Raw genomic sequence first — 288,358 nt, 5'->3', positions numbered from 1 at the left:
TGGATGGGTGGCATCTCAGGTTTGGGGTCTGATGACGATTCCTTACCCAATTGGAGGACATAATGGAAGGATCCCAGGAATGGAGACGTAACTTGGTCGGGGATGTTCCTCAGTTTCTATTGCAGTTGGGATAAACAAATAATGGGACAAACTGGATAATCAGAACAGTTTGAAGAACAAGAGGTGGCAGTGTTCCTCTGATCAGGTCCCAGGTTTGTACTTGTAGTACAAAAGGGTGATCCTGTTGAGGTCCCTGGGAAATCCAGAAGGTGGACCAAGGTGAACAAGGAGAAAAGCTCCTGGACAAGGAAAGAGAAAAGCACCTTTAGACTTCCCTCACGTGTGCCAGAGAAAGACAGCCAGGAACAGAACACAACACCATCTAAACCGCACCATAAGTGCACTCCTATAATTACAAGAACTACGTACTGAAAATGGAGTTGGTCATTCCAGATATTGAAATTCTGGCTGCTGGAATTCATCCATGTTATCCGTCAAGGAGGGAACTTTACGTCATCCTTATTAATGCCGTCTGCAAATGGGGGACTCAACCATGGAGATAATCACATTCTGTCACTTTGTGTCGTGTCCCACTCGAGGAAACACAGTGCTTGGACTGCTCATTCAAACATTAAGATGCCTTCAAGTGTAAACTACTGGGCACCTTTGGGCACATCTGACCACGAGCTGATTCATCCCTTGACATCAGATGGCAACCTGTGGACCTGGAGGATGAAATGGCTCTGAATGACTGAGAAATTATGTGTGAGTCACATGGAGTTGACACTGGGGGGCTCAATCAGTGCTTATCCGTGTGGCACCCTCAATGACAAGCGCGTTCATTTCTGAACAACAGGGCCCTGGGATTACCAAGGAGCTAAAAGTCCTCCTGGTTGAGAGAAAGAGAGAGCATTCTGGTGACAAAACGTCCGTCGTGAATTTGGAGTTCCAGAGTACGATAGTCTCAAACTTTCTATAATGACCACTAGAGGGGGCTCAGCGTTAAACCACTGGCTAGTAATAAGGGCAAGCGCTGAATCTTTAATAAATAAGAAGCTTAACTTCACAAAAGAGCTCTGTAAATGCATGAATCTCCACAGTGAGAACAAAAGGCAAAGGAAGATTCTATGAAACACTAAGGCAAACCAAAGCTAACAAGTCCAAATACGGACAGTCAATATTTCTATTTTAATTCTATTTTTTATTTAAACTTCATGTTGTTACACTGTGGACCCTGATCTTCACAATTTCGTCTATCTGTATACTTGTATAAGGTTGAGATGACAATAAAGGTTCGCTTTGACTTTTGACTTTGACTCAAGGAACAGACAAAAAATACGGAGTGACGGTCACAATCCAAAGAATCAGAAGTCCAACCAAACTCACAAAGCACAAGAACTCAGGACTCCCTCAAAAATGAACCACCATGAACTGTGGCAGACCCTCCAGATCTACAGGGTCAAGGGGGGTGATTGGCTGGTGGCCCCACATTTTAGGGGACCACCCACAAAACACATGGGACACATAAGACAAGTAGATTACATACACAAACCAAATCAAAAATAAAGAAAATGAACAGAAACAACAAAGGTATCATTAGCATAAATAAAAGAAATGAAAACAGACATGAACTTGAATTTGAACACCCGGGCTGAGACAGGACTAGGACCCTGGAGGACACAGAGCAGGTGCAGAAGAAAAAGCTGACTGAAGAAAAGGAAGCTGAAAAAGAAAATAAACTCACTGAGAAAAACATGAAGGACATCTGGAGTGGACGGGGCAGAAATACGGGACTCAAGCAATTTAGGGTTCAGGGGCTCAAAGGAGATGTGGGCAAAGCTAAGACCCGGAACTGCCACCTTCTTCCAATGACCAATCCTCCTCCACACCATCCCTACTACATCAAAAACTCCTACCATGTCAACTGGAATGGCACTTGATGAGCCCACCGTCAGTGTGAAGACCCAGTAAGGAGACAACTGAGGAAGATACACACAGGAAAGGCTGTGGGAGAAGATGGAGTCAGTCCTTGAGTTCTTAATCTATCTATCTATCTATCTATCTATCTATCTATCTATCTATCTATCTATCTATCTATCTATCTATCTATCTATCTATCTATCTATCTATCTATCTATTATATAGTGCCTTTTTATATCTCTCTGTCTGTCTCCTTTATCTGCCTGTTCTTATTTAACGGAGGGCTTTCCTTGGGGTGTACTTACTTTTTCACAGGCCAGTATTTTTGTTTTTATGTTTGAGGCTGTAATTGAACTTCTAAGTATTTAGTGTTTCATAAAATAAATAGTTTTAAAGCCACATCAGCATTGTGTTTTTATTAATTTCAGTATAAATTAATAAATAAATCTTCACAATTATTTGATAAAAAAACACTAAAACTAAACAAAATGTTTTCACTGAAATGCCAAGTCAGCAGCCTCTCTCAGAGGCCTTACAACAAAGAAATTGGGTTTCATATCCCGTGTCTCCCTTGGACGATCTTTTCATGTCCTCCCCGTGTCTGAGGAGGCTCCTTCCACAGGTTAGGTGGTCTGGCAATTTTACATTGGACCCTGATGTGTGTGTGTTGTCACCCGATGGTGGGCTGCTTTCCTGTCCAGTTGTGACCCTACCCTGGATTAGCAGGTATAGAGAACTGACGGATGGACCAGAGACAAATGGATTTTATTTCCTGACCCAATTTGGGCTCTCTGTCTGTTTGCCCGCACTGTGCCAGTGTTACCCCAATGTATGAAACCCAGCTAGGTCATCCTTGGCTGGTCCAATTTGCTGGATATGCAATTCTACTTTCCGTTCAGAGTTTATGGAGCTTGAAAAACTTCATCATGAGTAGAGAGAACGATACAAAAGCTGGTCGATGTGCCATATCGCATGCCATATCAGTGATTCAATCACTCAGCAAGCCATCCTGTTGATTAATGTAGGATTAAACACCCAGCGGTGATGTCACAATAAACTATTATTATTAATTTCTTACTGTATGCCCCACTCTGGTCGTCTCCTCATACAAGTCCAGCATGTTAGTGAAACACGACCTCCCCGTCTGGACGCAGGCTGACTGTTCTCTTAGGTTTCTGTTCATGCCATCTGCTTCTCCGTCTTCTCCTTCCATTAATTTACTGCGCTGCATTTTAATCTTTATGGATTGGCGGGCCATTTTAATGGCTGAGATAACTTTTTCCACCGCCCGACCCTTCAGCATTTCCTAAGTGTTCAGAGATCGTTCTTAATGTGCACATCAATGGGTTATATTGGCCCCCTGTGAGTGTGTATGTGTGTCATGCCCAGTTATAGGTTGGCGGTTTCCTTTCATGCCCATTGCTGCCCGCTGCTGCCCCACCAACCTTTCATAGAGGATACTGTCCACCAGCAGTTCATAGGTTCCACTGTGTAATTGTCCCTCACTGTGGACACAAGTAGGTGGTCTCACTCAGATTTACTCTGGGGGTCCGTGATGACAATGAAAGGGACGGCCCTTTGCTCTGCAGTCCACACAGTAAAAAACAGAGACCCTCGTGAATATCCACCGCCTGCGCACGGCCATGAATCACCGTGCCTGAATAATGTGGTCAATTACTCGCAGCAGATGGCCAGAGGCCAATAAGTGGCTGGCGCTCCACACAGACAGAAGCCCTCCTTGTCTTAAAAGGCGCCCTGCCTCCAATAACCGAGTGCCATTCCTCGTCCTAACGAGCCAACCAGAAGGAAAATCAATTAGGGAAAGAGAAGGCGTGCGGTTTAGAGAGCTCGAGCACAAGTAAATAATGAGGTCCTCATGAATTTGTCCTGTTTCTTCTAATTCCAATTAGCAGGTTATGAGTTTTAAACGCCACGTGTCCCGGACGCTCATATCGATCACCCCTAACCTTGTATGCCGGTTGGTGCTCATCTGCCTCGGCTTGAACAGCACATGTTGAACTGAAAGTTAGTTAGGGGGCAAAAAAAAAACACCAGAAGACGCCAAGGCCGAGGTCACCGGACCAACGTGAAGAAGACTGGGTGAGCGTGTCCGATTAGTGACCAGTAGTGATTAACGAAGGTAATCCCACTTAAAGGACAAGATGCGGCAGGCACTCTTCTACGTGACATTATCTTCACTGAAAGGCAGAGCAATTATGCAAATCTGAAGGACAGGGTCATTAAGAAAAACCATCCTCCTCTCTTGAAATAATAAGATGAAGATTAATTGCATCTAACGTGGAAGAGCTCATCAAGGATATAAATACAGCGTGTCACACAGCTTTCTAACTTCTCCTCCTCTTCCAGCCCTAGAATGGGGAAGGAGACCACCAAAGAGCCATCACTACACTTCTGGTTCGTTTTATTTTTTTGTTGTGTAGCCTTGCATTCTGCAGTGGCGTAGTCGGTAAGATTTTACCATAGGGTAACCTTAACCCTAACCCTAAGGAGTGCTTTTTCCAGGCATAATGGTGGGATACGTGGTGGGTCAGGGGATGGTCAAGCCGCAGTATATAATGGATTCAGCCATACAAAGCATCATGGACAGGCTTTCCTTGGTCTGTGCCCCCAACCAACTGGAGGAGGAAACCTCAGATGAGCCATGATACGCTTCTGGTATCGCACCTTTGCCGGTGACTCCGCTATTTAAGAAATGAGAAGCAGCGATGGGAACTGAATTGATTCTTTCAAACTATCCATTTAGTCTTTTGATTCTGGGGCCCTCTGATTGCCTGACAAATTTTTTAATTAAATAACTAATATAATAACTTGGAGTTATATATTATATTATGTCCCTGATATTTCCCACTCTTGATCTGCTCTCATTAAGATAGAGTGGGAATAAATCAGGGACATAAATCAAAAATTCCATTAAAAATATAAAGAGGGCACACCACACTCCCAGGACCACCGCAGCAAGACCTTCAGTAGGCTCCAATTGGGATTAGCACATCCTTGGTAAGCCTTTCATTTCCAATTATAATTTCTTCTGATTAAAAATTTGTATTAAGGTGAAGTGTTCTTTGTAGATGCCATGTGTTGGAATGAAAAATACAATGCAGTGCATGAGCACTCGAGACAACAAAAAGGCAGGAAAGGGAGAGTGGAGAACATACAAAATAAGTCTGCGTGTGTGTGAGTGTGTGTGTGTGTTGTGACCTGTAGGGGGGGCATTGCAGCACCCCAAACCCCAGACACAACACCACGCACACATCTCTTGGTTCAAATAGGCTTTCCAAAACAGGCTCCTTGTTAAACACAAAATATAACAAAGTGTTCCCCCCTCTCTTCTTCACCTCCACCCCTCTCAGGTGAGCTTTGTTCATCCTCCACTCCCAACTCCAAACTGGCTGGATGAGGCAGAGCAGCTTCTATTATTTGGGACCTGGGAGTACTTCCCGTGCCAGGGCATTGCCTATAGGAAGTACTTCCAGGTCAGACAGAAGTCCAAGGAAAGTACGGATTACACATCCCTGCAGTGCCCCCTGGAGGCACCCACAGAACACAATAGGGCTGCATACCAGGACTCCAATTCCCAGCATGCTCTGTGGGTGATCTGAAGAAAACCAAAGCCAGGGATGCTGCCACCTAGTGTAGAGAAAGGGGAGAAAGCAATTCTGTGTTGTATTTACTTCCCAGTTAGGTAAGAATGTTGGTTCGCTTCCCAACCAGGACACCAGCCCATGAGTGCCAACCATTAAAAAATAAAAAAGAAATAATATATACATATATATATACTGTATATATATATATATATATATATAATATATATATATATATATATATATATATATATATATATATATATATATATATATATATAAACAACTATCTATCTATCTATCTATCTATCTATCTATCTATCTATCTAATCTTGCCTACTATACCCAATTCTATCTATCTATCTATCTATCTATCTATCTATCTATCTATCTATCTATCTATCTATCTATCTATCTATCTACAGGGAGTGGTACTTTCCCTATAGCCTGGAAGTACTTCCCAGTCACGGGATTGGAAGAAATGATGTACTTCCGGGCTGAAGAAAAGAAGAGTTTTGATCTGACCCGGAAGTGCTAGGAAGTCACATGGACTCAGGGACAGAAGTACTTCCGGGTCAAGGAGTTTAAAAGGACTGTGGGAGATCCCAGCGGGGAGCTGAGTTGGGAGGAAGGGTGACTGAGCTCCTGGCAGTTGGAGGATTAGGAATTGTGTTATAGATTATTGATTAGTATTGAGTATTGTGGAGTGTAGGTGCTTTGTGCACATTATTATTATAATAAATAACATAATTGGACTTTTACCTGGTGTCAGAATGTGTTGTCTGAGGGTTTAAGGGGACAACAGCGCCCCCTATCTGTCACAATAGATAGATAGATTTTGGTATAGTAGGCAGGATTAGATAGATAGATAGATAGATAGATAGATAGATAGATAGATAGATAGATAGATAGATAGATAGATAGATAGATAGATAGATAGATAGATAGATAGATAGATAGATAGATAGATAGATAGATAGATAGATAGAGTTTGGTACAGCAGTCATGTTCTAATTCAGTGTTGTCTGCCACTTCTGGGGTCTTCTTCACTGAATGTCATCTATCCATCCATCCATCCTCTTCCGCTTATCTGAGGTCGGGTCGCAGGGCAGCAGCTTGAGCAGAGATGCCCAGACTTCCCTCTCTCCGGCCACTTCTTCTAGCTCTTCCTTGAGAGTCCCAAGGTGTTCCCAGGCCAGCCGCGAGACATAGTCCCTCCAGCGTGTCACTGAATGTCATTTGTTCTTAATTATAAGCCCCCCCCCCCCCCCCCCCCACACACACACACCAGTGGTAGGGTCATGAAGTGAGTGCCCTCAGAGTTGCTGTACTGTCCACAGATGCTGATGTATTCTGACCTTAAAAGTTAAAATGTAACTTGCGTTTTCCTTTCAGTGCCACTGCCTTCTTCTTTTGCTCTTTCAGATAATAAAATATGCACTGGAATTGGCAGAATCAATTTTCATAGCTGAGAGCCCTTCAAAGTACAATGAAAAATTGATGTCTTCTAAGAAAATTCAAGTGAAATTTGGATTGATTTTTTTTTTTGCCCGACGCTTATTATTATTTTATCCTGCTCCGTTCCTCCCTATAGGATATTTTATTGCTGCCCTTATTGTGCCAGTGCCAGAGTCATCCGTCAAGTTTGTCCTTAAGCAGGATCCGATGACTGGACCGGCCGCCGGTGATGAGGCAGGCATTTATCAAACGGCTGGTAACAGCTGATTCCCCTGAGGAATGAAAAGTACGCAGCATGTCGGAGTGCAGCAGTGCAGCAGCGGGCCGTCTCTGCCTCATTGACCAGTGAATTCAAGAAGTCGACTGCGCTTTGTGGCACTTTGTGTTGTTTCTTGTCAGGCTGTTTGTTGTGCTGCTTGATTCTGACGAGCCTCTCTGTGAACACTAAAGGGATGACAGCAGCAGACTGGCAGTAGTGGGGCTTGTAGATTTTGTCATATTTGGTGACAAATAACTTCATACTAATACTAGTAGATTTCTATTTTATTTTATTTTTTGTGATCAAATTTTTATTGGGTTCCATAACAAAACTGAATTATTAAAAATGTTTTTGGGGAAAAATTAACAAACATCCTGACCAGTCCCTCCCCCTGTGAGGAATAGAAAGAGGAAATAGAAGGGGTGGGGTTAGAGAGAGAGTGAGAGAGACAAGGGGCGGGGCGAGAAAAAGAGAAAAGGGGTGGGGTTAGAGAGAGAGTGAGAGACAAGGGGCGGGGCGAGAAAAAGAGAAAAGGGGTGGGGTTAGAGAGAGAGTGAGAGACAAGGGGCGGGGTGAGAAAAAGAGAAAAGGGGTGGGGTTAGAGAGAGAGTGAGAGACAAGGGGCGGGGCGAGAAAAAGAGAAAAGGGGTGGGGTTAGAGAGAGAGAGTGAGAGACAAGGGGCGGGGTGAGAAAAAGAGAAAAGGGGGTGGGGTTAGAGAGAGAGTGAGAGACAAGGGGCGGGGCGAGAAAAAGAGAAAAGGGGTGGGCTTAGAGAGAGAGTGAGAGACAAGGGGCGGGGTGAGAAAAAGAGAAAAGGGGTGGGGTTAGAGAGAGAGTGAGAGACAAGGGGCGGGGCGAGAAAAAGAGAAAAGGGGTGGGGTTAGAGAGAGAGTGAGAGACAAGGGGCGGGGCGAGAAAAAGAGAAAAGGGGTGGGGTTAGAGAGAGAGTGAGAGACAAGGGGCGGGGCGAGAAAAAGAGAAAAGGGGTGGGGTTAGAGAGAGAGTGAGAGACAAGGGGCGGGGCGAGAAAAAGAGAAAAGGGGTGGGGTTAGAGAGAGAGTGAGAGACAAGGGGCGGGGTGAGAAAAAGAGAAAAGGGGTGGGGTTAGAGAGAGAGTGAGAGACAAGGGGCGGGGTGAGAAAAAGAGAAAAGGGGTGGGGTTAGAGAGAGAGTGAGAGACAAGGGGCGGGGCGAGAAAAAAGAGAAAAGGGGTGGGGTTAGAGAGAGAGTGAGAGACAAGGGGCGGGGCGAGAAAAAGAGAAAAGGGGTGGGGTTAGAGAGAGAGTAAGAGACAAGGGGCGGGGCGAGAAAAAGAGAAAAGGGGTGGGGTTAGAGAGAGAGTGAGAGACAAGGGGCGGGGTGAGAAAAAGAGAAAGGGGTGGGGTTAGAGAGAGAGTGAGAGCCAAGGGGCGGGGTGAGAAAAAGAGAAAAGGGGTGGGGTTAGAGAGAGAGTGAGAGACAAGGGGCGGGGGTGAGAAAAAGAGAAAAGGGGTGGGGTTAGAGAGAGAGTGAGAGACAAGGGGCGGGGTGAGAAAAAGAGAAAAGGGGGTGGGGTTAGAGAGAGAGTGAGAGACAAGGGGCGGGGTGAGAAAAAGAGAAAAGGTGTGGGGTTAGAGAGAGAGTGAGAGACAAGGGGTGGGACGAGAAAAAGAGAAAAGGGGTGGGGTTAGAGAGAGAGTGAGAGACAAGGGGTGGGACGAGAAAAAGAGAAAAGGGGTGGGGTTAGAGAGAGAGTGAGAGACAAGGGGCGGGGTGAGAAAAAGAGAAAAGGGGTGGGGTTAGAGAGAGAGTGAGAGACAAGGGGCGGGGTGAGAAAAAGAGAAAAGGGGTGGGGTTAGAGAGAGAGTGAGAGACAAGGGGCGGGGTGAGAAAAAGAGAAAAGGGGTGGGGTTAGAGAGAGAGTAAGAGACAAGGGGCAGGGCGAGAAAAAGAGAAAAGGGGTGGGGTTAGAGAGAGAGTGAGAGACAAGGGGCGGGGTGAGAAAAAGAGAAAAGGGGTGGGGTTAGAAAGAGAGTGAGAGACAAGGGGCGGGGTGAGAAAAAGAGAAAAGGGGTGGGGTTAGAGAGAGAGTGAGAGACAAGGGGCGGGGTGAGAAAAAGAGAAAAGGGGTGGGGTTAGAGAGAGAGTGAGAGACAAGGGGCGGGGTGAGAAAAAGAGAAAAGGTGTGGGGTTAGAGAGAGAGTGAGAGACAAGGGGCGGGGTGAGAAAAAGAGAAAAGGTGTGGGGTTAGAGAGAGAGTGAGAGACAAGGGGCGGGGTGAGAAAAAGAGAAAAGGGGTGGGGTTAGAGAGAGAGTGAGAGACAAGGGGCGGGGTGAGAAAAAGAGAAAAGGGGTGGGGTTAGAAAGAGAGTGAGAGACAAGGGGCGGGGTGAGAAAAAGAGAAAAGGGGTGGGGTTAGAGAGAGAGTGAGAGACAAGGGGCGGGGTGAGAAAAAGAGAAAAGGGGTGGGGTTAGAGAGAGAGTGAGAGACAAGGGGCGGGGTGAGAAAAAGAGAAAAGGTGTGGGGTTAGAGAGAGAGTGAGAGACAAGGGGTGGGACGAGAAAAAGAGAAAAGGGGTGGGGATGGAGAGAGAGAGACTGTCAGAAGGGGAGTGGCCTGAAAAAGAGATTTTTTGAGAAGGGGTGGAGCTGGAAAAGGTTAGAAAGGAAAAGAGAGAAGCTGTCAAAAAGTGGAGTGGCCTAAGAAAGAGATGCTAAGGGACAGGGAAGCTAGATAGAGGGACAAAAAGGAAGAGAAAGAGAGAGAAGCTCTCAGATGGGGTGGAACTTGACAGTGAGCGAGAAAGGTGTTGTCAAAAGGGGTGTGGCCTGGAAGAGAGATAGTATGGGAAAGGGTCAGAACCAGAGGGAGACACAGAGGGACACTGCTGGAAGGTGTGTGCCCTGAGAAAGAAATGCAATGGGACAAAGCGGAGCTAGAGAGAATGAGAGAGCAGGAAAGGGAACTGCTGGAATGGGTGTGGCTTAAGAAAGAGGTGCTATGATTTGGGGCGGATCCACAGAAAGAGAGAGAGAGAGAGAAAGAGACTCTCACAATAGGGTGTGGCCAGGAGAGAGAGTTCCAGAACGGGTGTGGCCTGAGTGCTGGTAGGAAATGGGGTGGAGCCAGAAAGCAAGAGAAAGAAATAGAGTGGGATGATGTCAGAAGGGGTGTGGCCTGGAAGGGAGATACTGTGGGTAAGGGGTGGAGCCAGACAGAGAGAGAACAGGAAAGAGAGAGAGAGAGGGACACAGCTGGAAGGGGTGGAGCTTGGGAGAGAGATGTTTTTTTTTCTTTGTATCGCACACTTCACTGAGTGAAAACGCAGAGGACTGTGTGATGTGTCCTCAGATAAAACGTGAGTATATATTTTTACAAATTGTTAAGTACAGAATTAGCTTGCAAAAAGACACAGATCAGTTTAAACACGCAGAAAAACAAAGTTATTTGAAACGAATTAACCTAAATGGAGCCCAGCCTTAATGATTTGTTGAACTCTGGCCAGTTGACATCAGAGGAGAAGAAAACAAAAACTCAGTCAGCAGCATCAGTGGAGAAAATGGGGGGTCCACAGTCAATTCTAACAGCGATCATCAAAGGAGAACACAGTCAACTGGCCGTCCGCCCCCTACTGGTCATTCTGCAGTATACGCTGCCATTGCTCCATCCAATCTGATAACCATCTGGACTTTGCTGTGACAGGCAGCTGGCATCTCAGGTGTCTTTTCCACGAGCAAGAAAAGACCCAAGGAGACTCCAGGCTGGAATGGCTGAATAAGGGGGGCTTCCACTAAATACTGAGGGAAGGTGTCAATGGGATGTTTACATTTTGTTTTTATTTTCAACAAATCTGCAGAAAAAAAAATCTTAACTCCGTGTTTTGTAATTCCGAGGTTTCAAATGTTGGTAAAAGGTGTCATCTTGCTTGACTTCTCATCGATGAGGGAAATCATGAATTGAAAAGATTTGAGCCGAAGGCCGCAAATGTGAACAAAAGTAAAGCCTTGGGGGAGGAGGGGCGAATATCTGAAGACCTTCTGAAGGCTCCACATGTCTTCTTGGAGGCTGGAGATCAAAACTGCACGCAGCACTCTGGGTGAGGCCTCATCTGTGCTTTATAAAGTCAGAGGACACTGCAGGGCCAATTGGCGCACCTGGCAGCACTCGACTTCACAGACAACAAGAAACGTGATAACACTGAACATACGATGGAAAATTGGGGGGAAAAAACACTTCAGAAGACAACATTAAGACGTTTCCAGAATATTTGAACAATAAGTGAGATGAATGAGTGTAGCTTTGAGTTTTTACGCGGCTCATCTGGTGGGCTAATGCACTAACGCCGCTGTCTGTACGTAACTTAATGGAGGAGGTGGTCTTTCTTCTCCGTCACTCTGATTCACGGACAGATTCTGAGCACACCGCCTCATTTGCTAATTCTTGCTCCTACACCAACAGAGCAAATTTGGTTTCTGAGGGATTCATTTGGTATCATTTCGTTTTTTTGTTATTTTTTTTTTTCCTGGCAGAAGGAATCATGAATAAATCCCCAGGTGGAATACGACGACTGACAACTGAGCTGCGACCGAAAGAAGAAAATTCATTCAGGACTGTGATGAATTTATTATAATTTATGGTGTTAAGCAGGAGGGATGAATTAAATTTGCATCACACTGCCACAAAGTGAAAGCCTTGGATGTTAATGAAAATCGTGCACCTGCATCCAGGGAAAACGTGATGAGAAGAAGCAGAGAAGAAAAAGAAGAAAAGTGATGGAGATGTTAAAGAGGGGCAACACAAAACAGGACCAACAAGGATGATGAGCCTTCAAGTCGGTAGGTAGATGGAGCAGCAGGAGGCCAGTCATTAAGAGGCCGGCTGGTCCAACAGCTCCTTCATGTTCTGCCCATCCAGGAGAAAAGGCCAGAAGATGAAACGACATCTTACTCCAAGCAAGTTCGTGACCAGAAATCAATCAATCCAAACTTTTCACCAAAGCTAATAATCTGAATCAGGAAAAAGTCAGGATTTAGAAAACCAAATCAAAGAAAGGAAGTGTCTGCCCTGTTAAAATAAGCCAGGGGTTGACGGTTATCCCTCCTCTTGTGGGGCATTTGCTGTGTTTTGGAATATTTTGAGTCATTTGGCCAACTCTCCATATCTGGGTCTGCTCAGGCTGAAGCCAGCAGGTACAGTTGAAGTCAACACCCTCCAGTTCTTTCAAACCCACTTCATGAGCCCACCACAGAGTTTATCCTAACAAACTCTACATTTGGCATCTCATTTAAGACGTCTACTCTGTGCAGGCAGAAGTCATTTTTTCCCACCAATGTCCCCAGACCTCTGAGTGTTTCACTTTTTCTTGACCACATCACAATTCCAGGAGGTCACAACTTTCCAGATATTTTGTTCGTATTTGGTCACATTGCCTTTAAATTGTTTCACTTGAGCCAAACGTTTTGGTCGTCTTCCATTAACTTCTTACAATACGTTGCTGGTATTCTGGCCCATTGCTCCTGACAGAACTGGTGTCACTGGGACAGGTGTGTAGGCCTCCTTTGCTCGCACTCGCTTTTTCAACTCAGTCATATTGAGATCAGGGCTTTGTGATGGCCACTCCAATACCTTGAGCTTGTTGTCCTTAAGCCATGACTTTGGAGGTCTGCTGGGGGTCTTTGTCTATTTGGAAGACCAATTTGTGACTGAGCCTCAACCTCTTTGCTGTGCTCTTGAGATGTTGCTGCAATATACAGTATCTCCATCATTGTCCTTCCTCGTGATTCCATCAGTTTTGTGAGGTGCACAAGTCCCTCCGGCAGCCCCCACAACATGACACTCCCACCCCTATGCTTGTTCTTTGGCTTGCAGGCCTCACCCTTTGTCCTCCAAACATAATGATGGTCATTATGGCCACACAGTTCCATCTTGGATTCATCAGACCAGAGGACATTTCCCCAGAAGGTCAGCTCTTTGTCTCCATGTGCCATTGCAAACTGCAGTCTGGCTTTTTGATGGCAGCTTTAGAATGGTGGGCTTCTTCCTTGCTGAGCAGCCTTTCAGGTGATGTTGATGTTGGACTCGTTTTACTGTGAAGCTCTAGACTTGTCTGCCTGTGTCCTCCAGCATCTTCACGAGGTCCTTTGCTGTTGTTCTGGGACTGATTTGCACTTTTCGTGCCAAAGTCCGTTCTTCTCTCTGAGTCAGAATGCGTCTCCTTCCTGAGCGGTATGACAGCTGGGTGGTCCCATGGGGTTTATACTTCGGTATTATTGTTTGTACAGATGAACATGGAACCTTTAGGTGTTTAGAAATTGTTCCCAAGGATGAATCCAATTAGTGAAGGTCTGCCATTTTTTGTGAGGTTTTGGCTGATTTCTTTTGATCTTCTCATTATGTTAAGCAAAGAGGCCGTGAGTCTGATGGTCCGCCTTAACATCCATCCACATGCTGACTCCAATGAGGCTGATTGGCTATAAGAAGCTCATTGTCTATTATTAATTACCTAGCAAAAATCTTTTCTACTACAAACTGCCACAAATCCACACTCTTCTCTGTCTTCCTCTCCTCCACATCTTCAGGTGAGCTTTGTCCTCCTTCCTCCTGACTCTGACTCGCCCGGATGTGGTAGGGCATCTCCTTTTATCTTGGACCAGACAGTACTTCCTGTGCCAGGGCATAGCCCGATGCACGTCCTTCTGGGTCAATTGGCAGTCCCAAAAACCATAGAGCACAGCTCCTAGCAGTACCCCTGGTGGTACCCAGGGACCCCAACAGGACTGCTCTATGGTACTACAACTTGTCCATTGGTGTACCTGACTCCAGGGTGGCTGCCACCTAGCAGTTTGGGGGAGTATGTAGCTTGAATAATTCAGCTCCCCCTGTCCTTCCTTCAAGCTGCTCTCCCAGCCAGGACATATTCCTCCATCAAATCCTGCCAGGGTGCCAGTGTACCCATTCTTTGGGTGGCATCCAATGCCCAGATCCTTGTGTAGGCAGGGACCCTCCTGTCACTTTTCATGTCTATTTGCCACTTGGGCCTCCCTGCCAGGTTCAGGAAGGGAGTCAATTTTGGCAGTGATGCCAGTCCCTGCCTGCCATCCATTACAGAGTATATTGAAAGATTCATGTGCTAATTAACATGCAACACATCACCACACACGGGCACCATTGTTAGTGATTGAAAGATAGATTTGAAAGGCGCTATATAATACATAAGATGAGTAAATAGGAGGAGCTCAATTTAATAGATAGATAGATAGATAGATAGATAGATAGATAGATAGATAGATAGATAGATAGATAGATAGATAGATACGTGAAAGGCACTATATGATAGATAGATAGATAGATAGATAGATAGATAGATAGATAGATAGATAGATAGATAGATAGATAGATGAAAGGCACTATATAATAGATAGATAGATAGATAGATAGATAGATAGATAGATAGATAGATAGATAGATAGATAGATAGATAGATAGATAGATAGATAGATAGATAGATAGATAGATATGAAAGGCACTATATAATAGATAGATAGAGTGAAAGGCACTATATGATAGATAGATAGATAGATAGATAGATAGATAGATAGATAGATAGATAGATAGATAGATAGATAGATAGATAGATAGATAGATAGATAGATAGATAGATAGATAGATAGATAGATAGATAGATGAAAGGCACTATATGATAGATAGATAGATAGATAGATAGATAGATAGATAGATAGATAGATAGATAGATAGATAGATAGATAGATAGATAGATAGATAGATAGATAGATAGATGAAGGACAATAACAAAAAACACAATGACTTAGTTGAACTTTTTCTCTCCTACAGAGAACGGCACACAACTTATGAATTCTGATCTTTCAGTTAATGAGGTCAGAGTGGACACGTTCTTTAGTTAGTTTTTACGTTTCTAGCGCCTGCACTGAGATGGTGGTGTCAATTTGCTCACAGCTGGTCTGCACTGGTCTATCCAATCACAGTTCCTCTCTGTCTGAAGCTGTTCTGATCTTTCCTACTGAATTTAGGATGAGAAACTTATGATGGCTAAAAACGTCTCCTTCACAAAGGGTGTCACTTTTCAGTTACAGTGATACCAATACCATCATACCTTCCATTCGATTAGATTGCTTTATCCTAAGTGCTATGTTACAATTTCCAGAATCAAAGTTAATGTGGTTTGATTCCAGAGCTTCGGGGTCTCTGCCACAGGTGGAGGGATGTTCTTATGATCTTCTTTCATTGTTCACGAGCTTTTCTCCTTCTTCAGCCAAGTCACTCCTTCTGTTTGTGGGCTTCACACACCGTGGTCCTTGTTTGGCAGCATATGTGACAAGTAGGGGACACCAGTGAGTTGAGCCCCAAACCCCAGACCCTATAATGTCTGACACACTCACGAGTTCAAATAATGAATTTAGTTTTAATCCAACATGCACCAAAACAATGACACACAGCCCAAACACCATACAAACAGTAAAGGTTTTTCATCTCCTTCCACCTCTCCAGTTGAGTGTTGCCCACTGCCTGCCGACTCTGACTCACTAAGGTAAAGCAGTGGGCTCCTTTTATACTGGACCCAGAACAGCTTGTGGGGAGTACTTTTGGATTGTTGGAGAAGCAGGGTATTCCTAAGGTAGCGCCCCCTTGCAGCACCCAGGGACCCTGACAAGGCTGCACTTCTGGACTCCATTTCCCATGTGGGTGCCCCAGCTGGGATGCCTCCAGCAGACCACTGCCACGTAATGCATGGGGGATGGAGCTGCTCCTGGCCTCCAGCTTCTGCTTGTCCATTCGCTGACACCTTCCATTTTATCCCAAAGCCACGCCATCATCCAGCTGGGATGCCCATCTGTGGTACTCACACACATGATCTACATCTGCTGGGTAGTCGGTGATCGGTTGACCCGTATCTTTAGCAAGACGAGGGTGTGGATTTTACCTACGGCCCCCTTTGCACGGGCACCATTTTTTCATTTAGCAAGATCTGAACTTGTGGCACCATCGTCTAACTCCAACACTTCCACACTTCCAGTCCAGCACCAGCTTGTCGCTCCATCCACATCCTAGACAACAGGAGGTCCTGCTACTGAGCAGAGTTATGGCCGGGCTGAGACCACTGAGAACACGTACAGCGCACAGATCTTGTGCTTTTAATGGGTTATAAAGGAAGGAGTGGACGTCTCACCATTGGTTTCTTAAGCAAGTCCAACATTTTCAATGACAAGTGGTGCAAAGTTTAGTCCATCAAGGTTGCCAATCATGGATTTGTTTGTTCACTGACCAAGTGTTTAAATGGTGCATGGTGGAGACACCTCTGGATGCCACGTTGTGACTGATCAGTCTTATCAATAAGACCCTCTGAAGAGAAGTGACACTTGAGATGAAGTTTAGAGGTCTGGCAGCTGCCTACTAAGCAACAGACTTGAGTGCCAAAGTAAAGCAAAATGGGTAATGCCAGTCTGTCCTACACCCTGTGCAGAACTGGGCCTTTTAACGGACTGACCCCTTCACCCAGCTGGCTCCTTCCTTCACCCGATGCCGCTTCATGGCAGCTTTACATAATGGTGGTCAGGGCCTGCATCAGCAGGTGTTAGATGACATCCCACAGGGCAGACCAACCTTAACCCACCCTGGTGGGCATTCCTGAAGGAGACCCGAACAATTCAGGGTATGTGGGTGTAGAAAATTCTCAGGCCCCCTCACTTTCTGCACACTTTACTGTGTGGTGGATTTCATTTTAAATGTCACTCCCTAATCTCCATTTACTAGAGCTGCATCTCTAGTGGGGGGGGGGGGCACATTTACCATCACAGACAGCACTCTGGGGGCACCCAGGAACCTGTGATGGCAAGGGGTGTTTTCTACCACCAACACATCAGAATGATCAAGGTGAGTCAAGCGATCAAAGTGATCGAGTATCTACAAGTCGAAATGCACGACGTGAACTCCCCCTGCTCAATGAAACAACCAGTAACCACCCAAGGAAAAGACCAAAAGACCAAGGTGGACCCCCAAGCCCTTTGGGGGGGCAGGTGAAGCAATCAAGTCCATCCATCCATTTTCCAACCTGCTGAATCCGAACACAGGGTCACGGGGGTCTGCTGGAGCCAATCCCAACCAACACAGGACACAAGGCAGGAACCAATCCCGGGCAGGGTGCCAACCCACCGCAGGACACACACAAACACACCAAGCACACACTAGGGCCAATTTAGAATCGCCAATCCACCTAACCTGCATGTCTTTGGACTGAGGGAGGAAACCGGAGCACCCAGAGGAAACCCACGCAGACACGGGGAGAACATGCAAACTCCACGCAGGGAAGACCCGGGAAGCGAACCCGGGTCCCCAGGTCTCCCAACTGCGAGGCAGCAGCGCTACCCACTGTGCCACCGTGCCGCCCAGCAATCAAGTCTCCCAACAAAATCAAGAATGAGAAATAGCCACACTGCATTAAATGACCCAATGTCTGCGCCCTGCGGGATGATCAACTATCTGCTAAGGAGTTGAGTCACCCAGGGAGCCATGGGGTCTGAATCCAGCTTTGATCAGGGTCTTCTTAACAGCATCATAGGCTCCCCGGGCAGAGCAGTGCACTGAGGCCCCTTTTTGGATATAAAAAACACAGAAACAGACGTAGGCATCTGAAATATTGTGGGCCCCCTGGCCAGTGCCCATTGTGCCCACACATTAAGACAGCCCTGGCCTTGATCCCTGGTGTGAATTCACAGTGAATATGCGGTGTGATCTCGTTCACCAAATATTTCCCTGAAATTCACCATCTTAGACAGACATTTTTTTTGCCATCACCCCATGATGCTTTGCAAGGCCAGCGTGACATCAGCCATGCCCAGAGTTGTCAGCATACGCCAATCTGCTTTGTGCATGTGTGACGTCATCAGTATGCCAGATGCGTTATAAAAGTGTTTTCACATGAGGGGCCCATTAGCCAAGCACAATGAGAATATTACGGCTGCTCCCTCACTCACTCACTGGCCGCCGCACCGTCTGTGAATATTTTATATTCCTTATGCACCGAGTTCCATGTATCAAGCTGCCATCATTTTGGTGTGTCTGTCATCAGCATTGAACCCGTGTCTCTGGTCTGTGCCAGCTCTGCACACATGACAAGAAACCTGAAATGCAACTCGATTATCGTCTCGGGATTCTGACACTTGTGGAACATCTAAAGCTGTCATTCCGCCAGTCGTCTGTCATTTTTCGCTCTGTGTTGCTCTCCGCTGCCTCGCTTTCTCTCCTCTACAGTTCATCATGTCTGCGGAATTATCAGGTGCGCAAGAAAAAAAACAATAAACGTGAAGATGTCTCAGCGGGGCAGAGGGCCGCCACTCCGAGTCGCGTGTGCAGGTGCAGGACAGCAAGGACGGGCAGACAATGGCTTGTACCTGAAGTTGTCGTCTTCGTTTAGTTCACCGGTGTCGTGACTCGGATTTAATGGAATTAGTTAGTATTCTTATGGATTTGTCTGCGGTGGGTTGGCACCCTGCCCGGGATTGGTTCCTGCCTTGTGCCCTGTGTTGGCTGGGATTGGCTCCAGCAGACCCCCGTGACCCTGTGTTCGGATTCAGCGGGTTGGAAAATGGATGGATGGATGGATGGATTTGTATTGAGAGGTATTGAGGCTGTGGATTCTGTTCCTTTTATTATTTCCTTGACTTTTGGAATTCTTCAGATGTTGTGTTTCATTTTTCAACGTCTTGGACGCCATTTTAGGTCTCCACCATTTTGTAATCCTGTCATTGGGTCTGCTTGTCTAGGGGCGTGGCCTCTGAGGGCGGGACCAGTGCCTGAATAATGGGAAAAAAAAAAAAAGGATAGCTTGGAATTCATTACCTTATCAGATCTGTGGATACCAGGACTCTCCGAAAAGCCTGCCGCTCAATTCTGGGGCAAAAGTCTCTCATTTGGGCTTCGGCTCTTGATCCCTTTTTGTTTTCCTACACGGATGGTCTAGTCGGGCACAAAAGGGCTATCTGCCAGCTCGCTGCCATGTCAGACGTTCAGCCTCAACTGCCTTTAGTTAAGGTTAAAATAAAGAGATGAGGATATGTAGAGTGTGGGGGTCGGGGGGGGTGGTATCTGTTATATTATATTATATACAGTAGTGTGTGACCAGTAGGGTGCATTGCAGCACCCAAAATACAACTGTACAGACACAAGTCCTTAGTAAAAACATAAGGTTTATTATTAACAAATACATCACAAAGGCTTCTTTATCACGATATCACCAACAATTACAATTTTTTCTCTTCTTCCTCTCTTGTTTCTCCTCCCACTCCTCCAAGACAAGTGTTGTGTTTCTCCTCTCCCAGCTTCGACTCACCTGGATGTTCCTTTTCTCTAAGACCCGCAACTACTACTGGTGTCAGGGCTATAGCCTGATGGATCAAGTCCTAAAAACCAAGGAGCTCAGCTGTTAGCAGTGCCCCCTCCTGGCACCCAGGGACCCCCAACAGGGCTGATCTATGGCATTACAATTCCCAGCCAGCCTGGTGGGTGTCTTTTGGTGTACCCAACTCCAGGATTGCTGCCATCTAGCAGTTCAGGGGAGCATGTAACTTGAATGTATTGTCTCCTCCGTTCCTTCATTACATTGGCTTCCTGACCAGGTAAAATTCCTTCATCTAATCCTGCCAGGATGCCCACATATTCATTCTTCGGAGGGCATCCTATGGCCAGATCCTTGTGTAGGCAGAGAACCTCCTGCCTATTTTAAGGCCTTATTGCCACCTCTGCCTCCTAGCCAGGCATGGGAAAGAAGTCCATTCTGGTGGGGATGCCAGTCCCTATCTGACATCCATTACAAAGTATATCAATATACAGTAGATATTGATGAGGACAATAACTAGACAATGCACAATATACAATGCTATCTATCTATCTATCTATCTATCTATCTATCTATCTATCTATCTATCTATCTATCTATCTATCTATCTATCTATCTGTTATATAGTGCCTTTCATATCTATCTATCTATCTATCTATCTATCTATCTATCTATCTATCTATCTATCTATCTATCTATCTATCTATCTATCTGTTATATAGTGCCTTTCATATCTATCTATCTATCTATCTATCTATCTATCTATCTATCTATCTATCTATCTATCTATCTATCTATCTATCTATCTATCTGTTATATAGTGCCTTTCATATATATCTATCTATCTATCTATCTATCTATCTATCTATCTATCTATCTATCTATCTATCTATCTATCTATCTACAGTGCAGAAAATGTGTGGCACATTATGAAGCGCAAAATACGACAACGGAGACCCCGGACTGTTGAGCAACTGAAGTCATACATCAAGCAAGAATGGGAAAGAATTCCACCTCCACAGCTTCAACAATTAGTGTCCTCAGTTCCCAAACGCTTATTGAGTGTTGTTAAAAGGAAAGGTGATATAACACAGCGGTAAACATGTCTCTGTCCCAGCTTTTATGGAACGTGTTGCAGGCATCAAATTCAAAATGAGTGAAGATCTGCAAAACAACAATAAAGTTTATCAGTTTGAACATTCGATATCTTGTCTTTGTAGTGTATTCAATTGAATATACAGTGCATCCAGAAAGTATTCCCAGCGCATTTTTCCACATTTTGTTATGTTACAGCCTTATTCCAAAATGGATTAAATTCATTTTTTTCCTCAGAATTCTACACACAACACCCCATAATGACAACGTGAAAAAAGTTTACTTGAGATTTTTGCAAATTTATTAAAAATAAAAAAACTGAGCAATCCCGCGTCCGTCTCGGAGTGGCATTTACTGGCTCCATCTAATCAACCCTGAATTAAAAAGCTTACGGCAATGTTATGGTACAGTACATGAAGCAGACTCTGGGGAGGCTGCCAAACCTTTACGTTTTACATTCAAATTTATTATCACGTGAAATTCTTCCTTGCAGGTCTGACAGGACCCACCTAAGCACATCAGTCCAACCATTACGAAATCTGCGTTGTTCATTTCAAAGTCTTGAGGGCCAGCACTCCTCCTCTAATGACTGGACAAATCGGCTGGAACCAACCCTGGCATTCCCAACCTGTTTAGACAAAGCCCAGTTAACCAAGGACAGGCGTCTTTGCCATGTTGTCTTCATCAGATGGTCAGGATTTGCTCTCCTATTCTAAACCAGGACAATATTTGACCTCACGGTCTCGGTGTTTTACCCACTGGGCCTCCTATGACGGCATTAATATGAGGTTGGACAGCAGGATGGTGTTGCTACGCATGCAGCCAGAGTGTGGCAGAGACGTTTATCCCACCTTGAGACAAAATGAGCTGAGTATGCGGTCACATTGAGGCAGGAGTGAGTGGCACAAGTAATAAAGCAATGGCTGGCGTGATCAACGAGCTCCTGGCGCCCCTGCCGCTTTATTAAGTCTGGGACACAGCACAAAAAAAATGACAATGACAGAGTAGGAAAGAGCAGCAGGGGACAGTGTGACATGCCAGGGGGGCCTGCTGGAGGAGACGGATTGGGATCAGTGACCGGCAGGGACATGGCAGCTCATCTGGCGAGGCCCAATCGCTGTGCAACAAGTTTTACTGTACATATTCTCATTTTAAATACAGTTGTCTTCTATCCACACAAGTGAGTTTAATGCCATCCATGTGCCAGGCAGAAACCAAACTTGGATGAGGTGCCAGTCCTTTATGGGGCACATTCAACATGCAGACCCACTGAGCCAAAGCAGAGCCATCGATCAGGTCTCAATCCACCCGTCTGTTTTAAAGTCCACCTGACTCTGGAAAAGGACAGGCAGCCCAACAAGTGGCAGGGGTACAGCAGCTGACCTCGGGTTGGGGCAGACAGAATGCACTAGTCTGATTTATTATTATTATTATTATTATTAATAAAAGTTTAAAGAGCCATCACTGTCACATGTACAGAGAACAGGGAAATTCATGTGCTAATTAACATGCAACACATCACCACACACGGGCACCATTGTTAGTGACTGATAGATAGATTTGAAAGGCGCTATAGATAGATAGATAGATAGATATGATGATAGATCCATCCATTATCCAACCCGCTGAATCCAAACACAGGGTCACGGGGGTCTGCTGGAGCCAATCCCAGCCAACACAGGGCAGGGAACCAATCCTGGGCAGGGCGGCACGGTGGCGCAGTGGGTAGCGCTGCTGCCTCGCAGTTGGGACACCTGGGGACCTGGGTTCGATTCCCGGGTTCTCCCTGCGTGGAGTTTGCATGTTCTCCCCGTGTCTGCGTGGGTTTCCTCCGGGCGCTCCGGTTTCCTCCCACATTCCAAAGACATGTAGGTTAGGTGGATTGGCGATTCTATATTGGCCCTAGTGTGTGCTTGGTGTGTTTGTGTGTGTCCTGCGGTGGGTTGGCACCCTGCCCGGGATTGGTTCCTGCCTTGTGCCCTGTGTTGGCTGGGATTGGCTCCAGCAGACCCCCGTGACCCTGTGCTCGGATTCAGCGGGTTGGAAAATGGATGGATGGATGGATATATGATAGATAGATAGACAGATAGATAGATAGATAGATAGACAGATAGATAGATAGATAGATAGATAGATAGATAGATAGATAGATAGATAGATAGATAGATAGATAGATAGATAGATAGATAGATAGATAGATAGATACGTCCACTTGTCATCATGCAGTGCTTTGCCACTCTCCGGTGCCAGGATGAGTGTGTTGATCTGCCAGAGTGCATCAAAAGGCCACCACTGACTGGCACAGCCTGTAATGTGTGCAGGAAAAGTGACAGTTAAGCAGACTGTTTCTGAATAAATAAGGACCAGAAAGAAATATGCGTCAAAATGTAACATTCATCTCAAACTTCAATTTTCTTCCTGAAATACCTGAAAATGAAGTCACAATGCAGTTTGAGTGTCACATCAAACACATCACAGGTCACTTTACTGGAGAGGCTCCAGTCTGGTTGTCACACTGGTCCCAGTAAGCATATGGCACTGAATTGTGGTAGATAGATAGATAGATAGATAGATAGATAGATAGATAGATAGATAGATAGATAGATAGATAGATAGATAGATAGATAGATAGATAGATAGATAGATAGATAGATAGATAGATAGATAGATAGATAGATACGTCCACTTGTCATCATGCAGTGCTTTGCCACTCTCCGGTGCCAGGATGAGTGTGTTGATCTGCCAGAGTGCAACACCTCAGTCTGCCTTAGCAGACAAATCTCAGAACCTCATCGTCCTCATTTACAGACTCACAGGAATGTCCTCTGTACAGTCTATGAGAGGAGCTGCAGTCCCTCCATGCCATATATTGATGATTTATTTTTTGATCAAATTTTTATTAGTATAGAGAAGGAACATTAAGGCAGAGCTCAACAAAGACAGGACAACATTTTCCAGTGGAGCATACAAAAACAAACAAAAAAAATTCAGCCTCCACCCAAGGGGCACCCTGCCCCCCCCCCCCCCCCCCCCCAAAAAAACCCACCTCCCATGGCCTGGTGAATGCAGCATTGCCATGGCAACAGTGTGCAGCCAGGGTGGCCACCAGAGGGCTCAGCAGTGCAAAGGCCTGAGGAGAGGGAGAGAGAAAGAGACGCTGGCCCCTGGGTGGTGGCCCTGCAGCTGGTAGTTTAGGATGACCTGTTAATCCAGAATGCAAACATCTTCTTCCTTTTCTTCTTCTTCTTTTTCTTCCTGTTCTTCTTCTTATTATTATTATTATTATTACTATTTAGGAGTTAGTGTTGGGCAACATCGGCTTACATCTGCAAAGGAAAAAAATGCTCAAAGACGGCAAGAGACCCAGCATTTCACCTGTACTGCCTCTACCCTGTGGCACTGCCCCTTTGGGTCTGCAGCATCACAACACCTAATCACCACACGCAGTCTACTGTCTGCCCACACACACACACACACACACACACTGTAGTGCTACGCCACGTCCACTTTTAACACTCATTTGGTGTGGTGCAGAGCACACATGGTGGCAAGCTTGACCCCTGCGAGATTTCCAAGGCTTTGACGATGGCACCAACACGATCCTCTTGACTTTTTGTCATGGAGTCTGTCAGGTTTGCTGATGGCAGTCACTCACCAAAGTACACAACTGGTAATCGCAGGCCATGTCACGTTTCCCAGCTGAGCGGCGATTGTCCAGAGTAGTCGTACACGCCCCTTTTTCTGACAGCCAATAGCGTGCTTTCTACCCTTAAGTTTTCCATTCTGTTACGGTGTGTGACATGCGAGTCATCAAGCGGACGAGCGTTTGTCCCATTTGTCAGGTTTGAAACACGCGTGTTCCTTCTTCCTCTTCACTACAGTCTATGAGTGGTACTTCTAGGCTAGTGTTCATCGGTTCATTTGGTTGTAAGCCCCCCTATCCCTGTGTATACAGCCCACCCCTCCGACTAATAAAACAGTCAAACCCGTTTGCTTTAACTCGGTGGTGGTCTCAGTCGTTGGCTATGTCACATCAGCCAACTTCACAAACTTCACGAGAGTGCGCCACTCGCTGATGACCACCGATTGGCTAAAATTACACAAGTGAAGGCTACGACTGAAAATCGCTGGAAACGTCGTCTGATGTGATGTGGGTGTTATGGCTTCCTCTAAGAAAGGACGAGTGAGAAATGTAGATGCATAGATTCAAGTGTGAAAATATACACACGGCAAAAAAAAAAAAATAGGAAAATACATACGGCACAAAAAATATTGGATCAGAATATCAGATGTGACAGATTAGGGGCGCTGTCGTCCCCTTGAACCCTCGGACAAGACGCCAGACATCAGGTAAAAGTCCAAATAATTATTATTTATTATGATAGCGTGCACCAAGCACCTCCACTCCACAATACTCCAATAAATCAATAATCCCAATCCAATAACCAATAATTCCAGCACCTCCCAGCAGCTCCGTCACACTCCCATCCAACTCCGGCTCGATCTGCTGGGGTTACCCATAGTCCTTTTATACTTCTTGACCCGGAAGTGTTTCTTCCGGGTCAAGGTGAAAACTCCTTTTCGTCATCCCGGAAGTACGTCATTTCTTCTGTCCCTATGACTAGGACGTACTTCCGGGTTATAGTGCAAATATAAGTCCCTGGGCCTCCCTGCAGCGTCCCCTTGTGGCCCCCATGGTATCCAGCAGGGCTGTGCATTAAAAGTCTACTGTCCATAATTCCCTGCTGGCATTCGCGGCACCTCCATTCTGCAAGGAGAGCTCCATCTGGCGGCTTGGGGGTATTGGCCGAGATGAATGGCCGGCCATATCTCATTAACATTAATGCAGAATGACATTACCGTCAGTGGTTTCCATTTTCAACACGTTTTGCAATTTTGTCGGCATCACACTTTATATCGTTCACTGTTCTTCCAACTCTGTAAATTGAAGCAATTCCTGAAACACTTTTGCCGTTCCGTAAATGTTTTTTCTGAGAATTCCAACACCACACATATACATTTATCGGCCATAACAGTTTTCACATAAGAGAAAAGTTACAAAACGCTATTAAAACTGAAGGTACGAAATGACAGTGTGGTGCTGGGGAGAGCAACCTGCAAATCTCGCAGCGCATGGCACGGCAGTCATAGTACAGTAATAGGTGGGCACTGGCGTGGGCAAGGGTGTTTTCCTTTTTTGGCCCTAATGGTCAATCGAGTGACAGACAATCGAGTTTTACTGTAATACATTCTGAATCTGGGGCTCCCATATGAAGTGAGCCCCAACTTGTAAACTGACAAAGAAAAACACATTCAAAAAATTAAAAATGAACCCAATCAGAACATTCAGTGTCATCTAAAAACCAAAACACTTTCACGTGTGTGCGGTGGCATCACTAGGGTTAGACGTCACCAGCCGTGGACCTCCAGACCATACAGAATTCTTAGCAGAGCCAGTCAATCCATTAGGTGACTTAGGAGGCCACCTGGAATGCCGTCACCCGAGGGGTGCCATTTACGAAAGTTAGAGGGAATCCCACTCCCCAGGTATGTGATGGACACCAAAGGTGGCACCGTTTTGGTAAAGCATTGGCCCCACGCTCCAGAAAGTCTAACAATACTGAACGCACTCTCTGGACTCTGAGGGGCACCATTTTTGTAACTCAAGGGGCACATGTTCAAGTCGCAGAGGGGGGTCTTCCTCAGTCCTTAAAGTTTATGCTATGAACTCTGAGGGGGCACCGTTTTGGTAATTCAAAGGGCACGTCATTCAGACACCCCAGTCCTCAGAGTCCAATAATGCTGAAAGTGTGCTATGCACGCTGAGGGGTACCATTTATGTAACTCAAGTGGCGTGTGCTCTAGACCTTTATGTCCCCTAGCTGGTCCGGGCTATAGCCACCAATGGGGATCCCAACCTTGGGCTCCATATGGGTTTCGGCTGGCACTGCCCCCTTAGTAATGTTTTTTGTACTAATCTTAAGGTTGATTTATAGTTTTGAGTCGAGCCTACTCTATAGCTATGGCACAGCTTACCACGCACGTCATCAACAATGTGACAATATGTCACATTGACGCGGACCCTTCACACATCCCGACAACTCTGATTGGCCAGTTTGATAAGCAGGGATTTCCAGAAATGTGTTAATGAAAAAAGTCAAAAAGCTGAGAAGTATTCACATGTATGCAATGCCTCATCACAACACTACAAAAATAATCCGATGGCAACCAATTTGTGGCTTGGAAGTCGAGAAATGAAAAAGTTTAAATACGTGAGGGGCAAATAAATAAAAATATGTAGCAAGAGGAGTGGCAGCCCTGGAGGGCACCGACTGCCTGCAGTTTAACGATCGTCGGCTGTTCTTGCGTGTTACAAACACCGCCATCTAGTGTTCAAATGCAGAAGTATAAATTGCTTTGGACAGCTTATCACACAAGTATAAATCAGCCTCAACTTGTAAATCACAATTTCCGTATATCAACAAATGTAATGGCAACTATAGCAACAGAAACAACTAACAAAATTAAAATGGCACCCTTAAATTTAAATATCAGACACATTTACAGAGTTTCTTGTGGTGAAAATGAACATTCATTACGCAAACAATTGAAATCAAAGTAAAGACGCTTCAGAACGACCTCATAATTCTGTTGATTTGCACGTTAAACTTCACTGTTACATGAGATACATTAATGGATTAGGTTGGCATCGTTAATAACGGCCTCACCAACGTGGGAGTTGTAGACAAACTGATAAATGAAGTAATAATACCGTTAAAAACAAATGTTACCAAATACACAAGCATCTCAACAATTAGCAAATATCTCCAGCAAAGCAGAACTCTTCAAAGCTGTGAGTCACTTCATCGAAACCTCGCCCTCCCCTCAGCCCGTGGCGTCTCTCTCGGATTCGCGTGAATAAATCGAAACCACAAGCAAACTATGATACGATGAGAGGAGTCACAAAATCAACCGGAATGTTCAAGCAAATTATAGCAAAAAAACCCAATCTGAATCCGTTAAGTGGTCTGTTGTGAAAAGCGGACAGACATACAGACGTTGGTTTTTATATACCGTACATACTAGCAGGTAGGTTCCCCCGTGGATAAGTCAGGACTTGATTTTACCGTATAATTTCTGGTATTTTATAACAGGGGTCCTGGAGGCCCACCGTGGCTGCAGGTTTTCATTCTAACCCTTTTTTGAATGAGTGACCAGTTTTTGCTGCTAATTAACTTCTTTTGAAGTGGGTTGGATAATGGATGGATGGATGGATGAAACCTGGGTTTGCTTCCCAGGTCCTCCCTGCGTGGAGTTTGCATGTTCTCCCCGTGTCTGCGTGGGTTTCCTCCCACAGTCCAAAGACATGCTGGTTAGGTGGATTGGCGATTCTACATTGGCCCTAGTGTGTGCTTGGTGTGTGGGTGTGTTTGTGTGTGTCCTGTGGTGGGTTGGCACCCTGCCCGGGATTGGTTCCTGCCTTGTGCCCTGTGTTGGCTGGGATTGGCTCCAGCAGACCCCGTGACACTGTGTTCGATTCAGCGGGTTGGAAAATAGATGGATGGATGGATGGATGGATGAATTGACTTGCTCCTGAAGACTCAAACCCCTTCATTGTGTCTTTTTCTTTAATTAGCAGCCAAACAGTAATGAAATACAAACTGAGCCAAAACAACTGACGTCCATTATACAGTATCTGATAATAAAGAAAGATGAAGGTCTCAGGAGTGCTGATCTGCTCAGGTCCCCAAAAACATTTGACCAGAGCTCTTAGAAAGGGAACATCAACAATTTCGGAAATGTCTGCTAATGCAGCAACAAAGCACAAAATTAAAGAACGGGTTTAATTAACGACAGGAATTGGCACCTCATTAAGCAGCTGGTTGGAGTGAATTGGTTGAAGTTTGAGGCCCTGACTTAGTTGGTTTTCTGTTGGCTCACTCACTTCACATTTCATTTCTGTTTGGGTGCCATTAAAGGAAAGAAATGAAGCAATTCAGAGGAACGATGGAGAAGTTCAGGGGAACAAATCTTAAAAAAGCAATTCTATTCAAATGAATTCACAGGAAGTTAATTAGCAGCACAAACAGGGCACTCATTAAAAAAAAGGGTTAGAATGAAAACCTGCAGCCATGGTGGTCCTCCAGGACCGGACTTGGCGACCCCTGTTTCATATTGTCGGTCGTATAAGTCGAATGTGGAAAATTCACGCTATTGGTACAAGGGATTATGATGTGCTAATGCCCACCTGAGAGAGTAACCACGGAGCACACGGCCTTTTTGTTTTCTATGTATTGTGCCAACGTGACCACACAGTAATACCCAATCTATTCCGAAGCGACGTTTGCACCGACTTGTGTTTTTATATCTCACACTCTCATACAACTTTATCGTGAGAGCATCCTTTATCTACGATGGAGCGTTCGATCAGAAGAAAATATGAAGCTGGTTTTAAATTAAACGTCATTGAAGTGGCGAAAGAAATTGGTAACTGTGCTGCTGCAACAAAATCTGATGCGTCTGAGAAACTGATACGAGACTGGAAAAAGCAAGAAGATGTAAAAAAAAAAAAAAATAATTAAGTGTCGCATTTTTGAACAGGGGCGGCACGGTGGCGCAGTGGGTAGTGCTGCTGCCTCGCAGTTAGGAGACCCGGGTTTGCACCCCCTGTGTGGAGTTTGCATGTTATCCCCGTGTCTGCGTGGGTTTCCTCCCACAGTCCAAAGAAAGGCAGGTTAGGTGCATTGGTGATCCTAAATTGTCCTTGGTGTGTGGGTGTGTGTGCCCTGCGGTGGGCTGGCGCCCTGCCCGGGGTTTGTTTCCTGTGTTGGCTGGGATTGGCTCCAGCAGACCCCCATGACCCTGTAGTTAGGATATAGCGGGTTGGATAATGGATGGATGGATTTTTGAACAGGCGTATATGTTGGGGTCTAATTTTATGATTAATTTTCAGGTTTCAAGACCTGACTTATACGTGAGTATATACGGTATAGATATAGATTATTCCTTATTTTATTTGGTATTATTATTCATGTAATTAATACCATGCTGCTTTTAACTTTCTATACTTTGTCTTCATATTTAGAGTGATTGAGGTAATAAGGTAATTTTTATTCAGAGCACCTGGAGCATTCGGGAGTTTGCCATACGCTCCGTGCTGCAAGGTTTATTAAGGCTGAGGGTGAGCGCTCCACCTAATGATAGATAGATAGATAGATAGATAGATAGATAGATAGATAGATAGATAGATAGATAGATAGATAGATAGATAGATAGATAGATAGATAGATAGATAGATAGATAGATAGATAGATAGATAGATAGAGTGAAAGGAGCTATATAACAGATAGATAGATAGATAGATAGATAGATAGATAGATAGATAGATAGATAGATAGATAGATAGATAGATAGATAGATAGATAGATAGATAGATAGATAGATAGATAGATAGATAGATAGATAGATAGATAGATAGATAGATAGATAGATAGATAGATACTTTATTAATCCCAAGGGGAAATTCACAATAGGGAACAGGATGTCAGGTGAGGCAATTTTGGTTGATAAATGTCCGATAACCAAGGGGGTTGAGCCTTTGTATGCTTGAATGTATTCCCAGAGACCAAAGTAATATTTAGGTCTGAGATATATTTAAAACATGGTATGTTGTTTGTGCCGATAATAAGTAAATCTCTTGAAGTGCTGTGAGAGTGACAAGTTGTGTGTGTGTGTTATTAAATAAGGCACTTGTGTGGTTTGAAGTGCTCGAGATTCTCCAGCTGTGTGTGTGTCACGCGTAGGGCACTGTTGTGGTTAGTGTCTGTGTGTCTGTCTGTGTATATCTATGTGTGTGTGTGTGTTAATCTTGAGGTACGACAGTAGACCACCCTGGTAACGAACTTGATGAGTTCACTTGTAGCAGTGCTACCACGGGAAGAACTCCATTTCCCAGCAGCCCCAAAGGGGATCGCCCTCATTGGATGACTGAAGCAGGAGCAGAGGCTTCTGGGGATGATAAAAAGGCCAACAGGAAAGTTGAAAAGGGGGCCCGATGGAGCAATGGGAGATCCGTGTTTTTGTATAACCCGTCCGACGTGTCTGCTGAAAAGTCAGTCGTGCCCTGGATGGATGGACCGTCTCGTGTCTGCCTGTCGTGTGTCTAGTGGTAGTCGTCGTGCGTCTTCAAAAGGAGCGGTGCTGCAAATCTCACCCCTCGCCACTCAGGACTACCAGTAGGACTGTTTCACTCATTTTCTACAGAAGCTTTTCCTGGGATTGTCATCTTCACACCAAACCATTGAACTGTATTAAGGACATTGTCGTGAGTGTTTATTGTTGTGGTTCATTGTTGTGTTAAAATTGCATCACCGTAGGGGAAGGGGAAGGTTGTCTGATTTTTGTTGTTTGTATTGGAGTCGCCATTTAATATATTAGATATTCATTTGTTGGTTTCGTGTCTCTGCCTGTGAGTGTGAGAGGGTCAGGTCAAGGTTGGGTGCGTTCCTGGAATCCCTACATGAAAAAAATAAATAAATCACGTCCTATTGACGGTGTGAATCTTAACAGCCCCGGACCGCTACACACTTCTCCTTGAAGAAAGTAGGTAAAGGGTAAGTAGAGGAAAACATCACGATAACACGCTTGCCCTTGCACACAGATGCCTGTGAAGTGATCAGCAGCTTAGCGTCTGTGCTGGCAGGTCAGACAAGTGTGCCACTGTGCGCCACTGCTGAATGGCACCGCTGTCTGTGTTCGCAGGCTTTCACATTAGCACACATATACTGTAGATATATATTTTAGATAACATTTAAGTTCATATGCCAGTGCTTCTTTATATATTAAGACTAACTGTCCCCAGCGACTCCGGCTATGTAGCAGTGAATCAGGACAAAGTTTAAAAATCAATAGACAAGCAGGGATTGCTAGCTAAGCAGAGGCAGGGTGCGCTCCAACACATGGCGAGAGGTATGGGACTGAGGAGGGCCCTGCCTGACTCCCTACTCCTGACGTCACGCTTCACCCTCCCCTCGGCCCGCAGCCTCTGATTAGCACAAATAAATCTGTCCTGCAAGTGAACTATGACTCTTAGTGCACAAAATCAATCGGAATGTTCAAGAAAATTCTAGAAACAAAAAGTTAAGTAGTTCTCTCATTCGCTAGCTAAGCGGAATTAAGGTTACACCCCGAGGCTGGAGCGTGAGTGAGGAAGGCCCCATTCACTGTAGGGATGGTATTGGCCTGGTGATGAGCGGTGCCTGGTTTCCTCCAAACGTGACGCCTGGCATTCACACCAAAGAGTTCAATCTTTGTCTCATCAGACCAGAGAATTTTCTTTCTCATGGTCTGAGAGTCCTTCAGGTGCCTTTTGGCAAACTCCAGGCGGGCTGCCATGTGCCTTTTACTAAGGAGTGGCTTCCATCTGGACACTCTACCATACAGGCCTGATTGGTGGATTGCTGCAGAGATGGTTGTCCTTCTGGAAGGTTCTCCTCTCTCCACAGAGGACCTCTGGAGCTCTGACAGAGTGACCATCGGGTTCTTGGTCACCTCCCTGACTAAGGCCCTTCTCCCCCAATCGCTCAGTTTAGATGGCCGGCCAGCTCTAGGAAGAGTCCTGGTGGTTTTGAACTTCTTCCACTTACGGATGATGGAGGCCACTGTGCTCATTGGGACCTTCAAAGCAGCAGAAATTTTTCTGTAACCTTCCCCAGATTTGTGCCTCGAGACAATCCTGTCTCGGAGGTCTACAGACAATTCCTTTGACTTCATGCTTGGTTTGTGCTCTGACATGAACTGTCAACTGTGGGACCTTCTATAGACAGGTGTGTGCCTTTCCAAATCATGTCCAGTCAACTGAATTTACCACAGGTGGACTCCAATGAAGCTGCAGAAACATCTCAAGGATGATCAGGGGAAATAGGAGGCACCTGAGCTCAAGTTTGAGCTTCATGGCAAAGGCTGTGAACACTTATGGACATGGGATTTCTCAATTTTTTTATTTTTAATAAATCTGCAAAAACCTCAAGTAAACTTTGTTCACGTTGTCATTATGGGGTGTTATGTGTAGAATTCTGAGGAAAAAAATGAATTTAATCTATTTTGGAATAAGGCTGTAACATAACAAAATGTGGACAAAGTGATGAAGCGCTGGGAATACTTTCTGGATGCACTGTAGATAGAGATGATAATAAATAAAGTTATAGCAGAACATTTTAGTTAGCGTAAAGAATCGACTGTTAAAGGCTTGTCTGTTTCCTCCCTTCCAAGCAGCCATGAAGCACCATGTCGCGGTTGTCCACAGCTGGGCCCTTATCAGTGAGGCTGCACGCTGCCACTTACTGGCACAGCTGCCAATTATTTTCGCCATAAGGGATGCTAGCGCAACAATTAATCAGTAATTGAATTATTAATTGGGTTTTCATGTATGGCTCCTCCTGATTCCAACTTGATTGTAAGAATTGTTTAACCAAAAGGTCGTCAATCTTTAACAGCTGTGAACCACTAGGGGCGCCAGAGAGCCCCAAACCCCAGACACAGCTTCACAGAGACAAGTCCCATTTAAATCAAACTGATTGATTTGTACAGTTACCTTCCACAAAGGTTCAAATGCACAATCACCACAACTCTCCTCAGTTTCTCTTCTTCCTCTTCTTCTCCTCAACACCTTCCAAGCGAGCTTTGTCCACTTCCACCAGACTCTGACTCGCCTGGATGAGGTGGCAAGTCCTTTTATATTGGCTAACCCGGAAGTGCTTGCAGACCATGTGGTGGGGGCAGAGCAGAAGCACTTCCAGGTTAGGGGGAAATCTCTTGCCATGTGGCTCGTTCTTTTTTGCAGCACCCCCTGGCAGCACCCATGATACCCAACAGGGCTGACATAAAGAACTCCAAGTGGGAACCTGGGGCACTGCTGCAATCGAGGGAAACTGCCATCTAACGTTCTGGGGAATACAATGTACCAAATCCATTGTTCTCCCCAGTCCTTCCATTATACGGGCCTTCCAGCATGGTACAGTACTGTTCCTGGATCTAACCCATCCAGGATGCCCATGTAGTCCTCCAGATACCTACATCCCCTGTCTCTATTCTGGGCAAGGAAGAGTTTTCTTTGCTCCATTTCTTAGAGTGGCATAGGGTTGGTTTCCCATCCATATAAGGAACCAGCCTCCTTCCTGGCTGGGATGCCAGCCTCCGCATATCGTCCATCACACAGCTCAGGATTAGGATGTGGGAACGAAGGGAGTGATAATCAGGTGATGCTCACCTACAGGTGGCCAATATGTCCTTCGGACCAAAGTGGTTGTTATGAGAAGGTCTACTGGTGGAAGGCAATTGTTGTGGGGAAGTCTACGGAGGTCAAGGGTAATGTTATGAGAAAGTCTGCAACACCAGGTGATTGTGAGTAGCCCTGTAAAGTAGGTGACGGGGGACATTTTGTGATAAGAATTGTAATAAAATTGGGGCTCACCGAATGCTCAGGGCTCACTTCATGAACTGAGACCGGCTGTATGAGCTCTGCAATGGTTTCCTACGCTTCACAATAAAGTCGGAATTCTGACTGCCTTTCTGAAGAGTCCTCCACAACATGATCGACGCACTGTCACACACATGCGATTGGGGGGACAATTTACAGGCTCAAATAATGTTATACATCAGTCAGACCAGGAGTTTGCGCTCTCACCTGATCCTCTTGTTCCTCTGCAGTTCAGCAATGAAATCACCACAGGTCCACCCACAGTTGATGTCACTGATGATGTCATTTCCGGTACCCATCTTCCTGCCACATAACTTCCTGTTCTTGACTCCATCTCTTCCTCTTAGCCACCATATTTATAGCACAGAATCAACCTCTTAGTCACTCCAGTTGTGAACTCCGCTCCTGTTTCTTTTCTTTTGCTGATTTTTCAGTATTACGGGGTGGCCATCCCTAAACCTTTCTCCATCTGCTGCTTATTTTTTGACCACAGCATTCAACAACAGTGCATGCAATTACAACTCTGCACAAAACATTTATGGATGGCCATCTCCTCTGATGGTCCATGGTCGGTGACACCATGAGTTATTTCATTAGGGACAACAAGTTTGTATTGACTCCTAGTGAGGGACTTTCTGGCCAGTTCTGAGGTTTCTTCTACTGGTGGACTCCATCACTCTATGTCATTCTCAGTGCAAGCAATCCTGGATCTGTTCATCCCAGGCCACCCCTGTGATCTTTCACCATGCATTACCTGCACCACACAACCTTTGGATTCCTCTTCACTCCAACTTCCAAAGATATTTGAAAGATTTTGCCTGCCTCGGTTCTTTCCCAGCTTTTTCCATTCTCACCTTCTTCTTCCTCCTTACCAAGACCTACCGCACGTTTCCAGTAGCCTTTGATTCCATTCCTGCACCTTCTTTGGTAAGTCCTCCTCTTTAACTCTTTTGAGGCGGGTGTCGACTTATAACGACATAGAGTGGTCTGCAGCTGCTGGCCGCTACACGAACGAATTCAGTGCTATGATCAGCTGGGGGGTGATCAGCTGATGCTGGTACATCAGATTCATTTTCGATCTCCAGGTCACTTACATGAAAATTGGAGTGCGAAAAGTCAGATTCTGGTTCAGCAATGTTGCACAAAAGGTTGCCTACGCAGTATTTTGCTTTGCGGTTTCTTGACACAGGCCTCAGTTCGATGATCGACTTTGTGGTTGTGTCGTCGGACTTGTGGTCACATGTTTTGGACACTCGGGTGAAGAGAGGGGCGGAGCTGTCAACTGATCACCACCTGGTGGTGAGTTGGCTTCAATGGTGGGGGAGGATGCCGGTCAGGCCTGGTAGGCCCAAACGTGTTGTGAGGGTCTTCTGGGAACGTCTGGCAGAGCCCCCTGTCAGAAGTAGCTTCAACTCCCACCTCCGGCAGAACTTCGACCGTGTCCCGAGGGAGGTGGGGGACATTGAGTCCGAATGGGCCATGTTCTGTGCCTCTATTGTTGAGGCGGCTGACCGGAGCTGTGGCCGTAAGGTGGTCGGTGCCTGTCATGGCAGCAATCCCCGAACCCGTTGGTGGACACCAGCGGTGAGGGATGCTGTCAAGCTGAAGAAGGAGTCCTACCGGTCCCTTTTGTCCTGTGGGACTCTGGAGGCAGCTGATAGGTACCGGCAGGCCAAGTGGAATGCAGCTTCGGTGGTTGCTGAGGCAAAAACTCAGGCATGGGAGGAGTTTGGGGAGGCCATGGAGAACGACTTTCGGACGGCTTCGAGGAGATTCTGGTCCACCGTCCTGCGTCTCAGGAAGGGGAAGCAGTGCAGTGTCAACACTGTGCATGGTGGGGATGGTGCGCTGCTGACCTCGACTCGGGACGTTGTGGGTCGGTGGGGGGAGTACTTCGAAGACCTCCTCAATCCCATTAACATGCCTTCCAATGAGGAAGCAGAGCTTGGGGACTCAGAGGTGGGATCTCCAATCTTTGGGACTGAGGTCACCGAGGTGGTCACAAAACTCCTTGGTGGCAGGGCCCGGGGGTGGATGAGATACGCCCAGAGTTCCTCAAGGCTCTGGATGTTGTAGGACTGTCTTGGTTGACGGGTCTCTGCAACATCACATGGACATCAGGGACAGTGCCTCGGGATTGGCAGACTGGGGTGGTGGTCCCCCTCTTTAAGAAGGGGGACTGGAGGGTGTGTTCCAACTACAGAGGGATCACACTCCTCAGCCTCCCTGGAAAAGTCTATTCGGGGGTTCTGGAGAGGAGGGTCCGTCAGATAGTCGAACCTCGGATTCAGGAGGAACAGTGTGGTTTTCGTCCTGGTCGCAGAACAGTGGACCAGCTCTACACCCTTAGCAGGGTCCTGGAGGGTGCATGGGAGTTCGCCCAACCAGTCTACATGTGTTTTGTGGACTTGGAAAAGGTGTTCGACCGTGTCCCTCGGGGAATCCTGTGGGGGGTGCTCCGGGAGTATGGGGTACCGGACCCCCTGATAAGGGCTGTTCAGTCCCTGTACAACCGGTGTCAGAGCTTGGTCCGCATTGCCGGCAGTAAGTCGAACCCGTTTCCAGTGAGAGTTGGACTCCGCCAGGGCTGCCCTTTGTCACCGATACTGTTCATAACTTTTATGAACAGAATTTCTAGGCACAGCCAGGGTGTTGAGGGGGTCCGGCTTGGTGGGCTCAGGATTGGGTCACTGCTTTTTGCAGATGATGTTGTCCTGTTTGCTTCATCAGGCCGTGATCTTCAGCTCTTTCTGGATTGGTTCACAGCTGAGTGTGAAGCGGCTGGGATGAGAATCAGCACCTCCAAATCCGAGACCATGGTCCTCAGATGGAAAAGGGTGGAGTTATCTCTCAGTGTTGGTAGTGAGATCCTGCCCCAAATGGAGGAGTTCAAGTATCTCGGGGTCTTGTTCACGAGTGAGGGAAGAATGGAGCGTGAGATCGACAGGCGGATCGGTGCAGCATCCGCAGTAATGCGAGCTCTGCATCGGTCTGTCGTGGTGAAAAAGGAGCTGAGCCGTAAGGCAAAGCTCTCAATTTACCAGTCGATCTATGTTCCTACCCTCACCTATGGTCATGAGCTATGGGTAGTGACCGAAAGAACGAGATCACGAATACAAGCTCCTGAAATGAGTTTCCTCCGCAGGGTGTCTGGGCTCTCCCTTAAAGATAGGGTGAGAAGCTCAGAGTAGAGCCGCTGCTCCTCTGCATAGAGAGGAGTCAGATGAGGTGGCTCGGGCATCTGATCAGCATGCCTCCTGGACGCCTCCCTGGTGAGGTGTTCCGGGCACGTCTAACCGGGAGGAGGCCCCGGGGAAGACCCAGGACACGCTGGAGGGACTATGTCTCTCGACTGGCCTGGGAACGCCTTGGGATTCTCCCAGAAGAGCTAGAAGAAGTGGCCGGGGAGAGGGAAGTCTGGGCATCTCTGCTCAAGCTGCTGCCCCCACGACCCGACCTCGGATAAGCGGGAGACAATGGATGGATGGATGGATGAATGATACGATACCAGGGGAGGTGCTGATTCTCATCCCAGCCGCTTCACACTCGGCTGCGAACCGATCCAGAGAGAGCTGAAGATCACGGCCTGATGAAGCAAACAGGACAACATCATCTGCAAAAAGCAGTGACCCAATCCTGAGCCCACCAAACCGGACCCCCTCAACGCCCTGGCTGCGCCTAGAAATTCTGTCCATAAAAGTTATGAACAGAATCGGTGACAAAGGGCAGCCCTGGCGGAGTCCAACTCTCACTGGAAACGGGTTCGACTTACTGCCGGCAATGCGGACCAAGCTCTGGCACCGATCGTACAGGGACTGAACAGCCCTTATCAGGGGGGCCGGTACCCCATACTCTCAGAGTACCCCCCACAGGATTCCCCGAGGGACATGGTCGAATGCCTTTTCCAAGTCCACAAAACACATGTAGACTGGTTGGGCAAACTCCCATGCACCCTCCAGGACCCTGCTAAGGGTATAGAGCTGGTCCACTGTTCCGCGACCAGGACGAAAACCACACTGTTCCTCCTGAATCCGAAGCTAAACTATCCGACGGACCCTCCTCTCCAGGACCCCTGAATAGACTTTTCCAGGGAGGCTGAGGAGTGTGATCCCTCTGTAGTTGGAACACACCCTCCGACCCCCCTTCTTAAAGAGGGGGATCACCACCCCGATCTGCCAATCCAGAGGCACTGTCCCTGATGTCCATGCGATGTTGCAGAGGCGTGTCAACCAAGACAGTCCTACAACATCCAGAGCCTTGAGGAACTCCAGGCGTATCTCATCCACCCCCGGGGCCCTGCCACCAAGGAGTTTTTTGACCACCTCGGTGACCTCAGTCCCAGAGATGGGGGAGCCCACCTCCAAGTCCCCAGGCTCTGCTTCCTCATTGGAAGGCATGTTAATGGGATTGAGGAGGTCTTCGAAGTATTCCCCCCACCGACCCACAACGTCCCGAGTCGAGGTCAGCAGCGCACCATCCCCACCATATACAGTGTTGACACTGCACTGCTTCCCCTTCCTGAGACGCCGGATGGTGGACCAGAATCTCCTCGAAGCCGTCTGAAAGTCGTTCTCCATGGCCTCCCCAAACTCCTCCCACGCCCGAGTTTTTGCCTCAGCAACCACCAAAGCCGCATTCTGCTTGGCCTGCCAGTACCTATCAGCTGCCTCCGGGGTCCCACAGGACAAAAGGGTCCTGTAGGACTCCTTCTTCAGCTTGACGGCATCCTTCACCGCCGGTGTCCACCAACGGGTTCGGGGATTGCCGTCATGACAGGCACCGACCACCTTACGGCCACAGCTCCGGTCAGCTGCCTCAACAATAGAGGCACGGAACATGGCCCATTCGGACTCAATGTCCCCCAGCTCCCTCGAGATGTGGTCAAAGTTCTACTGGAGGTGGGAGTTGAAGCTACTTCTGACAGGAGGCTCTGCCAGACGTTCTCAGCAGACCCTCACAACACGTTTGGGCCTACCACGCCTGACCGGCATCCTCCCCCACCATCGAAGCCAACTCACCACCAGGTGGTGATCAGTTGACAGCTCCGCCCCTCTCTTCACCCGAGTGTCCAAGACATGTGACCACAAGTCCGACGACACGACCACAAAGTCGATCATCGAACTGAGGCCTAGGGTGTCCTGGTGCCAAGTGCACATATGAACACCCCTATGCTTGAACATGGTGTTCGTTATGGACAATCCGTGACGGGCACAGAAGTCCAATAACAAAACACCACTCGGGTTCAGATCGGGGGGGCCATTCCTCCCAATCACGCCCTTCCAGGTCTCACTGTCATTGCCCACATGAGCATTGAAGTCTCCCAGCAGAATGAGGGAGTCCCCAGAAGGTATGCCCTCTAGCACCCCCTCCAGGGACTCCAAAAAGGGTGGGTACTCCGAACTGCTGTTCAGAGCATACGCGCAAACAACAGTTAGGACCCGTCCCCCCCACCCGAAGGCGAAGGGAGGCTACCCTCTCGTCTACTGGGGTAAACCCCAATGTACAGGCTCCAAGTTGGGGGGCAATAAGTATACCCACACCCGCTCGACGCCTCTCACCGGGGGCAACTCCAGAGTGGTACAGAGTCCAGCCCCTCTCAAGGAGATTGGTTCCAGAGTCCAAGCTGTGCGTCGAGGTGAGTCCGACTATATCTAGCCGGAACCTCTCAACTTCGCGCACTAGCTCAGGCTCCTTCCCCTTCAGAGAGGTGACATTCCACGTCCCAAGAGCCAGCTTCTGTAGCCGAGGATCGGACCGCCAAGGTCCCCGCCTTCGGCCACCACCCAACTCACACTGCACCCGACCTCCTTGGCCCCTCCCATAGGTGGTGAGCCCATGGGAAGGGGGACCCACGTTGCCTCTTCGGGCTGTGCCCGGCCGAGCCCCATGGGTGCAGGCCCGGCCACCAGGCGCTCGCCATCGAGCCCCACCTCCAGGCCTGGCTCCAGAGTGGGGCCCCGGTGACCCGCGTCCGGGCAAGGGAAAACGCTGTCCAAAATTGTTTTTCTTCATAGGAGGTTTGTTTAACTGCTCTTTGTCTCATCCCTCACCTAGGACCAGTTTGCCTTGGGTGGCCCTACCAGGGGCATAAAGCCCCGGACAACAGAGCTCCTAGGATCATTGGGACACGCAAACCCCTCCACCACGATAAGGTGGCGGTTAAAGGAGGGGTATCGTATCATTCACCTTCTCCAAATCCACAAATGCCCATCTGCTGTCCAGCTTAGACTCCTCCTTTCTTCTTCTGTCAGCTCCATTATGAAGTGTGTGTGGATCAAGACTCCTACAAGCACGTGCCTGCTGCCTGATGGGGAATTATAGTTGGCTCTGCCTGCAAAACCACTGGCACACACGTGAGCAATGGAAACCGCTTGATGACGGTAATTCTCCACCGAGACAGGAGGTGGTGCTGTGTACTAACAACCTCTCTTCTTCCCCCCTTTTACAGACAGAATGATGGACACTGTTCCATCTGATGCCACTTCCGGTGTCCGTCCACCTGGATCCGCCTCTTCCTCCCAGAATGCCTGAAATCTGCAGGTACCGCCATGTTGGATAGTCCATCTGAGACAACAATCTGGATGACTCATTTCTTTGTGTTTTACACACTTTTCCAAATATTTAATTAAAATTGTATGGGGTTGGCCACAAGGTGCCCCAAATCTTTGTCCTTGTCCTTCTTTATCTTTTTCACCCCTTAACTCACTTCAGGCTCACATAGTGCTGGTGGGTCTTACTGGGGAATGGAGATGGCAGCTCATCACAGGGTCCACTTGTGCACACAGCCACACTCACAATGCAGTCGGTTTGCAGTCACCGGTTGACCTAACCTGTGCATCGTAGGGTGATGTGGGAGGAGAACTGGAGAGAACCTGGAGGGATCCCCAAGGAACATGGGGGGACCTGCCCACCCTACATAGTCAAGGAGCAGGTGAGGCACTCGGAACGAGGACACTGTATCTATGACATGCCACTTCCTTAGAATGACTCAAATGACAGAACTACATGGCTGGCCTTCCAGACTCCAACTAATTCTTGCACATCGAGTGATGGCATCTTCTAAAGGAAGGTCCAGGTACCCCACAAACAGAAGACGTGGCTTGCCCGGCCAGTACGAAGTCCTCAGAGTGTTGCCCTCATCCTCAGGTCTGTTAGAGTCGTAACGCTATCATGGACACATTTCCAGAAGGATCTTTTTCTCAATTACAGAGCGGCTCCGATCTGTCATGGATGAAATTATAATGGATTAACTGTGCTTTTGACGCGTGTAATATTTCACTCTTGATTTTTATTAATGAAGAGCTTTATTGGGGTATAAATCACCAAGTAAACAAAGTCGACCGAGGGTTTAATTAGCGCAATAATGATGTGACACATTGTGACACACAAGTGATTTGTTAATTTACAAAGTTTTTCTTTCGTGATGGTTAAAACGCTCGCTCGTTTTTAAAGACGCTGCAATGCTCCGCATTTCGAAATCTGCTTATCAGGACTTGGATTCTCCTGGTATTGTCATTTTTTTTCCTTTTGTCCTGTTGACGACTTTGCTACCTTTTATCGTGTACAGGTGGCCGTGTGTCAGTGTTCAGTTCTCATCATTCTCAGCTGCTCCCTGCCTCTCGTCATGCCAGCTTTTCCAATGCCTGTCCTGGAGACCCTGTCCCCTCACGCCGTCTCTCCCCCTACACTGTAAAAAATGTTTTGTTGGATCAACCTAAATAAATTACTTCACAAGGTAACAAGCAATTTAATTGATTTCTTTCAAATTTTAAAAAGTATTTGAGTACACTTAATTTATTTGAGTTTGTTTTAACCTTTTCAAAAACTTGAATGAAAGCAAAAAAATGTATTTAGCTCAAACCAAATAATTTTAAAAACTCAAATTAACTGCGGTGGGCTGGCACCCTGCCCGGGGTTTGTTCCTGCCTTGCGCCCTGTGTTGGCTAGGATTGGCTCCAGCAGACCCCCGTCACCCTGTAGTTAGGATATAGTGGGTTGGATAATGGATGGATGAACTCAAATTAAAATTTTGTCCATTATTGTATGCACTGTAATGCCAACTTAAATTCTTAATTGGACTCAACTAAATATGTTCTTTATATGGTGTTGAATTCACTGTTTGTTAGGGTGAAATTGTTTTTAATAAAACAAACCACAAGAATGTTTTGCTTTAAACAATGGAAGCAAATTTATTTTAAAATTAGTGCTACATTTTGTGCAGTGCCTTCAAACATGAAACATGTTTTTAAACTGAGCTAATGGTGGTGAATGTTACTGAATCAGCTATAGCAAAACTCTTTTAGATTTATTACTGAATATTTGCAACACAAAAATCAATTTTTTGGTCATTCCTTGAACATGTTTTCTCTGTAAATATTCAAAACAAACATTTCACAAAAAATACATATATATACATATTAAATACACAATATGTTTTATAAGCTTTTCACAAAAAATGTTTATAAATTATACATAAAATATCTATTTGAAATAATTATATATACATATATTAAATACACCTTATATTTTGAACATTACATAACATTATATAGTATACATAAAATGTATATATATATATATGTATATATAGTCACAAACTCGAGACAGAGTCATATAAAGGTTTGAGGCAGCCACCCGTATAATTTGGTTTCCTGGCTGCAAAGTTGCTTTTCAAAATCACACAGCACTGATGTGCACAAAACTGAGTCCAAACAGAACTGAGGGAACAGGGAAAAGGTGGAGGCTTTTAAAGGGGGAGACAGGAAGTGAAGTCAAAGGGGTGGGGCTCATGTAGGTCTTCTGCCATTGGTGCGAGCCCGGATGTGACATCACAGGGGTAAGAGCCGGCAAGGTCTCCAAAGCGATTTTTTGCTTTAGACTAAATAGAAAAAGTTACATTAAGCGACAGCAAGGTTTTTCAATTTGAAGTAAGGCAAAAAAATTACGTTAGGTGAACAAACATATTAATATAGTTCATTACAACTACTAAAATGACCTTAAATCAAAAAGAGCCCTTTTTCTCTTTTTAGAGTGTACTAATTTCCCACCGTGTCTAAACAGGCTCTGCTAACCCTGCTGTAGTGAGACTCTCATCTACGAGGATTCTTATCAGTAAGGAAAAGCTTGGGAGACGCAAAAATGAGACTCAAATCATAGTAGAGGACAGACAAACGTCAAAACCAGAAAGAGCACCGAGGAAACAAAATGATGAAACTTCTCATCACCTCATATGCTCCCTGCCTCTCACGCTCCCACAACAGGGGTGCAGAAATCCAACGCCCGACTCGTCCGACACGGGTAAATTGACGTGTTTTTCTGGTTTCAGTTGTCCGTGGACAAGTGCAATTTTCTGGAGAAAAAAGAATTCTATGTGCTGTGCAGGGCACATTTTCACCACTACTTTCAAATTTTAAACATTTGGGTACGTACTTCGTGCGGAAACAGTCTACTTGGGCATGTTCTTCATGTCTCAAATTGGTCTTCAAAATTGTTTATAAAATGACGGCTGATTTTTCAAAGGGGAAGCACTCTTCGGGTCTTACACAAGTATTTTACCCTACTATTCAAACACTTGGAGATGCAGCCATTTTTTTTCATGCTGACATTACGATGTAATCTGATGATTTTTCATTATAATCGATAATGAAATATCGATTTATATGTTATTGATAAAATTAATTGTTTCTACATAAAAATGCGATCATTTTACTTACAATGCAAATGTTTTCACCACATAACAAAGCTTGTTAGGCAGTTAATCTTTCCTGAAATTTGCGATTTCGCGTAGGTTGTGATATATTGAGGAGTTAAGAAATTTATTGCGTGACAACATCAATTTTGATGAGCTGTCAATAGATCATTTTTGATTAGAGGATTTTTCATATAAAACACGTTGGTTAATCGCTGTCAGTTTATTAAAAATAAAGAAGAAAACATTCTAACAGTTTCCAAAAGTTATGAAATATCTACAAAAATCTTCACTTAGATGCGATTATTTTTTGCGTCAGTTTTGAATTAAACCTTGCTTATGCATTCAGAAATAAAAGCCATCAGATGGGTATCATCAAAGTCCAGAGCACTGAAAGCTGTTAGCCAGGATTTACATGTAACTGTTAGCCACATGGACCAGAAACTCTCCACATCAAACAATGCAGATGAACTGGGGCAGGCTAAAGCCATCCTGCATGACCTCAAGCAAGTAACATTTATTAAGTATCTACAGTGCGTCCGGAAAGTATTCACAGCACATCACTTTCTCCACATTTTGTTATGTTACAGCCTTATTCCAAAATGGATTAAATTCATTTTTTTCCTCAGAATTCTACACACAACACCCCATAATGACAACGTGAAAAAAGTTTACTTGAGGTTTTTGAAAATTTATTAAAAATAAAAAAACGGAGAAAGCACATGTCCATAAGTATTCACAGCCTTTGCCATGAAGCTCAAAATCAAGCTCAGGTGCCTCCTGTTTCTCCTCATCATCCTTGAGATGTTTCTGCAGCTTCATTGGAGTCCACCTGTGGTAAATTCAGTTGACTGGACCTGATTTGGAAAGGCACACACCTGTCTATAGAAGGTCCCACAGTTGACAGTTCATGTCAGAGCACAAACCAAGCATGAAGTCAAAGGAATTTTCTGTAGACCTCTGAGACAGGATTGTCTCGAGGCACAAATCTGGGGAAGGTTACAGAAAAATTTCTGCTGCTTTGAAGGTCCCAATGAGCACAGTGGCCTCCATCATCTGTAAGTGGAAGAAGTTCGAAACCACCAGGACTCTTCCTAGAGCTGGCTGGCCATCTAAACTGAGCGATCGAGGGAGAAGGGCCTTAGTCAGGGAGGTGACCAAGAACCCGATGGTCACTCCGTCAGAGCTCCAGAGGTCCTCTATGGAGAGAAGAGAACCTTCCAGAAGGACAACCATCTCTGCAGCAATCCACCAATCAGGCCTGTATGGTACAGTGGACAGACGGAAGCCACTCCTTAGTAAAAGGCTCATGGCAGCCCACCTGGAGTTTGCCAAAAAGCACCTGAAGGACTCTCAGACCATGAGAAAGAAAATTCTCTGGTCGGATGAGACAAATATTGAACTCTTTGGTGTGAATGCCAGGCGTCACGTTTGGAGGAAACCAGGCACCGCTCATCACCAGGCCAATACCATCCCTACAGTGAAGCATGGTGGTGTCAGCATCATGCTGTGGGGAACTGGGAGACTAGTCAGGATAAAGGGAAAGATGACTGCAGCAATGTGCAGAGACATCCTGGATGAAAACCTGCTCCAGAGCGCTCTTGACCTCAGACTGGGGCGACGGTTCATCTTTCAGCAGGACAATGACCCTAAGCACACAGCCAAGATATCAAAGGAGTGGCTGCAGGACAACTCTGTGAATGTCCTGGAGTGGCCCAGCCAGAGCCCAGACTTGAATCCGATTGAACATCTCTGGAGAGATCTTAAAATGGCTGTGCACCAACGCTTCCCATCCAACCTGATGGAGCTTGAGAGGTGCTGCAAAGAGGAATGGGCCAAACTGGCCAAGGATAGGTGTGCCAAGCTTGTGGCATCATATTCAACAAGACTTGAGGCTGGAATTGCTGCCAAAGGGGCATCGACAAAGTATTGAGCAAAGGCTGTGAATACTTATGGACATGGGATTTCTCAATTTTTTTATTTTTAATAAATTTGCAAAAACCTCAAGTAAACTTTTTTCACGTTTTCTTTATGGGGTGTTGTGTGTAGAATTCTGAGGAAAAAAATGAATTTAATCCATTATGGAATAAGGCTGTAACATAACAAAATGTGGAGACAGTGATGAAGCGCTGGGAATACTTTCTGGATGCACTGTATATCTGATGATGGATGTACTTTCTGCTATTACAGCCACCTCAACTCTTTTCCAGAGCAAAGACTTGCTGATATTTGAAGTCAAAGAAGCCATTGACACCTTGTACAGCAGATTGCATGCCATGACAAAGGAGCCAGGAGTAAAGTTTTATAACCTGTTTGACAAGGAGTTTAGTACATTTGATGGCTACTTAAAGCTGTCTGGTGGTTTCAGAGATTTTTGTGAAGACAGAGATGTTCATGATCTCCTGGTTCAGTATATACTTAGCAGATTCTCTGACCTTGATAAGCCTCCTGTGTCAGATATGCGGGTGTTTGATTTCAGAATCTGGCCACACACTCTGTCTGAACTGAGCACTTATGGAAACTTTGAAATCAAGAACTTGTGTCAGCAGTATAGTGATTTGTTGACTGATGAGGAAGTTAAACATGCACCATCTGAATGGCAAGTGCAGATATCAATGAAACAGCAGTACCATCCACTTGCTGTCTATACCTCAGTTCTGCTGAGGAAGGAAGAGTCTCTGAAGAATGTTATTGTGCTGATCTCACTGTTTCTTACAGTTTCTCCTTCCACAGCTTCTTGTGAGAGATTATTCTCCAATATGAATTTAGTAAAGAGTTCTCTAAGAACCCGCCTGACTCAGGAAAACCGTCAAAACCAGATGCGCATTGTTGTTGATGGCAAACGTTTAGAAGAGTTTGACCCACTACCAGCTGTGGAATTCTGGCTGTCATCTGGCAACAGGCACATCACTCATAAAAAACCTGAAAAGTCATCAGCATCCACTTCTGCAGGACCATCAGTCCAGGAACCATGCAGTTCAGCTCAAGCAGAAATGAACAGCATTCAGCCCATGCTGTCTGAGATGGTAAAGATTCTTGGGGAAGACAAGACAAAAGCTGAAGAACATGGCAGAAAATGAATCAGGACAGTGTTCTGTTATGTAACTGTAATATATGAAACAGAACTCATGTAGCTATAATGAAGGCATTGTTTATTAGTGAGTTCAAATGATAAGGGAATCTTTTATAGAATGTTCTAGAGCAAGGTGGCAAAATACTACTCCCTGAAAGAACTTTTTCCAGTTTTAAAATGGAAGGCAGTTTTGGTAAAAGAGATCAGAAAAAATAAACGATTTCTCACTTTTGTTATTTGTTTATGGGCGAGTGAATTTAACTGGCGGACAAGTGGATTTACTAAGTTTACTTGTCCATGGACAAGTATAAAAAAATTAGATTTCCACACCCCTGCTCCAGTTTCCCTCTACTCTCCCACACTGATGTGTCCTCCTCTCCGGTGGCCCCACTACCTGCCCTGGTAACCCCGTCCCCTCACACCGTCTCTCCCTCATTATTTTCCCATTATGTCCAACTGGGCTCTGATTACCCTGCTGTAGTAAGACTTTCATCTCCCAGGATTTTTATGAGTAAGGAAAATTCCAGGAGAAGGACATTGACACTTGAGTCGAATCAGGATAGAGGACAGAAAATTTCAAATCCAGAAAGAGTACTGGTGAAATGTACAAACGAAATGCAAGGACACAACCAAAAATGAACTCCTGGCACGTGGCCTACTGGGTATAAATGCCAGCTCTGTTGATGGTTTGCTGGTTCTGTTATCCACCTGAGGGTTAAACACATTGTGGGTCCCCACCATAGAAATAAGAGCCGGTACTCTCTTTTATTGTCAGTTTCTTGGTCATCCTAAAGTGTTTCAGATTTTATGTAACAGGGCACTGGGGCCCTCAGAGTGTCAAGTACAATAATATATGTAGGTTTTTTTTTTTTTTGGTTGTGTGGGGCCCCTTGGAGTTTCGGTCCTGAGGCGTTGGGGGGTCTCCCTTGTGTCCAGAGAAACAGGAGATCGAGCCAACGAAATCATCAAAATTCAGAGCACAAGAACGGGAATCACAACTCAAGAAATCAGGACACGAAATCAAACACTAGGAGATCGAAACTGAATAAACCACAAAGAGAGTTTTGGACTCCTTAAGTCAAATTTTGCCCGACCTTTAAACCCGTCACCAATTCAGCTGTCATCAGAGCCTACACGTCTCCTGCTGAATGCTGAGATGTACCCATGGATACGGGAGATGTGGATAACACAGGACAGCCCATCGGGATCCAAGATAGCGTCATGGTAAACAAAAATAACAAACGTGACACCTTGGTGTCCTGACACGGCAGGAAATCAGATGACTAATTTCTTGAGAAAGCTTGGAGATGTGAGCAAAAGGGAAACAAAAGAAAATGAAATCAAAGGGACCAAAACCAAATTCAAAGTCAAATAACAGGTGTGAGGGATGGCCGGCCACTAGATGGAGTCCTCCCAGCAGCATGGAAGGTCCCCAAATTTAAGTAGGGCATTATGGACAGTGTAGCTTTTATAAACAACCCTGCTGGATGCCATGGGGGCCACCAGGAGCCGCTGTAGGGAGGCTGACAGAGTGCCTACGTGCCCTATAACCCGGAAGTGCGTCATAATCACATGACCGGAAGGAACGACGTGCTTCCGGGTTGAAGAAAAGGACTTTTAATCTGACCCGGAAGTGATAAGGAATCATGGACTGTAGGATTGGAACCACTTCCGGGTCAGGGAATATAAAAGGACTGTGGGAAAGCCCAGACATTGAGCTGAGCTGGGTGGAAGGGTGGCAACGCGTCTGGGAGAGGAGGATTGGTGAATTGATTATTGTATTGAGTAATGATTTGTATGAGTAGTGTGGTGTGGAGGGTGCTTTGTGCACACTATTATTATAAAATAAATAATAATTGGAATTTTACCTGGTGTTTGGAGTGGTACCTGAGGGTTCAAGGGAGCTCTAGCACCCCCTACTGCTACACAGGCAATCAGTGGAAAACGTGGCAAGGCATGAAAAGTAATGACACGAGACGTCAAATTGAAAATAAGGATTTTATTCGCAGATTAGATAAGGCTCAGTGCCAAAGGCTGGCCTTTAATGGTCTGCCCACTACTATAAGAGAAGCCCCTTTAGTCTTAGCTTTCAAATCCCGGCTGAAGACTCACAATTTCAGTTTAGCACACCCTGACTAGAGCTGCTGATTAACTGTGCAGATTGTCATTAACACTAAAACATAAGGAATATGACAGTTAGAATTGGTTACTAACCCTCACCTGTTCTGTTTCTCTTCTCAGTACTCAAATGTGGCACTTGGTGCCACTGCCTACCTGCCAAGTGGTTTTGCCAGCCTAAGGTAAAGTTATCTCTGATGGAGGATCACAGGAATCATCAGGTAGAGGGGTCCTTTCATCGGATTGGCTGACTCAGCTGTGGAATGACCAATAGGGGGAGGCAGCTTGATGACCGAGGTCTCCAGAACTCTGAACAAATCCAAATCCTATTATGGGATATCATCTACTGTTGAATTCTGCTCTGTACTTGTAGTTTTTCTATTCCACTATTATATTGTACTAGCTGTACCCCGTGGCTTCACCCACATAGTAATGAAACATGACAAACTTTAATAGACATTGGCACTATATCTGATTGTGTTTAGCTCTGACGGGACACGTGGGGAGAAAAGCACGTGGCCGTGATATCTCTGGTAATCAGCAGCTACCCTATAAACACACAGAGCTCTGATCTCTCTCGCAAAAACGTCAAACGTTACTCCTTAACAATCTGTAGATGATTATGTCTGCTGAACAAACGGGTATCGCTATCTAAGCGGAGGTGAGGTGCGCTCCAACACGTGGTGACAGGTAGAGCAACTCGAACAGAGGCTGGCAAGTGAATGAGGAAGGCCCCGCCCCCCTGCTCTCGGCCCACAGCCAATATTGAATTTGCATAAATACATCGGTACTGCAAGTGAACTCTGGTACTCAGCGTGATGAGAGAAGTCGCAAAATCAACCGGAAAGTTCAAGCAAATTCTAGAAATCAACCTGATCTAAATCTGTTAAGTAATTCTCTCGTGAAAAGAGGACAGACATAGAAATGGGTCTATAAGCTTGGACCACGAAATTTTTAAAACCGTTTCTTAGCAAGCACCTGTGGGCCAAGGGTGTCCTACGTCCCAAATTTCAAGTCCCAAATCCTCGTGGTTCGGGAGATTTTGTGATGAGTGTGTCAATGGGTTTGAGGATGACTTGTGTTCTCTTCTGCGTATCGTGTTGTATTGACACCCACTGCACACCCAACCGCCCGGGAAAGGGGTCTCTCTTTGAACTGCCTTTCCCGAGGTTTCTTTCATTTTGTTTTCCCCTTCAAGAGTTTTTTTGGGGTGTTTTCTTTGTCTTCTTCGAAAGTCAAGGCTGGTGGGCCATCCAAAGGCAGGGCCTGCTAAAGTGCATTGCAGCACTCCTTGGGTGATTTTGGGCTATACAAAAATAAATTGTATTGTATTGTATTGTAATGCTATTTGCTGATTAAGTCAAGGTCATGAACCCCAGAGACCACACCCCTAGAAACACAGGACGTGACCCTGACAACGGTACACAATATGGCTTCTCTTAAAGGGAAAGGCTGCAAAACATCAACATTCAGCCGAAATCATGACACTTGGACTTTTGATCAGATTGACACACACATTAGATTGGAGAGCAGGCCTGGGAGGTGGGCTTTGAAAGGGGGCGGGGGGATTGGGCCATGGAGTTCAGATCAGGATGATATTTGTATATTAGATCGGGTAGAAGGTGGGGCATCCTTAGAGTTTCAATCGTGATGATACCCATAGAGTAGATCAGGGAGCAGGGATTGGAGTGCGTTGGATTGGAGGAGTGCTGCTTTGAGGGAGTTTATATGCAGATGATATTTGTACATTACATTGGACAGTCAGGATTTGGGGGTCTCATTTGGATTATCAGTATTGATGAAACACGTACATTAGATCAAAGAGAGTGGCTGGGGGTGGTGGTTATGGGCTTGGAGTGTAGTTTGGGCAGATATTCGTATCACGAGATGACAATCATCATCTACTCTACATCTGGCCCTGTCCCATCTGGACAAAAGAGACCCCTGGAATGCTTTTCTTAGACTTCAGGTCACCAATCAACACCTTCATCCATCAGAAGCCCACAAAGATCAATTCCTTGCCGCCAGTGATGGGCCGATCGCGTTATTCCTTCTCATGGCTGAAATAATCGGTCTCAGTATTTCAGAAATGTTGATGAGGTGAACTCAGCAGCACAAACTCAAGGGCAGTAATGCGTTAGAAATAAGGCGCGTCACACAATCCGTCTACTTTCTAAAATAAAGAGCAACCTAACGCAGTGCTTCCCTTATTGAAGTAAAACTTTGGCGTCATTGTTCTTATCCCCCCATTAGCAGCAGCACTGCTGGGTATAAAGAAAAAGGCTCAAGTATGCCAATCAGTAGCTGGGCTCCATTGCACAGGCAAGCAGAAAAGAGCGAGCTGCGTGAAATGCAGTAACAGGAACAAACGAGCGGAGCTTCCACTTAGTTTTCATCACTTGCTAAAGACTCGTTGAAACGGCACAGACAGGTGATGCAGCGGTCAGCGTTCACACCGCAAAGCATCAAGGACTCACATCGAGGACAGATGTCAGTTTAGCCACAGCACATGGAGGAATAAACGTATTGATAAAACACAACAAGGCTCCATACTTGTTTTTGTTACACACCTACTCATCCTGGCTTTGTGTGTGCATGTTAAAGCCACTGTGTGTGACAATGTGACACAGACACACTCCATTAGACATGGAGTGGGCGGACGGAGGAGCAGAGCAGGGACATCACAACTTTAATTTCTAAAATGAAACCTCATTACTCACCCTTTAGACCCAAACTCAGCCATACTACTGAAAAGCTCAGTCACCATCCATTATTAACATCATCAAAAGGCCACCACTGACTGGCACAGCCTGTAATGTGTGCAGGAAAAGTGACAGTTAAGCAGACTGTTTCTGAATAAATAAGGACCAGAAAGAAATATGCGTCAAAATGTAACATTCATCTCAAACTTCAATTTTCTTCCTGAAATACCTGAAAATGAAGTCACAATGCAGTTTGAGTGTCACATCAAACACATCACAGGTCACTTTACTGGAGAGGCTCCAGTCTGGTTGTCACACTGGTCCCAGTAAGCATATGGCACTGAATTGTGGTAGATAGATAGATAGATAGATAGATAGATAGATAGATAGATAGATAGATAGATAGATAGATAGATAGATAGATAGATAGATAGATAGATGAAAAGCACTATATAAGTGATAGATAAATAGAGTAAAAGGCACTATATAATAGATAGATAGATAGATATGAAAGGCACTATATAATAGATAGATAGATAGATAGATAGATAGATAGATAGATAGATAGATAGATAGATAGATAGATAGATAGATAGATAGATAGATAGATAGAGTAAAAGGCACTATATAATATATAGATAGATAGATATGAAGGGCACTATATAATAGATAGATAGATAGATAGATAGATAGATAGATAGATAGATAGATAGATAGATAGATAGATAGATAGATAGATAGATAGATAGAGTGAGTAAAAGGCACTATATAATAGATAGATAGATAGATAGATAGATAGATAGATAGATAGATAGATAGATAGATAGATAGATTCACTCATAGTCAAGTTCAGAGTCATTATTGGTGCCAGCACCTCTCACATGTTCTTCATAATTTATTCTTTTATAGTACCTTTCCCAGTTTGGACAGGGACACTGCCACACTTTTTCAGCCACTATACTTTGTGCCACAAATGTGCCAGTGACTCAGTGTGTGACCCTGAGAAAGTCACTTACCTTGTCTGCAATAAATTATATATGAGTAATTATACACAAAACGGTCATGTGACAGCGGCACTGTTGATTGGTGCTGTGTGACATAAATTTGTTTGGAGTCTTTAATGGACTTACAGACCCGCCATCCCGATTTTCTAAGCTGCTTATCTGTCTTGAGTCCTTGGAGCTGGTTATCTGGTTTCCATCCCAGTAAGAACCAAACCTGTTATGGGTTCCAGTCTATGACAGTGCCCTCAAACACACACACATACACACACACATACACACAGTTCAGTTTAAATGAGCTTTACTGACTTAAGAAATCCACATTAATTTTATCAGTGCATAAGTAAATGTCAAATAAAATGACCTTTTAAAAGGACTTTACAGTAAAATAAAAAGTTTCAACACCACAGTTCTGTTGTGAGAAGTTGATGTTTCCATGTTCAACTCAGACGTCTGATGCTGTGGCTGGCTGAGGTGTCGTGGTGACATTATGATGTGCCACTGGTGCTGTGACAGGCAGAGAGACACCAGGTTGCCAGCCACACTCCGCGCTGCTCTTCTTTGAAATTTGTGATTTTGCTTGTAAATCAGGGAAGGCAGGAGCCTCTAAAGGTGGAGATGAACTTCTGTGGCCAATACCGCAGCCTCACACTCAGCGCTTGTCTCTGGTGGGTCCAAGTCTGACTGTAGTGCCCTGTCTCCACTTGTAGGCTGTGGTGCCTGGTCAATGTCTGACTCGATCACTTTAGGGCACCTAATCAAGTTTGTTTTATTCTTTGATACGTTCTTCCCAGTACCGTACGTTGAGCCGATTCAGAGTAGCACCGGATACTTTCGGGGAGGCTTGCCACGAGATGGCGCTGTGCAGAATGCAGACGGGCGCGCAGTGTCTCCTCTTGCTCGATACAACCGACCGCTTGTTGACTTCGAGAGAAGGAAGACATTGAAACGAAAACAGAGCGCGCAGCGTGTTGTTGTTGTTGTGACTGTCGAGGACGTCTGCTTTGGAAGGCCAGCCGAATGAAGCAGCCAAGGTACCGTTTCATTTCTCCAGTCCGTCTAGTGGGCTCTTACGTGCGGTGCGGGAGGACTTTGCTGTTGCGAATGTCACGTCGAGCAGCCAGCTGCAGTTCATTGTCAGTCAGCCGGGTTGTGAGATGTCATTTATTTTACGCGGATGTTCCAAATGTCAAGTGCTAAGAAACCAAATCTTTTATTCATTTGAAAACATAGGAGCTGAATTGCTTTGCCGATTGATGTGGCATCGGCTGTGGATAAGATGTTAATAAGTCACACCTTGACAGCATTTGTATAATTAATGGAGGCGGTGATGTTTGTAGTAAATAACGATGGCAGTGGGCTGACCAGACGTCCCGTTTCGTTTTGTGCTTTGTGTCCCGTAATTGAACGACATGCCCCGTGTTGCCCCGTTTTCGGGCGGCCGAAACTCTAAGGGGACCTAAAACCCTTTCGATTTCCATGTGCAGTTTTACCAGGCGCACGATGGGTCTTCACTGTTATTAGCGCCACGCACACTCGCTGGATTAATGAGTTGTGTCCCGTTTTTGGAACCACGACAATCTGGCCAGCGTACGAGTGGCCCAGTTTGGGACCTTCAAAATGTGCCCACACTAGTACAGGGGGTACTCCGTTATGGATCTGGAGGTCCGCAGTGGCTGCTGGTCTTTGCTTTAACAAGTTTCGTAATCAGAACCCGTTCGTTTAGAACTTTGTCTCCAGGGGATAATTTGGCTTTTTACAGAACCTCGATACACATACACACACACCAGAATAAAAAGGAAGGGAATTAAAAAGAAAAAGAGTTATGACATGGCAGGCCCAGTGAGGCGCTATACAGGCGCAGTGCTGTTGGTTTAAAGAACCCTCAGTAGCCTTTCTTGACACAATTCTGCTGTCGGTTTGTCATGGAGAGGATGTGCAGCATTGTTCTTAATGGCACTCAGTTTTGTTGTCATTCTCTCCTTCACCACAACCTCCAGGGGGTCCAGAGTGTGTTCCATAACCGAGCCTGCCCTTTTAATTAGCCTGTTGATTCGGTGGTCCTCTCTTGAAGTGATGTGACCAGCACACCACACCACACCACAGTGGCCATCTCCGAGTTACAGAAGATGTCGCTTCCCACATTAAATGAGCGCAGTCGCCTGCTTTGCCCTTCCTTCTGTAGTTTTGTTTTTGAGGTTGCTTTGATACACGAGGGGGAGTGAAGTTAAAGTTAGAAAGTGGGATTTATTAGAAAATGGAATGAACCTGAACAAAACTGATCCTGCCATTCATTTCTCGATGGCGTCTCCACCGTTCTCAATGCACTTATGCCACCTACCTGGATTCCAGCAGAATAAAACGTTCTGTCTACTTGTGTACTCCAGTCACTAGTCTAGTGCAAGTTACGGTGACTTTCTAGAGACCACTGTGGAGCCTGCTATTCGATTCAAGCTGCGTCAAGGATAAGACCATGACACACTGCTAAGAACACCCTAGGCCCGTCTGGAGACACTGAAGTTTGAGGTATTGCCACCTCCTCCTTATTCGCCAGATTTGGCGCCGTGTGATTTTCATCTTTTTGGATGGCTAAAAAAAACATCTGGGCGGTCATTGATTTCAAGACAGATGACGACTTGAAGAAAGTGGTGCACGAGTGGTGGAGAGGACAAGACAAAACCTTTTATTCTGCTGGCACATCCAGGCAGGTGGCACAAGTGTATTGTGGAGGGCGGAGACCACATTGAGAAATGACACAGTCAGTTTTGTGGAGGTTTGTTCCATTATCTGATAAATCCCATTTTCTAACTTTAGCTTGACTCCTCCGCATAATTTTTGTTAATCCCCAATGGGAAATTGTCTTTTCGCGTGACCTTTGTGAAGTCAGAGTGCAGGGTCAGATATTTGTATAGCAGGCCCTGGAGCACTTTTCAGGTTAAGGGCCCAACAGAGTAGCATCCCTTCTAAGCACTAATGGGATCAGAACTAGCCACCTTCCAGATAACCAGCGCAGACCCTTAGCCACAGAGCCACCACTCTGCCTCTGTGTGACGAGACCAGTCTAACCTCCCATTAATGTGAAACCCCAAGTACTTGGAGGAGTGTGTAATCAGAATATAAATTTAATATGTCACTGTGCTCTGTACAAAACATATTTTATAAATCCACTCACATGTGCAGCTAACACAAGGCCAGATTTAGCACACAGGATTTCACCATATAAGAAGTGCTAGGTAAGCGTTTTAAGACAAGACAAGAAAGGGACAACTGCGAAATGGACATTGTACTATTTCTGTGTGTCAGTCAGCATGATATTGGATCTTCTTTTCCTTGTTTGGAATGGCATGATTTACTGAAGTGGGGGGCCTTCACAAGGAGAAAGAGTATACACATTGGAACATTACCCGGCACACCTTTGAAGCCGACGAACAGATGGAAGATAACGTCATCCAGTCTGGAAAATGGCAGACTGTATACAGTACATCGAGCTCCCACTTCAGTAATGGTCTTGTCATGGCTTCCTTCGTCTGTTATGCCACGTAAGCCGTCATTAAAGAAAGCTAAGTTATTTCTCCTATGTGATTTCTTACCGCCATGTCACTAAGGGAGGGGTATCACCTTTTAATATCAATACTGTATAGTGTCAGGTTAAGTAACATGCCACAATTAGAAAAGAACTTATTGCAACCAGGGAGCTAGCGCCCCCTGCTGGATAGAGAATGGACCACCTCTACATGTACTCCCTGAATATGACCGGACATAGAGGCTGTTTGGTGTGGTGCAAGTCGATAAGCAGTTCTTTGGTGTTGCTGATGTTTAGTTGCAGACAGTTCTCAAAAGTTCTCCCCTTAACTCCTCTCCTCTGTCTCATCCCCCTTATCAATACACCCCACAAGTACAGAATCAACTGAGAAGGGACGTGACCTGCTGTTATATTTATAGTCCTACATGCACAGTGTGATCTGAAAAGCAGTCAGGCCTGTATAGACCAATAGATGTAGATAGTAGATATCAATCTTAATACATAATTTGCCAGTCTCCTCACTCACTCACTCACGTCCGTCCGAAGCCGAATGCGTAGTCGCCTTCTGCGCAGCTGCCCGAAAAACCTTACGAGACCAACATCGCGGCAGGCAGCGGATTTATGACCGCGAAAATTCAAAGAGAAAGGCAACTACAGCCGACATCCAACCCCAACATCGTGGGAGGTGACGGATTTACAGCCGCAAAAATTCAAAGAGAAAGGCAACTACAGCCGACATCCAACCCCAACATCGTGGGAGGTGATGGATTTACAGCCGCAAAAATTCAAAGAGAAAGGCAACTACAGCCGACATCCAACCCCAACATCGTGGGAGGCGACGGATTTACAACCACAAAAATTCAAAGAGAAAGGCGACTTCGATTAAAGCTCTAGAGGCCTGAAAGGCGATTTCGACTACAGCTCGAGGCCTAACTACGCATTCATTCAATACACCTATATCAGGTTTGTGGTGCTTATACTTATTATTATATATTATACTATTCCACTCGTGCCCGTTTCATCTTACGTTGTCGAAACGGGCTCTTTGTCTAGTATATATATATATATATATATATAAACGTGTGTATCTATAATAGTTTAGATAAATTTTATTAATCTCGGGGGCAATTAATAGGCATACAACAGCAGAGACATAAAAAGCATGGATACTGACTCAAAGGACAAATAACACAGTCAATCAATCAATAAAAATAATCTTAAGGAGTACATTGGGTGAAAGCATTGAATTGCCAGATTACAGTGGGCAGACCACTTCTTAGCACACCGTGGTGGAATGAGCCTGTGCTTGAAAGTGGTCCCAGAGAATGCCTCATGGAGGGGAGTTTTCATGATGGCATCCAGTTTTGCCCACGTCCTCTTTTCCACAACAGCTTCCAGTGTATCCAGGCCTTCCTGATAAGTTTATTCAGGCTTTGTGCATCTTTTGCGCTCATGTTGCTTCCCCAGGAGACTCCAGCATGGAATACCAGAGAAACGCACTCTAGCTGTGCTATCTGTTTAAGATGGAGTGAAATATAAATAACACAGGCCTCAGTGTTATTGCCGTTGGAAGGTGTTTTGTAATACATAATGGTAATGAAAGGCATTGCATTAGTTACTCCAAAAGATGGTGCATCACAAGCATTTACAGTAATAAAACTGATTACTACAAATGTGTTTGATGCCTCATCTGGTGGAGTAGCTAATGCAATGCATGCGTCTCTATTATTTGTCCATTTTGGTGTGGGATTTGTAAAAGCTGTGCTAATGTTTGTGATGCACCACCTGTTGAAATGACAGAGTCATGGCAACTGGACAGACCGATAAACAGGGGTGTGTGTGTGTTATATGTGTATATATGTGTGTTATATTGTTTTACTGTCAAATAATGCAAAGCGTATGCGACATGTGTTTCACCCTTATTTGGGCGTACACACGTACGCTGTATCCCTTCACGGGGATTGAAGCTCAGATGTTGGCGTCAGAAGCAAAGCCCCTTTACTTTGTGCCACAGCGTGTGGTTCGTTTATTTGACAGCCTGGAGATCGAAGTAATTACAATCTGATTGTATGGGTGGTTACTTACCAGGTAGTGCATGTGGTTGTTCTGCAAGTTGGCAAACGTCTGCCACGCCCTCTCAGTTGCGAGAAGAAGATCATAGAATGTTATATTGTTTATTGTTTATATATATATATATATATATATATATATATATATATACACACACACACCCCCTCACTGGCCACTTTATTAGGTACACCTGTTCAACTGCCGATTATTTGACAGTAACTCAATGTATTTCAACGTGTAGACATTGTCAAGACCACCTGCTGAAGTTCAGACCAAGCATCAGAATGGGGAAGAAAGGGGGATTGAAGTGACGTTGAACATGGCGTGGCTGTTGATGCCAGACAGGCTGCTCTGAGTATTTCACAAATTGCTGATCTACTGGGATTTTCACAGACAACCATCTCTAGGATTTACAGAGAATGTTCTGAAAAAGGGAAAATATCTGGTAAGTGGCAGCTCCTTGTTGATGCCAGTGGAGAATGGCCAGACTGGTTTGAGCTGATAGAAAGGCAACAGGAACTGAAGTAAGCATTCATTACAATTGAAAAGAGAGTTCTTGAACACACAACATGCCAAACCTTAAAGAAGATGGGGCGGGGGCGGGGGGTGCTACAGCAGCAGGAGACCACACCAGGTGACACTCCTGTCAACTAAGAACAGGCAACTGTGGCTGCAGTTCACACTGGCTCACCGACATTGGACAATAGAAGATTGGAAAAACGTCACCTGGTCTGATGAGTCTCAATTTCTGCTGCAACATTCGCACGGTTGGGTCAACAACATGAGAGCAGGGATCCATCCTGCCTTGTGTCAGTGGTTCAGGCTGCTACTGATGATGTGATGGTGTAGAGGCAATTTTCTTGGCACACTTTTGGCCCCTTAGTACCAACTGAGCATCACTTAAATGCCACAGCCTATCTGAATATTGTTGCTGACCACATCTATCCCTTTATGACCGCAGTATACCCATCTTATGATGACTCCTTCCACTTTCCATGTCGCAAAGCTCAGATCATCTCCAACTGGTTTCTTGAACATGACAATGAGTTCACTGGACTCATGGCCTCCACAGTCAGCAGATTACAATCCAGTAGAGCACCTTTGTGATGTGTGGAACAGGAGATTCACAAATTGTTTGTGCAGCCAACAAATGTGCAGAAACTGAGTGATGCTGTCATGTCAATATGGAGCAGAATCCCTGAGGGATATTTGAAGCACCTTGTTGAATCGATGCCACGAAGAATTACGGCATTTTGGAAGGCAAAAGGGGGTCCAACCTGGGACTGGCAAGGTGTGCCTAATAAAGTGGCCCGTTTATATATGTGTGGGTGTGTGCGTGTGTGTATATATAATATATTGTGGGATATGGGCGGCCGTTCATCCCGGCCAATACCCCAAGGCCGCCAGATGGAGCCCTCCCTGCAAAGTGGAGGTGCCCCGAATTCCAGCAGGGCCTCATAGACATTGGAATTTTAATGCACAGCCCTGCTGGATACCATGGGGGCCGCAAGGGGACACTGCAGGGAGGCCCAGGGATTTTTATTTGCACTATAACCCGGAAGTACGTCCTAGTCACAGGGACAGAAGAAATGACGTACTTCCAGGATGAAGAAAAGAAGTTTTCACATGACCCGGAAGCGTTATAAAGTCACATGGATTGAGGGACAGAAACACTTCCGGGTCAAGAAGTATAAAAGGACTGTGGGAAACCCCAGCGAATTGAGCCAAGTTGGGAGGAAGGGTGGCTGAGCTGCTGGGAGGTGTGGAGGATTATTGCAAATTGTTGTATTGATTGTGATTATTGATTGTTTGTTTATTAAGTATAGTGGAGGTGGAGGTTGCTTTGTGCACATTTATTATTATAATAAATTGAATTTCGACTTTTATTTGGCGTCTGGCTTCTGATCTGAGGGTTCAAGGGGACGACAGCGCCCCCTATCTGTCACTCTATATATTAATATTATACATTGCTGTACAGTAAATGGCACTACCTGAATGTCAAAGTAAAGGAGCAAGCCTGCTCTGCTTTCACCACCGTCTGCTGCTATCTGAGAAGGTGTGGACTTTTATCAAGAGTGGACTTTGTACCCAAACAATGACCCAGGAGTTTACATTAATAATGAAAAGGGGTTAATAAAAATCAAAAATTCAAACAAAACAATTACACTGAGGGGGAAAAAAGACTATTACACAAGGAAGAAAAAGTATGCATAGACAGACAGATGGATAGATAGATGCAGTCGTTTATTTGTCCCAAGGGGAAATTTAGCTTTTACAGAAGCACCCTATGTCCATGTGGTGTCACCTTCTGGTTTGGAGTTGGAGCGTTTGTACATTTTCTAGTCACTTCATGTAGAGAAAAGCCAAGCAAAATGACACCTTTTATTGGCTAACTAAAAAGATTACAATATGCAAGCTTTCGAGGCAACTCAGGCCCCTTCTTCAGGCAAGATGTAATCAGGTTTAATTCAGGACTACATCTCGCCTGAAGAAGGGGCCTGAGTTGCCTCGAAAGCTTGCATATTGTAATCTTTTTAGTTAGCCAATAAAAGGTGTCATTTTGCTTGGCGTTTCTCTAATAATAATAATAATACATTTTATTTATATAGCGCCTTTCCCATGCTCAAGGCACTTACAGAATAAATAAAGAACGGCAGAATATACAGTATATAGCATTGTACAAACCAGATAAATAAATAAAGAAGATTAAGACAGTAAATTCTGAAAAAAAAACAGACAACATAATCGATGGTCTCACACACACACACAGGTTACATGAGCATCTTGACAGAGAAGTAAACTGAGAGAAGAGTAATAAAGTCAAGCAGAGCTAAAAGCCTTCCTGAACAGATGAGTTTTGAGTTGTTTTTTAAAAGAATTCATGGAGTCAGCTGATCTGATTAATTTTGGTAGGTCATTCCAGAGTCTGGGCGCTATACAGCTGAAGGCCCTGCTGTCACCCATGGAGTGTAGATTAGTGAGGGGCACAACAAGATTGCCAGAATCAGAGGACCTTAGTGGGCGGGCACATAGTGATGGAGAAGGTCACTGATGTAGTTTGGCGTGAGGTTATTTAAAGCTTTGTAGGTTATTAGTAGGATTTTATATTCGATTCTGTAGGACACAGGGAGCCAGTGAAGACGGAGCAGGATGGGAGTGATGTGCTTGCTGCTGCTGGTTCGAGTAAGGACTCTTACAGCTGAGTTTTGAATAAGCTGGAGCTGTGATAGAAGATTAGAAGGGGCACCTGCCAGTAGGGAATTACAATAATCGATGCGGGATGTGATAAAAGCATGGACAAGTTTCTCAGCATTAGAGAAGGAGAGGAAGGAGCGAACACGGGATATGTGACGGAGGTGAAAGTAAGAAAGTTTCTTAATGTGATTTATGTGGGCGGAATAAGTGAGGGAGGAATCAAAAATGACACCGAGATTTTTTACAGTAGAGGCAGGTCTGATGAGATCACTGCCAAGATGGACTGGGAAGGAGCTCATTTTATTAAGCTGCATTTTAGTCCCAATTTGCAGGAGTTCAGTTTTATTGCAATTTAATTTTAAAGAGTTCTGCTTCATCCAGGTTTTAATTTCATTCATAATGACTAACACGGTACAACACCCTAGTACTATAGTCACTTCATCAAAATGTTAGTTATCACAGTTTTCTTTATTACTTATTGTTGTAACAGTCATGGTAAAAAAAAAAAAATGGCTATCAGAATGTAGAGTAAGTACCTGAACTAGTCTTGTGCATTAAAACATGTTTTTGATGCCCTTTTTCCAAATTGTGCAGTTAAAAGTGGAGCCCACTTATTCTTGTGGTGGCTCAATAGCTTATATAGATGACAGAGTCCAACTCAAGTGATGAAAACCTGGCCTTGATCGATGGGCTGTTGTTAGTTGTTGGTTGTGACTAATTGTAGTTCAAATTTCTTAAACATAACATTTTTCAAAGACAGTGCTCAATGGAGATTTAAAATCCTCTGTTGAGGTCTCAAGGTAAAATTGTTGTCTGCAGTGCCACATGATGGATGGCAGGTCATTGTGGCGCCTTGCCGATGAATGGTAGTGTCAGGGGACATTGAGTGATTGTGATCAGCAGACAGCGCAGGCTTCATTCTGGTTGTTTTTCGTGTGGTATAAATTCTGAGCACACGTCCATTCGATATACGCATAACATGTCACTGACCCACCAGTAGGGGGCTCATGTCCTCTTTCATTCATTTTATCCATAATGTAAGTTGCTCAAATTTTTTGACTTTACGCTCACGTTCATCATGTCATTTACCAGTTACGGTTTTAGTGATCAGCTGAGGTCACTTTCACAGGCGCCATATCGAGCAGCCATTGAATGAGTAAAAGAATCAAATCCACAAAATCTACAAGTTAAAGTGTGAGAGACGGTCAACTAATGCAGAACTGAAGTTGCTTTGAATGTTTCTTTGTTTTAAGAGAGATGAGTTTGAAAATCGGTCAGTGCTTTTTTAAAGGAAGGTTCTGTACTTTGAACAGAGTGCTGTATTCAAGATAACTCAATGAAAATGAACCTTTTCCAACAACCCAAAAAAAAAATGTCCACAGGGAGCTGCATTACTGTATGCTGGTGGGCAGACTAACAGACAGACAGACAGACAATGCAATGGCAGCAGGTGCACCTATCAACAGAGTTAAGTGAGTACATGAGCTTTGGGGTTACCAAATCCCCAAACCTTCATGTCTTTAGAAGGAAACCGGAGCCTACTGTGGCAACCCACCAGGAAAACATGCAAACTCCAGGGACGGGACTCCACAACATGTGTAATTATTATCAGTGGTCATTATTTAAATGAAGTTAACGACTTATCTGTAAAATATAACATACATACTTTAATGCATTTTGTCATGAAAGTGACATCAAGTATAAATCTAAGGATCCAAAGAGCTGGAATATCATAAAGGTAACGTGTTGTGTGTGACGGTTACTGCTGTCAGGTCAGGAGGAAGACCCAGCAGCACGTAGTGATTAATAACTGGGTCAGTTTTAAGATAACATTTACGACGGTCTGCTTTAATGATAAAGTAAACTACGAGATTAAAGTGGACAGTTCCAGATTTAAGACGAAATTTCTACTTTAATCACAAAATACACCCTTTCACTGTGTCCTTAATTTTTTTCTCTGTGGCTCAAATACGCTGCCATGCATTCTGATGCTGTTGTGAAGCACAGTAGATGGTATGTGAGACTTTTAAAATGTATCGTGTCAATACGATGGGGAATATGCGACACTGGAATATAAAAGCACCACGAATGCATTTGTATGTCAGCATTTTGCTTCACCACATCAAACCATTCATCAAACATCGATCTGCGCACATCAATTCCGTGTCACATGTAGATAGTAGACAGAGACTCTGATGTCATGTTCCGATTTTTATCACACTGCACCCCTCCCAATCCCCCGAGTTTTTGTTGGTACTGCAAGTCGCGTTAATTTCTGAGGACGTACTCAGAGGATGCGTCAAATAAACGCTGGGAACGCGTGGCAGCCATGATGCGTGTGTGTACGTGTTCTGAGCGTGAAGTATAAATGAGCCCTTAAGCTGTCCCCACAATACACATGTCCACACCACGATATAAATTCTGGTATAGTATGTTTGTCATTTACAATTAGACAGTCCTTTTTACTTACTTTAATTATTCATGTTGACATGCAGTGAGAACTCAGAAGTTGTGCAACATGACAGAGTCACAGAGTTGTTCGGCACATTTACTATGTTGACTACAGAAATCTGCATCTCCTGTGGCTTTATCATCACCTCACTAGTCTCGTGGGGCCTCATGTGATTCTCAAACGACAATACACATCTGGGAACAACCTGTTAAAACATTAGTAGTGAATAGCGGCAAAGGCTCCACCCACTGGGCTTCTTCCTAAAACACCCGCCCCCAATTTCTTCAGTCCGTGCGTTAAACTAAACCGGTGGGGTTCAGGGAGAGAGCAAAAAAAAATTAATGAAAGACTAGACGCTGAAAGGAAACAAGAAGCTAAAACCACAGTTATCCATTCAGAAGCTCAATAGCACAAGGTAACTGAAGCTTAGTAATTCATTTGTACGCTGTGATGACAGAGGCGACAGAAAGACACACATGTAGACCACCGCACTACAGTACACACATTTAAAAAGTGCCTTACTCTGCTACGATATCGTTTATTGCATCACGATATGGCCTAGCAACAGCAAGTCGAATTTAGATTAGCTTCATGGTCTATGAATATATAACATGTTAAAACGCTGCTGCTATTTTGTCACGGCGTGTTTGCATTTCCAATCAGACAATCGTGTGAAATTTTGTTAAGTTTTTTATTTAGATGCACAGTCAGAAGGGGGATGTTGTGCAGCCTCATCCATGCATCTACTGGTGTCAGTAGGCAGATTTGTCAATTCTGGTGTTTTGAGCCTTGAAATCATTCTCTCCTGTGGCTCTTAGTTATCCACCATCTTAATGGCGGTCCTTCCGACAGAACGCGACACGCCGTTTACTTCAATTGCATATTTTGCAGTTTATATTTTCCTGAACATGGCTGCCAATACTTTTAAGCTTATATATGGACTAAGAACAGCAAGCAAGTAGACAAAACACCTACAATGACATATCATTCTTGTTTATCACTCATCTGTTGACATTACAGAAGTTTTTTTTTTGTTTGCAACAGGTTATGTTTGTTTTTTAAACGTGTAATGACTTCTCTGCACATGCAACACACCCAGATTAATACTTTTTTTAGGAGACTTTTTGACAGTAGACAGTTTATCGTAATCAGAACTAGTGCTGAGCGGTATACCGGTTCATACCGAAAACCGTTTTTATTTTTGTTATGATATGGATTTTTCTTATACTGCAACACTGGTTTAAATTGCCTAAACGACGTTCGGAAACATGGTGCAGCGGGAACGTGTTCCAGGGGGGATCTTTTTCACTGCTACATCGCTAAATAGGCATGCAGCGGAGTACATGCGGTAGTGTAGGTATTGCACAGTGAAAATGGAAAGAGAACGTTCTGAAACTGAAGCTGTAGCTGACGATAAAGTTGAATCAGAATCAGAATCAGCTTTATTGGCCAAGTATATGTACACATACAAGGAATTGGACTCCGGTTTTACCTGGTATTGTCCCTGATGCTGTGAGATTGACTTAAGTGTTCATGAGAGTGATGGCCTGAGGAAAGAAACTGTTCACATGTCTGGTAGTTTTGGCGTACAGTGCTCTGTAGCGCCTACCAGAGGGAAGAAGTTGAAAAAGGTTGTGACCAGGGCGTGATGGGTCTGCAATGATGTTTTCTGCCCGTTTCCTGACTCGAGATCTATACAAGTCCTGAATGGAGGGCAGATCAACACCAATGATTTTTTCTGCAGTCCTGACTGTCTGTTCCTGTCCTGTTTTGTGGCTGAGCCAAACCAGACTGTGATAGATGAACAGAGAACAGACTGGATTACTGCAGAGTAAAATTGGATGAGCAGCTCCTGAGGCAGGTTGAACTTTCTGAGCTGGCGCAGGAAGTACAACCTCTGCTGGGCCTTTTTGACAATTGTGTTTATGTTTAGTTCCCACTTTAGGTCCTGGGAAATTGTGGATCCCAGAAACCTAAAGTTTTCCACAGCAGACACAATGCTGTTGAGTAGTGTGAGAGGGGGCAGCACTGGGGGGCTCCTCCTGAAGTCCACTGTCATCTCCACAGTTTTAAGCTTGTTCAGCTCCAGGTTGTTTTGACCGCACCAGAGGGCCAGCTGTTCGACCTCTCGTCTGTATACAGACTCGTCACTGTCCTTGATGAGGCCAATGACTGTCATATCATCTGCGAACTTCAGGATTTTAACAGACGGGTCTCTTGAGGTGCAGTCATTTGTGTAGAGGGAGAAGAGCAGAGGAGAGAGGACACATCCCTGGGGGGCGCCAGTGCTGACTGTTCGTGTGCTGGATGTGATTTTTCCTAGTCTCACTTGCTGCTTCCTATCTGTCAGGAAGTTTTTGATCCACCGGGAGATGGGAGCTGGTACAGTGAGCCAAGTGAGTTTGGTGTGGAGGACTTCTGGAATGATAGTATTGATCGCCGAGCTGAAGTCCACAAACAGGATCCTAGCATATGTCCCTGGAGAGTCGAGATGTTGCAGGATGTAGTGCAGTCCCATGTTGATTGCATCATCCACTGACCTGTTTGCTCGGTAAGCAAACTGTAGGGGGTCAAGCAGGGGGTGTGTAATGTCCTTCAGGTAGGTCAACACCAGTCTTTCAAAGGATTTCATGACCACAGACGTCAGGGCGACTGGCCTGTAGTCATTTAACCCTGCGATGGAGGTTTTCTTTGGAACCGGGATAATTGTGGAACGCTTAAGGCAGGAGGGAACTTCACATAGCTCCAGGGATCTGTTGAAGATCTGTATAAATATGGGGGCCAGCTGATCAGCACAGACTTTAAGACAGGAGGGTGACACACCATCTGGACCTGGTGCCTTCCTGATCTTCTGTCTCCTGAAGAGCTGACTCACGTCTCCTTCACAGATCCTGAGTGCAGGTGTGGTGTCAGTGGGGAGGGGCAGGGGCTTGGTAGTGAGTGCTGGGAGTGTATTTTGATTGGCGTGGGTGAGATTTGTGAAAGAGGGATTATCAAACCTGCAGTAGAACAAATTCAGCTCGTTGACCAGTTGATGGTTCTCTTCAGTATGGGGGGATGGTTTCCTGTAGTTGGTGATGTCTTTCAAACCTCTCCACACTGATGCAGGGTCGTTGGCTGTAAACCTATTTTCCAGCTTTTCAGTGTAGCACCTCTTTGCTACTCTGATCTCCTTTGTCAATGTGTTTCTGGCCTGATTATACACGATTCTGTCCCCACTTCTGTAGGCCTTCTCCTTAGCCTGATGAAGCTGCCTGAGTTTTGTAGTAAACCAGGGTTTGTTGTTGTTGTATGTGCGAAAAGTTTTCATGGGCACACACATATCCTCACAAAAACTGACGTAGGATGTCACAGTGTCAGTAAGCTCATCCAGGTCTGTCGCTGCAGACTCAAAAACACTCCAATCAGTACAGTCAAAGCAGGCTTGTAGTTCCAGCTTTGCCTCGTTGGTCCATCTCTTCACCGTTTTCACCACAGGCTTTGCAGATCTTAAGTTCTGCCTGTAAGTCGGGAGAAGATGAACCAAACAGTGGTCAGAGAGTCCCAAGGCAGCACGAGGGACAGAGCGATAAGCATCCTTTAATGTAGTGTAGCAGTGGTCCAGTGTGTTGAACATGATGACACAGAAGAACTTTTGCCGAAAAAAAGGAGTCATGTCCGTTGCCTGGTGATACTTTGGTTTTAAAAGGTCAGATGTGGACCATTATGTTCAAATGTGTAAATACTGTTTCTATACTACTGGATAATACTGCAAGCCAAGTTGTACTTGTTTTATTTTTTTTCAATACAGTGTAATGTACCTGGGTACATTAAAGTAGAACATCGTAAACTAAACTTCATTGTAAAATGAATATTTAATTTACTAGATTTTCTCAAACCCCATCATAAGTTATATAGCACATTAAATGCTTTGTGTTAAGTGTTCCTTGAGCCATGTTAAATCAGTACGTGCTTCTTAACCTGACTGAGAAGGTGCAGGCAGTGATCGCCACACAGAATCCATTCACTTCATGATTTTCCTGCTCTCTGAAAATTTAGAATGCTAAGATCTATACTTGATGTAATTTTCATGATGAAATGCATTAAAGCAGGTATTAATCATGTGGGGGCACAGTGGTATGGAGGTTGCACTGCTGCTTTGCAGCAATGGTGTCTCGGGTGTACCCTGCCTTGAATTTGCTTGTTTTTCTGGTGGGTTTACTCGACGTACTTCAGTTTTTTTCAAAGTCATGTAGGACGTGGGGTTTTGTTCTGCTATATTGACCCTGCTAATGTATGTTTTGCTCGTTTTCACCCTGCGATGTGCTAGCGACTCGTTCAGGATTTGCTCCTGCCTCGCACACAATGCTTGCTGGGATGGGCGCAACCCTGAATGGATGGCAATATTAAACATGAATAACGAGGATTTTTTTAAAAGTTCTGAACACTCCGTGGGCTAAGTTTATAAGTAGTTTTAATTTCACAAAGACGTTTATCGTATGGTGATTGGTTATGTGGAGAAAGAAAAAGGAAGGATAGGAACTGGGGTTTTGGTACGTCAGACAGACAACACGCTTGTAATAAAGAAAGCCCGCTCAGAAGAACATGCATTGAATTCTGTGTTCGTGTCTCCTACCAGCAGATCACAAACCCAACATTTACACAATATTTAAGTTAAACCTGAGCGATACCCATTCATACATCCAGTTTTTTGGAGCCTCGTCACACCTGCCATAAAGTTCTCTACACTGAAACATACACCTGGGGACCCCTTACTGCGAGGGAGCAGCACTACCACCTCACTGCCGTGCTTGTTTAATACCCGCTTTAATGCATTTCATCATGAAAATGATATCAAGTATTTATCTTAGCATTCTGAATTTTCAAAGAGCAGGAATATCATGAAGTGAATGGATTCTGTGCGGTGATCGCTGCCGGTGCCTCCTCTTAGAGCGGAGGAAGTCAGTTTAAGAAGCACGCAGTGATTAACAACTGGGTCGGGGAACACAACACAAAGCATTTAATGTGCTACATTAACTTATGACGGGGTTTGAGAAAATCTAGTAAATTAAACATTGATTTTAGGATGAAGTTTACTTTACGACATTCTACTTTAATTATAAAATAACCTATGAGAATAAAGTGGAAATGTCGACTTTAATCTCGACATAAGTGTCAAAATTAAAGTGGAAATGTCGAGAATAAAGTCAACATGTCAACTTTATTCTCGACATGTAGTTTTTTTTTTCTTTCTTCCCTGTAGCCCTAATACAATTTCGTAGGGCTATACCACAAATAGCATTATACATGCAAGTTGCAGTTTTATTATTTATGTATATAGCTTAGCTTGAAGCAAGGTCCATATTAATGCAGTTTGCCTAAATGATGGTTCAGTTGGTAAAGATGTCATCACCAAGTTGCATTTGTTTTATTTTTATTTGGTGAATGCTGTGTAATGCACCTGGGCTTGAAGTCTTGAAGTAGTAATTAGTGCAACTATTATTTATTTTATTGTTATTATTTATTAGTTTAAATATTATGCAGTTTAATGATGGTTAAGTTACTTAAAAAGTCACTTTAACGTGTCGATGGATAGAGATTGTTAACAGTAACAGAAAGTGTAGTTGGTTTACAAAAAATATTTAGTATTTATTACTTTTCTAAGACATGTTCAGTGCAATACAACTTTTGACAAGCACCTCTGGATATTTTCCATCCATCCATTTTCCAACCCGCTGAATATGAACACAGGGTCACGGGGGTCTGCTGGAGCCACTCCCAGCCAACACAGGGCACAAGGCAGGAACCAATCCCAGGCAAGGTGCCAACCCACCGCAGGACACACACAAACACACCCAACACACCAAGCACACACTAGGGACAATTTTAGAATCGCCAATCCACCTAACCTTCGTGTCTTTGGACTCTGGGAGGAAACCCACGGGGAGAACATGCAAACTCCATGACAGGGAGGACCCAGGAAGCGAACCATGGTCTCCTGACTGTGAGGCCACTGCGCCACCGTGCCGCCCACTGGATATTTTACTAAGTCTAAATGCCTCTTTGGATGGTTGAAAATGTGTTGTCAAAATTATAGTTCAAGTTGTTTGCAAAATTTGTTCAGTAAAAAGGTTCTATATTTTGACTGCATCTGTCATGCAATGTGATTCCTTCTCTTCATTAGTGCCACCCCCTTGAAAACTTTATGGGGCCATGCAAACCTGGATTAGTACTTGTGTGCACATTAAAATGTTTTTTTGTACAATGCTCATGACAGTGGTGTAGGTTATTCTTACCCAGTCTACTGCAGTAATTGCAGTGGAAAATGTGGTTAACATCCACTCATGCATGGGAAAAAAATACTGTTGAATACCGTGAAACGGTACAATTTTGAAAAATACCGTGATATAGAATTTTGGTCATACCGCCCAGCACAAATCAGAACCTTGTTGTTTGTTGGACCAGGCTAATGAGAGCGCCTTCTCATCTTTGCAGTTCAAAAGCTCCACCCTTACTTTGAGCTCCGCCTTTTTGAGTCATGGGATTGGTTTAGAAATGTGACACTCAGTGAGCCGTCTAATTGTCCCCACCCACTCTTAAGTGCAGTTCCCTCCTGGCTGTGTCCAGACTGCCTTCAGCAAGACTATCGACTCGCATAATAAGATTTCTTATCTCCGGCCTTTTATTGGGTGTGACTGTTTAGCTCGAGTGTTCCTAGTTTTGACAGTGTAGCTGCCAAATCTTTCAGCCTCGTGTTTCCTCAGTTGGCTTTGCCTTAACTGTGAGCGGCAAAGAACACACACAGTCAGTCTGTTTAGTTCAGTCAGCTTCTGATGTCCTTGATCTTTGGTGCCCATTCCTTATCTTTGTTTAATTTTATGGTGGATTTGAGGCAACAAAGTTATCAGGTTTTTATCTGCAAAGTGCTTTGTTACTTCAGAGGTTATATACAGTGGGTATAGAAAAGAACCCCCCCCCCTTTTGAAATATTCGCATTTGTTTTTGCTTTACAGCCTTAAATGAAAACACACAAACCAATATTTTTCCAGATTTACTTCCTCAATGCGTTTTCTGACATCCAAGTCACTTTCCAAAGATCTCAGGGATAGACGTAAAGCAGGAGATGGAGACAAAAACATCTCAAAGGTTTTATCAATCCCAAGGAGCTCAGTACAGTCCATCATAAATAAGTGTTTGGTACTACTAGGACCCTCCCTGGATCCTCCAAACTGGATGGAAGAGCAAGGAGGAAATTGGTAAGAGAGGCTACCGAGAGACAAATGGCCACTTTGAAGGAGTTCCAGGATTTGATGGCAAAGAGTGGTCATTAATGGTGTACATGTGGCAACAATTTCACAAGCACTCCTTCACCATTGTGGCTTGTTTGGGAGGGTCGCACTTCTCAAGAAAGGCCACATTAAGACTCGTTTGAGCTTTGCCAGAGTGCACCTTGAAGATTCTGATGCCAAGTGGAAAAAGGTCTTATGGACAGATGAACCCAAAATCAAACTATTTGGCTTCAGTTACCAAACGGTACACCAATGCAGCTCACCATCCACAACACACCATACCTACTATAAAGCATGGAGAGGGCAGCATTCTGTTGTGGAGGGTCTGGGGCTCTAGCTAGGGTAGAAGGAAAAATGGATGGGGCAAAATACTGTCAAATTCTGGAGGAAAAAAAACTGCTACCCTCTGCCAGAAAGTTGAAGATGGGCAGAATGTTCACCTTTCAACATGATAACGACCTGAAGAACACAGCAAATTGAGTGGCTGAAGGAGAGAAAAGTGAATGTCCTGGTGTGGCCAGTCAGATCCCAGAGCTAAATCACAGTGAAGATCTGTGGAAAGATCTGAAGATAGCAGACCACCAACACTCACCATCTAATGTGAGCGAACTCGAACAGTTAAACTGTAAAGAAGAGTGGGGGGCAAATATTACACAATCTAGGAGTGCAAAGCTGATAGAGAAGAATCAACAGACTCAAGGCTGTCATTAAAGCAAAAGGGGGGTCAACAAAATGACATTGACATTGGGGGGGGTCCTTTATTAATCTCAGTAGGTCTTGGTTTTGATTTTTTATCATTCTTCTGAACTGTAGCTGTGATGTCTTTCACTTGGATGTTAGAGATTGCATTGAGTAAGTAAAGCTGGGAAGAAACATTAGTTTGTGTGTTTTCATTTAAGGCTGGAAAGCAAATAAAATGGGAATATTTCAAAAGGGGGGGATTCTTTTCTATACCCACTGTACTTTAATGAAATATGAAATTCTCTTTGTAACACTTGTGTTTTTAGCAAATTCATGTTTTAAAAATCTTAAAATTTGCATTATTTTACTGGCACACCGTTGTAGAAGACAAAAAAAAAGTAAACTCGAAAAATCTCGGGTGCTGCGTAGGACGTTTGCGCTGTAGGTGGGAGTGAGTTTGAGTCCTGCAGATTGCGCGGGTGCCCATTCCTAGTGTTTATTTGGTGACTCGTGACGATGACGTTATCCATGGTGAAGTGGTTACCTACAGTGCTGTGAAAAAGTATTTGCCCCCTCCCTGATTTCTTTTTTTTTTTTCATGTTTGTCACACTTACTTATTTCAGATCATCATATTTAAATATTAGACACAGAGATAACCCAAGTAAACACAAAATGCAGTTTTTAAGTGATGATTTTTTTTATTAAGGAAAAAAAACTATCCAAACCTATGTGGCCCTATGTGAAAAAGTAATTGCCCCCTAAAACTAATAACTGGTTATGCCACCCTTAGCAATCAAGCGTTTGCGATAACTGGCAATGAGTCTTTGTGTAAACATGACTAAATAAAGTAACCTAAACCTAAACATCACTATGGAGGAATTTTGTCCCACTCTTCTTTGTAGAATTGTTTCCATTCAGCCACATTGGAGGGTTTCCAAGCACGAACCACCTTTTTATGGTCATGCCACAGCATCTTAATTGGATTCAAGTCTTTGACTAGGCCACTCCAAAACCTTCATTCAGCCATTCAGAGGTGGACCTGCTGGTGTGTTTTGGATGATCATTGTCCTGCTGCAGAACCCAAGTGCGCTTCAGCTTCAGGTCACAAACTTATGGTCGGATATTCTTCTTCAGGATTTTTTGGCAAAGAGCAGAATTCATGGTTCCATCCTTCACAGCAAGTCATCCAGGTCCTGAAGCTGCAGAGCAGCCCCAGACCATCACACTACCACCACCACTATCATGTTTGACTTTTGGGATGATGTTCTTTTTCTAAAATGCCGTGTTACTTTTACACTAGAGGTAACGGGACGCACACCATCCATAAAGGTGTTTCGTCAGTCCATGGAATATTTTCCCAAAAGTCTTGGGGATCTTCAAGATGTTTTTGTGGCAAAAGTGAGACAAGCCTGTTTCTGCCATTTTTGCCCCATCTGTTTCTTATGGTTGAGTCATGAACACTGACTCACCTTCACTGAAGCAAGTGAGCCCTGCAGTTCTTTAGATGTTGTTCTGGGTTCTTTTGTGACCTCTTGGATGAGTCGTCACTGCATTCTTGGGGTCATTTTTGTAGGCCGACCACTCCTGGGAAGGTTTACCACTGTTCCATGTTTTCTCCATTTGTGGATAATGGCTGTCACCGTGGTTCGCTGGAGTCCCAATGCTTTAGAAACGGCTTTGTGACCTTTTCCAGACTGATAGATGTCAATTACTTTGCTTCTCATCTTTTCCTGAATTTCTTTAGATCGCGGCATGATGTCTTCCTTGTTGGGCTCTTTTGGCCCACTTTACTTTCTCAGTCTGGTTCTATTTAAGGTCTGGCAGTAATCGGGCCTGAGTGTGTGGCTAGTGAAATTGAACATGGCTTTCCAAAAAAAAAAAAAAAAAGGGATTAACCACAGTTACTTCATGATTTAACAAGGGGGGCAATTACTTTTTCACATAGGGCCGTGAAGGACTATCTACGCTTTAAGAATCATCAGGATCTGACTTCACCCAGGGACGTCCGCTATTTGTGGGTGGCCACCCCGAAGTAATAATCTGTGTGACGAATCCCCGAGACGAGGCCAGGGTCTGGTGTTCTCTGGGTGCTCCTGTTTGGTGAGTCGGATTCGTGAGTGAGTTTCTTCATGATAGCCAGCGGAGAAGCCGTTTTCGCCAGAGGACTGTTATGTTTCCTCATGCCATCTGGTAGGAACTGAACTTAAGGTTTCTTCTCCGTGTATATGGACCACGTTAAATCTTTCTTTTTGCTTCTCTGAGAACAGTGCTTTTTTTTATTTTTCTTTATTGTCTGTGTCAAACCGGGGGTTAGGATTTGGCCGCTGGGGTGGGCGGAGCACTCAGGCACCGGGCAAGTAAATGTAATCGGCAGATTTCAATATATTTACCAGTCCCACTTTCTTCTGATTTGTTATTACCAGTTATTTAAGGGTGCACATAGGGACAAGAGGAGCCGAGGACCGAATATGTTAATTGTATTTTATCTTTCAAATATCGTCCACTTCCCTCTCGAGTGGTGAAGTGTAGGAATCACGTTCCCATATCGGGTGATTGCTACATACTTGCAAAAAAAATAAGAAATCAAGAAGGGGGCAAATACTTTTTCACAGCACTGTGTTAATGGAAGGACCTCTTTGCTCATTTTGTTTTGTATCTTTCTTCCACAGAGCCAATTCATTCAGGGGTTCTTTGGATGCATGAAAGCAGAAGAAGATGTCTGCCAGCTGCCCGCCACAGTCCCCGGCTGTTCCGAAGACCGAGATTGCTATTGAAGGAGAGTCCCCACTGTTGGCTGCTACATTTGCCTACTGGGACAACATCTTGGGTCCTAGGGTACGCCATATTTGGTCTCCCAAGACTGAACAGCTTCTTCTGAGTGATGGCGAAATTACATTTTTAGCCAATCACACACTAAATGGAGAAATCTTACGAAGTGCCGAATACGGTGCCATTGACGTGAAGTTCTTTGTCCTGGCGGAGAAGGGAGTCATTATTGTGTCCTTAATCTTCGACGGAGAATTGAAAGCGGACAAAAACACCTGTGCGCTCTCCATAATCCTGCCTCAGACGGAGCTCAGCTTCTATTTGCCTTTGCACCGAGTCTGTGTTGACAGGCTGAAGCACATTATTAGAAAGGGACGGATATGGATGCACAAGGTGAGCCGCCCTTACTGACGTTTGCTGCTTATGGCTTTAGATTTTAATTAATATGATTGTAAAGATTTCCAGTTTAACCAAATCCTACTGACTAAAGCTGCATCTGGGTCACCCTGGTTTTCTGTTTCTTTCCCAGTCTTAGGGCTCATTTATACTTCAAGCTCAGAACACATACGCGCACGCATCATGGCTGCCACACATTCCCAGCATTCATTTGACACGTCCTCTGAGCAGGCCCTCAGAAATTAACGCGACGTGTGCGCGAGTGGCAATACCGGCAAAAAGTCGGGGGGCGCAGTGTGATAAAAGTTGAAATATGACGTCAGAGTCTCTGTTTACTTTCTACATGTGACAGAAAGCTGCTTTGAGGATCCTCCGGTTTCAGTGTGTGCGCTTCGATGTTAGACGAATGGTTCGATGTGGTGAAGCAAAATGGCGACATAGAGATGCATTTGTGGTGCTTTTATATTCAAGCGTCACATATTCCCCAACATAATGACACGATAAATTTTAAAAGTCTCACAATACCCTCTTTTGTGCCGTCTTTTTTTTCTGGGGCTTCCTTCTGACCTGATAACAATAGATCGCCACACACAGGACACATGACATTTCTGATATTCCAACTCTCTGCACAGTTAGAATCCTTAGATTTATACTTGATGCCACTTTCATGATGAAATGCATTAAAGGATGGATGTTACATTTTACAGATAAATCGTTAATTTTGTTTAAATAATGAATACTGTTAATAATTACACACATGGGGGTGAAACGATGGCGGAGCGGTAGCGCTGCTGTCTCACAGGGAGTCACGTCGCTTGTGTTCCCTGCCTGGAGTTTCCATGTTTTCCTGCTGGGTTTCCACAGTGGGCTCCGGTTTCCTTCCAAAGATATGCAGATTTGGTGACACTAAAATGACGCCAGTGCATGTGAGTGCTTGTATTCACCTTGTGATAAACTGATGCCCCGTCTAAGGATTGTTTCTGCCTTGTGCCCGATGCTAGCTGGAATGGGCACATCCCTGGATTGATGGATTTAATCATTAAACATCCTTTTCAGAGATGTTGCGGTAAGGTGTCCTCGGAATTTAATGGATGTTCCAGGCAATTCACAACACAACGTTTACTCACCGTGATGATATCTTGCACTGCCACCTGGTGGATTCTTCCAGATTTACGTAAAGTTCGCGCGCAAGTATAAACAGTAAAACGCTTGCGTAGCTTGAGTGTCCGCTGGAGCATGTGTCGCATCGCGTGAAGTATAAACCTGGCCTGAGGGGTGAATGAGACATCTGGAGGTTCTTGAGGTTCACCCTGCTGTTCCCAGACCTCTGAGTCCAGCACCTGCTCAAGGGGCTTTATCAGGTTTGGTTTACCTGCTGTAGGCCTCAAGCCCTGCTCTCCTGTATTTCAAAGGCGGAGTGGTGGCTCTGAGGCTAGGGATCTGCACTGGCAATCGGAAGGTTGCCGGTTTGAATCCCGTAAATGCCAAAAAGGGACTCTGCTCTGTTGGGCCCTTAAGCAGGGCCCTTAACCTGCAATTGCTGAGTGCTTTGAGTAGTGAGAAAAGCGCTATATAAATGTAAAGAATTATTATATCCCTAGCCTTTGAATGATACCCTTAGGTTGACACGTTAATGTCTGAATAATGCAAACCAAATTATTATTACAAGACAGAGCTTTATCAGTCCCCGGGGGAAATTTGTATACACACACACACACACACACTATGGTCTGAACACACACCAGAGTGACTAAAAAGGAAGGAAATCTTCTGACTTGACTTTTGCAGTGAGGTGCCATACAGAATGTGGACCACCGGGCTGGCTCCGCCACCTGAACCTGACACAAGTTCAAGGCACAGATGTTTTATTTTTTTCTTTTACCTTGTGGGAAACGCCTTCCCTATTTCCCACAAGCCCAGCACAGTCCCAAGCATAATGCACCAACACAATACTCTTCCTCTCTCCTCTGGCCAAGCTTTGTCTTCCTCCTCCCGACTCTAGCTCTTCGAGTAGTGGCTGCTGGCTCCTTTTATACTGTACCCAGAAGTGCTCCAGGTGCTTGATGACCTAGTTTGCGGCAGCTCTTCTGGGTGTGGCGGAAGAACTGCCCAAAAGGGCTCGGCAGACCCTCGCAGTGCCTGCAGATCCCAACTGGACTTCACCAAACTCCAACTCCCATGAAGCCCTGCAGGAGTCAGAGACACCGCTGCAACCCAGGGGGACTGCCATCTAGCATCCCAGAGGAGGTAACACTCTGGCCACGCTTGCTCCCTCGGTGCCCGTCTCCTGAACAATTTGTTGGCTGAAAGGCATCAGTGTTGGTGTGTCAGAGAGAGGAGGTACAGCATAGTTCATCGTTGTTCATGTGTTTGCTATGACTAGGAGCCCTCGAGCACTGAAGTCTACAAGCACACTTCCAAAAATGCTCACTAGCGGGGGAAATAAAGCAAGAAAATTAAAAAGAAAGACAACGTCTGCCTCGGCTGTCACAGTCCCAAACCCAGTTAGGCGCTATACAGATGTATTGCTGTTGGTATAAAGGATCCCCCTCTGTAAAGTTTCTTGACACACTTCTGCTGAATGATTGGTGGGCTGAAAGTCCACAGTGTGAGTGTGTCATGGAGGGGATGTGCAGCGTTGTTCATAATGCCTCTGTTTTGTTTTAACTCTCTCCTTTCACTACTACCTCCTGGGGGGGGGGGGTCCAGTGTGTGTCCCATAACTGAGCCTGCTCTTTTAATTAGCTTATTGATTCGGTGGGCCTCTCTTGAAGTGATGTTACCAGCCTAGCCCACCACAGTAACCATCACAGAGTTGTAGAAGATGTGAAGAATGTCATTTCCCACATGATAGGAGCGCAGTCTCCTAAGGAAGAAGAGTCAGGCTCTGCCCTTTATTCTCTGGTTCTTGTGTCTTCAGAAACTGATGAGGACCCCCAAGTACTTGTAGGAGTGACCAGGCATAGAGGCTGTTTGGTGCAGAGCAGGTCAATCACCAGTTCCTTGTCGTCTTTATTCGTTATTTATTAAATCACAAAACAGAATACACCATCCGGCGATCAGTCTGGCAAGGCACCTGCTTTCGACTGCTCAAACCGCAGAGCACCTCCTGCAGGTGGTGGGCTTACTGGCGGATTGTTGCTCCTTTGGGCCCGGCCACCAACTGCATGCTGATGCCCTACCCCAGCAGGCCTGGGCTGCAGTGTGGGCTGCTATTTTCTCTTTTCCAGATGAGATTACCGGGCCATTGCTTAAAATTTTCATTAAGGTCAATATGAACTGATCCCTGAAGTAGGACCTGTTTGCCTTGGGTGACCCTGTCAAGTTCGACTACCCCAGGCAACATGGACCCTAAGATCAAAGTGTGGAGTGCTCTCTCCTCTCCTCTCCTTTCCTATGTGCTACAAGCAGAAGAGCTTAAGTATCTCGGGGTCTTGTTCACGAGGGAGAGATCGACAGGAGGATCAGGGCAGCGTCTGTAGTCATGTGGACATTGTACTGGTCAGTCGTGATCAAGAGAGAGTTGAACCGAAAGGCAAAGCTTTTGATTTGATAATAATTCTTTAATAATAATAATAATTCTTTACATTTATATAGCGCTTTTCTCACTACTCAAAGCGCTCAGCAATTGCAGGTTAAGGGCCTTGCTGAAGGGCCCAACAGAGCAGAGTCTCTTTTGGCATTTATGGGATTCGAACCTGCAACCTTCCGATTGCCAGTGCAGATCCTTAGCCTCAGAGCCACTCGATCTTCATCCCTGTGCTTCCCTAGCGTCATGGACTTTGAGTAGTGACCAAAAGGACTGTAGATCATGGGCACAAGTGGCGGAAATGAGCTTCCTTCACAGGGGGTCTGGGCTCAGCCTTTGTTTTGTCTTGGTGGAGGTCTCTATTCCTCGACTTTCCCCTTTTGTATTATTAATCGCTTTTGTCAGAAGGCCTTAAATCTCACAGGCTTACCACTGCTTCTAAGGTATCATACTTTATATCTTCTCCCCATCTTCCCTTCTACATTTATAACCTCTGGCTGTTAGGTGTTGTAAAAGACCAGCAGGAGTTAAGTTACACTTTAAATAATGGATTATTATTGATATATAAAATCCCTATGTGCGTCCAGGTGTCCGTGTGTGGGTGTCTTCTGGTGAAGTGCGCATGCGCAGGGCACGGTGCGATGCGCAATATTACTGTCGGAGAAAGTTAGAGGCGTTTTACGGAAATACAAACCAGTATTACTGCGAGAGGAAATTAAAGGTACACAATACAGTGACTCATATTACAGCCACATACAAGCCAGTATTACTGTCAGAGGAGATTAAAGGCATATTACCGACGCGCACGCCTGTATTACCGCCAGAGAAAATTAAAGGTATATTACGGAAATATATTACGGACGTACAAGCCAGCGGACGTACAAGACGGTATCCTTCAATAAGGGCGCGCACAAAAAGGCGAGCCTCAAAAGGACGACCTCAATTGGGCGCAGCGAATAAAGGCGCGCGTAAATAAAGATCTGCACCTGTTGCTCTTCACATATTCCAGAGCCATTTGAACTAAATTATCTATGCGCCCTTATTGAATAGAGCCGTACAAGACAGTATTACTGTCACAGAAAAGACACACAATACACGGCGGCAGCCCACGAAGAACGGTCAGCTCAGCAAGTAAACATCAACAAAAGAAAGGCTGAAAGAAAGAAAAATACGATCAACAAAAAGAATGAGGTCAAAGTCCCTTGCTATTTAATATAGACTGTTCATACTAATGTTTATGCACTACTGTTCTAGCGCCCGTTATTGTAACGGGCTAAATGACTAGTTATTGATAATATTCATAAATAATAACTATAAGCAAAGTACAAGTGAATACTGGCAACCTATAGAACCTGACTAATGCTGTAGTTTCAGGCGGCACACAGACTTGTTAGTTACTTTAAATGTCTCCAGTTAAGTCCTCATTCGTGTTCAGCTTTCTTCAGAACAGGCCACATGCCCGTCTCAATATGGCTGCCTGGTTGTGCTCTTCGTTGTGTTGTTCTTTTCAGTTCATGATGTGTGAGCTGCTCCTTCATCAGTTGGTAAGAGAGAGAGAGAGGGAGGGGTAAAGCAAGCCAATGTAGAGATTCTCTGTCCAAACCCTACAGCCAATGGGGTGTCACGGTACTTAAAGGCTTCTGATACAAGCCAATCAGACCAATGGGGCACACCTGCCTCCTAAAACCATTTGTTAAGGTGAAGCTTGCCAGCTAGGTAGTTGGCCTCCATGCAGGGGTTGACTAAGAGGGTCCTGCAGAGAATCACTGGCCCGACTGGTTTGAGGCACTTCAGCCAACCCTGTCGTGAAATTACAAAGAGACTCGGTCCTAAAGGGGTAGGGGTACTTAACCGTACAAATAAAGACAGACAAAATATTTATCAACTTACAGTCAACCCCAGAAATTCGCAGGGGGTTACGTTCCTAGGTCACCCGCAAATTGTAAAAAACCGCAAATTTTGGATGTGGTCAAAAACATGCCTATAAATGCCTATTTTTATAGTTTAAACCCTAAATATGCACCCAAAACACTTTAAATTCATTTCAAACTCAGCTTAATACATTACCCTAAAAATAACGAATGTAACGGTAAAGCCGTCTACTGTACAGCCCTGTACTGCTGTGTCTCCCGCAGTGCTAGAATGTCAAATACCGATGTTACTGCTATATGTACTGGAATTCATGCAAGCGTGTTTTCTTTGGTATACGTAATAATTTAATTTAATAAAAATACAGTAAAATGTACAGGTACTCACCAATAATGAATGATTTTGATAGAAGATGATGATGATGAATTAGCTGTGCAGTACGATGAAGGTATGTAATGAAGATCATGACTGCACAGCAAAGCAGAGGATTTTTAGCTCCTCGGGTGGCTACTGTGACATAACTTTTTAGTTCCCAGAGCAAATCCTGTAGTTCCACCTTCTCCTGGAGTGTCTTAAACTTCTTCTGGCACTTCGGTTCATTGCCAGAAGCCTTAGAAGGTGCAGGGCGTTTGGGCGGCATATTAGGGCTTTAAGAAGAACAAAATGAAAAACGCGAGAACGCTCGGCGAAACACTCGAGACAACGACACGTGGTAAACTGTTATGATGCAGGAATGCTGGGCTGCATCTGCTGGAGATGTGTCACAGGGCAGCAGCCAATCAGCAGCAAGGAGAAATGAATAATGCTCTCAGATTGGCTGCTTTCACCATCCCAAGCCACGTTTTCCTTTATGGTGGCTTTGTGTTCTCTCTACATTTCGGTATTGCCACGGAAAAAGCCATAAAAAATTGCTGAGGATATTTGCGGTTCCCCCTAACAATTATTAGTTAGGTTCTAAGGAAAAATCCATGAACGACTGAGGCCGCGACTTCGCAGGGGTCTACTGTATATGCAAAATTTCACACCACACCAGCCTTAGAGACAGGGTGAGGAGTGCTACGCTGCATAATTATGTATCGATGGGTGAACACTTCCTGAAAGACGCAGTTGTCCAAATGGGGTGGGTTTGAGGATACGACTGTAAGTGAATGCAAAGATAGAACTCTGGAGAGAGGGCGGGGAAGCGGGCCCGAGAGGTTTTGGGTCCTAACCGTCCAACGACGTGTCGGCACAACCGGTAACAATCCTTCCGCAGGTTCACCTACGGAACCCGTGTTAGGACATTTACATCCTCTAGATAGGCAAGTTTGATCGTCTGACGCCCATTCCGCCCCCGCCATTCTAGTCTGCCGATTTCTTAAGTCATCTCTTAGTCATCGTTCAGTACGCACTGCCTGCTCATGTGTCCGCCCCCAACTCCGTCTGTGTACAGTCCACATGCACTTGTGAGTCACGCTGACTGTTCATTTTCCACACACCGCCTCAGTCGCATGCACCTGTGAGCCACGTTCGGGCCGGGTGAGGTTTCCCATGTTGAGTCAAAGTAAGCCACAGGCTCCACACCTGGTGGTGCCCTTCCGTCAATTCCTTTCAGTTTCAGCTTTGCAACCATACTCCCCCCGGAACCCAAACACTTTGGTTACCCGGTTGGCTGCCCGGCGGGTCATGGGAATAACGCCGCCGGATCACCAGTCGGCATCGTGTATAGTCGGAACTACGATGGTATGTGATCTTCTTCGAACCTCCGACTTTCGTTCTTGATTAATGAACACATTCTTGGCAAATGCTTTCACTCTCGCGCCATGGTCGGCTGTTTAGTGAATTGTTGGTAGGCGGGGCTCTGTGAGTTGGTGGGCGTGGCTGTCTTGTGTGCGTCTTGCTTGCCATGGACTTAGTGAATTATATATATATAGACTAGGGGGCTCCGCCCCCTGCTCGCTTCGCTCGCCAACCCCTGGTGTTGGGAATGACAAAGAGCGTGATGTATGAATGAGATGTAGAATAGTGTGAAGGTGTAGATGATGCAAATAGAAAGCAAACAATAAAGTGTGTGGCACAGTGTAAAGGTTTATTGGAAAATTTCTTTGTACACGCCGTTTAAGTGTAAAAGGTAATTTCAGGTCAGAACTTGTAAGGTCAATGAAGATGGTTATTGTTGTGATCAGAGTCAAGTTTGTCAGAGCTTAGAAAGAGTTGTGTCTCTCCAGGAAGTAATGCAATGACTTGGGTATTTATGTTTTCCACATTAATATTTTTTGGACATAATATAGTGCGTTGTGTTAAAAGGGGCATTTGGTCTAATGAGATTGCTGTTCCAAATCTGTCTGTAACTAAGTCGTCGCAGATAAAGGCTTGAGGAATTGTAATAATATGTGGCTGAAGTCCATCTGTATTGGTGAGTGTACCATCTCCCAGTTGTAATAAGCAATTGTTATGATCTGGTTCTGGACATCGTATGTTTTTTACTAACTGTATCTTTTGAAAGCAATGCCAATTGTCTGCGTATTTTAAGGTGCACTGAACAATAGCTGAGCGCATGGCATCTGGAAGAATAGCTAAGCACTGTCTAAAATCTCCTCCTAATAAAAGTACCTATCCTCCAAAGGGAATATTATTATTCATAAACGTTTGTAGAAGTTTATGAATGGTGTTGAGTAAGTGACTGGATGCCATTGTACATTCATCAATAATTAACAGTTTTGCAAGACGGATGTCATGTGCAGTGCCACTGTTCATGTTCATAGTGGATACCGATTTGTAGGATCTAATGCAGTTCATAAAGTTTTCACTTTCAGGTACATCGTTAGTTAGAAGCTTCTGTAGATATTCAGGATATGAATGTAAAGAAGGCAGTCTAATTTGACCCTTTTGACAACAACGTGTAAATTCATTATTTGTATTGCCAGTTGTTTCTTCTGAGAAGTTAAGTGAATGACAATGATTGCAAATGACATTCATTAATCCGAATGAATTTTCCTGGTGTATGTTTTGCTTGTGCCGTTTGAGAGGCGCGTTGTTGCATGTGTAGTATTTGGGACGTGTTCTTTTGGAGCTGTAATCGATTTGCCTGTGCTGTGTGAGAAGCCCGTTGTAGCCTTCGCTGCCGTTAACGTATGTCTGAGACGGGAGGTGTTTCGTTTTGAATCCGTGCCTGTTGCGATGCAGCACTTTGATTGATAGATTGCGTCATGTGGATCTAGGATGTAGATTTGTGCCTACAGTAATCCCTCACTTATCGCGGGAGATAGGTTCCAAGGCTGACCGCGATAACTGAATTTCCGCGAAGTAGAGACACCATATTTATTTAATTATTTAACGTGTATTTGGACGTTTTTAAACCCTCCCTGTATTGTTTACAACCCACCATTTACTCTATTAATAACAGGGACAACTGCTAAGCAATATGAAATCGGTAGATAAGTTTACACTTACTGTATAGCGAAGTACACGTAGCAGCTTGTAGGCAGTCATGACGTCATTGACCTTGTTGCAAAGATTCCTAAAGCAGATTCCATCCAGACTACTGCCTTATCACGTCCACTTGCAACTCGTTTTGCACCCTGCCTAAAGGACACTGCGGCCGTAGATCTTATATGCTTTTCCTCCTTTTTAGATAAAAAGAATCGTGGACTCATTTATGCTGTAATGGTGTCCTCCAGCAGTGTAGCTGTTCCCTTCCTTCAACATATCCAAAACTTTTACCTTTTCTGCAATCATTTGCATCTTCTGTGCAGTAGCACGTTAATGCTGCATGAGTGAGATGAGACTTCCTGGTTAATGCAATGCTCTGTCACTGAGCCAATCAGCAGCACACAGGAACTTAACTGCGTGCTCTGATTGGGTAGCTTCTCAGCCATCCGCCAATAGCATCTCTTGTATGAAATCAACTGGGCAAACCAACTTAAGAAGCAAGTAAAAAGACCCATTGTCCGCAGAAACCCGCGAAGCAGTGAAAAATCCACGTTATATATTTGGATATGCTTACATATAAAATCCGCGAAGTCGTGAATCCGCGAAAAGTGAACCGCGAAGTAGCGAGGGATTACTGTATTTGCGTTGTTGATTTGTTTCAGGGTGCACTGTTCCAATGCGATGCAGTATTTGTGCACATATGCGAAAGCAGTATGGGCCATTGCCTTTTGGTGGCCTGATATTTACTCCGGTAGATGCAAAAGCAAATGAACTATTGTAGGATCTAATGCAGTTCATAAAGTTTTTACTTTTAGGTACATCGTTAGTTAGAAGCTTTAGTTGAGCTTTGCGTTTTTGGAGCCGAGACATTTTTTCTTCTAGAAATATGGATAAGTAATAAGGAGTATTGCACTCACTGTTAATATGGAGCCTTTTCTGCGGTTGAACGGTTAATAGTGCCTCATTGTAATGAGATCCACCTATGCTGCATAGTGTGAATTGTGTTTGGTCCCGTTATCCGAGCGGTATTGTTTTGTACCTGTGATCGTGAATTCATGACTTGTTTGTTCTTGAGCGTGAGAAATATGGATAAGTAATAAGGAGGATCGCACTCACTGTTAATATGGAGCCTTTTCTGCAGATGAACGGTTAATAGTGCCTCATTGTAATGAGATCTACCTATGCTGCATATTGTGAACGTGTTGAGATGACGTATGTTTAATACGGACGGTTCATTTAGAAATGGGGCTTTGTGTGTCATTTGTTATTTATGTTACTGTGGTCGTGGGTCTGAATCGTCGTTTTTGTGTACGTTTCGTGTGCTATGTCCGTAGTCTGTCCCGTTTCGTGTCCAATGGGCGTTGTGTGGTGCTCACGGCTTCTTGTTTTTTTGTGTGCTAGGGGCTTGTTGAATCCTCCTTTTTGTGTGCATCCCGTTTCGTGTGCAATGGGATTCAATCCTCCTCTTTGTGTGTGTCCCGTCCGTTGCTTGTGTGTGTGTGGGGGGGGGGGGGGGGGGTTTGCGGGCTCTTTTTTTTTTTGTGTGCCAGGGGCTTGTTGAATCGTCCTCTTTGTGTGTGTCCCGTCCGTTGCTTGTGTTTGTGTGTGTGTGTGTGTGTGTGTATGGGGTTTGCTCGTGCGGCGCTGTGTGCGTCGCCTGCGTTTGACTCCTTTTTTCTGTGCTCACTCCTTTTTTCTGTGGTCTTGGCCGCCTCTTGCAGCGCCTCATTTCTTGGGGCGCCTGCGCAGTACGTCTTTTTGCGGCTACGGCCCATGGCCGGATGTCCCTGCGTCCATCCGGTTTAGCATTCTCGGTTAGTAATGTGGATAATAATACATTTTATTTATACAAGGCTCCTTTCTGAGAACTCAAGGATACTGAACAAACAAACAAACAATAAATAAATAAATAAATAAAAGACACATTATGAACAACTTAAAACCAAACAAAGCCACTGTAATCATAAAGAAAAAGCCATTTTAAACAGATGTGTTTTAAGTTTACATTTGAAGGATGAAAATGATTTGATATTTCTAAGCTCGGTAGGTAATGAATTCCAGAGCTTGGGAGCAGAACAGCTGAATGCTGCGCTCCCCATGGTGGTTAGACAGGCGAGGGGGACGGTCAGATGGATGGAGGAAGAGGATCTGAGGTTACGGGAGGGAATGGCAACATGAAGAAGGTTGGACAGATATGGAGAGGTGAGGTTATGAATGGCCTTTAACGTTAATAGCAGAATTTTAAAATCAGTTCGAGACTTAATCGGGAGCCAATGAAGCTGCTGCAAGACTGGAGTAATATGGTGAATAGATGAGGCTCGAGTAATGATGCGTGCTGCAGAATTCTGGACTAGATGAAGCTTTTGGAGAGATTTATTAGAGAGACCAAAGAGGAGTGAATTGCAATAGTCCAGACGAGAAGTAACAAGACTGTGAACAAGAATGGCAGTGGTATGGGGGGTGAGGGAGGGGCGGATGTGATTAAATATTACGTAGGTGGAAGTAAGCAGACCGGGTGATGTTATTAATGTGAGATTGGAAAGATAGAGTACTGTCAAGGATGACACCCTGACTCTTGACCTGAGGTGAAGGGGAAACAACGGAGTTATCAATAACAAGAGAAAGATTATTGGCTTTGGATAATGATGATTTTGAGCCAATGAGGAGAACCTCAGTTTTGTCACTGTTTAATTTAAGAAAATTCGAAGAAAACCAGGATTTAATTTCAGCAATGCAGTCAACAAGCGAAGATGGTGGAAAGGAAGAGGTGGGTTTACTAGCAAGGCAGAGCTGGGTGTCATCAGCATAACAGTGAAAATTAATATTTACGAAAAATATTGCCAAGAAGGTAAATAATAAAAAGAAGAGGCCCCAGGACAGACCTGAAGTAACAGCGGTGGGTTGGGATTTGAAGGTTTTAAGCTGAATGAACTGAGTGCGGCCTGAAAGGTAAGATCTAAACCAATCAAGTGGAATATGGGTAATCCCAATCAAAGAGAGTGGTATGTCATATAGTATCAAAGGCCGCACTCAGATCAAGGAGGATGAGAATAGTAATTAGACCGTAGACATTTAGGAGGAGCTCAATGAAAAGCCAGTGTTCCTCCGCATTGAAAGGTGCCGGCTGAGGCGGTTCAGGCATTAGATTAGGACGCCTCCCTGGAAAGGTGATTCAATCATGTCCAACTGGGAATAGACCTCGGGGAAGACCCAGGATAATATGACGGAGAGACTACACCTCACGGTGGCCTTGGGAACACCTCAGCGTCGTCCCAGAGGATTTCGAGGAGGTAATGGGCAAAAATGACATCTGGGCATCATTGGTTAGGCTGCTGCCTCCGCAGCTTAGACTTGATAAGTGGCATGAAATGGCAGGATGGACAAAACATAACGCAGTGTTGAAAGGTTAAATGCACATAATGTTGAATATCCCGTTATGGGTTGTTGCCTGCACTGATGTGCTTTCAAGCGTGACGCTTTGTTAAAGAAACATCTCGGTTCAAAAGTTTATTTGTAACGCAGCACACAAAAGTGGACCTCGTTCTTGTGCTTTTCACTGAACTTCTTATCTCGTTGCTCATTCTGTAAGTCATTCATCTTAAACGTTTGTAGTCTGACCCGTCAGTCTTGATTACTCCGTCACAGAGTCCCGCCAGTCCATTTCTGACCCCACTCGGTTTCTGAGGCCGAGCTTTCTCCTGTGGGCCAGGGTGTTCACTATTCTTGACATTCTCAAAGATGAAACTTTGTGTTTCTTGGGCCATTTTCTTTTCTGCTACATTGCCTAAAATATTTACGTGTGCTATTTAATCTCAAAATGTCCGTTTACAGTACAAGTGCTGAAAAGGAGTTTTAACAATTTAAGATTATAGGAGTAATATCTAAGTGACATGGTTGATTATAACAAGGGTGGCACTTAAAAAGCAAAATAAAGTTCTAAGTACAGGGTGAGCTAAAATGAACCACCTCATCTCTCAAGGTCATCGCACGAGTGGGTTGGGGGTGGTGGGGGTCCTTTCATAGGCGATCCCTTGTCATTTTCAGTCGGCCTCATGCCTTGGTCCAGTGCACACTGTGCTTTTGTTGTCGAAACGTTCTTCAAAAATGATGAATCCATCATCACTACGTAACACGCTTTCTGAACACACTTCAGCATTCCTCCTAACGGTGACATCCCAAATCAGATAACAATTCTAAATTTATACAGACGGGTGTACAATGATGAACAGAAAATCTGCAGGCTGTCCTCGGACTCTACGAACGCCTGAAAACATCCAAGGCTGTAAGGGCATCCATTGTGCAGTCTGCTAGATGCTCAGCACACGTCTGCCTTCGGCATTTCTAACACGTCTTTGATTTGCATGAGGACCTTCATTTCCATCCATACACAATGATGGCAGTGCAGGAACTCCATGAGAGAGACTGGGAGAGCCATAGAAAGTTGTGCGCCGACATTCTGCAAACCGTTTATCGAGATGCCATCATCATGTGACATCAGCCCCGAGGCACATTTCCATTTGAATGGTTGTGTAAATAAGCAAAACTTTCACTATTGGGCTGAAACTGACCCTGGCAAACTTCATCAGAGACCCCACACTGAGTGTGTTACAGTTTTGGCAAAATTTGACATTGTAGGCCCTTACTTTTTTGAGGAGGGGGGAGCAATGATTACCATCACTTCAGAACGTCACATTGAAATGCTGGAGAACTGGAAGACATTGATGTGGTGGATGCCTGGAGCAACATCTCATACGACCTGCGCGGAGATCCATGCAAGTTTTCCGGGAGAGAAGCTGATCTCCTTGTGTGGCAATGTCGGGTGACCTTCATGTTCTCCTGATCTCGCTCCGTGTGATTCCCTCTCAAGTCGAAGGTCTACACACACCGACCTCAAAACCCAGAAGCCCTCAAGGATGCCACTCACCACGAAATCGGCAAACGAGTCACGAGAGCATTCCGAAATCGTCTTGAAAAGCGTATCGCTAATGATGGCCGCTACCTTGAAGACCTCATTTTTAAAACACAGTAAAAAAAAATCTTTCTTGTGTCGTAATGAATTAGATTTTATCTTGTAGCGTTTTTGTAGAATAAACATTTGAAATGTGGTATTTCTTTTTCTAATGAAGACACTAAATAAAGTTATTTTTAACTAGTTTAATTTTGCAGGAGCCCCGTGAAACTAGCCTGTTGTGCCTCACAGCCCTTTGTTCCCCACAAACACGCACACCTCAATGCAGCGGGTGACCCACTTACCCCAAGCCAGGGTCATTTAGGGCGTGGGTGGGTTGCGTTCCTGGATGCCATCCCAGCTAGCACAGAACACAAGACAGGAACGAACCCTGGACTGGCACCACTCTGTCACAGCACTTGTTCTGGTGTTTCCCTGAATCATCCAGCAGTTGTCTGCCATCATGGTGACATCCCAGCATCCCTGGTGCCACCTTTTCATGTCCTTCATATCCTGATGGGTTCTTTCTCCCTGCTCTTCACTCACAGCTCCAAAATCTTCAGGGTAAAAAATCCAAAGAGTGAACTTTGAGACTCGCGTTGCAACTCAATTCCTTCAGCTTAATAAATACATTTTTTTGTAAACTTTCTCTTTCTTCTCTCACTGTTGTAAAGGCTAGGGGGCGCCAGTGAGCCCCAAACACGAACAGACCAACACAGTCCCTGTGTTCCAATAAAAGATGTTCTACCTTGGAAACACAAGCACCACACAAGCTGTTTCTTCTCCTTCCTCTCTCTGCCGTGCTGCTCTCCTCCAGTCCAGCGTTGTTTTCCTGCCTCCCAGCTCCGAATCCTCTGAACAAGGCAGTGTGGTCTCTTTTATTGAAGACCTGGGAGTACTTCGGGTGCCAGGGCTTTTGCTCATTTGAAGTACTTCGGGGTCATACAGAAGCTCCCTCTTCTTCAGAGATGTTCATCCATCCATCTGGGGAGAACTGTTTGCATACAGCACCTCTCTCACTCTTGGCCGGGGTGTCTGTTATTTTTAATTAGTTTAATTTTGCAGGAGCCCTGTGCTCATTGAAACTGGCCTGTTGTGCCTCACAGCCCTTTGTTCCCCACAAACACGCACACCTCAATGCAGCGGGTGACTGACGGCCACAACACTCAAACCTTCCTGAGGAAGCGCGCTTTAGAGTTTACCACTCAATACGTTTCTATTTTTTCTTTTAAAGCAGCGCAGAAGAAGCGATAGGAAATCCAGATGTTCCACGGAATAAATGAGAAGTTAACCCCTTCAATGGTGCAGAGTGAACTCGGTGTAAATGTGTAGTAATTAGAGCAGGGGAGAAGTCGTGGCCATTGGTCTGTTCAGATAAATGATGCTATTGGGGTAATAAGGCGTGCTCTTACAATTAATGAGGGCTTTTTATGTCTGCTCATTTCGGTGAATTTGTGCTCTGCTTAACTAACCCTTCAATGAGGGATGGGCTGCTTCAGAATTTCATATTTTAATTTGTTTTCTTTCATTATGAAATATTCTGTGCTAGAAGTTGTGACAGTTAATGACACTGCAGTACAGACGCAAGTCGGTTAACAGACTCCTGACCAATGACGTCGCGATTTGTCAACGGAGCTTCCATAGAGAGCCTTGGAATGCTCTGGTAAGCGGCTGTTTTAGAGTATTAATATTGTTATTAAAGTAGTAGTATTGCTGTATTTCAATAATTACTATTACTTTTTGCGATGTATGCTAATGTTAGGTTCGGTTACTTGAGGTTAGGTTGGCTTAGGGTGGGTTATATTGGGTCAGGTGTATACCTGACACTTCATTGTGGCGAAAATGACACCGAGGCACATCATGCATGCATGCATGCTGCTTTTTCGCCGTGCATAGGATACAGTGATGCAGACACGACGTCTCGTATCCAATGTCGGCGCGGCGAAAATAACATCAGGCACAGAGGCTCATCCTCGTGTGCGCTGAAAACTGAGTACATGGAATGCAGCAAAGAGACACAGCACCTTGTATCTAAAGTCAGCGTGGCAAAAATGACATCAGAGTGAGAGGCGTGCCCCATTTGTTCCGACCCCCTCCCCTATTATTTTACATAGACTTTAAACCAAAAGTGAATAACAATACTCTGGTTGGAAACATAAGCAGGCACTTAGTGAGACACAACTGTATATTGGCATACATTGTTTAATGGTAGCTTGTCACACGGATTTCTTTAATTATTATTAAACTTATTAAAGTTGCTTTATCCTGCGGTGGGTTGGCACCCTGCCCGAGATTGGTTCCCTGCCTTGTGCCCTGTGTTGGCTGGGATTGGCTCCAGCAGACCCCCGTGACCCTGTGTTTGGATTCAGCGGGTTGGAAAATGGATGGATGAAAAGAATTACATTAAACTTTAACTGACCAGTAATTTAACAAACTACAAGTTTTATTCACATATATATTCAATATTATTCTAAATTAATTTATCATGTAATTTTTTTTAAACATAAATGTATAGAAAACAACAAAGCATTTCGATTGACGCATTGATAGTTTTTATCGCCTCTTTGTGTTTTCGGGTTTGGTGGCCTGCCATTTCTTCAGTTTTTCTGCTCATTTCATTTTCTAACCTGCTTACCCCAAGCCAGGGTCATTTAGGGCACGGGTGGGTTGCGTTCCTGGATGCCATCCCAGCTAGCATAGAACACAAGACAAGAACGAACCCTGGACTGGCACCACTCAGTCGCAGCGCTTGTTCTGGTGTCTCCCTGAATCATCCAGCAGTCGTCCGCCATCATGGTGACATCCCAGCGTTCCTGGTGCCTTCTTTTCATGTCCTTCATAGCCTGATGGGTTCTTTCTCCCTGCTCTTTACTCACAGCTCCAAAATCTTCAGGGTAAAAAATCCAAAAAGTGAACTTTGAGACTCGCGTTGCAACCCAGTACCTTTAGCTCAACAAATATATTTTTCGTAATCTTTCTCTTTCTCCTCTCACTGTTGTGAAGGCTAGTGAGCCCCAAACACGAACAGACCAACACAGTCCCTGTGTTCCAATAAAAGATGTTCTACCTTGGAAACACAAGCACCACACAAGCTGTTTCTTCTCCTCCCTCTCTCTGCCGTGCTGCTCTCCTCCAGTCCAGCGTTGTTTTCCTGCCTCCCAGCTTCGAATCCTCTAGACAAGGCAGTGTGGTCCCTTTTATTGAGAACCTGGGAGTACTTCTGGTGCCAGGGCTTTTGCCCATTTGAAGTACTTCGGGGTTGTACAGAAGCTTCCTCTTCTTCAGAGATGTTCGTCCATCCATCTGGGGAGAACTGTTTGCATTAAGCACCTCTCTCACTCTTGGCCGGGGTGTCTGTCTGTCCAACTGGGGCCTCCTGTCCAGGTAAGGAATCTTCTCCTGTCCTGGGGCCTTATGTATAAATGGTGCGTACGCACAAAAATGTTGCGTACGCCCGTTTCCACGGTTACATCGCGATGTAACAAACCTGGGGTAAAGCCACGCACATTTTCACGGTAGCTCAAACCCTGGCGTACGCAAGTTCTCCGCTCAGTTTTGCGAACTGGCATCACCCAGCGTCAAAGCAGTGCTTTTGTTCCAGCGTGGTTTCCCTTTCTTTTTCAGATCCACATCTCTGACGCGGCTTTATCGTATACACTGAAAGTAACTGCTGTGGTGGACCCAGCCAGGACGCCCATTCACTGTATATTCAGAGGGAGCAGCCCTGGATGGTGCAATACCTCCCCCTGGACGCTGGATGGCCGCCCCTCTGGGTTGGAGTGGTGCCTCAGCTTCCCGCAAGGCTCCGTGGGAGATTGAGCTCTCCACAGCCCTGTTGGGATCTGGGGTGGCTGCTAGGGGGCGCTGCATGGGGCCCGGAGCCTGGCTGGATGAATCTTCAGCTCCACTCCGGAAGTGCAACCGGAAACAGGTGATCAAGCACCTGGAGTACTTCCGAGTGGGCTATAAAAGGGGCCAACAACCACCACTCAGTGCCCAGAGTCGGGAGGAGGAGGATGAAGCTTGATGGGAGGAGTGGTGGTGCCAGAAGGAAGCGTTTTGTGTTGGTGGATTGTGCTTTTTGGGACTGTGTTGTGCCTGTGGGGTTCACGGGGAAGACGTGTTCCACAGGTGAAGAAAAATAAATATTTGTTTTATTTTTACACGTGCCTCGGTGTCAGACTGTGGCGGTTTGGGAGCAATATAGTGCCTCTTTTACACTGCATATTGTTAATTAGTTTAAGGCATCTGATTGTAATCAACCTGTAACAATATAATGATTCACGAAATGGCCGAACTATTCCAAATACCATAGCTACTTTATTGTTGTTCCTCTCACTGCATCTTTCTCTTCTCCTTTCAACTGCTCCCGTTAGGGGTTGCCACAGCCGATCATCTTTTTCCATATTACTCTCACTGCACCACTGGAGTATTTATATCACAGATCTACAGCAGCTGATTGGAAAGAGAATTATCGGTATATAGCATCAAGCACGCTGCCTTAGCCATGCTGTCTATTTGAACTTCTCCCATACGACAAACACTTCAGAGCCTTTCCTGTACGAACCTCGCGGTTCAGAAACAGTTTCATCCCAAGAGCTCTAAACGCACTCAATCAGTCCATCAAGTGCTCCTTGTAGAACTGTTAGTACTTATAAGTACAATCACCTCACTGTAAACATGCGATAGTTATAAATATTACACAACCTGAGCCACTTTATAAAGCGCGTATTTACATATGATGACGATATCATGTTTAAGATGAAATGCGGCAAAATATTTTTATTTCATTATACAGATAAAATGTTAACATCATTTAAATAATGTATATTGTTAATAATTAAACATGTGAGGACACGATAGCACAGCGCTAGTGAGGTGCTGGCGCTCTGTTCACAGATTGTTCCTGCCTCGCGCTGTATTCTTGCTGGGACTGGCGCGACACTGGAAGGATAGATGGATAGAATAATTAAACACGTACTACAAAGATATTTTGATGTTCCTTAAAAGTTTTGAAGAAGTGGCGTTCTCAGCTTACAGATGGCTTAACTTCTATTACTGAGCTGATTGTGTGGCGATTGGGTATTTGGAGAAAGAAAAGTAAGGAGAGGAATTGGAGTTTAGTACATTTGAAAGAGACAGTTCAATGTCTATTTATACTTTACAGTATACTGTATACTTTGCAGTAAAGTATTTCATCGAATGTCACACACGGCGCAGCAAGCCTCTTGTGTGAGACAGGAACAATCTGTGGATGTGGTGCCAGCTCGTCACTATCACTGCTCCACTGTGTTCCCATGTTTAATAACATGCTTTAACTCCTATCATTATGAAAATGATATCACGTATACATCTCAGTATTTTAATCATTCAGAGAGCTGTAATATCACAAATGTAATGGATTCTGTGTCCTGTCGGAGGAAGAGAAAGCCCGTTTAAGAAGCACGTAGTGATTCACACACGTAGAGCACATAGAAGATCAAATACAGTACAAAGCGTTTAATGTGCTACCTTAGTTACAATGGGATTTGAGAAACTAGTAAATTAAACGATTTTAAGATGAAGTTTATGATGTTCTACTTTAATGACAAAATAAACTATGTTTTTAAAGTGAAAATTTCGAGATTAAAGTTGACATTTCAAGCTTTTTTTCACACTGTGTGCCTATTTTTTTTTCTCTGTACCCTAATAAGCTTTCGTGTGACACTCAGACGGTGGGCTATGACTCCCCTTTTCATGGCGACTTTAATATTTGACCACTTCTTTTTTTTTTATTTCGGGCACTGTGCGACTTTGTGAACTTGAGCTTTCGAGTTTCTCTGACACTCTATGTCACTCGATCAACTTCCTTTTGTTGTTTATATCACTGTTTAAACCAACCAATAGTACATTTTTCTTTGCCTCCACTTGGTATTTGCTGAAATTCTTCTATTTCCCCCTGTGCTTTTGCCATTGCCTTTTCACAGAACGCTGAGCTTAAGGGCTATTTATATTGATTTGCATATTGAAAGAGGCGTAATTCTGGGAGGAGTTTGGGTGGGGCAGCAGGCGCGTGCACGTGCGTTACTTTTCATGCTGATCGGGATTTATGGAGCGGAAGAACGTGGAAGTTGGCGAACGCACAGATTTATGCATCTGGATTTTTTTGTGCGTACGCATTTTTCTGCTTTTGTCCTTACACCATGTTTTAGTGTGAATTCTACGCATGGCGTTATGCATGAGGCCCAGTGTAACGTGAAGAACTCTGTCACCGGTGATACCTTGGAAGACCGACGTCATGTCTTGTTGGAAACACTGCAAACGTGATGGTGTGAAACCAGTAAGCCGGTTTACAAGTGGAACTGAATAGGCCTTCACTTTCTGGCTGTTTATATAGTGCCTTTCATATCTATCTATCTATCTTTGCAAGTTAATGCATTATTATCGTGTTAATGCATTAATTAACGCTAACAATTATTTTATTGCGCATTAGCGCAGTTTTTATTATTATTATTTCGAAAGCCTCAGTCTCACTAGCGTTCGATAGAGATCAGTGATGTTCTTATTACAGTGCTTTCTGATATGCTTTTGCTAGAAGGAAACTTAGCTTTGTTGATTTGACCTTGATTCCCTGCGCGTGTGTGAGTAGCGAAGAGCAAACAACTTCTAAAATGGCCCGTGGAGAGACACCAAAGTGAATGCTCAAAGCAGAATAATCCGCGGATGACTTTTCTCGTATTATTGCTGAATCAGACTCTGATTGGTCAGACTCCGATTTTGATGCAAGTGATCTGGAGATGGAGATTGAAAACAAAAGTGAGGTACCTGGATCGGCTGATTGGTCCCCAGCTGATCGTGGTGCAGAACATGTTCATGCAGCTGATGCACCAATGGCAACATTCACCTGCGATGACAGGAGGTACGAACCATATTGGGTCTCACTGCAAGTGCCATCCCTGCGCACCTGTCTCACAAAGACAGCCAGGCAGCCAGCCCACCATGCATTCCTACTGGCCTTCGAGCCGCTGCAAACTGCAAACAGCCGCCAACAGGAAGCACAACAGGTGCTTTATATTGATTTATGTGCTTTGTGCGCTTTTCAGAAAACTGTGTTTTTTGGAAAAAATATTCAGCCCTCAATGAGTTGTTTCTGAACATGCGACTGTTTATGCTGCTCCCTGATAAAAGAAATTGTTTCTGCTGGTATCTGTTCAGATAAAAAGAAAACAGATTTAGAAATGTTAACTTGCTGTTGCTCAGAAGGTGCCTGTTATATTGTTGTGATCGTGGCTCTGAACTCTGAGGGTGACTATAACAAGCGAGATAAAACGTTAATGCCCTGGCAGTGGCAAACAGCGTTGGTTTTATATGTGATTTGATTACATTAATATTTGAGTTGAGATTTACAAGAAATATTTTAACTGCTGCTATGTAAAAGGAATAAATACTGTGCTGTGTGTGCACCTTATTTATTTAAAGTGTTTGCAAACCATCCATCCATTTTCCAACCCGCTGAATCCAAACACAGGGTCACGGGGGTCTGCTGGAGCCAATCCCAGCCAACACAGGGCACAAGGCAGGGAACCAATCCCAGGCAGGGTGCCAACCCACTGCAGTGTTTGCAAACCAAATACACGCAATACACTACTTTGGAGTTCATTATTGAATCATGCTGTCTGTCTATATCTGTGTGTGTGTGTGTATATACAGATATACAAATAAAAATATGTACAGTATGTGTGTGTGTATATATATATATAATATGTACAGTATGTGTGTGTATATGTATATATATATATATATATATGTAGATATGTAGGTAGATATGTATATATGTAGATGTATGTGTGTGTATATATATATATATATATATATATATATATATATATATTTTTATACGTGTGTGTGTGTAAGCATCTGTCTGAATTTTCTATCACTTTTTCTTTGTGTTGTTCACCTTCTGCTCAAATTGGTGCTTATCATCGGCCATATCACACAGCGATTGATGTAGAAAAAGCCATTTGAGCTTCCCAAATCAATCTGCGCATCCTCACTCGGGTTGCCTTCTATGAATCAAAATCATTTTGGAATTGAGTTCCACATACGGATCTGATTTCCTTGCTTATTTTTGCTGTTCACACAGCAGGGATGAAATAAATGATATGTGTCAGATATGCCAAAAAAGAAACAAATCCGTCTGAGATGAGATGAAACTTTCAGAGTAAATGTTCTCCATTAGATTGTAAATGACTTGATAATAAAGCTGGAGACCGGCCTGGCATGCACTAATAGAGTCCTTGTTTCTGTGTCTTATGTTTTTGTGGTGGTCCATAAGCGAGTTCATTCAGTTTGTATTGTAAAATCTGAGCTCCCCCCCGCTCCGTCCGGGTTGTAAAGTCCACCTGTTTTTTTTTTTTTTTCTTTTATAGTTCCGTGTCATTGCCTGTTTTTGTTTGTGTCCCCAGTTTAAGTTACTTAAGGAGGTTTTAGATCTTTTTTATTAAACAGCATTTCACTAAGTGGGCTGACACGGTGTAATGTTTACTGTTGGTGCTTCCCGCACATAGAAAATGTAGCAGCTGGCTGGCACGACAAAATTTGCCACCGCCACTTAGCACTTCTGCACATGTGTGGCAGCCGTGTGATTGCTAGGAAGATGCGGTGGCTTGTTTTATTTTTGTTTGTTTGTTTGTAACAGAACCCCACTGCAGTTTTATGGAGTAGTTTTAGCTGAACGTGGCTCCTGTGACGCCCCTTAAAGCGTTGGAGATGTATTTATTGTACACGATGCATGTTTGTAACAGAAACAGTTTAAAGGGCCGGTGATGTGTCACTACAGCATTTTTATTAAACTGCACTTTGGCTGACTTTGCCAGAGATTTTCAGCTGTTGGCAGCCGTGCCCGCTGTGTTCACATTACGCAGGTTTTGGTTTCATTAACGTGACAGTTTAAGACCTGCTCACCTGCAAAGAAGGAATGTCTTCTGAATATTCGGCTGCGTTTAGAGCCGCTTCTCAGTCTGTGTGTGACCTCAGAGCTAAAGTTCGAAAAGCGCTTCACGTCAGTCACACAACACGCCTGAGCAGGTTCAGATTTGATTGAACGGCCCTAAATGTCCCGCCACACTGTTTTAGTTTTGGGAAAATGGTTCAAAGGTTTTAACAGAAAATAAGCAGGCAGGAATCAGAGAGGAAAGGTCCAATACTTCAATTGTGTTTACTTGTTCAGATATAATATTAGTTACATACAATATAATAGCAATATACATGCAGATATAGGAATTGTACTATTGACTCACAGTAATACAGAGATATATATATATATATATATATGAATTATACTATTGACTTACAGTAATATAAAAAGACCTAGAGCCATCATCCTAGACCAGTAGACTGTGGGAGCCCGCGTGTCAGTCTCGTCAGAGGATCAACTCGTGAGCCTGGTCCAATACCGGGCGGTGTGCACGTTCCCCACGGTTGAGCTTCCAAAGAAACTGAGGGCAGAACCTTCCCTTATATACTAATTGAGTGTCCTTGCCCAAAATGGCTTACGTGTAAGCAGTGTATACAGAAGTGATCAGTTTCTGCACACCTCTTCCCACGGGACACTTGTTTTATCTCTACTAAGCCTAAAACAACCCTTCTTAGAGACAGAAAAACATCTTGCATTAATTTACCTTTTCCCTAAAACATTCTGAAACCCTTTATGAGAAACAAGTTTTTGCACATTCTTTCGCTATCATCCCAGACATTCCAATCTTTGTAGCTGGTTTTGCACTGAAGCGACCAACCCCCTCTTACTCCTTTATTTCATCCCTTCTCCTGTTACAGAGAAAACCTTTTTTATTACAATCGGTCCCTCGCTCAGCGTAAAATCAGCAACCTTGTCTGTCGTGCTCTGTTATTAATTCGTTTTAAAACACAAAACACATAGCAATTGAATATAGTCATTAAAGCAATAATAATAATAATAAGCAGCACCAAAGGGTGTCCGTGTGCAACAACAGGTAAAACGTGATATCTACACAAGGTTATCATAGTGGTAACATTATATTGAAACCAATACCCATTACATATTATATCATTACACTCAGTATTTTCAGGTTTAACCGGTAACCATAAGCTACTGCTAATGTTCCATATATCTTGCCATATTTGCATATTATTAGTCCTTAAAGCCATTTGCATGTTATTTTTCTGTATCTGTGCTTGTAATATGTTAAAAGTGCATACAGTCCAGTTCATGAAAGTTGAGACATTTAGCCATCGAGTGTCATTGCTAGCCGTGATTATCCAATCTGAAGCGCGTTGTTCCCAGTTTACTGTTTGCTGATGAGAGACCATGGACTGAGGTAACCACCTAGCCATTTGGTCTGCCACTTTGTGAATATGTCGTCCCACATTCTCAAGCTTGTTTGCAGTTATTTCATTATCTACGGTGTTTAAAGTTCCTAGGGTGGTGCCAACCCCTCCTAAGAAAGTGTCATACCATGCCCGTTTAGCACGCTTACACTGTGGCAACAGTGGAAACGTCACTTGCCATGTAACCTTAGTCCTTTTTGCTGTCGTAGAAACAAGTTTACATGTGTCAATTATCGGTTCTACATGTGACTGTCTCGTTATGGGGGTTCTGGCCCACACAGCTATAGCAAGCATTGGTATAGTCCTGTTAATGATATCGGTTGCATTAATCCAGCCAATGGGCCCAGTCTTATTAGAGGTATATTCGCCTGATGTTGCATTGACCTCGCACTGTACTTTGGAGCCGTTCCAGGGCCCCATACACCAAGTTACTTTCGACGTCCAGGTAATATTTAAGTTTTCAGAGCACTCAATCAGATACTTCTGTGGTTTTACCCCCGGCACCTTCAAGTTCGAGGAGTAGATGGTGCACCCGTCACCAGTCGTAATGTTGAGGACATTGCAAGACTGATTCTCCGGACACGTGGTGTTCTCCTGACGTCTGGGCTTCGTGGAATTGTTCCACCACCATCGGACCTGAGTCGTCTCCGTTGCCTCGCCTCCTAATGTGGTGGCTCCTACTTCATTCAGAACACCCCCAATTCTGTAAAACAAGAACACAGCATGTTGCACCCACTCCTCACTCCCGTCTATAGCAGTGTTTTACAGGAACATTTACCCATGCTTCTTCTCCATTGTATAGAACAGTTACAATCAAATCCTGTCCCATTGCGATGATTTCTGCCGGGCGGGGTGGTCCATGGGGTTGTTTAACCCACACCTTCTCCCCATTAACCAATTTAGGAGCATCTGTTGATCCAAAACCCCCCACATTCCGGCCAGTCTTAACTACTGGTGCAGTACTTTCCTGCACTTTTCCCATGTGAACTGGTATTATTACCAATTGCGCTATTCGATCTCCCTTAGTCAATTTGATTGGATCCCCCATTGAGGATTGTAACAGAACTTTGACGGTCCCTTGGTAATCTGCGTCGATTACGCCTGCTAGCACAGTGACTCCCTTTAGCGCCAGACTTGATCTTGGGCATACATGCCCGTAGTGTCCCTTCGGGATTTTCACCCCTATCCCTGTATTAACTATAGTTACTCGTTCGGTGACTGTCTCATCCTGTATCGCATAGAGATCTAAGCCTGCTGCCCCCTCACTGCCCCTAATGGGTAGTTTCGCGTCTGGATGCTCTGTCCAGATCTGAATTGGCCCGTCTGCGTCCATTTTACAGATCTGAAATTTCATCCTCTGCAACGGAGTTGAACCTGTTGCAAATGGGCGATTATTGAGCGCGCAAACCGCATCCACTAAATGCTCCTTCCAGTTTTGGAGCGTTCCCCCTCCTCTCTTACGCAGCTGAGTTTTCAATAACCCGTTAACTCGTTCCACTAACCCTGCGGCCTGCGGATGATAGGTTACATGGTATACCCACTCTACCTGTCTTTCCGCCGCCCAGCGCTTCACTTTCCATCCTGTAAAGTGCGTCCCGTTATCTGATTGAACCTGCAATGGGAGGCCATATGCCAATTCTACCTTTTGAAGGGCCAATAGGGTGGCCTCTTGGTTGGCATGTGGGCAGGGATGTACCACCAATACTCCGGAGTATGTGTCCACCACCGTGCATGCATACTCACACCCTTTGGACCTGGGCATGGGCCCAATAAAATCAATTTGCCAAATTTGTCCTGGTTCCCGCCCCCTGTTAATATGTCCCATTACTGGTTGCAATACTGGGAGCTTCTGCTGATGCTGACATGTTTCACAATTTAGTCCTACCTCCCTCGCTTTGTCTATAGTTAGGGCCACCCCCCTCTCTGCTGCCCACTTTACAGTAGCAGCCGCCCCAAGGTGACCCCCCCTCTCATGCGCCCACCTTGCCATGTCTGTTCCATGTTCCATTATTTTTACTGTCGCGGTTTTGGTTTGGGCATCCGCCACCGCGTTAAACAGAGCCTCTGCATCCGTCCCTTTTGTATGCGCGTCCACGTGCGACACCGTGATGTTAGGATTGTTGGCAGCAATTTCCCAAATTTGTTCCCACATCTCTCTCCCCCAAACGTCCCTTCCTTTGATTGCCCACTTATTTTTCTTCCATGTGGGCATCCACACCCCTAGCCTGTTTGCCACGGACCATGAGTCAGTGTAGATATGACAGGGACTCCGCTTTTCCTGCTGTAATATCATCGCTACTGCCTGTAGCTCTGCCCACTGACTGCTCTTTCCTTCTCCCCTCCCTTCCAGCATTTTCCCAGTGTGAGGATTATACGCCACCGCTTTCCAGCAGCGCCGCCCCTGCATCATGTATACGTACGAGCCATGTGTCTACTGGCTCATTTCGCCCCTGGGCGTAACGTGATCTAAATCCTTCCCTTTCTTGCGCAGTATAATCTTCGAAAATATCTCCCCTCATAACATTACCATGTGCGTCAGCATAAAGTCTGCGACGCATCACGGGTTTAGCCTGTAGAGGCAGAGGGTCAATTACTGACCGTCCGTCATCATCCTCATAATCATCATCCCAAATGTTACCGTCCCATTTTTCAGGATCCCACTCATGGACGTTAACTGCGGCTACAAACGCTTTGATCTTCGCAACATCTGGTCTGCGCTTCTTTTCCGCCATCCCCTCGGCTCTCTGTACCCGCGGCAATAATACAGCTACCTGGGATTCGGCCATTGAGGCCCGCCCTAACGCATCCGCCAAGTCCATTTGCATTTTCTTAATCTCCCTTTCTTTTTCATCTATCAGACTGTCCAGATTTTTAACCGCAGTTAGCAAAACCCACCCTCGCGTCTGCAAGCCCGTTATGGGTTCCTTTACAGACACCTGACATTTCTTAAGCGCGGCTAGCACATTCACTGGTGTTGGGGGATCCAAGCTCTGCCAATATTGTGCTAATCCCCCCCCCCCCCACATCTCAATTCTCTGGCGCAGTCTTCCCATACCGTTTCCTCCCAGCCTGGGAGAGGTAAAGGAGCTGTGTCAGGGTTTTTATCCTTTTTCTTAAACATCTCTGATTTCCTTTGCCTCACTTAGTAATTGAATATTTTACCAAATTCCCCAAAATCCTGCAACCGACTACGCCAAAATGTTTTAGTTTTGGGAAAATGGTTCAAAGGTTTTAACAGAAAATAAGCAGGCAGGAATCAGAGAGGAAAGGTCCAATACTTCAATTGTGTTTACTTGTTCAGATATAATATCAATTACATACAATATAATAGCAATATACATGCAGATATAGGAATTGTGCTATTGACTCACAGTAATACAGATATATATATATATGTATGAATTATACTATTGACTTACAGTAATATAAAAAGACCCAGAGCCATCATCCTAGACCAGTAGACTGTGGGAGCCCGCGTGTCAGTCTCGTCAGAGGATCAACTTGTGAGCCTGGTCCAATACCGGGCGGTGTGCACGTTCCCCACGGTTGAGCTTCCAAAGAAACTGAGGGCGGAACCTTCCCTTATATACTACTTGAGTGTCCTTGCCCAAAATGGCTTACGTGTAAGCAGTGTATACAGAAGTGATCAGTTTCTGCACACCCCTTCCCATGGGACACTTGTTTTATCTCTACTAAGCCTAAAACAACCCTTCTTAGAGACAGAAAAGCAACTTACAGAAAAACATCTTGCATTAATTAACCTTTTCCCTAAAACATTCTGAAACCCTTTATAAGAAACAAGTTTTTGCACATTCTTTCGCTATCATCCCAGACATTCCAATCTTTGTAGCTGGTTTTGCACTGAAGCGACCAACCCCCCCCCTCTTACTCCTTTATTTCATCCCTTCTCCTGTTACAGAGAAAACCTTTTTTATTACACACACCAACACCGTCTGACTTGTTGAAGTTGTCCTCTTGAACACTGTAAATGGAGGTTCTACTGTGAACGCCGTGTCTTTACAGAGTATGCAGATGGCAGCACAAAATGGGTGATTCCTTGTAGTGCCGTTATGATACAGCGGCCATTACAATAGAAAGGGTAATAATCGTCCATTCTGAATTGGTGCTGATCATGCACCCCAAATATTACTGACTCCGTCACTCTCAAAGTTGAATTTTAGATTTAATTAAACTCGCTGTTTTTGGGATATTAGTTGATGTACATTTAGTTTTAAACATTAAGCCGGCTTTCCTGCCTCGTTTTAGGTTTATTTTGCTCTGAATGTATGGGTTTTTGTTTTTGTTTCATTAAGTTGGTGTTTTTAATCAAGCGGTAAGCCTAATTTCTACAAGTTGAGACACAGTTTGACTGGCACACCTCGGCTGTGGTGGATGGTTCCTTGCCAGGCCAGATAAAGGAAGGACATGTATGGACGGGCATCCCAGCTGGGTACCTTTCCCAGTCGGGAGACCATTATGAGGGAAGGACAAGGGGCAACTGTCTGCTGAGGTTTTGGGGGGTGGTAGGGTCCCTCTGGTATGGCTCCAGTTTGGACACCCGTGGGGCAGTTGTAGTTTTGCTGGTTTGCTCTATTAATAACAGTAAGAATTCTTTACATTTATATAGCGCCTTTCTCACTACTGAAGGTGCTGTACTGAGTGGGGAGTCACTTCAGCCACCACTAACGAATGATGTGACGGCAGCCATTTTTGCTCCAGTAAGTTCACCACAAATGAGTTGTGTAAGAGACGGCTGGACGGGACGCCCCGATGTGGAAGGATGGGGGAAGGCAGCTTTTTTTTTTTTTTTTTTTTTTTTTTTTTAGAGCAGTACCTCCCCCAAGACGCTAAATGGCAGCCCCCCTGGAGAGTAGCAGTGCCCCAGATTCCCACAGGGCATCCTGGGATTTGGAGTTTGGTATCTCAGCCCTGTTGGGTGCCGCCAGGGGGTGTTGTGGAAGGACCTGGGGAGTCATGCTGCCCTTGTAGCCCGGAAGTACTAGTCAGTCATGAGGATGGAAATCCAGAAGTACTTCCGGGCTGAAGAGAACTCAAGTTCTCCATCTGACCCGGAAACACTTTACCCTTATAAAGGACTGCTTAACACCCAGCAGGCGAGCCAGAGCCAGAGCTGGGTGGAGGTGGACGAAGCTTACTGGGAGGTATGGAGGAGCTCGAGAGAGAATTGTGTGGCACTGTACAAGAAGCAAAAAGAATTTAAAATACTTTGTTACTTTTACCTGACGTCCTGAGTGTCTGTCTGTTGGGTTTAAAGAGGCAACGGTGCCACCTAGTGTTCACAGCAGAGTGAGAGAGAGACAATTAGAGATGGGGGATGACTAAGGGGCCAGAATGTCTAGGCTGTGGTGGGCAATGTAGCCCAGACATCAGGATACACCCTGCTCTTTGCAAAGGATTCCCAGGGGTCTTTAATGACCACAGAGAGTCAAGGCCTTGGGTTTTACGTCTCATCCGATGGACCGTGCCCTTTTTACAGTCCAGTGTCCCCATCATTGCACTCGGGCATCGGGTCCACATTAAGACGACAGGATAAGCGTCCCCCCTGCTGCACTCCCCAACACCTCTTCCAGCAGCAACCCAAGCTTTTTTCCTAGATGGTCTTCCATCTGTATCCAGTAGGGGGCGTTAGGAATGAGTTCTTTTGTAATTGCGGCGTGTTACATAACCCGAAACTATATAGATATAATCTAAAAAGGCGATACAGCGGTAAGAAATCACATAAGAGTAATAACTCAGGTTTCTTTAATGACGGCTTACACTGCATAACAGACGAAGGAAGCCATGACAAGAACCCAGTTCGGGAGTGGGGGCCCGAGGTGTAGAGTCTGCCATTTTCGCCGCTGCGTTTGAAGGATTTTCCAGATTGGGTGACGTTATCTCCCATCTGTCCGGTGTGAGGCAATGTTCCAAGGCTTTCTACTCTTTCTTCACGTGCAGGACCCCCACTATGAACAAGGCAAAGAGGATGGCGTTTCATGCTGACTCGGACACACAAAAAACAGTACAACAGTCCTCCGTCTGACTGCCCAGTTGTCCCTAAGTGTCTTGTCTTAAACTGCTGGCCTAGCAGTTCTTATACGGTGAAGTCCTGTGTGCGAAATCTGGCCTTGTGTTAGCTGTGCATGTGAGTAGAAAGGAAAGCAGATTTATAAAATAGTTCTGTACAGAGCACAGTGGCATATTAAATATATACAGTGGGTACAGAAAAGAATCCCCCCCTTTGAAATATTCCCATTTTCTTTGCTTTACAGCCTTAAATGTAAACACACACACTCATATTTCTTCCCAGCTTTACTTACTCAATGCCACCTCAAACATCCAAGTGAAAGACAGAAGAATTATAAAAAATAAAAAACTACGGAGATTAATAAAGGATCACCCCCACTCCCAATGTCAATGTCATTTTGTTGAGTCCCCTTTTGATTTAATGACAGCCTTGAGTCTGTCTGTTCTTCTCAATCAGCTTTGCACTCCTAGATTGTTGTATTATTTGCCCCCCACTCTTCTTTACAGTTTAACTGTTCAAGTTCGCTCACATTGGCTGGTGAGTGTTGGTGGTCTGCTATCTTCAGATCTTTCCACAGATTTTCACTGTGATTTAGGTCTGGGCTCTGATTGGCCACACCAGGACATTCACTTTGCTCTCCTTTAGCCACTCAATTTTGTTGTGTTCTTCGGGTCGTTGGCGTGTTGAAAGGTGAACATTCTGCCCATCTTCAACTTTCTGGCAGAGGGTAGCAGGTTTTCCTTCAGAATTTGTCGGTATTTTGCCCCCTCCATTTTTCCTTCTACCCTAACGAGAGCTCCAGACCCCCCACAACAGGATGCTGCCCCCTCCATGCTTTTCTGTCGGTATGGAGTGTTGTGGATGGTGAGCTGCCATTTGGTGTTGAGGCCAAATAGTTTGATTTTGGGCTTATCTGTCCAGAAGACCTTTTCCACTTGGCATCAGAATCTTCAAGGTGCAGTCTGGGAAAGCTCAAACGAGTCTTAATGTGGCCTTTCTTGAGAAGTGCGACCCTCCCAAACAAGCCACAATGGTGGAGGAGCGCTTGTGAAATTGTTGTCACATGCACACCATTAATAACCATGGAACTCCTTCAAAGTGGTCATTGGCCTCTCGGTGGCCTCTCTTACTAGTTTCCTTCTTGCTCTTCCATCCAGTTTGGAGGGTCCTAGTCGTACCAAACACGTCTTTATGATGGACTTTTCTGGGCTCCTTGGGATTGATAAAGCTGTTGAGATGTTTTTGTCTCCATCTCCTGCCTTTATGTCTGTCTACAACTCTATCCCTGAGATCTTCTGAAAGTGGCTTGTCACCCGTAGTCAGTTGTTTGCTGTCAGTGGCACTGCCAAGGAAGGGAATGAACACTCCAGGAACAGCTTCACTAATCACACTCATTATAATTGATCACAGCCAGTAACCAGGGTCTGTAATGGAAATGGGGGGCACTGACACCTGACTGAGTTTGGGGGGTCCTTTATTAATCTCAGTAGTTCTTGTTTTTGATTTTTTTAAATTCTTCTGAACTGTAGCTGTGATGTCTTTCACTTGGATGTTTGAGGTGGCATTGAGGAAGTAAAGATGGGAAGAAATCTTAGTGTGTGTGTTTACATGTAAGGCTGGAAAGCAAAACAAATGGGAATATTTATGGGGGGATTCTTTTCTATTCCCACTGTACACTTATTACACCATCCAAGGGCTGGCCAGGCCCGAACACGTTTAGCTTCGGGTTGATGACCTCTTCTGAAGTGCATGTGGTACGGCTGGCGTTTATTAACTGTTGGGGTTCTCGAGTGCCATTTAGGGGGGGCTGACTGGACCTGGAAGTGCTCCCAGGTGTCAATCCTGTTGCCCCCGTAAGTAGTCCAGGGTTTCGGGTTGAGCAGCGGTCCGAGTCAGGAGGAGGTGGACAAGGCCTGTTTAGAGGGGAGTGCAGGTGCCTCATTTATCGGGTGATAACCTGGATGGACGGAAGTATTTTGCGTGAATCAAAACTTCTTTCCTTGAACCCCTGGCTGTGTGGTTTGGTTGTGTTTAGGGGTGCAGGTTCGCCCCCTACAGGTTACAGAGTTTACTGTTTTATTGCCTGTGTGTTTTTTAATTCTTTCTGTAGCTTTGCACTTGATCCCGACTCCATAAAGGTAACTGAACTGTATGATTAGAAGTTGGCCAAAACATTTATTCTGCTGTTTTAAATTTTTGGCCTTTTATGAATCATAAAGAGTAATCGGAAGCCTTAACGTTTTTATAAAAGTAGTTTAGCGGACTGTCTAATTAAATGATAATTCTGTTCCTGCTGATACCTCCGGTCCATCCATGCTGTAACCTGCATACAGCAATTAACCTTTTGGCAACAACTGAGGAGACGTACGCTGCAGTGGCAGTCTGCTAGGTGACGGACCTTCTCCTCGTCTCATTAGCCCTCGAGTCCCGGATTTGTCACTGTCAGCCGTCCTTTTGCTCGCCGTTTAAGACACATGGGGCTTGGAAGTTGCTCTGATAATTACTCTTCTTAAACGCGGTGTTAATGGATTAATTTTCCATTCTGCGAGTTCATAATAAAGTTCATGCCATAATCTTCTAGGCGCGTTGTGCCAACTGCTTATCTTACATTAGCAAGGAATTGTGAAAGTGATGTAGCAGGACGTCAAACCAGGGAGCAGGTGATCGCTGTTCAAAAAGGAGACGCGTCTGCTCTGGACGGGGTTGTCTTGTTAAACTCCGGTGGTTTGGGGGGGGGGGGGGCTTGTCGGCTTTTGTGTTCCTGGAGATCGAGACCACAGGACCTGGTGTGCTCCGTTAAATGTCGACATTCGTGGAGGACAAGACTTCTTAATGTTAGGTCGGTGGAGTGTTCTCTAGTCGGCCTTTGAGAAAGACTCAAGACTTTACTGGAAGAAAGTGCACTTCTGTGAAATGATGTATGGGGGGGGGGTGCTTCTTTTTAGGGATGCCTTGGTGAGGGTTTTTGTGGGTGATAAAGATTAACGATTTCATGTTTCTTCAGTTAGCCCCTCCTTTAGATAGCAATCTTCTCCATTGATGATAATTTAATTCTTTACATTTACAGTGCAACCAGAAAGTATTCCCAGCGCTTCATCACTTTTTCCACATTTTGTGATGTTACAGCCTTATTCCAAAATGGATTAAATTCATTTTTTTTCCTCAGAATTCTACACACAACACCCCATAATGACAACGTGAAAAAAGTTTACTTGAGATTTTTGCAAATTTATTAAAAATAAAAAAAACTGAGAAATCCCATGTCCATAAGTATTCTCAGCCTTTGCTCAATACTTTGTCGATGCCCCTTTGGCAGCAATTCCAGCTTCAAGTCTTGTTGAATATGATGCTACAAGCTTGGCACACCTATCCTTGGCCAGTTTGGCCCATTCCTCTTTGCAGCACCTCTCAAGCTCCATCAGGTTGGATGGGAAGCGTCGGTGCACAGCCATTTTAAGATCTCTCCAGAGATGTTCAATGGGATTCAAGTCTGGGCTCTGGCTGGGCCACTCAAGGACATTCACAGAGTTGTCCTGAAGCCACTCCTTTGATATCTTGGCTTTGTGCTTAGGGTCGTTGTCCTGCTGAAAGATGAACCGTCGCCCCAGTCTGACGTCAAGAGCGCTCTGGAGCAGGTTTTCATCCAGGATGTCTCTGTACATTGCTGCAGTCATCTTTCCCTTTATCCTGACTAGTCTCCCAGTTCCCTATAGCATGATGCTGCCACCACCATGCTTCATTGTAGGGATGGTATTGGCCAGATGATGAGTGGTGCCTGGTTTCCTCCAAACGTGACGCCTGGCATTCACACCAAAGAGTTCAATCTTTGTCTCATCAGACCAGAGAATTTTCTTTCTCATGGTCAGAGAGTCCTTCAGGTGCCTTTTGGCAAACTCCAGGTGGGCTGCCATGTGCCTTTTACTAAGGAGTGTCTTCCGTCTGGCCACTCTACCATACAGGCCTGATTGTTGGATTGCTGCAGAGATGGTTGTCCTTCTGGAAGGTTCTCCTTTCTCCACAGAAGACCTCTGGAGCTCTGACAGAGTGACCATCGGGTTCTTGGTCACCTCCCTGACTAAGGCCCTTCTCCCCTGATCGCTCAGTTTAGATGGCCGGCCAGCTCTAGGAAGAGTCCTGGTGGTTTCGAACTTCTTCCACTTATGGATGATGGAGGCCACTGTGCTCATTGAGACCTTCAAAGCAGCAGAAATTTTTCTGTAACCTTCCCCAGATTTGTGCCTCGAGACAATCCTGTCTCGGAGGTCTACAGACAATTCCTTTGACTTCATGCTTGGTTTGTGCTCGGACATGAACTGTCAACTGTGGGACCTTCTATAGACAGGTGTGTGCCTTTCCAAATCATGTCCAATCAACTGAATTTACCACAGGTGGACTCCAATGAAGCTGCAGAAACATCTCAAGGATGATCAGGGGAAACAGGAGGCACCTGAGCTCAATTTGGAGCTTCATGGCAAAGGCTGTGAATACTTATGGACATGGGATTTCTCAGTTTTTTTACTTTTAATAAATTTGCAAAAATCTCAAGTAAACTTTTTTCACGTTGTCATTATGGGGTGTTGTGTGTAGAATTCTGAGGAAAAAAATGAATTTAATCCATTTTGGAATAAGGCTGTAACAGAACAAAATGTGGACATAGTGAGGCACTGTATGTAGCATTTCTCTTACTACTCAAAGGGTGGGGGACACTTCAACTACCACCACCTGGATAATGGCACGGCAGCCATTTTGTGCCAGAAAGCTCACCACACATTTGCAATTAGGTGAGAGTGAGAGAACCAATCAGAGACAGGGGGTGATTAGGGGGCCAGAGTGACTAGGCCACGGAGGGCAGTATAGCAAAGACATTGGGGTACACCCTGCTCTTTATGAAGAATGCCCAGGGATCTTTTATGACCACAGAGAGTCAGGACCTTCTGAAGGATGGCGCCATTTATTCAGCCTGGTGTCCCCGTCACTGCACTGGTTCATTGGGATCCACACACAGACCGTAGGGTACGTGCCCCCCTCACTGCCCACTGGAGCCCAAACGTTTGCTCTTCTAGGTGGTCTCACTTCCAAGTACTGGCCAGGCCTGAACATCCTTAACTTCTGGTGGATTACCTGTTGTGAAGTGCAGGTGGTATGGCAGCTGACTCCTTAATAAAAGGACAAGTGTCTGTATCTGTGTGTACGGGGGGATTGGGGGGGTCCCAAAAATGATGAGAATTTTTTTCTGGAGGGGCGTTGGTTCCGACGTACTCAAGAGTGGCATTTGGGGGTGGCAAGTGGGGTGACTGCCCTAGGCCCCGTGCCTCAGGGGGCCGTGCTTTTGTGGTCGGTGTGTCCCGTTTTGTCAAGTTCTGTTCTCCAGTTATATTTTGATGAAGTCTGCGTGTAATTTTGCAAACATTTAGCTAAATACTGTAATGAGAAAATCCGGCGTATGTTAACATTATATTTATTAAATTCATACGCAAGTTGATACAGTCCACACATACTGGTAACAGCGTTTGATGTAACCGGCCCCGTGTGGGATTGGTCTGCCCTAGGATCCCCCCACACCCCCAAGCCGCCTCTGGATGTACTCAACTGCCCTCTGCATCATTTGGCCAAGTGGCGTCCTTGAAATGCTCAAGCGATTAGGTGATCGCAAATTGTGGCAATCAGGCGAGTGGCTTCTGCATCACGACTACACAGCATTGAGTATGGGGCAGTTTCTCACGAAAAACGGGAGGACAACAGTTCCCCTGCCCACCCCCACTACCAATCTCCGGACTTTGCACTTTGCAATTTTTTTTCTTATTTCCAAGAGTGAAGAGGGACCTTAAAGGAAAGCGTTTTCAAGATGTAGAGGAGGTCAAGAAGCAAACGATGGAGGCACTTGAGAACAATTCTGAACAACGGAAAAAACGGTGTGACCAAGTGTACTGCGGTGCGGCTCAGGGAGAGTATTTTAAGGGTGATTACATTTTGGAAATGTTCTGAGAAATATACAATTTTTTTAAAATTCTCATTATTTTTGGGTCCCCACTCGTATGTCCGTTTTCTATGTCCTTATTATATGCCAATTGGTGCAGGCTTGTAACAGCAGCGGAAATATTTGTGTAGCTCCATCTGTTGGAATGAAAATGACAATGCATTTTATTACAGCATGCACCACAAAAAAAGCATTCCAGTAGATGGTGCACAGCAAACATTAACGTTGAATACATGTGGTGTACATCTTAGATGGGTAGCCTAGCTAGTCGTTTATAAAGTAAAAGACAAAGTGGTCAACCAAAGTGTTGGAGTCCCAGAGGATGCCACGTTTAACTCTTTGGAGGCTTCATTTTTTTTGTTTGTTTTTGTTTTGTCAAACTCCTTCTTATTGCCCAGATTGTGAAAAACATAAAACTAACAAGGCAGGTTTTCAGCAGCACTGTCACTTTCCTCCGACAGCTCAAAATCCTCCTCTGACAGTGCAGAACCCGAGTCATCGACAATACACAACACGTCCATGGCGGAGGATTTCTTATGAGGATAGCAGCTGACGGCCTTTAGATGCCAGGCTGTAATGAAAACGCACGGCGATTCATCTTTAACTCCTGGTCTTTGCTGCCATCTACTGGATATAACTATACAATACATTCTAGGTGATTTTTCTTGCCGGTTAGCCTTCATTTATTCTGTTAATTGAGAGAAGTCCATTGAGCAATTTAAAAGAGCAGGAGAAATAACCTAGGATTCAGTGCCTATTCAGACCCCTTCACATTTTTACGTGTTTTCTTGTGTTGCAGTCCTGGGCTAAAATCGTTTCAATTTATTTTTCTCTACATCAAGCAACATTCATTACCCCAAAATGACAAGCAAAAACAGGATTTTAGAGATTTTGGAAAATTCATAAAGGGTAAAAACCAGAAAAATGACATTGACATGAAGTGATAGCAGACTAACAGAATATATCATCTCTCTCCCTCTCTCAATCTCTCTCTCTCTCATATACGGGGTGGGATTCAAAAGTAATGAGCCTTTGTTCAAAAAGACAAATTTATTGAGCAAATCGGTACAACTAATTAATAGGCACCTCCTGCATCAATACACTTTTGTAGGCGGCTTTTCCATGACTCGAAGGCGTCCACGTAGGCCTGTTCCGGGATGGCTGCAAGGGCTGCCTTGACATTTGCTTGGATGTCCTCGATCGAGTCGAAGCGTTTTCCTTTCAGCGCTGATTTTAAGCGCGGAAACAAGAAGAAGTCAGAAGGCGACACGTCCGGACTGTAGGGAGGCTGGGGGACCACCAGAACGTTCACCCGGGCCAGGTAGGCGCTCACGATGAAGGCGGTGTGGCTGGGCGCGTTATCGTGGTGAAGCTTCCAGCTGTCCTTGATGTCCCTTCGCTTGCGCGTGACGCTTCTTTTCAATGAGCATGGTCTTCGTCTTCAACGCGTACCGTTGCTCTAATGAACTTTCCATTCCGGCGTGTAACGCACTACCGCACAGGGGTTCCCATCAAGGCCGATCCTTGGAGCTCCGTTGTGTTGTGAAGCCAACACCCACCGTCGCCATCGCCGGCAAATGGGGCGCGCGGCGAGGTACGTTCGCGTCAGAACAAAATGAGGCTCATTACTTTTGAATCCTACCCTGTATATATATATATATATATATATATATATATATAATAATTTTATTTCATGAGAGAACTACTTCATGGATTTGTAATTTGCTTGAACATTCCGGTTCATTTTGCGATTTCTCTCATCGTGCTACATGTTATAGTTCGCTTGCAGGAGCGATTTATTTGCACTGATCTGGTGGGGGGACTGGAGTGTGACCTCATGGGTGGGGCCCTCTGCACTCACGCACTAACCTCCGTTCGAGTTGCTCAACCTCTTACTCAGCTTAGCTAGCGATACCTGTTTGTTTATTGATTTGTATATATTTGTGTATATATATATAGATATACAGTCGACCCTTGATATACGACCGGCCTGACATGCGAACAACTTGCTTTACAACCAAAATTTTAGTTTTGAATTACGACCAACTGTTTCCTTACGAGGCGTTAGCTCTCTGGAAATGTGTTCTTTTCAATTGCGGCGTTTTAATTAACCTGAATTTAAATAATAAAAAGGTATTATCCCCCTCCAGCATGCAATAAGACAGTTAAAAGATTACATGAGAAGTAAAATGGATAATCTAGCTCTTTACTGACGGGTTCACGTGGTATTACAGACAGGAAGCCTATGACAGACTCTTTTCAAGCATGTGGGTGTCTTGACCTACACAGTCTGCCATCCTTCTTCGCCACGCTGAAAGGATTTTCACCAGACTCTTCCGCCCGGCAGCTTCAAAGTGTTGGCCGTAAGTCCATCCTTATATACTGGTTGCTCCATGTGTAGGCTCTTGGCTCCGGATCCAAACAAGGACAGGAAAGGACTCAAACCCCACCTTCAAAAATACAGGAATAGCACAATGCCTACATACAGTTCTCATTCTCCCAACAAGGCAAGAGGATGGTGTGCTGACAGAAGACAGAAATATACTCGTCTGTCTTTAGGCTGACTATTCAATTCTCCAGTTGTCTTTGGCACTCTAGTCCTGTGCTTGGCTCGGCAATTCTAAATGCTGATGCTGTGCCCCTGTGTACCATACTTGTCTGCCTATATGAAAGAGTTCATAACAGTGGGCACAGAGAACAGTGACATTAAACTTAATAAAACATACTAGCCAACCCGCGGCGTAACATACGCCGCATAATTATATATTGATGGGTGAACACTTGCTGAACGACACAGTTGTCCAAATGGGGTGGGTTTGTGGATACCACTGTGAGTGAATGAAAAGATGGACCTCTGGAGAGAGCAACATACAATTGTCCGTGACTGAAAGCGGGATCGTCTGTGACGATGGAGGCCACGCTGGTGAAAGTTACATCGTCGGTAGGGATAAGTTTCAGCACTTGTTCATTAAGGTGTAGCGAGTCTTCGTTGTTGACGCTTAATATAGCTTGCGTACTGAGTTGTTCCGGAGTCACAGTTGAGAAACACTTTTTAAATGTCTTTTATGCACAGGGAAATAAATAAATATTAAATTAACATGTGAAACATCCGTAACGTAATAAGCCACCAAGAAAAGTAACATTGCAACAATGCACGCTACGATCCGATCGCTGTAAACAGAAGTGAAAACAAAATCGAGGCCGGTGCATTCTTTAACTGCCTTGTAGCGCAGTGGTAGTGCTGCTGTTTTGCAGTAAGGAGAGTGTGGAAGATTTTGGGTTCGCTTCCCGGTTTCTCCCTGTGTGGATAGCGCTTTGAATACTGAAAACACCGCTATATCAATGTAATGAAGTATTATTATTCTTATGCGTCTAACGCTCGCTCTCTCTCGCTCGCTGCACGTGTTCCTGCAGGCATACCAGTAAGTGAATGAAAAGATGGAACTCTGGAGAGAGCAACATACAACTGTCCGTGACTGAAAACTGGTTTTGGCAGATACATGCACATCTTTTTGAAAGTTTGGCCCTGTGCCTTATTAATTGTCATCGCAAAGGCAAATCTAACAGGAAATTGTCTTCGTGTTAAAGTAAAAGGCAAATTATCCGCGACAAACTGTTTTACACACTGCATACCAACCCGCGGCGTAGTATACGCCGCATAATCACGCTGCTTTTTTAATGTTTTTTAAGCAGAGGGAAAAAATGAACATTTGCAAAATCCATAACGCTGCTTTCAGTAACTACAATGCACATGCGTTTAATTTGTCAGCCACTTTTTGCCAGCAGTCTTTTCTGGTTTGGGCTGCTTTTGCAGTGTTACCGCTTGTGCATATTAAATCTTGAAATCCTTCGAGTAACTAATTAACTAACTAACACCCACCCAGCTTGTGAGAAAAAAATGTGCTCGTTCTTTCATCATTTTGTTGCATCCTATCAAAGACTTGCTGATCATGTTTTCTAGACTCAATATACAGTGGAACCTTGGTTCACGACCATAATTCGTTCCAAACCTCTGGTTGTAAACCGATTTGGTCGTGAACCGAAGCAATTTCCCCCATAGGATAGCATGTAAATACAATTAATCCATTCCAGACCATACGAACTGTATGTAAATATATTTTTTTAAAGATTTTTAAGCACAAATATAGTTAATTATTACACCATAGAATGCACAGTGTAATAGTAAAAACATTGAATAACACTGACACAAACACCCAGGCTCCCTGCTCAGCTGCATGGCATGTGCAGTGCATGGGCAGGCTCTCTCTCTCAGCAGCACACGAGCCCCCACCCCCTCTGTCTCTCTGCTTCGGGCATTTCTCCCCTGTGCAGTGTGTGAGCGAGTGAGGAGAGAGAGAGAGAGAAAGCCGGTATGTTACAGTGAGCGAGAGCAGGCTCGAAGGCAATGTGTTCATGTGGTATGGCGGGTCCATAGCTCCCCTTCAAAAGGCCATTTTTAATCAGGCGACTGACAGTAGTGGAGTCAGGCACAGAGAAGGTCAGCTGCAGAGAGAGCGTCGTGACTGTTGCAGGGCCTGAAGCAGGTGAGACGCTAATGAAAAAGAGGCACAGGGCTTATTGGTGTTTAAAGACTGCTTCCTTCATTGTGTTTTAACTTCAGTTTTAAAGGATTGCGTGTCTCTCTCTCTGGCGTTGCCTCTGTGTGTGTGTGTGTGTGTGCGCGCCCCTCTGTCTCTCTGGCGCTGACTGTGTGTGCGCGGCTCTCTCTCTATTGCGCTGCCTGTGTGTGAACCAAGGTTCCACTGAGGTTGACTAATGAAAAGTCAACGTGGCTCAGAGCTGCAAGTGTACTGTGGCACAGACAAACAGAAATGACGGCATGTTTCCCTTGGCTTCGCGTCCGAGTTGGTGGGCGTGGCTCTGTGATTCTTTCGTCGTATCCAATGGTCTAAGAGTTGGTGGGCGTGGCTCCTTCCTGCGTGCGCCATTCGCGTCTTACTTGTCGGCGGTTTAGTGAATCCACGCCCCTTCTGGCGTGCTTTCCATGGTCGGCTACTTGTCTTCTGGCTTAGTGAATTATATATATAGATTATAACACCAACGTCTTGTGTTACGACCCGAATGCGGTCACGTGTATCTGCTTGTGCAATTGTAAACAAACAGCTGAGAGCATTCGTAAGCGTCAGTCGGAGCCCAGATACATGTGTTTGTGGACGTAATTTCGGTCAGTTCAGTGATTTGTATAATTTATTTTGATAATTGCTAAGGAAGGAAGAGAAGGTAACGAAGGTAAAGAAAGCGATCACAATCGAAACGAAGAAGGAAATTGTGTGGAAATATGAGAGTGGCGTTCATGTGACTGATCTCACTAATATGTACAGCATGTCGATATCCACCATCTCGACAATTTTACAAAGATTTGTATAAGGAAACTCCTTCCAAACAATAACCACCTTCCATTTCATTCTCCTCCTTCCTTCCTTCCTTCCTGTAAGCCAAAGATGTCAACTTAAATGGTGAGTACAGTATGAAATTGTTGTTTTTGGTAGGCTAGGCACTTTTTATAACTTTTTGGTTGGTACATTAGAACAATTATTGGTGTTTTTGGTAAATTATACACATTATACAACCCTTTTCTATGAAAAAAAAGTTAAGTAAGTGCTGCTGTGGGAGGTTCGGAACACATTAAGGGTATTTCCATTATTTCTTATGGGAAAAATAGTCAAGGGTCCACTGTAGATATATAGATAGATATAGATATAGACCTAGATATAGATAGTGTAAAAAGGTGCTATAAAGGCACCCGACCCGACACAGATGGACCCGGAGGCACACGTAAAATAAAACAATGATTTATTTTTCTTCAGCTGGAGGGCACGTCTTCCCCATGTCCCCCAGCCACATCACAGTCCCAATCCACCAAATAAGCACCCACACTCTCTACTTTTCCTCCGTCAAGCTTTGTCCTCCTCCTCCTCCTGACTCTGGACATTGACTGGTGGTTGCTGGGCCCTTTTATAGTCCACACAGAAGTGCTCCAGGTGGTGGTTGATCGCCGAGTTCCGGCTGCACTTCTGGGTGTGGCGAATACGGTGCCCATATGGGCTCAGGAGTCCCAGCTGCAGCACCCCCTGGCGGTGCATGTTGGCTGCATCCAACTCCAATTCCCATGGAGCCCTGTGGGAAACTGAGACACCGGTCCAACCCAGGGGGGCGGCCATCTAGAGTCAAGGGGGAGGTATTGCACCGTCCAGGGCTGCTCCCTCTGAATATACAGTGAAGGAGCGTCCCGGCCGGGCATGGACCCCAGCCGTCTGCCACAATAGATATATATAAAATATCTCCAACATCTGTCTGTCCACTTTTCACGAGAGAACTACTTAACGGATTTAGATTGGGTTTTTTTTCTATAATTTTCTTGAACATTCTGGTTGATTTTGCAACTTCTCTCATCGTGCTAAGAATCACAGTTCGCTTGGAGGAGCGATATATTCGTGCTAATCCGAGACAGAGGCTGTGGGCCGAGGGGAAGGGGAATTGTGACATCAGAAGAGGTGAGACCTGGGCAGAGCCCTCCTCAGTCACGCACCAGCCTCCACTCGAGTGAGTCTACCTCTGCGTTTTGGAGAGTTCCCCGCCTCGGTTTGTTTATTGATTTTTAAAGTTTGTCCTGTTTCACTACTATGTGGGCGGAGCTGCAGGGGACAGCTAGTACATAATATATATATTGTGAAGAGAGGGCTGAACGCATCCCTAGAAGACGTGTCGCTCCTCTGAAACCCCCCTCTTAAATGCTGATACAATGGGAACAAATATAGTTTTTATTTTTTGCCTCCTCTTTGCTCCATTAGCTGCTGCCGTGTCATGTGATCTGCTTCTCGCACCGCGCTTCAAACATTTAAAAGCCTGTACAGCAGCTGTCCTTTTGTCTTCATGCCTTGTCTCTCTCTCTCCCCTGTATACAAATAAAGTTTGTTTCTTGAAAACCCTGAATGAATCTGTGCAACTGTGTGACCCAAGTCTGACAAGACATCAGATACAGATAAGAGAATGAGACTAGAAGCACTGAGTTTCTCGTGGATGGTACCAGTTGTTGTTAGGCTTCTAACACACAGTTTATATTTGTTCTTTATTTCGCCTTGTACAATTTCTTGTATTAGGAATTTGTTAGTTTTCGCATCCCCCTTGGGGACAGAGCTCAGGGTCAGCCATTGTACAGCACCCTTGGAGCAATTACAGGTTAAGGGTCTTGCACAAAGGCCCAGCAGAGTAGGATCTCTTTTGGAAGTGACGGGGATTCGAACCGGCAACCTTCTGGATACCAGCACAGATCCTTAGCCTCAGAGCTACCACTCCAAATATATAAATTATGTATATATATATATATAAAAAATATAGGTTTAATAAATAAGAGCATTGCTTGGTACAATTACAGAATATCACGTTAACTTTTGTATTTTGTCTGCAAAGCTAACTGTGGCTGCTCTTTGGTGCCCCGGTGTTTTTAACAGTTTGAATACGAGAAATGTAGCAGTAAAAGATCTTTGGTAACCTACAGTCAGGCCAAAGTAATGAACGGGAAATGATTAACCAATCAGAATTGGTTTGGTCTTGATTGACAAATGACAAATCCATAATGCATTCTGAAATCAATAGCGCTGACATTAAAATGGACTTTTGAAAATATGCCACTCGTAAAAGTCACGGCTTTGGAAAAACGAGACCATTTTGACAGTAACCTGCAACAATTAAATGTGGCGTGTTGTTTTTTATCAAAGGGGTGTTTAGAGCACCTAAAACACAGGAGCCTCAGTAGAAGGTCCAGCCCAGCAGAAGCTCTCTTCAGACCAGGGCTCCCCTGACCACAGCCTGCTGTCTTGCAGGCTCCACTCTTAAAGGTGCTGCTGCTTTAATGGCACTTCACTGGGCTGGGTGGTATTCCTGGTGGGACCATTGCTTGGCATTCTGGGAGTGGCTCTTTGAATGTGAAATTGTTGTTTTTGGGCTTTGTAAGTTTTCTTAATATGTGAAGGAAACAGAAAATCTTTAATGTACAGTAGGCTGACCAGCAGGATGCTGAAGATCAAGACACCTGAATGGAGTCTGTGTTATCATGAGCAGCAGCCATCCTTTTGAAATTGGGAACCCGTTGGGATTTCACAAATTAGTTATCATCTATTCGTGGTCCTTCATGGAACGTGTTAGAGACACAGTCGATGTAAAAGCTTCTTTTCTGGAATCTGCATGTGGATGGTTCTGTGGGAACCAAAAATGGTGCCCCTCAGCATCCAGAGTACAGTATAGCAAGTCCCAAAATGAGAAACTGACAAAAGTCCCAGAATATTCAAAAATGGCTTTCCTGGCTGAATATGAAGTCAGGAGGAGGAGGAGGAGCCAGGAGCCGTGATGTCAGTGTGGCCCCGCCCACAAAACATGTGAAATGGCCGTGACAGGACTCAATTACTGAACCATAGACAAACATAACAGCGACCACACGAAAAAGAAATAATTCAAAAATGATAATAAAGCAACAAATAACGATAAGCCAAGGACATAACACAGTCTGTCACACGATGGAACTAAAATATAAAGATAACATTTCATAATAATTAGACAAATTTTATGTAATTTAGTGTTTTTCTACAATATAATAACTTGTTTATAGGCACTCATCAGCCACAACATTAACACCAGCTGCCTAATACTGCGTAGGCCCCCCTGTTCTGCCAAAAGAGCTCTCACCCATCGAGACATGGACTCCAGAAGGTGTCCTCTGTTATCTGGCATGAAGACATTAGCAGCAGAGTTGCAAGGTGGAACTTCCATGGATTAGACTTGTTTTTTCCAACACATCCCATAGATTGAGATGTAGGGAATTTCGAAGCCAAGTCAACACCTTGAACTCTTTGTCCTGCTCCTCAAACCATTCCTGAACATTGTTTGCAGTGTGGCAGGGTACGTCATCCTGCTGAAAGAGGCCATCAGGGGATACCGTGGCCATGAAGGTGTATAGGTGGTCTGCAACATTCTTTACGTAGGAGGTACGTGTCAAAGGAACATAAGCATGAATGTCGGGACCCAAGGTGTCACACTGCCACTGCCAGCTCGCCGCCTTCACACAGTGCATCCTTCTGCCACCTCTAAGCCCAGGTAAGTGACACACACACCTGGCTGTCCACTGGATCTAAAAGGAGCGTCTCTCTGGCAGAGCCACGTCTCTCACGGACACCAACTATAATAACAAAGAAACAGAAATAACAAATACATTGTACATAATATACAGACTGACTCGATGAACTCATGGCTGCCTACCCTGCTTCATGACTTCTCTGATGTGTCTTTTGTTTTCTGTATGTGGAAATATTTTGTAACATTTGTGTGAAGTTTAACCCTAACTAACCCTAACCATCTGGGCTCCTTTGTTCTTGTAGGACTCATTTTAAACCAACATCTGGCATCTGCCATCCCAACTGCCGTCATTATTTTAATTGTACTTAAATTTGTCTCATTTATTTTTTCGTCGTCTTTTTGTAGTTCTAGTGTGTGTTTGTTATAATAATTCTGTATGTCTTGAGCTTCTGTGAAAGCGTCATGTCCTCCGAGGGTAAATAAAGTGCGGTCTGTCAGTGAGATAGATAGACATGAAAGTGTCTGTCTGTCTGTCATATAGTGCCTTTCATATCTATTTATCTATCTATTATATAGTGCCTTCTATCTATCTATCTATCTATCTATCTATCTATCTATCTATCTATCTATCTATCTATCTATTATATAGTGCCTTTCATATCTATTTATCTATCTATTATATAGTGCCTTCTATCTATCTATCTATCTATCTATTATATAGTGCCTTTCATATCTGTCTGTCTGTCTGTCTGTCTATCTAATAGTGCCTTCTATCTATCTATCTAATATATAGTGCCTTTCATATCTATTTATCTATCTATTATATAGTGCTATCTATCTATCTATCTATCTATCTATCTATCTATCTATCTATCTGTCTATCTATCTCGATTATATAGTGCCTTTCATGTCTGTCTGTCTATCTAATAGTGCCTTCTATCTATCTATTAGATAGATAGATATGAAAGGCACTATATAATATATAGATAGAAGGCACTATATAATAGATAGATATATAGTGCCTTTCATATCTATCTATTATATAGTGCCTTCTATCTATTATATAGTGCCTTTCATATCTATCTATCTATCTATCTATCTATCTATCTATCTATCTATCTATCTATCTATCTATCTATCTCTATCTAATAATGTCTTCTATCTATCTATCTATTAGATGACAGACAGACAGATGAAAGGCACTGTATGACAGACAGACACTTTCATATCTATCTATCTATTAGATAGATAGATATGAAAGGCACTATATATCTATCTATTATATAGTGCCCTATCTATTATATAGTGCCTTCTATCTATATATTATATAGTGCCTTTCATATCTATCTATCTAATAGATAGATAGAAGGCACTATTAGATAGACAGACAGACAGACATGAAAGGCACTATATAATTAATAGATAGATAGATAGATATGAAAGGCACTATATAATGATAGATATACTATATGATAGATAGATAGTGCCTTTCATATCTATCTATCTATCTATCTATCTATCTATCTATCTATCTATTATATAGTGCCTTTCATGTCTGTCTGTCTGTCTATCTAATAGTGCCTTCTATCTATCTATTAGATAGATAGATATGAAAGGCACTATATAATATATAGATAGAAGGCACTATATAATAGATAGATAGATATGAAAGGCACTATATATCTATTATATAGTGCCTTCTATCTATTATATAGTGCCTTTCATATCTATCTATCTATCTATCTATCTATCTATCTATCTATCTATCTATCTATCTATCTATCTATCTATCTATCTATCTATCTATCTATTATATAGTGCCTTCTATCTATCTATTATATAGTGCCTTCTATGTCTCTCGGCTCATTTCCTCGGCTCATTCTGTTCTCCTAGCATTCTAGACTTTGTGAAGTCCTACGTTTATTTAGCTGTGACTTTGCGGTCATCGTTTTTCATCCCTTTGGTCACTTTATTAAAGCCTAATGACACTTGGCATGTGACTTCAGCACGTTTGTTCTTTGTCTCTTTGTCACTTTATCAGCCCTCCGTTTCTCTTGTTGCCGCTCTCCAGACCCTTCACTGTTAATGGTGTCTCTTTGGTTGTACAGAGTGACGTACAGAACGATCTCACCAGCCGGCTGTCGGTTCCTTGAAGTGACGCGGGGTTCGCTCGTCCCTGTCAAAGCTGCGGCCACCTTGATAAAAAAAAAAAAAAAAAAAGTGAGAGCAGAGAGAAGGTGTCACCAGAGTGGTGAAGTGTCGTCGCCTGAACACGTCGAGCCGCTTTTAATGAGCTCTCGCGTCCCCATTGTGCTTGTTATGGTGCAGTGTAATTAAAGCTCCTCCATAAATATCAGCGGTAGCAGAATCAAAGCAGGGTGGGAATATCAAATATTCCGTAATAACTGAATGCTTCAGGATGCTTTGTGGAATGCGAGCGGCCGCACAGACACTAAATCAAATGACAAGCCGTTTCTTTCCCGAGCTCTTCGTGGCGTTATTTTCAGGTTTGTGTGTTTAATTAAATGTTTTCTAAAAACGGATATATTTAATGATGGCTACCAGCCAAAGTGAAATCAGAAGTGATGTGGCCGGGGACGATGATTGATGGGCTCATTTCCTCCTGTGCCTGCTTAATTAGGGAGATGTTTTTTTTTTTCTTGCCATTGATTTAGACATTTTATTCTTTTCGTCTGGCGCTGGCACTGCAGGCTTTTTGAATTTCTGATGGGGATTTTGTTACACTTGGGTTGTTAGTCGGAAGAGTGGATGTTAGAAGTTGAGTCTTACGACGCCATGTTTGGTTGTCACACCAGCACAAGTCCAACTCTCTCCCTTTGATCATTTTCGTTCATTTCAGTGTATTGTACACCAGTGGACCCCCACACTCAGACCAGTGGCAGAGGAAGTGAGTCATGTTGGTGATCTGATGACAGTGGCACCTGTCCAGCTCTTTGAGGTGATGTACTGGGCAGGCAGGAGGACCACATCAGCTTTGACAAGGGCCACATTCTGAAGGCTGGACGACTGGCTGAGAGCGTTGTGGTCCGTACCTAACAGAAGTAGTCAAAGGAAAGACAACCGGCAAACCGGTGACCAGGGTCAGTGGTGCCCATGGCTCACCGATTCCTGCCTGGTCCAGTCGCATTGAAGAGCTACTGGAGCACCTGGCCATGAGAGGATGGCGTCAGAACACACAGAGCATCACAACATGCTGTGCAGCCGCTGTCCGGTCAGAGTGCCAATGCTGACCCCCAAAAGTGCCTGCAATGGGCATGTGAGGGTCAGAACTGGGCTGTGGAGCCATGGGAGAAGGTGGCCTGGTCTGATGAGTCGTGTGTTCTTTTAGATCATGTGGACAGGTCCTCACTGGGGTTGTCCTCACTTGCTCACCTGCCAACAACCAGAGCTGTCAGGTTTTACACCTAAGAAGTCGACCGCATCCTGGCACTGAGGGTTGTCATGGAGCGCAGACGTGAATATCAGCAGAGTTGCTCTGCAGGTATTGTCGATTTTTGTAAGTCATTCAAATCAGTTGATCGAGCCGACCTGTGGGACATTCTAAGACTTCGTGGGATCCCCTCGAGGTTACTGGATATCATGGCCAGCCTGTACACTGGTACTGTGAGTGCTGTGCCAAGTGGAGGTAGACCCTCTGCGTTTTTCCCAGTTGATTCTGGGTTCCACCAGCGGTGTGTTCTGCTACTACTCTGTTCAGTGCTGGCATGGACTGTGTGGTGGGCAGGGTCATGGGGTCTAGCGGCTGTGGGGCATCTGTTGGTGAAGAAAGATTCACGGATCTTGACTTTGCTGACAATGCTGTGCTCTTTGCAGACTCAATGGAGGCTTTGATTGGGGGGTCTCAAGAGACTGAGTGAGGGGCCTGAGTGTCTGGGCTTATGAGGGTCCTGACACAAACCAACATCCAGGCCTTTGGTGTCCTCTTGGGCACAGCCATCAGCAGTGTGTGTCTGTCTGCGGAGAGAATGTTGGTCTCGTCATTGAGAGGTTTACTTACCTTGGCGGTGACATTCATATCTCTGGTGACGCTTCCTATGAAGTCAGTAGACGGATTGGGACAGCATGGGGGGGTCATGAGGTCATAAAGGGGTGTGTGGTGGTCCTGATATCCCTGTAAAAGGACAAAAGTCCAAGTCTTTATGGTGCTCCTTGTTTGAGCTGAGATGAAGATTGGACTCCTTCATGTGTGTCTCTTTGGAAAATGCTTGGGTACCCCTGGTGTGACTTTGTGTTGCTCACGGGGTCCTGAATGAGGCACATGACCTGCATTGTGAGGCAGCGTCAGTTACGGCACTACAGCCATGTGCCGCGACTCCCCGAGAGTGATCTGGCTTGCTGGACCAGGCCAAGAGGACGGCCACTTAACACCTGCAGCAGATGGTCTTTTCCGGAGGGTCAGACTGGACCGCGTGTCTGCTTGGAGGTTTTCCAGCCAGGATTCTGAGCTGTTTTGTCTTGTGGTGGGTGCGGCAGCACGCTGTACCAGTGCATGCTCCCCTACCTGAGCTGACCTGACCTGGACGGCTGGGAGGTTTTGTGTCATTCACCTACAGAGGAGATGGCAGCAGGATGCACTATGGGAAGAAGGCAAGCCAGCAGAAGCAGGGTGATACTCTGTGCAATGTTCTGTTGGGAAGCCTTGGGTCCTGGCCTTCATGTTTTTGTTACTTTAACATGTACCACCTACCTAAAGATTGTGTGCAGACCAAATACGACCTGTCATGACAACGTTATTATCTGATGGCATTGCCTGTTTCAGCAGGATCATGTGCCCATCCACACTGCAAAAAAAATATTCTGGAATGGTTTGAGGAGCATAAGAAAGAGTTCAAGCTGTTGACTTGGTCTCCAGATTCCCCAGATCTCAATCTGTGGGATGTGCTGGAACAACAAGTCCAATCCATGGTGGTCCCACATCACAACTTACAGGACTTAAAGGATCTGCAGATAACTTCTTGGTGTAGATAACACCTTCAGAGGTCTGGTGAAGTCGCACAGGAGACCTACACAATATGAGGCCAGCAGTTTTAATGTTCTGACTTACTGATGTGTATATATTGTTCCTTTCATATTTATCACAGATGGAGTGGTGGCTCTGAGGCTGGGGATCTGCACTGGCAATCTGAAGGTTGCCGGTTCGAATCCCATAAATGCCAAAAGGGACTCTGCTCTGTTGGGCCCTTCAGCAAGGCCCTTATCCTGCAATTGCTGAGCGCTTTGAGTAGTGAGAAAAGCGCTATATAAATGCAAAGAATTATTATTATTATTATAAATGATAAATGTTGCATCGTTTACTGTAGCCACCATGGGGCACTCTGGCTCCACAAACGCCTAACACAAAGGCTTTATTGTGGGAAACTCTTCCATCACGCATTTCCCATGCCACAACCACAAGTACAATTAAGCTCAATGATAAGCACCAAGCACCGCTGTCTTCTTTTTGTCTCCATCACTGCCTCCTCCACTCCTCCCTGCAAGCTTTGTCCTCGGTCCTCCTGACTCTGGCCCTTGGAGTTGAGGCACTGGGCTTCTCTTGTGCTGCACATCCTGTGTTCCATAAGTGTGGTCTGAAAGCAATTTCAGGTGAGGCAGAAGCCCAGTGATGTAGGATTCCCCAGTCCCTGCGTCACCCCCTGGTGGCACCCACGTAACCTGAGTCAGTAAACTCCTTGTCCCTTGATGCTGTGTGGGAATCCAGGGCACCACTGCAACCCCGGGGGACTGCCATCTAGTGCTCCGGGGGAGATCATGCCTTGTGCACACTTTGTCCGCTGTTCTTTCCATTGTGTAGGCATCCCAGCTGAGTAAGGATTAACACACAAGTTATGTGAACCAGTTACATGGAATGAGCATCAATCGTTAATACAGAGTGGTCCACAAATAGGAGTCAGCCTGCAAACCCCATCATTTCTTTCTTTCTTTCTTTCTTTCTTTCTTTCTTTCTTTCTTTCTTTCTTTCTTTCTTTCTTTCTTTCTTTCTTTCTTTCTTTCTTTCTTTCTTTCTTTCTTTCTTTCTTTCTCTCTCTCTCTCTCTCTCTCTCTCTCTCTCTCTCTCTCTCTCTCTCTCTCTCTCTCTCTCTCTCTCTCTCTCCTGTTAGGGGTCACCACAACGGATTTCCATCTGTTCCTGTCCTCGTCATGTTCTTCTGTCACCCCCATCACCTGCATGTCCTCTCTCACCACTTTTTTTTAGGCCTTCCTCTTCTCCTCTTACCTGGCAGCTCTATCCTTAGCACCTTTCACTCAATATACCCCTCATCTCTCCTCTGCACATGTCCAAACTCAACACAATCTCACCTCTGTGACTTTGTCTCCCAACCGTCCCACCTGAGTTGACTCTGTAATGTCCTCGTTCCTAATACTGTCCATCCTCATCACACCCCTAATGCAAATCTTAGCATCTTTAACTCTGCCACCTCCAGCTCTGTCTCCTGTACCACCGTCTCCAGCCCATATAACATAGCTGGTCTCACTGCCGTCCTGTAGACCTTCCCTGTCACTCTTGCTGGTACCGTCTGTCACAAATCTGACATTCTTCTCCAGCCACTCCACCCGGCCTGCACTCTCTTCTTCACCTCTCTTAAACACTCTCCATTACTCTGTACTGCTGACCACAAGTATCTAAGCACATCCACCTTTGCCAGCTCTACTTCCTGCGTCCTCACCACTCCTCGGACCTTCATTCCTCTCCTCTCTAGAGCAGATCTTCCACCTCTCCAGGCCAGAAGGAGTTGCATTGCGTCTTTACGGACTTGGAGAAAGCACATGACAGGTGCCTAGGGAGGAATTGTGTTACTGAATGAGGAAGTCGGGAGTGGCAGAGAAGTACGTAAGAGTGGTGCAGGATATGTACGAGGGCAGTGTTACCGTGGTGAGGTCTGCGGTGGGAGTGACGGCGGTGGGATTAATAATAATAATAATTCTTTAAATTTATATAGCGCTTTTCTCACTACTCAAAGCGCTCAGCAATTGCAGGTTAAGGGCCCAAGAAGAGCAGAGTCCCTACTGGCATTTACGGGATTCGAACTGGCAACCTTCTGATTACCAGTGCAGATCCCTCACCTCAGAGCCACCACTCCGCCCCTGATTACACCAGGGATCGGCTGACCACTTCTGCTGTAGTTGCCGAAGATTTCTTTGTTTTTATCATGCTAGTGTGCATGTCTGTCTCTATCTATTATATAGCGCCTTTCATATCTAACGCACTCTCTTGTTTATCACGGTGTCTAAAAACTTTACAATAATGATGGTTGCCTGTATAAACAATTGTAACAATCTAAATTTCTCTCCGTTTTTTAGTGAAATTGAGATTAGGGTTAGGGTTAGGCAGTGTGGCGCAGTGTGGCGCAGTGTGGTGAAGGCTTTGGACATCGAACACTGAGGTTGTTGGTTCAGATCCCACTACTGACACTGGGTGACCCTGAGCGAGTCACATGACCTGTCTGTGCTCCCACTAGAAAACCAAAAGAGACACAGCCAGCTGTATGTCATATGTTGTAAGTCACCTTGGTGTCAGCCAAAAGAAGTAAATGTGAATTTAGCAAGGCGCTATATAAACACAATGTATTATTAGTATCATGTTTATTAAAATGCAAATCCACCAAATTAGAGGTTGACGTCGTGTTTGATTTTTTGATTTCCTGCCCGCCTTGTCAAGCAGCAGTCCGCACGTCCCCATCACTGTAAGTCCGAGTCCGCGCCTCAGAGTCAGTGACACAGATGTTTCTGCTCCCGCCATCCGCAGCATTTTATTCCCACGAGGCCTTCAGGTGCTTCCTGATTAATTAAAATGAATTAAATGTAATTAATTGGAATTCTGTGTCACATCTGTACGCCAGATAATCCTTTGAATGCAAATGCCGTTGTATTTTATTGCTGTTAATAATAGGATGAGAGTGGAGGTGTAGACGTTGTGCTCATGAGATCAAATCAAATTAGAGGCCGAGCTGGAATGGAAGCTCCAAAGCACGGCTGCCCTTGAGGACTGGCGATGAGAGCCCTTGAACTGTACTGTCATAAAGCTTCTAATGAAGGACGTAATGAGCGGCTAATTGGCCGGCTCCGCAGTGAGGGGCGAGACTCGGGGTCGGCCGCAAGCAAAAAAATAAGACGACGTGCACGGAGGTCTGCAGGGGGCGCTGTGGAGTCTCGGTCTGCCAGTGCTACAGATGAGCATGAAGATTTGCTACCTGCACCAAATTGGGAGACCTGGCAGACAGAACTGTGCTGCTGTGTGTTTGGAGAAGGTGCTGCGCAAGTGAAATGAAATAAAATAAATGAACTCGATCAGTCCGTGATACCTTTATGGGATTGCGTGTTTGAGTGAGAGTGCCACGTGAAGTTTACTGAAAACTATCCATCAGTTCGTTCTTGTGTCTACAACATCAAAATCGTCCATCGAGTCCAGATGTGGAGGTCCTGCTCTCCACCACGCACTTCTCGTCATTTATTCCATGTGCTGCTCAAGAAAAACTTTGTAACATTTGTGCTAAATCAGCCCTTGACAAGTTTCCAGGCGCGTCCCCGTGTCGTCATTGTTGTTGCAGAATTTATTTTAAAATAACAAGTGAGGGTCTGCTGGATGAACTCCTTCTATAATTTTAAACCCCAAATTAGAACAATGAATGAGGGATTGTTGAAGTGAACCTTCTGCCCTCCACCAGGATGATGAGGATGAGACGTCGGTGGGCCTGCCAGCAGGACAACAAAACACACAGCAGATGAAACTCTCAGGTGGGCTCAGAGGAAGACAATCGAGTTGTCAGAATGGCCATCTGGACGATTGTGGAAGGAACTAATGATCAGGGTTCATGAGAGGACCCCCAACCCGGAATCTAAAAGATTTAAAGACAGTCACTTGAGAAGAAGAAAGGAGGTCCAAATGACACCAAATGAGCAGAGCAGGCCATCGGTCCCTTCAGACAGGAAGACGTCATTCCAAACTCAGCACTTGTTCCTGCGTCACTCCACTGTATTACACCTCAATATCTTCATTGGTGGCCTTTAGTGTTGTGAGTTCGTTATATTTGTGGATTTCTATTTCTATATACAGTACAATCCCTCGGGACTGGACCCATGGCCGGTGAATCTGACGCATACCTATTATCCATCCACCCATCCATTATCCAACCCGCTACACCCTAACTACAGGGTCACGGGGGTCTGCTGGAGCCAATCCCAGCCAGCACAGGGCGCAAGGCAGGAAACAATTATGTGAATTTCCCCTTGGGATTAATAAAGTATCTATCTATCTATTATATAGTGCCTTTCATATCTATCTATCTATCTATCTATCTATCTATCTATCTATCTATCTATCTATCTATCTATCTATCTATCTATCTATCTATCTATCTATCTATCTATCTATCTATCTATCTATCTATCTACAGTGGGGCAAAAAAGTACTTAGTCAGCCACCAATTGTGCAAGTTCCCCCACTTAAAAAGATGAGAGAGGCCTGTAATTTTCATCACAGGTTTACCTCAACTATGAGAGACAAAATGAGAAAAAAAAATCCAGAAAATCACATTGTCTGATTTTTAAAGAATTTATTTGCAAATTATGGTGGAAAAAAAGTATTTGGTCAATAACAAAAGTTCACCTCAATACTTTGTTATATACCCTTTGTTGGCAATGACAGAGGTCACACGTTTTCTGTAAGTCTTCACAAGGTTTTCACACACTGTTGCTGGTATTTTGGCCCATTCCTCCATGCAGATCTCCTCTAGAGCAGTGATGTTTTGGGGCTGTCGCTGGACAACACGGACTTTCAACTCCCTCCAAAGATTTTCTATGGGGTTGAGATCTGGAGACTGGCTAGGCCACTCCAGGACCTTGACATGCTTCTTACGAAGCCACTCCTTCGTTACCCGGCGGTGTGTTTGGGATCATTGTCATGGTGAACGACCCAGCCACGTTTCATCTTCAATGCCCTTACTGATGGAAGGAGGTTTTCATTCAAAATCTGACGATACATGGCCCCATCCATTCTTTCCTTTACACGGATCAGTCGTCCCGGTCCTTTGCAGAAAAACAGCCCCAAAGCCTGATGTGTCCACCCCCATGCTTTACAGTAGGTATGGTGTTCTTTGGATGCAACTCAGCATTCTTTCTCCTCCAAACACGACGAGTAGAGTTTTTACCAAAAAGTTCTATTTTGGTTTCATCTGACCATATGACATTCTCCCAGTCCTCTTCTGGATCATCCAAATGCTCTCTAGCAAACTTCAGACAGGCCTGCACATGTACTGGCTTAAGCAGGATTTGAGTCCCTGGCGGCGTAGTGTGTCACTGATGGTAGCCTTTGTTACTTTGGTCCTAGCTCTCTGCAGGTCATTCACTAGGTCCCCCCGTGTGGTTCTGGGATTTTTGCTCACCGTTCTTGTGATCATTTTGACCCTACGGGGTGAGATCTTGCATGGAGCCCCAGATCGAGGGAGATTATCAGTGGTCTTGTATGTCTTCCATTTTCTAATAATTGCTCCCACAGGTGATTTCTTCACACCAAGCTGCTTACCTATTGCATATTCAGTCTTCCCAGCCTGGTGCAGGTCTACAATTTTGTTTCTGGTGTCCTTTGACAGCTCTTTGGTCTTGGCCATAGTGGAGTTTGGAGTGGGACTGTTTGAGGTTGTGGACAGGTGTCTTTTATATTAACGACGAGTTCAAACAGGTGCCATTAATACAGGTGACGAGTGGAGGACAGAGGAGCCTCTTACAGAAGAACTTACAGGTCTGTGAGAGCCAGAAATCTTGCTTGTTTGTAGGTGACCAAATACTTATTTTACACCATAATTTGCAAATAAATTCTTTAAAAATCAGACAATGTGATTTTCTGGATTTTTTTCTTCTCATTTTGTCTCTCATAGTTGAAGTAAACCTGTGATGAAAATTACAGGCCTCTCTCATCTTTAAGTGGGAGAACTTGCACAATTGGTGGCTGACTAAATACTTTTTTGCCCCACTCTATCTATCTATCTATCTATCTATCTATCTATCTATCTATCTATCTATCTATCTATCTATCTATCTATCTATCTATCTATCTATCTATCTATCTATCTATCTATCTATCTATCTATCTATCTATCTATCTATCTATCTATCTATCTATCTATCTATCTAATCCCGGGCAGGGCGCCAGCCCCCCACAGATACCTATTTTCATATATAACAATATTTCTAAGGTATGTACTGTACCTCTTTGACGTTCCTGAAGACGCCATGTCCACAAGGCTTCATCCATGATTTCACGCACAGGTGTTTTTCTGGTACAGTGACTGGACAGTGTGGTGTGGCGGGTCCACAGCTCAAGTCAGAAAGGCCACTTTTTAAGTAAATAATCGGTGCACTCACAGCTTAGCGGGGAATCCGTGATGCGGGCGACTTTAGTTTAAGTGCACAGGTGAGGAGTCGTCCACATCTGTAATTGTTCCTGTGAACTGCTAATTGCCACATCTGATCCACGTCCCCGTGATAAACAGAAGCGCGAGTAGTAGGGAGAACAGGAAAGAACAGGAGGTCAATAGAGAAGGAAGCAGGTAGAGGAAAGCCGGTGCAGGAGAGCGATGGAGCAAAGGCAGGCAGCTGGGAGGTGCAGATTAATGTTTGGCTGACACTTGGTGTGGCTGAAGAAAGCGGTTGCGCCAGCCGAGTGATCATGGAGTGACCTGGAGTGACCAGTACTGAAGACGACTGGCCGTTGAAAAGCAGCAGCAGTTGTGGAGGCTTTGGGCTGGTTTAGCCCCAGCATGAGTGCCCTGGCTGCTGGGGAAAGAACCCAAGTCTCGGTCCGGATGGAGCCCGACGTAGCCAGGGATCGGAGGGCTACCGGACCAGTGTGGAAGGCAGCTGCACCTGCAGGTAAGGCGACTCTCCTGTTGTGAAGCCCGATGAGAGGTAGGGGAGCCGCCAGGCAGAAAGAAGAAGGCACTGTGGAAAATTCATAAAGGAATATGTAAATGGAAATCACTCTGAGCGTAGGAGCCAGGAGAGAAGGAAGTGCATTCATAGAATATAAAGAAGAACTCAGGATTAAAACACAATACTTGTTTATTTTATTTTAACAGGCTGGCTAATTTGTCGGCCAGTTATAGGGATTGTGTGTATTAATGTCTGGTGAGAACGTCGTGTGAAGAGCCTCATTGGAAATCACTGTGGACCCTTTCAGTACTTACTGCCCCCACTGTCAGTCAGGCCGTCAGTGTCCAACCCGCTGTATCCTAACTACAGGGTCACAGGGGTCTGCTGGAGCCAATCCCAGCCAGCACAGGGCACAAGGCAGGAACAAATCCCGGGCAGGACACCAGCCACCCACACACCAAGCACACACTAGGGACAAATTAGGACCACCAGTCCACCTAACCTGCATGTCTTTGGACTGTGGGAGGAAACCCACGCAGACACGAGGAGAACATGCAAACTCCATGACAGGCGGAGTGGTGGCTCGGAGGTTAGGGGTCTGCACTGGCTAATCTGAAGGTTGCCAGTTCGAATCCCGTAAATGCCTGTAGGGACTCAGCTCTGTTGGGCCCTTGAGCAAGGAAGGCCCTTAACCTGCAATCACTGAGCGCCTTGAGTAGTGAGAAAAGCGCTATATAAATGCAAAGAATTATTGTTATTATTATTATTATCCATGCAGGGAGGACCAGGGAAGCGAACCCACCTGACTGCGAGGCAGCAGCGCGCCCCCACTGTACATATTTAGAAATCTGGGTATTTTGTGCTTCTAGCTTTAAATGCGTTGCGGCCTTTTGTTCTTTTTCTCTTCATCTGCCTCTTTTTTCTGTGTAGGTTGCTCCCTTAATTGTGTCCTCATAATGAAAATTAACAAAAAGCTGAGCAGACAACACTGAATGCTAATAAAAACTGTGAATTCTAGCGGGTCGGCCCCACTAATGTGCTCACAGAGGAATAGAAATCCAGAACAGCTGGAAAAGCAGGATGGTGATGAGGATGATGAAGATCTTAAATACCAAGTCAATCCCACCCCCCCAGGTCCTCCTGTAACACACATGATGTGCGTCGTCAGTTTTGACCTAAAATTTAGAAACTGAGAAACGACAGCTCGGCTAATTAGGCTGGGAGTCCCAATTAAAAAGGGAAGAACAAACACCTGCAGCCACAGGGGGTCCCGGGACTGGCCTGTAAAATTTACACATTTTTAAGGTTTGTTTTTTTTTTTTTTTACCTTTTAAACAAACCCTTTACTGCAGATGGTAACCGCTAAGTAAGCAGTAAGTCAAAGGCATCTAAAAATGAATCCTAATAAAAGTAGAATCCGACATTTTAAGACACCTGAGACACACGCCTGTGATGACGCCAATGCCAAGGGGGTCGCCTCATTAAAAGCCCCGAGGTGCCTGTGAATGTCTTGTGCTTTATTTGACAGCTCGATGACTACTTTTTGAAAGCACTGTCGCCATATTACCCTTTTTCAATTATTTTTGGCACTCTGTGATCGTTTGTTTTAAAACCAAAGTGAGTTTCGTTAGGCTGTGAAATAAAATCGGGAAACCGTGAAAGTGAACCCTGGACACCCTGGAAACTGTTCTGGGGGAAAAAAAGAGGACGGGAGCAAACATAAAGAATCTCCTCCGTCCCCTCCAGGTGGCGCTCTCTTTAGAGCACTTTGAGCTACAGGTGCCTCTCGGGGTCTTTTCTGCCCACCACTGTCAGGAAATGCGACATTTTCACTCGATGTATGATTGTCTGTATTATCAGTCCTGTGAGTCAGGATTCTTATTTCTTATGTTTTAGCTGCTGTATTTATTTGAATTTCCCCTCGGCATTATTAAAGTTTATCTAATTTAACATCTGTCTTCAACGTTTGCTCCGTTTTTATTATTCTTATCTAAGGTCACCAGCATGGCCGTGTCTTTTTACCAATGCAGTGGTCCCAAAAATGTTGTAACTGCAACTGAGTGCAGAAAGTGACTGGTCATTGCTGGCAAGATTGTTATCCAATGAAATCGATTTTCAGAGCTTTGGGAAGTGTGCTGAGCGCAAGCCCCACCTCCTTTTGTTCTGATTGGTCCATCACTCGTGTCAGGGGATTGTCTGCGGTTTTTACTCCCCAGCACATTTTTTTAAATTCATATTTTAATTGTCACTCCTTGACTCCATTCTACCAATGCAGGGTGCTGTGATTCATCAGTAGTGCTTTGGGCATGGCAAAGGCGCTATATAAGTACTATGTATTCAGATTTATTCTTTCTTTGCCATTCAAAAAAAAAAATTAAGTCTGAAGAAATACTTTACACAAATCAGGAACGCGTCAGAGTGGTGAGCTGATTAACCAACTGTCTGTGAAGAGAGGCGGAGATCAGGACAAGGGGGTCACAGCATTTGAAAAGCTTTTAGAGTTGTGAGATGGAAGGAGTTTGGAACCACTGGGACTCTGAGTTGTCTGTCTGGCCAACGTGAATAACTGGGGAAGAAGAGCCTTAGTGAGGGAGCGGACAAAATACTAAATGATCATTCGAACAGAGCTTCACAAAGTCGTCTGCTGAGATGGGAAAAACCTGACCGAAGGACAACCAACTCGACGGCTCTCCATCAATCTGGTGGTTATGGTGGCTAAATGGTAGACACTCGTCAGTAAAAGGCATAAGATGGCACACTTGGAGTTGACCAGATGGCATTTAAAGGGCTCTAGTCCAAGGAGACAAAACTTCAACTCCTTGGGCATGAACAGAGATTATTTCTGCATTCATTTTGCTCCATCAGTGAGGACAGAATGTGAAAATGATTAATGGACTTGAATAAGATCAGCACTCTGTGAATTCTTTTTGATTTTCTATGTTTCTTATGTTTCAGTTTTACTTTATTAGGTTATAACGTCAGTTTGCCTCAGTTATGCGTCATTTACTACAGGATTCTCGACAGCGGAGCTAATGTTGGCAGTGCACCATCTGTTGGAATGAAAAGTACAACTCATCTGATTACCACATGCATTACAAAAAATATTCCTATAAATAACGCATTTTAAATGTTAACACTGAATATGTCCAACAGAGGGGATGGACAGAAATCGGCTTATGTAGATACAAATATGTGTTATATACAAGAGCTTTTATAAAAGTTTAACTTCCTCTTGGGACAACTAGATATCTATCTATCATATAGTGCCTTTCACATCTATCTATCTATCTATCTATCTATCTATCTATCTATCTATAAATAATATAGCGCCTTTCACATCTATCTATCTATCTATCTATCTGTTATATAGCGCCTTTCACATCTATCTATCTATCTATAATATAGTGCCTTTCACATCTATCTATCTATCTATCTATCTATCTATCTATCTATCTATCTATCTGTTATATAGCGCCTTTCACATCTATCTATCTATCTATAAATAATATAGCGCCTTTCACATCTATCTATCTATCTATCTATCTATCTATCTATCTATCTATCTATCTATCTATCTATCTATCTATCATACAGCACCTTTCACATCTATCTATCTATCTATCTATCTATCTATCTATCTATCTATCTATCTATCTATCTATCTATCTATCTGTTATATAGCGCCTTTCACATCTATCTATCTATCTATCTATCTATCTATCTATCTATCTATCTATCTATCTATCATATAGCGCCTTTCACTCTATCTATCTATCTATCTATCTATCTATCTATCTATCTATCTATCTATCTATCTATCTATCTATCTATCTATCTATCATATAGTGCCTTTCACTCTGTCTATCTATCTATCTATCTCACTTGAGCCCAGAAGATGATCCTCGGTCACACATGCATAACAAAAAATTACAAATTGCGTACATACAGTGATGAAGTTGGAGTCGCTTTGTCATTTTGGGGCATTGCGTGTTGCTTGATGAGGGAAAAAATGAATTTAAATGATTTTCACAAACACTGAAACGGAAGAAAATTTGAGAAAACAAAAGGGTCTGAATACTCTCTGAATGAACTGTGTCTATTAATAACTTGAAGTTATCCACAGACATGTATGCATGACACTATATCTGTCTGTCTATCTTATAGTGCCTTTCACATCTGTTTATCTATAATAAGTATAAATGTTGAGTTGTAAAGAAAGAGTGAGAGAGCAGCCTGTGTAACAACTGTAACAACTTCCATCCAGCCGTCCATTTTCTAAACCCACTTATCCAGAGGAGGGTTGCAGGGAACCTGGATCCCAACTCAGCAAGAGTGAGATGCAAGTTAGGAACAATCCCTGGATGAACACACACACACACACACACACACACACACACACATATCAGGGCCAGTTTCAGCTCATTAATCCACGTACGCTGCAGACATGGGGAGAACATGCAGAGTCGAGCACTTGAACTCTCGCTGGCCCTGCGCCACTGTACTGCCCACTGCGCACTATCATGATTTAAATGTGTGTTACCCAGCAGTCTTTGAGCAGCGATTTAGATGTTATTGTCCATTAAGGATGGGGAGAAGAGCAGAGGCGCCTGTGTGACAGTTAACCCTCATTCCTCAGGATGTCCCTTGTGCCGATCGCGGTGTGTTAACGTGACACTAAACACTCGTTTCTAAAAACAGCTGCCTAAGAGATGTTTTACAGAATGAGTGCCGCCTGCTCCGAGTTTATTCAGTCCGACCATCTTCTAGGAAGAATGTTGGCAGGAACAGCTGAGCAACTGCAGCACATCATCCGTGAACCATCCATGGCAGCCGGGGCGCAACTCTCCGGCATCGGAGGAATACATTTCTTTACTCATTTCAGCCTGGGGTGAATTGCTGTCCCCGTATCTGCAAGGATCTCTTTGTTTGGCAGTTGGGGTCTGGCTGAGTGAGGCTACTTGAGTCACAGGAGATGAAAGCACAGGGAAGGCCGCCATCCCCACAAGTGTGACAAAGTCAGGTGACCATCGCCATTGCCTTAGAGACGGCTGAACGACGCGTCCATTTTAAAAAGCAGACCCACAAAACAAAAGTGAAGCCATCAGCACTGATAACCCAGCGTCCAGTATGAAGGCCTTTACATTAAACAACAGACACAACTGAAGAAATGAACTTTATTTCTGCCCAGGGAGGAAATTTGGCTTTTTCCAGAAGCTCTTTAAATGAAAACAGAAAGAGACGCACACAGAACGGTCTGAAAACTAACCAACTCTCCTTTATTATTTTATTGCTTACTTTTTTTAGTGTATGTATTTGTTCATAAATGATAATAGTAATACATTTTATTTATATAGCGCCTTTCCCATGCTGAAATTGCTTAGCTTCATTGTTCACTTTTTTTTTTTTTTTTTAGAGGATGACAAAGTAAAACATTTTTATGTATAAATTTGAACACCCCGCCCCCCCCCACTCCATCCCACCCTGGAGATTCACAAAAGAGAACAAAGTAAAAAAAAGAATAAAATCTGTGGGTCGCTGAAAGAGCCCAGAGGCCCACAACACTGGGATTTTGTGAATGTGGTGGGCTTGTGGGTTTGCTGTCGTCCATAACTTTAGGAGACTCCTGCTGCTGCTCTCATGTTTTGTTCATCTTTTTTTATTTCTTTTTCTTTTTGTTCCCCAGGGTCACAGCATCATCTCCCTGCTGACTACAGAGATTATTCCAGTTATGGAGCTGCTCTCCTCCATGAAGTCTCACAGTGTTCCAGCAGAAATCGATGTAAGATGCTCTCTTGATTCTTAAACCTCATCGTTATCAGTAGCAGTGGATACTCTTTAGAATTTATTATTTACACACAGAGCAAGGTGAACACAGCTGAAAATTACAGTAGGGTTCACAGCCGGGACTGTCCATAGCAGATACTTTTATCTAAAGCAACTTACAAAAGAAGTGGTAAAGAATTGAGTAACCTTAGGCTGGGGCCTGTTTGTTCAGCGGGTGTAATAGAATAGACGGGGAACAGAAGTTGAAAAAGATGCATTTACAATCAATAAAGCCATTAAACGTAAACAGATTAACCATATACAGCATCACATGGTGTATATATATATATATATATATATATATATATATATATATATACAGTAATCCCTCGCTATATCGCGCTTCGCCTTTCGCGGCTTCACTCCATCGCGGATTTTATATGTAAGCATATTTAAATATATATCGCAGATTTTTTGCTGGTTCGCGGATTTCTGCGGACAATGGGTCTTTTAATTTCTGGTACATGCTTCCTCAGTTGGTTTGCCCAGTTGATTTCATACAAGGGACGCTATTGGCAGATGGCTGAGAAGCTACCCAACTTACTTTTCTGTCTCTCTTGCACTGACTTTCTCTGATCCTGACGTAGGGGGATTGAGCAGGGGGGCTGTTCGCACACCTAGACTATATGGACGCTCGTCTAAAAATGCTGAAAGATTATCTTCACGTTGCTATCTTCTGTGCAGCTGCTTCCTGAAACGACATGCTGCACGGAGCTTCGCATACTTAAAAGCTCGAAGGGCACGTATTGATTTATGATTGAAAAACAAACTCTCTGTCTCTCTCTCTCTCTCTCTCTCTCTCTCTGCTCCTGACGGAGCATACTTAAAAGCAAACAGCCCTATTGATTTGTTTGCTTTCTCTATCTCTGTGACATGATCTGCTCCTGATGCGCACTCCTTTGAAGAGGAAGATATGTTTGCATTCTTTTAATTGTGAGACTGAACTGTCATCTCTGTCTTGTCATGGAGCACAGTTTAAACTTTTGAAAAAGAGACAAATGTTTGTTTGCAGTGTTTGAATAACGTTCCTGCCTCTCTACAACCTCCTGTGTTTCTGCACAAATCTGTGAGCCAAGCATGACAATATAAAAATAACCATATAAACATATGGTTTCTACTTCGCAGATTTTCTTATTTCGCGGGTGGCTCTGGAATGCAACCCCTGCGATGGAGGAGGGATTACTGTGTGTATATATATATATATATATATATATATATAAAAATTTAATGATTTTATTGAACGTGACTCCTCCGTCTGTTTGTTTGTCTGAGTCAAATCTTTCAACTGATTTTAAACCCACTTTTGGCGAAGCGAATTTCTTAAAATTTTTCATACATGTTTCATTATCGAGGACAATAAAATAAGTCGTCAAAACCAATGCAATTACGTAACAAATTTTGCCGTAATTAATGGTTATGCGATTCCAATTAATTCACACACAACAATGACGGAGAGAGAATGAAGTGAGATATCAGAGCACCTGAGTGAGAGATGCGTCGGATTGCCCCAAACCCCCCCACCCCCCCCCCCCCCCCCACTTGCCAGTGAGTCGAGTCAGTAAATGCGCAGGCCGACTTTACAGGAGCAGCCGTGATGATCACCGTGAGGACGTTTTGCCGTAAGCTTACAGATATTTTTTTTTTTTCCACAGCGACCGAGTGCTAATCCCATAAGAGCCTGAACCGAAAAATTAGAAGTCAAAATGTAATTCTTTTTAGTACGGGCAGTCCCCGGGTTACGTATGAGATAAGTACAAACCTACAGTCCCTAAGTTGAATTTGTATGTAAGTCGGAACAGGTCCATTATTTTAATAAATGCTATTGTTGACCGACTGTAACCAAGTGCTCTGCCAATGAATGATGGAGTGTCCCCTCTCTCTGACCTTTTTATTATTTCTACTTTATTTTCAATGGTGATGGTCTTTCTGCTTCTTTACTGTATCACCAGCACTTGCATCAGATTTGTGTTTCAGAGACATTGTTGAAGGGTGAAGACAAAAGGTTAAGATGAGCTGTTCTGCACAGCACTGTTCACGCTATCACAGCAGGATGGCACCAGTCGTCAACATGTCTGATGTACTGACGAGAGGCAACTCAGTACAATCAGGCTTGCTATTGAGAATGAATGGGGGCGGCGAGGGGCGATTCACCACCAGCCCACCTCATAGTCACCTTCACTACAGTATGCTACCTGCAGGGTCCGCCCACCAAGAATGAACAGGGTGCGGCCAAAGGCGGGTAGTGAATCGCCCACCACCACCTCCATTCAACAGGCAGCCACCCGAGGCACACTACAATGCTGGCCCTGCCGCCCCGTTCAGCCACAACCGGGTCACCGCTTGCATCATTACCAGCCGTGTGTGCTGGGCGGGCAGTGAAACACCCCCCTCCGCTCCATCCAGCCTGCGTCCAGTCAGGAGCAGTAGCTGCGGCGGCGTAGTGGGCGGGCAGCCAACAATCGTCCTGCACACAATCGATAGCTGTGGCCCCGGTGACTATGGACCACGGGTCACCGCTTGCCGTCTGAGGGACACTACACTACACTAGCAGCGAAATCGCCCCCCTCCAGCCACCGCTTGCAGCATCCCCAGGCCGAAGATAACGGAGCAGCAGTTACTGAGGCGCATGCGTCGCAGCTGCGTCCTCGTTCGTAGGTCGGATGTCCATAACTTGGGGACTACCTGTATTCAAATAATTCTGCAAAAAAAAGATTGTGTAATACTTTTAAAGAAGCTTCCCGTTCATGAAAAATGATTAAAACAAAATCATTTACAAAATGCACAAAAAGTAAAAAATAAAATGTTTTTTTTTTTTTTTAAGTAAAACAATTTTATTTACTTTATTTATAAATGCTCTACAAAGCAAAAAATACATTTTTTCTTTAACCCCAATTTTCGTGGTTATATGTGATAAACTAAAATCATGTGGCGCACATAAATGAATTCATCCAATCAATTAATAGAAGAGCTACTTTCATCATAGGATACAAAAAACACAACAAGCATTGCAATTCCCCCTCCATGCTGAACACGTTTCAAATATTGTTTGATTCAATTAAGTTTATGTGCGCCTCACAATTTTATTTAGTAATTCATTTATTCTCCCGAGCCCAATTACCAAAATTCCATATAAATATTGGCCTCCGAGATCTTGTTGACCATTAAGGATCTTGTAGTCTGCACACATACGTTGCACTCTGTCAGCCTGCGCTTGTATTTACTTCACACGTCCACAAAGATAAATTTCCAGAGGCAAATGTTCAGGCGATCGCAGTGTTCCTTCTCCTGTCTAAAATGATTTGTCTCAGTATTTCAGAAATTGCTACATTTATGTGGATGAGCTGAACATACAGCAAGATAACAATAGTGTCATACTTACACGATTTGATAATGGGCAAAAAATTATTGTCTGTGAAGAAATAATCAATTTTTGAGTAACTTGTCAGAAGAAAGAATATGCAATAAGGTTAGGATTTAAAAACCTCCATGATACACAAACTGTGTAATTATGTTTGCAGTATTAGATGTTTATAGCCACTGTAGCTGAAGACGTATCCAGGTCTACATTTAAAACACAATTAAAGTCTCTGGACATTGTAATGTTCACATTAGTAATAGATCCATTTACAATTTGGATGAAATCTCTATCATTCACGTTAGGTGTATAAATATTTATCAGAATCACTTTAGTATTAAATAAGTTGCCCATTACTATGACAGATTATCCTTCAGGATATCGTATATACTCACATAGAAGTTGGGTGTTGAAACCTGAAAAATCGATCATAAAATCAGACCCCGACTTTGAATGCCCATTCAAAAATACGACACTTGAATTTTTTTTTTTAAACATCTTCTTGTGGTAGTGCTGCTGCTTTGCAGTAAGGAGACTGTGGAAGATTGTGGGTTCGCTTCCCGGTTCCTCCCTGTGTGGATAGCGCTTTGAGTACTGAGAAAAGCGCTATATAAATGTAATGAATTAATGAATTATTCTTGCCTCCTCCAATCTCACACCAGTTTCTCAGACGCATCAAATTTTGTTGCAGCAGCGCAGTTCCCAATTTCTTTCGCTACTTCAACGACTTTTAATTTAAAACCAGCTTCATATTTTCTTCTGATCGAACACTCCCATCGTAGATAAGGGATGCTCTTATGATAAAGGTGTATGAGGGTGTGAGATACAAAAAGCACAAATCAGTGCAAACGTCGCTTCGGAATAGTATGGGTATCACCGTGTGGTCACGTAGGCACAATAGAGACAGAGAGAGGTTAGGAGCACACGCTGATACAGCGCATTGCTGCACCCACATAGGAAAAAAAAGGCATTGTGCTCTGTGGTTACTCCCTCAGGTGGGCGTTAGCATATCCTAATCTCTTGGACCAATAGTGTGAGTTTTCTGCATTTGACTTGTACGACTGATATTATAAAATACCACAAATTATACAGTAAAATCAAGTCCTGACTTATCTGCGGGAGAACTTATTCGCGAGTATATATGGTATGTCTGGCTCTACAAATGGAACTGTTTTATGTATTAAGATTCCCACACCTCCAGGTTTCTTTGCATAGCTGGAGTGAAAAATGTGGCCAGTCCAGTCCTATCCCTTTGCACTTGAAACTGGTCCTTAATAATAATAATAATAATAATAATTCATTACATTTATATAGTGCTTTTTTCTCAGTACTCAAAGTGCTATCCAAACAGGGAAGAACCGGGAAGCGAACCCACAGTCTTCCACAGTCTCCTTACTGCAAAGCAGCAGCACTACCACTGCGCCACCTGTGAGGACGTCCTTGCTTATAATGTGAGTCTCCTGTAAAAATACTATCCTGGCATTTAAACCTGTTAAGCGAGTGAATACTTTCTCTTTCTTTAATTCATGATTGAGACCTTTGACATTCCAGCTCCCAAAGTTTACTGTTTGGTCATTAAAACATTGCTTCTGAACTTTTGTTGACATATTGTAGTCTTAAGTTAAAGTAGTACATTTTTACATATGATAGCTTTGACTATTTGATTTCATATTATTGCCAGGTGTTATGGCTATGAAGCCTATTGTTGTATTGGTTTTAATGGTTGTTGGGGTAAAAAGGATAAATAAGAAATAGCAAAGCTCTTGTTCTCTCTCATTCCACCAAACCCCAAACGTCCACCATTTTGCCTCACCTAGTGAGGCAGACCATACTTCACAAAGTCCCAGTCCTCTGACATACAGTACCAATGGATATGTAGCATCCATCCATTATCCAACCCACTATATCCTAACTACAGGGTCACGGGGGTCACAGGGAGCAAGGCAGGAAACAAACCCCGGGCAGGGCGCCAGCCCACCACAGGGTGCGCACAGACACCTACACACACCCACACACTAGGAACAATTTAGGATCGCCGGTACACCTAACCTGCATGTCTTTGGACTGTGGGAGGAAACCCACGCAGACACGGGGAGAACATGCAAACTCCACGCAGGGAGTCTCTTAACTGCGAGGCAGCAGCACTACCACTGCGCCACCATGCCACCCGATATGTAGCATATCCAGAACAAAATGACCCCCCAGCAGTGGCGTAGAAAAGGTTAACACTGATGTATCTTGAATGTACAATCCCAATACGATAAACCAAAGAATGAAGTTAAACAGTTCCCATAGAGACTGAGATAATGTATTATAGTACATTCCCAATACAATAAATCAAGGACATGAAGTGAAAAAACACACAATAACCTTTAAATAGCTAGTTACTTTGTTGTTGCTGAGAAGAACATACTGAATATTCATTGAAGGAGATTCCAGTATAATATAATAATTGGGGGAAAAAGGGAAAGGTAGCCGAAATTGAATGACTGTATATTCAAATACACTCACTGGTCACTTTATCAGGTACATCCTGCTAGTCCAGGTTGGACCCCCTTTTGCCTTCTGAAGTGCCCTAATTCTTCATGGCATAAACTCAACAAGGTGCTGGAAACATTCCTCAGGAATCTTGGTCCACATTGACATGATAGCATCACACAGTTGCTGCAGTTCTGTCAGCTGCCCATCCATGATGCGAGATCTCCCATTCCAACAAATCCCAAAGGTGCTCTACTAGATTGAGATCTGCTGACTGCGGGGGCCGTTTGAGTCCAGTGAGCTCAACAAACCAGTTGGAGATGATCCTAGTTTTGTGACATGGTGTGTGGAATTGGCCATCAGAAGATGGGTACACTGTGGTCATAAAGGGATGGACGTGGCCAGCAACATTTCTCAGGTAGGCTGTGGCATTAAAACGATGCTCAGTTGGAACTAAGGGGCTCAGAGTGTGCCAAGAAAACATCCACCACACCATCGCGCCACCACCACCACCAGCCTGATCCAATGATACAAGGCAGGGCAGATCCATCCTTTCATATAGTTGATGCCAAATTCTGAACATCCCATCCAAATGTCATAGCAGAAATCGAGACTCATCCGACCAGGCAACATTTTTCCAATCTTCTATTGTCCAATTGTAGCATCAGTTGCTTATTGTTAGCTGACAGGAGCGGCACACAGTGTAGCCCACCACTTGCTTCAAGGTTTGACGTGTTATGTGTTCAGAGCTGCTCTTCTGCCCACCTCGGTTGTCACGAGTGCTTATTTGAGTTCCTGTTGCCTTTCTCTCAGCTCTAACCAGTCTCCTTATTCTCCTCTGACCTCTGGCATCAACAAGGCATTTTCACTCAGAGATCTGCCACTTAGTGAATGTTTTCCCTTTTTCGGACCACTCTCTGTAAACCCTAGAGATGGTTATGTGTGAAAATCCCAGTGGATCAGCAGTTTGTGAAATACTCAGACCAGCCTGTCTGCCACCTGCAACCATAGCACGTTCACAGTCACTTCAGTCTTCGCCATTCTGATGCTCGGTTTGAAGTTCAGCAGGTGGTCTTGACAACGTCTACAGGCCGACATGCTGCCTTGTCATTGGCTGACTTAGATATTTGCATTAACAAGTAGTTGAACAGGTAAACCTAATAAAGTGGCCGTTGAGTGTATTTTCAAAGTCAGGTTCATGATTCTGAGAGTTACACGTACATTTGTGTATGCTTGTGCTTTGGAAACGTTTTTATTATGGTAATGTCTACAGTGGCCACTACAAGAAGAACAAACTGTCTATTACAAAAGAAAATCTTGAGAAGACACCATTCGCCAAGAGATTGTTTCAAGTCCCGCCCTCCTCTCAAACCACGCCCTCTCACCTCTCATTGGTGTGAGCGCTCCCAGTTCTTATAAATTTTTATGTTTTCCTCACTTTAAGTTTTCAATTTAAGAAGACGTATTATGTCCAAATCTTATTGAAGAATTTCATCACAAAGTGTTATCAACAGAAGAAATGAGTACACAGGCAATCCTAGCAGCGAGAAACGAGGATGTCAAACGAATTAACGTGAAAATTGTCGATCGGTTACATGCCAAATTGTTTAAATGTGTATCAATAGACTCTGCTGAAACAGTCAGTGGTGATGGTGCTGAAGATGAAAACATCGACTTACAATATTACGAAGAATATCTACAACCGTTAACACCGTCCGGTCTTCCACTGGACAAATTACTGTAGAAAAAAGGATGAATCCAAGAAAGGTAATGTAGTCCATCTTCAGTGGATAACATGAGACACCAAAGGAGATCTCGATATGCCATTCGTATTAAAACATTTACAGTTTCCCGTCCCGTTTGCTGTGACAGTTCACAAATCACAGGGACAAACATTAAAAAAAATTGGTTTATTTATTAGAGAGAAAGAAACGAAATTCACTCACAGGCAGTTATACGTTGCGTTGTCACGATGAAAGTCCAAACACAGAATCAAAATTCAATGCGATATTGACGAAAAGTTAATTCCAAGTATTGTTTTTACTGAAGTTTTACCGTAAAAGTGTAAGTTTAAAAAGTATTTACGTGTTAATTTCAAAGCCAAACAGAACGAAAATTTATAACACAACAAATACCTCCAACGCAACATGAAACAGAATTTTCTTTCAATTTGTTACATTTTACTATTTTTTAATGTGGTTAGTCACTCGCTGTAATGTAAAATAGTTAGATCTACAGTATTACGTATATGTAACAATTCCCATGGAAAATAACAGTCTGCTATAAAATGAACAGACTTGACACACAGCCACCCGTATATTATTCCTGGCTGCTAAAGAGTCTTTTAAATACCGAGATGTTCTCTACAGCGAGTCCAAAACAGAACTGTCGATGGTTTGTCAAGATGGCGGTTTTAAGGGATAGGACAGGAAGTGATGTTCTTCATTAGTCAGAGTAGATGCCTGAAGTGATAATCTTCTAGGCGCCGGAACCGGAAGTGATATTTTTCTGGGTGCTGGAAGTGGAAGTGATGTCTTCTGTTCTAAATCAGACAGATTTTCCTGCGGCTGGTCTGCAGAGATAACAGGAGAAAGTTTAGTGCACCCTGCCACCCCCCTGGCCTGGCGTGGAATTACCTTTGCTTGGTCCATACAACGTCTTCCTAGTCGCACGTGTGTGACACTGTTTAAAATTGTACAAATTGGAGGCGTTTGAATTGAAATGGGAGATCAGAGGGTATAACGGGGATGCGAGGAATAAAAACTCTCTCCCCTGTGCCACCACCAGTAAAAATAGTTGCCTCAATTAGGTTCTTTTGCAGTCATGTGACCTGAAGTCTCGTGCCGTTACAAAGTTTCAGTGGCTGTAAGTTTCTCAGTAACATCATTGGTGCCCCAACCTTCAAAATTAGATTATGCTTAGGAGTGCCTGGAGGATTCAGAGTGTGGACCGAGCTGCAGGCTATGGAAGTATATATGTACGTAAGTAGGATTCAGTTAGCGTTGGGAACCCGCGTACCAAATTTCTTGAAGATGGGCCCATTAAGTAACAAAGACCGTTGGAAAGTTCAATATGGCGGCCGACAGTGGTGTCATACCACCGAAATAAGTATGTACATCGGTTTTGGTTAGCACAGGGAAGCCGCCTACCAAATTTCGTGAAGATGGAGCCATAAATAAGAAAGTTTAACATGGCGGACGTTGTCGACCGTTATGACCGTTACGTGTAGAATTTCAAAATGAAACCTGCTTAACTTTTGTAAGTAAGCTGTAAGGAATGAGCCTGACAAATGTCAGCCTTCTACCTACACGGGAAGTTGGAGAGTTAGTGATGAGTGAGTCAGTGAGGGTTTTGCCTTTTATTAGTATAGATACACGTCAAAGTTTCAGGCATTACGTGTCAAATCTGCAGCCATGTAGGACAGGAGACTAAATGTGGAACACAGCGTGTTGGCCGATGGTGATGAGGCTGGGGGCTTTAGTGTCGTAATAAAAGGAAATTCTGAATTACAGTACTTTCCATTTGTTTTAACAAGAAGGCCTTAGCATTAAACAACACTCGGGGATCTCAGGTGTAAGAGTGAATGGCACAGAATTGGACGCTAAATGGTACTTTCAGGGCACCGGAGAAACATTTTGAAAAACTGCTCCGAGTCCAACTGTAGGTCAAAGTGTAGCGCAGTGGGACGGGACTGGAGTAACTTCATGTCAAAATTAAAGGGGGGACTAAAAGAGTCCTTTATAATCGAATGCCACCGTGCGCTTTCGAGTGAGACCCATTTTAAATAAAGTTGAATCCTAGTAGCGTCGTTCGATCTCTCAGACCTGGTATGCGCCATGCAATACACGTGTGTGACCAGCAGGAGGCAGGCTGCCACTGTCCTTGTCCTGTTTGGGCCCTTGAGCAAGGCCTTTAACCTGCAATTACTGAGTGCTTTGAGTAGTGAGAAAAGTGGTATGTAAATGCAAAGAATTATTATTATTATTATTATTGTCCAGCAAGCCCGAGTCTCGCTCTGTTGGTTGTGTTTAATATCCATCCATCCATCCATTGTCTCCCGCTTATCCGAGGTCGGGTCGCGGGGGCAGCAGCTTGAGCAGAGATGCCCAGACTTCCCTCTCCCCGGCCACTTCTTCTAGCTCTTATGGGAGAATCCCAAGGCGTTCCCAGGCCAGCCAAGAGACACATAGTCCCTCCAGCGTGTCCTGGGTCTTCCCCGGGGCCTCCTCCCAGTTAGACGTGTCCGGAACACCTCACCAGGGAGGCGTCCAGGAGGCATCCTGATCAGATGCCCAAGCCACCTCATCTGACTGCTCTCGATGCGGAGGAGCAGCGGCTCTACTCTGAGCTTCTCACCCTATCTTTAAGGGAGAGCCCAGACACCCTGCGGAGGAAACTCATTTCAGCCGTTTGTATTCGCGATCTCGTTCTTTCGGTCACTACCCACAGCTCATGACCATAGGTGAGGGTAGGAGCGTAGATCGACTGGTAAATTGAGAGCTTCACCTTACGGCTCAGCTCCTTTTTCACCATGACAGACCGATGCAGAGCCCACATTACTGTGGACACCGCACCGATCCGCCTGTCGATCTCACACTCCATTCTTCCCTCACTCGTGAACAAGACCCCGAGATACTTGAACTCCTCCACTTGGGGCAGGATCTCGCTCTCAACCCTGAGAGGGCACTCCACCCTTTTCCTGAGAGGGGACCACCACCCCAGTCTGCCAATCCAGAGGCACTGTCCCTGATGTCCATGCGATGTTGCAGAGACGTGTCAACCAAGACAGCCCTACAACATCCAGAGCCTTGAGGAACTCCGGGCGTATCTCATCCACCCCCGGGGCCCTGCCACCAAGGAGTTTTTTGACCACCTCGGTGACCTCAGTCCCAGAGATGGGGGAGCCCACCTCTGAGTCCAAAGGCTCTGCTTCCTCATTGGAAGGCATGTTAGTGGGATTGAGGAGGTCTTCGAAGTACTCACCCCACCGACCCACTACGTCCCGAGTCAAGGTCAGCAGCGCACCATCACCACCATACACAGTGTTGAAAGTCGTTCTCCATGGCCTCCCCAAACTCCTCCCACGGCCGAGTTTTTGCCTCAGCAACCACCGAAGCCGCATACCGCTTGGCCTGCTGGTACCTATCAGCTACCTCCGGAGTCCCACAGGACAAAAGGGTCCCGTAGGACTCCTTCTTCAACTTGACGGCATCCCTCACCGCCGGTGTCCACCAACAGGTTTGGGGATTGCTGCCACGACAGGCACCGACCACCTTACGGCCACAGCTCCGGTCAGCCGCCTCAACAATAGAGGCACGGAACATGGCCCATTCGGACTCAATGTCCCCCACCTCCCTTGGGATGTGGTTGAAGTTCTGCCGGAGGTGGGAGTTGAAGCTACTTCTGACAGGGGGCTCTGCCAGACGTTCCCAGCAGACCCTCACAACACGTTTGGGCCTACCAGGCCTGACCGGCATCCTCCTCCACCATCGAAGCCACTTCACCACCAGGTGGTGATCGGTTGACAGCTCCGCCCCTCTCTTCACCCGAATGTCCAAGACATGTGGCCGCAGGTCAGACAACACGACCACAAAGTCGATCATCGAACTGAGGCCTAGGGTGTCCTGGTGCCAAGTGCACATATGAACACCCCTATGCTTGAACATGGTGTTCGTTATGGACAATCTGTGACGGGCACAGAAGTCCAATAACAAAACACCACTTGGGTTCAGATCGGGGGGGCCATTCCTCCCAATCACGCCCTTCCAGGTCTCACTGAGCATTGAAGTCTCCCAGCAGTACGAGGGAGTCCCCAGAAGGTATGCCCTCTAGCACCCCCTCCAGGGACTCCTAAAAGGGTGGGTACTCTGGACTGCTGTTCATTGCATACGCACAAACAACAGTTAGGACCCGAAGGCGGAGGGAGGCTACCCTCTCGTCCACCGGGGTAAACCCCAATGAACAGACTCCAAGTCAGGGGGCAATAAGTATACCCACACCCGCTCGGCGCCTCTCACTGGGGGTAACTCCAGAGTGGTAGCGAGTCCAGCCCCTCTCAAGGAGACCAAGCTGTGCGTCGAGGTGAGCCCGACTATATCTAGCCGGAACCTCTCGACCTCACGCACTAGCTCAGGCTCCGACATCTTCAGAGAGGTGACATTCCACATCCCAAGAGCCAGCTTCTGTAGCCGAGGATCGGACCGCCAAGGTCCCCGCCTTCGGCCACCACCCGACTCACACTGCACCCGATCTCCTTGGCCCCTCCTACATGTGGTGAGTCCATGGGAAGGGGGACCCATGTTGCCTCTTCAGGCTGTGCCCGGCCGAGCCCCATGGGTGCAAGCCTGTCCACCAGGCGCTCGCCATCGAGCCCCACCTCCAGGCCTGGCTCCATAGGGGGGGCCCCGGTGACCCGCGTAGGACCAGTTTGTCTTGAGTGGCTGTACCAGGGGCATAAAGCCCCGGACAACAGAGCTCCTAGGATCATTGGGACATGCAATCCCCTCCACCACGATAAGGTGGCGGTTCAAGGAGGGGCAATTTCACAACCCCTCGCTCTTTCCCGTTTTGTTCAAATTTGAAATTTGTCATGGTGGTACGTCAATCGCACTTGGATAATATTAATATTTAGGGGTAACTCAAACCCAAGGAAAATGAAATATCCCAAAATGTCAAAAACGCTTTGATTGAAATTTGGTGACGTTCACTTGCGGCCTAATATTTGCCATTTCTGGACAGGTGGCATTATGACGAGATAATCGATGTCCCCTCACCTGGCACTGGTTTGCATATCAGGGTGTTTAATTCTTGTGAATAAATATTGGATTTAAACTCTGTGTGCTCTTTGGTGTTCTGTTGCTGTTGGCTGTAGTGTGGATGTCGCTGTACGGACTACACATGACACGGCCTTCTACTGGGCCACAGTCCCCCCTCGGGCACCAGCACATTCCATCATAAATGAACGTGACTTACTGTCACTGCTTTTTAGTTCTAAATGTGTGCCAGCGTTCTGAGCCTCCACAAAAATAAATGGGAGCGGAGTGTGGGACACTTGAGGGACGCGGCGAAGTACTCCAGCCAGGAGTTAAAACTCCAAACGATGCTCAGGCTGAGAATTAATGACTAACGCTGGATTCACATGTCACTTTATTGTTTTTTAATATCTTTTGCTTCACAGGCCATCCAGACCTGAGGGAATATAAAAGATGTGTTTATCTCGGGCTTATTTCCATATCAATTGATTTTTTTTTTTTTTTCCCTTTTGGCATTTTTTATCAAATAGTAAACCATCTTGTTATATGACATATGCCTTTTGGAAACGGCTTGTTTCGTAATTTAGTGCCGAGCGCAACACTTGCATATGTAAAGCTTATTGCTTATTTCAGAAAAGATCTGCATAATAATATTAGAAAATTCAACTCGGGTTCATCTGCATTTGCATCACTTTGGTCCTGATGTGGCGTGTTTGATGAGTGGAGATGTTCTCCTGTTAGACAGCCTGGCACGTTACCAAAAAACGAAGAAACTTGTAATCAGGTGCCGATGGCCCCGAGTGAATGTCACACAAGAGCTGGGAACTGGAGCTGGGCTTGTCTGTGGGGAAACTGGGCAACGTCCTCATCTGTCATGGTGGCTTGAACACGCTTTGTAAGCAGGAGAAGAAGAGAAAGTGAGGCGATGAGAACTGCTGGAGGAGGAAGAGGAAGAAGAAGAAGTTGCAGTTAAACGGTGGACCTGTTTATTGGTTTCTCTGCTAAAACAGCTTGCTACTTGGCTGCTTTATTTGTTAATGTAAATGCGTTTGCTGAAGAATTCTGTGAATATTTTGAAAATTAGTTTAAATACAAAATTTAAATCTGCTGTGTTACTGAGCCCACCGAAAAAACTGCGACGGCACAGCCTTAACCTTAATCTGCGCTTCATTACAGGTCACCCACCTGAAGCTAAGCCTGTTCAGGCCCACCCAGTGCTTGGATGGGAGACCATCGAGGAAAAGGTGCAGGTGAGGCCAGCAGGGGGCGCCTGCCTGCTCTGTGGTCTGAATGAGGATCCCAATGCCCCAGTGCAGTGACGGGGACGTCCTTCAAATGAGACATAAAACTGAGGTCCTGTGGTCATTAAAGACCCCTGGGCATCTCTCATAAAGAGTAGGCCGTATTATCCCGATGTCCTGGTTAAGTTGCCCTCCATGGCCCCTGTCTCTAGTTGTTTCTCTCTCACCACTTCACCACCTAACAGCTCATGTGTGGTGAGCTTACTGGCGCCAAAAATGGGCACTGCGTGTTGATGGTGGTAGAAGTGTGTAAAGCACACAGAGTAGTGAAGGAAGTGCTACTCAAATGTGCGTACTTATTATTTATTTATTATAAGTGGCTCGGTGAGACGGGGGACTCAAGTTTTTCATTGGCATCTTTATGGGGTGGGCAGTGAGGCCTCGTCTGACCCATTTTGGGCTGCCCTGCTGCCCCCTGCCTGTCTTGGGTGTTCGTTGTCTAGCAGTCTGCACTTGGACATTGGATTGCAGGATATCCAGTCACTGGTTTTATCTCCACCTCAGTCCTGTAAATGTAAGGCACGTGGGTAGGACACCATTTAGGAAAGGCCTGGCTTCCACTTGGATTTTAGATTTATGGTTACACTTTTGACGGCAGGGTGGATGCCCAATTACGTTCTTTTTTGATCGTATTTGTTTCTTCTTTTTCCAGTCACCTCCATTATTCCAAGTTGGCCTCCTTTTTGCGGCAAACATAGCTATGTGCATGTCGAGAATGATGTATGCGTGTCGCAAGACTGCAGGCCTCATTTTTAAGAAGATCTCGGTGTTCCCGTTGACAGATATTCCCAATTAAGGCCCATTGCCTGACTGAAGCCATGTCTCACGCTCAAGGACTTGGAGGCCTGTCATGCACACGTTTATACAGTCCAGGCTGGACTACTGAAATTCTCCGTTCCTGGGGCTGCCCACGAACTCCCTTACAACATTGACAGCTTGTCCAAAATGCAGCGTCCAGGCTTGTAACAGGCACAAAGAAAACGGGGTCCTGTTCTCCCAGTGCTGGCCACACTACACTGGCTACCAGTTAAGTTTAGAATCCACCTCAGTGTTTTTGTTATTTGTGGATAAAGCCCAGCGTGATTTGGCTCCCCGGCACATCTCAGATCTTCTACAGTCTCACGCACCCTTGAGGTGTCGCAGGTCGCCTGACACGCACTTGCAGTTTACTCCACGGTCACCTCTGAAGGCCACAGCTTTTCCTGTTGCTGCGTCCAGGCTGCGAGATGAAATTCTCCAACGTGTCAGGCGATCCCAGTCTGTGGACACCTTGAAGTCTTGCTTTGGTGTTTGATTCTGGTCTTCTCTCTTGGCTTGGCTCCTTTTTATTCTAACTGCTTCTATTGTCATTTAATTTGATTGGTTTCTTATTAAAGTGTGTTACTGTTTGTATTGTCTTGTGCAGCAGCACTTTTATATATAAATTAACTAGCTGGGGCGGCACGGTGGCACAGTGGGTAGCGCTGCTGCCTCGCAGTTGGGTGATCTGGGGACCTGGGTTCGCGTCCCGGGTCCTCCCTGCGTGGAGTTTGCATGTTCTCCCCGTGTCTGCGTGGGTTTCCTCCCACAGTCCAAAGACATGCAGGTTAGGTGGATTGGCGATTCTAAATTGGCCCTAGTGTGTGCTTGGTGTGTGTTTGTGTGTGTCCTGCGGTGGGTTGGCACCCTGCCTGGGGATTGGTTCCTGCCTTGTGCCCTGTGTTGGCTGGGATTGGCTCCAGCAGACCCCCGTGACCCTGTGTTTGGATTCAGCGGGTTGGAAAATGGATGGATGGATGGATAAACTAGCTGTCCGCCAAGGCTCTGTCCACGTATTAGTGAAAAGGACAAACTTTAAAAATCAATAAAAAAAAAAAAGTGTAATTCTGGCCAAGCAGAAGGTCGGTACGCTCAACGTCGAATATTGTCACTATATGCCATTACTCACCCTGGCAGATGCAGAGAAGCTCGTCCATGCCTTTGTCTCTTCCAGGCTGGATTACTGTAATGCACTCCTCATTGGGATTCCTGGCAAGAGTATCCAGAGACTCCAGTATATTCAGAACAGCGCTGCCAGGATCCTGATGAGGGTGCGAAAGTATGATCACATCACCCCAATCCTGAAAACTCTTCACTGGCTCCCTGTTTCATTCAGAATAGAGTACAAGGTCTCCCTTCTTACCCACCAGTGCATTTATGGACATGCCCCTCTTTATCTACAGGAACTCCTTACCCCCCATAACTCCTTACGCTCCCTCCGCTCTGTACACACTAACACCCTTCAAGTCCCCAGAACTAAGCTCAGCAGCATGGGTGACAGGGCGTTTTCATCGGTGGCGCCGAGGCTGTGGAATGCCCTCCCTGATTACCTGACAGCCCCACAGTCGACTGAGGCCTTTAAGCGAAACCTAAAAACTCATCTTTTTAGAAAGTCATTTTGTTAAAGTAGTTTATAGACTCTTCTGTTCTTTTTTTTATTTTATTATTCTATTTTTACTCTGTAGCACTTTGGGATTGCTAAAATATAAAGTGCAATATAAATAAAATTTATTATTATTATTATTATTCTTACTATGTGTGATCGTGTTCAGCTCTGACGGGAGTGCGTCCCCCCCGCATTGGGAGAAGAGCATGTCTCTGCCAGTGATCAGCTACCCTCTAAAACACACGTAGCTCTGATCTCTCAAAAACATCAAACGTTACTCCTTGACAATCTCCAGATGATAATGTCTGCTGTACAAACAGGTATCGCTAGCTAATCAGAGGCGAGATGCACTCCAACAGGTGGCGAGAGGGAGAGCGACTCAAATGGAGGCTGGCGCATGACTGAGGAGCCCTCCCTAGGATTTGAACAAATAAATCGCTGCCGCAAGCGAACTTTAGTAACTAAATATAGTTGCACAATCAACCGGAATGTTCAAGTAAATTATAGAAAAAAACCTGACCTAAATCTCTCTCGTGAAAAGTGGACAGACAGACAGACGTTGGATTTTATACTGTATATATAGAAGTGACTTGACTAGTTGACACTCCTGCACTTTGGTTGAAGTCCTCCATTCATTGTGGGATTGGGCCGTCTAGTATCCGAGCCAGAAGAAAACCCAATTCCAAGTGAGTGCAGTGTTCACGTGTGGTATGGCGGCTCCGTGGAGTACAGGAGCGAGTTAATTAATGTCAGGACGCTGTTAGCCGACCGTGTGCTGCCTGTCTGATTGTCTCAGTGCCAGCCCGGGGCAGCAATCGGGCAAACGCACCTGCAGCCGCCCCCAGCCTATGAAAAGGGGAGCACAAGATCACAAGGGAAAAAAATGAACGGAGATTTAAAAGACAGGCGAGAGAGAGAAGTGGAACGAAGAGGAGTGAAGCCCCAAAGAGGAGGATGTGGCCATCGCTCAGTGGGTCGCTCCTATTGTGAACACCTTGGGAGCAGGAGCGACCGTCACGCTCGGGTGGTACTTTCACCGGCAGCAGTGGAAGTGCAGAGTGCCCGCACCGGGTGGCGCCTGGATTGGCAGCGGTTTATGAGAGCGCCGGATGAGATGGGTGTCTGCACCTGCTGGTCGATTTCTCTCCAAATCCAAATGGGATAAGCTGGAGAGGCGTCAGTTTTAAAGGAAGGCACCAGGGCTTGCAGATTTTAAAGAAGACTCCTGTCTAAATTTTAATTTTCTTTTGATGTATTTATTTCTTTGATCATTTTATCCTCCTCTAACACTTGGATATTTTTATGGATTATTTATTTATGAACTTTTTGGACACTGAGTTTTTAATAAAGGCATTTGCACTTTTCACCATCCATCCCTCAGCTTGGCGTGTTTTGTCCTCATCTGCCATGCTCATCTCGGTGACGGCACTGACGGTGTCTCGGGTTCAAGAGGCTCCCGTTATCAAAGAAGGATCAAGGAGCAGCGCGACACACGAGAGGGAGAGGAGGGTGAAGGCCGCCAGCCCAGAAGCGACTTTTCTCCTTCAGACGGCCCTGACAAAAACGCAGCGGCTCCCAACCTGTTATGGTGGCATCGGGGTTGGCATCGTCTACAAGTCTCCCCAGATGACCTGTCAGTGTCTCGTTTTTATCGACTGACGCGGCACACATTTTTATTTTTTATCTTCTCTATGACTGGGGCTCCTCCGCGTTAAGTCCGTGACGCCATTTGTGTGTCTCACTCTTCGTTTGCCAGGCTTGTTGCTGACAGACAGTAAGTACAGTAAGCAGCCTGGCGCGTTGACAGGTTTGGTTCTCGCCTCATTCACACTTTTTTTTTAATTTGCTTCTTATTTGCTTTTGTTTCCTTTCAGTTAAGAGACACTTTGTTGAATGACGATGACATTGGAGACAGCTGCCATGAAGACTTCTTACACAAGTACGTTTGTTGCCTTCTGCATCTTTTGCATTTGTAGATTAAGATAATGGAATTCCTAGCATAAATATATTTTAATATGCTTGTCAGTAGGTCGGCGATATCTTTACTAAATATAATTAAAGCCGAGCAGTGATTTTAAAAACTGCCAGTCTGAGCAAACTACCGCGGGCACATAACACATCGTCTCTTAGCACATCTGCTGTGTATCTTCTCCCTTAAGGCCGCTTCTGGTCTCCTGCACCAACTTACTGTCAAAAAGTTTCAAAATTAAAAAATGTAAAGTCTTTAGTTGAGCAGCATGAGTGGTCTGTAAAGAAGAGTGGTGGCACTGAGGCTAGAGATCTGCACTGGCAATCGGAAGGATGCCATAAAATGCCAATAGCGACTCTGCTCTGTTGGGCCCTTGAGCAAGGAAGGCCCTTAACCTGCAATTGCTGAGCACTTTGAGTAGTGAGAAAAGCGCTATATAAATGCAAAGAATTATTATTATTAAGAGGAAGACGTCCCCCCCTTTGGCCTTTCTCAGGTTTTATTGTTTTACACCAAAGGTTCTTAAACTGTGGCGTGTTGTCCACTTTTGAGAATCACAATAGTGCCGAGTGGGCCTGCGTAATTAACTGTTGATGGGCTGCTCATCAGTCCACTGCCACCCGCGTCTGCGATTCTCCAAGGTGGGTCCGAACCAAAGGGATGGCGAACAGCTGGCGATTCTTCAAAGGGGGGCAGGCATACAACCCCCGGCATGACGATTGACTACGATTTTTGAGCCCTGTGATGACGCTCTGCGGCAATTCACAAAAAAGGGCAAAATTATGTCACAGGATGGAAAAGTTTAAGAAGCAGTTTTACATTGTCGGATAAACTGGGGATTTGAATTTGCTGTTTACAACCCTGAAAAAGAAAAAGACGTGTAAATGTCAAAATGAAAGCAGATCTCTGCAAGTTGATCTTCATGTTTTACAATTGCTGAACACAAAGTGAGTGAAGGTCCAGAGTTAGTTGGGGTCCCTGTGTCAGCCATGCCTCCCTCGTGTCTTTGTGCTCAGGCTTGTCTCTATTAGCTCTGACGCTTTTTCCCTCATTTGTCGTCGTCTTCTTTGTGAAACCGCCGCCGCTCTCTCAGGTGTCACGGCGGAGTTGACGCTACGTTCACATTACAAGGCTCACTACTCCGTTCCCGTTGTTTGCTCAGATGACGTTTGCCCGTCTTGACGGTTCACACTCATAAGTAACTACAAGTGACCTGCTTGTATCCGCCTGTAATGTGGACACGTCTGTCCTGCGAGACGCCACACAGGGGCACAGTGACAACGTTTGTGCACAAGTCGTCTGGCGGGAAAGTCTGCAAACAAATTGATAAATACATTTGTAAGTCAGACAAAGCAAATGCAATGTTTCACTGATATGCCTTCATGTCTAACCCACCCACGAGTCCTTAGGGCCGAGTCAGGATGTGAATTTTATGGCAGGGCTGGGCGAAGTGCCTCAGATTGCTTTGGCAAGCGATTCTCTGCCGGACATTCTCTCTCTCAATCAGCCCCCCACAGGAAAGCCAAACTACCCAGCTGGCAATCTGAAATGGTTTTTGGGGGCAGGTAACTGGGGGGGACGTGTCGCACCAGAATTCTGTTGGTCTGAAGTTGGCTGTTTGGTTTTGAATCAGAAGCCATTCTGTACCACGACGGCCTGTTGGCTGTGGGATCTGAGCAGAGAATGTGATAAATTTGCTTTCTTTACCCCTCGTCTCTCTCACTGTCACACCATCACGATGAAGGAGCATCTCTCTGTCACACACCACGGACAGAACAGAAGACCACACTGAGGCTTGGCTGCCATATTGAGACATGCGGCCTGTTCTGAAGAAAGCTAGAAATGATGACTTAACTAGAGACATTAAAATAAACTGCCAGTCTGTGTGCCACCTGAAACTCCACATCGGCATTTACAAGGTGGTATGGATGCCAGTATTCCCTTGTACTTTGCTTATTGTTATTATTTTATGAATATTGTAACTTGGACAGAGGCAGTGGTGCTGTAAGAATTATGTTTCTGGACTTCTCTAGCGCCTTCAATACCATCCAACCTCTGCTCCTTAGGGACAAGCTGACAGAGATGGGAGTAGACTCATACCTGGTGGCATGGATCGTGGACTATCTTACAGACAGACCTCAGTATGTGCGTCTCGGGAACTGCAGGTCTGACGTTGTGGTCAGCAACACAGGAGCGCCACAGGGGACTGGACTTTCTCCGGTCCTGTTCAACCATCAGACTTCCAGTACAACTCGGAGTCCTGCCACATGCAAAGTTCGCTGACGACACTGCTATGGTGGGCTGCATCAGGAGTGGGCAGGAGGAGGAGTATAGGAACCTAATCAAGGACTTTGGTAAATGGTGCAACTCAAACCACCTGCACCTGAACACCAGCAAAACCAAAGAGCTGGTGGTGGATTTTAGGAGGACCAGGCCCCTCATGGAACCCGTGATCATCAGAGGTGACTGGGTGCAGAGGGTGCAGACCTATAAATACCTGGGTGTGCAGCTGGATGATAAACTGGACTGGACTGCCAATACTGATGATCTGTGCAAGAGAGGACAGAGCCGACTATACTTCCTTAGAAAGCTGGTGTCCTTCAACATCTGCAATACGATGCTGCAGATGTTCTATCAGACGGTTGTGGCGAGTGCCCTCTTCTACGCGGTGGTGTGCTGGGGAGGCAGCATTAAGAAGAGGGACGCCTCACGCCTGGACAAACTGGTGAGGAAGGCAGGCTCTATTGGAGGCACAGAGCTGGACAGTTTGACATCTGTGGCAGAGCGACGGGCGCTGAGCAGACTCCTGTCAATCATGGAGAATCCACTGCATCCACTGAACAGTATCATCTCCAGACAGAGGAGCCTCTATCTATCTATCTATCTATCTATCTATCTATCTATCTATCTATCTATCTATCTATCTATCTATCTATCTATCTATCTATCTATCTATCTATCTATCTATCTATCTATCTATCTATCTATCTATCTATCTATCTATCATTATTTAAAGTTGTAACTTAACTCCTGCTTGTCTTTTACTCTGTGTAGTTGCCTGAGGTTATAGATGTAGAAGGGAAGCTGGGGAGAAGTTATAAAGTACAATCTTCTCTGTCTCTCTCTCTCTCTCTATATATATATATATATATATATATATATATAATATACTGCCCAATAAAATGAAAGGCAGACTTTTTAATCCGAGTATATCAAGTGCATCAAGTCAATGAAACTTCTTTGCTATTGATCTGGTCAGCTGCTTTGGTGTTAATGAAATTAACAAGAGATGCACCAGAGGGGCGACCCCTAAAACAGGAATGAATGGTCTAACAGGTGGAGGGAGGCCACTGACATTTTTCCCTCCTCATCTGTTTTGTCATTCATTTTGCATTTGGCTACGCTCAGTGTCACTACTGGTAGCATGAGGCCATACCTGGACCCTACAGAGCTGGCACAGGATGGCAGGCACAGCAATACCATGTGCCATTGTCAGAAGGTTTGCTGTGTCTCCCAGCACATTCTCAAGGACATGGAGGAGATTCCAGGAGACAGACAGACAGGCAGTTACTCAGGACAGCTGGACAGAGCCCCTCGTAGAAGGTCCTTATCCCATCAGCAGGACCGTATCATGTAGAGATTGTTAAGGAGTAACATTTGACGTTTTTGAGAGAGAGCCACAATTTTGGAGCGTACCAACCTTCTGCTTGGCCAGACATAACCTTGCCAACTTTTTACATTTTTGGCAAAGAGATCACAGCTACATTCTCGCCCCTGATAGCAAAACCAAAAATATTGTATATCAAGAGGGTCTCAGATACGAAAGCTACCAATAGAAATTCTTCTCAATACATATTTTTACATATTTTGTATTGATTTTGTAAAGTTTGTCCTGTTTCACTACTATGCAGACAGAGCCGCGGGGCACAACTAGTGCCTTACAAAGAGTGGTAAGCCTACAGGATTTGAGGTATTCTGGCAAAGGCTACACAATAAAGAATTAAAAGGGGAAAGTAGAGTCAGAACAGAACTCTGCCGAGCCAAAACAGTCACCAACAAGAAAAAACATTTAGGTGATGTGGAGCAGAAGCAGCTGAGCAGACACAACTCTTCACAGAGTATCAGGGGTACTTTTCATGTCTGCTTTTGGCTAATGGAAGGAATTTGGACAATGATGGAACCAGAAAAGCTATAAAAGAATAAGGAGCCAAATATTAAAGGCAGCAGTTGTGACAGACATCACTAACCCTAAAAATGCAGTAGAGCATCACGGCGCTTCATGCACTGCTGTAGACGCAGGCTCCGGCAGAAGGGAAGTGCAAGAAAATCGCCGCCCTTCACGTGCAATTGAAATACCGAGGCTGGCGTTTCTTGGTAGTTCAGTTCCCCCCATAACTAGAAGGTCGACCACTGATGAAGGTTTAACTTCTCCTTCACTAGAGTGGGCTGCAGATCCCTTTCTCTGTTGACGTTAGTCTCTCTGGATTAGTCTCAAAACATTCAAATGGATTTGAAAATCTTTAGACAGAAGGGAAGAGGGCTGATGTTTAGCGTCGAGGTTAAAAGGCCCCTGTTGTTGTAGAGAATGCTGGGTGCTTACTCCACTAAAAGCCTTCCTTCCTCTTACATTGTTTAGGTGTTTCTTAACCTTTTTGGTGTCATGGCCTACGTTTTTCCCATACAAGTGTAAACATCAAGGATGTGAGGGTCGCACCGTGTGCATCAGTTTCACTTTCTGTGTCGATGTCTGACGACCAACTTGCACTGTCATCACTGTCACTCGATTCAAGCACTGCTTCAGTTACAGTTTGTTCTAAAACTGACTCTGCGGCTTCTCGTTTGCTGGTTTCTTTTCCATTGGAGGCTCCGCCCCACTCATGAATAATTAATAGGTTACCATAATGTGGCAGTAAGCATTCAAATATTCAGATTTTCTTTTGCTGCATGATGTTATCCCCCATCCCAGCATATCGGGTGTGAATATCAGAGTTGGGTCCCTATTGTAAATTGAATGGATGGGTGCCCACCGCGACTAACTGCCCCTATAAACAACACTAACCCATGCTTGAGAATCACTCCATCGTTGCACGTAGTCACACACTGTCTGACTGACTTGCACCAGGGAGTGCACTGCATGCTTGTTAACCTTTCTCTCTCTTCTTTTTTTTTTTTAACTCCAGGGCCATCAGTTCTCACTTGCAAACGTGCGGCTGCTCCATGGTGGTGGGGAGCAATCCAGACAAAGTTAATAAGGTAAGATGCCGTAATCCGACCTTTTGTGGTGACTTTGTAACGGCCGACCCCTTTACCCAGACTGGCAACTACACAACCAAGACTATTGACTTGGCTAACCTGAGGATCCTGCAGATGATAACAAGCCGGCAGTGGAAACAGTGATGTAACATCAAGTGCGGATATATTGAGAATGAAACAAATATATATATATAAGGACAGACAAATACTCAATATTATATATAGGTACACAATTCTCCACTATCCCAAAGACACCAGTGAAAAAAAAATATATATATATGTTGTATAGTTTACTGTCAAATAATGCAAACAGAACGCGACACGTGTTTCGCCCTAATTCTGGGCTCATCAGGCGTACACACTCACTGCACCCCCTCTTGGGGATCAAACCTCGGACGTACATGGCTGTCAAATAAATGAACCACACGCCATGGCACAGCGTAAAGGGGCTTCGTCTCGGCTGATGTCCGAGGTTCGATCCCTGAGAGGGGTGCGGTGGAGTGTGTACGCCTGATGAGCTCAGAATTAGGGCGAAACACGTGTTGCATACTCTTTGCATTATTTGACAGTAAACTATGCAGCATATATATATATATATATATATATATATATATATATATATAATCTATTATAAAAAAATATCCTGGAAAGCAAAAGCAAGGCAACGATATGTGATCTTCTTGGAAGTTCTCACAAGACATTTAAAAGACCCGAGATTCTTGCAAGACACGCCCTACTTACAAAAGATATCACACCCATCAAAAACACTCAGTCGTATAAAAGCACACAGTACACACAAATCCTGTGCTCTCAGCACATATAAAGCGTATAAGGACAATACGGAGAATAGAGACCCAAAATTGGAGAGAAAAAAAGGCAGATAAGAGATTATGAAAGCAGTGGAATTCGAAAGGCTCAAACAAACGATGGCGTGATACGCATGCAGAGAAAGGTACAGAATATGAAAGCAGTAGAATTCGAAAGTATTGTAGCGTCCCAGCCAAGTTGAGGGCTTTTTGGTTTTAAGTGACTGTTCGGTCCGATTGAGGGAGGGTGGAGTACAGCACGGAGGACTGATAGCGGGGTATTGATTGATGCGGTGAGGGGGAGTTGGAGAAAGTGCTAGAAAGTTGTGTTTGGGGTTAGAAAGTCTGCGATTGTTCAAGTAAACCTTTTGTGACACTTTATCATGTCAGTCGCTACAGTATCAAAGAAAAGATAGAAATGATCGCATTACCACAAACAAAAGGTGATTAATCATCAGAGCCAGGTGTAATTGAAAAAACAGCAGAACAAATCGAGGTCAGAAATAAAAAGGCAAAGAGTAGACAACAAAGTCTTTTCACATTCGCATCATTCAATGCACAAAACGTAGATTTGCACAGTAATGGGCCATACGCTATGAGAATCTGTGGTCCCGGAACAGTTAAAGCAACGACAAGTTAAATTTCAAAGAATACACAATTCGATCAGGTGTATATTTCTGATCACGGAGAAGCGATGCAATTTAACAGGAAAAAAGAAAGGTAATGTATATATTCCACAAATAACATTACACACCAGAGGAGATCGTGATATGCCATTCGTATTAAAATGTTCACAATTTACCGTGAGAATAGTTTTTGCTATGACAATCAATAAATCACAGGGACAAACATTATTTATTAGAGAAACAGAAACAATATTCACTCACGGGCAGCTATAAGTTGCGTTGTCACAATGTGTCTCCAAAAAATATTGTTTTTAATGAAGCTTTAAAGTAAAAGTGCAAATAATGAAATTGAAACAATTCCAAAGAAAAAAAAAACTAATTTTGAATTACATGTCCGATTAACTAAACACAGGGGTTGGCGAGCGAAGCCCCCTAGTATGTGTGTATATATATATATATATATATATATATATATATATATATATATATATATATATATATATATATATATAGATATATGGAAGAGAACGTAAAAGTAAAATTTAAGGCCAGTACAATTAGCGCCAGAGAGTTGGCCGAGTCTTGGCTATCAGATGAAAATGCCATCAACAGACACTTGGACATAAACCCAGCATATGCTAACTTAAGAAGGACATATACACATTAATTAAACTACACAACCCCCCCCCCCCCCCCCTTGATCATACTGACTTAGTCACCCCCACCCACCCCCCCCCATACTGAATGTGTTGCTATATATTGCCTTTGATTCTTGTAAGTCTAAGCATTATCCTCTGATGAAGACCCCTGATAGGGGTTGAAAGCTCAGGAATAAAACTATTTTATGATACGTGATTCGTTTTTTCTCCCTTTGTGGATCTCCAACTGCAAATATATATATATATATATATATATATATATACAATCCTAACCCTAAAAGTGTAACGATTTTGTGCAACAATTTTATGTGACGATTTTATGTTTTATTTTTTGCCCTGCTTTAAATCAGGCTTATTTTAAAACCTACATACTTGTATATATGTTTGGTATCATTCTTTTTAGAATTATCGAACTTTAATGTGATGTTGTTAGATTTTCATATTCTTACTCCGTTTTTAAATTATAAACTAAAAAATATCATGAAGATAGATAGATAGATGTGAAAGGCATTATATGATAGATAGATAGATAGATAGATAGATAGATAGATAGATAGATAGATAGATAGATAGATAGATAGATAGATAGATAGATAGATAGATAGATAGATAGATAGATACTTTATTAATCCCAAGGGGAAATTCACATTTTTTTTTTTCCCCACGAGACAAGACTTTGTGCTGAGAGATTTGACCAGGGCCAGAAATAAAAGACAAAGAGTAGGACCGCTGCTGTACAGGCTCTTAAATGTTCGAAGCGCTGCGCGAGATGTAGCTCCAGTGTTCCATGATTGTGGTCCCAATGCAACCCTGGGGTGCTGCCACCATGCGTTCCGGGGAATGTAGTATGCAGCCCATGTCTGCTCCCCTGGACTCCGTGCCATAGGGGCATCCCAGCCATCCGCCACAGTGTGTAAAGGGTTAAAACAAGGCACATGCGTTTGATTGGTTGGTTTGGTTTCAAGTGTCTGCCTTATTTATTTATTTAAATCTCATTTTTAATTTCTCTCTTAGATTCTACTATAGTGTAAGTTGTATACGCCATCTGTTAGAATGCACACACACACACACACACTAAATGCCTCGCAATGGGAGTGTTGAGAATGGCAGACGCCCTCTAGTGAGCGGGTTGTGAGTGACAACGTGGATGTGGTGGATTGTGCAACACTTCTGCACTTGGATGTAAGCACTTGAATCGATAATCCGAGATTTACCGTGGACGGGCCCTGCTGGCTGCACTTTAACGACTCCGTAAGGAACGCAGTTCCTAGCACATCGGCACAGTTTGGTGTGAAAGGCTTATGGCTTTCCACGTATGGGCAGCTGCTAACGCTGCTGTGCTTCTGTGATTTTTCGCCAGGAGTTTGCCTCTTGAGCTCGGTGTCGTCTCCTTGGCCCCGGTGGGCTCATTACATTTAGCTCTGGTGGTCCCACTTTTGGAGAGTTTTATCCCCCATGCTCAAGATGGACTTTAAGCTAAGCTGCACACAAATCCCATTTCTGCACGCGGATTAAAACTGCGGCCATCACTTAGAGGGGGCGTTCATTTGGTATGAAAATTGCAAAGTAGCTTAAATAATTGAATCTTTCCGTAACGCCGTCTAATGTTTTCGTGCAGCCGGCGTAATCGCGGAGAGCAGAAACATTTGGAGTAATTACTGACGGCCTCGTAACTCGGAGCCAATACATTATTTAATGCTGCCTCACCTCATCATTAACATTTCAGGCTATGGTTTATTAAATAAATAATATGATTTGTTACTGTTTGTGTGCAGACTTCTTAACGTGACCTTTTGTAAAGTATAACGTTATAAATTAAGTAAAGCAAACATCATTTCTACTTGAATTATTTATTTTAATTAAAGCTGAGGCAAATTGAAAGCACAGGTGCAGCGCAGCGCCTCTGTAATTATTGCTACGGCGCAGTCGGCCCGCTCTGATTTCTACATACAACAGCAACTTGACTGTGCAGGCAGAATCTGAGCTGATACTGCGAGGGGACGTTTGTGTCTGCTTTAACATTTGAGAACAATCGGGACGCATTAAAGAGAGCCGCACGCGTGCGGACAGTTGATCCGTCTCTGGAGAGAGCAGCCACGCCGCGCTACTTGGACTTGGTAGCAAGCGGGATAAACGTAGTGTTGTGCTGAAAATGGAAATGTCGATAATGCGCCAAGAGACCATGTTTATAATATCGAATTCCAGGGGCCGCACCCCCTCACGAGGTTGCTGTGGTCAAACAGATGAAAACGTAATACAGTCAGCCCTTGTGATTCGTGGGTTTACGATTCACGGATCTGCGGGTTTGTCATCACTGATTATATGGAAGTTGTTGGGTGAGTAGTAAACAGGAAAGATGCCATTTCCCCAAAATTCCATGTGCTTGAATTAAAGACCGGACTCTCAACCAGTGAATGAGGGGACAGGCCACCGCACAGCATTGTGGGAGTGACGTTTTCCGGTTTACTTTGAATGCCACCTTTTCCTGAGCTAACTGTTAAGAATACCTCTGGACACGTTTTGCAAATTTTGACCTTACAAATGGACATCAATCAGACCTTTAGCTTATGCAACACGAATTACAGGAGGATTATTTTTTCATTTTTATTACATTGTCCAGAATTGGCATCATTAACATTTATCATATTCAAATTGTTTTTGCGGGCCACCACTACAAATGACATGGGGTAAGGAACATTTAAAAATAAAAAATCGTTTTTTGAGTGAAGGAATCGTAAAATGAGCTAACGATCAGGGACGTCAAGAAAAGAAAAAAGGAGCGGGAAATGTGTGACGCCATTGCTGCAGCGACACCGGCGGGCACAAAGACTCGATGTGTCACAGTGGCAGTACAGTACAGTACAGTGCAGTGCAGTGCAGGGATCACAGGGCCATCCTTGGTGTTTGGACCAAAGACCCCGTTATCTTTGGTTTCCCCCTCTGATCCACAGTTAAAAATGAGAAATCCAACACTTTAGAGATCGTGATTAAAGTGCATATTGCAGACTTTGATTTAAGGGTCTTTGCAGACATTTCCGTCACTTTTTGTATACGGTGCCCCCCCACCCCCCCCATTTCAGAGCACCATAACATTTGTGACAATTGGCGTTTACAGGTGTCTGTGACTCCTCAGGTGGGTTTCATGGCTTCATAAAGAAACCTCGGCCTGCTTCTGCCCTTTGGAGTTCAACGAGCTGTGCCAGTGGAAGTTAAAGAAGCCATCATGAGGCTGAAAAACAAGAATAAAACCACTGGGGGCATCAGGATAACCGAAATCAACCATCTGGAATATCATGAAGAAGAAAGAACACACCAGTGGGCTCAGAAATCACAAAGGGACTGGTGGGCCAAGGAAGTCCTCCACTGCTGAGGACAGAAGAGTCCTCACTGTGGTCAAGAAAAAACCCCAAATACCTGTCTGACAGATCATACACAGTCTTCAGGGGGCCGACGTGTGTGTGTGTGTGTGTGTCAGAGACGACTATCAGCAGAAGACTTCTTGAACAGAAACACAGAAGGGGCCACACGGCAAGATGGAGACCACAAAAACAGGATGGCCGGATGACAGTCTGAGAAAAAGGACGTCAAAGAGCCTGGAGAATTCTGGGAAGGTCTTGTGGGCTGACGAGACAAAGATGAACCTCATCAGAGTGATGGCGAGAGCAAAGTGTGGAGATGAGAAGGAACTGCCTGAGATCCAAAGCAGACCACCTCATCTGTTAAACATGGCGGTGCTGGGGGTCTTATAGCTTGGGCATGTATGGCTGGCACACTTCTCCTCATTGATGATGTACTGCTGATGGCACAATGAATTCTGAGGTGTAGAGAAACATCTGATCTGCCCAAATTTCAGTAAAGCCCTCCAAACTCCGTGGACGGCACTTCATCCTACAACAAGATGATGAGCCAAATGCACTGCTGAGGACACACAGGAGTTTATCAAAGGATGGCCAGTCACCTGATTGAAATCCAACTGAGAAGGCCTTCCACATGCTGAGAAGAAAACTTAAGGGGGGCAAGCCCCCCTAAAACAAGCAGGAGCTGAAGATGGCTGCATGAGAGGCCTGGCAGAGCTTCACCAGAGAATACCCTCAGCACCTGCTGATGTTTGTGAATGGCAGACTTCAAGCAGGCATTGCATGCTGGGATATGTGACAAAGTCCTAAATGTGACAAGGGCTTTAACAGACCTGCCACTGCTGTGTGACAAACATTATGGTGTCCTGAAATGGGGGGATCAGGAGTGTTGTGTGACCGAAATGTCTGCCATGTGCACTTTAATCACGACGTCTGAATTGTTGGATTTGTAATTTTAAACTGTGGAGCAGAGGGGGACTCGAGGATAAACGCGTCTTTGTGCCAGACATTATGGAGGACGCCGTACACAGCATTTCACGTGTTTCAGATGTCTGTATCACTGCAGTGTGTTGTGTAGAATTTGTTAAATAATCAAGTGTGTGTTATCGGTTAGGCTTATGGTCAACGGTATCAGGATGTGAGGTGAGGGGGGTCCAAAAACATACACGTCGGACTTTTGCATTCACAGGGGTCCTGCTTCCCTGACCCCCACAAATCCCAAGGGATAACTGTATATGCATGAATGATATTTAAATTCAAGCAGAGTTGACACACTTCCTAGATCAGGACATCTCCAGTGTCGCCTGCTCAGCGTAACGTGAATGGACGGACATCGTTCGGTTTCTTTCGTTTAGGTCACGTGCTCTATTTGAGGCTCAAGAAGGAGTTTGGTGTTTCGTACGTTCAACGTGTTGAGCTTGCTGAGTGGACACGTCCCTTTATACCTGGCGGGATGGCCGTTTTTTTTTTTTTCCAGTAGTACAAGCCCAGAGCGTCTGGAGGAGCCCTTCACGACTGAATGGTTTGCACAGCATGTCACACGGGCCGAAGTGATTACAAAACACAACGTGTCCCTTTCATCTTTTATTTTGTTAATCATTAACTGGTGCCCATCATAGTTTACAACTCGTCATAATGCAGGGGTACAAAAAAAGAAACAGACGTGCGTCACCTCAAACAGCCCGTCAGACGCACTCGTTTAACGGAACGCTCAACACAAACAAATACGTTTTGGGTTGACTTCATGAAGAAGCTGCAGCAGTGCTACCAATGGAAGGGCTCCAATTTCAATTTCCCAGCAGCCCCAAAGGAGATTGCCCTCATTAGATGACTGAAGCGGGTGCAGGGGCTGCTGGGGACAAGAAGGGCCAGCGGGAAACTTGAAAGGTAGCCGGCAAAGCAGCAAGAGAAGATCTGAGTGTCCCATCCTATGTAATCACTGTAAAGTCGTTTGTACCCGGGGTCGTTTCTCACAAGGACCGTCTTGTGCCTGCCTGTCATGTGAAGAGTGGAGGATTAGTAGCCGTGCATCTTCGGAGGGCGCGCCCATGCCACTTAGGACTACCGGTTGGACTGTTTCATTCTTTCCTTACGGAAGCTGTGCCCGGGATCGTCATCTTTGTAACGGCTGACCCCTTACCCAGACCGGCCACTACACTACCAAGACTACTTCCTTGGACTATCCTGAAGACTCTCGAGACAATAACAAGTCGTACTCCTTACAGGTTGTCTTATTTTTCCCAACATGATGAAATAACAAGCAAACAGTAGACAGATACGTAACGCCAAATACGGATCTACTGACAGTGATAAATATAAATACACACGAGGACAGACGGATATTCACTAATATATATGTGCACACAAACCACCACAGTCCCAATTATTAATTATACGAATACACAGTATTTACAAAAAACCCTCACTTGCCCCCAAATAATAAAAGGAATAAACACGAAACACAAGCACAGGTGAATGATAAACGGCAATGGAAGTGAAAGTGATAAATGAGTCCAAAAGCTAATTAAGTCTGGTAATGGTTGAATATTGACTGCTGTGATATTTTGCTTCCTCTCGACAATACAATAAACGACCTCACTGTAAGTGTCCTCATCGATGGTTGATACGTATCCACACCCCGGGGTTTCTCGGTACTGGCAGTCGTGATGATGTTCCAGATCCTTCAGAAGCAAGTAATGGACTTGTACGATGAACGGAAATGAGCTGAAATATGGATGTGTAAAGGATTCTTTATCTTCTCTCTCTCCTTTGCTTTTCACTCCTCTTGTTTACATACAGAAATGTCCCGGAGGAACTGGTGGATTCAACAGGTGATTTCCGTCTTGGGGTTGTGGTCTCCCTTCATCACCCTTCCCCTTTTAACTTACGGGGACAACATTTACTGATACACACATATAGTACAGCAAGCGGGAGGATGAAAACAAAACACAAAAAAAAACAAATACTTCTCATTATGTAGCCCCGCTACATCTTTACTCTGTGCCGTTTCATCTATTTCTGCCACGTTGGAGCTGTGATAAGGACATTGTCGTGAGTATTTATTGTCTTGGTTGATTGTTGTGTTAAAACCGTATGTCCGAAGGGGGAGGGTTTTCTGATTTTTGTTTATATTTCACTACCGTATAGACTCGCGTATAAGAAGAAATCGATCCTAAAATCAGACCCTGACTTATACGCCCATTCATAAATTCAACACTTTTTTTTTACACATCTTCTTACTTCCTCCAATCTCACATCAGTTTCTCAGACACATCGAGTTTTGTTGCAGCAGCACAGTTACCAATTTCTTTCGCTACTTTAACGATTTTTAATTGAAAACCAGCTTCATATTTTCTTCTGATTGAACACTCCATCGTAGATAAGGGATGCTCTTACGATAAACATGTATGAGATACAGAAAACTGTGCAAACATCGCTTCAGAATAGTTAGAAAACAAAAAGAAGGCTGTGTGCTCCGCGGTTCCTCTCTCAGGTGGGCGTTAGCATATCGTAATCTCTTGGTCCAACAGGATGAGTTTTCAGCATTCAACTTGTACAACCGACTTCATAAAATATCAGAAATTCAAGCCCCAACTTCTACGTGGGAGAACTTAAACGCAAGTATATACGGTAGCTGTGTAAGGCCGTGCTGTAAAAAGCCTGGGCTCCTAGAATCTATTGAAATCATCAGAAAAAAAAAATTGAAATGCAGATTCAGCGGTTTTGTTTTGCGGACGTACTCATCTTACGCGCTTGTCTATCAGCGGCTGAGCGAGTTTCTCTCTTGTTGAAGGTTTCAGTTTCTCTCTCGTTGAAGGTTTCGTTTTGCAGACATACTCATCCTACGCGCTTGTCTATCAGCGCCTGAGCGAGTTTCTCTCTCGTTGAAGGTTTCGTTTTGCGGACGTACTCATCCTACGCGCTTGTCTATCAGCGCCTGAGCGAGTTTCTCTCTCGTTGAAGGTTTCGTTTTGCGGACGTACTCATCCTACGCGCTTGTCTATCAGCGGCTAAGCAAGTTTCTCGTTGAAGGGTTCGTTTTGCGGACGTACTCATCCTACGCGCTTGTCTATCAGCGGCTAAGCAAGTTTCTAGTTGAAGGGTTCGTTTTGCAGACGTACTCATACTATGTGCTTGTCTATCAGCGGCTAAGCGAGTTTCTCTCTTGTTGAAGGTTTTGTTTTGCGGACGTACTCATCCTACGCGCTTGTCTATCAGCGGCTAAGCAAGTTTCTCGTTGAAGGGTTCGTTTTGCGGACGTACTCATCCTACGCGCTTGTCTATCAGCGGCTAAGCAAGTTTCTCGTTGAAGGGTTCGTTTTGCGGACGTACTCATCCTACGCGCTTGTCTATCAGCGGCTAAGCAAGTTTCTCGTTGAAGGGTTCGTTTTGCAGACGTACTCATACTATGTGCTTGTCTATCAGCGGCTAAGCGAGTTTCTCTCTTGTTGAAGGTTTCAGTTTCTCTCTCGTTGAAGGTTTCGTTTTGCAGACGTACTCATCCTACGCGCTTGTCTATCAGCGGCTGAGCAAGTTTCTCTCTCGTTTGTCTTTCCTCGGCGGTCTCACTTTGGCAGTGGAGTCTCTTTCTTTCAGCTTCATGCTGTAGCCTCGTCCTTCTTTCTTCTTCCAATTCGTTAACTTGGGGCCGCCTTGCTGGCTGTTTGAGCTTCATGCTGTAGCCTTGTACTTCCGTGCCAAACGGACAGACAGACACACACACTACCACCTGTAGACAGTTATATATAAGGTTTTACATTTAATATATTTCACAGATTTGTTTGATTTGTGTCTCTGTCAGTGATTGTGTGCAGGTTGGCCCAAGGGTTGGGTGCGTTCCTGGAATCAGCACTGAAAAAATAAATAAATGGCCATCCCATCGACGGTGTGAATCTGAGCGGCACCGGACTGCTACAAGCCATTTTGCTTTAAGCTTTGTAGACGGTTTGGAAGGACACTCGTCAAGTCTAGAAAGTGTTGGGGTGCCAGCCAGGTCACCCCTTTTAATCCAGCACAATAACACTAAATGTAACATACGCTCGATGGCACTAAATTGACATGAACTTAAACAGAGACTTTGGTCATCTTATCACAGAAGTCAAACAAGTCGTTGTCACCGTTGTCGGGACCTCCGGGTTGATCGTAATTCAGGTTTGATCTGAGATGACCTTCTCCTGCGTGTCTTTTCTTCTTTTATAGCCTGGCAGAGTCAGTTGCCCTTGCTCGGCATCTTCTCAATGCTCGAGATTACAGAAGACACAAACATGTTAGTAACTGCGTCCCCTCTTGCCCTGGGGTGGTATCGCCTACCTCTGATAAGGTGACCGCTTGTAAATGCTGAGTTGAGCAAACCGCCATCATTGTCTGACCGAGACTGGCCTGACCGTCAGTAGGTACGTGAAGCTCCACAGTCGGCACTGAAGGCTGCTAATCTCTTGTTTACCTTCTGTTTTGTGACCCGAGGATCTGATGCAAGGGTCTCGTCTCTGAAGGGGGCTTTTTCTGCTGTGTGGAATAAAACAAATAACTTGATCAGTGCAGGCTTTCCATCTGGCACTGCCCTGTGTGTATTGTGCTGATTGTGCAAACAAAAACTGTGCGTCTGGCAGACCCTGCGAGGCAGAAGGTTACCCTCCTCTTGAAGATGTCCTGCTGATGTGCAGTTTAGCATCCCGTGCAGGAGGTGCAGCTCTCAGATGTGCCAGCAAATTTGGTTGAATTGCTTTGTTATGAACTCTGATTTTCAAAAAATATTTTTCATGTTTTATGAGTGCATTCCAGGCAATCCGTATGTGGGATTGGCCCCTACAGCAATCAAGGATTCGGAATTCTTGGTCAGACACGATAAATGTGGCATAGAGTCTGTAAAAAGTTCATATGTTGCTTGGATTTGCTGTCTTCCTGGCAGTGGTTCCCAGAATGCTTCACTGTGAACTTTGCATCGACGGCTTTAAGATCAGCCTCGGCGGTTCTGGGGTATCCGAGGTGGACGGATCTCTGCGCTAAAGAACGTTACCTGTGTCCTTCTCACGTAGTGAATTGCTGCTTGTGTTTCTTGACATTGATTCTGGTTCTCCTTTTGGCTTTGATGCTCAACTGTGTTATCTCCTGGTTTGGACCTTTGGCTCGTTCTCCAACTGTGATTGTCCTCCATCATTTTTCATTTATTCTTGTATTGTCTCTCGCGAGTCAGTTTATGTGATGCTTCTTATTTGTACAACCGACAAATGGAGGCCTCACCATACTTAATCGGTGATTGACTTTCTCCAAACCAGAGCCTCCATGTCCCGTCACTAATCACGGATTGGATGGAGATGGCAGTGTACTGCTACAGGTATACTTGGGGGTCCACATGAATGGCAGACTGGACTGGTCTCGTAGCACAGAGGAACTGGAGGAGAAAGAGCAGAGCAGACTTTTAACTCTGAGGAAACTACACTCCTTTAATTTGAGAATTGACATCCTTTACATGTCCTACAAGCCCATTGTGGCACTCCTTGTGTGGTTTTGGGCTCTTCAAGAAATAAATTGCTGCTGTTGTGATGGCCAATTGGGGTGTGCTGGGCAGGTGACATCACTTCACTACAGGAGCAACAAGGTACCCTCTGTTATGAGAGACCCGCTGGACCTGCCGGAGGTCCTGGTGGAGTAGCAAAGGAAGACAAATCCGAGTGCCATCATGAACAACGCTGCACATCCTCTGTGTGACACAACAACACCGAGGACCTTCACGCAACAGACGTGGGTCAAGAAACAAGACTGGGAGTCCTTCATACCAACAGCAATACACCTGTGTGATACCAGACTGGGATTGGGACTGCTCTTTTTATCTTTAGCCAAGATGGAAGTTTGTTTCTGCTGTGTATTTGTGGAGAGTTGTTTTTTGTTCTAATATTATTAGTTTATTGAGATTCTGTAAAAAACCTAAATTTCCCACTAAGGAAAAATAAAACTCTGTCTGTCTGTCTAATCCTGCCAACTACTCCTATCTATCTATCTATCTATCTATCTATCTATCTATCTATCTATCTATCTATCTATCTATCTATCTATCTATCTATCTATCTATCTATCTATCTATCTATCTATCTATCTATATAGTGCCTTTCACATCTATCTATCTATCTATCTATCTATCTATCTATCATTTATATAGTGCCTTTCACATCTATCTATCTATCTATCTATCTATCTATCTATCTATCATATAGTGCCTTTCATATCTATCTATCTATCTATCTATCTATCTATCATTTATATAGTGCCTTTCACATCTATCTATCTATCTATCTATCTATCTATCTATCATATAGTGCCTTTCATATCTATCTATCTATCTATCTATCTATCTATCATTTATATAGTGCCTTTCACATCTATCTCTATCTATCTATCTATCTATCTATCTATCTATATAGTGCCTTTCACATCTATCTATCTATCTATCTATCTATCTATCTATCTATCTATCTATCTATCATTTATATAGTGCCTTTCACATCTATCTATCTATCTATCTATCTATCTATCTATCTATCTATCTATCTATCTATCTATCTATCATATAGTGCCTTTCATATCTATCTATCTATCTATCTATCTATCTATCTATCTATCTATCTATCTATCTATCTATCATTTATATAGTGCCTTTCACATCTATCTATCTATCTATCTATCTATCTATCTATCTATCTATCTATATAGTGCCTTTCACATCTATCTATCTATCTATCTATCTATCTATCTATCTATCTATCATATAGTGCCTTTCACTCTATCTATCTATCTATCTATCTATCTATCTATCTATCTATCATATAGTGCCTTTCACTCTATCTATCTATCTATCTATCTATCTATCTATCTATCTATCTATCTATCTATCTATCTATCATATAGTGCCTTTCACTCTATCTATCTATCTATCTATCTATCTATCTATCTATCTATCTATCTATCATATAGTGCCTTTCACTCTATCTATCTATCTATCTATCTATCTATCTATCTATCTATCTATCTATCTATCTATCTATCTATCTATCATTTATATAGTGCCTTTCACATCTATCTATCTATCTATCTATCTATCTATCTATCTATCTATCTATCTATCTATCTATCTATCTATCTATCTATCTATCTATCATATAGTGCCTTTCACTCTATCTGTCTGTCTGCCTACCTACCTTATATAGTGTCTTTCACTGTCTGTCTGTCTGTCAGTGCCTTTCACGTCCACCTATTGTAGTTTCCAGTCTTCCTGGTCAGACGTAAGGCTTATTGGTCTGTAATTCTGGGTCTTATTTTGTCCCTGTTCTTCATCTTCTTCTTCCTCTTGGCGGTTGGAGTCACACTCTGTATCCGTAGCGACAGTAAATTGAGTTGAGTCGCCTGACGCATCTTTTTCCATTTTCACCAGGACTGGGTGCTCTGCAGTGAAATAAATCAGTGAACTCCATTTAATAGAAGAACAGCAGGTTGGAGAATGTTGTGTTTTATTATTCAGATTATTGTTGGCCATTGTGAGATTGGGTCTGCTGGTGGTCTGAGTGGGCTGCACACTGACAGCAGTTGTTCTGTGGGTTGCTGCGTTTTCTTAGCGGGTGCCCGTTACGTTGGTGTGAAAGTTTATTTTTATCTGCGGTTTTAGTCCACTTTGCACTTTTCTTTTTTTCTTACTTGTTAAATCCGTCATGCAGAGCTGTTCCTGGGCATAGAGGAGCTCTTCGGGTATTGTGCAGTGATGCCAAGGGATGGAAAGCGGCGGTTTTGTGGCCGTAGACGGAGGATTCGGGTTCAGTTTACACCTGCGTGAATGTAGAGATGTGCGATTTTACGCAAGGTGAGGGTTTAGTCACAGGTTTACGTGTTTTCATGTCCTTCCAGTGTGCGTCTGCCTATCCTTTATGTGAGAAGTAAACTTGTCTAAGAACAAAAACAAAACAGCCCTGGAATCACTTCCTGCTATTTATTATCTGTTTATAGTCTCATACAGTTACTTGCCCTCTGTTTATTTATATGTTGCACTGCGGTGGTCCTGGCTTAACCCTTTCAGCCCTGACATCATTTGAACACTCTAGATGAGAACAGGCCATTCAGCACAACAAAGCTTGCCAGCCCTCTCCACACTTTTATTTCTTCCAAAATAACATCAAGTCGAGTTTTGAAAGTCCCTCAAGTCTCACTGTCTACCACACAACTTGGTCGCTTATTCCATGTGTTTATCGTTCTTTGTGTAAAGAAAAATGTTTGTGCGAAATTTACCATTAACAAGTTTCCAGCTGTGTCCCCGTGTTCTTGATGAACTCATTTTAAAATAACAGTCTCGATCCACTGGACTAATTCTCTTCATCATTTTAAACACTTCATTCAGGTCTTCTCTTGATCTCTGTAAAGGCTCAGCTCTTTTAATTTTTCCTCATATCGCATCCCCTGTAGCCCTGAATCAGCCAAGTTGCTCTTCTCTGGACCTTCTCTAGTGCTGCTATGTCTTTATGGAGACCAAAACTGCACACAGGACTCCAGATGAAGCCTCACCAGTGTGTTATAAAGGTTGAGCAGAACCTCCTGTGACTTGTACTCCACACATCAAGGCGCTATATAACCTGACATTCTGTTAGCTTTCTTAATGGCTTCTCAACACTGTCTAGCAGTCAATAGGACTCCTAAATCCTTCTCATAAGGTGGACTCTCGATTTTCAGACCTCCCATTGTGTATTCAAACCTCACATTTTTTCTTCCTATGTGTAATTCTTTACATTTACTGACATTAAATTTCATCTGCCACAAATCTGCCCAAGCCTGTCTGCTGTGCAAGTCCTTCTGTGATGATATAACGGACTCCAAATTATCTGCTAATCCACCTCTCTTGGTATCTTCTGTAAACTTCACCAGCTCGTTCCTTATATTCCTATCTAAATCATTTATAGATATTAACAATAGCAGCGACCCCAGCACTGCCCCCTGGTGGTCACCAATCTTAACGTCAGCCAATTCTGATGAGGTTCCTCACGCCATCACCATCTGCTTCCTGTGTCTGAGCCAGTTCTGCACCCATCTACCCTGAACTGCCACTTCTTTTAATTTGATGCCCAACCTCTCACGTGGCACCTTATCCTATTACTAGTCCATATATATGCAGCCGATTTTGTAAAGCACAGGTACGTTTGCACCGGGAAGTGAAACAAGTAGTATTGAAGTATTTGGTGGCTACTGTATAATAATAGTGATAATTGTTTTGTATTTTCATTTTTGAGCTTTTTAGGCACCCCAAAGGTGGAATATCTCACAAAATAATTTTTCCCATATAAACAGAAAATCCAGGGCCGAAAGGGTTAATGTTATTTTGTTCCTTTTGTATGCTGCAATGTGGTGAATGGACGGTGTGACAATAAAGCCCCCTCACCTGACATCACCTGACTTGACGTTACGGAGTCTCCTCCGTTCTAAGACCAAGACGTCAGTTCTGAGGCCTACTTCTTGACGTCCCTCCTCTACGAGTGTCACGATTGGTCAGTAACCCTGTCCAAGAAATCCTTTATTAATGTAGCAAAAGCTAACGGCCGCGGATGCAGGCAAACAAAGAGGAGGTGAGGTGTGCTGTTCTGTGGGTGTCACTACTGCTGTGATCTGAGTGCCCTGGTGAGTCCTTCTAAAGACTTTGTAACGGTTGCACTGTGTCTGTTTCTGCCCCCTTGTTCCCTTTGGAACATACTGTATGTCCTAGCTATGGAGTATTTTAATAGAAGAAGGGGACCAAACCACTCCCGTGGGTCCTTGCGTAAACGTGCTGGTGTGTGTCGTAAGAGGAGGAACTAGCTACAAAAAAAAAGAGAGGAGAAGGTGCCAAGAGAGAGGATTAAAAAGGGAGCGACCTGAAAGGCACAAAAACTCCGTGTGTAGATTGGTTTGGGCATACGCAAAAACGAGTGCTGGCTGACCAGGGGTGGACATCGGTGTGCACGCCGCTGCCTGTCATTTGTGGTGCTTGCATCTTCAACTTGAGGGACGCGTTAACGCTGTTACACTCGGGTGAGGCGCACTTCGGCGTCCGGGACAAGACTTGTCTCCAAACCGGTGAGAACACTCCTTTATATTGTAGGGGGGTAAACGTGACAGTGTGACATTTTACTAAGTGTGCTGGATTTAACGGCAGAATACCCCAGCCGGTTGGATCCAAAGCCTAAGGGTGCAATCTAAAAGGGACTGGGGAAATGACGTCTTCAATAGCGGCAGACTCAGAAGTGACGTCTTTGGGGACCAGAAATGACATCATCAATGGCGCTGGTACCGGAAGTGACATCATCAATAGTGCCGGATTTGGGACTGATGTCAAAAGGACCAGAAGTGATGTCTTCAATAGCGCCAGACCCGGATGTAACGTCATCAATGGTGCCAGTTATGGAAGTGATGTAATCAATGGCGCTGGTGTGGGAAATTATGTCATCAATGGTGCCAGTACCTAGCGGATGGATTGAGAGAGAGCGTGTCAGTGCAGCGCGCCACCCCCTGGTCTGGTATGGTACTGCTGTCATCATTCAGGCCCTCTCGCCGTCTCCCAATGGCACGTGTGTGACGCGGTCTGTAAGAAGTCGTATTTTTTTCGTCTCATTTCCTTTTCTGCACAGTTCATTATAAAGGGCTGGTCCAGCAGTAGGCTCATATGGATCAGAATCTGTTTACTTGTTCAGTTTTCTTTTGTGTAGGATTTTCTAAAAGGAATATGTAAATAACTATGTTGGGCTTTTCTATATATACCTTGTTTAGTTTGGTTAATTTAGTCTGGTGGTTATTTTTTTTTCGTTGTTTATAAAAGACGCCTCCATCAAGGGTGTCAAATTAGGGCTAAGGCTCCGTCCATTTTCCAAACATGTTAAAAGTGAATCTCTTACTAAGAGTTGGAGGCTCTGGTGTGTGTCGGGCTCCACATTTAGAGCAGTTCCAGACATGCCAGACCAGGCCTTCCTCACCTGCCTAGAAATGGCTCCTTACTTCAGGCAGGCTGACCTCCCAACTCCACAGGGTGGCTTCGGCCTACTCAGACCCAAAATAAGGAACGGACCTTCAAAGTTCCAAATGCTTCCTTAATGTCCCAACATCAGTAAAATACACAAAAACTCCCTTCTAGGGGATAGGAACAGTCAACGCCTTTAGCTAGAAAGGACAAAAATCACAAATTAATCTTTATGAAGGCAATTATTTATATGGAGATAACAAAAAAAAAAAACCAAAGAGACACAAAGACAAAGAGGAGTTACCTAAAACGCAAAGTCCAAATACACAATCTGAGAGTCAACACCAATCTTCTACAACAGTGTGCCTGACGGGATAGTAAGGAGGAAGCCTCTTTTCTCCAAGAAGAACTTCCCTGGCTGTGAAAAGTTTGCTAAAGACCCCCAGGATAAGCCAGAAGGCTGTCGGAAGAACGTTGTGTGGACAGGTGAGTCCATAATAGAACTGTATGGCTTGAATGAGAAGCGTCAAGTGGGGTGAAAAGCAAACACCAGCAGAACAACCTCATCCTATCTGTGACACATGGTGGTGGCGGCGGCATACATGACTTGTGCCTGCTTTGCTGCCTCTGGACATCATTGAGGAAGCTGTGAGTTCTGAATGGTGCCAGCAGACTTGACAGAATATGTCGTGGTTTCCATCCATGAACTGAAAGCTCAGGAGAAAAGAGGGTCACGCAGCAGGACAACAACCCCAAATGCACGGGTCGTTGTACCACAGAATGGTCTTGGAATGTCAGAGTCAAAGTCCTGAGCGCAGTCCTACAGAGGTGTTGTTGTGCAAGTAGTCCATCCAAGGAAGCCCACCAGTGTACCTGAGCTGAAGCAGCTCTCCTCAGAATCCCCTAAGCCGATGTGCAGGGCTGATCAACAGCTGGAAGTTATTGCTGAACAAAGGGGGGTCTCACCAGTTACTGAAAGCAGAGATTCACACACACAAATATGCAACATTCCATCATTTCCCTCAATACATAAATTAACAAGTCATTTGTTTAATTGGGGTCTCATTTTCTAGTTTCAGGATTTGCATCAACGTCTCCTCACATTTAAGGTCAAATTAATGCAGAAATAGAGAAGATTCTGAAGAGCTCACAGACGTGTGTGTGTTTGTGTGTGTGTGTGTGTGTGTGTGTGTACACACCAGTGTTCAAAAGTTTGGGGGTCACCCAGATATGTTCATGTTGGTGTCGAAAGTCATACTTTATTCTTTTAATCGAGATACCACTACACTGATTCATAAATACGGCCAATACACAGTGCCGTGCAAAAGTATTCACCCCCTCAGGGTTTGTCCTGTTTTGTCGCATTACAACCTGGAATTAAAATGGAGTTTGGGGGGTCAACGCCACTTATATTCTGTCTACACACCTGCCGCTTCAGACCCCATCTATGACTTTGAGTGGGACACGTCACCTGCCTGTGCTCCAGGTTATGGTGGTCTGGTGCCGCTAAGCTTCGCACCGTCGATAGGACGGCGATTAGTTGATTTATTTATTATTTTACCGGTCAGTTGTGTCTTGTGGTCCCTCATATGAAGTGTAAAACTAAGGGGGGCAGCTGCTGCACCTCGCCTGTGGAATTCTGTACCCAATTACATTAAGGGGTCTATAAAACTTGACTGAAGACGCATGCTGTTCTCCAGCTTTCCGGTTCCCTCCTCTTCGTCATTTGTTTGTTTCAATGTGCTGCTGTGTTTTATTGTATTTTATTCTATTTATTTTGCTTATTGTATGTTCTATTTTTAAAGCACTTTGTTGTTTTAAATGTGCTCTGTAAATAAACTGACGGTTTGACTTTGGCACTGGCCGCCTGACTGAGAGGTGAACACCTGCACTCAAACCTGCTGGAGTTGATGAAAGGCCGGGGCACTCGGGGTGCAATGCCCAGCTGGCACCATGGACACTTGTACTACTTTACTGTTTATTTTATGTTTGTATCGTACAGAGTGTTGTCATTTTTTATTTCTGCCTTTCAAATTCCAGCATGCCAAGGTAGCTTCATACACGCAGCCCCAGGCTTTAACTCGGGCCTCGAATCCAAAATGGGCTCCTGCCACAAACTGTAATTGTGCTCATCTCCCTTCAGATCAGTCATCGTCCTCAAACTGCCAGAATCCTGCGGACCACCTAAATCTCCGTTGTGGCCTTAATTACTAAGTTAATATGAGTGAATGCACTGAGGGGTGTTTGGCGTTATTGACATGAAGGAGCCGAACAGCAGCAAGAACAACATTTTTTAGGAGAAAGGCTTTATATGATAAAAAAAAAAAACAACAACACTTTACAGTAATGTCAAAAAAATAAAACAGAAAAACAGCTGGGGCTTTGGGGAGCGTCTCCTCTAACAGGACTTGGAGTCGAGTTTCCTTGGTGCCCCACTCTGCCAGCTGTCATTGTGCCACGAGGTGCTGCCACCCTCTTTCGTTTCCTGCACTTAAACAATCTCTCAAAACCAGGATTGCAGTTGCAGTTTTATTTTTTAGAATGAAATGGAGACACACACACACACACACACACACACACACTGAAGCCACAAGGGCACAGTTTGTGACTCTTTGTACTCAAACAAAACTTTACTCTCATAAATTAATTTTCATGTCAGTCCTGGGAATAACTTCACCGACCACTCGGCACTGACAGACCTCACATTTTGTACGCTCTATTGGTTGGGGTGGGGGGGGACAATGGTGTGTAATGTCACCTGGAGGGCGGAGCTCAAGTCTTAACAGAGGACAAAATGAAAGGATGAAGTGGGCTTTATGTTGAGCCGCACTGGGGGAGCTTAAAGTTGGTCAGGTGTGACGCCGCTATGGAGATCAATCTATCTGTCTGTTATATAGTGCCTTTCACATCTCTTTCTATCTATCGCCACTGAAGGGATCGACACAGCCTAGCGAAACCCCATTTTTATCAGCTTTAAACTCAAACTGTCCACATTAACCTCGTTGTTTACTTTATCATTACAGCAGACCGTCGTCAACGTCATCTTAAAACCGACCCCGTTGTTAATCGCTACGCTACGCACTTCTGGAGCTGAGCTGACAGCAGCGGCAAGCAGCATCGACACACTGAGCACATTAAATGTATGATATTCCAGCTCTCCACATATTTAGAATTCTTAGATTTATACTTGATATCACTTTCATAATGAAATGCATTAAAATATGTATGTTACATTTTACAGATAAATCGTTAACTTTGTTTAAATAATGAATACTGTTAATAGTTACACATATGGGGGTGGCAAGGTGGCAGAGCGGCAGCGCTGCTGTCTCGCAGTATGGAGTCACGTCCCTTATGATCCCTGCCTGGAGTTTGCATGTTTTCCTGGTGAGTTTCCACAGTGGGCTCAGATTTCCATCCAAAGACATGAAGGTTTGGGGATTTGGTGAAGCTACAATGACACCCGTGTGTGTGTGTGTGTGTTCAACTTGCGATGAGCTGATGCCTCGTCCAGGGATTTTGTTTCTGTCTTGCGCCGATGCTGCTGGAATGGGCACATCCCAGAATTAATGGATGTAATCATTAAACATCCTTTTCAGAGATATTGTGGCAAGGTGTCCTTGGAATTTATTGGATGTTTCAGGCACACGCGTCGCATCATGTGAAGTATAAACCCGGCCTTAAACACCTTACTTTTCAGCTGACAATCTTGACTAGGGCTTATTTTCAGAGTAGGTCTTATTCTTGGAGAAACACGGTATCTATTATATAGTGCCTTTCACTCTATCAATATTATATAGTGCCTTTCACTTTATCTATATTATATAGTGCCTTTCACTCTATCAATCTATTATATAGTGCCTTTCACTCTATCTATCTATTATATAGTGCCTTTCACTCTATCAATATTATATAGTGCCTTTCACTCTATCTATCAATCTATTATATAGTGCCTTTCACTTTATCTATATTATATAGTGCCTTTCACTCTATCAATCTATTATATAGTGCCTTTCACTCTATCTATCTATTATATAGTGCCTTTCACTCTATCTATCTATCTATCTATCTATCTATCTATTATATAGTCCCTTTCATATCTATCAATCTATTATATAGTGCCTTTCACTCTATTAAATAGTCCCTTTCATATCTATCTATCTATCAACCTATTATATAGTCCCATTCATGTCTATCTATCTATCAATCTATTATATAGTGCCTTTCTATCTATCTATCTATCTATCTATCTATCTATCTATCTATCTATCTATCTATCTATCTATCTATCTATTATATAGTGCCTTTCTATCTATCTATCTATCTATCTATCTATCTATCTATCTATCTATCTATCTATCTATCTATCTTATTATATAGTGCCTTTCCTATCTATCTATCTATCTATCTATCTATCTATCTATCTATCTATCTATCTATCTATCTATCTATCTATCTATCTATCTATCTATCTATCTATCTATCTATCTATCTATCTATCTATCTTATAGCACCTTTCATATCTAACTATTATAAAGTGCCTTTCACTTCAATCTATCTATGTATCTATCACCACTGAAGGGGTCGACACAGCCTAGTGAAACCCCATTTTTATCCCATTTCTACTTGCACTCCCTTCATCGCCCCCTGATCCATCCTTCTTTCAGGGAAGTTGTAGCTGAAACTCTTCCCAATGAACAGCAATGAGCCTTTCACTGCACACGGCTTCATGGACATGGGATCTTTGACAAAAGCAGACGGGTCAGTCATGAAAATCGCATATTTTAATAATGAAAGTCAGCACAGATCATGGAAACGTATGATTTATTTGACAGAAGACACCCTTAGGTATGTAAAAATACCCTCATTGCTTTTGATTGACTTGGGTTTCTTGCAACAAACTTCTTTAAAATATGGCGGTACCCCAGTGGTGGGACTCCTTGTGTCATCAGTGATTAAACTTCCATTTGTATGCAACCTAAACCTGTTTGATCTAAATAAACAGCGAGGCCCACAGAAAACCGTGACGTCTGCTTGTCTAAACCTTAAACCACATAACCAGAAAGGACTCTCTCCTCTAAAACGACTGTCCATTTAAATGCCCCCGTGGTGCATGATGGGCATTGGAGTCCATTAACTAGGCAGCACTGCCAACAGCCTTACCCAGAAACCTCTAGGGATGTGGAAGGGGGGGCATGAGGGGAACACAGCAGAGCCCACGGAGATGACAGCTGGACACAGTGCAGGACCTGTGAGGTGGCAGCCTTAAACTGAGAGCCATGATTGTTTGGGGGGAGGCCATGTTAGTCGTGCCCCCCTTCCGGTTAAGGACTGAGGTGGGGCGTTATCTTTTATTTACTCATTTTTACTGTTATTTCAGAAAAGAAAAGCAGGTGTTGGCTGGTGGTGTTGTTCAGCTTAGTGTTTCTTGAGCAATCTCAATAAAACGTTTGATCGTTAAGAATAAATAAGTGCATGTAAGTAGGCAGCTGGCGGCGTATTCTGCGATTCTCCCTGATAAAGACGACGTCCTGTTGTAAACTAATGATAAGCCCTCAGTGAAGGTGCGACTTTCAATGACTGTTAATCGATCGCCATGACAAAACGTTAAAGACGTTCAAACAGCCCACCACCTCATTCCGCATGGTGGCCGTTTGTCTTAAGGGGCTCAGTCAGCGTCCCCGATTTCTGATTCACTTCTTCACGTTTTCTTTTATTCCTTTTCTGTTTCTTTTTCTTTATATTCTTTCAGTATCTACTCTTATTAAATTCACGACCACATATCACCGAGATGCACTACGGCTTCCACTTGTGTCTCCTGCGCCCTCCATCACTCTGACAAGCCATAATTTGTTTTATTTTCTTGCAGTTGGATGAAGAAATGTAACTCTTATCTTGGCACCCATAATACATTTGATTTTGTGATGAATCACTCGGATTTCGGCGCTCTTGAGTTCTGCCTTGGATTTGTGTCAAAAAAAAAAAAAAAAGAAGCGTACGGCTGCTGGTAGAGTTGGCGACTTTATTTGGCTAATACCTCACAGAAATGAAGCATTTGAGGGGTTTATTTTGACAGCAAATTGTTCTGTTTTTCCGTCTCTTTGCAGATTGTCAGGACTCTCTGTCTGTTCCTGACTCCCACGGAGAGAAAATGTTCCCGACTGTGCAGAGCTGAATCTTCATTCCGATACGACTCTGGGCTTTTTGTGCAGGGCTTGCTGAAGGTACGTGACGCTTGTGATTTGCATGTGAAGGAGTGAGTGGCCTCGTCTTTGTAACATTTGTGAACACATCAACATTTAAACCACATCGGTAGCTAAAGGTGATATAACAAGATGGACATCGGGACACGTTTACATCATGTAGTCCAAAGTATCATTTAAATCAGGGGTCTCAAACTGTGGGACTGGCGGGCCGCAGTGGTTGCATTCTCACCCTTTTCTTAAATAAGTGCCCTGTTTTTGCTGCTAATTATCTTCTTGTGAATTCATTTGAATTGAATTTCTTCTTCGTTCCTTCGATGGCACCCAAACAGAAATAAAATGTGAAGTGAGGGACCAACAGAAGACCACCTAAGTCAGGGCCTCAAACTCCAACCCATTTCACCCTAACCAGTTGCTCAATCAGGCGCTGAGTCTCGTCGTTAATTAAACTCTTTCTTTAATTCCGTGGCTTGTTGCTGCTCTCATTGTGCAATAGCAGACATTTCTGAAATTTTTGATTTAGTCTTTTTTAAGAGCTCTGGTCAGATGTTTCCTGGACCTGAGCAGATCAGCATTCCTGAGACCCTCATCTTTCTTTATTTTCAGATATTGTACAGGGTGAGCCAAAAAGAAGCACCACATTTCAAACATTTACTCTATAAAAACAATACGATATTTCATTACGACACAAGAAAGGGGATATAAAATAGATTCTGTTCACTGTGTTTTAATAATGACATCTTCAAGGTGATGGCCATCATTAGCGATACGCTCTACAAGATGATTTCTCTACGCTCGCATGACTCGTTCGGTGATTTCATGGCAAGTAGCGTCCTTGAGGGCTTCAAGGTTTTGAGCTCAGTGTGTGTATCCCTTTGACTTGAGAAGAAATTGCACGGAGCGAGATCAGGCCACACAGGGAGATCAGCTTCCCCACAAAACTTGCATGGATCTCCACGCTGGCCGTATGAGCTGCTGCTCCAGGCGTCCACCACATCCACGTCTTGCAGTTCTCCGGCATTTCAATGTGACCTTCTTAAGTGACGGTGACCGTTGCTCCCCCCTCCTCAATAAAGTAAGCTGCTATAATGCCCAGTTCTGTAACGGCGCCCCAAACTGTAACCCATGTGCTCACTGTGCGGGGTCTCTGATGAAGTTCACCAAGGTCGGTTTCAGCCCAGTAGCTAAAGTTTTGCTTATTTACACAACCATTCAAACGGAAATGTGCCTCGGGGCTGATGTCACATGACGATGGCATCTCAATGAACATTTTGCAGAATGTCGGCGCACAACTCTCTATGGCTCTCCCAGTCTCTCTCAGTGAGTTCCTGCACTGCCATCATTGTGAATGGATGGAAATGAAGGTCCTCATGCAAAAAATCAAAGACGTGTTGGAAATGCTGAAAGCAGACGTGTGCTGAATGTCTAGCAGACTGCACAATGGATGCCCTCACAGCTTGGATGTTTTAAGGCGTTCATAGATTCCGAGGACGGCCTGCTGATTTTCTGTTTAATGTTGTACACCCGTCTGTCTAAATGTAGAATTGTTTTCCGATTTGGGAGTCACCTTTAGGAGGAATGCTGAAGTGCGTTCGGAAGGCGTGTTGCGTAGTGATGATGGATTACTCGTTTTTGAAGAACACTTTGACAGCGAAAGCAACGGTGAGCACCGGACCAAGGAATGTGGCCGACTGAAAACTACAAGGGATCGCCTATCAAAAGACCCCCAGCCAACCCCCTCACACTATGACCTTGAGAGATGGGGTACTTCATTTTGACTCACCCTGTATGATGGTCATGGTTTGCTGGTCGTGGTTTGGCTCATTTTGTATCTCGTTATTGTTTGGCTGCTAATTGAGGAAAAAGAAACAATGAAGGGGTCTACGTCTTCAAGAGCAAGTCAATTCAAATTAATTCAAAAGATGTAAATTAGCAGCACAAACAGGTCACTAATTAAGAAAAGGGTTAGAATGAAAACTTGCAGCCACTGCGGCCCTCCAGGACCAGAGTTGCAGATGGGGTTTGAAAGAAAGGAACTTTAATCCAAAAGGGTTTGACAAAGCCATACGCACCTTTCAGACCCGCAAGCTTCCTAGAAGAGAGTCTAGGTGAAAATAAATGGGCAACAAATTGTCTTCTGGAAATTCAGTATTGCGAAACACAACCCATGGTGAGACAAAATGGCGTACTGGAGGGCAAAGAAAAACGATAAATATGAAATTGAGAACAGCAGAGAAGACGACGCTGCTGTACCAGCAATCGTAGATGAGACCCCACTTTGAGCAACACAAAGCTTTGTGTGTGCTGATAACGGTGTCTGCCTATCAGCCCCAGCACTCTCCTGCTGCCTGATGGGGATTGTAGTCCATGTCGGTGCTGCCAATGTGTTACATTTTACATTTACTTATTTGGCTGACGCCTTTATCCGAGGTGACTTACAGCATTTATGATACAATTGGCAGGTCAAGTGACCCACACAGTGTCAGTAGCGGGTTTGAAGTCTAAAGCCTTAACCACTACACCACACCAATGCACCATATAGCCTGGATTTTAACCCTTTTGGCTCTGACATCGTATTACTAGTAGTACATGTATGTATGCAGCCGTTTTGTAAAGCATGGGTATGTTTGCAGCCATTGGCACCAGGCGTGTGTTACTATTAGTGCAGACTGGAGAGACTGGCATACAGTCCATGAAACACGGAAGTGAAACAAATGATATTGAAGTATTTGGCAGCTATATGAACGTCTACGCGTGGAAGTGTGTCTGTCTGTCTGTAAAGCCCGGAAGTGTGAGGTGAAGTCGGGGTAAGGTCTCCACCTCTGAGGAAACAGAAACTCGCTTAGCCACTAATACATAAACGAGGCGGACACATCGACAAGACGGTATCCCTTTTACTTTTCCTCCCACCACTAATACACAAGCGAGGCGAGCACATCGGCAAAATGAAACCTAACAGAGAGACGCCCAGAGGAGTTCCTTTCAATTACCTGACATCTCTGCATTTCAATTTTGTTTCTGACGATTTCAATAGTTTTTAAGACCCTGTGCTTTTTACAGCACGGACTTATGCAGCTAGTTGTATAAGTAATAATGATCATTTTTTGTTTTTTCATTTTTGAGCCTCATAGACACCCCAAAGGTAGAATAATTTTTCCCATAAAAACAGAAAATCTAGGGCTGAAAGGTTTAAGTTGGACCCACAGCAACATACGTGTGCAAAATATCATGAAAATCCACTCAAGTCGTTTTTGTGTAACTGGTGATCAGACAAACAGCTTATGATTTTGTTTAGAGAGATTATTTACGCCACAAAAATAACAACAAGTGATTTCTTGTACGGCCCACAATCACACAAGGAAGGCCTCAGAGGGCTTTAACAGGCCCCGTTTTTTTGACAGCCCAAAAATAATAAATGGCTGAAATTCACAAACTAACCATACTGACACATCACAACTAGGACAAGCAGCAGTGCAGACTTTACCCCAAGGGTGTCCAGCTTTTGGTCCTGGTGGGCCGCAGTGGCTGCAGGTTTTCATTCTCACCCTTTTTCCTAATCACTGCTAATGAACTCCTTTACCCTTCATTTTCATGGCCCTGTTTTTAAGGATTCAGTCCTCTGAATTGATTCGTCTCTTCATGAAATGGCAGCCAAACAGAAATGAGACGTGAAATGAGCCGACAGATGAGCAGCTTAACTGGAATGTCAAACTCCAACCAGTGTCTTAATGAGAAGCCGTTACTGAATATCAGGACTTGTAGCTGCTCTCGTTCTGCCACAGCAGACTGTTGATTTTCTGTTTTTTTTTCCCCCGAAGACCGCCATCAAGATGTTTTGGTGACCTGAGCAGACCGTCGTGACCGAGACCTTCACCTTTCTTTATTTTCATGTGGTGGCTCATTTTGTGTCTCTTTATTGTTTGGCTGCTCGTTAAGGAAAAAGAAACAACTAAGAAGTCTGAGTCACGTCAATTAAAACGAAGGCAGCAAAAACAGATGGTTAGAATGAAAACCTGCAGCCCACCCCTGCTTTAGCGCCACTAACTCCCAGCACTGGGACCTCCGCTCCAATCTCACCCAAGTGTAGACTCTGCATGCTCTTCTTGGCGACTCTCTGTGGTTTTCTCCCAAATCTACATTAGCTGGACTGGCCCGGCAGTCTTGCTGCTCCTGGTGGGCACCGTCATAAATCTTTGGCCTTCAATCTGTGAATAGATAGATAGATAGATAGATAGATAGATAGATAGATAGATAGATAGATAGATAGATAGATAGATAGATAGATAGATAGATAGATAGATAGATAGATAGATAGAAAGGCACTATATGATAGATAGATAGATAGATAGATAGATAGATAGATAGATAGATAGATAGATAGATAGATAGATAGATAGATAGATAGATAGATAGATAGATAGATAGAATGAAAGGCACTATATGATAGATAGATAGATAGATAGATAGATAGATAGATAGATAGATAGATAGATAGATAGATAGATAGATAGATAGATAGATAGATAGATAGATAGATAGATAGATACTTTATTAATCCCAAGGGGAAATTCACAAATTGAATGCATTCTGGCTGACTTCCCTTTTTTTATTCTTGTCCGTCTCCAGTGCTTTCTTTCCGTTTTTTTTTTTTTTATCCCTCTTGTTCATACATCCGAGGCCTCATCTGTCACAAAACACCAACCGTATTTAAAAAAAAAAAATGGATTGCCCGGTGAGTCGCGGGACATTTTAATCTGATTTGAATTCCCAATGTGCCGCAGTCACGATGATATGGCGGACGTTTTATTCCTGGGCAGAATGGCGCGGTTTAGTTTTTGTATTTTCCGCTTTGGTTTATGGCTCGCGAGCCTCCGTTTGTCTGTGTCAACAAGTTTGATAAGCGGGGTCTGCGCTGCAGAGCTCTGCTCGGACTTTATTTCCTCTCTCAGGTAAGCCCTTCATAGCCGTTAGTAATTATTGTGGATACAGCAACCGCTTGACAGATCAGACGTCGTCTGGCACCTTCTTCTTTTTTTTTTATGCTATCCAATTAATTTGTGTGGGAGATTGAGCGCCTTCCCCGTGAAGCTAAAATTACTGTCTACACTTGAAGTGACGGCGCCGTGTGCTCCTTAACTCGCCCGTATCTGCCGCCGTTACCGTACATCATCCTGCGCATCGAGTGTTTCGAAAGCCAAACAACTTTTCTTAACTTATTGGATCAGATTCAGCTGTAAAATAAAAAAATAAGAGCAGGTGTTATAAATCACGCTGGCTGGCAGAACCGAATCTCGGGTGTCAGATCTGAGGCTTTAATTCTCTTCTTTCTCAGTAAAAGTCTGAGCTTGTTTTATCATCTGCACTGCCGCCTGGCACAGAGAAACGGATGACTTTGCTAATAGCAGAATTGTGTTATCTGGTTGGGAAAAGAAGAAAAAAATAAATTAAAAGTGAAAAAGCACTCCTTTCATTTTCCACATTTGACTACAAACCCATCTGTCCTTCCTTTTCTTATTCACGTTCTGTTTTTGAAATGTACCAACTTTAAGCAGAGCTACGAGTCCTTGTTTCTTTTTGCCCACCCTTAATTTGTTTTTTTTTTAATTTCTTTATTTCAGGACAGCACAGGCAGCTTTGTTTTACCTTTTCGCCAAGTTCTCTACGCGCCTTACCCCACCACACACATCGATGTGGACGTCAATACCGTCAAGCAGATGGCCCCCTGCCACGAGCACATTTACAACCAGAGGCGCTATATGATGTCCGAGCTCACGGCACTGTGGAAGGCAACGTCTGATGAAGAAATGGCACCTGATACAATCGTGCATGCCGATGAAACGTTTACTCCAAATCTGTGAGTACGCCACGTACATGCTGTAATATTGGGGGGGGACACTAAACCTTGGGGTCTGTTCATTAGAAAGGTGTAGACGAGAACGGGCCATTCAGACCAACAAAGTTCACCAGTCCTGTCCACTTACCGTATATACTTGAGAATAAGTCGGAGTTGATTTTAATGTATAATTTCTGGTATTTTATAGTGTTGGTCATATAAGTCAAATGCGGAAAACTCGCACTGTTGGTCCAAGAGATTATGATATCCTAACGCCCACCTGAGAGAGGAACCACAGAGCACACGGCAATGCGCCATATCAGCGTGTGCTCCTAACCTCTCTCTGTCTCTATTGTGTTTACGTGACCACACAGTAATATCTGAACTATTCCGAAGCAACGTGTGCACTGATTTGTGTTTTTTGTATCTCACACCCTCATAAGAGCATCCCTTATCTACGATCAGAAGAAAATATGAAGCTGGTTTTAAATTAAAAGCCGTTGAAGTGGTGAAGGAAATTTTAAACTGCGCTGCTGTAACACAATTCGACGTGTCTGAGAAACTGATAAGAGATTGGAGGAGGCAAGAAGATGTAAAGAAAAAAAATGAAGTGTCGCATTTTTAAACGGGCGTATACGTCGGGGTCTGATTTTATGATCAATTTTTTTGGGTTTCAAGACCCAACTTATTTTGGAGGAGTTATCGTATATACTCACTTATAACAACAAGTTGAGTTTTAAAAGTCCCTAAAGTCTTCCTGTCCACCGCACTCCTTGGTCGCTTATTCCAAGGTTCTGTGGTTCTTTCTATGAAGAAAAACTTCCTTCCCCTTCACAACTTTCCAACTGCGTCCCCATGTTCTTGATGAACTCATTTTAAAGTCACCGTCTCGATCCGCTGCACTAATTTTCTTCATCATTTTAAACACTTCAGTCAGGTCTCCTCTTCATCTCTGTAAAGGCTCAGCTCTTTTAATTTCTCCTCATATCGCATCCCCTGTAGCCCTGAATCAGCCTGTTGCTCTTCTCTGGACCTTCTGTAGTGCTGCTACATCTTTATGGAGACCAAAATTGCTCACAGGACCCCAGGTGAGGCCTCACCAGTGTGTTATAAAGCTTGAGCAGAACCTCCTGTGACTTGTACTCCACACATCAGGGCGCTATATAACCTGACATTCTGTGAGCCTTCTTAATGGCTTCTCAACACTGTCGGGAAGTCGATAGCTTAGAGTCCACTATGACTCCTCAATCCTTATCATATGGTGGACTTTCAAGGAAACTTGTAGAGACTTCGCCAAGCAGACTCAAAGCTGGAATTGCTGCCAAAGGGGCTTCTACAAAGTACTTCCAGGAATGAGAGACTATTTTGCAAACCTTTCTAAAAAAACATGTTTTCACTTTGTCATGATGAGTTACTGAGTACAGATGGGCAGCCAAAAATAGGAAGTTGGTCCATTTAAAGTAAAGTGTGCAGAAGGTGAGCGGATCCGAAGACTTTCTCAATCCACTGTATATTGTATGTAAAATAGAAAAAAAAAAAAAACTTCACCCAATACTCCAGATGAGGCCTCACCAGTGTGTTATAAAGCTTGAGCAGAACCTCCTGTGCCTTCTACTGCACGCGTCAAGGCGCTATATAACCTGACATTCTGTGAGCCTTCTTAATGGCTTCTCCACACTGTCAGGAGATCGATAGCTTAGAGTCCACTATGACTCCTACCTCCTTCTCATAAGGTGGTCTCTCGATTTTCAGACCCCCCATTGTGCATTCAAACCTCACATGTTTACTTCCTATGTGTAATTCTTTACATTTACTGACATTAAATTTCATCTCCCACAAATCTGCCCAAGCCTGTCTGCTGTCCAAGTCCTTCTGTGATGATATAACAGATTCCAAATTATCTGCTAATCCACCTATCTTGGTATCATCTGCAAACTTCACCAGCTTGTTCCTTATATTCCTATCTAAATCATTTATATTTATATTAGTAGTCAATCATGGAGAATCCACTGAACAGGATCACCTCCAGACACCGTCACCGTCCTGCTCCAGTGACAGACTGAGGAGATCGTTCCTCCACCACACTATGCGACTCTTCAGTCCCACCCGGGGATTGGGGGGGTAAGGGGGTTGGGGGGGAACGTTAACATTATACAAAGTTATTGTCTGTTTTTACCTGCATTGTTATCACTCTTTAATATTTCCTTTATTAGTATACTGCTGCTGGAGTATGTGAATTTCCCCTTGGGATTAATAAAGTATCTATCTATCTATCTATCTATCTATCTATCTATCTATCTATCTATCTATCTATCTATCTATCTATCTATCTATCATATAGTGCCTTTCTATCTATCTATCTATCTATTATATAGTTCCTTTCACATCTATCTATCTATCTATCTATCTATCTATCTATCTATCTATCTATCTATCTATCTATCTATCTATCTATCTATCTATCTATCTATCTATCTATCTAAAATAGCAGCAGCCCCAGCACTGCCCCCTACTGGTCACCACTCTTAACATCACCCAGTTCTGATGAGGTTCCTCACACCATCACCTTCTGCTTCCTGTGTCTGAGCCAATTCTGCACCCATCCACACCCCACACCCTGAACTGCCACTTCTTTTAGTTTGATGCCCACCCTCTCACATGGCATCTTCTCAAATGCTTTCTGAACGTCCACATCAATAATCTCATCTGCTGCACTCTGGTCGTATCCTTTTGTTGCCTCCTCAAAGAATTCCAGCCTGTTAGTAAAACACGACCTCCCTCTTCTGAGCCCACCCTGACTGTTCCTAATACCTTCTGTCCTTGCCAGGTGTTGCTCAATCTTATCCTTAATAATTCCTTCCAATAATTTTCCTGTGATGCCCATTAATCTTGCTGACCTGTAGTTGCTTGGATCTACCCACTCACCCTTTTTGTATAATGGAATGATATTTGCCATTTTCCAGTCCTTCGGAATCTCTCCAGTGCCCAGTGACTTCCTAAAATGAGCAGGATCCAATCAGGGAATGGTTCAGTCACAAGCACAGACCAATCAGAGAGTGATTAGAGGGGACGTGTTTCACACATTCACATTTGCTAGATGTTTAGTTGTTTTATGTTAAGTAGACAGAAGTGTTTTCTATGTTTAGTGTATAGTCTATGGGAGATTCTTTTAACCACACAAGTTGAGTTTTGTTGTTACTTCTAACCATTTCTTGTCCCTCTGACCACAGATCAGTCTCAGTTAGTGACCTGCCTGGCCGTGTGTCAGGCATGGAGGGCTCACAGTGTTAAACTGGGCCTTATGTGCCCAATAGAATGTAACACCATGCGCTCTACTGAATGTGCAGTGCCGTGCTGAAGGTGAAGTAAAGCATCTTTAAGTTTAGAAACAACTGAAGTTTGACAATAAAGCGACGTTTAGAGAAGCGACAGCTTTTCCATTTTGTTTGCCTTTCATTCTACGTGTGTAACATTTTGCCTTTTTTCTTTATTCTTGTGTGAACTGTTGGCTTTGAATTTTCACCAAACCTTTTAAAACCAAGTTTTGGACCGAGAGATTTCTTTCAGTACGCATTTGACCCGCGCTTGACCCTGCCTTACTCACCAGCAGCTACAACATTAGAACACCAACATCTTCAGGAATATGTGGCTCTGGACATCTTTCTTTTTTCATTTTTGGGGGGTTAAAAACTTTGGGGTAGCTTGGATGAAAGTTGTGAATGGAGACATAACGTCTGCATTTTTAAACGAAATGGTAGTGTAGTGTGGATGAACCATCACAGTTCAAAACCCTGACGCACATGAATCTGTGTAGTGATCTGTGATCGCCCAGTGTGACTGAGGGGGATATCCATTGACTACCCGAATCCAAAAAGGAAACAAAGTCAAGTTTGGTGGGTTGAGGTTCCATCAGCTCATTTTCCAGGGCCGTGTCTTCTGAAGACGGATACACTTGATTGGGGGTTGAAATATCCAAAGACGTCCATGCCATGGGTCTTCCGGAAGGTATTGTGAAAAATGCTTTCACCAACAGGGCCCTCTCTTGATCGGATGGGCTGCACTTCCGGACTCGTCCTGACTGGGTTCCATTCCACATGAAGACCACTGCTACCCGGTGTATGGAGCTTCTGCTGGTTCCTCCATTAAATTACACCAGCCGGGTATAAAGTTATTTATTTGTTCTGCCAGCCAATCAATCTGAGTCATCACACTGGCCTCCCGTCCCGTCCAGGTAATGGCTTCTCATCTGGGATGCTGGTTCTCCTCCCTGAGTATTTAATTAGTGAGTCTAATGGGGTGTGACAGCACTAGAGATGCTGACATTAGGAACATCTGCTGAAGTTTCACTTAGGACTGTAAACCCATCATGTCGTCCCACGGTGGACTCTCCTTTTTTTCCTGAATCCCTAAGTTTTGTCTGCAATCCTCAATAATCAAAAGCACTCGGCTCTTTCGCCCTCGCACTGTAGTATCCGGCTGACTCAACTGAGCCAAAATATCAGACAATATCAGGGGAGCTTAGCACAAAAATTATCATTGACGACAGGACTGCTGCTCTTCGAGAAAGGAATGAACTCTGAACAGACGGCTGAGTGCCCGTCCTCTTGAAAGCCGTCGCATTTCACTGTGAGACGAGAGCCGCAGAGGACAAGCAGAAGAGCAGAACATCTTGAGTGAAGAGCCCTCTTCTTGATGGAGTTGACACAGGCATGACATCACGCACTTCGAGTGACATTTTCTTTCTAGCCAGGTTTTCCAGAAGCAACAGAAAGTGCGTCCACTTGGCCTCCGCTGCCCTCTCTTGAACAACACCACGCCCATACGCTCACCGGCCACTTTATTAGGTACACCTTTGCTAGTGCCACATTGGACCCCCTTCTGTCTTCAGGACTGCCAGATGTCTTCATGGCTTAGGTTCAGCAAGGTGCTGGAGGCATTCCTCAGAGATTTTGGTCCACATTGACATGATGGCATCACGCAGGTGCTGCAGATTTGATGTGATGTGAATCTCCCGTTCCACCACATCTCAAAGGTGCTCTACTGGATTTAGATCTGCTGACTGAGGAGGCCGTTGGAGTCCAGTGAACTCATTGTCATGTTTGAGATGATCTGAGCTTTGTGACATGGTGTCTTACCCTGCTGGAAGTGGCCATCAGAAGATGGGGACACTGCGGTCATAAAGGGATGGACACGTTCAGCAGCAACAATACTCAGGTAGGCTGTGGCATTTAAACAATGCTCAGTTGGTACTAAAGGGCCCAAAATGTGCCAAGAAAATCCCCCCACGCACCATTAGACCACATCCACCAGCAGCCTGAACCGTTGATACAAGGCAGGATGGATCTCTGCTTTCATGTTGTTGACCCGACCATCTGAATATCACAGCAGAAATCGAGACTCGTCAGACCAGTCTTTGCTGAGCCCGTGTGACTTGTAGCCTCAGTTGCCTGTTCTTAGCTGACGGGAGTGTCACCCGCTGTGGTCTCCTGCTGCTGTAGCCCCCCACCTGCTTCAAGGTTTGACGTGTGTTGTGAGTTCAGAGCTGTTCTTCTGCACACCTCGGTTGTAGCGAGTGCTTATTTGAGTTCCTGTTGCCTTTCTGTCAGTCTGGCCATTCTCCTCTGGCATCAATAAGACATTTTCACCCAGAGAACTGCCACTCACTGAATGTTTAAAGACATCCAATACGAACGAATGATCTCCGACAATTTCTTACATTTGGCAATATGCAAGCTTTCGAGGCAACTCAGGCCCCTTCTTCAGGCAAGATGTAATCAGGTGTAATTCAGGAGTACACCTCGCCTGAAGAAGGGGCCTGAGTTGCCTCGAAAGCTTGCATATTGTAATCTGTTCAGTTGGCCAGTAAAAAGGGTCATTTTGCTTGACGTCTCATGACATCCATAATGACTAACACAGTACAACACCCTAGTACTACTTGCATTAACTGTTCAGATGTTACGACTTATGGACTGTTGTTGTTTCTTTAGCGCTCTTCTTATTTAAGTAACATTCAGGCCACAATGCCTTTTTAAAGCCTTCATATCTGAGAAACCCCGGAAGGTAAAGGCCTGAGATTCGGCACACTGACTTCTGGGTATAACACCTTTCTCTGTTCCATGAGGCACCAGGGAGTCAGGAGCCACTTACTATTTATAGTCATTACATTCTCCAAATCTTGAGATTTTGCTGTGTTATTTATTTTGAGCTGCCATTGTTATTTAAGCTGATATTTGCTTTGGGTAAAAAATGTCTGCTAAGCAAATAAATGTCAATGTAAGCTAAACTGTTAATAACTTCACAGGTGCAAATAAGAGTCAAACAGCAGCCTCTCATCCGCATTTACTGTCAGAGTCCGCTCCTTCTGAGCCATCCTGATCTGGATACACAGAATTTAGAAGTCAGGCTCCATAAATTAAAAAAAACGGGAAATAACTATAATAAAAAAAAAAAGAAAAATAAATTCCTGTTTATTAATATCTATAGGGGAAAAAATAAATTTCACACACACTTTGTGACTTCAAAACTAGCTGAGAAAAAGGCCAATTAGATTAATTAAAAGCAGGATGTGAGTTTTTGAATAATGCAGACGCGGGCGCATCAGAGCACACTTCTGTCATCATTAGCGAGAAATTCATTAAAGAAAACGACAACAGCAGCAACAAATCTTCAAAAGAGAACTCAATATGGCTTAGTCATTCTTATTGTATTATTGGAAAAAGTCAATCAGCCCAGTGGTGTGAGCTCTTCTGAACTGGCAGAATAAACACTGAAACTGGCAAATTCACCCCTAGGGACTAATGAAGTTCTTTCATTTGTATAGTGCCTTTCATATCTATCTATCTATCTATCTATCTATCTATCTATCTGTTATATAGTGCCTTTCATATCTATCTATCTATCTATCTATCTATCTATCTATCTATCTATCTATCTATCTATCTATCTGTCTGTCTGTCTTTTATATAGTGCCTTTCATATCTATCTATCTATCTGTTATATAGTGCCTTTCATATCTATCTATCTATCTGTTATATAGTGCCTTTCATTTCTGTCTATCCATTATATAGTGCCTTTCATATCTATTATATAGTCCCTTTCATTTCTTTATCTATCCATCTATTATATAGTCCCTTTCACATCTATCTATCTATCTATCTATCTGTTATAGTGCCTTTCATTTCTATCTATCCACCTATTATATAGTGCCTTTCATTTCTATCTGTCCATCTATTATATAGTGCCTTTCACATCTATCTTATAGTGCCTTTCATTTGTCTATCTATCTATTATGTAGTCCCTTTCACATCTATCTATCTATCTATCTATCTATCTATCTATCTATCTATCTATCTGTTATATAGTGCCTTTCATATCTATCTGTTATATAGTGCCTTTCATTTCTGTCTATTATATAGTGCCTTTCATTTCTATCTATCCATCTATTATATAGTGCCTTTCACATCTATCTATCTATCTTATAGTGCCTTTCATTTCTGTCTATCTATCTATTATATAGTGCCTTTCATTTCTTTCTATCCATCTATTATATAGTGCCTTTCACATCTATCTATCTATCTTATAGTGCCTTTCATTTCTATCTATCTATTATATAGTGCCTTTCATTTCTATCTATCCATCTATTATATAGTGCCTTTCACATCTATCTATCTATCTATCTTATAGTGCCTTTCATTTCTGTCTATCTATCTATCTATTATATAGTGCCTTTCATTTCTTTCTATCTATCTATTATATAGTGCCTTTCACTCTATCTATTTGTCTGTCTGTCTAAATTGAAGCCCACATGTAATAATTTGACGTAACTCTTGTTGTTTTTTTGTTTTGTAAATCGTCCCATTTCCTTTCCTATGAACACCCTGATTTAAGATGGCTTATGCTAAGTGATACTCTTTTTATTTTTCTTTCAGAAATGTATTTCAAGATGTCAGCCACAAGGACACCCTGGTGAAGTCTTTTTTAGATCAGGTAAATACGCTTTAGATTGTGGTCTGAAACGGCTTGAGTCGTTAACCTGTGAATGCACAGCTGGGCCTGCAGGCAGCATCACATTTATAGGAGGAAATAATCAAATGTGAAGGCAAAAAAATAAAATGCAACTCCCAGTCAAGTCAATTCCTCGCCTGGGTTAGCAGTAATATTGGTAGTTGTGGCTCTTTATTTATCTTTTTTTTTTTTTTTTTATGTACTGTTCAAGGGAGAATGAAGACGGAATTGAGACACGAGTTTAGCCCAATCTCGTCTCGCATCGGTCTCACTCATAAGAGAAGCGATTATCCCGCTCACTGGCACATGCCTGACTTTATGGTGTTTCTTTCAGCTTCTGCCTGCCAGTTCAACATTCAAATCCTCAGATCCATTTTTAATCTCCAGACTGATATATTTTTTTTATTTTTTTGCCAGCCATTCCTTTGAGTCGGGCCACCAGCAGTGCAGCGCCATAAAAACTGAGCTGCAATAACCAGGAATGCTTTCTTCAGAGAGAGTAAAACATCCTGACAAAATTGATTTACTTGCTTAAAAGGCAGGCCAGAGAATACAAGCATCCATGTTAAGGAGGAAATAACCGAAGATCATGTAGCCTCCTCAGATGTGCGTATTCCATTGAAGAGTTGTGTGAGGCCAGAGACTATTCCAGCGGCACTGGGTACAAGACGGGAAGCAGCCCAGACTCTGAATGGGTGCCAGCCTACTGTAGGGCCCACTCTCACACAATTCCTGTGTATCTGTACAAATGACACGCCAAGTGTCTTGTCAGCTTGAACCTTTCCCTATGTACTGGGACCAGTTTAGTGTTACCAGTTAACCTAGCTCACGTCTGTGAGAGGAGGACTTCCTGAATGCACAGTACTGTATAGATACTCTCACACACACACACATATGCCATCCTGTTTATTTTTCAAAAAGGAACCAAAAACTAATACTCTACAATGTGCATGTGTTGAAAAATTTGATCAAGGATCAATGTGCTTCATTATTAGTTTTAGTGCTCTTAGATATGAAGAGTCCAGGCCTGAAACAGCTTGACAAGGACACCATTTATTTGGCAGAAAGGCCCCTGCCTGCCTTTTGCTTGCTTTATTTTGAGTTTCTGTGAGTCGAGGTCGTTCTGCTCTCTGAAGAAGCAAGTGGGCAGAGTTTGTTTTTGGGAACGCAGGGGCTGAGCCTCTCACTGACAGAAGACGAAACAAACTGCAGGCAGGGCCTGTGCCTGTGTGGGTAAAGGGCAGGCTCTGCAGCTGGCGCATAAAACATATAGGCACTCAAATGGCATTTAGAAGTACCAGGGCTCATTACTACCTTAGCAATAAAATGCACTCTAATAATATCAAGCCAGTCTGAGCTATAGAGGAGCTTAAGAATTAATTATTGAAGATGCACATAGATGTCCGTGAAGTAAGCAGCCGCTTAGCCCCGTCAGATGAGTGTGCAGCCACGTGCTACGACATTACAGCACCGCGTTCATGGGCTTTTATATTAGCACACACACATATACAGGTGCTGGTCATAAAATTAGAATATCATGACAAAGTTGATTTATTTCAGTAATTCCATTCAAAAAGTGAAACTTGTATATTAGATTCATTCATTACACACAGACTGATGTATTTCAAATGTTTATTTCTTTTAATGTTGATGATTATAACTGACAACTAATGAAAGTCCCAAATTCAGTATCTCGGAAAATTAGAATATTGTGAAAAGGTCCAATATTGAAGACACCTGGTGCCACACTCTAATCAGCTAATGAACTCAAAAGCCTTTAAATGGTCTCTCAGTCGAGTTCTGTAGGCTACACAATCATGGGGAAGACTGCTGACTTGACGGTTGTCCAAAAGATGACCATTGACACCTTGCACAAGGAGGGCAAGACACAAAAGGTCATTGCTAAAGAGGCTGGATGTTCACAGAGCTCTGTGTCCAAGCACATTAATAGAGAGGCGAAGGGAAGGACAAGATGTGGTAGAAAAAAGTGGACAAGCAATAGGGATAACCGCACCCTGGAGAGGATTGAGAAACAAAACCCATTCAAAAATGTGGGGGAGATTCACAAAAAGTGGACTGCAGCTGGAGTCAGTGCTTCAAGAACCACCACACACAGACGTATGCAAGACATGGGTGTCAGCTGTCGCATTCCTTGTGTCAAGCCACTCTTGAACAAGAGACAGCGTCAGAAGCGTCTTGCCTGGGCTAAAGACAAAAAGGACTGGACTGCTGCTGAGTGGTCCAAAGTTATGTTCTCTGATGAAAGTAAATTTTGCATTTCCTTTGGAAATCAAGGTCCCAGAGTCTGGAGGAAGAGAGGAGAGGCACAGAATCCACGTTGCGTGAGGTCCAGTGTAAAGTTTCCACAGTCAGTGATGGTTTGGGGTGCCATGTCATCTGCTGGTGTTGGTCCATTATGTTTTCTGAGGTCCAAGGTCAACGCAGCCGTCTTCCAGGAAGTTTTAGAGCACTTCATGCTTCCTGCTGCTGACGAACTTTATGGAGATGCAGATTTAATTTTCCAACAGGACCTGGCACCTGCACACAGTGCCAAAGCTACCAGTACCTGGTTTAAGGACTGTGGTATCCCTGTTCATGATTGGCCAGCAAACTCACCTGACCTTAACCCCATAGAAAATCTATGGGGTATTGTGAAGAGGAAGATGCAATACGCCAGACCCAACAATTCAGAAGAGCTGAAGGCCACTATCAGAGCAACATGGGCTCTCATAACACCTGAGCAGTGCCACAGACTGATCGACTCCATGCCACGCCGCATTGCTGCAGTAATCCAGGCCAAAGGAGCCCCAACTAAATATTGAGTGCTGTACATGCTCAGACTTCTCATGTTCATACCTTTCAGTTGGCCAACATTTCTAAAAATCCTTTCTTTGCATTGGTCTTAATTGATATTCTAATTTTCCGAGATGCTGAATTTGGGACTTTCATTAGTTGTCAGTTATAATCATCAACATTAAAAGAAATAAACATTTGAAATACATCAGTCTGTGTGTAATGAATGAATCTAATATACAAGTTTCACTTTTTGAATGGAATTACTGAAATAAATCAACTTTGTCATGATATTCTAATTTTATGACCAGCACCTGTATATATATATATATATATATATATATATATATATATATATATATATATATTTTAAGTTCATATGCCACTGCTTCTTTATACATCCTAATGATAATAAATAAAGTTACAGCAGGACCAGTAGCATAGCTGGCTTGCTGAAGGCCCCTGTGCAGTGCCCTCAGGTGGGCCCCTCCTGGCTGGCACAACTCTTAGATCTTAGGGGCCAACTTGGCTGTGGCATCCAGGACCGCGTCACTATCAGATCATACACTGGTGACAAACAAACCAGCTCTCCAAATGGAATTTGTAATAAGTTTTCTTAATTGCTTTATTACACCTGCTGAAATTTGGCAAAAATAAAATAAATTGTGGGAATTGAATGTGGGAAGTGTGTGTAGTCGTAGTCGTACATAAATAAATATATGTGAAGTGTGGACCCGCTTACTTTACTTGATGATTAAAATGACGTGTAAGCTAGAAAGTAGAAACTGTTCTGTGTGCTATAAAATGAAGCCATTTAGATTTGTAACAAATTAAAACAACAATACCGGCTGAGAGGATACGACGACACCATCGACCCGTTTTACACAAGTTCTGAGAAAGTGGACATCATAAAGTGGTGACACTAAACTGGTAAAGCTTACAAAACTGGAACTGAATGACAAGTCACCAATTATATTACTTCTAATATCACTTGTACAGTAGAATACTCGCTTGTGTGCCTTCTATTGCGCACAAGTCTCAACACTGTTTGACACGTCACGTTGTCTGGCATGCTCGCTCGTTTTATATTGAGAGTCCAGCCAAGCCACTAAGTCAGTCTTGTGACGTGGTGCTTCTGAGGTCATTTTTGATGGGTTTTAACTCGGAGGATAGTTGTTCACACGCAGCAACAGTCATTGGCGTTGTCGGGTGTGCAAATGTCACGAAGTAGACGACAGTGCACAGTGACCTATCGGCAACAGTTCAGCTACTTCAAAAACAGTTGAAAACATGTGTGAAATGACAAAAATTGAGCAGAAAATGCCGGTGAAATGTCAGTGCTATAGCATTCAGTGAGAAGATCGGCAGCAGCATACGATTTGTTGTCAGCATTTATGGTAACAAGACATTGAACGCTGAAGCCACTGCATCGAGGCTGTGAAACCGCTGTTTTAGTTATTAAAAAAATTGTTTCAAAATCTATATGCCCCCCCAAGCTCGTAGGCCCTTGTACTTTGCACAATCTGCACAATCCATAGCTACGCCACGGAGCAGAACACATACATTAGCTAAAAGAATTGACTGTTAAAGGCTCGTCTTCGAGTACGAAGCACCATGTAGAGGCTCTCTTGTCCCTTATCAGCGAGGCTGCCGCTTACTGGCACAGCTGCCTTACAGGGATGCCAGTGCAGCAAGTAACCATTAACTGAATTTTTAATTAGGTGGTCCAGTTTTCATATGTGGGTCTTGCTGATCCCAACTTAATTGTTAAGAACTGATTAACCAAAATGCCATTGTTCTTTAATAATGGCTCAGGCTTAGGACGTGACAACAAAGGGTGAGATAATCAGGCGATGCTCCAAATCTGTGGTTGTTATAAGAAAGAAGGATTGGGAAGAAGATTGTTATGGGGATGTCTACTTGGGGGCAAGGGTATTGTTATGAGAAAAGGTGCTGAGCGAGGTCACCATCATGAGAAACCCTGTACAGTTAGATGATGGGTACATTTGGGGCTCACTTCATGAACTCAGACAGGCTTTATGTGCTCTGCAGTTGGTTTCTGTGCTGAGCAATAATTCTGACTGCCTTTCTAAAGACTCTGCCCGTTTTTTCTGAAGGTTTCTCCACAAAGCAGGGCTCAAACTCAAATCAAAAGTAGTTTGGCTGGTGAGCCACAAGCGAGAGCGCATCTGTAGAGGAGCTCCGCCCAGCAGGTTGCTCTTGCCAGAAATGACACCTCAGGCTTTTATGGAGGTAGAACCAGAAAGGGGCGGAGCCGGCCACCCTCAGTGGGCGGTGTTATGACACTCTGGAGAGAGAAGCAGATGACGCCGTTAGCCACAGCGCCCCCTCTCACGCCAGCGGGTTATTACATACCTCGACAGAGCCTGTAAGGACATGCATGTGTGACATGATACACACACACATAAAGCCAGGTGTTGAATATTATCTGTTCAGGCAAAGTCCGACCGCATATACAGTTAACATCCATGGTCCAATGAGGTCATAAAAGAATTCAGAAATCCCGATTAGAGAATGGGACGTGGTGAACACAACAGCTTCTCAAACACAACACGTGTATCCAGAATGTCCTTATATACAAAGTGATTGCGCTGCCAGTACTGTACTGTGCTTTCTATCATTATTTCAATGTGAACTTTCCCTACTTGCAAATAAAAATATTTACTGTAACAACAGTGTGTGCTTCAACTTGTAGACAACAGCATCGAATCTGGTGTATCGTGCGTCTCTGGACTGTTGTCTCTCTATATTTAATCTAAACACACTACAGTATCTCATATACAGTGGGTATAGAAAAGAAAACCCCCATTTTATTTGCTTTCCAGCCTTAAATGTAAACACACAAACTCGTATTTCTTCCCAGCTTTACTTATTCAATGCCACCTCTAACATCCAAGTGAAAGATATCACAGCTACAGTTCAGAAAAATGATAAAAAAAAATCAAAAACAAGACCTACTGAGATTAATAAAGGACCCCCCCATGTCATTTTGTTGACCCCCCTTTTGATTTAATGACAGCCTTGAGTCTGTTGATTCTTCTCTATCAGCTTTGCACTCCTAGATTGTGTAACATTTGCCCCCCACTCTTCTTTACAGTTTAACTGTTCGAGTTCGGTCACATTGGATGGTGAGTGTTGGTGGTCTGCTATCTTCAGATCTTTCCACAGATTTTCACTGTGATTTAGCTCTGGGCTCTGACTGGCCACACCAGGACATTCACTTTTTTCTCTTTCAGTCACTGTGTGGTCAATTTTGCTGTGTTCTTTGGGTCGTTGGCATGTTGAAAGGTGAACATTCTGCCCATCTTGAACTGTCTGGCAGAGGGTAGCAGGTTTTTCCCCTATCCATTTTTCCTTCTACCCTAACAAGGGCCCCAGGCCCCCCACAACAGGATGCCGTCCCCTCCATGCTTTACTGTAGGTATGGTGTGTTGTGGATGGTTAGCTGCATTGGTGTAACGTTTGGTATTGAAGCCAAATAGTTTGATTTTGGTCTCATCTGACCATAAGACCTTTTTCCATTTGGCATCAGAATCTTCAAGGTGCGTTCTGGCAAATCTGAAGAAGTGGCTTTTTCCTTGTGACCCTCCCAAACAAGCCACAATGGAGGAGCGCTTGTGAAATTGTTGTCACATGCACACCATTAATGACCACTCTGTGCCATCAAATCCTGTAACTCCTTCAAAGTGGCCATTGGCCTCTTGGTAGCCTCTCTTACCAGTTTCCTCCTTGCTCTCCCATCCAATTTGGATGGTCCCAGTAGTACCAAACACTTCTTTATGATGGACTATACTGAGCTCCTTGGGATTGATAAAGCTTTTGAGATGTTTTTGTCTCCATCTCCTGCCTTATGTCTGTCTACAACTCTATCCCTGAGATCTTTTGAAAGTGGCTTGCCACCCATAGTCAGTTGTTTGCTGTCAGTGGCACTGCCAAGGAAGGGAATGAATGTTCCAGGAACAGCTTTACTAATCACACTCATTATAAATGAGCAATAGGTGGAAGGAAGCCGGTAACTGAATTGGAAATGTGGGGCACTGACACCTGATTGAGTTTGGGGGGGGGGGGGGGGTCCTTTATTAATCTCAGGATTTCTTGTTTTTTATTCTGTTAAAATTCTTCTGAACTGTAGCTGTGATATCTTTCACTTGGATGTTAGAGGTGGCATTGAGTAAGTACAGCTGGAAAAAATATTGGTTTGTGTGTTTACATTTAAGGCTGTAAAGCAAAAAAAAATGGGAACATTTCAAAGGGGGGATTCTTTTCTATACCCACTGTAGCTCTGCTAAGTACTGTATATAATGTGATGTTCATATAGCACCCTATTTCATGAAGTGGCACATACCTGAATATAAAAAAGCACAGACACATGGAGTAAGTGACGAGGTAGTGTGGTAGACAGTAGGACTTTACAAACATTTGATATTTGATGTTATTTTGGAAAAAATAGTTAAATAGGAATTGGGGAGCTTTGTTGGGCTTAATGGCCGAATGTCCTAATGACGCCCACTGAGTGCCAAGTCTCATTTTTGGCTGTTCTGTCCCTTCCTCTATTCATTTTTTTCCCCCAAATTTATTTTACAGGTTTTTCAGTTAAAGCCCGGCTTGCCTCTAAGGAGTATTTTTCTTGCTCAGTTCCTGCTTGTCCTTCATCGTAAAGCACTAACATTAATAAAATACATCGAAGATGAAACGTAAGTGATCCCTTCTTAAGACTCTGAGATACGTTCATGTCGTCTCAATAGTCAACAATACGCGGTTATCTTTTTTTTTTTCTGTACAGGCAGAAGGGGAAGAAACCATTCAGGTCTCTTCGTAATCTCAAGACAGACCTGGATCTGACCACAGAGGGGGACCTGAACATCACCATGGCATTGGCTGAAAAGCTCAAAGCGGGGCTGCACTGTTTTGTCTTTGGAAAGTCCTTCTACACGAGCGTTCAGGAACGAGATGTACTGCTGAGCTTTTAATGGGCACCTTCAGCTTCTGACGACGGGTGCACTACATGTATTTCAATGTGTGGTTTTTATTGTGACAAATGGCCACACGGGTACAAAAGCCGTCACTAACAGCTTTCATTTTTTGCACCTTCAGTTTTCTTCCTTAGGATTGTTAGGTGTTTATAGCATGCTGGTTTGTAGGTGGAAGAGCCCAGAATGACACTGGGCACGATGCACACACAGTAACTCACAGCACTGATACAAAGTGAGTCTTAATGAAAAAAAAAATGTTTTAGCCAATATTAAAAAGCGTCATTGGCCTTGTGTAGGCCCCACTGGCGCTGATATTAGAAATGCACCTGGAACTATTAGGGTACGACAGGGAAATACAGAAAAACGTTCATTTAAAATACACACGGCTGGTAGATGGCAAATACGTGTGCTTTGGATTCTCAAAACATGGTCATAGCAGCCAGCAGTTTTGATCTGCTCTGACTTCAAATTCAACATTTCAGGGTTTGCCAAAAAAATTGCCCTGTAGTTGGAATAAGATCACTGTCTCGTTTACGTGTCATAAAAAGGTGACTGAAGCAGCTCGGGGTCAAGACGGACCCCCACACTTCTGCTCTAACACATCCAAAAATTTGCAACTCATAAAATGGCTGCTAAGCAAGAGAATTCAGTAAAGGGTCTACAAGAGGTGGCCACGTGGGTTACAGAAACACAATTCTTAGTCTTATTTCATGGTGGGTATTATTCAGGCGGCTTTTATTTTTTTTTGTCTCGTGCGCCACATGTAAAGAGACCTGTTGTTCAGGTAGATGTGTTTGGGGTGATAAGAAGATGTAGCACGCTGTTGTCCTTCTTTAGGTTCATCTTGCACACCACAGGATTTCAGTTTAAATTCATAAGCAGAGGAACTCTGGGTGATGGACAATGGGGTCTTTTGTTGTCGTGTTGCATGTACTCGTAGTGGATTGTGAAACTTGGATGTGTAATTGTACGAGCTTGCTATGAAATCACTTGCACTGCCATATATTGTGATAGCATAATCGTCTGCTCGGCGTGTGCAGTTGAGGTTGTAAGTTTACATCCACCTTGGCTAAAAACTTTCAAACCTACTATTCTCCCAACGTCCCGTCCATCGTATTGTTGAACCTTTTGAAACAAACGTCACTTATCCCTGGGGAATCAATTGTGCCTTCCTGAACCACCTGTGTGGTCCCCAGCTTTTTATATTTTCTCAGAGATGTACAGTATGTACGTGTGGTACTTTGAACCTTTTGGAGATGACACCTAAGGAGGAACCTGACTTGTGAATTGCCCACCTGACTCCATTCTTTTGATTACTCAATTTTCATTGAGTACAGTACAGGTAGGCCCTTATTTACGGCCACAGGTGTCCTAGTTAGCCATTCATTGTGCCAATGAGCAACTCAGAAGCTGCCAAGAGTCATGACGTCAACTCCTGAAGTCATCCATGTGCTGTCAGTCTGCTGACCCATTGAAAATCTGACTATGTGGTTAAAAGCTCTCTGTCTCTTAATGGTTGTTTTGGAGAAAAAAACTTACAGAAAAGATGTGGATGCACAAATTGACAAAACGTGGATTGCTTGGTAACGTGATTTGTGTTAAGTTGGGGCATTTTGAGTTTGTAGTGTTTTAGCCCAGGTGGATGTAAATGTATGGCCTCCATTGTATACATCCTGAGAAGTCAGAGTGTTTGCTCCTAAAATCTTATTTAAATTGCTGCTGTTGATTTTTTTTTATTAAATGTAATGCCAGTATTGGATACCTCTGAATCGGGTGGCGCAACGTTCTGGTGAGCAGCACTCTGTGCCATTTGACATCTTCTGTTGCTTTGGAAATTTGCACAGTTATTTTTTTTCTAATGAACAGAATTTGGGAATATTAATTTTTGATTGCCATAGCTTTCCAGACAAAAAAAAAAAATGAACCGTGTCATTCAATGTACTGCTGACTTGATTGTGAATTTGTAAATGTTTCTCAGATCAGATTGTGAGTATGAACTTCATGTTTTATGTTAATAAAGTTTCATTTGTCCTAATGAACAAATACAGTAAATGTCCACTACCAGTCAAAAGCTTATTTTCAAATGTCTTCCCACAGAAAGTGCACATTTATGAGGATGGCTAAACACAAAATCATTTCCATTCACAGTTTGTAACCCGATTCTAGCGTTAAACGTCCCTTGTGGGTGACCAATTAATTTATTTATTTACTAGCTGAAATACCCAGCGTTGCCCGGAAGGAAAGTAAAGTTTTTTTAATTGCTTGAGAAAAATATAATTAAAAAAAACACAACTTTAAAAATAAATTAACAAACAGTGAAGACTCACTAATGTGCTTGTCTTGCGGTCCTGTGTATATGTTATGATCCAGTTGACGCTCGGCCAACTCTAATTTCAAAAGCAACAGGCACCCGGGCGATGGCACTCAAACATAAAGAATGCTGGCAGTCACCGCCAGTTCACCCTCTGGTGGTCATTCCAAGTGCCAACTGGATGATAACATGCATACAAGAGCATAAGATCACCCCCCACCATACCCAGAAGGGGTGGGTTACGGTTGATTTCACCCTGCAGTATTTTTAGTCAACCAATGAGAAACGTGTACCAAGTTTCATGAAAATCGCTCCAGCCATTCGTAAGTGATGCTGGAACATACATACAAACACACATACATTGACTTTTATATATTTATATATAGACAAGTTGTACCCCATGGCTGTGCCCACGTAGTAATGAAACAGGACAAACTTTAAAAATCAATCGACGTTGGCACTGTATCTGATCTTGTTCAGCTCTGACGGGAGAGCGTTCCCCGCATTGGGAGAAAAGCACATGGCCGTGGTATCTCTGGCAATCAGCAGCTACCCTCTAAAACACACGGAGCTCTGATCACTCTCTCAAAAATGTCATACGTTACTCCTTAACAATCTGTAGATGATTATATCTGCTGAACAAACAGGTATCACTAGCTAAGTGGAGGTGAGGTGCACTCCAACACGTGGCGAGAGGTAGAGCGACTCGAACAGAGGAAGGCAAGTGAATGAGGAAGGCCCCCTGCTCAGTCCACAGCCACTCTGTTGGATTTGCATAAATACATCGGTACCGCAAGTGAACCCTGGTACTTAGCGCAATGAGAGAAGTCGCAAAATCAACCAGAAAGTTCAAGCAAATTAAAGAAAACAACCAGATCTAAATCCATTAAGTAATTCTCTCATGAAAAGCGGACAGACATACAGACAGAACGCGCTTGAACCACAAACTTTTTCAAACCGTTTCTTAGCGAAGGGCCAAGGGTAACCTACATTCCAAACTTCAAGTCCTCATGGTTCGTGATGAGTGAGTCAGTGGTATTTGGCTTTTATATATATATATATATATTTAGATTGCAGTCAGGGTCAGAAAGTGAAGATCAAGCCCTAATTCAGTCCCACCCAAACAGAAAACAGAGTCAGACACAACAATGAAGAACATATTAAAAAAGGTATATTGAAAAGAAACAATTGTGCAAAAAAAAAAAAAAAAGAGTGTCCACATATTTAAACAATTGAACCTCATCATACATAACACAACATGAGCAGAGTGTCCAGTATAATGGAGAGTCCATGTTCTTGCAGTCCACAATGCAGCAATAAGATGAAGAAGTCAATAAGGAAGGTCCTGTGAAAGGCAAGTTGTGTAATTGACAGTACAGAAAGAAACGTGAACAGTTTTAGCCTACTAGTAGATCTGGGTTGGAAGACAAGTGTGACCAATGGTGGAGACCCGGCAGGTAAACCACCATTAGAGATGGACGCAGACATAAGGATTCACTCAGTTAGGATCCAACGATGAAAACTCCAGCTCCTCATCAAGCAGGGTACTCAAAAAAAAAAAAAAAAATAAGATGCACCTCTTCTAACCCTGGTGCCAATCTCTGCCAATCCAGCTCTTGTGCGGACCCACACAGCACTCTGCGAAGATCTCCTAAGGGGCCAGAAAACCCATTCATAACAGCAGGAGATGTGCGGGACATCCACACTCCTATTTAACAAAACAAGCGTATATGAGACAAAACTCAAAATGTTAGGAGGCTGTTAGAAGTTGATGCCACCATCATCTACTCAACTTTTTTCCTTCTGGAGAAGCCCTGAGCCATTGGGTCATCCGGCATTGGAATGTGAACGGACCTGTAAAGAGCTAACTTACTAACTTGAAGTGGCTGTTTTGACTTCTTAATTACTGCATTACAGGTTGGGCTTTCCGGTTCACACAATTTAGGTTTCTTGACCCCTGCATAGCAGAAAAATATTTTCAACGTGACGCTTTTAAATTGAAGGAACTCAATGTGTACATTTAATGATGTTAATGATAACATACACACAATGCAGTGAAACGAGTATGGAACTAGCAGCTGCATTGCCTTCTATCTACCTGTCACTTGAATGGACAGACTGCACCTTGTTGAAGGTGGCCGCCATGTGTCAGCTTCTTGTGGTTCTGAACCTTGAGCTGTATCAGCACTTTGAACCAAAGGCCAGCAGGCACAGGTCCTCCAGTAAATCCTGCTTTAATCTCTTCAAAAACAAGAAGTCTTGCAGAGCAAAAGTAAGATGAGCAATACATTTACACTATGCTGAAAAACATTAAACAGTAAAACCAACAAACTATAACACTATATATATAATGTGTGTGTGTGTGTGTGTATCAGTGACCCACTGTGTATATTTATAGCCTTGAAGAACAGAACGCCCAGCACAGATAACAAAAGAGCAGAAGTCACAAAACCTGACTACATGCACATATTCGATCATATAAAAGTCAAAACTGTACTTTAAGCTATGTGTTTGTCAGCACACCACTGGACAGTGGAAAGTGACTTCAACGTGGTGTTTGACGAGGCCTGCGTAGCGTAGAAATAACTAAACTAAAACTTCTCTACCTTCATGCTCTTCATATGTGTTAAGCATTGCAAATGAAAAGGAAAGCATGTCCAGTGAGTGAGACTCCTTTGAATTGGTTCCTTTGTTGAAGTTCCTTCATTTTCAGACTCTCTCAAGAAGACGGACAACCTCCTCGAACACCTACAAGAGAGGAGGACATGCAGCTCCTGAGCATTTTGTTAACAGTAAGAAGAGCAAGAAAAGGGGTTTAATGGAGGAAAACAGAAAATATGTGTTCATTTCAGGTCTCATACAATTACAGGATGCAGCATTCAATTCAACTTTTGATCTTTACTTGATATAACTTTAGTTTAAATAAAATCTTTTATTTTTATGTTGGATGGTGCTTCATCATGCTATTAAATTACCTACAGCATGCACCTAACAGAACAAGTCCACTATATGGCCAGACATATGTAGACACCACCCCACCAGAGGACTGAGCTCAGGGGCTTCATTTTTATTAAGCACACAATCTCCACTGACAAACATACTGAAGAGCTCCGTGGTTCAAAGTGACAATGTCACTGGACGCCAGCTCTGCTAGATCTGCCACAGTCAACTGTAACTTCAACGATTGAGAAGTGGAAGAGTCGAGGAGCAACAACAACTTGGTCAAACTTAGAATGGGAGGTGCAAAGCCTCTAAAATTAGCCTGTCCTCTGGTGCACTGCACTACCAAGATCATCCTTGTGCTGATATTTCTTCTGCACCAGAACTCTGTGTCAGAAGCTTCATGAAAAGGACTTAGCCGAGCCTAAGATCACCAAGCACAATGCCAAGTGTCACCTAGAGTGGTGGAGAGCACACCATTATTGCAGTTGTGGAAACACAGAGTGATGAATCGCACTTCACTATCTGACAGTCTGATGGACCAATCTGGGTTTGGCAGATGCTCGATGAATTCTGTTTTCCAGACTACATTGGTCCTACTGTAATGATGGTAAAAGGGTTTGGGCTAATCCAGGGGTGTCCAGCTCGGATTCTGGAGGGCTCCAGGTTTTCATCCCAGGCCGCTTTCTGAATCCGGAAACAGATAATGCTGCTCATTTAAAATTACACTGATGCCTTAATTATGACAATCGTTTTTATTCTCTCTTAACCTGCAGCCAAACAATAAAGAGATACAAAGCGAGCCAACAGATGACCAGCTAACTCTGGGGTGTCAAACAGTCCTGAAGGTTCACCATTTTTACACCAAGCAAATTCCTATTTAGCTGTTTATGAAACCCATAAGGTAATTAATTCTACAGCTCATCAGTTTTCTGCCACACCAGTCATTCCCAAAACTGAGTTAGTTTTTTCTGAGATCACCATTCAAATGTTTAAGGCACCACAGCATATCCACATTTCTCAGGCCTTTAAGTTTTTTTTCCCACATATTTTATTGAAGTAGATACTGCATAAGATCTAAGTTAGCCTGGTCATCTTTTGACTCACTCTGTATCTCTTTATTAGTTGGCTGCTCACAACAGAAGTACAAACAAGTATAATGGAAATTGATTACAATCAAGACAATGTAGGTAGTATGTCCCATTAGCATTAGCAAGTGGTTACTAATAGAGAAAGTGGCTGGAATTAAAACCTGCAGCCCTCTGGGATCTAAGTTGGACACCCCTGGGCCAGGCTCTTGGTTCCAATGAAGTGTACTGTTAATGCTACAGCAGGCAAAGACATTGTAGACAAGTGTGCACTTCCTGTTTGGAGAAGGCCCTTTTCTAATCCAGCATGACTCTGCCCGTGTGCACAAAGCCAAGTCCATCAAGAGCCCTGACCTCAACCTTACTGAACACCTTTGGAATGAATTGGGACGCCGACTGCGAGCCAGATCTTCTCGTCTGGTATGAGTTACCTGACGTCACAAATGCCCTTTTGGGTAAATGGCATGTCACATGGTACCAGAAGTGGAGTCCTTGCACCGATGGATCCCCAAGAAGTACGGCAACCCCCGGAACAAGATGAGCGGGCATCTAATTGTGCCATTATAGGACTGCAGCAAGACAAGGAATGAACAATCAAACCTCCCAGCAACACTAGCGTCAGTCAGAGATATTGGCTCTAAGTATTCACTTAAAATGATATTTATCTGCATCCAAAGGAGTATCAGCAAATGTAATCGTAAAACCTGGGTGGGTTAAGTCTTCATGCAGTCCCATTAGCAACAACGAGAAGCTGGTGACACTCCAGGTGCTCCATTATAACAATTTAAAAATTACAAGAAAAAGATCTCTTTGCTAGAGAGGGAGCTCTTTGCAAAAAAAATGTCAAATTTTTCACAAAACAGTGACAGAGAGTTCCTTTTTTGAAAGTGCCACACTCCCCCACATCCATTTTTGCCCCAGATAATCAAATACATGAAACATCAGGCTTACTTATTTTCATTTCTGTTAGCCAGGTGCCATGACATTCTAGTTGTCTCAAAACACAGTTAGAGTATGTACAGAAAATGTTACAGAATCGTTATCACCTACACTCAAGGCTATTTCCCCCTGGGAATCAAAAGCTGCACAATCTAACTATGCAAAGCACTCTGAATCCTGCTTCATAATTCTTAATAATTCTTTACATTTATATAGCGCTTTCCTCACTACTCAAAGCGCTCTCCACACAGGGCGGACCTGGGAAGTGAACCCACAATCTCCTTACTGCAATATGCCAGCTTTCTCAGAATACGCTGCACTCCTGTTCAGGTTAATCAAATGAAGTCTAAAGGCCTATCGCATGACATCCATCAGGCAAAAAGGCTGAAGTACTGCATCTTCTGAACAGATGGTGAACCCCACTTTCTTTTCATCTCTCAAGTTAAAACTACAAAGCCTGGCTGCCAGATCGTTACGAGCTAAGTGAAATTCTTTCTTTAAATACAGACCCGAGCTGCCTTGGCCAAGCAGGTGCAGTGGTGGCTCCTCATTTAGAAGGTTATTCCTTCTTTTTGTATTTCCTTCTTTAAAAGCTTTTGTTCAGATCCAAAAAGAATATGTGATGCTGGTTTCCAAGACCGGCAGTAAGAGACATCCATGCTTTGTTGCCAGGAAAGCAGCATATTGATGGGAGCAGAGAGAGCAGAGGCACACCACACAAAGAGCATCTGCTTTAAAAAGGATGAAAAGGCAGACTTGTATTTTTACCACACATAGAAAGCAGTCTGCGTGAAGCTTTTTGGACTGCAATTGAGAATTCTCACTGGAGCCCCAGGTTACTCTGCTGCTCTTAATTCATCAAATAACCATGATTCACCTTCTCCTTATAGGGTTTATTTGAAAATTGAAGTTATACATATCCTTGCTTTTCTTAAGTATGCGGTCATAATATGCAGAACATTTCATCCTAATAAGAGTGTTGTGCAGCATCTTATGGGTCCAGCACCTAAACCCCACTTTGTCTGTGAGGATTGTTAACAATCTACTCATATTTGCATCAATTTGCTTCACATCCCAAGGGGGTAGGTTAACTAGAACATCCAAATTCAATCTATGCGAGTGTGTGCGTGAGTGGGCCCCTGTGATGAACAGACCCCTGTATATTTTCCCTGAAGCTCAAGCTGCTGCCCCCGCGACCCGACCTCGGATAAGCGGGAGACAATGGATGGATGTTTAAAGAGAGCAAACAACAAAAAGACCCTGGCGTGACCACTCTGAGACAACAGTGCCAGGTGGGTGGTTTACCAGCACAACTGAGCTTTGACAAGTTTATGCAAAAGAAAAAAGGACTCGGAAAGATTATTTTACAGGCTGTTTTACAAAAATCAGCATTCTTTAGGTTATTATTAGTTGACAACATTACCATTATGAAATAATCCTTTTCATAGAAAAATGTTGAACGACTCGAATACATATTTCTTAACTAGCATCCTTTCCCAATTGTACAGTATATGTAAATGTGCTGAAAACAACATCACTTTCTCTAACTGCTTCAAAAGATAAATGCACTAAAAAATCAGATATTGTTCATTTAAAGTGTTCCACAAGGCAGCAGGTTTCAATGCAAAGTGATGTTTTTGTCAAGCCTTTGCAACATCTGTAAGGAAATTATGATTTTCCTTTTTTATGCTGTTCACTCAAGCATTTCTTTTAGCTTTTTTCATCAGTTGTATGTTCAAGTTTCTATTTCATTTTTTGCCATACTCAAAGGCAGACAAAGTTTTGACACCGGGTCATGTTTTATATTAATTTGCCCATGCAATGACTAGAGAGTTTTTAATTTTGGTGTTTTACACACACACACATATATATATATATATATGTGTGTGTGTGAATGAGTGTGTGGGGTAATGAGGTGGGGTTAGAAGGGTGTTGGTCATAAAGTTTTATTTATTATGAAGATGTTCTTCTTCTTAAGTTTGCATATACTGAGTTCATGTCCAAATGTCTGTCAATGGTGTTTTCGTTTGATAGCCAAGATTCAGCCAGCTCTCTGGCACTTTTAGTACTGGCTTTAAATCTAACTTGTACATTGTCCCAGTTAAATGTATGTCCGGTTGAATTTATGTGCGTATAAATCAGTGATTGTGAGTCCTTCCTTCTGACGGCGTTTTGATGCTCCTGTATACGTGTTGCGATTCTTTTTGACGTTTGTCCTATGTATACCACTGGGCAAGAACTGCATGGAACGCTATAAACTGCGTTTCGTGTCTCTGCTGCCGATTTCTTATTTTTGGCATTAAAAAGGACAGTGCGCAGATTGCTCGTAGGTTTGTTTGCTATTCTGATGCCTGATTTGGACAGGATACATGCTGCGCCTTCTGACACTCCGTGGTGATAAGGAAGTATGTGCCAGGTGGGATGGCGGGTCAGATTGGAGTCGACAGTTTGCTGGGGTCTCTGGCGTCTCCTGTGTAGACTTTGTTTTATGAATGTTTTTGGGTAGCCGTTTGAAGTGAAAAGGTGGAAAAGATAGTGTCTCTCATTCGTTTTTGTCTCCTTCCTATTACTATGGGTGTGAAATCTTCCAAAAAAAGTCTTAATACAGCTCCGTTTATGAGATGCCGGGTGATTGCTGGTGAAGTGTAATATCTTATCTGAATAGCATTCTTTACGGTAGATACTTGTAATCAGGGTGGAGTCATTACTTCTTTCAATGGAGATGTCCAGGAAGTTGATGCGTCGGTTTGTTTCTTTTTCCATGATGAATTGGATTGCAGGGAATATTGTGTTGATGTGGTTGTAGAAATCGTTCAGCTGGTCATTTTTTAATATGACGAATGTCTCGTCTACGTAGCATATCCAAATTTTGGGTGTGAACTGAGACAGAGCCATGTTTTCAAATCGTTGCATTACCAGTTCTGCCAGAAGTCCTGATAATGGCGATACCATTAGCATGCCTTCTTTTTGAATGTAGTATTTTCTGTTGAAATGAAAGTGAGTTTTCTGGCAAAGTGATATTAGTGTTTGTGTTAGTGTTGTCTTTATGGTGGGGTCATTATTCAGTCTCATTAGTAGTGTTTCTGTGGTCAGATGGATCAGAATCATAGTATATAGTAATATGACATCAAGCGAGACCATGACCTCGTCCTCAGCAATCGATATGTCTTTTAGGCGTTGCAATGCCAACTCGCCGCTGTTCACAGAATATTCCAAGTCATAAGTTAAATGTTTGAGCACCTGAAAAAGTATTTTTGATAAGTTGTAAGTTGGTCCACCTATTAGGCTGACCACTGGTCTGAATTTCCGAGGTGTTTTATGTATTTTTGGGAGTCCATAAAATTCAGGGCAGTTAGCATCACTGGATTTCATCGTATAATAATTCTGTGCGTCTAGGCGGTTGTTATTCTAGAGTTTGATCAGAGTGGTGTTTATTTTGTTAAGCGTGGTCTTAATTGGGTCGTTATTCAGCTGTCAATAAGTGTTGGTGTCAGAAAGCACTTCTTCCATTGCTGTGTTATATTGTTCCTTGTCCCACACACTCACCTATCCCCCCCACCTAATTTTGCTATATATTGCCTTTGATTCTTGTATGTCTAATCATTATCCTCTAATGACGGCTCGTGGCAGGGGCTGAAAGCTCAGGAATAAAATCTACTTTATGATACGTGATTCATTCTCTCCCTTTGTGGATCTCCAACTACAAATAAGCAAACCGTATCACAAACCTTCGCTTTTATATGCCTGGCCGGGACGCCCCTTCAGCACTGGATCCGGGGTAGCAGCCATGGGATGCACTCTACGTCCCCCGGAACACATGGTGGCAGCCCTCCTGGGTTACATCGGGGCCACAGGTGTGGGAGTTCAGGACTCAGACCTGTTGGGCTCTGTGGCCACCACCCGGAGAAGCTGCACGGCTTAATGAGCCTCTGTGGGCTGGAATGCAGCCACCCCCGGAAGTGCAGCCTAATTAGGCCAATTACCACCTGGAGCACTTCCGGGAGGGCTACAAAAAGAGCCTGCAGCCACTACTCAAGGGCCAGAATCGGGAGGGAGAGGACGAGGTTGCCAGGGAGGAGTGGTGGTTTGAGAAGAAAGTGCTTTTGTGTGTTTGGTGCTTATCTTTAAGTGCTTGTGGGACTGTGTATTGCCTGTGGGATTCGTGGGGAAGACGTGCCGGACAAGTGAAGAAAATAAAAGTCTTGTGCCATTTTACATGTGCCTCTGGAGTGAGTCTGTGCCAGGTCGGGTGCTAGATAGTGCTAATTTCACAATATATTTTCACACACAAGCGCATGGGGAGCAGCTTAAGGACCCGACACGTACCGCAAAACCTCGTGCCAGGGGACAACAAAGGGATACTAATCTCTCTTTCTTTGCTCTTTGAAGCAGCACCGCCATGAATACACCCAGACTCGCTAAACCACAAGACACTTCCAGGTTTCCTTCGTTTCCCCCTGGTCCCCATCTGATGACGTCACTACCATCCATCTACCACCGCGGCTCCTTCCCAGCATTCCATGTCCACTTCCGTTCCCATTCCATAAATTGTCCGACTGTTATTTGATCGATGTTGATTGTCTTATGTGCAAACTGACCGTGAATTTACAGAACTGTTACATTATACAGGGTCAGAAACCCCAAACCTGGAGTCATGTCTAGAAATCACAGGGCATGACAAATTACATGTCACCTAAAATATTCAGGCGAGAAAAATCAGTAACTGCCATTAAATTTGACATAACCTCCAATTAGAAGTCTTGTAATTTGCCTTTGGCTTTACTTGTACAGGTGCCAACAATATTTTAAAAGGGAATAAATGAGAAGCATGTAGGCCAAAATGGAAACTTGTTGCATCACTATGAGTAAGCCTTATCACGGAAAACAACTGCTACTTACCATTTTGAAGTGAAGAGTATGGGGGTTTAGCTTAAAAGGCCTGAATGTAGTAAATGAAAAGAGATGGCAGAAAAGACAATAGCAGCACAGGACAACTCATTTATCTTCATCCTAGCGGCTATCCCACATCGGCACAGGGTCCACTGTCTGGCATGATAACACATTTCTAACATCTCAAATTAAACAGACATCTTACTTTAAAATAAATTACAGCAAAGTCAGATTGCTGAATTCTGTGTTCAGCCCTGACTGACAACCCTTCTTTAACTTAATTACTGCGTGTTTGCTTATGAATCTGCCAAAAGGTTGATAGAGGCTAAGTAAATGATGTCAATGCATTGCTGAAAATAACTATGGAAAAATAATTGATAGGAGAAAAGAAAACCTATGCTATGTAACATTTTATATTGCTGGCTAATATGTTGTTGGAGTAAGTTCAATTGCTTTATTGAATGTAATCCATGGTTGAATATGCATTACTTACTACGTCTTTTTCACTTGTGGCAATCAACTTTTCATACCTGTCCTACTACACTTGCTGAACAAACAGGCCCCAGCCCAATGTTATTCAATTATGGTTACCTCCTTTGTAAGTCGCTTTGGATAAATGCATCTGCCATCCAAACAATTGTATATGGAAATGAGAACGAAACGCTGAAATACAAACTGAAATTTAGAAAAAGGTATACAGTTAAGTTTCCTTGTGTTTTCAGATGGCTTTATTTGTGAAACACGGCAACGTAATGCAAGCGAAACACTGAAGCTAACATTTCATTTCTTTTACTACCTCACACAGTGCGCACGCGACAGTCCTGCTAGCAACACCACATCATGCATGGAACCCAAACAGTCATCTCTGGTATGTTCTTCAAAGTATCCAAATGTGATGTGGTAGAATTAGTAATAGTAAAGGGAAAATAAAATTATGAATAGACTTTCAGAATACAGCTATCTTTCCTTTAAACTGTTGATACTTACATGTTTGCTTACAAAAAGAAAAGAGAGCGCTATAAACAACTTCTTCTCCTCCACATTGTACCGCCAACAGTTAATGACATGACCTAAAATGAGAGAAAAAAATTAGCAAATAGTATAACAGACTTATTAAATTAAAATAAATAAAAATGATTCTGAATTTCCTCTTTATGCCTTGCTTTTCTGCTTTTATGTAATCTCAACCATCTGGCAGGCCTCCTTTGGCATATTTTAATTGAAATTTTCAGACAACATGTAATTTACAAAGGCATATTGGAAGTTCACATTAGAAAAGTGTCCTCCAAAACATTTTTACTCCATAGCCAAAGTCCCTCAATGTCTTTGACAAACACCTTTCTATCTGATGTCGTCGCTTTAGTTCTTTAGGATGGACTCTTATGTTAATTAAAACCTCTTGGCGATTTTTTAGCTTCGTTAAGTCTATCTGCCCATTTTTTAAACCTGCTTATCCAGTAGAGAATTGCAAGGAAGCTGGAGCCTATCCTAGCAAGTACTGAGTGTAAGGCGGGAACAATCCCTGGGCGGCCCATCTCAGGGTGAAGGTGAACACACTCACACATGCATACACATACATCGGGGGCCACTTCAGCATCAAATGTACGACTAACCTGCACGTGTTTGGACTGTGGGAGGACACTCACTTCATTAAATGGGTTTTCCTATTAAGCACACTCTTAAATAGGTCAGTTTAAACTAAGCAATAAAACTCAGGATCACTGAGCACAATAATCACACAAAGTCTGGCTATATTTATGCATTTGACCGATGCCTTTATCCAAGGTGACTCAGAAGGCCAGGGTACATCGGCATACATATTTTTACATTAGCAGCTGTAATCAGAATACAAGTTTAATGTGTCACTGTGCTCTGTACAAAAAATATTTTATAAATCCACTCACATGTACAGCCAATACAAGGCCTGATTTAGCACACAGGGGCTCATCATTAGGAACTGCTAGACAAACATTAGAAGACAAGAAAGGGACAACTACAATGGGCATTGTACTATTACTGTGTGACAGAGTCAGCATGACATTGGATCTTCTCTTTGTCTTGTTTGGAATGGCATAATTTACCCAAGTAAGGGCCTGCACATGTATAAAGCTGTGGAACATTGCCCGGCACACCTTTGAAGCCAATGGACGGATGGGAGATAACGTCATCCGATCCTGAAAATCCTTCCGGCGCAGCGACAAAAATGGCAGACTCTACACAAAGGTCTTGTCATGGCTTCCCATTTGTTATGCTGAGTAAACCGTCATTAAAGAAAGCTAACTTATTTCTCCTATGTGATTTCTTACCACCGTATCACTAAGGGATGGGTATCGCCTTTTTATATCTATTTAGTTTCATGTTACTTAAGATACCGCAATTGCAAAAGAACTTATTCCAACCATGGAGCTAGCGCCCCCCAGAAGAAAACAGCAGCCCTGGCTGATAACACGACACGTTCAGGGCCACACAGCTAACCAAATGTGGAAACTGAACTGGCAGCCTCGGGGTTTAGAGCCCAGTGCCTTATTAACTTCATGATGCTGCTGGCCTGCCTGACTATGTAGTGACCACAGCCACAGCAGGGGACCCTGCCTTGTGATGCCACTTTAGACAGAACACGTATGAGTAACGGATACAGGATTGCTTAGTCTATAATACAGCACTTAAAAGCTTCTAATTGTATAAGGAAAAACACCTTGAAATAAAGGCTGTGAATTGATTATGTCTACAATGGCCTTGGGAAATGACTTCTACAAAGCTTGCGATTTTGCCTTTTATTTTGCTTTTGTAAATTAAAACTGGACTCGTGTCATACATTCTCTGTATACACACCAAATGCCAGCCAATCTTCCGCATCCCCTATGATTGTACAGCTTTACAACAGGAATAAAACATGCCAGCAATGAATAAAGGGAGGAAAATGAGCTGGAAAAGGAGAAAAGCACTCATAAGGAAGATATGGTGCCAAACAAATTTACATTAGCACAATATGTCAATTTTTGGCTTCAGGACAGATTATGCTGGCCAAAGGCAGACATTGTCAGAGCTGATCTTTTTCCAACATATAAAAAACGGCATCTCAGTTTATTTCATGACAAATGCTTGTTGAGCTGATCATCTGCCAAAATGGGATTGATAATGGAATCTGAAATCTGCAGGTTTACGATTGCTGCTCCCCAAGATAAAAGCTCTTGCATGTGCAAAGAATCAAATTACTGTGATGCCTGCAGGACAAGATACTTATTTTAAAAGGTTAATATCGACATTGTGTCTTTAACCGTGCTATGTAATTTGAAAGAGAAACACTCCACGTTTAGATTTCAGGCGAGTTTTACCCAGCCTAAGGCAGTTACAAGAGTTAAATTACCACGAAATGGGACACACGTTCACAGCACAGCATAAGATGAGATCCACAGTCTAAAGTGTAAAAGCACACTCTGCCATTTTATCTTTTCACAAGGTTTTAACAAAAGAAAACTTCTGTACATAATCTGGCCTTGTGAGGCCCTGCCTTGCACACAATGGTGTTGGAACAGGCTTGGTCTCCCTGCAACCATCAATTAGATGAAGTGGGTCTCAGAATGTTAACTCAATCATCGAGTGACACAGAAATTTTACACAGCCCAGTTCTTCAATTATGTAACAGATAATTTAGGCACAGAGTGCACCACAATGAAGACACTCAAATTCTTGTTTGAATGCATTTGTTATCACCTGTTTAGTAAAGGAACAATGCCCTGACCCTAATGGCCCTGAATTAGATTAACTCTTTTGAGGTGCAGTTTTATTTTTCCCCAGAAAATTCACTTTTTTGTGAAAGGTCAGGTTAAGGAGCCTGCACTGGTACAGCGCATTACCACAACCACCACAGGACAAAACAGCTCGGGATCCTGGTTGGCAACCCCCCCAGGCAGCCACGCGGTCCAATCCCACCCCTCCGGAAATGACCCTCTATCTGCCCCAATGAGGGTCCTGTGAGCTGGATCACCCTCGGGTAATTATGTCACGTGGCCAAAGTGCCGTAACTGATGCTCTCTCACAATACAGGTCACGTGCCTCATTCGGGTCTCAGTGAGCAACACAAAGTCAAACCATATGGACCCAAGGATTCTCTGAAGAGACGCACATAAAGGAGTCCAGTCTTCATCTCAGGTCACTGGATAGCTCCATGTCTCACAGCCATATAGGAAGCACCAGGACTCTAAAGACTTGGACCTTCGCCCTTTTGCTGAGATATCGGGAGTGCCACACACCCCCTTCCAGTGACCTCATGACCCCCTCCGAGCTCTCCCAGTCCGTCTACTGATTTCATAGAAAGAGTCACCAGAGACATGAATGTCACTGCTGAGGTAAGTAAACCTTTCGATGAGGTTGACACTCTCCCCGCAGATAGACACACTGCTGATGGCCGTGCCTAAGAGGTCATTAAAGGCCTGGATATCTGGTTTTTATCAGGACACTCGCAAGCTCAGACCCTTCACTCAGTCTCTTGATTGCCCCGATCAGAACCTCCAGTGACTCCACAAAGATCACAGCATCATCAGCAAAGTCAAGATCCGTGAATCTCTCTTCGCCAACAGATGCCCCACAGTCACTGGACCCCACAACCCTGCCCAACACCCAGTCCAAGCAAGCATTGAACAGAGTAGGAGCAAAAACACACCCCTAATGACCCCCAGAATCATCTGGGAAAAACACAGAGGTGCTGCCTCCACTCTGCACAGCACTCACAGTACCAGTGATATCCAGCAACCTTGAGGGGATCCCACAAAGTCTCAGGATGTCCCACAGGGCAGCTCAATCAACCGAGTCAAACACTTTACAGAAATCGACAAAGGCTACAAAGAAACTCTGCTGATATTCGTGTTTGCACTTCATGAGAACCCTCAGTGCCAGGATGTGGTCAATGGTAGACTTCTTAGGTGCAAAACCAGACTGCTCCGATCACTGGCAGGTGAGCAAGTGATCATGGATCCTATTAAGGAAACCCTAGCAAGGGCCTTACCCAGCACAAAGAGCAGTGTTATCCCCCTGTAGTTATCTCAATCCAGGTGATCACCCTTCCCTTTTCAGATAGGAACTACAAGTCCCGTTTTCCAGTCAGTTGGGATGATGCCAGTCTCCCAAATGGAATCAAAGATTGCTTGCAATGCCAGAAGGACAGTCTTACCACCAGCCTGGAGAAGTTCACCCCGGATACCACAGATCCCTGCATCCTTCCCTACCCTCAGCTGGTTCAGCATCTCAGTAAGACTGGGTGGTTCACAGCTAATTGGAGGATCAGCCTCTAGAACCGCGGAACCAGAGATATCCAACATCCTAGCTGGAGGATCAGTTTTAAACAGCTGCTCAAAGTAGCCAGCCCAGTGGGTCACAACTGTAGTCATCCATAAGGACCGTTCCATCAGCCGCCCTGACTGCGACTCTCCGAGGAACAAATCTGGATGTGCATAATGCTTTGATTCCTCTGTAAGCAGGGCGTCAGTCACTAGACTACAGATGGCATATCATCTGGTCACAGATTCCTCTAACAAACGTCTCTTTATCTGCCCTCAGAGCCCTCGCAGCCGTCCTTCTCAGTTCCCGGTACAGAGCGGAGTAAAGATGTAAAATATTTATATTACTCATCCATCCATTTTCCAACCCGCTGAATTAAAACACAGGGTCACGGGGGTCTGCTGGAGCCAATCCCAGCCAACACAGGGCACAAGGCAGCAACCAATCCTGGACAGGGTGCCAACCCACTGCAGGACACACACAAACACACCAAGCACACACTGAGGCCAATTTAGAATCGCCAATCCACCTAACCTGCATGTCTTTGGACTATGGGAGGAAACCGGAGCGCCCGGAGGAAACCCACGCAGACTTGGGGAGAACATGCAAACTCCACGCAGGGAGGACCCGGGAAGCGGACCCAGGTCCCCAGGTCTCCCAACTGCGAGGCAGCAGCGCTACCCACTGCGCCACCGTGCTGCCCTGTATTACTCATATAGTGTAAAATACACAACTAAGAAATGTATGAACAATCTATATATGATCATTTCTAGCCATATATACCGTTCTAGTGCTGCTGTCTCGCAACAAGGAGACCAGAGTTTGCGACACAAATGTTCTACATGGAATTTGCATGTTCTCCCTATGTCCCTAGGTGTTCCTCCCACAGTCTAAAGACCTGCAAGTTAGGTGAATTGCTGTTGTTATAATGTGTGTGCGCATGTTCACCATGTGATGGGCAAGCGCTCTGTCCAAGGACTCTTCTTGCCTTGCCCTCGATGCTTGCCGGAACAGACTCCTGCAACCCTGTCCTGGACAAGCAGGTTAAGAAAACAGAAGGAGTTCATAACAACCAACTGTATGCACTGGTAAGTCACACTGTTTGCAATTTGTGTTGCACTATCTATCCATCTTTATAACTTAAGTTGCACAGAATTACCAAGCAAAGCAGCTACTTTAAATCAAGAAGCTCTGAGCTCTTCATCACCTCAGGGGCCGGCGTAAAAACAATTTAACAAATGACAGGACACCACACAGTCCATCCTGCCCGTTTGTTTAGCTAATAGCCAAGCTGTCCTAAATATCTCATTCAGATTCTTCACTAAGGTTCTCAAGGTTTCTGCTTCAACTAGCAGATGTGTTTGTTGTACACGTAGTACTTGATGACTGAAGATTTATGAGGACTGTATCGATAATTCACCAATCAAAAACAGTACTGGGTACAGCCCACCCTCTTAAGCTTTGATGGGTGAAAATGACAGTTTTCAATTCAAGGAGAATTTTTAATGTAGTGTGCAGAAACAGTGTAATAAATAAATGGAAGAAAAAAATAAACACAAATAAAAACAACCGACAAAAAACATTCATGGCTTTAATGACCCAGTGGACACGGCCATCAGCAGTGTGTCTGTCTGCAGTGTCAACCTCGTCGAGAGGTTTACTTACCTTGGCAGTGACATTCATGACTCTGGTGGCTCTTCCTATGAAGTCAGTAGATGAATTGGGAGAGCATGGGGGGTCATGAGGTCACTAGAAAGGGATGTGTGGCGCTTCCGATATCTATGCAAAAGGACGAAGGTCCAAGTCTTTCGAGTCCTGGTGGTTCCTGTTTGTGAGACATGGACACTATCCAGTGACCTGAGATGAAGACTGGATTCCTTTATGTGCGTCTCTCCAGAAAATCCTTGGGTACCTTTGGTTTGACTTTGTGTTGCTCATGGAGTCCCGAATGAGGCACATGACCAGCATTGTGAGAGAGCGTCAGTTACAGCACTACGGCCATGTGGCGCGTTTCCCGAAGGGTGATCCAGCTCATAAGATTCTCATTGTTGGGGACCCGAGTGGCTGGACCAGGCCAAGGGGTCGCCCACGTAACACCTGGCTGCGGCAGATAGAAGGTCATTTCCAGAGGGTAGGACTGGACCGCGTGTTTGACAATTGAGTGGTATCCACAATGGATAGAAACTGATGCAACACAACACATTCACAATGGCTAGTAAATGGGTGGGCGGCATGGTTGCAGTGGGTAGCGCTGCTGCCTCGCAGTTAGGATACCCGGGTTCACTTCCCGGGTCCTCCCTGCGTGGAGTTTGCATGTTCTCCCCGTGTCTGCATGGGTTTCCTCCCACAGTCCAAAGACATGCAGGTTAGGTGGATTCCCTAGTGTGTGTTTGGTGTGTGTGTGTGCCCTGCGGTGGGCTGGTGCCCTGCCCGGGGTTTGTTTCCTGCCTTGCGCCCTGTGTTGGCTGGGATTGGCTGCAGCAGACCCCCATGACCCTGTAGTCAGGATAAAGCGGGTTGGATAATGGATGGATAGTGAATGAGTAGTTCAAATACACACAGCACAGCGTTCTGTGCTCAGTCTAGATCAGTGGTTCCCAAACTCAGCCCTGGGGACCCCCTGTAGCTGCAGGTTTCTGTTCCAACCAACTTCCGTTTTTGATTGGACTCTTAGCCTAATTAAGTGAGTTGTCATTATCTCCCAGTTTCTGTTTTTTGGAGTCAATGTAGAAATTACAAACTAAGTTTGGTAGATTTTTATTAAAATGTAATAAGCAGTTACACAGGGAATATGTAGTTTTTTCTTTAAGTTGTTTACAGTATTTTCATTCTGCATTTCCAGGTGTTCTGGTTATTTAATTGATTATTTACTTATTAGCAGGTCTGACACTGAAGTCGTTTCTGCTTTCATCATCCCGGGTGTCTGCTATGGTGGTTGTTAATTGTCACTATTAGGGTTAAATGATGTAAAGTACACAGGAAAAAGGGAAAATAATAGGAAAATAACAAAAGAGAGTTAAGCATTTATATCTTTAGAAGAAAACAGAAATACTTCTAAATGTCTATAAATGTAAAACCATATTGTGGTGTTTTTCTGAATGCAGAGTAAGAGTAAAAAAGCCTAGCTAGTTAAATGAGATTAGTTGTTATTGACTATTATCACAGATTGTGAATCTGGTTGGAACAAAAACCTGCAGCCACAGGGGGTCCCCAGGACCGAGTTTGGGAACCACTGATATAGACGAAGCTAGGGTCAAATGAACACGGACACTCCACTGATGAATTGCATCATTGTTAAACAATACGCCATAGTGAGATTTCTTCTGGCAAAGGGAGTGAAACCTGCTGGAACTGCCCAAAGGATGTTGACTCGTGTAGATCTGTAAGCCGTCTGGGTACCCATTTTGCAAAAACTTTATGGTAAAGTCATCATACACTATGGCAGATTCAGAGGCCGAAATCCAAATGTGCAGCAACAGCAGACAACGTAATCAGTCGGTCTTCTCGCCATGTCCATGTGGGCTTGTGTGTGCGGTGCTGACAGTCGACCAGGTCGAGATTCATCGCTTACACTTGTTTTTTTCCCCCACTTTAAGCTTTTCTACACAATCATAAACTTTTCATCGAGTCCTGCTGTTTTCATTTCCATACTGAACCAAAATCCTTCTGTGAATTTCAGCAGGTTTCACTCTCTCTGTCCAAACAAATTTCACTATGGCACGCAGCTCAACATTGATGCAATCCATCAGCAGAGCGTCCATGTTCATTTGACCTTGGCTTCAACTAGAATAACAGCAGTGTGTTGCACGGTGTGTTTTCTAACTGCCCTTAAGCCATTGTGAATGCATTATATTGCGTCAGTTTCAATCCATTACAGTTAATGCATAATTTTCAAATTGCCTTTATGATTTACCCTCGTATTCACGCTCACAGATAGATAGATAGGATAGATAGATAGATTTATTAATCCCAAGGGGAAATTCACATACTCCAGCAGCACCTTACTGATACAAAAAGCAATATTAAATTAAAGATTGATAATAATGCAGGTAAAAACAGACAATAACTTTATATAATGTTAACGTTTACCCCCCCGCGTGGAATTGAAGAGTCACATAGTACATATAGTTGGTGTTTTATTTTGGTAGAGTAATGTATTGCTCTACTTTCCCCTATTGTATTATTAATGTGTAGCCTTTGTCAGAATGCCTCAAATCTCACAGACTTACCACTGTTTATAAGGTATTGTACCATATAACTCCTCCCCACCTTCCCTTCTATATCTATAACCTCAGGCAATTAGGTATAGTAAAAGACAAGCAGGAGTTAAGTTACACATAAAATAATGTATTATTGATAATATTCATAAATAATAACAATATGCAAAGTACATTTGAATATTGGCAACCATACAACCTGATTAAATGGTGATGTGTAGTTTCAGGCGGCACACAGACTTGTAGTTATTTAAAATGTCTCTAGTTAAGGCATCATTGGTGCTCAGCTTTCTTCAGAACAGGCCGCAAGCCTGTTCAATATGGCTGCTGAGCTGTGCTCTTCATTGTGTTGCCTTCTTCATTACATGTTAGTAAGAGAGATATAATGTGGTTGAGCAAATAAATTTATAGATGTTCTGTCCAACCGATAGAGTCAATAGGGCATCATAGTACTTAAAGGCCTCTGAGACAAGCCAATTCCAAACAGCCATACCTCAGACCAATGGGGAAATAGAACATCTTAACACCTGCCACCAAACCGTATGTTAAGGTAACCTGGCTTCCTTGCGGGGGATGAAAGACTTTAGCAGAGAAATACTCGCCAAACTGGTTTAAGGCACATCCCCCCACCCGTAAACATGAATGCTTCTCACTAATGTAACATTGCTTTGCCTAAATTACAAATAAAGACATACAAAATATTTATCAAGTTATATGCAAAATCTTACATCACAAGTTGGTATTATGTGTTACATTTCACAATACATTTGTGTATTCATTTACTTAATTTGGTATGAAATATTCCTCTACAGTTACAGCCGCACACCCATTGATGTCAACTTTTGTCAACACCTGCCTTGAGGGAGTTAATCATGTTGGCAATGTAATGTTACTTTAGCACCTTTCAGTAGTGAACGCCTTCCTAAGTGAATATGTAAAATACAATTATTTTAATTTGTTTCTTTTACAGTGGAAGCATAGGGGACTCTGTCTGGGTTACACAGTGTGTTATAGACAGGGAACAAACTGCCAGTTTTGGATTTTGAAGTCCAAGGCCACTCCACCTGCCTCAACTAAATGTAAACCAATTTGGTGATTCATAATCAAGTGAAAGGTAAACTAAGGAGCACAGCGTTTCAATGGGGCAGACATTTCAACAGCACCTCTTTATATTCACAAGGGCTCTACTGATTGCTTTTCTAACTGCTACATCTTCAAAACACACTTTGAATGTAAATTGATAAGCAGATAGACAACAACTCACAGGAATGCTGGTTCACTTTCCCCGTCACAAATTTAAACCAGAGACTAAATTTGCAAGGGCAGGTACTGTGCTGCTTTTTATCTACAAATCACTTGGAATATAAGCATCAACCAACAACTAAGAGTAACATCAGGTAATCAGGGCAGCACAGTGGCGCAATGGTTAGTGCTGCTTCCTCACTCATTCAGTGCATTAGGCCCAAATGTCACGCCAAAGTAGTTGTCTGTTATGAGTCTGCATATTCTCCTCTTGTCTGCATGACTTTCCCTCTGTAATCAGAATATAAGTTTAATGTCACTGTACTCTGTACAAAAATTATTTTATAAATCCACTCACATGTACAGGCCAGATTTAGAACACAGGGGCTCTCTGCATTCAGAACTGCTAGGCCAAGCATAGGACAAGATAGACAGAGACAAATGGGCAACATGCATTACTTCTGTGTGTCAGCATGCCTCTCTTTGCCTTGTTTGGAATGCCATGATTTACCCAAGTAAGGGCCTGCACATGGAGAAAACAGTATAAAAGACTTGGACAGCAGCCAAACACCTCGAAGCCGGGATATCGTCATTCTGTCCTGAAAAGCCTTCTAGCGCAGCGACGGAAAATGGCAGACTGTATACATCAAGATCCCACCTTGTCTTGCCATTTGGCTTCCTCCATCCGTAATGTCGTATAAATCGTCATTAAAGAAAGCCAAGTTATTTCCTCTTATGTGATTTCTTACCGCCGTATCACTATGGGAGAGGTATCACCTTTTAATATTATATCTATATAGTTTTGGGTTACTTAAGACGCCGCAACTGTAAAAGAACATTCCAACCAGGCAGCTAGCACTCTCTTGAGGAAATACCCTGCAATGTCTAATCCTGTGAGCTGCTGCTGACTTCTGGAGTTCTGAGATTTAGGAGCGGAGCTGAATAGCCAATCAGCTTGTCATGTGATTAACACAGCAAAAATGCTGAGACGGGCAGAACTATATGAACAAACAAACTTCACAACATGCCTTATCAATAGTCATCATTACTCCTCCCACAACCCTAATCTTAACTACAGTGTAAGGAAGTTTTATTAGAATGAGACCCAAGGAATGGCTTGAAATGGCCATGTTGGGATTCAAATGGCTGGCTGTGTCACGTAATGTGACCAACATGTAATGCAAAGAGTGCTAAAAGTCATCCGAAGTGTGCAATTTGATTGATTCCTTTGAAACCTGTGCGGATTTATACAAGAGCAGGCCTTAAGATGGATTGGAACCTTGGGTCTATCCTGAACCCATGAATTGGATTAAGTGAGCCTCAGAGGATCACAGAGCATTACAAATTAACTCAAAACAGCTTAGGGGATATAAAACGCAACTGAAATACCTTGAACCTTCTGCAGGCATCCTCCTGATGCATCTCCTATACAAAAGAAGCCCTCCTCAAAGCTGACCTGGTCATACTTTTTCATGTTGACAAGCAGGCTGTTGTTGAGAGGCAAGTAGAGTGTGCTTCCATTTGATTTGTACGACTCCGACTGGTACACCCCTCTATTGGCATCCAGCAATACAAAGGATCTTCTTAATGCTGTAGAATAAAACTTGAAATCAATAATCAGGTTGCAAAAAGCCTGCAGTTAAACCATTCTCATGTGTTACACTTACTCAAACTATTGTTTCTCTTAAAATGAGCAAATTAAAAGTTATATTGGCTAAATAAATGCAACCTCTTTAGCACCAATTTACTTGAACTTTTTGTTACACTTTCTGACTTTTCCTCGGAATCGTGGTGGTGCAACTGCCTGTTTTAATAGTTTTGAGTTTTTAGGAAGTTTATTCTACTTTAGAACCCTCAATTTGAAAAAAGTAAGAAACCGATCTGTCTCCAAAACCTACTTTTAATATTTCCTCATAATACAGTAAAAGTCACAACAACTACTAGGACTACATCTTCATAGCTCCAAGGACTTGGCACTGTTTCACAGCGTCCTTTAAGCCTAGGCATAGTTTACATGTTCTCTCAGTGTCCACGGTGGTGGACTCCTTGGAGTACGCTGGCTTTCCCACATCCAACAGGAGGGCATGTTATTATGAGACAAACATTCAAGAAGCTGCGAGAAGTCACCATAGTCACCCCTGAAAAACTCAAGGATTACACAAGGATGTTGACAAGCACTTTAATCCAATGATACAGTATGTGATAGGGTCTTTATGATACAGGGAGGCACAGAAAAACAGGAACTTGACGTTCAATGTACAAATTAACACATTGCAACATACATTTAATGATGAAATGAACTGTACAGGATATTCGATTAATGATGGTAATCAATATTCATTTTATGTTTTAAAGAAAACATCATGAAGGTATTGTCCATTTCTCTGTACACATTCTGACAGCCTGTTGTGGAAATTCTGCATTGCTCGACGTAGGAGGAATGCCAGTGATTTTCTCTTCAATGTTCCTTTTTAGTTCAGTGATGGTTGCAGGACGTGTGCAGTACCGTTGGCTTTTAAGATGTCCCCACAGAAAAAAAAAAATCACAATCAGTGAGATCTGGGGATATCAGAGGCCATGGAATGTCACCATTGCGTGAAATGACGCACCTTCCAAACAATCGACAAAAAGCTGCTATCAACTGTCAGGCAGTATGCAAAGTGGATTCACCTGGGGACTTCTTTTTTAAGGCTGAACCCGTTTCTTTGAAATTACACACCCATGTTGTAATCATATGAGCTGACAGGATACGATCATGACATCCTAACTGGTAATGACGCTGAAATTCCCTTTGCACCGCAGTCCCACTATCACCATTCCTATAGAAGGCTTTCACAGCAAACACTCATTGCGCACCACTCCACTGCTCCATTCTAACTAATGGCAAGGGGTTCTAAAGGAGGGCGCATCGGTCCCAAACAAGTGCCGACGCCCCAGGGACACCTAATTCTAAAATCTCCCGTTTCCCTGCTCCACCCCATTTCAATTTAGACTTTTTTGATGTTAAATCAGACTAGGCTGATGTCAGTTTCTACTTAAGACAAAATAGAGTTAGTTAAAAGGTATAATATGGAAAAAGATTAACCACTGTGATAACGGGAGCAGCCACAAGAAGGAGACTTAGTTAAAGGTATGTTATAATCTTTAATTTATGTAGAATTTTTAAACAAGTCTTCAAAGACCTCCATAAACATTTTTTTTACTGAAATGCATGGAGAGACCATTCATATGTTCTGATGAGTTTTGACTTTTTAAAAAGGAACCTGTCAGAACAGACATATTAGAGCTGCCATTGCTGATTAAGATGCAAGTTTTGGGGCTGTCATCCTTGCTTGCTTCACACTTTAGTGAGTCAAAGGCTATGTTAACATTACAGGCTTCATTAATAATAATAATAATAATAATACATTTTATTTATATAGCGCCTTTCCCATGCTCCAGCCGCTTCACAGAGTCTCATAAAGAAACTGCAGGCATAGCTTACATTGGATACAAATGTTTCCTGAATAGAACAATAAAACAGATGCAGGATATACAAAAGCAATGAACAGAATAAACAAAAATAAAGCAGAGTAAAATACGAAATTCAATACTAAAACAAAGCCACCCAACTCTGCATGTTCCTAGTTTATATAACACTCAACCTTCACAGTCACATCCTTTATTACCTGCTAATCCTAACAAGGCAGTATGTGCCCAGGACCCAATCAGGTCTACTGTACAGCAGCCAGTTTATAACATGTGCAAATTTATAAAACAAACAAGGGACACTACCCCACTTACTACTGCAACAAGCAGCTGTCACTGATCACTTATCCTTAACGTAAATCATTAATCACATTTCATAACTGATACTCATCCCACTCTCATCGACTGCAATCAGGGGTTGTAATTGAAAAAGCCACCTGATGGCTTGGAGCCGACGGCCTTAATCACCACATCTCACTGCCTGCATGGGACTGTGTAGTCCACCTTATGTAAAGGATTTAGGAGTCATAGTGGACTCTAAGCTATCGACTTGCCAACAGTGTTCAGAAGCCATTAAGAAGGCAAACAGAATGTCAGGTTGATGTGTGGAGTACAAGTCACAGGAGGTTCTGCTCAAGCTTTATAACACACTGGTGAGGCCTCATCTGGAGTACTGAGTGCAGTTTTGGTCTCCATAAAGACATAGAAGCACTAGAGAAAGTCCAGAGATGAGCGACTTGGCTGATTCAGAGCTACAGGGGAGGAGTTATAAGGAAAAATTAAAAGAGCTGAGCCTTTAGAATTTAAGCAAAAAGAAAATTAAGAGGTCACATGATTGAAGTGTTGTGACAAAGGCACTATATCAACGCCTGACCCGACACAGACAGACACGGGAGGCACACTGATAAAACAAATAAATGTTTTATTAATTTTTCTTCACCTGTTGGCAATGCCTTCCCCATTTCCCATAGGCACAACACAGTCCCAAATTAAGCACAACTCCACATAATTCTTTCTTCTCTTCTCTCTATCTCCTCCACAGCAAGCTTTGTCTCTCTCCTCCTGACGCTGGTTCTCGGAGTGGTGGCTGCTAGCCCCTTTTATAACCCACACCGGAAGTGCTCCAGGTGTTTGGTGACCTATTTTCGGCTGCACTTCTGGGTGTGGTGGAAGAACCGCCCACATGGGCTCAGGAACCACTGCAGCACCCCCTGGCAGTACCCCCGGATCCCAACAGGGATGTAAAGGACTTCATCTCCCATGTAGCCCTCCCTGCGGGAATCCGAGGCACCACTGCCACCTAGTGTCTTAGGGGAGGTACTGTTCTGACCAGGCTTGCTTCCCCCATCCATACAATGAAGAGGCGTCCCAGCCGGACAAGGACCGTGGCTGTCTTAGACAGTGTTTAAAATTATGAAGGGAATTAGTCCAGTGGATCGAGATGGTGACTTTAAAATGAGTTTATCAAGAACATGGGGACACCATTGAAAAGTTGTTAAGGGTACCTTTCACACAAACATTAGGAAGTTTTTCTTCACACAAAGAACGACACACACTTGGAATAAGTGACCAAGTAGTGTGGTAGACAGTAAGACTTTAGGATCTTTCAAAACTCGACTTGATGTTATTTTAGAAGAAATAAGTGGAGAGGACTGGCGAGCTTTGGTGGGCTGAATGGCCTGTTCTCGTCTAGAGTGTTCTGATGTTCTAATGTAAAGCATGTCTCACATGCACCACATCCTCTCAAATGGGACGTGCACTTCTGCAAGGACAGCACAGGCCAGATAACCAACTCACTTATGTTTGCAAAAAAAAAAAAACAGCCGGCGGTCGTGAGGTCTAAAAGGGTGACCTTGTTCTTTCAAGTGTAACTCTTTAACCACAGATGCTCAGTGTTGCTTTCATTTTCTATCATCTTACGGTTTCCAGAGTAGGACCATCTTTCCAGGAAATAATTGTGTAAATCAGCAATTTTTCAGACCTTCGCTATCATCAATTCATGACTGTGAATTTCCCCTTGGGGATTAATTAAGTAAGTATCTATCTATCTATCTATCTATCTATCTATCTATCTATCTATCTATCTATCTATCTATCCATCGATCATCCGTTTAACAGCCAATTTCCAGGTTTACGCTGGTTAACAGATTGTCTCCAAGATTTTTTTTTCGGCAACAGTTGTGTGCATCTTCTGGGCTGACACTCCTTCATTCCATATGACAGTAAAGTAAAAAAAACAACTCTGTAAGGCAAGGGCCACAATAATGTGATAAAGGCAGTGTGGCGCAGTGATTAAGGCTTTGGGTGCAAATCCCACCACTGACACAGTGTGAACCTGAGCAAGTCACTTCACCCAACTTTGCTCCAATTGGAAAAAAACAAAAGAAATGTTATCAATTGTACCTCAAATGTTGTAAGCCACCTTGAATAAAAGGATCAGCCAAATAAATGTAAACTGTATAAAGCAGTGGTGAGTGGACAGCCCTGCTGCCCCAAAGTCCTAGTGTCACTTTCTGTGTGGAATCTGCATGTTTGCCCTAAGTCAGCATTGGCCTTCCTCACAACATCCCAAAGAGATGCAACTTATGATGATTGGCAACTCTAACCCGTCCTTGGTGTGAGAGTAAATGTGCTCTGTGATGGACTGGCACTGCAGTCGTAGACAAAACTTTTGAGAACGACACAAATATTCATTTTCAAAGTTTGCTGCCTCAGTTTTTATGATGGAAATTTGCATCTACTCCAGAATGTTCTGAAGAGTGATCAGATGAATTGCAATTAATTGCAAAGTCCCTAATGGCCATGAAAATGAACTTCATCCCAAAAAACCACTGCATGTCAGCCCTGCCACTAAAGGACCTGCTGATGTCACTTCAGTGACAAGGTTGGAGGTCACTCTGCCATGATGATCGACTTAAAATAGAGAGGTTCCAAGAAAGTCCGGCAAGCGTCAGGACCGACTCCTAAAGTTGCTTCAGCTACGGGCACAACCAGCGCAAGGCTGGCTCAGGAACGGCAGCAGGCAGGTGTGAGTGAGGTGAAGACTTTTGGAGGATGGCCTGGTGGGTGTCAAGAAAGGCAGCAAAGAAGACAAGAAAAACATCAGGGACAGACTGATATTCTGGGATTGGACTGCTGGGGGAAAGTCATTTTCTCTGATAAATCCCCTTTCCGATTGTTTGGGGCATCCAGAAAAAAGAAAAGGTGAGCACTGTCATCAGTCCTGTGTCATGCCAACAGTAAAGCATCCTGAGACCATTCAAGTGTGGTGTTGCTTCTCAGCTCACTCACAAATTGTGCTTAAGAACACAACCCTGAATAAAGAATGAGACCAAAACATCCTCCGAGAGCAACTTCTCCCAACCATCCAAGAACAGTTTGGCGACCAACCGGGCCATAAGGTAAAAGTGAGAACTGAAGAGTCTGGGCAACAAAACCTCGACATTTTGGGTCCATGGCCAAGAAACTCCACAGACCTTAATGCCATTGAGAACTTGTGGTCAATCCTCACGAAGCAGGCAGGCAAACAAAAACCCACCAGTTTTGACAAACTCCAAGCATTGAAACATTGAGCATTAAAACTCTAGGATTACACATGGATGTCGATAAGCACATTAATACAATGATACAAGATGTGCTCGGGTCTTTATGATATTATTGTCCATTTTAAATTACATTTTTTGATGTTAAATCAGACTAGGCTGATGTCAGTTTCTACTTAAGACATTATAGAATTAGTTAAAGGTATGTTTTAATCTTTAATTTATGTAGAATTTTTAAACAGGCCTTCAAAGACCTACATGAACATTTTTTTTTACTGAAATGCATGGAGAGAGTATTCTGTATGTTCTGATGAGTTTTGACTTTTTAAAAAGGAACCTGTCAGAACAGACATATTAGAGCTGCCACTGCTGATTAAGATGCAAGTTTCAGGGCTGTCACCCTTGCTTGCTTCTCATTTTAGTGAGTCAATGGCTATGTTAACAGTACAGGCCTCATTAATAATAATAGTACATTTTATTTATATAGAGCCTTTCCCATGCTCCAGCCGCTTCACAGAGTTATAAAGAAACAGCAGATATATGTAACATTGAATACAGATGTTTCCTGAATACAACACTTAAACAGATAGATACAGGATATACAAAGGCGTTAAACAGAATAGAAGACGATAAACCAGAGTAAAATACAAAATCTATATTATATATATATATATATCTAGCTATAAATATATACATATCACTGTAAACATATCTCTCTCTATATATATATCTATACATCTATCTATCCATCTATTCATTATCCAACCCGCTATATCCTAACTACAGGGTCACAGGGGTCTGCTGGAGCCAATCCCAGCCAACATAGGGCGCAAGGCAGGAAAAAAACCCCGGGCAGGGCACCAGCCCACCGCAGGGCACGCACACACACATACCAAGCACACACTAGGGACAATTTAAAATCGCCAATGCACCTAACCTGCATGTCTTTGGACTGTGGGAGGAAACCCACGCAGATATGGGAAGAACATGCAAACTCCATGCAGGGAGGACCCAGGAAGCGAACCCGGGTCTCCTAACTGCGAGGCAGCAGCGCTACCACTGTGCCACCCATATCTATATATAAAATTCAACATCTGTCTTGTCTGTACATCTGTCCACTTTTCACGAGAGAACTACTTCACGAATTTAGATCGGGTTTTTTTTTCTTCTATAATTTGCTTGCATATTTCGGTTGATTTTGAGACTTCTCTCATCATGCTAAGAATCAAACTTCGCTTGCAGGACAGATATATTCACGCAAATCCGAGACAGAGGCTGTGGGCCAAGGGGAGGAGGAAGTGTAACATCAGGAGTAGGAAGCATGGCGGGGCCCTCCTCACTCATGCACCAGCTTCCGTTCGAATCGGTCTACCTGTCACCACGTTTTGGAGTGTACCTCGCCTCCGCTTAGCTAGCAACACCTGTTTGTTTATTGATTTTTAAAGTTTGTCCTGTATCACTACTACGAGGACGGAGCCGCGGGGGACAGCTAATTCAATACTAAAACAAAGCCTAGCAAATGACATCATTTGTGATATAACACACAAATTATACTGAGCATCTGGACAGAAAGGAAGAGTGAAAGAGGAGGTAGAATGTCAGGTTAAGTTAAAAGCCTTCCAGAACAGGCCTGAACATTTAAAAAAGTATAAATGGAGTTCGCTGATCTCATTAATTTCAAGAGGTCATTCCAAAGTCAAGGCGGCATTTAGCTGAAGGTCCTGCTGTCATCCACAGAGTGCAGATTAGTGTGGAGCACAGCAAGATGCTCGGAATCAGAGGACCTTAGTGGGCGAACAGGAGCACAGCGATGGAGAAGGTCACTGATGTAGTCTGGTGCACGGCCATTTAAATCTTTGTATGTTCTTAACAGAATTTTATATTCAATTCTCTAAGACAAAGGGAGCCAGTTCATGGCGAAGCAGGAGGAGTGTGATGTGCTTGCTGTTGCTGGTTCGTGTAAGGACTCTGGCAGCACAGTGTTGAATCAGCTGGAGCTGTGATATAAGATTAGAGGGGATACCCGCCAGTAAGGAGTTACAATAATCAATGCAGGATGTGATAAAAGTATGGACGAGTTTCTCAGCATTAGAAAATGAGAGGAATGAGCAAACATGGGAAATGTGGTGGTGGTGAAAGTAGAAAAGTTTTTTAAAGTGGTTTATGTGGACGGAGAAATCAAAAATGACACCAAGATTCCTTGCATTAGAAGGAGGTCTGATGAGATCACCATCAAGAGTGACTGAGAAGGAGCTCGTTTTCTTAAGTTGCTCTTTAGTGCCAATCTACAGGAGTTTGGTTTTGTTGCAATTTAATTTTAAAGAGTTCTGCTCCATCCAGGTTTTAATTTCACTGAGGCAAATTGTGAGCTGAGACAGAACAAATGAAGTTTCACTTTTAGCACTGAAACAGAGCTGAATATCACCTGCATACAAATGATAACCCAGTCCATAGCTACGAATGATAAGGCCAAGGGGATGCATATGGATACGGAAGTGTACAGGGCTGAGGACAGAGCCTAAGGAATGCCTTGTTACACCAGCACTGAGCTGGACCTGCAGTTGCCAAGACTAACAAAGTCTTGCCTGTCAGTCAGATAGGACTTAAAGCACTGGAGGGCAGTGCCAGAGATATCCAGCATGCTGTCCATTCTGGACAGTAGAATGTCATGTCTGACCTGAGTGTCAAATGCTACCCTAAAATCTCACAGAATTAATATGCTGCTTTGTCCAGACTCTGCTGCCATAAGGAGCAGTTTCACAGCTGTGCTACAATTGTGCTTGAAAGTTTGTGAACCCTTTAGAATTTTCTATATTTCTGCATAAATATGACCTAAAACATCATCAGATTTTCACTTAAGTCCTAAAAGTAGATAAAGAGAAACCAGTTAAACAAATGAGACAAAAATATTATATTTGGTCATTTATTTATTGAGGAAAATGATCGAATATTACATATTTGTGAATGGCAAAAGAACGTGAACCTCTAGGATTAGCAGTTAGTTTGAAGGTGACATTCGAGTCCGGTGTTTTCAATCAATGGGATGACAATCAGGTGTGAGAGGGCACCCTGTGTTACATAAAGAACAGAGATCTATCAAAGTCTGCTCTTCACAACACACGTCTGTGGAAGTGTATCATGGCACGAACAAAGGAGATTTCTGAGGACCTCCGATAAAGAGTTGTTGATGCTCATCAGGCTGGAAAAGGTTACAAAACCATCTCTAAAGAGTTTGGACTCCAACAATCCGCAGTCAGACAGACTGTGTACAAATGGAGGAAATTCAAGACCACTGTTACCTTCCCCAGGAGTGGTCGACCACCAAAGATCATTCCTAGAGCAAGGCGTGTAATAGTTGGTGAGGTCACAAAGGACCCCAGGGTAACTTCTAAGCAACTGAAGGCCTCTCTCACATTGGCTAATGTTCATGTTCATGAGTCCACCATTAGGAGAACACTGTACAACAATGGTGTGCATGGCAGGGTTGCAAGGAGAAAGCCACTGCTCTCCAAAAAAAACATTGCTGCTCGTCTGCAGTTTGCTCAAGATCACGTGGACAAACCAGAAGGCTATTGGAAGAATGTTTTGTGGACGGATGAGACCAAAATAGAACTTTTTGGTTTAAATGAAAAGCGTTACGTTTGGAGAAAGGAAAACACCGCATTCCAGCATAAGAACCTTATCATCCCATCTGTGAAACATGGTGGTGGTAGTATCATGGTTTGGGCCTGTTTTGCTGCATCTGGGCCAGGACGGCTTGCCTTCATTGATGGAACAATGAATTCTGAATTATATCAGAGAATTCTAAAGGAAAATGTCAGGACATCTGTTCATGAACTGAATCTCAAGAGAAGATGGGTCATGCAGCAAGACAACGACCCTAAGCACACAAGTCGTTCTACTAAAGAATGGTTAAAGAAGAATAAAGTGAATGTTTTGGAATGGCCAAGTCAAAGTCCTGACCTTAATCCAATCGAAATGTTGTGGAAGGACCTGAAGAGAGCAGTTAATGTGAGGAAACCCACCAACATCCCAGAGTTGAAGCTGTTCTGTACGGAGGAATGGGCGAAAATTCAGGACTGATCAACAGTTACCAGAAACGTTTAGTTGCAGGTATCGCTGCAAAGGGGGGTCACACCAGATACTGAAAGCAAAGGTTCAAATACTTTTGCCACTCACAAATATGCAATATTCGATCATTTTCCTTAATAAATAAATGACCAAGTATAATATTTTTGTCTCATTTGTTTAACTGGTTTCTCTTTATCTACTTTTAGGACTTTAGTGAAAATCTGAAGATATTTTAGGTCATATTTATGCAGAAATATAGAAAATTCTAAAGGGTTCACAAACTTTCAAGCACAACTGTATGCCCTGAAAGCAGACTGAAAGGTTTCCATCAGTTTATTAGAGGTTAAGTAATTGGTGAGTTGGGAGGTTCCCACACGCTCAAGAACTTTTGAGAAAAAAGGTAAATGAGAAATAGGCCGAAAATTGTTAAGACTGTTAGTGCAGTGATGATGCTATCATTGCACACTTAGCACTAAAATATAAGCAATATAAGAGTTAGAATATGTTACTAACCCTCACCTGTTCTGTTTTTCTTTTCAGTACTCAAATGTGGCACTTGGTGCCAACTGCCCACCTAAGGTAAAGGTATCTCTGATGGAGGATCCTTTCATCGGATTGGCTGGCCCAGTGCTGACTCAGCTGTGAAACGGCCAATAGGGGGAGGCGGCTTGATGGCTGAGGTCTCCAGGACTCTGAACAAATCCAAATTGTATTATGTGATGTCATCTACTGTTGAATTCTGCTCCCTACTTGTAATACTTCTACTACACTATTGTATCGAGGATTACTTGTGTTCTGTGTATTTTGTTGTATTGTCCCCCTTTTTTTTGACACCCACTGCACGCCTAACCTACCTGGAAAGGGGTCTCTCTTTGAACTGCCTTTTCTAATGTTTCTTCCATTTTTTTCCTTACAGGTTTTTTTTTTTATTATTATTTGAGAGTTTTTCCTTGTCTTCTAAGAGAGTCAAGGCTGGTGGGCCATCAAAAGGCAGAGCCTGTTAAAGTCCATTGCAGCACTTCTTGTGTGATTTTGGGCTTTACAAAAATAATGGAATTGTAACATTATCGAGAAGTAAACTGCTGTATTTGTTGTGTTATTATTAGTGGTTTGATTTTTGTATTACGCAGCTGTAATGTGCTGCTATTCGAAGATAACCTCAAAACACAAAAAGCAGTAAAAGTTCAAAGTCTTAGCCACTTCACCATTCCGTCTGTGAAGGACTCTGGTGCTGTGAGGCCGCAACGCTAACCGTCATGCGGTTATATTTATGGAGTTTTATCCGCCGTGAAGACGTAAACGGATGAGGTATGGACTGCGTGTAAATGTACATCCTCAAAACAACAAGGATTTGTAATGCGACGTACTTACGTGAATACCCGCCTGTCGCTTCCCCGACGGAGCTCCTGCACCCCGTGCCGTCCATAACACAATGGCACCCAACGCCTTCATCGGCCGTCGACGTCCTCTTTCGTTTAAACTGCAGGCCACCCAAAGTCTGGCTGTGATGGTTGCTGCCGCTGTTCCAACGTGGAAAGCAGGTTCCGTTACTAAAAGAAAACTCGCTTTCTACTTCCATGAAAGCCGATACTCACTGCTACCAAACAATACAAAACACGTGCGACAATTTACACAGACAGCTGGCAACTTCGCCTCTCATAAGGAAACTGTATGACATACGTAAGATTTAAAATCCAGTGCTGTAGCTCATATCGTACATATCCTCTAAATGTAAGAAATGTGTTTACATTGCCGCCTACAAACACGCTAAACTATTTAAAGCGAAACAGTCTATCACAGCGAACGAAAAAATGTAAACAGCGGAAAAGCGTGTCGTGAACAACAATGACGTTTTCAAACTAGAGCGCGCAAACTCCACGCTGTTCGGGACCGGCATTCGCAATAGCTGTCCTCCCTTTTCGCCTATATAAAAGAATGAATTTTCATTTTAAAAATACCTACATTTTTTGTCACAGATTAATATTCTTACAAAATATTATCTACACTTAAGCATATCTTAGAGTACACGGCTTCTCTAATTTAAATTAGACCCGGAGGTTACTGCACTACACAGGCGCTCTAAAGAACAGACCACTAGCCCGTACGCTTTAATCGGGCGCGTCAATACACCCGCCATCTTGGAGCGGTCTCCTTCTAATTTGAAAGGCGAACAGGATGCTTTAATTTGACCTGTGATTTTGACAGAATGCCTCAAAACTACACAGCCTGTAAATGTAAGGTCAGGTGAAGCCCACAGACAAGACAGGAAAGGCGCACTTTGCATAACGTTTGTGTCTTTTAATTTTATTGCTAGCTTGGATTTTTTATTACTAGTATCACCAGTTTAGATAGATAGATAGATAGATAGATAGATACTTTATTAATCCCAAGGGGGAAATTCACAACGGAGCTGCTGAAAAGGCTATCACTCTCAGCGCTCTATCCTACTAAAATACAGGCAGAAACAGAAATATGTTGGTATTGTGATTTGACTTAAGGTAATCATGCCCAGGTTTTTATTAAAGATTAATTGTTTGCTGTGTGGATTTAAGAAGTAATATTTCATTTTCATGTCCTGAGGCCCCGGGGAAGACCCAGGACACGCTGGAGGGACTATGTCTCTCGACTGGCCTGGGAACGCCTTGGGATTCTCCCGGAAGAGCTAGAAGAAGTGGCCAGGGAGAGGGAAGTCTGGGCATCTCTGCTCAAGCTGCTGCCCCCGCGACCCGACCTCGGATAAGCGGGAGACAATGGATGGATGGATGGATGGATACAGTTGAGTCCGTTTTCAGCAATCGTTTTTATTTGCATATTATTATTAAGTAGACAAAGAGCCCGTTTCGACAACGTAAGATGAAACGGGCACAAGTTTGTGTCAGCAGTGTATGAAGAACAAATGATAAGTAACGAAGAAGTTGTTTTGTAATGATTGTAGTCCGCCCAGGCCTATAGTATAATATTGAATGATGAATGTTCCAGTACAATATGGAATAGTAATAAGTATAAGCACCACAAACCTGATATAGGTGTATTGAATGAATGTGTAATTAGGCCTCGAGCTGTAGTCGAAATCACCTTCCAGGCCTCTAGAGCTTTAATCCAAGTCGCCTTTCTCTTTGAATTTTTGAGGCCGTAAATCCGCCACCTGCCGCGATGTTGGGGTTGGATGTCGGTCTCGTAAGGGTTTTCGGGCAGCTGCACAGAAGGAGACGTGAGTGAGTGAGTGAGTGAGTGAGTGAGTGAGGAGGCAGGCGAATTATGTATTAAGATATGTGAACAATGATTGTCGCTTCAAGCATATTAATTATCATGATTGAATGGGGTCATATTTAAAATATGCCCAAATTTGAAATCAACAATAGCTCTACATCTAAATTAAAGAGAAAAAACACTAAAAAGTTGTTAATATGTTCTGTGCTTTATGTGTCCCCAGGGCACGAGTGGGGTGGTGGTACTCACCAGTTCACGTACTGCCAGTTTCAGCACAGAGTACCGCCACCATTCCTAGGTGCAGTGTTGGGCACTGGCACCTTTCGTTAGTATAACGGTGAATACCACCAGCACTTTTTTGCCAATTTTCACGGCGGACCACTACCCACCTCACCTGATTTTCTGTCCCATGTTGATGTATCCAGGTGCTTAAAGCTTCACAGGATCTCCTTTTGTGTATATTTTTATACATTTTCTTTTCTTTTCCTGAAATTATTTTTCTTTCGAAAGCAAAGGAAGAATTGATTTTTTTGCATTTTGTGTAAATCGTTTCTGGAGGGAAGCATTCATTTTCTTTTTCTTTTCCTTGATCATTTTCTGTTTAGTAGAAGGAAGAAGAAAGAAGACAATCTAGTATTTGTTACGTGTTTTTGGTGCAAGACTGTTTTCCTTTCCTGATTTCTGTTGGAATAGGAGGAAGGCAGAAGGACAGCAGTTGCATTGTAAACGTTTAGCGTTTGTCTCGTTTGCTGTTTCTGTGTGAGTGCCTTTGGTGTTATGATTGTCTGGTATCTGTGGAGCTTCTTGTTATTTTTTCTTGGCTGAAGCTGGACTATCAATTCATTTTTGTGGCCATTTTTGGGGGTGTTAAGAAGAAATGCAATTCAGAAATCAGAAGTTTGTGTAGAGCCTCGGTTAAGAAGTTGCGTATTTTTTACTGTCTTTGTCCTTTGCTATTTTTGTATTGGGAATGGCACTGCTTGTGACGTCATTGACGCCTCAGTTTACACTTCACCCTTGACTATGATTTCTAGTTTCGGATTTGGTTTTGACGTTTCTCTTCTTTTTGACTTTTGGGTTTGCGCTCAGACTCGCTTCTTTCTCCCAATTCCCACTCTTTAATTTTTAGACTGACTGCCCAGTACAGTTGGGGACCGTGTTTTATTTAATGAGACTTTGCAGAGTTTCATTTTGGGTTTTGTCATTGCACTTTTTTGTTTTGATTTTCACCTTTTTTGCAAATTTGGTTCTGCGTCTTTTTAACTTTGCACCATCGACACGTTTGGTCCATGAACTAAAAGTGAACTACAATCTTAGCAAGGTGCCAATTCCCACTACACAGGGTATCACACAAATTTATTGACAACCAGAAAATCTGCAAAAACAATAAACCAAACCTATCCGCCGAAGAGGTGTTGTGACTGGAGTCCCAAAGTACATACTGACTGTACAGGTCGGCCCGTCCGAGTCGCGGGTTTACAATTAGCGGATCTGCCTGTGTGCAGGTTTGTCATCAGCAATTAACTTTTTTAAGGACAGATGTTGACACAAGGGGTTGAAGGCGGATGTCGTTTAGTCGACATCCGGGGGTCGAGGACGATTAAAGCTGTAAACATCGATAAAACTCACCATTATGATACAGACAGACTCTCTTTGCTAGGAGGGCCGTTAGACTCGTTGACTTGACGTCAGATCCCTGCATGTGCATGAGTAGCGTAGAGTAAACAACGTCTAGAATGCCCTCAACATCGGGTGAGCGAGTGACGCGAATGCGCAAAGTAAAATACTCCCTGCAACTTATTTATTTATTTATTTTTGCTGAATTGGGACTCTAACCTGATCGAACTCTGGTTATGATGCAAGTGATCTGGAGATCGAAAACGAAAGTCGGGTACCTGCATCAGCTGATTGGTCCTCAGCTGATCGTGTAGCTGTTACGCTTGTAACGTTCGTCTGGGAGGACTGTCGCACAAGCACTTCTCGAACTCTGGTTATGATGCAAACGATCTGGAATTTGGAAACGAAAGACAGGTACCTGCATTAGCTGATTGGTCCCCAGCTGATCGAAGTCGTGTAGCTGACGCATCTACGGCAATGTTCACCTGGGAGGACCACACACACACAGAGATCCATGGGAGACAAGGTGGCTACTGGGCTTCACCAAATGACGCGGCGTGCGAGTCGACACTACGGATTACCAGCCACTTGATGACCTCAAGCTGTTTTTTTTTTTCCCAGAAAGTGATGAGTAACAAGAGAAACAGGAATGTAATAAGTACAGTATGTGAGTTTACACACTGTAGGGGCTCATGGAGCATAAAACAGAGCGATATTTGTCATAAATAAGTATGTTGATTTATGTGTGAAACCATTGCTTTTTAGAAAACGGAGTTTTTGGAAAAATATACTGCTCAAAAAAATGAAAGGAATGCTTTGAAAACACATCAGATCTCAATGGGATCCTGCTGGCTCTCTCTACTGCTATGGACTGATATGGTGAAGTGTTAGAAACAAAATGATGGAAATGAAAATGATGAACCTACAGAGGGAGGGCTGAATACAAAGACACCCCGAAAATCAAAGTAAAGAAAAAATGATACGGCAGGCTTGTCCATTATGACGAAATGTCATTGCAGCAACTCCAAATCGTACTCAGTAGTTTGTATGGCCCCCCCATGCCTGACAATGTCCTAATGAGATGACGGATGGTGTCCTGGGGGATCTCCTCCCAGATCTGGACTAGGGCATCACTGAACTCCTGGCATTGGATGGACCCAAACATAATGTCCCACCCAGAGGTGTTCTATTGGATTGAGGTTAGGCAAGTGAGCATGGTGGGGGGGGCAGTCAATGGTATCAATTCCTTCATCCTCTCACCACATGCGCCCGGGCATTGTCATGCACCAGGAGGAACCAGCATAGGGTCTGACAATGGGTCCAAGGATTTCATCCTGATACTTAATGGCAGTCAAGGTGCCATTGTCTAGCCTGTAGATGTCTGTGCGTACCTCCATGGATATGCCTCCCCAGACTGACCATCACTGACCCCCCACCAAACCGGTCATGCTGAACGATGTTACAGGCAGCATAACGTTCTCCACGGCTTCTCCAGACCCTTTCATGTCTGTCACATGTGCTCAGGGTGAACCTGCTCTCATCTGTGAAAAGCACAGGGCGCCAATTCTGGTTTTCTATGGCAAATGCCAATCAAGCTCCACGGTGCCCACCAGAGGACGTCGGGCCCTCAGGCCACCCTCATGAAGTCTGTTTCTGATTGTTTGGTTAGAGACATTCACACCAGTGGCCTGCCTGCCTGCTGGAGGTTATTTTGTAGGCTCTGGCAGTGCTCATCCTGTTCCTCCTTGCACAAAGGAGCATATACTGGTGGGTCCTGCTGATGGGTTAAGGACCTTCTACGAGGGGCCCTGTCCAGCTCTCTTAGAATGGCTGCCTGTCTCCTGGAATCTCCTCCATGTCCTTTAGACTGTGCTGGGAGACACAGCAAACCTTCTGCCAATGGCATGTTTTGATGTGCCTGCCATCCTAGAGAATTTGGACTACCTGTACCACCTCTGGAGGTTCCAGGTATGGCCTCATGTTACCAGTAGTGACACTGACCATAACCAAATGCAAAATGAGTGACAAAACAGACGAGGAGGGAAAAACGTCAGTGGCCCCCCTCCACCTATTAAACCATTCATTCCTGTTTTGGGGGGTCGTCTCATTGTTGCCCCTCTAGTGCACCAAAGCAGCTGAAACTGATGAACAAGCCCTTATGCTGCTAAACTGACGAGATCAACAGCCCACAAGTGTCATTGGCTTGATGCTCTATTCGGATTAAAAAGTATTCCTTTAATTGTTTTGAGTAGTTTATTAAGCCCTGAGACAAAAGGAAACAAAATAAAGTAATTAGCCTTAAAACAATTAAATGGAAATAATTTTGTGAGTTTCCCAACCAGTTGTGGAAATCCGTAGGTGATGCCATGGCCCGGCTACTTAAATGGACTGCAAATCCCAGCATCCCTAGGAACAGTTCATCATTAGGCAGTGAGGGCTGCAAGATGAAAGAGGAGGGCGCCAGCCTTAAAAGTGAGCCATAAGAAGCCGCAGGATTACAGTCGGTGGGGTCTTCACTGCACAATTGGATTACAATCTCTCCCATCGGATTGCAGTTTCTGTTGAGATTTATGTTCTTGTCCTGTAAATGCTTGCTTGTATGATTTCGTCTGGGTTAGAAAACATCTTCGCCTGATGGGGCGCTCCCAACTTCCACAAATCTTCACTTACATCGGCGAATTCACAGGCATAGAGCAGCAGAAACATAACAATGAGGACATAGAATCACAGGACAAATGATCCAACCAATTGGTCAATCGATTTCCAAATTAAATACTTAAATAAACGTGTATCGTTCAGACATTTCAAAATAAACTTAACGAGTACCCCAGGAGGGGTATGCCTGATACCAGTGGGCTGAAAAGACCCCCAGAGGCGCATCTTACCACACCGTGGTGGACTGAGCCTGTGGGCTCCAAAGAGACACCTTCTAGATCAGGGGTGGGCTACGTCGGTCCTGGAGGGCCGCAGCGGCTGCTGGTTTCCATTCCAACCCAATCACTCCTTGCGAGTCTCAGACCTCATTTAATTTTGTGACTTGTTAGTCTGCCATGTTAGGTTCTTATTATATCTTTCCAAGGATATCGCCCCAGTGATTTGAATCCTAAAACGGATTATTTTCAGTCCGTCACATTCTCCTCTTAAGTGTTCTACTACACGCAGTTATTGCAGGGTGAATCCACAGAGGTGTAAATGGAAATGAGTTTGATGGAGACCTGCTGGCTTCTTTGTCATTTGCAGTTAATTGCTAATTAGGAGCCGTGAATAACAGTGAAGGCAAATGTTGAAGACTGAAATAAGCAATTAAGGGTGGGGAACCTGAACAAGTGAGACCACTAAAATGAAGTCTCAAAATGTCACTTGAGCACTGAGTGCTTCATCAGCAATAATTAACTTCTCATTAAGAAATGGAGTTGGAACAAAAACCTGCAGGCCCACCAGGACCGTTGCTGCCCACCCCTGTTTCAGATGCTTCCCCCTAGTGGTCACAGCAGGGCCAATCTGAGGACCTCACCACACCATCCGATCAGTAGTTGAGTTTACATGTCGTGACTCGGGTGTCCCAAAAGCACAAAACTTCCAAAATACTTTCTTTTTTTAAAAAATTTTATTGATTTTATTGAAATCACACAACATTAAATACAAATAGATCGATTTTACAAGAATAGAATTGAAAACAAATCGACCCCCACCCCTGAGAAAGAGAGCATGGCCAGCAGAATAAAACTTAAAGCTAGTAAAAATAAGTAAATAGATGAATTAATAAGTGAATAAAAATAAATGGAGAAGAAAAAGAAAAGGGGAGAGACTCTGCTTCCTCAGTGCTTTAAAAGCTTATCCTAAAATGTCATTGATCAGATCCTGCCAGGTTTTGATAAAGTTCTGCACAGATCCTCGAAGTGAGAATTTGATTTTTTCCCATTTCAAATAATATAAAACATCAGTCACCCATTGACTTAAAATAGGAGAGTTAGGATTCTTCCAGTTTAGCAAGATAAGTCCATCCATCCATCATCCAACCCACTATATCCTAACTACGGGGTCATGGGGGCCTGCTGCAGCCAATCCCAGCCAACACAGGGTGCCAGCCCACCGCATGGCACACACACCAAGCACACACTAGGGACAATTTAGGATCGCCAATGCACCTAACCTGCATGTCTTTGGACTGTGGGAGGAGATCCACACAGACACGGGGAGAACATGCAAACTCCATGCAGGGAGGACCCGGGAAACAAACCTGGGTCTCCTAACTGCGAGGCAGTGTAGTAAAGGCAATCACAGTTTGTTTGTCCTTCTCCACTTTAAGCCCCTCTGTGAGCCCACCAAACATAGCTGTTAATGGGTTAGGAGGGATTGTGACCCCCCAGGCTGTCTGATAGGCATTTAAAGGTTTCGGTCCAGAATGATGTTAATGTGGTGCAGGCCCAAAACATGTGGCCCAGTGAGGCTGGAGCTCGATTGCAGTGTTCACAGGTTGGATCTCAGCCTGGAAAAATTCTGGACAATTTCAAGCGAGACAGATGTGCTTGATATATAATTTTGAGTTGAATGATTGTATGCTTTGTGCACATGGAGCTCGAGTGAATTTCCTGCATTGCTACCTTCCACTCCTTTTCTGAGATGTTGAGTGAGAGATCCTTTTCCCATTGTCCTCTTGGATCTTTGAAAGGGAGGGACTGTAAAAGAATCTATATATATAATTCACTAAGCCGCCAGCGAGCAAGACACCCATGGAGCACGCAGGACAGAGGCACGCCCACCAACTCTAAGACCATTGGATACGACGACAACTCGCAGAGCCATGCCCACCAACTCGGACGCAGCAACTCACAAAACAGGGCGTCATTCGTTTTCGTCTCTGCTACACTCCACATGCAGCTCTGAGCCACGTTGACTTTTCATTATTCTTTTCGGTTATGATGCACGACCGCGTCCACCATCGCAAACTGTTTTACATGCCATGGTCTTAGAGTTTGTGGGCGGGTCTCCGTGACTTGCTCTTGCGAGTGGGCACATGACCAGGCGGTGTGTATGCTTTGAGAACGAGGGTGGACGCTGCAGGACCATCTAAGAAGAGGCATGTTTGTCGTGGATGTGAATCGCTGTATGCAGCGTGTAAAACAGTTTGCGAGGGGTATCCCATGGTCTTAGAGTTGGTGGGCGGGTCTCTGTGAGTTGCTCTTCCGAGCGGGCACATGACCAGGCAGTGTGTATGCTTTGAGTGCGAGGGTGGACGCGACAGGACCATCTAAGAAACATCATGTTTGTCGCGGATGTGAATCGCTGAATGAGCGTGCGACGGTGGTCCTCCAATTGTCAGTCACGGACAATTGTATATTGCCCCCTCCAGAATTCCATCTTTTCATTCACCTACAGTCGTATCCTCAAACCCACCCCATTTGGACAACTGTGTCTTTCAGGAAGTGTTCACCCATCTATTCATAATTATGCGGCGTATGCTACGCCGCGGGTTGGCTAGTTTTATATATTACAGAAATGCTGTCTGAGTCCTCGAGACTGAGCAATATTAGAAGGAGGTGGGAGGTGAGGATAATCGGTCAGGTTCTGTTTAACAAAGTTTCTAATTTGAAGGCAGTGAAAGAAATGTGTTGCTGGAAAGTTAAGTTTGGAATGTAATTGTTATAGGATGCAAAGATGTTGTCTATGTACAGCTCTCTAAGTGATTTAATCCAAAATGTTTTTCAGATGCAGTGGAACCTCGGGTCACGAACGTCGCGGAAACACGTACAAATTGGGTTATGAGCCAAACTTTTGCATCAGTTCACAACCACACACTCGGGTGACAAACAGGCCAGTTTCCCTTCCAGTTCGTACGCGCCGATGATTTCCTGCACGTGTTCGGTCTTTCCCTGTGCAGTGAGTGAGAGAGAGAGAGGGCTGGCCGCGTAGGCCGAGAAGGCAGTTAAAGAATACACCGGGCTTGTTTTTAAAGAGACTGCTTTCAGCATTGGTTTAACCTCGTTGTATTTAATGAAGACTTTTTTTCTATTGGATTTTAACCTCCACTTCACTTCTGTTTTTATGGGATCATTTATTTATTGAAGGATTCTGAAAGCACTGCACTTTATTACATTTGGACTTTGTTTTTGATTGTTGTTTTGTTGATTTTAATAAAAGCACTTGGCACTTTTTGCACCATCTGATTGCTCCATTGTAGTGCCTCACTGTCATGCTCATCGGTAACATTAACGACGGTGACGGGTTTGAGGGCTCCTGGAAGCGAGATGGGAGCATGCAGCAAACCCGCATCGTCACAGACGTTACCTCTAAACTGCACGTGCATCTCTTCTCCACCCAGTTCCTCCTCACTTCCTTCATGCCAGAACTCGACTCATGCAAGGTTAGTTTATGGTTAGTTTTTTGTATAAATTACGGATTTTTCAAATGTTCATTTTTTCCCTGTGCTTAAACCTCATTTTAAAAAAAGTGTTTACAGCAAGCAGTTCGTAGCATGCATTGTTCCAATGTTACTTTTCTTTATTCAAGGTTTTCTCAGTGTTATTCAATGTTTTTACATTTAGTTTACTATTACACTGTGCATTCTATGGTATAATTAACTGTATTTGTGCTTAAAAATCTTTATAAAAAATATATTTACATACAGTTTGTATGGTCTGGAATGGATTAATTGTATTTATATACAATCCTATAGGGGAAATTACTTCGGGTTACAACCAAATCGGGTTATGACCAGAGTTTTGGAACGAATTACGGTCATGACCTGAGGTTCCACTGTATTAAAAACTGCTTATGTTTGAGAGGATGGAAAAAGGTGGCCAAAATACAGTGGACCCTTGACTTATGAACTCAATTCGTTCGCGAGGGCTGGTTGTAACTCAAGTTGGTTGTAAGTCAAGACTATTTTTCTCATAAGAAATAATGGAAATCCCCTTAATGTGTTCCGAACCTCCCACAGCAACACTTACTTAACTTTTTTTAATAAAAAAGGGTTGTATAATTTGCGCCCTGTGTTGGCTGGGATTGGCTGCAGCAGACCCCCGTGACCCTGTGTTCGGGTTCAGCGGGTTGGAAACTGGATGGATGGGTGGATGGGTTGTATAATGTGTATAATTTACCAAAGACACCAAGAATTTTTCTAATGTGCTAACCAAAAAGTTATAAAAAGTGCCTAGCCTACCAGAAACAACAATTTCATACTGTACTCACCATTTAATTTGACATCTTTGGGCTGCAGGAAGGGAGGAGGAGGAGAATGAAATGGAAGGTGGTTATTGTTTGGAAGGAGCCTCCTTATACAAATCTTTTCTTTGTAAAATTGTCGAGATGGTGGATTTCGACATGCTGTGCATATTAGCGAAATCGGTCACACGAACACCACTCTCATATTTCCACACAATTTCCTTCTTCGTTTCGATTGTGATTGCTTTCTTTACCTTTGTTACCTTCTCTTCCTTCCTTAGCAATTATCGAAATAAATGATATAAATCACTGCACTGACCGAAATTACGTCCACAAACACACGTATCTGGGCTCCGACTGACGCTTACAAACGCTCTCGGCTGTTTGTTTACAATCGCACAAGTGGATACATGTGACCGCATTCAGGTCATAACGCAAGATGCTGGTCGTAATTCAAAACAAAACTTCTGGTCGTAAAGCAAGTTGTTCGCATGTCAGGCCGGTCGTATATCAAGGGTCAACTGTACTTCCAAAGGTTGCCCTCTAGAGGAGGAAAATGCCATTAAAATCCCGCCTAAATACAAAAAAAGGGCCTAGAAAAATCTTTATGAAATAAAAGGTTTATTTTAACAAAAGGCTTTGTCATGCTCAAAGCTCCTAAGAGCACAAAGGAGTTGCCTGAAAAGGGAAAGTGATGATCCACAGCAAACAAAAATCCAAAGGCGAAAACAGAACACGGGTTCAAAAAGTTCCGAAGCAACAGAAAAGGCAAAGTTCAATCACAAGGGGGCACTCCACTCCACTCCTTAGTGTGTTCAAAATGGTTTACGGAAATGTCGCCCCTCACATTTTACCCCCAACAATTTCCCTTCCACAGTTTGCCCCCTGTAGATATTGAGTAGGTTACAGAAATGTAAATAATGCACCTCATTTTTTTTATATCTTCTAATTTATTTTGTTTTAATAAATGCACATGTTAAAATTGCCAAAAAAAATTCAACAAATACATGAAATACAATTAAACTTAAAAACATACCTGGAATTTTCAGTTTACCGAAAAGTATATTTAAGTAGTGGTCATTAAGATGATTATTATGTCATTTAATGTTTTATAACATATCAGAGTTTCAATAAAAATTACAGTCCCATTTTTGATTTCATCTCCAGACCAATTGCACCAGCTATACTTTAAAGTCAGCGTTATCTCTTTAATGTTAACTAGCCAACCTGTGGCGTAGCATACGCCGCATAATCACGCTGCTTTTTTAATGATTTTTAAGCACAGGGAAAAAAATGAACATTTGAAAAATCCGTAATTTAATAAACCACAAAGAAAAGTAATATTACAACAATGCACGCTACGAACCAACATACAATCATCGTTCAGTACACACTGCCTGCTCATGTGCTCGCCCCCAACTCCTCACCTGAGTCACATTCGTCTGTGTACAGTCCACATGCACCTCTGAGCCACGTTGTCTTTTCATTGTTCTTTGCGGTTCCGGCTGCTTTTCTATATATAATCCACCAAGTCACCCGACCATGGTAGTAGCGAGGGGGGTGTGTACAAAGGGCAGGGACATAATCAGTGCGAGCGTATGACCCACACTTACTGGGAATTCCTCGTTCGTGAGGAACAATTGCAAGTCCCGGTCTCCATCACGAATGGGGTTCAACGGCTTACCCATGCCTCTCGGCACCGGGTAGACACACGTTGATCCATTCAGTGTAGCGCGCGTGCAGCACCGGACATCCAAGGGCATCACAGACCTGTTATTGCTCAATCTCACGTGGCTGAAAGCCACTTGTCCCTCTAAGAAGTTGGACGCCGACCGGTTGGCGATCGCGTAACTATTCAGCAGTAGGGACTCTCATTCGTTTTCGGAATTAACCAGACAAATCGCTCCACCAACTAAGAACGGCCATGCACCACCACCCAGAGAATCAAGAAAGAGCTATCAGTCTGTCAATCCTCTCCGTGTCCGGGCCGGGTGAGGTTTCCCGTGTTGAGTCAAATTAAGCAAAATTTGTGTGTGGTGAGTTGTTGCGTCCGGGCACATGAGCAGGCACTGTGAATGCCTTGAGAGCGTGGGTGGACGTGTGCTCGAGTTGGTGGGCTGGGCTTTGTGAGTTGACTGACATGGCTATTTTTTGCGTATCCCATGGTTGTCTTCCGGCAGTGTGAATGCCTCGAGAGACAGGGTGTCCTTGTTTGGTGAGTTGTTGCAGTTTGTGAGTTAAAAGCTGCGATGGTTTTACATGCTGGTAACAGTCAGGCGGGCGGACGTTCTCGTCCTATGGTCTTAGAGTTGGTGGGCGTGGCTCTGTGAGTTGTTGGCGTATCCCATCGTCTTAGTGTTGGTGGACGGGTCTCTGTGAGTTGGCGGGCGTGGCTATATCGTGCGTATCCCATGGTTGTCTTGCCTGTTCTGTCGGCTTAGTGAATTATATATATAGATTTTGTAGACAAACGTTTTCCGTGTTCCTACAGGACCACCTAAGAAGAAGCATGTTTGTCGCGGAATCAAATCGCTGTATGCAGCATGTAAAACAGTTTGCAATGGAGGATGTGGTCGTGCGTCGTAACCGAAAGGAATAATGAAAAGTCAACGTGGCTCTGAGGTGCATGTGGACTGTAGCAGAGACGAACCCGACTGACGCGGTGATTGGTGAGTTGTTGCGTCCGAGTACGCCGCATAATTATGTATTGATGAGTGAACACTTCCTGAAAGACACAGTTGTCCAAATGGGGTGGGTTTGAGGATACGACTGTAGATGAATGAAAAGATGGAACTCTGGAGAGAGCAACATTCAATTGTCCGTGACTGGTCCGCTTGGTCATGTGCCCGCTCGTAGGAGCAACTCACGGAGACCCACCCACCAACGCTAAGACCATGGCATGTAAAACAGTTTGCAATGGTGGACGTGGTCGTGCATCATAACCGAAAAGAATAATGAAAAGTCAACGTGGCACAGAGGTGCATGTGGAGTGTAGCAGAGACGAATGCGAATGACGCCCTGTTTTGTGAGTTGGTGGGCGTGGCTCTGCGAGTTGTCGTCGTATCCAATGGTCTTAGAGTTGGTGGGCGTGGCTACCGTCCTGCGTGCTTCATGGGTGTCTTGCTTGTGCTGGCGGCTGCTTAGTGAATTATATATATAGATTTCAATTTAACATTTAAAAACTCTTTGAAAACATGTAAATGTGGTTGTCATCATCTCCCAATTTTCTTGTTGCCATTTTTCTAATTTTATTCGACGTGGTGCGTGGTGGCGTACAGTACATATTGATAGATATTGATATAGTGTCTGCGATGTGCTGCATGTTCTTCAGCACCGTGATGCACCGCCAATAATCAGGCGGCGACAGCAGCAAGCGCACAATGCGTAAAGGCCGTAGTGTGTTCAGACACATTAAACTGAGTAACAGTGCTGACGAAAAAACTGCACCTAAATCCAGTAACTGCTATTTTGATATTTAAAATAAAAAAAAACAATAAAATACAGGTAACGATCATTTTAAAAAAACGTTTAAATGATCCAGGTAGGTGATAGGAAAAATATCTGGGGTGAAGTGTGAGGAGCGAAATGTGGGGGGCAACTTTTCTGGATCCCATTCAAAATGAACCACCAGGAACTGCAGAAGGCCCTCCAATAAACAGGGTAGAGGAGGGCAGTTCCTGGTGGTGATTGGCAGGTGGCACCACCCCCAAAACGCACAGGGACGTAATCAGATCAACACAAAGAATGATAGACATAATGAACAAAAGAATCATTCATACAAATAACTGATACAAAATCAGACAAAAAAACACAACTTTGAACCCCAGGCAGGGCAAAATGCCAGCACAAACACAACATTATGACCCCCACTTACTAGGAATTCCTCATTTGTGGGGATCAATTGCAAACCCCGGTCCCATCACGAGTTGGGGTTCAACTGCTTACCCACAATTCTCGGCGGCAGGCAGACTCACGTTGATCCATTGAGTGAAGTGTGCGTGCAGCTCCGGACATCTAAGGGCGTCACAGACCCGTCGCTGGTCAATCTCACGTTTAGCTGGTGCCCGCTGGGCCTCACAGAATTTATTTTTCTGCTGCCTGTGACCCCAAATGGGCGCAAGTAAACCTCGGAAATTAGGGATACACTTTTGATAATCTGCAGATGGCGAAGATTTACTGTACTTATAAAAAAAAACTCCTATCAGCGCTAAGTGATCCACTGCCGGGACCCTCCCTCTGACTTCAGTTTAAAGGCTGAAGGTGGTCTTTCGGCAGTGACGTCAGGGAGACCCTGACAAAACAAAACGAATGGCACAATAGCAAAGAGACAGGAAATAAATACTCAATAAAGATAAAAATATTTTAAAAATACGTGAACAACAATAATCAGGAAATTAAACACAAGCTGTGGGGTAAAGCCGTTCTGCCAGTAACCCAACGCTGACTTTCCCCTTTAAAGATGGTGGGCCGCCTCCAAGTATGGCATTCAGCAGCTTACAATGTCATCCCCTCGGAGACCTGCAGGGGGCACCGTTACTGGCACGCTGCCCGCTAAGGCGCCGCTCGTCTTCCACATTTCAAACGGTAATCGTGGCAGGGAGGTTAATTAAACGTAGTCAGTTGCAACATCACGTCGTACATTCGGATGAGCCTACAAATCAAGTAGAAGCCAGTTGATAAAAAGCTTCTCAGACATCGACTCCGGCGGGTGCTTCACAGAAATAATTAAACTTTTCTCATGATTAGACTCGTAGAAATGAAGCAGGGATTAAAAAGGACGTCTTAAGAGGCAGCGCCATGACGGAGCTTTGTGAAATTCCTTCAACGCTTCACCGACATCATTTTGTTGAAAAATAATTATTGAAGGCACATGACTTTAGAAACTGTGGCGGCCAGGAGATGAATTGATTTTTCTGTATGGCAATTGATGCCAACCAGGGAGCGGGCAAAGTTGCTAGGCTTTTGGTGGCATGCAAGGCCTGTTCAGATTTCAGGGGGAGGCAGAAAGCCGTTTGCACCTCCACCTATATATCCAGAGCAGTGGGCCGAACTGAGGGTCTTCCAACACTTTGGTCAGCTCTGTCCTCCAGCTGATAACAAATGCAAGTCGAACGTCTCAGCAGAGACTCCTTCAGACACAATGGCGCCCATGAGGACGTTTCATTTTTAGGCTTGTGACTGCGAATTGAATTCTGGACAGACATGATGGAAAAAAATAAGGTGTAAGTGCCAAGCAGGATCATCTGGCATCCCAGCCAGAGTGACTAAAGACAAGGGGAGGACAAGATAAGGGGGCAGTGGGGGAAAGCATCAGATTTTGTATAATTTTATTCCACCATCTACTAGATGGCAGCATCCCAGGGCTGTGGTAACCATTGTGGAACCCTGCAGGGCATGATGGGAGTTGTAGTGCAGAGAGTCAGCCCTGCTGGATCTCCATGGGAGCCACCAGGGGGTGCTGCTAGTATTTACAGGATTGCCGCCTGACCTGGAAGTGCATCCTTCAGGCTATGCCCTGCAGCACTGGAAATACTCCAGGAACCAACATTTAAGGAAGTCATCCGGCCTCCTCCTCCAGGGAGTCAGAGTCAGGAGGATGGAAGACAACACACACTGGAGAGAGAAAGAAGAAAGAAAGAAAGAAAGAAAGAAAGAAAGAAAGAAAGAAAGAAAGAAAGAAAGAAAGAAAGAAAGAAAGAAAGAAAGATGGTATTTATACTTGTGCTTGTGTGACCTCGGAGAGGCCTTTTGTGAGATGTTTTTTATAATAATAGCCTCGGTTTGAACCCGTGACCATCTGTGTGTCATTTGTTTCCAGGGATTGGGGCTCAGTGGCACCCCCTATCTGTCACAAAGGTAACCATCAGCACGCACTGGATCCGTAACTGGAAGTGATCCAACCATCCCTTCACAAGAAGTTGCCTTCCTCTCTTCTGTCTCTTGTGGGGAGCTGATGGTCAGTTCTGTTTGTGCGATCTCTTTAGGGGGAGAAGCCGTCCACTGTCTACGGAGTAAAAAGCTCACAAATCTTCTTTAGTCTGGAAGCCCCTCTTCATAAAGCCTTGGAGCTGGATGCCCCGAACTGACTCAAAGATCCACACTGCCAAGCCAAGCTCTATGCCAGTGGCAGTGCCAGGTGTGAGAAGATTGAAGAGCAACTCAAGAAGGGAACTTCAGGATCTAACTTCTTGGGCCAGAAAGAAGAACACGTTTCCCTACAAAGTTGTAGAGGACCCAGCAAAGGGTCTGACGTCACACCACGGACAAAGGACCACATAGCAAAGAGAAAGTGTGCACTCTAGAGCGAGAAGAATCCTCCATTTGAAACTGGAGCCACAGCAGCAACAACTCCACACAACATCGGACGTCATCATTAAAGCCTTTGTATCGCAAAACTCTGCCAAGTTCAGTTAGGACTCTGAATAGTCAATCACTGGCCAGCCTCTTCTGTGTCACATGCTTGTCTGTCTTATGTCCCACCTCAGTATAAGTGAGGATCATCTGGTGTCCCGACCAGGTCATGAACTGAACCCTTACCAGGAAGAGAGGGAGACCAGAAGGCTGAAAGGACTGGAAGAGTTGGCCTCTTTGGAGCCTATAGTCCCCCGATACACTGGAGGGCAGCATTCTTGTGTCACATCCCCTTCTTCTCAACCCACAGGAATGCTGGGTAATGTAGTCCCGTGCTACAGCCTTGTCGTATACCAGCGTTTCTGAACCTTTAAGTATTTGCGACCCGAGTTTTCATAACAGTTTTAATTGCACCCCCCTAATGTTTTTTTTGAGAGGAGCCCACTAATACCAATTTGTTCTTTTTTAATTAATGATATATCATAGATGCATATTTTATTATACCTACTTAACTTTTATCGACATTTATCTAACTATATTTATTTTTCTAGTATCAGAATGTAGTTTAAGTTAATTTGTTTTGGTTTCAATAGATGTTTTTTTCATATTTTCGATTCTTTCTTTTTTTCACATCTTCACACCCCCCTTTTGTTACTTCGCACCCTATCCTGGGGGGGGCCGCCCCACAGTTTGAGATCCACTGTCGTATACCATGCCTACCACCAGGGGGAGCTGCAGGGAGAAACCTTCCCTGCCTTTCGGGACACTTTTGTCTGACCCAGAAGTACTTCCGTCGGAGTGTGAGCATACACCAGAAGTACTCCCGGGATGTGATTTAAAGAGGACTGCATCGCCTTGCCTCGTGGAGTCGGAGTCAGGAGGCAGAGGACAACACTTGCAAGTGGAACAGAAGTTGGGAGAAAAAGAGAGAAAAGGAAGGAGTCACTGGAAGCACTGGACCAGTTCTCATTCCCATATTACAAAAAAAAAAGACATAACAGCAGTAGAGAAGGTCCAGAGAAGAGCAACTCGGCTGTTTCAGGACCACGGAGAGCAACACAGGAGGAACACTTGCAGGAAGACCAGTTTCAGGACCACAGAGAGGGTTCAACGAGGACAGACTGACAGAACTGAACTATTTCTGAGTTCCAAGATCCAAACAAACGTACAAAGAGACATTGCCAAAATGAAATGCGTCTTTATCAAGCAACGGTTCTACAAGGAAACTCACGGCCCAGTAAAATGTAATTAAGGGGCAGAGATTTTTAAAAGTGTAGGAAGTAAAAAAGTGAGATCTGTGGTCTAAAATGTGAAAGTATTGATCATGGGAATCACCTTGGACTTGTAGTGGAACATGTCAGTGCCTCCACTCAGACCTGGCGCAAGAAAGACACTAGGATGTGACATCATATAGCGCCTTAACATGTGCAACTCAAGTCAAGAGAGTTAATGCCTAAGTTAGATAACCCACTAGTGAGGCTTCACTGTAAGCACGGTGTACGGTGTTGGTCTCCATATTACAAAAAAAAAACATAACAGCACTAGAGAAGGTCCAGGGAAGAGCGACTAGGCTGTTTCAGGACCATGGGGAGCAACACAGGAGGAACAATTGCAGGCAGACCAGTTTCAGGACCACGGAGAGGGCTCAACGAGGACTTAATGAAGGAACTGAATCTTCTCAGTTTCAGCAATGTGGAGAGATCAGGGCTTTTCACACGCCTGTGCCATTTGTTTTGTTCTGAACGGGAGGATGATTCATCACTTTCTTTCAATTTCCAGTTAGTCCAGTTGTGTTTCACACTGCAAACCCTGAAGCAAACTAAACATATCAATAAACAGCCTGTGGACGTGTCGTAGACGTCTTTAATCGGGCAGAAACATTTTTTTCACAGGATTGGCAACAGTTGTGTTTGTGCACCGTTGCAAATTAGCCATGAGGCGCTGTAGGGCCAACACACAAGGATTGGCGTTACATGTCCAGTGGCAGTACTCATAATCTTCTCACCACGGTCAGCTAAATGAAAATACTACAACTTTTTCTTTTATATGCCCAGTCGAAGGCTGGAGTACCGATGGGTGTTGGCATCGCGCAAACCTCAAAGCATCTCCACCAGACTGCAGTACCTATGAGGTCAGTCATGTATCGCCCCAACATCATGAAACCCCCACAACGTCAGTCACAACATGCCCATTACATAAGAAAATGACTCAAAGGGCATGTTGTGACTGACGTGGTGGGCACTACGTGACCTACTGCTTTGGTATTGCAGGCTGCAGTTATCCCATTTCAGCAGGACCACAACGATCTTACGCTAGGTAGTGTCACACACATGCGCATCGGGGGGCAGTCTAAGGGCTCAACTGGGAGTAAAGAACTGAATCAGGGGTTGATTTGTGGCACTAATGCCTTTTCTGTGAGACTCCTCCCACTTCCTCTTCTCCACCACGCCCTCCAGCTGATCTCATTCCCATCTGAATCCCGCCTCTTCCTGTCCCCTACCTATAAAATCCCAAGCCCCCTGTCCCCTCCTCGGTCTTTTATGATTACTTGGATTTTTTTTGCTGTTACCTACAGTATATGGGGTCCCCAAATCATTATAATGGTTGTTTGTGCTTTGGTCACAGTTGGCGTAGTCGGCAGGAAAGCGGTCCAGGATGTCCTAAGAGGTGGGCTTCAGACGGGAATGAGATCAGCTGGTGGGTGTGATGGAGAAGAGGAAGTGGGAGGAGTCTCCCAGAAAAGGCATTACTACCACATATCAACCCCTGACTCGGTACTTTACTCCCAATTGAGCCCTTAGACTGCCCCCAATGCACACATGCATGAACATTCTGAGCATGGCTGCTACACCTCTGTGATGTCACACTGGCCTCGCAAAGCATCATGGATCACTGGGGAGGAAAAAAAAAAATTTGCCGAATCCAGCAGCAAGGTAAATTGATTTTTAGAAACAAGGTCTCCATTGAATGCAATGTGTTCATTGTGACAAATTTCATTTATCAGCACTAATTTGTCCACATTTTCTCGTGCTTCAGCCAGCGAGCTCGTCAAAAAGGTTGAAAACCGCTGCCTACGCCTTCACTCCCAGTCCGTTTATTCATTAAAACTCGCCCCTGTCTCTGTCAAGTTTGAGTTCGTATGGCACAATCCTCTCTGAGCCAATAGAGTGCAACTACAGCCCTCGTCGCCTATGAAGTCAGTCACGTCACGCCCCAACACCACGCAACACCCATACTGTCACTCACGGGAGTCCCAAAAGCACTTCAAAGGTTGCCCTCTAGTGGAGAAATACCGTCACAACCCCGACTAGGACCTTGAAAAGTCTAAAGGTTTATGCTGACAAAAGAGTCCGCCATCACACAAAGCACCTAAGAGCTCCAAGGAATCATTGGATAAGGAAAGGCAATCCACAGGAAACAAAAGTCCTAAAATCGAACTCAAAGGTGCAGTTGAAAACAGAGCACAGGTTCAAAAATTCAGGAATTCACAAAAAAGCAAGAGCACAAAGCACAACAGATACAAGCAACACTCCAGTCCGTAATGTGTTCAAAATGAACTGCGGGCCAATATACAGTCTGGAGGGCAGTCCCTGGCGGTGATTGGCAGGTGGCCCTGCTCCTTGGGGAACCACCCACAAAACACTTGAGACCTAATCTGGGCAATTTATCAATTACAAATAGACACAAAGGAAAATGTGCATTGTTATATCTATGGGAAAAAATATTGTACTAATAAAAAGGAAGAAGACGGAGACAGGTTCAAAGTGATAAACAGGTCCTTTTACTGAGATCGTTTCAGAGTACACCTTCTTCTTCTTCTTCTTTCGGCTGCTCCTGTTAGGGGTTGCCACAGTGGATCATCTTCTTTCCATATCTTTCTGTCCTCGTCATCTTCCTCTGTTACACCCATCACCTGCATGTCCTCTCTCACCACATCCATAAATCTCCTCTTCCCTGACAGCTCTTTCCTTAGCATCCTTCTCCCAGTATACCCAGCATCTCTCCTCTGCACATGTCCAAACCAACATAATCTCGCCTCTCTGACTTTGTCTACCAAATCATCCCACCTGAGCTGACCCTCTAATGTCCTCATTTCTAATCCTGTCCATCCTCGTCACACCCAATGCAAATCTTAGCATCTTTAACTCTGTCACCTCCAGCTCTGTCTCCTGTGCCACCGTCTCCAGTCCATATAACATAGCTGGTCTCACTACCATCCTGTAGACCTTCACTTTCACTCTTGCTGATACCCGTCTGTCACCAATCCCTCCTGACACTCTTCTCCACCCACTCCACCCTGCCTGCACTCTCTTCTTTAATTCTCTTCCACAATCCCCATTACTCTGTACTGTTGATCCCAAGTTTTTAAACTCATCCACCTTCACCAATTCTACTCCCCTCATCTTCACCATTCCACTGACCTCCCTCTCATTCACACACGTATTCTGTCTTGGTGGTCCTATTGACCTTCAATCCTCTTATATCTCCACCTCTCCAGGGTCTCCTCAACCTGCTCCCTACTATCGCTACAGATCACAATGTCATCAGCAAACATCACAGTCCATGGGGACTCCTGTCTAATCTCGTCTGTCAACCTGTCCATCATCATTGCTAATAAGAAAGGGCTCAGAGCCGATCCCTGATGTAATCCCACCTCCATCACTCCTACCACAGACCTCGTACATATCCTGTAACACTCTTACGTACTTCTCTGCCACTCCCGACTTCCTCATACAATACCACAGCTCCTCTCAGTCACCCTGTCATTTGCTTTCTCAGGTCCACAGAGACGCAATGCAACTCCTTCTGGCCTTCTCTCTACTTCTCCATCAACATCCTCAAAGCAAACATCTCATCTGTGGTGCTCTTTCTTGGCATGAAACCATCCTGCTGCTCACTAATCATCACCTCACTTCTTAACTGAGCTTCCACTACTCTTTCCCATAACTTCATGCTGTGGCTCATCAGTTTTATCCCCCTGTAGTTACTGCAGTCCTGCACATCCCCCTTATTCTTAAATATTGGCCCACCAGTACACTTCTTCTCCAGTCCTCAGGCATCCTCTCACTTTCCAAGATTCCATTAAACAATCTGGTTAAAAACTCCACTGCCATCTCTCCTAAACACCTCCATGCTTCCATAGGTATGTCATCTGGACCAACGGCCTTTCCATTCTTCATCCTCTTCATCGCTGTCCTTCCTTCCTCCTTGCTAATCCATTGCACTTCCTGATTCACTATCTCCACATCATCCAACCTCTTCTCTCTTTCTTGTTCTCTTCATTCATCAGCTTCTCAAAGTCCTCTTTCCATCTGCTCAACACACTCTCCTCTCTTGTGAGTACGTTTCCATCTTTATCCTTTATCACCCTAACCTGCTGCACATCTTTCCCAGCTCGGTCCTTTTCTTTAGCCTTCGCCACCTCTCTCTTCACCTTGTGCCTTATCTCTTTGTACTCTTGTCTACTTTCTGCATCTCTCTGACTATCCCACTTCTTTTTCTTCACCATCCTCTTCCTCTGTATCCTCTCCTGTACTTCCTCATTCCACCACCAGGTTTCCTTTTCCTCCTTCCTCTTTCCAGATGTCACGCCAAGCACCCTTCTTACACCAGCTTATTATTATTATCTACCTCCTAACAGCTCCTCAATGCCCATAACTCCTTATTACTATGGAATCCCCAAAAGTTGAGACTTGCAATATATGACATACATAATAAGCAAAGGAAACATCGATACAAATAAATGACACATAATTAGTCAAAACAGACAAGAAAGACAACTTAGAAGTCCAGGCAGGGGAGATATGATGGCCGCTTACACTGTGGCTAAGATTGGGCTTGTGGGCGGGTCACCTGACTCAGAGGGCACTGCGTGACTGACGTTATAGGAATTGTGGCCTGCTGTTAGACCCATCATCCCCTCTGAGGGGGCCACCACCTTCTACTGGGGTCGCTCTTCCTGGTCACACCTCGCCTGAGCGTCATTTCGGCTTTTCATTTTTAATATTTCAACAGGCTCCGCTTCTCATCTGACTTTATGTTTTTATTTGTTGTGCCCTTTTTATTTTCTTCATTTCTTGTTTTGTTTTGCCACTTTTCACTCATTTTTTTCATATCCTTCATGTGTTTTCGGCCCCCGTCACTGGTGGGCTGCCCCTCTCTTCTTCACGTCGACTTTTGTGCCCTCAGTTTACACCTGAACTCCTGCATCTCGTCGGTGAGCTTTGATCTCCCCGAATTACCGGACGTGCCCGCAGCGCCATTCCTACTCGCTCGCTCTGTAATTCGGTTTGCCGATGGCGCAGTAAATCATCAGCAAGCCTCGCGCCAAGAGCCCTCTGGCACCGTGGTTTGTATTCAGTGCCGAGATTTATGTGGGCCTATTTTTGAAAATCACTTGAGATCGTCTTTGGCCTCAATCCCCGCTCCGTATCCTGGGAAAATACACCATTAATAGCCACGGTGCAGGGCTTTAGCTGAGATGAGCGTCTCTGTGCGTGCGGCCCCCGAGACACCAGCGCTTCACGCTCCTCGTCTGTCTGCAAAATGGGGGGGCAGCGCCAATGAGTCCAACTGCCGATGGACCGTTCGCCGGCCGCTGTTGCGTGACTATCTATCTATCTATCTATCTATCTATCTATCTATCTATCTATCTATCAGCGAATCTGAGCGCTGCCGTCAGTCAGGGGGACTCAGCTGGGATCTTAGTGGAGCTTAGTGGATTTCATGGCTCTCGTTCTTTTCGTCAAACTCTTTGCAAAAGGCCTGACGCTGCAAGGCGCTATATGCAACAAAAATGTCCGCTGTTGCATTTTCTTCCTTTGATGAGCCCCTTGCAAGAGTTCTGACCATGTGAGGTGCTGTGAAAAAAGAGACGCCTCTGCGGCAGCCTGTTCGTTTAGAAAATCCACTTGCAAAGACGCTAACTGTGTAACGCACGACATCAAATACAGACATCTTATATTGAGTTGGCTTTGTTATGTCATTAGGTGAGGCGGGGGCTCCGAGACTCGGGCCTGAGGACTCACTCTGCACGGCTGCAGGTTTTTATCAAAGCCGAATTCACAATTAGTGATAATAACTGAGCTCAATTATTTAGATGGTGCCTTTAGAAAAGCACAGCAGTATGATTTTTATATTTATAAGACACTTGGAAATATTTCTACTTTTGTTTTAAACGCTTACCTCTCTTTTGTTGTTGTCCTATTGTTTTGTTATTTGTGTCCTAATAATGAAAATAATTAAAACAAACAGAGCTGACAGCCAGGCAAACGACACTGAATGATGAAAGGCTGCAATAACATTAGCGTCAGACCCACTAATTAGTAGATAATACACCTGGAAAAGACGAATGGAAATCAGGATGAACATTGTTAAAAGTTAAAAAAAACAAAACAAAAAAAAACATATCCCCTTATACTGTAAGTGCTTAGTACATTTTAATAAAAAATGACCAAAATTAGTTTTGATATTTCTCCATTGACTCCAAAATACAGAAACTGGGAAATAAGAACTCACTTACTTACATTAACAATGAGGACTTCATCCAAAGGAATCACTCAACACAAGAGTGTTAACAAATAAAGTGCCTTTATACCAACAGCAATCTATCTATCTATCTATCTATCTATCTATCTATCTATCTATCTATCTATCTATCTATCTATCTATCTATCTATCTATCTATCTATTATATAGTGCCTTTCACTCTATCTATCTATCTATCTATCTATCTATCTATCTATCTATCTATCTATCTATCTATCTATCTATCTATCTATCTATCATATAGTGCCTTTCACTCTATCTATCTATCTATCTATCTATCTATCTATCTATCTATCTATCTATCTATCTATCTATCTATCTATCATATAGTGCCTTTCACTCTATCTATCTATCATATAGTGCCTTTTCTCTCTCTCTCTCTGCCTTTCAAATCTATTTATCTGTTATTTAGTGTCTTTTGCATTCACCATTAATCCTGGCGCCTGACAGTGTGATTAGCACATGCAAATCTGAATTTCACCGGACTCTGTATGTGGGATAATAAGGACTTCCTAACCCTATTACTGTATATAGTGCCTTTCATTTCTATCTATTCATCACATGGTGCCTTTTACATCTCTTCTTCTGTCTACTATATAGAGTAGTACCTTTCACATCTATCTTTTATATAGCGCCCTTCACATCTATCAGTAATCCTGGTGCCTGAGAGTGTGATTAGCACATGCAAGTCCGAATTTCACTAGACTCTGTATATGGGACAATAAGGACTTTATAAACTTATTACTCTATATAGTGCCTTTCACATTGATCTAACACACTGTTTTATAGTGCCTTGTATATTTCTGTCTAACCAAAGCTGCTGAGAGTCTGCCAGATTTTCTCTGGGCTCTGTATGAGGGACAATAAGGACCCTTTAAACCTGTTATACAGGTGGTGTCCCTCAGGGGTCAGTGCTGGGCCTGCTGCTCTTATTTTGAATAAGCATGAATGATTTGGAGGGGAATATAACTAACAAGCTGGTTACGTTGTTAACAATGGAACAGTGGATTTTGTTTCTCCATGTTGTTTTACAAATGGAATTGAAAGGAAAATGCCACGTGCCAAGCTGTATCCTTAAGGGTAACACACACACACACACACACACGCACGCACATTTTCACACCGGTTTGAAACAGAGAACTATCATCGCTGTTACCCCCATAATAGTAATAATAATACAACACCCCATGAGGAGTGCGGGGAGGTCCAGCGGCACAGCGTCTTTTGCTTCTGCCTTAATTTTCCAGCTTTCTAAGTTCAAATGCAGCGTCCGGCTGTTGTCCATGTGGGCTTTGCGTGTTCTCCACAGGCCTGCTATTTAATTTCCTCCCACATCCCCAAAGAGGCGCAGGTGTGGCGAGCTGGTGACTCCGACTTGACCCTCAGCATGCAGGTATGCGCGTTGTGATGGAGAGCGGCCAGGTAAAGCACGTGACCCTGACGCGACAGGCTCCGCCCCCACAGACGCTGAATTGGCTTTGAGAACAGCAGTGCAGGTGAGACATGGGGATTACATGTTTGCTGTTGATCAGTTAATATTATCAAATTATTATTAAGTTATTGCTTAGATACATTGGTATTTCGTTACAGTTATTAACTCTTAACAATTATCCACTAACTATTATCAGCATGCTAAACTACGTGACATCAGATTGTAGGTTAAGATGTTACCGTCCTAAGCACAATTCCGTAAGGCTACCTAATCCAGCATGTGCGCTTGGCGTATCTCATTGAGTGACGGTAGTCATTTTTTAAATTATTGGATTTAATGGCGGGGGTATTTTTTTTTTTTTTACACTAGGGTTCATGCAATTCTAATTACACCATCATCTGATAACATTCTGCTGTGATAATCGCCACAGTTCCTGAATACAGGTAGATATTATTCCATCATGGTTTATAATGTTATTTTCCGAGAGGTTCAGTTATTTCTAACCGTCCGGTATCTGCGGATTCCAAAAGCCAATGATGTCGGTCCGGTGGGCTTTCCTTTCATCTTCTTCTCCTTGAACGTTTTCTCAGACGCGCGCCGCCCGCTCCGCCTCAGCGCTTCAGCTCTTCGTTTGGTTTGCGGTCTAATTGCGCCATCTAGTGGCCGATTTTGTTTCCTACACTTTACTAACCTGTCTTAACGCAACAGGGCAGCACGTCCTCCGATCAGGTGAGCGATGGTGGATGGTGGGGATGATTTGTGGGAGGGTGAGTTAGTGGCTTACACCGCTTCTTCTTTAAATCAGTCCCGGGGTGCCACTGCGTGCGGCTGCGTTTGTCGAGGGGATTCAAGCAGTTCAAAATGCAGCCGTGGCGCTGTAAAGAATTAAACATTCGGTCGACTTGAAAATGAAAATGACTTCAGTTTTCACACTTTTCTTTAAGTTGAGTTAATTAATGCTTTTCCTTTCCTATTAGTCAGTCGGTCATTTTCTAACCCAGGGTCTGCTGGAGCCTATCCCTGCTAACAAAGGGCACAAGGTAGGAACAAACTCTGGACTGGGTGCCAGTCCATCACAGGGCAAACACACACACTGGCCAATTTGTTTAGTATCACCAGTTCACCTAACCTGCCCGTCTTTAGACTGTGGGAGGGAAGCCATGCAGACACGGGGAGGACCCAAGACACCAACCCTACCACTGTGCCACCCTTGTGTTTCCTATTACATGAACTCAGATATATTTAAACCAACATATTTTCTTAAATCTGTCCATATCCAAGTCATAATTTAATCCAAGTAGCATGTTTATGGCTATATTACTATATAAATCTTATTTATTGCATAGCCAAGAAAGAGTCACATTAACTGAAGTACACAAATGCTAGCTCTTTAATGGCATTTTATGGGTCTTTACTGGCTTGTGGGCAGCCTGGTGGCACAGTGGTAGCACCGCTGCATCTCAATTAAGGAGACCTGGGTTTGTGCCTCCTACATGGAGTTTGCACGTTCTCCGCGTGTCTGTGTGGGTTTCCTCCCTAAGACATGCAGGTTAGGTGAGTTGGTGACCCTAAACTGGCCTGTGTGTGTTTGCCCTGCGATGGGCTGGCGCCGAGTCCAGGGTTTGCTGTTTGTTCCTGCCTTAGGCCCTGTGTTAACTGGAGACCACTATGACTGACTGGATACTGGGTGGTGTGGTCGCTCATAGCTCCAATGCTTGACAAAAGCACCATTTCATTCTGGGAAGAGTTGTTTGGATGTGAACTTGGTTGTTGGTGCTTTTAAAAAGTTCCTAATATGTAAAAAAATGAAATTCTTAAAGTATGGCATGCCACCTAGCAGGACAGTAACAGATTAAGACAAGCTGGGGTTAGCCTGAGTTATTATATGCCATAAAAGTCAGTCAGTCAGTCAGTGTCCAACCTGCTATACCCTAACTACAGGGTCACGGGGTCTGCTGGAGCCAATCCCAGCCAGCACAGGGTGCCAGGCAGGAACAAACCCCGGTCAGGGCACCAACCCACCACAGGGCACACACACACACACACAGCAAGCACACACCAAGGACAATTTAGGATCGCCAATGCACCTCACCTGCATGTCTGTGGACTGTGGGAGAAAACCCACGCAGACACGGGGAGAACATGCAGACTCCACGACAGGGAGGAGCGAACCCAGACGGGTCTCCTAACTGCCAGGCAGCAGCGCTACCCACTGTACCATTGTGCCACTACCTATACCACAAAAGTCCTTTATAAAAATCAGGACCCACTGGTATTTCACAAATCTGTGACCTCCTATTCAAGGCTATTTGCTGTATGGAGTCTACTAGCGATCTAAATAAATGAAAGTTCTTTCTGAAACATTCACATGGATGGCTCTTCTGGGAACCAAAACTGGTTGCCCTATGGCATTGCTCTGGCACCTTCATTTTTTAAGAGTGTATGTTGGTTGCAACTAATTTTCAAAATAGCCACCCACACTGCGTCACCGCAAACATTTAAAAGCACAGAAGACTTTTTTTTTTTTCATTTAGTTTGGACGATGGCACATTTTGTGTGACCTTAACATTAGTAACTCTGTCGTATTTCAGACAAAGAAAAAATGCTTTGTGTTGTCGGGTGGGCAACAAATTTGCCAGTACATTAAAAAAAATATAAATCAGCTTAAACAACTAAAACCCGCGGCATACAGAAAACAAGTTGATCTACTTAAAGTCTTGAACTTTCTTAACTTCTTCTTTAGGCTGCTCCTGTTAGGGGTCACCACAGCAGATCATCTTCTTCCATCTCTCCCTATCCTTGTTATATTGCTCTGTCACCCCCATCACCTGCATGTCCTCTCTCACCACATCCATAAACCTTCTCTTAGGCCTTCCTCTTCTCCTCTTCCCTGGCAGCTCTATCCTTAGCACCCTTCTCTCATTATACCCCTCATCTCTCCTCTGCCCATGTCCAAGCCAACGCAATCTCGCCTCTCTGATTTTGTCTCCTAACCGTCCCACCTGAGCTGACCCTCTAATGTCCTCATTTCTAATCTTGTCCATCCTCGTCACCCTCAGTGCAAATCTTAGCATCTTTAACTCTGCCAGCTCAGTCTCCTGTGCCACCTTCTCTAACCCATATACTGTAACATAGCTGGTCTCACTCCCGTCCTGTAGACCTTCCCTGTCACTCTTGCTGATACCCATCAGTCACTAATCACTCCTGACACTCTTCTCCACCCATTCCACCCTGCCTGCACTCTCTTCTTCATTTCTCTGCCACAATCCCCATTTCTCTGTACTGTTGATCCCAAGTATTTAAACTCCTCCACCTTCACCAGTTCTACTCCCCTCATCCTCACCATTCCACTGACCTCCCTCTCATTCACACACATGTATTCTGTCCTGGTGGTCCTACTGATCTTCATTCCTGTCCTCTCATATCTCCACCTCTCCAGGGTCTCCTCAACCTGCAGATCACAATGTCATCAGCACACATCACAGTCCATGGGGACTCCTGTCTAATCTCTCTGTCTGCCTGTCCATCACCATTGCCAATAAGAAAGGGCTCAGAGCCGATCCCTGATGTAATCCCACCTCCGTCACTCCCACCGCAGACCTCACCACTGTCACACTTCATATCCTGTACCACTCTTATGTACTTCTCTGCCACTCCTGACTTCCTCATACAATACCACAACTCCTCTCAGTCACCCTGTCATATTCTTTCTCCAGGTCCACAAAGATGCAATGCAACTCCTTCTAGCCTTCTCTCTTCTTCTCCATCAACATCCTCAGAGCAGACATCACTCTTTCTTGTGTGGCGGAGGGCCAGGTCCCATGCCCGGCCGTGACGTCCGTTCTACATATGTTCCGGGGCAGCAACTACGGGCGTCTCATTACCTCCCCTGGGACGCTTGGTGGCAGCCTCCCTGTGTGATGATGGTGCCTCGGTTTCCTGCAGGGCTTCATGGGAGATGGAGTTCTCCACAGCCCTGTTGGGATCTGGGGTGGCCACCAGGGGGTGCTGCATGGGTCCCTGAGCTGGCCTGGACAACTCTACAGAAGTGCAATCAGAAACAGGTGGTCAAGCACCTGGAGCACTTCTGGGTGGGCTATAAAAAGGGCCAGCAACCACCACTCAGGGGCCAGAATCGGGAGGAAGAGGACGAGGTTGCCAGGGAGGAGTGGTGGTTCGAGAAGGAAGTGTGATTTAAGTGCTTTTGGGACTGTGTTGTGTCTGTGGGTACGAGGAAGGCATAGCCCACAGATGAAGAAAATCAAAGTCTTTGTGTTTTTTTACACATTCCTCTGTCTGAGTCTGTGCCGGGTCGGGCGCTATACAGCAACCAATTCACACTTGGCATGAAACCATCCTGCTGCTCACTAATCATCACCTCACCTCTTAACTGATCTTCCACTACTCTTTCCCATAACTTCATGCTGTGACTTATCAATTTTATCCCCCTGTAGTTACTACAGTCCTGCACATCCCCCTTATTCTTAAATATCGGCCCACCAGTACACTTCTTCTCCACTCCTCAGGTATCCTCTCATTTTCCAAGATTCCATGAAACAATCTGGTTAAAAACTCCACTGCCATCTCTCCTAAACACCTCCATGCTTCCACAGGTATGTCATTTGGACCAACGGCCTTTCTGTTCTTCGTCCTCTTCATCGCTGTCCTTACTTCTTCCTTGCTAATCCGTTACACTTCTTGATTCACTATCTCCACATCATCCGACCTCTTCTCTCTCTCGTTCTCTTCATTCATCAGCCTCTCAAAGTCCTTTCTCCATCTGCGCAACACACTCTCCTCTGTGAGTATGTTTAGAAGACCACTTTTGCTGGTGCTATGTGTCTTTTTCTAGTTCCACTGACACAAATCTCTCAGATGTCTCGTTAACACAATGAACGGATGATGAAATAAAGACATTTGATTCTTTTCTTTTAACAGAAGTGTAATCCGTCCCGGAGACTGCCGCCACCGCCAACGCCAGCCCTGCTGCCGCTGTTGCTACTCCTCGCCTCACTCCAACTTTTTCCAACTTTCTGTGCTGTCACGGCTCAGTTTTCCACATGCCAGGCATTTAGCACCACCCACCTTTTTCCTCGGCGAATCAAGCGTGAGCACTAAAAGTGGGGCGGGGCGGGGCATTTCCCACACACTCAACAGCACAACACAGCGCTGGATGACTTGGACGCCATTGAGGAAGAAAAAAACATTATTAACTGTAATGATTATAAGTATTTAACTCAAGGACTGTATTTTGTATTAATCATGCTGCAGAGAGCTATATGATTTTTTACTTCTATATGATTTGTTCTTCAATTAGGTAGAAAAAGAATTAAGCTTTTGCACGGTTTAAGGGACAAAACTTACATTCTTTAATGAGAAATGCTGACCTGTTGATACTAACAGAACACCCTGTGATACAGTGCATCAGGAAAGTATTCCCAGCGCTTCATCACTTTGTCCACATTTTGTTATGTTACAGCCTTATTCCAAAATGGATTAAATTCATTTTTTTCCTCAGAATTCTACACACAACACCCCATAATGACAACATGAAAAAAGTTTACTTGAGGTTTTTGCAAATTTATTAAAAACAAAAAAAATTGAGAAATCCCATGTCCATAAGTATTCACAGCCTTTGCCATGAAGCTCGAAATTGAGCTCAGGTGCCTCCTGTTTCCCCTGATCATCCTTGAGATGTTTCTGCAGCTTCATTGGAGTCCACCTGTGGTCAATTCAGTTGACTGGACATGATTTGGAAAGGCACACACCTGTCTATAGAAGGTCCCACAGTTGACAGTTCATGTCAGAGCACAAACCAAGCAATAAGTCAAAGGAATTGTCTGTAGACCTCCGAGACAGGATTGTCTCCAGGCACAAATCTGGGGAAGGTTACAGAAAAATGTCTGCTGCTTTGAAGGTCCCAATGAGCACAGTGGCCTCCATCATCCGTAAGTGGAAGAAGTTCGAAACCACCAGGGGCCTCATGTATAACGCCGTGCGTAGAACTCACACTATAACATGGCGTAAGCACAAAAGCGGGATTGTGCGTATGCACAGAAAAATCCGGATGCAGGAATCTGTGCGCACGCAAAATTTCACGTTCTTCCACTACATAAATCCCGATCAGCGTGAAAAGTAACGCACGTGCACGCGCCTTCTGTCCCGCCCCAACTCCTCCCAGAATTACGCCTCTTTGAATATGCAAATCAATATAAATAGCCTTCTGTGAAAAGACAATGGGGAAAGCACATGGGAAAATATAAGAATTTCAGCGAATACCAAGTGGAGGCAAAGGAAAAACGTACTATTTGTTGGTTTAAACAGTGATATAATCAACAAAAGGAAGTTGATCGAGTGACAGAGTGTCGGAGAAACTCGAAAGCTCAAATTCACAAAGTCGCACAGTGCCCGAAATAAAAAAGAAATCACATATCAAAGTCGCTGTGAAAAGGCAAGTCGTAGCCCACCGTCTGAGTGTCATATGAAAGCTTATTAGGGTACAGAGAAAAAAATAGGCACACAGTGGGGAAAAAAGCACAAAATGTCAACTTTAATCTCGAAATTTCCACTTTAATCACGTAGTTTATTTTGCCATTAAAGTAGAACATCATAAACTTCATCTTAAAATCGTTTATTTTACTAGTTTCTCAAGTAGCATGTTAAATGCTTTGTTCTGTATTTGATCTTCTATGTGCTCTATGTGTGTGTGAATCACTACGTGCTTCCGTTCTTTCTCTTTCTCCAACAGGACACATAATCCATTACATTCTTGATATTACAGCTCTCTGAATAATTAAAATACTGAGATGTATACGTGATATCTTTTTCATGATGATAGGAGTTAAAGCATGTTATTAAACATGGGAACACGGTGGCGCAGTGATTGTTCATATCTCACGCAAGAGGCTTGCTGCGCCATGTGCGACCTTCAATGAAATAATTTATCACAGCAGTACTGTCTCTTTCAAACGTACTAACCTCCAATTCCTGTCCTTACTTTTCCTTCTCCAAATACCCAATCGCCACACAATCAGCTCTGTAATAGACATTAAGCCATCTGTAAGCTTAGAACGCCGATTTTCAGAACTTTTAAAGAACATTGAAATATCTTCGTAGTACCTGTTTAATTATTCTATACGTCTATCCTTCCAGTGTCGCGTCAGCACCAGCAATAATACAGCGCAAGGCAGGAGCTATCTGTGAACTAGCTAGCGCTGCAGCACCGTGTCCTCACATGTTTAATTATTAACAATACTGATTATTTAAATGAAGTTAAAGTTTTAGCTGTATAATATAATCAACATATTTTGCTGCATTTCATCTTAAAAATGATATAGTCATCATACGTATGTAAATACGCGCTTTATAAAGTGGCGCAGGTTGTGCAATATTATAACTGTAGTGCAAGTTTACAGTGAGGTAATTGTACTTATAAGTAAACAGTTCTACAAGGAGCACTTGATGGACTGATTGAGTGCGTTTAGAGTTCTTGGGAAGAAAGGCACCTAAACCGCGAAGTCCATACTGGGAAGTCTCTAAAGCGTTTTGCCATGGCTGAGTCAGCATCTGCTTCATGCTGTGTACCGATATTTCTCTTTCCGATCAGCTGCTGCTGTGATTCCCCACTCAGATACAGTGATATAAATACTCCGAGTGGTACAGTGAGAGTAATATGGAAAAAGATGATCTGCTGTGGCAACCCTTAACGGGAGCAGCTGAAAGAAGAAGAAGTGCAGTGAGAGTTACAACGCTAAAGCAGTTACGGTATTTGTAATACTATGGCTATTCCCTGGACCATTATATTGCTGCAGGTTAATTACAATCAGATGCATTACACTAATAAACAATATGCAGTTAGTTTCAGTGTATTTATAAAGCCGCGTCAGGAATGTGGATCTAAGAAAGAAAGGGTAACCACACAGGAACAGTAGCACTGCTTTGACGCTGGGTGACGCCAGTCTGCAAAACAGAGCGGAGAAATTGCGTACGCCAAGGTATGAGTTACCGTGGAAATGTGCGTGGCTTTACGGCAAGTTTAGGTTTTATACATTGTGATTTGAGCGTGGAAACGTTCGTACGAAACATTTCCGTGTGTACGCACCGTTTATACATGAGGCCCCAGGACTCTTCCTAAAGCTGGCCGGCCATCTAAACTGAGCGATCGGGGGAGAAGGGCCTTAATCAGGGAGGTGACCAAGAACCCGATGGTCACTCTGTCAGAGCTCCAGAGGTCCTCTGTGGAGAGAGGAGAACCTTCCAGAAGGACAACCATCTCTGCAGCAATCCACCAATCAGGCCTGTATGGTAGAGTGGCCAGACGGAAGCCACTCCTTAGTAAAAGGAACATGGCAGCCTGCCTGGAGTTTGCCAAAAGGCACCTGAAGGACTCTCAGACCATGAGAAAGAAAATTCTCTGGTCTGATGAGACAAAGATTGAACTCTTTGGTGTGAATGCCAGGCGTCACGTTTGGAGGAAACCAGGCACCGCTCATCACCAGGCCAATACCATCCCTACAGTGAAGTATGGTGGTGGTAGCATCATGCTGTGGGGACTGGGAGACTAGTCAGGATAAAGGGAAAGATGACTGCAGCAATGTACAGAGACATCCTGGATGAAAACCTGCTCCAGAGCGCTCTTGACCTCAGACTGGGGCGACGGTTCATCTTTCAGCAGGACAACGACCCTAAGCACACAGCCAAGATATCAAAGGAGTGGCTTCAGGACAACTCTGTGAATGTCCCTGAGTCGCCCAGCCAGAGCCCAGACTTGAATCTGATTGAACATCTCTGGAGAGATCTTAAAATGGCTGTGCACCGACGCTTCCCATCCAACCTGATGGAGCTTGAGAGGTGCTGCAAAGAGGAATGGGCGAAACTGGCCAAGGATAGGTGTGCCAAGCTTGTGGCATCATATTCAACAAGACTTGAGGCTGGAATTGCTGCCAAAGGGGCATCGACAAAGTATTGAGCAAAGGCTGTGAATACTTATGGACATGGGATTTCTCAGTTTTATTATTTTTAATAAATTTACAAAAACCTCAAGTAAACTTTTTTCACGTTGTCATTATGGGGTGTTGTGTGTCAAATTCTGAGGAAAAAAATGAATTGAATCCATTTTGGAATAAGGCTGTAAGATAACAAAATGTGGAACAAGTGATGAAGCGCTGGGAATACTTTCCGGATGCACTGTATTATAAATCAATGTGACAGTTTCTAAACTTATTTGAGGCTATTTCTTAAAACTGTGAGTGCCCTGATAACGTCTTTATCTGAAAGAGGCAATGTGCACATTCCAGTTCAGGGAGTGGTAAGCTATTATAATTTATGTATCACCTCAAATTGAACTGCCATGTATATTTTTTTAATACATGAAGAAGGTGTATAGAGAGAGAGGCCCCTCATTAGACTGCGGACTGTCTGTTCTGAACAGCCAGTGGCTCTTCGGAGGCATGGGGGGGGGGCATTGCGGGGTTTTCTCCTGCAGTGCCACCACGGTCACAGCCCACAGGTTGGGAAACTGAAAATGAACATTTTAATCTTTAATCTTCTTCATATAATATTCCATGTTTCTGATACACAGTTGAGTTAAGTTGATTCAACTTAAAATAAACAGATTATATGTACATGGCAGTCCTGTTTATTGAATAGCTTGGGCTATTTGGCATTAAGCTCCGCCCCTTTGATGCATTGTGGTCCAAACGATCCCCACACCTTTATACAGTTAGAAAGAAAGTTCAAAGACTTTTTATAAATTAACTTTCTTGTTTGTTTTTATCTGAAGCCCATCAGTTTTGTGTGGTTATGGAAGTTGATTTCTGACACGTTTTTTAATCTGCTGAACTCCCGTGCACCGTCCATCACAAAATTCCCTTTTTCTGTGCTTCAAATGCAGCATGGCATTTAACAGTAGGGTTTCAAAAAACAATAAAATCAACAAAAATGCACAAGTAAAGGTTTCTTAAGTAAAAACACCACAAAAATAAACCAACCGCTTTTAAGATGCCTGAGCATCTAAGAGATGTGGATTCTTGTATGACGAGATGAAACTTCAAAAAATACGGCATAATTGAAAGTTATCAGGGAAAATTACAGGGATTTTAAAAAAGGAGAGCATCAGAATTAAATATGTACAGTCACATGAAAAAGTTTGGGACCCCCTCTTAATTCTTTGGATTTTTGTTTCTCGTTGGCTGAGCTTCCTTTTAATATCTGACATGCCTTATGGACACAGTAGAATTTCAGCAGTGACATTAAGTTTATTGGATTAACAGAAAATATACAATATGCATCATAACAAAATAAGACAGGTGCAGAAATGTGGGCACCCCAACAGAGATATGACATCAATACTTAGTTGAGCCTCCTTTTGTCTTCTAGACGCTGTCCTCCTATAGCCTCTGATGAGTGTCTGATTCTGGATGGAGGTATTTCTGACCATTCTTCATACAAAATCTCTCCAGTTCACTTCAATTTGATGGACAGCCTGCTTCAAATCATCCCATAGATTGTTGATGATATTCAAGTCAGGGGACTGTGACGGCCATTCCAGAACATTGTACTTCTCCCTCTGCATGAATGCCTTTGTAGATTTCCAACTGTGTTTTGGGTCATTGTCTTGTTGGAATATCCAACCCCTGCGTAACTTCAACTTTGTGACTGATGCTTGAACATTATCCTGAAGAATTTGTTGATATTGGGTTGAATTCATCAGACCCTCGACTTTAACAAGGACCCCAGTCCCTGAACTAGTCACACAGCCCCACAGCATGATGGAACCTCCACCAAATGTGACAGTAGGTAGCAGGTGTTTTTCTTGGAAATGTTCTTCTTCCGACATGCAAAGTGCTTTTTGTTCTGACCAAATAACTCCATTTGTGTCTCATCAACCCAAAGCACTTTGTTCCCAAATGAATCTGGTTTGTCTTAATGAGCATTGGCATACAACAAGCGACTCTGTTTGTGTCGTGAGTGCAGAAAGGGCTTCTTTCTCATCACCCTGCCATACAGATGTTTGAATTGTAGAACGATGTACAGATACACCATCTGCAGCCAGATGTTCTTGCAGGTCTTTGGAGGTGATCTGTGGGTTGTCTGTCACCATTCTCACAATCCTGCTCATATGCCGCTCTTGTATTTGTCTTGGTCTACCAGACCTGCGGGGTTTAACAGCAACTGTGCCTGTGGCCTTCCATTTCCTGATTCCATTCCTTACGGTTACAGAAACTGACAGTTTAAACCTCTGAGATGGCTTTTTGTAGCCTTCCCCTAAACCAGGAGACTCAACAATCTTTGTTTTCAGATCTTTGGAGAGTTGCTTTGAGGATCCCATGTTGTCACTCTTCAGAGGAGAGTCAAAGGGAAGGAAGCCCAACTTGTAATTGACCACCTTAAATACCTTTATATCTCATGATGGACACACCTGTCTATGAAGTTCAAGGCGTAATGAGCTCATCACACCAACCAATCAGCATTGAGCAGTGACAGGCATTCAAATCAGCACAATGACAAGGGGACCCACATTTGTGCACTGCCAGTTTTTCATATTTGATTTAATTTCATACAACTAAATACTGCATCACTAAAAATCTTTGTTCACAAAACACCGCAGTACTCCTAGGAAATGAAAGACAGACCACTGTTATTTTTAATGTTGAAAGGAGAGTCAATTATTAAGCAGGCTGACAGGGGCTCCCAAACTTTTTCATATGACTGTATAAAGGAAAGTGTCAGGGAAGGCACAGAAAATGGTGGCCAAGAAGGAGCTGCCAAGTCATCTAGCAAACCACGACGTCCTAAATACAAAGAGAAATCTTTTTTAAAAGGATAATAATGAGAAGCGGAAGGTGCCCAATGACAGCAATTGTGTGATCCGTGCCCTATATGGGGAGGTGGCTTTGTCACAAAGTGTGGCAAAAAATGCAAAAAAAAAAAAAAGAGATGTCTTTCCAGGCAAAAATGAGGTGTTACAGCATATGACGAGTTCCATGAAAACACGGCGGCAGAAGAAAAAAGGGAAAATGTTGTTGTGTGGGAATAAATAGAAGAAAGAATGACATCTGGAAAGCAAGAAACCCGCTGACAAACTAAAGAAACTGGTTGTTGGGGTTTTTTAGACGGCGCAGAGGAACATCAAAGATCACAAAGAACGGCAAGAAAAAGTAAAACGGTAAGAGAAATGTGCCTTGGAGCCCCCTTGTCCCCTTTGTCTGTTTTTAGCATTCCACTTGGAAGCCGTCTCTCCGTTTTAAAGTACAAACAGAACGAGGTTTATTTCCCTGACGCTCAATCGCTTAAACCCTTCTTTTTTTTTTTTCTTTGGTTTACACTACACTGGAGAAAAAAGAAAAAAAGAATCTGAGAGACTAAACTTTAAAAGTCCTAATGTCCATCCATCCATCGCTTATCCGAGGTCGGGTCGCGGGGGCAGCAACTTGAGCAGAGATGCCCAGACTTCCCTCCCTCCGGCCACTTCTTCTAGCTCTAGACATAGTCCCTCCAGCGTGTCCTGGGTCTTCCCCGGGGCCTCCTCCCGGTTGGACGTGCCCGGAACACCTCACCAGGGAAGCATCCTGATCAGATGCCCGAGCCACCTCATCTGACTCCTCTCGATGCGGAGGAGCAGCGGCTCCACTCTGAGCTTCTCACCCTATCTTTAAGGGAGAGCCCAGACACCCTGTGGAGGAAACTCGCTTGTATTCACGATCTCGTTCTTTCGGTCACTACCCACAGCTCATGACCATAGGTGAGGGTAGGAGCGTAGATTGACTGGTAATTGAGAGCTTTGCCTTATGGCTCAGCTCCTTTTTCACCACGACAGACCGATGCAGAGCCCTCATCACTGTGGACGCCGCACTGATCCACCTGTCGATCTCACGCTCCATTCTTCCCTCACTCATGAACAAGACCCCGAGATACTTGAACTCCTCCACTTGGGGCAGATTCTCGCCCCCATTCCTGAGAGGGCACTCCACCCTTTTCCGGCTGAGGACCATGGTCTCGGATTTGGAGGTGCTGATTCCCATCCCCACCGCTTCACACTTGGCTGCGAACCGATCCAGAGAGAGCTGAAGATCACGGCCTGATGAAGCAAACAGGACAACATCATCTGCAAAAAGCAGTGACCCAATCCTGAGACCACCAAACCGGACCCCCTCAACACCCTGGCTGCACCTAGAAATTCTGTCCATAAAAGTTATGAACAGAATCGGTGACAAAGGGCAGCCCTGGCAGAGTCCAACTCTCACTGGAAACGGGTTCGACTTACTGCCGGCAATGCGGACCAAGCTCTTACACTGATCGTACAGGGACCGAACAGCCCTTACCAGGGGGTCCGGTACCCCATACTCTCGGAGCACCCCCCCACAGGATTCCCCGAGGGACACGGTCGAACGCATTTTCCAAGTCCACAAAACACATGTAGACTGGTTGGGCAAACTCCCATGCACCCTCCAGGACCCTGCTAAGGGTGTAGAGCTGGTCCACTGTTCTGCGACCAGGACGAAAACCTTTTTGTCCTGGTCGCGGAACGAAAGTCCTAATGTAATACTTGTAAATATGAAATACAAAAAAAATAAAACACATTTCAATGCTTTATAGTTTGAGTTGTGTAATAAGGAGACAGAAACGTATAAAGGTTTGGGGTTTCTGGCCCCGTATACTGTACAGAAATTGTAAATCAACAAAAAATTTGGTCAGTGCTCTGACTTGCTGTCATTACAAAGAACCTCCTCGTAGTGCATAGAGGGAACTTAAATAAGGAGGGGCCGGAAACTGATGACTGGAATTCTGGGAGGAACCGAAGTGCATTATGGGAGTCGTGACGTCATCAAGGCGAGACCAGAGGAAGGGATGGAATGTGGAAGTGACAGCGCGTGGGTTAGTGAGTCTGGGGAAAGTTATGGCGGCGTTGTTTCTGTCTTTCTCAGGGAAGAAGAGAAAGAAAGGTTAGTACCCCGCCTTGATCCCCTGGCACGATGTGTCACGCTACTCGTCAGGTCTTTCCGCGGTTCCCCAAGCGCATGTGCGTGACAGTTGATATATTTTTAAATACATAGCTAGGTGTTTACTGGGATCCCAGTCTGAGGAGGTTTGCACCAGGGATCTCCTTGAAGTCCCAACATCTAATGATAGATGACACCTTATTTGTCCCCAGGGGAAAATGTGATTCTTTATGTAATTAATTTAAATAAAGAGATGTATTTTATTATGTATATATATATATATTGCGCCCGACCCGGCACAGACTCACACAGAGGCACGTGTAAAAATACAACCAAGACTTTATTTTCTTCACCTGTGGGGCACGTCTTCCCTGTGAACCCCACAGGCACAACACAGTCCAAAATAGCACAAGCAAAAACACAACACTCCTGGCACCACCACTCCTCCCGTCAAGCTTCGTCCTCCTCCTCCCAACTCTGGCCGTTGAGTGGTGGTCGCTGGCCCCTTTTATAGCCCACCTGTTTCCGGTTGCACTTCTGGGTGGGGCTGAAGACTCGTCCAGCCAGGCTCAGGGACCCACGCAGAGCCCCCTGGTGGACACCCCAGATCCCAACAGGGCTGTGGAGAACTCCATCTCCCATGGAGCCCTGCGGGAAGCTGAGGCACCACCGTCAGCCAGGGAGGCTGCCACCAAGCATCCCGGGGGGAGGTATTGAGCAGCCCATGGTTGCACCCCCAGAACATATCGTCGAAGGGGCGTCCCAGCCGGGCATGCGACCCCGGCTGTCTGCCACAATATATTGTGATGGACGGCCAACACATCCAGGCTGCTAGATGGAGTCTTCCCTGTAGCATAGAGGTGCCTCGGATTCCTGCAGTGCATCATGGGAAATGGAGTTTGGATTCACAGCCCTGCTGGGTACCGTGGATGCCACCGTGTGACGCTGCAGGGAAACGCAGGGATTTTTATTATCCCTATAGCCTGGAAGTACTCCCAAGTCACGGGGACAGAAGAACAGAAGTACTTCCGGGCTGAAGAAAAAATACAACTTTTCATCTGACCCAGAAGTGCTATTAAATCACATGGACAGAAGGACAGGAGCACTTCCGGGTCAAGGACTATATAAAGGACTATGGGAGACCCATCAAGGGAGCCGGAGTTGGGAGTTAGAGTGACGGAGCTGCTGGGAGAGGAGGATTGATGTATTGTTTATTTGGTGGTTTTGGTTGGGGTTATTGTGGTGTCTACTGTGGCCCAGTATCGAAAAGAAAAGAAATTAAAAAGATTATTGGTGCTTATACTTGGTGTCTTGGAAGTTTGTCTTCAGGGTTTGAGGAGCGACAGCACCCTCTAGTGTCACAATATATATATATATATATATATATATATGGTTGAAATAGTTTACTGTCAAATAAATGCAAAGAGTACACGACACATGTTTCGCCCTCATTCTGGGCTCATCAGGTGTACACACTCCACTGCATTCCCTCTCGGGAATCGAACCTCGGACGTCAGCGTCAGAGGCGATGCCCCTAACGTTGCACCACGGCGTGTGGTTCGTTTATTTGACAGCATGTAGATCGGGGTAATTACATTCATGGCATTCGTAGTCTGTGTCACAATCTGATTGTATGGGTGGTTACCTACGAGGTAACGCTTGTGGTTGGCCAGCAATCTGCTAACATCCGCCACGGTGCCTATATATATATATATATATATATATATATAATCCATCCATCCATTATCCAACCCGCTATATCCTAACTACAGGGTCACGGGGGTCTGCTGGAGCCAATCCCAGCCAACACAGGGCGCAAGGCAGGAAACAAACCCCGGGCAGGGTGCCAGCCCACCGCAGGGTTATACATATATATATATACTAGCCATCCCCCACGGCCTCGCCCGCGTATTATTGAAACAGGACAGTGAGGAGGCCCTGCCTGGCTCTCTACTCCTGACGTCATGCTTTCCACTTCCCTCAGCCCGCAGCCTCTGTCTCAGATTAGTGTGAATATATGGCTCCTGCAGGCAAACTCTGATTCTTACGGCAATGAGAGAAGTCAGAAAATCAACCGGAATGTTCAAGCAAATTATAGAAACAAAAACAGATCTAAATCCGTTAAGTACAGTTAGTTCCATACTGTAAATATTTGGACAGAGACCACTTGTTTCTCATTTTGCTTCTGTACGTTACCACAATGAATTTGAAATGAAACAACTCCGATGCAGTTGAAGTGCAGACTTTCAGCTTTAATTCAGTTGGGTGAACAAAACGATTGCATAAAAATGTGAGGCAACTAAAGCATTTTGTGAACACAATCCCTTCTTCATTTCAGGGGCTCAAAAATAATTGGACAATTGACTCTTTGGCTATTTCATGGGCAGGTGTGTGCAAGTCCGTCGTTATGTCCTTATCAATTAAACAGATAAAAGGCCTGGAGTTGATTTGAGGTGTGGTGCTTGCATGTGGAAGATTTTGCTGTGAACAGACAACACGTGGTCAAAGGAGCTCTCCATGCAGGTGAAAGAAGCCATCCTTAAGCTGCGAAAACAGAAAAAACCCATCGGAGAAATTGCTCCAATATTACGAGTGCCAAAATCTACAGTTTGGTCCATCCTGAGAAAGAAAGCAAGCACTGGTGAACTCAGCAATGCAAAAAGACCTGGACGTCCACGGAAGACAACAGTGGTGGATGATTGCAGAATCATTTACATGGTGAAGAGAAACCCCTTCACAACAGCCAACCAAGTGAACAACACTCTCCAGGGGGTAGGCGGGCGTATCGATATCCAAGTCTACCATAAAGAGAAGACTGCATGAAAGTAAATCCAGAGGGTGCACTGCAAGGTGCAAGCCACTCATAAGCCTCAAGAACAGAAAGGTGAGACTGGACTTTGCTAAAGAACATCTAAAAAAGCCAGCACAGTTCTGTGGTCGAGAAGGAGCAGAAGACCTCACGAGGGTCTCCACATGTATAGGTGCTGACCAGTTGACTACTCTGAAGGCGAGTATCAAGGATCTGAACTTCATACGTGCTGTTACAGGAAGCCAGCGTAGTGACCTGAAGAGACGAGTGCCGTGTGCCCATCTCAGCTGCCTGAATGCCAGACGTGCTGCCCCATTCTGAATCTTCTGCAGCAATTTTTTGCCGAGAGAGTTTTGCAGTAGTTGAGACGTGACAAGACCAAAGCCTGGACTAAGAGTCTGTTAAGTAAGGTCTGATCTTGTGGATGTTTGTATAGAGTGAATCTGCAAGACTGAGAGACTGAAGGGCAGCTGGTCATCGATCACCACCTCAACGCTGAGTATCAACTTGGCACTTGTGGGCGATAAAGGACAGAGATGGACGTGCTGTGATAACAAGAAGGTCCGTCTGTGCTAGGCTGAGCTGTAGATGGTGTTCCTTCATCCACGTTGTAGTTTGACATGCAGAGGTTCTAGTTGATACTGTGAGGAGGGAACAACAGTTACAGCTGTGGGTCATTGGCATAGCACTGATAGTAGAATCCATGGGACAGGGTGATGGGTCCCAGTAAGGAAGTGTATTGGGAGATGAGGAGGTGATCTGGCACTGATCCTTGGGTCATCCCCGGGTTTGCTGGGTGCACCCTTGACATCTCTCTATGCCAGGACACAAGGCAGGATCTGCCCAAGGTTCCATTCCATCTCAGAATAATAGGTGCTCTCCTACTGCAGGAACTTTTGTTTTCAAGAACCAATGTGTTCCTGTACAAGGTAGGTCCTGGACACTTTCATGAGTAACTGTAATGTTTATGCAAAATATGTGATTTGCAAACGAGAGTGATGTGATGCAAAGTCTGACACCCCATCTCCACCCATAACTCTCCAAAGTCCATACTACTGATGGATTTGTAAGATGGCATCAATGCTTGTGGTCAAGCAATGAGCACAGTTTATCACTCGAGCCCCACCCATGATAGTTCCTGGTTAAATGAAAAGTATACTTAGTAGAGTCGGATCTAAATAAATGTACCAGGAACTCTAAATGGCCCGGGTTCTAAGACGTCTCTGGTTTCTGAAAAAAAAAAAAAAAGTGGGAAAGCGTCTAAATAACAATAGGCTGCCTTGCTAGGACGCCACGCCCTCCCGCTGACTCTACTAATCTGTGTCTCCGAAGCGAGTGCGAAACCCAGCGTTCAGTATGTCCCTCGGTACGCGCCGTAGTTGAACAAACCCGGAAGCTTTACTATCGCAGTAAACCGCGGACCACTCGGCAGTTAAATCTGCTGAAGTGCACTCATTCTGAGCGGTCCCGATTGGAAGCGACACGCTTGTTGTTTAGTCCAGGTGGCCCACTGGCTCCGTCACGGATTGCACACTGAGAGAAAACCCGGAAATACACGTGCGGGGGACCCTGTGCACGCCGCCGGTGTCCGAGCCCGCAGTTCGAATGACTTGAGGGCGGGACGGGCGGATCGAAGTTTCCTCGGACAGACAAGCCTGTTGTTTTATTTTATTTATCGGGGGCCCAGCGCGCTTCTGGAGAAGGCATTATGCGGCTCCGCTCCTCGGTGTTCGCCGCCTTATGCCTGCTGATGGAAGTTTTCGGGATTGCACTTTTCCTGAGAGGATTTTTCCCGATTCCCGTCAAGTCGTCCTTTTCAGCGAAGAACAAAGTGGCCGACATGCCGGCGGAGCCTTCAGCAGGTAAATGGTGTGGGGGTCGGGGGATGTCACTTGTGGGCTCGAATTAAATGTCGGCAAGGGCGCCTCCATCCCGCCTGCCACTGCCATGAAACAAGATCCTAAGAAATCAGACAGGCAGGAGGTGACTTCAGTCTTGTTGTCGCACTACAGTATTCTCCTCCAAATCCTTCTTATGTCGTGCACGGGACCCTCTTTGATGGAGTGCAGAGAGTCGTCGAACGCGTTTTAGTACGTTGGAGCCAATCCAGTATGTCAGACATCGAGATTAAAGGCTTTATTTTCACACACCTTTAGACACGAGCTCGTTTCGATGCATCCTTTAAATTTTCATTTGCATTTTCCATTGCAAACATTCATATGTGCCATGCACGTCTTTCATTGGGCTGCCGTGAGGTACAACAGCAATATTGTTTGCAAAGCTGCTTTAGTAAGATTACAAGTGTCTGTGTGTGTGTCTGTCCAGTTGCAGTGTCTCGTTATTCCAACAGATGGCGCACCAGAAACATTTGTAGATGAGCGTGAGTGCAAATCTGTGTGTCCGTCCAGTTCCATTGTCTCTGTTATTCCAAGAGATAATGCATCAAAAATGTAACAGTGCGTAATTCCAAACCTGCAATACCCATGAGGTCACTCACAAAATGCCCCTCAAATGCCTGGTTACACTACAGTTAAGATTAGGGCTATCTGACTCCGAGGGTGCTTTGTGACTGATGCTGTGGGCATCACGTGCCCTATGTCATACCTACTATAGGCAGCAGTTAGACCCATCTCAAGATCTGTAGTAATTAAATGCATTGCATTTTTCATTCCAACAGATGGCGCACCAGAAACACTTGTAGATAAGCGTGAGTGTGTGTCTGTGTATCTGTCCAGTTCCATTGTCTCTGTCATTCCAAGAGATAATGCATCAGAATTTTCAACAGTGTGTAATTTTTAAGCCTGCAGCACCTATGAGGTCAATCACAAAATGCACATCAAATGCCTGGTTACTCTACAGTTATGATTAGGGTTATGCGAGGGTTATCTGACTCCGAGAGTGTTTTGTGACTGATGGTATGGGCTTTACATGACCTGCGTCATACCTACTGTAGGCAGCAGTTAGACCCATCCCAACATTTGTAGTAATGAAATGTATTTCATTTGTCATTCCAACAGATGGCACATCACAAACATTAATATTGGTTTTACAAATTCCATATCAAATGGCATATAACAGAACATTTGTCATTCCAACAGATGGTGCAGCACAAACATTGGCATTGATTTTTTTTTTAAATTCCATATCAATGGCGTATAACTGAGACATATGCATCAGATTTGTCATTCCAACAGATGACGCAACACAAACATTAGCACTGGTTTTGTGAATTCCATACCGAATGGCATATAGCAGACCTATGCATTGCATTTGACATTCCAGCAGATGGCACATCAGAAACATTTGCATTGGTTTTATGAATTCCATATCAAATGGCACATAACAGACGTATGTATTGTATTTGTCATTCCAACAAATGGAGTATCACAAACATTAATCCTGGTTTTATGAATTCTATACCAAATGCCAAGGAGTCTCAAGAGACCGGTCACCATTCAGGGGGAGGACGTGGAAGTGGTGCTACAAGTACCTAGAGGTTCACATAAACATCAAACCGACTGGTCTGACAACACACTGGTGCTGGACAAGAAGCGAG

At 44.1% G+C, this 288,358-nt stretch overlaps 3 protein-coding genes across 4 annotated transcripts in view; 2 read left to right on the top strand and 1 right to left on the bottom strand.

Moving 5' to 3' along the window:
- Window positions 1–53,658: 53,658 nt before the first annotated feature.
- On the top strand, window positions 53,659–208,807 carry c9orf72 (C9orf72-SMCR8 complex subunit). Its single transcript, XM_028805896.2, has 10 exons — window positions 53,659–53,778; window positions 74,604–75,093; window positions 137,862–137,957; window positions 156,166–156,230; window positions 161,441–161,513; window positions 185,027–185,143; window positions 190,741–190,976; window positions 198,884–198,941; window positions 206,358–206,467; window positions 206,557–208,807. Exons 2-10 carry the CDS (start codon window positions 74,650–74,652, stop codon window positions 206,741–206,743), a joined length of 1,386 nt encoding a protein of 461 aa, XP_028661729.2. The 5' UTR covers window positions 53,659–53,778; window positions 74,604–74,649; the 3' UTR covers window positions 206,744–208,807.
- A 1,412-nt stretch (window positions 208,808–210,219) lies between these two features.
- Window positions 210,220–242,558, bottom strand: si:dkey-109l4.3 (uncharacterized protein LOC559137 homolog). Its single transcript, XM_051929941.1, has 4 exons — window positions 242,103–242,558; window positions 231,040–231,240; window positions 219,902–219,984; window positions 210,220–211,805 (listed from the first exon to the last, which is right to left on the bottom strand). The coding sequence occupies exons 1-4, from the start codon at window positions 242,308–242,310 to the stop codon at window positions 211,767–211,769; spliced, it is 531 nt and encodes a 176-aa protein (XP_051785901.1). The 5' UTR covers window positions 242,311–242,558; the 3' UTR covers window positions 210,220–211,766.
- A 43,598-nt stretch (window positions 242,559–286,156) lies between these two features.
- pigg (phosphatidylinositol glycan anchor biosynthesis class G) overlaps window positions 286,157–288,358 on the top strand; it is a 1,234,979-nt gene continuing 1,232,777 nt past the window's right edge. The window contains exon 1 of one of the 2 annotated variants that reach the window (XM_051929903.1): window positions 286,157–286,664. In XM_051929903.1, the coding sequence (XP_051785863.1) occupies window positions 286,511–286,664 (154 nt within the window). In that variant the 5' untranslated portion in view covers window positions 286,157–286,510. The remainder of the gene's footprint in view (window positions 286,665–288,358) is intronic. The other variant, XM_028805895.2, reaches the window with a different exon arrangement.

The sequence above is a fragment of the Erpetoichthys calabaricus genome, chromosome 7 (genome assembly GCF_900747795.2).
Source record: "Erpetoichthys calabaricus chromosome 7, fErpCal1.3, whole genome shotgun sequence".
In the NCBI taxonomy this organism is placed as follows: domain Eukaryota; kingdom Metazoa; phylum Chordata; class Cladistia; order Polypteriformes; family Polypteridae; genus Erpetoichthys; species Erpetoichthys calabaricus.
Note: the sequence above shows the minus strand (reverse complement) of the source record. Positions and strands in the feature narration are given on the sequence as shown.

What these genes read in the sequence shown, in the direction of transcription:
- si:dkey-109l4.3 (XM_051929941.1), bottom strand. Translation starts at nt 242,310, where the DNA reads ATGGAAGTAGAAAGCGAGTTTTCTTTTAGTAACGGAACCTGCTTTCCA. An exon ending in ATGCCTGCAGAAGGTTCAAG is followed by an intron (nt 219,985 to 231,039) that starts GTATTTCAGTTG and finishes CTCTCATTTTAG; the next exon opens with GTCATGTCATTAACTGTTGG. An exon ending in TTCTTTTTGTAAGCAAACAT is followed by an intron (nt 211,806 to 219,901) that starts GTAAGTATCAAC and finishes CCTCTCTTGTAG; the next exon opens with GTGTTCGAGGAGGTTGTCCG.
- c9orf72 (XM_028805896.2), top strand. Translation starts at nt 74,650, where the DNA reads ATGTCTGCCAGCTGCCCGCCACAGTCCCCGGCTGTTCCGAAGACCGAG. An exon ending in ATCCAGACAAAGTTAATAAG is followed by an intron (nt 161,514 to 185,026) that starts GTAAGATGCCGT and finishes GTCTCTTTGCAG; the next exon opens with ATTGTCAGGACTCTCTGTCT. An exon ending in TTGTGCAGGGCTTGCTGAAG is followed by an intron (nt 185,144 to 190,740) that starts GTACGTGACGCT and finishes TCTTTATTTCAG; the next exon opens with GACAGCACAGGCAGCTTTGT.